Source organism: Scyliorhinus canicula, chromosome 6 (assembly GCF_902713615.1).
Source record: "Scyliorhinus canicula chromosome 6, sScyCan1.1, whole genome shotgun sequence".
NCBI classification, from domain to species: Eukaryota; Metazoa; Chordata; class Chondrichthyes; order Carcharhiniformes; family Scyliorhinidae; genus Scyliorhinus; species Scyliorhinus canicula.
In genome coordinates, this window is record NC_052151.1 from 58,935,622 (window position 1) to 59,223,979 (window position 288,358).

Genomic DNA, 288,358 nt, shown 5'->3' on the forward strand with positions numbered 1-288,358 from the left:
GTGTACTTGTGTTCCTAATTCTTGTTATCAATCCTCCCCCTCCCTCAACTTCCTCCCCCTCTCCCTCAACTTCCTCCCCTCTCCCTCAATTTCAGTCCCTATCTTGCTCCCTCACCCGCTTTCTTTCCCTCCCCACCCCCTCTCCATTGCTCATCCACTCTCTTACCCTAACTTTCTCCCTACCTCTATCTCTCTTCACCCTCCCTTCTGTCCCCTCTCTTTCTCTCCTCTCACTCTGTCTTTTCCTACCCATTACATCTTTCTTCCTCTCTGCCTCCCCGAATCATGTCATTCTTTACTGCACACCTTTCTCTACTCGCCTCGTTCCCACACTCCCCTCTCTCCCTCATTCCACTCACTCCATCCCTTCTCTCCCTCAGTCCCCCTCTCCCTCACTCCCCTCCCCTTTCACCCTCACTCCCCTCTCCCTCACTTGCCTCACTACCATTCCCTCACCCCTCTCTCCCCTCACCCCTCTCTCCCTCACTCCCCTCTCCCTCACTCCTCCCTCCCTCCCTCACGCCCCTCTCCCTTGCTCCCCTCTCTCTCCCTCCTCCCCCTCTCCTCCCTCCTCTCTCCCTTCCCCCTCTCCCTCTCTCCCACTCCTCCTCTCCCCCCACCCCTCTCCCACTCCCCCCTCACTCCGCCCTCATTTGTTGCTGTCCAGCTCACGGTGGCACCGTCACTGTGACAACTGCCGGACTTTAACCTTGGACCCGTTTCCTTGGTAACGGTGACCCACCTGTCTGTGTGCTGCTCCCCTGCAGCCTGCATTAACATTAAAGTGTATGGAGATGAGATGAGCTTTTGGTTTGCATCTTGCACCGTAACCGGTCTGTAAATTTGGACAAGAGGCATTTGACTGGAAGGAAGATCATTGTTCTCTCCTGCACCCCCACTCTACATTTACTTGTCTATTTATTATTTTCTTTGTAATCTGAGCTCCAGATGGACACTTGGTGTTTCAATGTCAAGTCCAGAAAGTCGTTGCTGGTGACACCAGATGGAGGCACCCCGGGACTGCCCACCTGGTACAAGGAACCAACTCATGCTTTGATTCAACAAGACGCTCACAAGTGTATTCTGGGTGAGAGAGAGGTGTCCAAGGGGTGGAGCGGGTGGGGGGGTTCTACTCTGGTTATTTGGGGATTGTGGCGAGGTGGAGTTGCAAAGTTGAAGCTGAACTTTCTGATGTCCCCATTGAGTCCCCCCGGGGGGCAACGTGAAGAGATTTCCAATCCCGGGAGAACCCAGGCAGTGCCGAAAATCCCAAACACTTCACCGGGATTTGAGATGGTGCAATCGGAGCTCCCGCAGGGCCGGCTCCTTAGATAGATCAGCGCGGGTTTGGCTGCACAGATTTATTTCCCTTTTTGTTTTGTCAAAGTAGGTGAATACCATCTATTTTTTGAGAAGCCCTGGACTCATCAGAAACTAGCCACTTCAGGGCACTTTTTATTTTACATGGTGCTGGCAAATTCCACCCAAAACCAGTTAATTAGAAAGAAAAAAATCATGGGGTAAAGCAAAGCATATCTTATTGATATAGAAACATAGAAAATAGGAGCAAGGGGAGGCCATTCGGCCCTTGGCGCCTACTCCTCCATTCATTATGCTCAGGGCTGATCACCTAACTCAGTAACTTGTTGCACTTTTCCGTATCCTCTGATCCCTTTAACCCCAAGAGCTATATCTAATTCCTTCTTAAAAACATACAGGGCGGAATTCCCCGTCAGTGGGATCCTCTGCTCCACGGCCACGCACCCACTCCGTGGATTTCCCGACAGCATGGAGTGGCCATAATGGAAAATCCCACTGGTCAGTTGCCGGAACGGAGAATCCTGCCGCTGGTGAGAAAACGCGGCTGGCGGTCTCGAGAATCCCGCCCACAAATGTTTTGGCCGCAACTGCTTTCTGTGGTGGAGAATTCCATAGGCTCACCACTCTCTGAGTGAAGACAGTTCTCCTCACCTCAGTCCTTAATGGTTTAGTCATAGAGTTATAAAGTTTTACAGCACAGAAAGAGGCCCTTCAGCCCATCGAGTCTGTGCCGGCCATCATGTACCTATCTATTCTAATCCCCCTTTCCAGCACAATCTATAGCCTTGTATGCTATGGTATTTCAAGTGCCTTAGACTGTGACCCTGGTTTTGGATTCCCCTGCCATTAGGGACATTCTTACTGCACCTGCCCTGTCTAGTCCCTATTAGAATTTTATAGGTTTTCATGAGACCCTCTCATTTTTCTGAACTGCAAATATAATTCTAACCAACTCAATCTTTCCTCACACCATCCCACCATCCGTGGAATCAGTCTGGTAAACCTTTGCTGCAGTCCCTCTATAGCAAGGACATCCTTCCTCAGGTGTAAGTGTAAACAGGGAGAGAAATAATCTTGCACAAGCACTCTAAGGAGACCAAAACTGCACACAATATTCCAGGTGAGGTCTCACCAAGGCTATGAAGGCCAGTAAGGGGCTGGCTTAGCTCTAAGGGGCTGGGCTAAATCGCTGGCTTTTAAAGCAGACCAAGCAGGCCAGCAGCACGGTTCAATTCCCGTACCAGCCGCCCCGGACAGGCACCGGAATGTGGCGACTAGGGGCTTTTCACAGTAACTTCATTGAAGCCTACTCGTGACAATAAGCGATTTTCATTTCATTGTTTTTTCATTTTCAGTATACCATTTGCTTTCTTCACCGCCTGCCGCACCTGTATGCTTACTTTCAGCGACTGGTGTACACCAAGGTCTCATTGCACATTCCCCCTCTCTCAACATAAAGCCATTCAGATAATAATTGTCTTCATGTTTTGCTACCAAAGTGGATAACCTCACATATATTCTCATACTGCATCTATCGTGCATTTGCTCATTCACTCAAGTTGTCCAAATCACATTGAAGCATCTCTGCAGCCTCCTCATAGCTCACCCTCCCACCCAACTTCTGTCATCTACAAATTTTGAGATATTACATTTAGTTCCCTCATCTAAATCATTAATATACATTGTGCTAGAGCTGCATAGGCAATCTGTTCACATTTGTTCTCATCAATTCATATGATAATGATATATTTATGTTAAACATATTAATACATACATTCATAGATTATAGTTAATTTTTTTATTCTTTAGTGGGATGTGGGCATCATTGGCAAGGCCAGTGGTAACATTTGTTACCTCTCCCTAATTCTCCTTGAACTGAATGGCTTACTATGCCACTTCAGAGGGCAATATGCATTAACCAGATCAGGCATGGACAGTAGATTTTCTTCCCTGAAGGGCATTATTGAAACAGTTTTTTTTAAACAGCAATTAACGATAGTTTCAATTCCAGATTTTATTGGTCAAGTTAAATTCCACCATAGTGGGATTTATACCCTTGTCCCCATAAGATTAACTGGGGTCTCTGGATCCAGTAGTATTGCCACTAAACCACCATATTACCTTTGAGTGCTTGTGCAAGATTATTTCTCTTCACTGTTTCCACTTACACCTGCTCATGTTTGTTTCAACATTCTGTCCGGAATCATTTTTGACAATAATGTGAAATCAGCACTAACCAGAGATGAAAAATCTAGTCTGTGGCTCAAATGAATGTCACCTTATTTGGATCAGATTTTGTAGGACCATTTTCCCCTCATTTTTACAGTACAGGATATCAAATCAAATTGTTCTCTAACTCAATGCAGCATTTGCTATCCTTGGTAACATAATTTGGACACAAGCCATGTTCACTGGTGACACTGAGCTCTATTTCTCCATCACTCTTCCATGATCTCTCAAACACTACCTTGCTGTCAGATTGCCTTTGCAGAATAAACAATAAAATGAGCCATAACATCATCCAGCTCCACATTGTGAAGGCTGGAGTTTTCTTTTCAGTCCCACCACAAACTTTACTCCCTTGCTGTTGATTTTATCTCACTGATTAGTCACTCTACCATCAGTAATCTTGGCATCTGATTCAGATCAGAGATGATGTTTAAATTCCACATCCTATCCATCACTACAAAGACTACTTTCTTTGCACTCCACAAAATTGTCCTCCACTCTCCTCTCATCTCAACCCTGTCTTCTCTGAAACCTTTATCCATACTTTCTTTATCTCCATGAAAAGTTACTGTAATAATTTTCTCGTCGATCTCCTATCCTTGAGCCGAGGTTGTGGTGAATGTCACTTAGTAATTCACACTGTATTTACCAATACTATTGTAAGCGCAGTAGCGTTATCCGACAACTAGGGGGAGTAGCTCTGGGAATGCTCAGCCGTTTGTACAGGGCTCCACCCTTAGCTCCGCCCACGACTCCTCCCCCTAGACTGCTGTATAAATAACCGTGTCCAGAGCCAGCCTGAGTTCATCGAGAGTTCAACGGGTAACAGGCTGGCTCTGAAGTAAGTAGATTAAAACCACTGTCGTATCTGAAAGCACGTGTCTCGTGAATTGCTGGTTCCATCAATTTAATCAACTTAAGAACAGTCAGGATCGATCATGGAATCAGCCCTCAAGCCTGGACGCCTAGAACTCGACCCACAGGATGCAGAGGCAAAATAAATCTTCTCCCACTGGCTGCGGTGCTTTAAAGCCTACCTGGCAGAAGCGACCTCAGCCGAAACAACAGAGGAACAGAAGTTAAATCTACTGCACGCGAGGGTGAGCCACAGAATCTCTACGCAACTAAACTCGGCCGGTTCATATACTGCAGCGCTAGCGATACCCGATAAGATGTATGTAAGGCCCATTAACGAAGTTTACGCACGCCATGTGTTCACGATTCGCCGCCAGCGGCCTACAGAATCACTCGCCGAATTTCTAAGAGAGCTCAATAATTTATCAAATGACAGTAACTATCAAACATAGAGAACTTGCTGTACACGACATTTTTGTAGCGGGCCTCAGGTCTAATTATGTGCGCCAAAGACTGCTGGAAAAGGGGGCCCAAGACTTAGAAACAACTTCAGAAACTGCTACCACGATGGAGGTCTCTTTCCGCAGCCTCACCTCGTTCCCTGCGGACCCTGCGACCCAATCATGGGCCCCCACCCGCAACTCCCCCAGGCCTGTGCCAGGCGGCCGCCCAGCCACCATGCTGCCCCAGCCAGCCACTATGTTGCTCCAGCCAGCCACTATGCTGCCCCAGCCTGCCATTTCTGCGGCCAGAATCAGCACCCGCGGCAGCACTGCCCAGCCCGCAACAGGCGGAAAGGCCACGACACAAGAGTGTGCCTCGCTAAAAGGGCCCCAGCTTCCAACTCCCCAGCGGCACAAAGTAATCGCTCCCCACACCCGCAGGCCCGTGGGGCCCGAAACGCTGCGGCCTATGCCCCGACCCCGCCCCCACCCGCCACGTGCGAGCCATGGGGGCCGCCATCTTGGAAAACCTCCACCACGCGGCCAGCCACGTGCGACTCATGGGGGCCGCCATCTTGGATGCCATCTTCCTCGCCGCCCGCCACGTGCGATCCACGGGCCAGACCTGCATCTCCACGCTCGGACAACTCATCGGAAGAGTACGACTACGAACTCAGAGGGCAGTCATCACGGGGCCACTCCAGCACAGCTGATCGAGCCGCCAACTACCCGCAACTCAGCGCAGTCACCCTGGACCAATCGCGCCCGAAGCATCTGCGAAACACGATGGCAGAGGTCCAAATCAACGGGTACAGCACGCCATGCCTTTTCGACTCCGGGAGTACTGAGAGCTTCATACACCCAGATCTGGTAAGACGCTGTTCGCTCCCCGTTTTCCCCGTGCGGCAAACTATCTCTCTCGCTTCAGGCTCCCACTCTGTCCAGATCCAGGGGCGCACCGCCGCGACACTCACAATCCGAGGCGCTAGCTATGCAAAATTTCAACTCTACGTCTTGCCTGAACTCTGCGCGCCACTCTTATTAGGCCTAGATTTTCAATTTAATCTTAAGAGCCTCACCCTCAGCTTCAGCGGGCCCTGCCCCCACTCACTATCTGAAGCCTCGCTAAGCTGCGAATCTCCCCCCCTCCTCTCTTCGCCAATCTCACAAAGGACTGTAAACCCGTAGCCACTCGTAGCAGGCGGTACAGCCTGCAGGATAGGGTATTTATCAGATCAGAGGTCCGAAGGCTTCTCAGTGAGGGGATTATAGACGCCAGCAATAGTCCCTGGAGAGCTCAGGTGGTGATCGTTAAGACCGGGGAAAAATTCCGCATGGTTGTCGACTATAGTCAGACCATAAATACATTTACGCTCCTCGGCGCATATCCCCTCCCCAGGATTGCAGACGTGGTAAATCAGATCGCCCAGTATCGGCTCTTTTCCACGGTGGATCTGAAGTCTGCATACCACCAGCTCCCAATCTGCCCGGAGGACCGCCACTACATGGCATTCGAGGCCGATGGCCGCCTCTTCCATTTCCTCCGGGTCCCCTTCGGCGTCACTAATGGGGTCTCGGTGTTCCAACGAGCAATGGACCGAATGGTGGACTAGTACGGGCTGCGGGCCACGTTTCTGTACTTGGACAATGTCACCACCTGCGGCTATGACCAGCAGGACCACAACGCCAACCTCCACCATTTTTTCAAGGCGGCACAGAAATTAGACATCACCTACAACAAAGAGAAATGCGTTTACCGCACAAACAGACTGGCCATCCTCGGCTACGTCGTGGAAAATGGAGTCCTGGGCCCAGACCCGGACCGTATGCGCCCCCTCTTAGAACTCTCCCTCCCTCATTGCCCCAAGGCCCTCAAACGGTGCTTGGGCTTCTTCTCCTACTACGCCCAGTGGGTCCCTCAATATGCGGACAAAGCCCGCCCACTCTTTAAGGCCACACGATTTCCCCTGTCAGCTGAGGCATGCCAGGCCTTCAATTACATCAAGGAGGTCATCGCCAAAGCGGCCGTGCGGGCGGTGGATGAATCCACTCCATTTCAGGTTGAGAGCGACGCCTCAGAGGTAGCTCTAGCAGCCACATTAAATCAGGCAGGGAGACCAGTCGCATTTTTCTCCCATACCCTCTCCGCTTCAGAACTCTGACACTCCTCAGTCGAGAAAGAAGCACAAGCCATTGTGGAGGCTATTCGTTACTGGAGGCACTACCTCGCAGGTAGGAGGTTCACCCTCATCACCAACCAACGATCGGTTGCCTTTATGTTTGATAACTCGCAAAGGGGCAAAATAAAGAACGATAAAATTCTTCGGTGGAGGATCGAACTCTCCACCTATAATTATGATATTAAGTATCGACCCGGGAAGCTCAATGAGCCTCCGGATGCCCTATCCCGCGGGACATGCGCCAGCACGCAGATTGACCGACTGAAAGTCATCCACAACGACCTCTGCCACTTGGCGGTCACCCGGCTCGCCCACTACATCAGAGCCCGAAACCTGCCTTTCTCCAATGAGGAGGTAAGAGCGGTCACCAGGGACTGCCCGATCTGTGTGGAGTGCAAACCGCACTTCTATAGACCAGACAGGACCCACCTGGTCAAGGCTTCTAGGCCCTTTGAACGGCTTGCGATTGATTTCAAAGGGCCACTCCCCTCAACTAACAAGAACGTTTACTTTCTAAACATCGTAGATGAGTTCTCCCGTTTCCCGTTTGCTATCCCGTGCCCCGACATGACCTCCCACACAGTCATTCGGGCCCTGCATAGTATCTTCACCCTGTTTGGTTTCCCCAGCTACGTACACAGCGACCGGGGTTTGTCCTTCATGAGCGACGAGCTGCGTCAGTACCTGCTCGACAAGGGCATTGCCTCGAGCAGGACTACCAGCTACAACCCCAGGGGGAACGGGCAGGTGGAGAGGGAGAACGCAGCGGTCTGGAAGACTGTCCTACTGACCCTCCGGTCTAGAAAGCTCCAAGTCTCCTAGTGGCAGGAAGTCCTCCCAGACGCTCTCCACGCTATTAGGTCCCTCCTATGCACAGCGACCAATCAGATCCCTCACGAGAGGCTCTTCATTTTTTCCAGGGGTACTACCACGGGGGTCTCATTTCCGGCATGGCTGAGGACACCGGGCCCGGTACTCACGAGGAAACACGTCAGGGCACACAAAACCGACCCCCTTGTTGAGAAGGTGCGCCTGCTCCACTCCAACCCCCAGTACGCCTTCGTTGAGTTCCCTGACGGCCGCCAGGACACAGTATCCCTCCGGGATCTGGCACCCGCCGGATCCAGCGCCCCCTCTACCCCCACAGAAGGACCCCTCATCCTACACCCCATGCTGCCGCCCCCTTGCGCTCCCGAGCCCACGAGCTCGCTCCACCAATTCCGTGCACCCGCGCCGGCCAGCCCCCAGTCCCCGGTCGAACCAGAAGTGTATGAAGCTCGGACACAACCCTCCCTGTAGTCCGCCATTGTACCCCAGCACACAACACCCATCCAGCCACCGCAAGAGGCTGCAACCCCGGTGCTCCGCAGATCACAGCAGACAGTTCGACCACCGGACAGACTTACTTTGTAGACCACCACCCCCGCTGGACTTGATTTTTTTGCAGGGGGTGAATGTGGTGAATGTCACTTAGTAATTCACACTGTATTTACCAATACTATTGTAAGCGCAGTAGCGTTATCCGACCACTAGGGGGAATAGCTCTGGGAATGCTCAGGAGTTTGTACAGGGCTCCACCCTTGGCTCCGCCCACAACTCCTCCCCCTAGACTGCTGTATAAATAACCGTGTCCAGAGCCAGCCTGAGTTCATCGCGAGTTCAACGGGTAACAGCCTGGCTCTGAAGTAAGTATATTAAAACCACTGTTCATATCTGAAAGCACATGTCTCGTGAATTGATCTTTCCTTCAGAGGTAAGATTCTAATTCTTTTAAAGTCTGCCATTCCAGAACTAATTTCGCTTGCCTGTCACCATCATGTATAATGGCCTATAGTGATTCCTAATCCCCTAACATCACATTTAAAACCTTTGTCCTGTCTATAAATCTACACATAATTTGGTCATGTTGCTGTTTTATTTCGTTTTTTTAAATTTAGAGTACCCAATTAATTTTTTTTCCAATTAAGGGGCAATTTAGCGTGGCCAATCCTCCTACCCTGCACCTCTTTTTGGGTTGTGGGGGCGAAACCACACAAACACGGGGAGAATGTGCAAACTCCACACGGACAGTGACCCAGAGCCGGGATCGAACCTGGGACCTCAGCGACGTTAGACAGCAATGCTAACTACTGCGCCACCATGCTGCCCATGTTGCTCTTTTATAACCACAGTGTGTTTAACTCATATACGATGGACAAATAATCAGACAAGTTTGTTTACTTAAATAATCACACGTTCATGCACATTGGACGATAACAAACACACTTAAATGACCTTGACTTAACTTCCAGGTGACCGGCAGATACAGAGTAGATATGGCCTTATCTGATTCTAGTAGTCTGGCGGAGGCTGCCATTCTTGTAGGTAGTCTGTGTTCTGTTGTTGTCCTTGAGTGGATGGCGTGGGCCCTTGGTCTTGGTTGGTGTTGGTAGCTGTTGATGCTGCAGTCGAGAGAGAGCAAGTAACGGCCAGCGCAGTTCTTTTTATCCTCCTATCTTTTGCGCCCTTTTGGGTGGTCTGAGGTGAAGATCCAATGGATCGATAGGGATCTCAATCACGCTGATTGATCCTGACAAATTGGGGCAGACATCTTGATGGCTGGAAGGGTCCCAGTCGGCCATGGCCTTTAGTGTCCAAGGCACGTAGGTCCTCACAAATAAGGAAAGCAGGCACCGCTGAGTCTGCCACTTATTGTTAGTTTCTACCTGGAGCCAACTGTCCCAGGAGGACCTCCAAATGGCCTTTTGCCGGTGTGAGTTTCTGCATGGTCTGGACTGTAGTTTGTATATTTGCAGGCTGCATCCTGTCTATGTTCCAGCTTGGCCAAATTCTTTGTGAACGGCCATTTTAGATGCCCACATATCCATCCTCTTGATCCTGAACGCGAAGCATGGTGGATCATAGACTCGGGCCAATACCTGCCTTTCATCGCCAGTCACCTGTCGGTCAATCAAGGGTCACATCATATATCTTCAAGTCCTATATCATCTGTCAAACACCCTGTTTTGCTGACCCTGACCTTTATTGCACCCCTCGCCCTTTTCTCTGAGGTAGTCTTGTGGTACAGTGGGTTGTGTCCAACCTCTAAGCTTGAAGCTCCATGTGTGTGTCCCATCCTAGAACAAGGTGCATTCATTATATGGCCAAGCAGGTTAGGTTAATTCCTGGTCAGCCAGCAGATGCAATGAAAGGTTTGGCTTCTACCATCAGAATCCAGACTATAACCTGCATGTAAAAGTGCACGTTCCCCCAGCAACTTAGACTCCCTGAGTGAACTGGAACACATCACAACTACCCTTTGTGGCAGTGCATGTAGCCACTTCGACCCCACTCTATGAAACTCCCTCTTTATCACCTCCCTCTTCATCTTTAGAAATCTCCTCCACACCCATCTATTCAGTCGAGGTTCAGGCTGTCTCCTCTAATTTTCACATTGTCTGCTTCCATCTGTGAAGTTCGAGGGACTATTTCTTGCCTTAAAGTCACAATACAGTTCTAAATTGGCATTTTTATCCTTGATGTTTATAGGCTACGACATCTTGGGCTTCCTACATCAGCTTAAGAGTAGCTAACAAATAAAGAAAGTAACGCTCACACCATGCCCTCTTATTATTTCTAAATCTTTAATTGTCATTTTTAAAAAAATTTAGAGTACCCAATTCTTTTTTCCAATTAAGGCGCAATTTAGCATGGCCAATCTACCTAAGATGCACATCTTTAGGTTCGTGGTGGTGAGACCCATGCAGACACGGGGAGAAAAGTGAAATCTTGATTGTCATTACATTTTCAAACTTACTGCAGCCAAATTCTGTCCAGATGTGTCAAACCGGAATTTGTTAAATTTTAATTCTCACTGTGGGATATCCGACATATATTCCATGAGTCTGAGTGATTTCACTGCCTCATGGTAAACAGCTGCAAAGAGGTTAGAAGGGAAACAATAGAATTATTTAATATGTGTTATGCTGTACACTGAATGTCGTTAAGTGCCAGTGAGTGATGTTGACTGTAACAACAATAACACAAAGTTGCAATTTGCGAGATTTATATTGTGTTTTAGCAACATAAAAATAATCAGAAGTAAGAAAAGTTCATTCACCTCACCAAAACTCATCCCTCTCACACCATGTATTTTAAATAATGTTTTGTTCATGTTATCTTGCTTGTTCGATCTTTCTCATCATTTATCATAATTTGAGCGAAGTTTCTCAAGTTACCTGTTCTAAATTTATCAATAATTTCCATTTACGGTCTCACTTTCTTGACAAAGGTTTAAGAAATAATCTAGATTTACTCTACATCTTTTAATATCTTACATGACTTGGAAAAGTCCTCTTTTAACTGCCTTCCTTCTAAAAAATCTTCAACATCTTTCACTTCTGCCAAGAGCTCATCCGTCCCAGACCTCATGGAGGCCTATTCTGTTCCTTTCATAAGAGTATCTTTTTCATTATGATATAACTAAAACTGAACATATTGCTCGTGTGCTTGACCAATAAATTTTGGATGACCTTAGAACAACTTTTTCAGAATTTTATTCCGCTGTTGAAGCATTTTTTTTTGTTGAGTCTATAATGCTTATTTCAAATTTCATATGCAGCATATAAATTCAACAGGTGAATCACTCTTTTATCAGAACAGTATGTGACATACAATTTTATCTGATTTAACAGGCCTTGTCTATGCCGCCATCATAAAGAGGTTTTGGGAAGACCAAAGAAAATATATAATTTCTCTTATAATACAAGTTTTTAAATTACATATCAACAGTTGCCTTTATGGTGCTTGTTCAGTACTCGTTGTTGTTGAATAAAAAACACAAACCTTTGTTAACGAACAAAACTATAAATTTATTACACGACTGATGAGACCATCAATTCACGCGACACGTGGTTAGAAGCGAACAGTGGTTTTAATCGTCTTACAACAGAGCCTGCCTGTGACGAGATGAACTCTAGATGAACTGGCAGGCAGGCTCACAACAGCAACCTTTATACTTCTGGTTAGGGGGAGGAGCCATGGGCGGAGCCAAGGGTGGAGCCCAGCACAAGCTCCTCATCTCCCCCTATGGGTAGAGCCGCACAACTACATATGATCTAGTACAAGGTACAGGCTCAACACATGTTGTACAATACAGTGTGGATTATTAGTGTTTATAATTCACCACAACTACTAAGATTTGTTCACATTCCTAAAGAAGAAGGTTATTGTATAAAACAATGCAATCTCTAACTTACAGAAATCTCAAGTATACAACTGCTCTCTTTGCCTGACTATCTTATCCAGCTCTCTCCGAACTCTTAACTTCTAATCGTCTAATCATTTTCTAATCTAATCCCAGAATCCCCGAGTCACATGATATTTATATGAGTGTTCTGTGGATCCCTTCAGTTGTAAGAATCATTATCATTAACTTGTTAACTCTTTACATCCCAGTCAATATACATAACATTACACCCCATTTATTTTTCAAAGATGTTTGGAGATTTCTACAAACACATGTGGAGTAAGAAGCATTGTATGTTCTTAAATGTAATTGAGTACTGAAACTGTACAGTAGTTACCAATTTTAAGAAAGAACTTTTTTACAGTCCACAAATTGAGTTTATACTCAGTCTTCACTCTGGGTGTTGAAGTACCAACAAGTCATCAGCTCAAATCGATCAGGTGTTCGACTGGTTGAACTACTTTTGTTGTTTGACCTGGTTTTTTTTCTGTGCTTGTGGTGTAGATTTTGTGTGTCCTTTGCCTTAAAAGCTGGTTTGCTTTTTAGTCTTTGAGCAAATACGAACTCATTGAATTTGTTGTCATGGCTTCTTTTTTGTCGAAACAATGCTCTGTTCTTCCTGTCATTTGGTGCCATTATGCATGAATTTTGTATTGTTTACACTCACATTTGTTTGTTCAACCTCGACCTGTACCTGTGTTCAACACGCTGTCCTTCAGTCCCTTGCTCAGTTGACATATGGATTGCTTTCCAGACCGTATGGTCTGTCAGGTGTGACTGCAAGTTCAAACACTTTCTTGCCATGGCATTGGACTGTGCTGTCCAGTTGTTCTTCGATTTCAGAGTCGTACCTTTGTTTACAGTCTGTTGTTCCGTAGTTGCATTTTGTATGTTCAGGGTCAGTTCCTTCTGGATTGTTTGATTCATTTTCAAACGTTTTCGTATCAGTGTCCTTCGTATTATTTGATGTTTCGCTGCACTTTATGATCTCAGATTCCTGTGGATGATCTGATGCATGGTTGAGCTTTTTGACATCAGTCCCTTCTGGATGATCTGATTTATTTTTGATCTCTTGCTGCTCCTCTTCTGGAGTCAACTTCTCCAAGATGTCATTTTTTTGTAGGCTGTTCACAATTGATGTGTTCGCAATTGATTCATTCATTGTTGCACACTAATTGTCATGTTTTGTTGTACAGTCCAGCTACGATCTGTCAGTCTCACTTTGTCCTGCACATGTTGTATGTTACATGTGATCACTTTGTCACTATTCGCAAACACAGTGGATAAACCTTCATAGTCGTCTTTTTGTTGATCAAATAAACTAGATAGACCTTCATAGTCTTCTTTCATTGCTCTGTTTCTGGAGTCTTTCATTTCTGGTTGTTCATTTGTCCGGTTACTGCTGTTCAATGTAGCAACGGTATGCAATTCCATCAATGTATTGGATTCATCTACCATTATTAGAGTGCTATTTAGATTTTCAATCTTGTTCCTAACAGAATAACCATCGAACCCGAATATCTCTGCCACATCTGAGTAATATTAGAACACAGAACATAGAAAATACAGCATTGAACAGGCCCTTCGGCCCACGATGTTGTGCCGAACTTTTGTCCTGGATTAAGAACAAATTAATCTACACCCCATCATTCTACCGTAATCCATGTACCTATCCAATAGCCGCTTGAAGGTCCCTAACGTTTCCGACTCAACTACTTCCACAGGCAGTGCATTCCATTCCCCCACTACTCTCTGGGTAAAGAACATCTGACATCCCCCTATATCTTCCACCATTCACCTTAAATCTATGTCCCCTTGTAATGGTTTGTTCCACCCGGGGAAAATGTCTATGACTATCTACTCTATCTATTCCTCTGATCATCTTATAAACCTCTATCAAGTCGCCCCTCATCCTTCTCCGTTCTAATGAGAAAAGGCCGAGCACCCTCAACCTTTCCTCGTAAGACCTACCCTCCATTCCAGGCAACATCCTGGTAAATCTCCTTTACACCTTTTCCAAAGCTTCCACATCCTTCCTAAAATGAGGCAACCAGAACTGCACACAGTACTCCAAATGTGGCCTTACCAAGGTTTTGTACAGCTGCATCATCACTTCACGGCTCTTAAATTCAATCCCTTTGCTAATGAACGCTAGCACACCATAGGCCTTCTTCACAGCTCTATCCACTTGAGTGGCAACTTTCAAAGATCTATGAACATAGACCCCAAGATCTCTCTGCTCCTCCACATTGCCAAGAACCCTACCATTAACCCTTTATTCCGCATTCATATTTGTCCTTCTAAATTGGACAACCTCATACTTTTCAGGGTTAAACTCCATCTGCCACTTCTCAGCCCAGCTTTGCATCCTATCTATGTCTCTTTGAAGCTGACAACAGCCCTCCTCACGATCCACAACTCCACCAATCTTCGTAGCGTCTGCAAATTTACTGACCCACCCTTCAACTCCCTCATCCAAGTCATTAATGAAAATCACAAACAACAGAGGCCCAGAACTGATCCCTGCGGTACGCCATTGATAACTGGGCTCCAGGCTGAATATTTGCCATCCACCACCACTCTCTGACTTCTATCGGTTAGCCAGTTTCTTATCCAACTGGCCTAATTTCCCACTATCCCGTGCCTCCTTACTTTCTGCATAAGCCTACCATGGGGAACCTTATCAAATGCCTTACTGAAATCCATGTACACTACATCCACTGCTTTACCTTCATCCACGTGCTTGGTCACCTCCTCAAAGAATTCAATAAGACTTGTGAGGCAAGACCTACCCCTCACAAATCCGTGCTGACTATCCCTAATCAAGCAGTGTCTTTCCACATGCTCAGAAATCCTATCCCTCAGTACCCTTTCCATCACTTTGCCTACCACCGAAGTAAGACTAATTGGCCTGTAATTCCCAGGTTTATCCCTATTACCTTTTTTGAACAGGGGCACGACATTCGCCACTCTCCAATCCCCTGGTACCAACCCTGTTGAAAGTAAGAACGAAAAGATAATTGCCAACGGCTCTGCAAGTTCATCTCTTGCTTCCCATAGAATCCTTGGATATACCCCGTTAGGCCAGGAGGACTTGTCTATCCTCAGGTTTTTCAAAATGCCCAACACATCTTCCTTCCTAACAAGTATCTCCTTGAGCTTACCAGACTGTTTCACATTGTCCTCTCCAACAATATGGCCCCTCTCATTCATAAATACTGAAGAAAAGTACTCATTCAAGACCTCTCCTGTCTCTTCAGACTCAATACACAATCTCCCGCTACTGTCCTTGATTGGACCTACCCTCGCTCGAGTCATTCTTATATTTCTCACATATGTGTAAAAGGCCTTGGGGTTTTCCTTAATCCTACCCACCAAAGATTTTTCATGCCCTCTCTTAGCTCTCCTAATCCCTTTCTTCAGTTCCCTCCTGGCTATCTTGTATCCCTCCAGCGCCCTGTCTGAACCTTGTTTCCTCAGCCTTACATAAGTATCCTTCTTCCTCTTAACAAGATATTCAACCTCTCTTGTCAACCATGGTTCCCTCACTCGATCATTTCTTCCCTGCCTGACAGGGACATACATATCAAGGACATGTAGTATCTGTCCCTTGAACAAGTTCCACATTTCAATTGTGTCCTTCCCTGACAGCCTATGTTCCCAATTTATGCACTTCAGTTCTTGTCTGACAGCATCGTATTTACCCTTCCCCCAATTGTAAACCTTGCCCTGTTCCACGCACCTATCCCTCTCCATTACTAAAGTGAAAGTCACGGAATTGTGGTCACTATCTCCAAAATGCTCCCCCACTAACAAATCTATCACTTGCCCTGGTTCATAACCAAGTGCCAAATCCAATATGACCTCCCCTCTGGTCGGACAATCCACATACGGCGTTAGAAAAGCTTCCTTGGTACACTGCACAAACACCACCCCATCCAAACTATTTGATCTAAAGGGTTTCCACTCAATATTTGGGAAGTTGAAGTTACCCATGACTACTACCCTGTGATTTCTGCACCTTTCCAAAATCTGTTTCCCAATCTGTTCCTCCACACCTCTGCTGCTATTGGGGGGGCCTATAGAAAACTCCCAACAAGGTGACTGCTCCTTTCCTATTTCTGACATCAACCCATACTACCTCAGTAGGCAGATCCTCCTAGAACTGCCTTTCTGCAGCTGTTATGCTATCTCTAATTAACAATGCCACCCCCCACCTCTTTTACCACCCTCCCTAATCTTATTGAAACATCTATAACCAGGAACCTCCAACAACCATTTCTGCCCCTCTTCTATCCAAGTTTCCGTGATGGCCACCACATCGCAGTCCCAAGTACCGATCCTGCTTTAAGTTCACCCACCTTCGTAGCACTGGCACTTCCCGTACCAGCCTCCCTGAGCAGGCGCCGGAATGTGGCGACTAGGGGCTTTTCACAGTAACTTCATTGAAGCCTACTCGTGACAATAAGTGATTTTCATTTCATTTTTCATTTCATTTCTTATTCCTGATGCTTCTTGCGTTGAAGTATACACACTTCAACCCATCTCCGTGGCCTGCAAGTACTCTCCTTTGTCAGTGTTACCCTCCCCCTTGCCTCACTACACGCTTTTGACGTCCTGAACATCGGCTACCTTAGTTGCTGGACTACAAATCCCGTTCCCATTCCCCTGCCAAATTAGTTTGAACCCTCCCGAAGAGTACTAGAAAACCTCCCTCCCAGGATATTGGTGTCCCTCTGGTTCGGATGCAACCCATCCTGCTTGTACAGGTCAGTTTAAGTATCATTACTGAACTGCTTATGGAGTAAGTTCCACCAAGTTTAATTCTACACGTTCGTGCCCCAGTGATCTCAGCCAACATCCCGCTCCTAATGTTTCACTTTCTGGTTCCGATGTTGGATTTATTGCCACTCTGCTCTCTAGCTGCCTCACTGCCCCACAACCAGTCAGCTGCCTGTGGCCAATAAATGTGCAAGGAAAATTTAAATGTAACATTTGCCAGGACCTTCAGGAATGGCAAATCTTCCCCAATAAACGCTGCCTCGCTGCTATTTTCCAGGCTTCTTCAATGTAGGATTTATCTTCTTTATTTTTAGATTTGTTAACATTTTCTTCTTGTTACATGCTGCAAACATTTTGTTCCAAGGTGGTTCTTCAGCTGTTTTTTCAAAATCAGGCAATGTTCTGACTTGTGAGGTAAAAAACTTCTGTTCTGTGCCTTTAAAACTTGCTTTTTCGATTTCCAAGCAGTTTTTCTTTAAGAGGCCGGGTCCACAACGTTCTGACGTCATAACATCATGCGCGAACATGCATTACGCATGCGGAAATCGATCCTCATCCAGAGTGCGCTCTTTTGTCAAGTGCGCGTGTGCAACTTCTCACGCATGCGCAGAACGGTATTGTTCCAGATCGCTTTTTTAAACATTAAACAGAACATTCAGAATCCGAATCGCGCATTTTTTTCGGTTGCGCTTGTGCACATTTGTCTTTTTCAGCTCGATGAATTTTCATCTGCGCCATAACTTGAACAGCGGCAAAACTTTCTTTACTTTGCCGATTCAAAGTTTTGGCACTTCTATTGTTAGCTTCGTTAGTCACATGCCACATTTTTATTCAATCTTTCAACCTTCTGTTTTTGGTGTTTTTGCAGTATTTTACTGAGCTTTTAATTTCTTTTAAACTCACTCTTATGATCAATTTTTTTAATGACCACTTCAAACTTATTTTGTTCAACTTCATTCTCAAAATAATAATAATCACTTATTGTCACAAGTAGGCTTCAATGAAGTTACTGTGAAAAGCCCCGAGTTGCCACAATCCAGCCGCACATAAAAACAATCCTAACAGCTCAATCATAGAATGAGTTGTACACTCTATAGCCTGTTGTCCAGCCATTAGTAGTAATAAAACAGTGTTTCGCTTATCGCTGGCAGTTTCTAGGTTTGAGGATGAGAGATACAGATCAAACTCTTGTTTGAATATTGTCCAGTTTACATCTACATTGCCCGATATGCTGAATGCCTTTGGAAACTGCAGACTTTCCATGACTCTTCAGTTGGGTATTTCTTTCTGTGATGTTTCTGGTTGTTGCTGGAGTCTTATTGTTGCTACTGGAGTCAACTTGAAATATTTCTTCGGCATTTTTTTCCCGAATGGAAATTCTTTCTTTCTCCCTAAACCTGACTAAACTACTCTAGGTTCACTCGTGGTACCATGTTGTATTCTCTATTCTGCTTTATCTGGATGGCTTGGATGCAGAGTGTTGAATAAAGAACACAAAGCTTTGATAACGAACAAAACAATAAATTTATTACACTACTAACTAAGATTCGTTCACATTCCCAAAATAGAAGGTTATTGTCCAAAACTATACTATATCTAACTTATAGAACTCTCAAGTGTACAAATGCTCTCTATGCCTGACTATCTTATCTAGCTCTCTCCTAACTCTTAACTTCGATTTACCTAATCATTTTCTAATCTAATTCCAGAATCCTCTAGTCACATGAAATTTATATGACTGTTCTGTGGTACCCTCTAGTGGTAAGAAACATTATCATTAACTTGTTAACTCTTTCCATCCCAGTCAATATACATATCATTACACTCATAGCTTTCAAATTTGAAATTCACTCGAATCAGTTGACATTCTCTTTAGTTGCAGTCTTATGGACATGTTACCATAGAATCATTGCTATTAAACCCCCCCTAAACCCCCCCCCCCAACCACCCCACACCCACCGCAACGTTCACACACATCTTCTACCCCCTCAAAGAGCCAGTTCATCCTCACCCTCGTGAGGTGTGCTCTTTATACCCCTTAGGCTGAATCAGCCCCAAACCCGAACATAAGGTGGAGACGTTCACTCCACACCCTCTCCCAACTCTTCCTCTCACTTTGTTCTGATCCCTTCCAGTGGTGTCTTCTCCTCTTCCAAAATACTCCCGTAAACCGCCGACACTACCCCCTTCTCCAATCCCCCTGTCGTCAGCACCTCCTCCAGCAATGTGGAGGCCGGCTCCACCGGGAAGCTCTGTATCTCCTTCCTGGCAAAATCTCGAACCTGCATGTATCTAAACATTTTCCCCTGCTCCAGCCCATACTTCGCTCCCAGCTCCTTCAATCCTGCAAACTGACTCCCAAGAAACAAATCTTTTTGTGTCTTAACCCCCTTCTCCTCCCATTTCCATAAATTTCTGTTGCACTTCCCTGGCTCAAATCTGTGCTTCCTCCGAATCGGCATTTCCCTTGACCCTGCCCCCAACCCGAAGTGTTGGCAAAACTGGCTCCAGATTTTCAATGAAGCTATTATTACCGGACTCCCTGAGTATCTCCCCGGGGCCATCGGGAGCGGCGCTGTTGCTAGTGCTTTCAATCCTGACCCTCTGCACAAACGCGCCTCCATTCTGACCCACTGGGAATCAACACCTCTGCCCCAGCTCCGCACCTTCTCCACATTCGCCGCCCAGTAATAATACATCAGATTTGGAAGACCCAAACCCCCTGCCTGCCTTCCCCTCTGTAGCAGCACCTTTCTAACTCTGGCCACCATCCACCCCAAATGAACGAGGTAATCATTCCTCAATCTCTCTGAAAATGATTACAGTATCCTGACCTTTCCCAATATTCTTTCACATTTTGCCTTTTTCTGCACTTGTTCATTTCCCACTACTTGTGCTGATATATTCTGGGTATAGATATATCTGGAATACTAGCACAAGACAGGTGACGGAAAATCATTCTCCCATTTTGCACACCTCACCACCACCACCCCACCCCCACAATCACACACCACCCCACCATTTTCTTTTCAATTGATATTAATGGTAAAGAAAATCTTACTAAGTGCCAAATGCGCAAATTCACTATTGCCTCATTTGCACTACCACTCATGATGAATTGACACCTCACTCTGTTTTGGTAATCTTCTGTTGCGGGCAATTCTTTTGATTTTTTGGCTTCAAAAGTCTACTGGTAATCCACAGTCTCCTCCCATTCTTGATTCACCAATCGGTAACCATCATCTTTTTCTATTACCCGTTCATAAAGAAGAGCAAAATTAAGCCATTTGGCCCGTCAAGTCTGCCATTCGATAGTGGTTGATCTCATCCTGGCTTTAACTCCACCACGTTGCCCGTTCTCCATAATCCTTCAACCCATTACCAACTAAAAATCTGTCTAACTCCTCCTTAAATTTACTCACTCTCCCTGCATCCACCATACTCTGGGGTAGCCAATTCCACAGATTCACAACCCTTTGGGAGAAGTAGTTTCTCCTCAAATCCGTTTTAAATTTGCTACCTCTTATCCTAAGGCTATACCTCTCATTTTAGAGTGCCCCACAAGAGGAAGCATCGGCTCCTACTTTATCCATACCCTTTATCATCTTGTATACCTCAATTTGATCTACCCTCATTCTTCTAAACCCCAGAGAGTATAGGCCTAAACCAGGGGTGGGCAAACTTTTCCTTGCAAGGGCCACATTCAGAAATTCACAATTTTAAAGGGCCGCATAGTATATTAAGTAAAATAATTACTTCACCCGGTTATGATTCTGGGCGCCTCAAACAGAACATAGAACAGTACAGCACAGAACAAGCCCTTCGGCCCTCGACTTTGTGCCGAGCAATGATCACCCTACTCAAGTCAACGTATCCACCCTATACCAGTAAGTAAACCAACAGCCCCCCCCATTAACCTTAAAAAAAAATTAAAAATTAAAAAAAAAAAAAATTTTTAATTTTTTTTTTTAATGACTTGGTGGGCCGCATGCGGCCCGCGGGCCGTAGTTTGCCCACCCCTGGCCTAAAATGTTCAATCTCTCTTCATACCACAAACCCCTCATCTCTGGAATCAACCTAGTGAACCTCCTCTGAACTTCCTCCAATGCAACTACATTTTTCCTCAAATAAGAGGACTAAAACTGTGCAGAAGTCCCCTTCATAACCTTCTATCTTTCAGTGAATAAAAACATAATAGGCGGTATTCCCCCCCCCCCCCCCCCCCACGCCGGGTGGGAGAATCGCCGGGGCGCCGCGTGAATCGTGCCACGCCGCCCTGACCCCCGCACGCGTTTCTCCCAGCCCCCAATAACAGCGGCGCAAGAATCGCTCCGGGCTGCTCGGAGAATCGGCGCAAACGGCGAGCATCAATTCTCCGGCCCAGATGGGCCGAGCGGCCGTCAAAAAAAAATGACAGTCCCACCGGCGTCGTCCACACCTGGTCGCTGCCGGCAGGTACTCGTCGCGAAGGCTTGGGGGGGGGGGGGGGACCCGGCCTGTTGGGGGGGGGGGGAGGGGGCTCTTTCACCAGGGGAGCCTCTGAAAGGGCCTGGCCCGCGATCTGGCCCCTGTGGGGGCCAGAATAGGTCGTGCCCGGGCCCTGTTCGCGCCATCGTGAAACACGACGGCACAATGGCGCAAACACTTGGCCTCAATATCGGAGAATCGCCCCCAATTTTTCTGAATCTCAACAATAGTCCATGACAAAATACCTGAAAAATAACATTCATTGTAAATTGGAACTGAATCGTCAAAGTAAATTTTAAAATAAATTTGTGATCTCTGACATTTCTGACCCTTTTTGATAATATGGCTGTGACAGCAACAGTATGAATACGTTTTTCTTTATCCTACTAGTACAATAAAATACCTATTCTTCAGACAAAAGTAAGGCACAGACATCTTGTTTACCTTTGCTTCATGAATATGTTTGATGCTCATATCTAACATAAGTTCATAGATTAATGCATACAAATATTGTTTTTCTACAACTACAGCCATGGGAGCAACGATTCATCAGCAATACATGGAAGAGGCGAATAGTGAACACAAAGAGACTTTGGAAGAAGCAAAAACAGCAATTTTATATTTGGTATAAAAGTTCCATCCTTTGCAATTCCAATTTCCCTCTCCCCTTTTCTAAAAGCATTCACACAAGTCGCTGTCTGATATATTGCCCAGATGTCCCTTGTTCATGTGTGAGCTTGAGTGTTGAGTTCAACTGTGAAACCTCTCTTGCTGGAATAGCTTGGCAGCACGTGAAGCTATTCCTTCAAGAGGGGCATCACAATCGAGTCCAATTTCATCCTCACCAATCACCCAGATTTCCGGTAGAAATGACCAAACATCAATGCTAAAGGATAAACAGCACAGATTTAGTATTTGAGATTTGACACTCACAGGGGAGGGGTTGGATCAACTTGAAAGAAGATTATTTTAACAATAGATTTATGTGAAATATTTTTCTCAATTTTCTGTGTATAAAGTAAGTATGTGAATCGATGGAATGGCCATGCTAAAGTGCCCCTTAATTGGAAAAAAAAACATGTTTTACTTTAATGTACCTTTACTTTGTGTAAATACAGTCTTACCATGCATTTCCACCTTGACTTCAAGCTGCAGCTATCAGAGGCAATGTTGCTGCGCAGATGCGCCCATTATATTTTTTTAATGTGGCAATCTCCAGAGCGTAGTTTGCGGCCAAAAAATATTGCGCTACTCACGGTTTAAATTTTATGCTCTTCAGCTAATCTAAAAAGTTACTTTGACATACCATTGAGCCTCTGGTGTGTTTGATTACAATCTTGAGGTTGCGTGGGCTTCATTATATTGGCATTCTGCCACTGCCCACGGGAGTTTGACAGAGGTCAGAAGTCAGGGCTGAAGAAGGCACCTTAGATTTTCTACAATCCATCCTTGAAGTGTTCATTCTCCATCAAGCAACAAGTAGATTTCCTTCAAATGAAAGCAGTGTGACTGCTGAGTTGGAAGCAGATACTTTTATCCATGATACTGTCACTGATGACAACATGCTTGTTGATGCAGAAGGCTTTGTGATTCATGAATGCCGTGGATCTGTGTGGAGGGCTTATGGAATTCAAAGAGGTACATTTTTAAAATGTCTACTTGGGCACGATCTAACCGAATTGCAGCATAGCGACGTGTCGAGTGTATTTAGCCAGATGTTTCCCGGTGCTCGCAGTGGCAAGGAGGACCACACTATCGAATGGAACTGTATTGCAAACCAGGACCTCAGCCCTGCCAAGGCTGCACTTAGTCCCGTTTCCAGCACTGAGGAGCTCCACTTGGCAGAACTCACTATCGGAGGAGATTGGTGCCCTCCCGATCCCCAGACCTCCCAAAGCCCCAACTCACTTATAAGGGGGTCCTCAGGCCCCCCGCACGTGAGCTCACCTCACATGGGCAGGGAATGCCCGGGCTCAATCCCCGGTACGGACACAATACCAGCCTGGCACCTTGGCACTGTCAGCTGTAGTACCTTGGCAGTGGCAGGCTGGCACGCAGGTGAAATGGCCAGGGTGCCAGGCTGACAGTGCTAGGGTGCCCCGGTGGCGTCAACATGCCAGACTGCCGCCCTGATGGGAGGCAAACCACCTAGGGGCCTCTGATCCCCTAACATGACTAAACCTTATTAAATCAGAATGACCCACGGTGCAGGATGCCACACCTGAAATAATTACTTCCCTGCAAACAAATGAATTGACAACATTAACATTATTATCAGCTGAGAAACAAGGCAATCTTCAGGATAAAGACCATTCAGTTGGCTCACGAAGAAAGTAGACATCCAGGATAAAGCAGGATCTGAAATGGAGAGCACTCTTAAGGTCCTTGCATGGATTTCAACAAATAAAGCACAAACCTCATTAGTTCCACCATGCCAATTCGACCAAGTTGGGTTGGCTGTAATCTGAAACAAAAACAGAAAATGCTGGACAACCTCAGCAGGCCTGACAGCATCTGTGGAGAGAGAGAAGGGAGCTAACATTTCGAGTCTGTATAATATAACCCATCTTTGCCCTGGATCACCTCACCTGCTGCTGAAATTCTCAGCCATATATCTGTTTCCTGCTTTGATACAAGTCAAATCTGAAGGTGAGAACTGGAAATGGGGTCAGATTTATATTGTTGTGGTGGGGGGTGGAGCATTGGGGTTTAGGAGGCCAGCGATAGGTGGGGATTGACAATGATGCCATGGATAAAGACAAAAGGAATGTAAATGCGAGTGATTGAGGCTAAGAAGAATGCTGATAGTGGCAAATAAAGAGATTAAAATGTGTGAATGGCAGAACAAAGGTGAACAGTGTGTCAAAGGGCAGTTTGGTGGGTGGAAAGAGCAGGAGTTGATTCTCATGGACAAGATAGTTCCGAAACAGCATATGCTAAGTGATGGGTGATGAAGTAGAGAAAGATGAACATTCAGGACAGGAGATGTTGATGATGGTGATGCCAAGTGACTTAAGGGTGCTCCTACGAGGTATACCACGAGTCCGGTGGTGGCGGCTACCCTCAAGATTTGGGGGCAGTGGAGGCGACATAGGGGGGAAGTGGGGGGCTCGATGGAGGCTCCGCTAAGGGGGAACCATCGGTTCATCCCGGGGAACATCGATGGGGGGTTCCTGGGGTGGCACAGAGCGGGCATCAGAAAGCTGAGGGACCTGTTCATTGACAGGAGGTTTGCGAGCCTGGGAGAGTTGGAGGAGAAATTTGAGCTTCCCTCGGGGAACATGTTCAGGTACCTGCAGGTAAAGGCGTTTGCTAGGCGGCAGGTGGAGGGACTCCCTTTACTGCCCGCGAGGGGGGGTGAGGGACAGGGTGCTTTCGGGGGTCTGGGTCATGGATGGGAAGGTATCTGATATCTACAAGGTAATGCTCCACCAGAGGTGGAGGAGGCGTCAGTAGAGGAGCTAAAGGCTAAGTGGGAGGGGGAGCTGGGGGAACAGATCAAGGATGGGACATGGGCGGATGCCCTGGAGAGGGTTAACTCTTCCTCCTCATGTGCGCGGCTTAGCCTCATCCAATTCAAGGTGCTGCACCGGGCCCATATGTCCGGGACTAGGATGAGTAAGTTCTTTGGGGGCGAAGACAGGTGTGTCAGGTGTTCGGGGAGTCCAGCGAACCATGCCCATATGTTCTGGGCATGCCAGGCACTGGAGGAGTTCTGGAAGGGGGTGGCGAGGACGATGTCGAGGGTGGTAGGATCCAGGGTCAAGCCAGGCTGGGGACTCGCGATTTTTGGGGTTGCGGTGGAGCCGGGAGTGCGTCCCTAGTAGCCCGGCGGAGGATCTTGCTACAGTGGAAGGATGCGAGACCCCCAAATGTGGAGACCTGGATCAATGACATAGTAGGTTTTATTAAACTGGAGAAGGTCAAATTCGCCCTGAGAGGATCGGTACAAGGGTTCTTTCGGCGGTGGCAGCCTTTCCTCGACTTTCTGGCTCAGCGATAGGGAACTAGGTCAGCAGCAGCAGCAACCCGGGGGGGAGGGGGAGGAAAAAGGGGGGGGGGGGAGGGGGGGGGGGGAGTGTTGGCTATGTTTATTTAATTTAATTTATTTTCAAGTTCTCCTGTTGTTTACCGGGTTTGGAAGGGTGGGGGGGGGGGGGGGGCTCAATATATGCTTTGCTACGGTCTTGGGGGTGTTATGCTTATTATGTTGTTTTATTGTTGTTCATTACTGTTTGTTGTTACATATTTTGTAAAAAAATTTCAATAAAAATTATTTAAAAAAAATAAGTGACTTAAGGGTGGCCAGAAAATGGCCGGGGCAGCGGAATGGTTTCAATTTTTGTGACAAAGAAAGTGACAGGGAATGGAATTTAAAAAGATAGTTTGCAAATAGTCATTTGGTAGTACATAATTTGAGTCTTGCTGAAAAAAATACATTGAGCCGATTTCAACTAAACAAATTGGACGACAGCCATTCTCTGATTCATTACCTTGCAATACCTTGACCAAATCAGGGCCAACCTGTCTGGTTTGAATTTGAACAAAACTTTATAGTTCATTGTCAGTCATCAGTTAACTGGTGCATTCGACACAGTAACACCTCTATCAATCAGTGTCCACCTGCCAACCAATCAGGACTGTCTTCTCATGAAGTGCAAATCGTTGTTCTCTTTACATTTGGTATTCTTGCGAATTACCCTGTTGAGTGCTGGATGAAAAGCTTTGACCGCATTTTTCAGCAATACTCAAGTTGGTTTATAGCGGAGAAGAGAAGCTTCATCCTGGGTTCCGGGAATAGTGAGCAGCCCTGGCAGAGGAGGGAAGGATCCAATAGTGTTTCATGATAGCAGTATATGAGTATCTTCAGTGAATTGCTAGACTTTTGAGAACTTGAGTAATGAGAAACAAATTGAATAGCCCTTCATTCTCTGATTAAATTCTCTGCCGTGGTAAATAATACATCAGCCTCCTGCTTGATGTATCTGTTGATTGCAGTTTGGCTGATGTGTAAATATGGGCAGCTTACAATAAATCCGAATTTGAAAAGTACAAGTTTGTAGTGATTCATGGTTCTCATTTTGATGGTCAGATTCCAGGAGACAGTACAGCTCTGTCACTGCCTGCCTAGTGAAGCAGAGCTGGCAAAGACGATAGCCCAATCGCACTTTGATTAATTTGTGCCTTTGCTTGTAAGTAGCATTTTAGTTGCTACAATTATAATTTAGTAAACATAGAAACATAAAAAATAGAAGCAGGAGAAGACCGTTCAGCCCTTCGAGCCTGCTCCGCCATTCATTATGATCATGGCTGATCATCAAGTTCAATACCCTGATCCGGCCTTCCCTCCGTAACCCTTGATCCCTTTAGCCCCAAGAGCTATATCTAATTCCTTCTTGAAATTACACAACGATTTGGCCCCAACCACATTTTGTGGTAACAAATTCCACAGATTCATCACTCTCTGGATGCAGAAATTTTTCCTCACCTCAGTCTAAAAAGATTACCCCTTATCCTCAACCTATAACCCCTAGTTCTGAACTCCCCACCTGGGGAATATTCTTTTTGAATTTACCTGTCAGAATTTTGTAATCCCGTCATCCTTGGAATCAGCCGGGTAAATCTTCGCTACACTCCCTCCATAGTGTTGTACCTGTCTAAACCGCAGTGTGCCTTAACCTGTAAACGGTGGACAAATGACTACAAGTCTGTTTCATACAATGATTCAATATTTATTCACTATCACACAATTATCAGTGTTAATCGATCACACACACACACTTAAGTCAAACTACAAAGCTATTACGTACGAGACCTTAACTTAACTTCAGAGTGACTAGCAAGTACCTGACTGATATTTACCTTTATCTGTACCCCGAGTCTTGTAGTCCTCAATATTCAGTCCTTGGTCTGGTCTGTTCCTGACTCTGGCCTTCCTTTAGTTGGTCAGGGATGATGGTCCTTCTCTTTGACCGGTGAATGGTCACCATTGTTGGTTGCTACTGCAGAGAGAGATTCCAAGGTGGTGCAGCCCCTTTTAAGCTGCTTGGATTTTGTGCTCTTTGGTGGGCGGTCTCTGGGTCATTTGTCAATCAATTGATTAGGGCTCGATCAGCCTGATCAATCACGTCCAATCAGGGGCTGCCACATCAATTTTGTGGTGGCCGCTCAATGGCCATGCCTGGAGGTGTTGGGGACAGGTAGGCCCTTCCAAATAAGGAATTTAGGTGCTGCTGTGTCTTAGAAAAAAGTGTGATTGACAGGGCAGTTCTATTGTTCCTGGGAAGGCCTGGAGATGGCCTTTTGCCTATATTGTTTGCATCAACCTGCAAAATCTTTTGAAGTTTGTAAAGCCTCTTGCTGCAACTTTGTTTGATCTGTTCTGCAGCCTGCTTGTCCATAAAACCTGACCACTTTCCCCAGCATCCCTTGCTGGACACCATTTTAGCTGGCCACAATAGCAAGAGCATCCTTCCTCAGATAAGGACACCAAAATTGCACACAATACCCCAGTTGTGGCCCCAGCAGTACCCTACACAATTGCAGTAACTCCATCCAGGATTCCTCTTGCAGTGCACTCTGAACTGTTGCTCACCTTTCCCTTTGGGATCAATAAGGGCAATCTGGCCTGCCTAGCACACCTTTTTGGTCATTCTTCCTCCTTCAAAATAGGAATCCCAATTTGAGTTCCCAATTTCTAATTTATCATTGTAACGGGTAAAATTGGGTCAGCCAAATTTCTTGGTCAAAACTTTAAAAACTGAGCCAATAGAAAATAGCTCTGAAAAATGCACCTAGTCCATTTTAAAATTTAGATTACCCAATTATTTTTTTTCCAATTAAGGGGCAATTTAGCGTGGCCAATCCACCTACCCTGCACATCTTTGGGTTGTGAGGGTGAAACCCATGCAGACGTGGGGAAAATGTGCAAACTCCACACGGACAGTTACGCAGGGCCGGGATTGAACCCTGGGTCCTCAGCACATAGGCAGCAGTGCTAACCACTGCGCCGCCGTGCTGCCCGGCCCAATACATTGTTGAAGTGAAATTCCATTCACTGAGATTCTTCTGAAAAAGTAACAAGCTCCTGCTCTCCCATCAGCCCGGAGTGTTCCAGGTCCCATCAACACTTTAGCTCAACACACAGCACAGGGCAAATGAAAATTGCAGGACAATGTGGAAAATGTATCAGTTAAAGTAGTGTGCTTTAGCCATCAAACAATAACCAAAACTTAGAGGTCGATGAAGAGAAGGAAGAGATTTAGCAGGATGAATCTGTACACATTTTCCTGCGGCACTTTTTTCCCCCCAATTAAGGGGCAATTCAGTGTGTCCAATCCACCTACCCTGCACATCTTTGGGTCGTGGGGGTAAAACCCACGCAGACACGAGGAGAATTTGCAAACTCCACACAGACAGTGACCCGGGGCCGGGATTGAGCCCAGGTCCTCAGCGTCGTGAGGCAGCAGTGCTAACCACTGCAGCACCGTGCCTCCCCTGTTTCTGAGCCACTTATAATGACACAAGTAGTTATAACTTTCTAACCGTAAAGCACTATAAATCTAAAACTATTGACAGATTTTATTTGGAAAAGTGATTCTCCTGATGGATGGATGTTGCCTATAAATCATACTTTTAATCTGCTTTCACTTTGTACTGTCAGTGGTAAATACCATCTTTACTTTGCTCCATACTGCTGCTCACTTACATCAAACAGAAGATGAGATAATCTGAGCCACAGGCTAACCTGGCTATTATCAATGTTGCACCAAACTAGGTGTTGTTTATGGGAAAAACGCTTTTCACTCTCTGCCTAAAATTAAGATTAATACATGGTAAATTTTACCCAATGATGAGAAATGGATATGAACAGTTATTGATGCCTGACAAAACTCCCTACTCGTAAAGATTTAAAACTAATATAAATTATTTTTCCTAAGAAATGAACAGAGTGATTAGCACTTGTTACTCGTTTTTGTGTTAATGCTTGTCCAGGCCAAAATGGAGAAAGAAGAGGCAGTAAAAAATGCGTTGCTTGAGGCTGAAAAGATAAAGAAAAAGGAGATAGAGATATTGAAGAAGGAACACATGAATGCAGTAAAGGTAGGTGTGAAATTATACAAATGTCCAGCGTGTGAAGAGTCAATGTTATGTTAAAACTAGCCACCAGAGGGAGCTACAGGACAGTACTATAAATTACACTGCCTCTTGGATTTTTGGGAGAGTGAGCTGGAGAGGGTAAATGAGAGTTGAGAGGAGATTGGAGTAGAGTGCATTGTAGAGCTTTTTTTTAAAAAAAAAAATTTTATTGAAAAATTTTGAATTTATACAACAACATCGAACCATAACAAAATACCAACAATAACAATAATGATAGTGATCATAAACATTTGCCCCTCCTCAATGAACAACACAACATATTAACAACAACTTAAATTAACACAATGTTAAGTTACATAACCGTAGAGAAAAAAAAATAGAAACTATAATAAGGAACACCCCCCTTACCCCCCCCCCTCTCTCCCCCCCTCCTCTCCCCCCCCCCCCCCCCCCCCGCCTCCCCCCGGGTTGCTGCTGCTATTGACCAAGATACCTATCTTTGAGCCAGGAAGTCCAGAAAAGGCTGCCACCGTTTATAGAACCCTTGTATTGATCCTCTCAGGGCAAATTTGACCCTCTCCAATTTTATAAATCCCGCCATGTCACTGATCCAGGTCTCCACACATGGGGGCCTCACATCCTTCCACTGCAACAAGATCCTCCGCCGGGCTACTAGGGACGCAAAGGCCAGGACACCGGCCTCTTTCGCCTCCTGCACTCCCGGCTCCACCGCAATTCCAAAAATCGCGAGACCCCACCCTGGTTTGACCCTGGATCCAACCACCCTCGACACCGTCCCCGCCACCCCCTTCCAGAATTCTTCCAGTGCCGGGCATGCCCAGAACATATGGGCATGATTCGCTGGACTCCCTGAACACCTGGTGCACCTGTCCTCACCCCCAAAGAACCTACTCATCCTAGTCCTGGACATATGGGCCCGGTGCAGCACCTGAAATTGGATGAGACTAAGCCTCGCACATGAAGAGGAAGAGTTGACTCTCTCCAAGGCATCCACCCAAGTCCCGTCCTCTATCTGCTCCCCAAGTTCCCCCTCCCATTTAGCCTTCAGATCCTCCACTGCCAACTCCTCCACCTCCTGCATTACCTTATAAATGTCAGACACCTTCCCCTCTCCGACCCACACCCCCGAAAGTACTCTGTCCATCTCCCCCCGCGAGGGCAGGAAAGGGAACTCCTCTACCTGTTGCCTAGCAAACGCCTTTACCTGCAAGTATCTGAACATGTTCCCTTGGGGGAGCCCAAATTTATCTTCCAGTTCCCCCAGGCCCGCAAACCTCCCGGCAATAAACAGGTCCCTTAATTTACTGATGCCCACCCTTTGCCACCCCCTAAATCCCCCACCATTGTTCCCCGGGATGAACCAATGATTTCCACCCAATGGAGCCTCCATCGAGCCCCCTGTTTCCCCCCTATGCCGTTTCCACTGTCCCCAGATTCTTAGTGTCGCCGCCACCACCGGGCTCGTGGTATACCTCTTAGGGGAGAGCGGCAACGGCGCCGTTGCCATGGCACCCAGGCTCGTACCTCTACATGACGCCATCTCCATTCTTTTCCACGCCGCCTCCCCCCCCCCCCATCACCCATTTACGCACCATTGACACATTGGCCGCCCAATAGTACCCCAAAAGGTTGGGCAGCGCTAGCCCCCCTCTATCCCTCCCTCGCTCCAGGAAAACCCTCTTCACGCTCGGAGTCCCATGCGCCCACACAAAGCTCAAAATACTGCTAGTCTCTCTCCTAAAGAAGGCCCTGGGGATGAAGATGGGCAGGCACTGAAAGAGGAAAAAGAATCTTGGAAGCACCGTCATTTTGATGGACTGCACCCTCCCCGCCAACGACAATGGCAGCATGTCCCACCTCTTGAACCCCTCCTCCATCTGATCCACATGCCTGGTGAAATTATGCTTGTGAAGAGTCCCCCAGTCCCTGGCCACCTGCACCCTCAGGTACCTAAAACTCTTCCCTGCCCTCCTAAGCGGGAGCCTACCAATTCCTTCCTCCTGGTCTCCAGGGTGCACCACAAACACCTCACTCTTGCCTAAATTTAGTTTATAACCTGAAAATATCCCAAACTCATCTAGCAGCTCCATCACCCCTGGCATCCCTCCCACCGGGTCCGCCACATACAGTAACAGGTCATCGGCATACAACGACACCCTATGTTCCTCCCCACCTCGCACCAAACCTCTCCACCTCCCTGAATTCCTCAACGCCATCGCCAATGGCTCGACTGCCAATGCAAACAACAAGGGGGACAGGGGGCAACCCTGCCTGGTCCCTCGGCAAAGCCGGAAGTACTCCGACCTCCTCCCATTCGTGGCCACACACGCCATCGGGGCCTCATATAGCAGCCTCACCCATCTAATAAACCCTTCACCAAATCCAAACCTCCCCAACACCTCCCATAAGTACCCCCACTCCACTCTATCGAAGGCCTTCTCTGCATCCAGCGCCACCACTATCTCTGCCTCCCCCTCAATCGCCGGCATCATGATGACATTCAACAATCTCCACACATTCGTGTTCAGCTGCCTTCCCTTCACAAACCTTGTCTGGTCCTCGTGTACAACCCCTGGCACAGAGTCCTCTATCCTGGTGGCCAGGATTTTTGCCAGCACCTTGGCATCTACGTTGAGGAGAGATATGAGCCTGTATGAACCACACTGCTGTGGGTCCTTGTCCCTCTTTAAGATTAATGAAATCAGTGCCCGCGACATCGTCGGGGGCAAAGTCCCCCCTTCCCACGCCTCATTAAGTGTCCGCACCAGCAAGGGGCCCACTAGGTCCACAAACGTTTTATAAAATTCCACCGGGAACCCATCCGGCCCCGGCGCCTTTCCTGACTGCATCTGCCCAATCCCCTTAACTAGCTCCTCCAGCTCAATCGGCGCCCCCAACCCCTCCACCTGCTCCTCCTGCACCTTCAGGAAAGAAAGCCCGCCAAGGAACCTCTCCATTCCCCTCCTCTCCCCCGTTGCCTCCGACCGGTACAGTTCCCCATAAAAGTCCTTGAAAACCTCATTCACCTCTACACCCTTCCGCACCACATTCCCACTCTTGTCTCTCACTCCAGCAATTTCCTTAGCCGCATCCCGCTTGCGGAGCTGATGAGCCAGCATCCTACTCGCCTTTTCACCATAAGACCATAGACCATAAGACATAGGAGTGGAAGTAAGGCCATTCGGCCCATTGAGTCCACTCCGCCATTCAATCATGGCTGATGGGCATTTCAACTCCACCTACCAGCATTCTCCCCGTAGCCCTTAATTCCTCGCGACATCAAGAATTTATCTATCTCTGCCTTGAAGCCATTTAGCGTCCCGGCCTCCACTGCACTCCGCGGCAATGAATTCCACAGGCCCACCACTCTCTGGCTGAAGAAATGTCTCCGCATTTCTGTTCTGAATTTACCCCCTCTAATTCTAAGGCTGTGCCCAAGGGTCCTCGTCTCCTCGCCTAACGGAAACAGTTTCTTTGCGTCCACCCTTTCTAAGCCATGTATTATCTTGTAAGTTTCTATTAGATCTCCCCTTAACCTTCTAAACTCCAATGAATACAATCTCAGGATCCTCAGCCGTTCATCATATGTTAGACCCGCCATTCCAGGGATCATCCGTGTGAATCTCCGCTGGACACGCTCCAGTGCCAGTATGTCCTTCCTGAGATGTGGGGCCCAAAACTGGACACAGTACTCCAAATGGGGCCTAACCAGAGCCTTATAAAGGCTCAGTAGCACATCGCTGCTTTTATATTCCAACCCTCTTGAGATAAATGACAACATTGCATTCGCTTTCTTAATCACAGATTCAACCTGCATGTTTACCTTTAGGGAATCCTCGACTAGCACTCCCAGATCCCTTTGTACTTTGGCATTATGAATTTTCTCACCGTTTAGAAAGTAGTCTGTGCTTGGATTCTTTTTTCCAAAGTGCAAGACCTCACATTTTCTCACGTTGAATTGCATCAGCCATTTCCTGCACCACTCTCCCAAACTGTCTAGATCCTTCTGCAGCCTCCCCACTTCCTCAGCACTACCTGCCTGGCCACCTAACTTTGTATCATCGGCAAACTTCGCTAGAATGCCCCCAGTCCCTTCATCCAGATCATTAATATATATGGTGAACAGCTGCGGCCCAACACTGAACCCTGTGGGACACCGCTGGTCACCGGCTGCCATTCTGAAAAAGAATCTTTTATCCCAACTCTCTGCCTTCTGTCAGACAGCCAATCCTCAACCCATGCCAGTAGCTCACCTCGAACACCATGGGCCCTCACCTTACTCAGCAGCCTCCTGTGTGGCACCTTATCAAAGGCCTTTTGGAAATCCAGATAGACCACATCCACTGGGTTTCCCTGGTCTAACCTACTTGTCACAACCTCAAAGAATTCTAACAGGTTCGTCAGGCACGACCTCCCCTTACTAAATCAATGTTGACTTGTTCTAATCCGACCCTGCTCTTCCAAGAATTTAGAAATCTCATCCTTAACGATCGATTCTAGAATTTTACCAACAACCGAGGTTAGGCTAATTGGCCTATAATTTTCCATCTTTTGTCTTGATCCTTTCTTGAACAAGGGGGTTACAACAGCGATCTTCCAATCGTCCGGGACTTTCCCTGACTCCAGTGATTTTTGAAAGATCTCAACCAACGCTTCCGCTATTTCTTCAGCCACCTCTCTCAGAACTCTAGGGTGTAGCCCATCGGGGCCAGGAGATTTGTCAATTTTATGACCTTTTAACTTTTTTAGCACCATCTCTTTTGTAATGGCAACCATACTCAACTCAGCCCCCTGACCCTCTATAATTTTTGGGATATTACTCATGTCTTCCACTGTGAAGACAGAGGCAAAGTACTTATTAAGTTCTCCAGCCATTTCCTCGTCTCCCATCACTAGCCTTCCGGAATCAGTTTGAATTGGCCCAATGTTTACTTTGGCCTGTCGTTTGTTTCTTATGTATTGAAAGAAACTTTTACTATCATTTCTTATATTACTGGCTAGCCTGCCTTCATATTTGATCCTCTCCTTCCTTATTTGTCTCTTTGTTAACCTCTGTTTGTTTTTGTAGCCTTCCCAATCTTCTGATTTCCCAGTGCTTTTGGCCACTTTATAGGATCTCTCTTTTTCTTTGATACATTTCCTGACCTCCTTTGTCAGCCATGGCTGTCTAATCCCTCCCCGGATAATCTTTCTTTTCTTGGAGATGAACCTCTGTACAGTGTCCTCAATTATGCATACAAACTCCTGCCATTTTTGCTCTGCTGTCTTCCCCACTAGGGTCTGCTTTCAGTCGATTTTCGCCAGTTCCTCTCTCATGCCCTCGTAATTACCTTTATTTAACTGTAACACCATTACATCCATGTTCGTACACTGCCCCTTTTGCCTTCCTCCACTGTTGCTTCGCCTTTCTAGTGGTCAGCAAGCCAAATTTAGCCTGGAGGCTGCACCTCTCCCCCAACAGTCCCTCCTCTGGTGCCTCTGCGTACCTCCTGTCCACCTCCAGCATCTTTCCCACCAGTCTATACCTCTCACTCCTCTCGCTCCTCTCCCTGTGTGCCCGGATGGATATCAGCTCCCCACGAATCACTGCCTTCAGGGCTTCCCATACCATCCTCACCTGGACCTCCCCCGTATCATTCACCTCGAGGTACCCCTCAATACTTGCCCGGACCCTCCTACATACCTCCTCCGCCAACAACCCCACATCCAACCGCCACAACGGGCGCTGGTTCCACACCTCCCCCATCTCCAACTCTATCCAATGCGGAGCGTGGTCGGAGATTGCAATAGCCGAATATTCGGCCTCCTCCACTCTCGGAATCAGTCCCCTACTCACCACGAAGAAGTCTATCCGAGAATAGACCCTATGTACGTGGGAGAAGAAAGAGTACTCCCGTGCCCTCGGCCTCACAAACCTCCATGGATCCACCCCACCCATCTGGTCCATAAACCCTCTCAGTACCTTGGCCGCCACCGGCCTCCTACCCGTCCTAGAGCTGGACCGATCCAGTGATGGATCCAACACCGTATTGAAGTCCCCCCCATAATCAGACCTCCCGCCTCTAGATCCGGGACCCGTCCCAGCATGCGCCTCATGAAGCCCGCATCATCCCAATTTGGGGCATACACACTAGCAAGTACCACCTTCTCTCCTTGTAGCCTGGCCCTAACCATAACATACCTACCCCCCTTATCTGCCACTACCTCTGATGCCTCAAACGACACATTTTCCCCACCAGAATCGCCACTCCCCGGTTCTTCACATCCAATCCAGAGTGGAAAACCTGCCCCACCCACCCCTTCCTCAGACGGACCTGGTCCGCCACCTTCAGGTGGGTCTCCTGAAGCATTGCCACATCTGCCTTTAGCCCCCTCAGATGAGCAAGTACCCTCAACCGCTTCATCGGCCCATTCAATCCTCTCGCATTCCAGGTGACCAACCGGATCAGAGGGCGTCCCGCCCCCCTCCCCCGTCGACTAGCCATAGCCCGTCGACTGCCCGCCCCAGGCCAGCACCCCCCGCCCGACCCAGTCCCCACAGCCACAACACCTCACCTCTGTCCCCCCGGCCCCCACCAGCTCCTTCCTGACCCTGCCAGCAGCAACCCGGTATCCCCCCCCCCCCCCCCCCCCCCAGGCTAGGATCCCTCCTAGCCGCGAACCGTCCTCCATTGTACTTCCGTGGGTCAGCTAACTTCTGCTGACCCCGGAAACTCCCGCCAAAAACCCGATCCCTCCCAAAGTGGGATCATCCCACATCCTATCCCTCCTCCAGGCACCGCTCCAGCACGGGGAGGAACCAGTTAAGGCCCCGCTCCCCTGTCATCGTCTCCACCCCCCAGCCCCGCAACGCGGGAAACCAGAGGAAAGCCCGCGCTTTCGCACTGCCCCACCGCACCCTTCTGACGCAGCTCCCAAATACCAGCCCCACTCCACACCCCCAACCCTATACAGAATACAACAAACCCCCCAACCCCCCCCACAAAATACAAAACTCAAACAATGCCCCCCAACAAAAAACAGAACAACACCCCAATAAATAACCATATCAAAATTACAAATGTACAGAAAAAGAGAACACAGCAACAGCAGAAACCAGCAATAAAGTATTACAACCGACCCCGCAACCCCCAACCCTTCACCTTCTTGGCCCAGCGCAGCACACACCCCCGATCACTGAACCGGTGGAACCTCACCAGTACCGCACGCGGGGGTTCATTCTCCTTAGGCATCCTGGCCAGTACCCTGTGGGCTCCCTCCAGCTCCAGGGGCAGGTGGAAAGATCCGGCCCCCGCTAGCGTGTTCAGCATCGTAGCCATGTAGGTTGTCAGATCCGACCCCTCCAGCCCCTCCAGCCCCTCCGCAAGGCCCAAGATCCTCAGATTTTTCCGCCTCATGCGGTGATCAAGCTCCTCGAAGCGTTCCTGCCACTTCTTGTGGAGTGCCTCGTGCCCCTCCACCTTACTCACGAGGACCAGGGCCTCCTCCTCTCGTTCAGTGGCCTGCGTCTGCAACGCCCAGGGCCGGCTCAAGGCACCGGCAACTCGGGCTGTCGCCCGGGGCGCCATGTGCTAGGGGGTGCCAGACTCGGGTCCCGCGCATGCGCAGTTGGGCCGGAGCCAACCAGCGCATGCGCGGTGGCCGCCCTCCCCCAGTGTGGCCGCACTCCCCCAGGGCGGCCCCCCCCAGTCCGTCCCCTCGGTCCGCCCCCCCGCTCGGTGGTCCTCTCCCCCCCCCACCTTGGGTCCGTCCCCCGCCCCCCCCGCCCTCGGGTCCTTCCCCCCCGCCCCCCCCCCCGCCTCGGTCCGTCCCCCCGCCCCCCCCTCGGTCCGTCCCCCCCGCCACCCCCATCGGTCCGTCCCCCCGCCCCGCCCCCCCCCTCGGGTCCGCCCCGCCCCTCGGGTCCCCCCCCCCCCTCCCCTCGGTCCGCCCCCCCCGCCCTCCCCTCGGGTCCGCCCCCCCGCCCTTCCCTCGGGTCCGCCCCCCCGCCCTCCCCCGGGTCCGCCCCCCCCGCCCTCCCCTCGGTCCGCCCCCCCCGCCTCCCCTCGGGTCCGCCCCCCCCGCCCTCCACCCTCGGGTCCGCTCCCCCCGCCCTCCCCTCGGTCCCGCTCCCCCCGCCCTCCACCTCGGGTCCGCTCCCCCCGCCCTCCCCTCGGGGTCCGCTCCCCCCGCCCTACCCTCGTGTCCCGCTCCCCCCGCCCCAACCCTCGGGTCCGCTCCCCCCGCCCTCCCCTCGGGTCCGCTCCCCCCGACCTCCCCGGTCCGCTCCCCACCAGCCCTCCCCTCGGGACGCGCCCCCCCGCCTCCCCTCGGTTCCGCTCCCCCCCGCCACTAAAACCCTCGGGTCCGCTCCCCGCGCACTCCTCACCCCTCGGTCTCGCTCCCCCCCCTAGCCCTCCGCTCGGGTCCGCGCCCACGCCCTCCCCTCGGGTCCGCTCCCCCCGCCCTCCCCTCGGGTCCTCCCCCCGCCCTCCCCTCGGGTCCCGCTCCCCCGCCTCCCCTCGGGTCCGCTCCCCCGCAACCCCTCTCGGGCCCCGCCCCCCTCATCGGCCCCGCCCCCCGTCTCCCCCCCCCCTCGGCCCCGCACCACCTTCTCCCCCCCCCCCCCCTCGCCCCGCCCCCCTCTCGGCCCCCCCTCTTGGCCCCCCCCCCCCCGGCCCCCCCCCCCCCCCCCAAGGGCGCCGAAGTTCGGCTTGCCCGGGGCGCCAGCAACCCTAGGGCCGGCGCTGGCAACGCCTTGATGGCAGCACCCTCGGCCGTCTGAATCTCCGAGAGCCTTTTGTTCATTTCCTGCAGAGAGCTCAGGACCTCAGCCTTGAAATCTGCAAAACAGCGCAGGAGAGCAGCTTGCTGCTCCTGGGCCCACTGCTTCCACTCCTCTGGTGCTCCGCCGGCCGCCATCTTGGATTCCTTCCCCCGTTTTTTCTGGGGAGCTGCTGCCGTTTTTTCCGCCTTTCCACTCCGAGTTCGAGTCATGAAATGCGGAGAAAGTCGATCAGCACACCTTCTCCCACCGGGAGATGTCAAAAAAATTCCGTTTTGGGCTCTAAAAAGAGCCGAAAAGTCAGTTTGAAACGGGAGCTCCCAAATGTGCGGCTTCCTACGTCATCACCGCCACCAGAAGTCGAGTGCATTGTAGAGCTAGTAAGATAGAATATAATTGTAGTTAGAATATAGAGATAGTGTGAGTGAGTGTAATTTAATAATGTTTGTTTACCGTATGCATAAGTGTCGAACTCTAAATCAAGTAGTGTAAATAAAATTAGTTTAGTTCATCCGCTTTTCATCCTGAAGTCAACCTCACAAAGATTGCCACATGGTACCAGAAGTGTGATCCTAAAGAGTAAGCAATAATGAAAGAAAACAGAAAAAAATCATCGCACCGCTTCCACATCTCAGGCTCTGCAAGAAAGCACCGAGAGCAACATGGAAGCTGTGATGAAACCTGATCACTTCAAAATGTCGAGTAAACTTAGCTTGAATTGAAAAAGCTTCAAGCAACAAATGAAGTTTTTCTATCTGACTCTGCACTTGAATGAGCTCCTTATAAAAGAAAAATAGCCCTCCTACTAAATCTGGTAGATCCGCAGGCGTTAGAACTGTTTAATTCGTTTGAATTTACGGACACCATTTTTTGACTCAACACACGAAACTAAAATATCAACTGATGCCAGCCAAAATGACATTGGAACGGTATTATTACAAAAATCAGACGACGACTCTTGGAAACCAGTTGCATGTGCATCTCGCTCTAAGACCCAGACGAAGCAGAGATATGCTCAAATTGAAAAAGAATGTTTAGACCTAGTAACGGGCATCCAAAAATTTCACTATGACGTGTATGGGCTACCACATTTTATTGTAGAGACTGATCATCGCCCGCTGGTGAACATCATTAAGAAACATCTTAATGACATGTCACCACTCATCCAGCGCATGATGACAAAACTGCGTCGGTATGGTTTTGAATTAGTTAATACACCAGGCAAAGAGTTAGTCCTTGTAGATGCACTACCCAGAGCCACGGTGTACAGTGATATAAAAGCAGTTGATGATGTGCTTAGTGTAGAAGCACAAGTAAACTTTATTGCTGCCATGTTACCTATAACAGATGCTAAATCACAGTTAATCAAGAAAGAAACTGACAAAGACGCTGCACTTCAGCAAGTGAGTCAATACCTACGTGACGGATGGCTGAAAGGCAAATGCACCAGCTATCGCAAAGTAAAGGATGACCTGACAGTCATCAACAGATTGCTGCTAAAAGGGGATAGGGGATCGAATTGTAACTCCTTCCTGTCTCAGACAGAACATTTTACAGCAAATACATGAAGGTCATCAGGGAACTGAGAATTGTAGATGTAGAGCAAGACAATCGGTACACTGGCCGGGGATGCAGATGTGGACAATTATATAACGGAATGTTGTGTGTGTCAGATGCATCAATCAGCACAGTGCAAACAAACCTTGGTGGAAAGTGAACTTATCACGCAAACATGCGTAAAAGTCGCCATGGATTTATTTTACTTCAGACCACGGATGTGTCGCGGATAATGGAACATGCTTTAGCAGCGTGGAATGGTTACAATTTTCTATCAAATACAACTTCACACATGTAACATTTAGCCCACTGTATCCACAAGCCAATGGTAAAGCTGAAAAAGGGGTTGGAATTGTGAAGCAGCTCTTTAAAACACCATTAAATGACAAGAAGGAACTGGGCAGCACGGTGGTGCAGGGGTTACCATTGCTCCTCACTGCGCTGAGGTCCCAGGTTTGATCCTGGCTCTGGGTCACTGTCGTGTGGAGTTTACACATTCTCCTCGTGTTTCGTGGGTTTTGCCCCCACAACCCAAAGATGAACAGGCTAGGTGGATTGGCCACGCTAAATTGCCCCTTAATTGGAAAAAATGAATTGGGTACTCTAAATTTATATTTTAAAAAAGATGACAAGAAGGATTTTGCATTAGCACTGTTGTTAGCACAATTATTTATGGGAAGAAAATATTTTGAACAGTGGTGTTATATAACTTCTAACGTATGCTTAGAAGCGAGTCTCAGAATTTCACTTCCATTACTCTAATGCAGCTATATCTTTTGTATGTTGCTGTGGTTAGAGTTGTGCACCTTAATGCATTAATATGCTTCCTGATGAAGGATTTACATTCTGTTCAGCTTTGGCTCAGTGTTACTGCACTACTTCCAAGACTGAGCTGGGTAAAGTTCAAATATATTTCCTCTTTCTGCATTTGACCTTGTCCACCAATCATGTCTACAAAGGGCATTCTGTTCCAACAGCCTACAATCAGTCAGTATAAGGTATTCAGGAGCAGCCCAAGGGGTTCTGGCCTCCAGATTAATTTATGTATTACATTTTGATGTTTATTTCTGTTGCTTCCTGGTGCTCTTAATGTCAGCATGTTGATATCGGGAACTCACTGCAAAACGAAATGCCAAGTATGATTCATACACCACCAGCAGCTTATGTCACCACATTGTCACTTCAGTTTTACACGTGAACCATAAAGGTAGGGAAGTACTGTACAGTATAACAGAAAGTGCTGGGAAAACTCAGTAGGTGTGGCAGCATCTGTGTAGAGAGAAACACAGTTAACCTTTTAAGTATAATATAGAATTCCTATGAAGGAGACCATTCGGCCCATAGAGTCTGCAATAACTCTGAGAGGGTACCCTACCTAGACCCACGCCCCTGCCCTATCCCTGTAACCTTATAACCCCATCTAACCTGCACACTAAGGGGAAATTTAGCATGGCCAATCCACTTAACCTGCACTTCTTTGGACTGTGGGGGGAAACCGGAGTCACTCAATGCTGGAATTGAACCCTAGTCCCTGGCGCTGAGAGGCAGCAGTGCTCGCCACTGTGCTACCGTGCTGCCCCATTCTGCTTTGGTGTCTGTTCTTCGGAACTCCATTCCATTACTAAAGTGCATCAGGGGCAGCACGGTAGCATGGTGGTTAGCATAAATGCTTCACAGCTCCAGGGTCCCAGGTTCGATTCCCGGCTGGGTCACTGTCTGTGCGGAGTCTGCACGTCCTCCCCGTGTGTGCGTGGGTTTCCTCCGGGTGCTCCGGTTTCCTCCCACAGTCCAAAGATGTGCGGGTTAGGTGGATTGGCCATGCTAAATTGCCCGTAGTGTCCTAAAATGTAAGGTTAAGGGGGGGTTGTTGGGTTACGGGTATAGGGTGGATACGTGGGTTTGAGTGGGGTGATCATTGCTCGGCACAACATCGAGGGCCGAAGGGCCTGTTCTGTGCTGAACTATTCTGTGTTCTGTGTTCTGTGTGCATTGGTTTACCAGAGGGTTTTGCAGGAGACTATAAAACGTGGATTGCTCTGCACAGTTCTTTACCTGATATGATTCTTGACCTCGCAGTTATAATGGGGCAGTAAGATTCTGTCCTAGGATACTTCGTCCAAGAGGGATAAGGGCAGCACGGTAGCACAAGTGGCTAACACTGTGGCTTCACAGCGCCAGGGTCTTAGGTTTTATTCCCCGCTGGGACACTGTGCAGAGTCTGCACGTTCTTCCCTTGTCTGGGTGGGTTTCCTCCGGGTGCTCCGGTTTCCTCCCACAGTCCAAAGACGTGCAGGTTAGGTGGACTGACTATGCTAAATTGCCCTTAGTGTCCAAAAAAGGTAAGCAGGGGTTATGGGTTACGGGGATAGGGTGGAAGTGAGGGCTTAAGTGGGTCGGTGCAGACTCGATGGGCCGAATGGCCTCCTTCTGCACTGTGTGTTCTATGTTCTATGTTCATTTGTGAGGTGATAAAATGCCCTTAGCGTCCAAAATTGCCCTTAGTGCTGGGTGGGGTTACTGGGGATAGGGTGGAGGTGTTGACCTTGGGTACGGTGCTCTTTCCAAGAGCCGGTGCAGACTCGATGGGCCGAATGGCCTCCTTCTGCACTGTGTGTTCTATGTTCTATGTTCATTTGTGAGGTGATAAAATGCCCTTAGCGTCCAAAATTGCCCTTAGTGTTGGGTGGGGTTACTGGGGATAGGGTGGAAGTGTTGACCTTGGGTAGGGGGCTCTTTCCAAGAGCCGGTGCAGACTCGATGGGCCAAATGGCCTCCTTCTGCACTGTATATTCTATGATCTATGATCTATGATCTATGAAACAGGCTATCAGCAGGCTACCCAAAATGTAAAGAATCAAATCACAATCAGTTGTCATCGTATGCTGGCCTGACTTGCTTTATCATTATTTTGAACTATGCTGTAATACTGGAGACTGAATTAGCAAAGTCTACCACACCAACTCACTTTGTAACAGGCTGACTGAATAATTTATCTCATGATAGAAATCTTGTTGTAATTCATGATTTGGAACAAAAGTGTTCTTATTCAGTTTGGCATTTGATTTCTGGGTTCTGTAGATCTTTGTCTCTTGATAAAGCTGCCTGACCCAACATTCTGTTTATTAGGAAGCAATACGGAAAACTGAGGCTAAAATGCAATGGCAACAAGAGCTGCAGGTGAGCAAGGAGCGTGAACTTGGAAAACAACGCCTCGCGCATGAAATCCAGCAGACACTTTACAAGTGTGAAATTGCAAAGACAAAGGCTTTAAATGAAGCAATAGAAAAGGAACAGGAAATGTCAACCCATGTCCTTCATCAAATGGTGACGTAAGTTCTTGTTCTCGCCCATTGTGTCAGATCTATGCAATATTCACTGCAGATGCCTTAGTAGCGGATGGAGTAGCTATGCATCTGGCTCTCTGTTGACCATTGGTACCAGGTAGATGTACCATTACCGTTTGAATTGTTAGCGGCAGCTTGGTGGGTTTCCTAAGCTAGGAATCGCCTTGGCATGTCTTTCTCCATGCAGTGCCACAGGAAACAAGACAAATGGGCCAGCTAAGCCTCTGGTACCAGGGTTACTGAGACATTGGCATATATTTGAAATGTCATTGGGCAGTTTTCCCAGCATATTTTGGAAATAGGAGCCTTTGCATTCACCAATCATCTGCCAATGTGAATTCAGTTGTCTTATATCCTCAGATCCAGGTATGGGAGCACTATTGAGTAGCATGGTTCACTTCCCACACAACCAAAGTACCTGGCAGCCCTCCAAATAGGGTAAAAGAGACAAACAGAAATCCTGCCAGAGAGAAGAGCAGTATTTCTTCAAAGTATGCTTTCCTGGAAGAGAAGTGGCAGAGGATTATTCTTCAGTTAAAAACTAAACTTAGTTTTTTAAACTAAAGTTCGCCCCATTTCTTTCCACAAATTGAATGTTTTTGTGTGTATGATTGATGCATCAAAGAATCAATGGTCAAACTCTGGGCGCGATTCTCCCAGACAGGGAGAAATCGTAAGGCTGGCGTCAAAACCGGGCGGGTTTGACGCCAGCCTCCCCCTCCCCGACCGGGAACCGATTCTGGTCCCCGGTCGGGGCTAGTATGCCGCAGCCGTGAACTCCGGCATCGCAGGCTTAACGAATTTCGTTAAGCCCGCTTGCCAGAGTTTGCGCCGGCTGACGCGTCACATGACGTCAGCCGCGCATGCGCGGATTGGAAGACTCCAACCCGCGCATGCGCGGATGACGTCATCGCGCATTGCGCGAAACCCGCGCATGCGCGGGCCGGGATGCCCCTCAGCCGCCCCGCGAAGTGATACAGCGGGGCGGCGGAAGGACAAAGAGTGCGCGGGAATCGGACCCGCTGCCCGCGATCGGTGGGCCGTGGTACTGCCGTGCCAATCGGTGCCGTGGTTGCCAAGATCGGGACTTTACGGCCGTTTTTACGAATGGCCAGACCAGGTGTGTTTGCCGTTTGTAAAAACGGCCGTAAAGGGCTTGGAATTCGGCCCATCGGCCAGCTGAGAATCGCTGCTGGCCGTAAAAAAACGGCGGCAGCGATTCGTGTCGGGAGTTGGGCGTGGGGGGGGGGGGGGGAGAATAGCGGGAGGGCGTCGGACTAGCGTGGCTGTAAAAATTTACGACCCCCGCTATTCTCCACACCGTCGTGAGTGCGGAGAATTGCGCCCCTGTTCCTGCATAAACCAGTGGGCAGAGATTGTAGTCGTGGTACGGAGGTTAGTATTAGATTTAATAAGATTTCATTAATTGCAATTGTAATGGCCTCTAGTTGGAAACCCTCCAACGTCAAAAATGTCAGATGAAACTTGCAATGGAGGCAGATAAGTTTGTGCGTTCCCTGGAAAATATCCACAGATCCCAGTTTGAGAACTGCTGCCCCTCCTGGATGAGTTTCACAACTGGCACATCACACAAACAAGTATCATTGAATCAAGTTCAATTTATTTGGATCACATGTATCACACAGGCTCTTATGCAGTTAATTATTGTCACACAGCAAGGTCCGGGTTGGGATGTTGTACCCAGCCAGGCTCTGGGTGACTTTTAAGAACAAAGAACATTTTTTTAGGGCATGGGAGGGGACAAATTATTTGTCAAGGAGCATGGTTTGGGGGGGGGGAGGGAAATAATAGTGGGAATTTTGGTTTTGGATATGTAGTTACAAGGTTTGCAAGTGTTTTGTTTTTGCACATGTTGGTCTTTCTTTTGTTATGGTCAATGAGCAATGAGGGAATAGCCCGAGTCCTGGATTCCTTTGTCCTGCTGGAGGGAAGGAGGGAGGGGTGCCTGGGTAGGGGCTTTCCGATGAGCAAAGGGGGAGAGGCAATGTGGGGTGAGAGGTACTTTGGGCAGTGTAGGTGGGGTTCTTTTGTGTAGTTCTCCAGGTGGGAATTGCCATGCTAGCTGGGATGCTCATAAACAGAATTAGTGTGAGGGAGGGGGCTGCGGCGAGTAGCCAGAAAGTGGGGGGAAGCAGTTATCTAGGAGAGGGGAGGTAAAAAGGGGAGTTGGTTGGAGGGGTGGTTTAAAGGAGAGAGGAAGGAGCAGTTGGAGGGGGCGGGATGGGGGGAGTAGGGCGGAGCAGGGAGGGGAATGTGCTGGGGACTGTGGCAGGGTGTAGGTGAGAATGGAGGGGACAGCCATTTTGGGTGATCTTAGGTAAAAGAGGGGACTGGAAGTAGGGAGAGTTTTTTGTGTTAAGTTGGGATGGCAGACCTTAATAGAGGGAGGGTTCAGAAACCTCCGGTGAGGATAGTGACAAGGAATGTGTGGGGGCTGAATGGCCCGGTTAAACAACCCTGGGTGTTTGCACACTTGAAAACTTTAAAAGCAGATCGCACTGCTGCCTCACAGCACTGAGGTCCCAGATTCGACCCTGGCTCTGGGTCACTGTCCATGTGGAGTTTGCACATTCTCCCCGTGTTTGCGTGGATTTCGCCCCGACAACCCAAAGATGTGCAGGGTAGGTCGATTGGCCACGCTAAATTGCCCCTTAATTGGAAAAAATTAATTGGGTACTCTAAATTTAAAAAAAAAAGAAAGGGTTGGGTGGGGTAGACTTTCCACTCAGGGTTTGATTCTAAGTTGAGAGGGGTTGTGATTTTGTCTATGAAAAGGGTGGTATTTGTGGTGGCTAGCGAGGTGCAGGACCCAGGATGGGGTACATGATGGTGAGCGGTGTTTTGGCGAGGGCGTTGGTTGTTATAATGACTGTCTATGCCCCCAACTGGGAGAACGTAGAATTTGTTAAGATGTTAGCGTCCATCCCGGACCTGGATTCGCATCAACTGATAATGGGAGGTGATTTTAACTCTGTGTTAGATCCCAGGATGTATAGGTCTAGCCCCAAGTTGTTGGCCAAGCTGGGAATGGCAAAGGAGCTGGGGCTGTTCATGGATCGGATGGGGGGGTGGACCCGTAAAGTTTTTTTAAAAATAAATTTAGTGTACCCAATCATTTTTCCAATTGAGGGGCAATTTAGAGTGGCCAATCCACCTAGCTTGCACATTTTTGTGTTGTGGGGGCGGAACCCACGCAAACACGGGGAGAATGTGCAAACTCCACATGGACAGTGACCCAGAGCCAGGATCGAACCTGGGACCTCAGCGCCGTGAGGCCGCACTGCTAACCCACTGCACCACCGTGCTGCCCTGGATCCGTAAAGTTTAGGCATCCAGGCGAGAAGGAGCTTTTCTTCTTCTCCCATGTGCATTAGGTATATTCCCGAATAGACTTTTTCGTGGTGGGGAAATCAATAATTCCAGGGATTGTAGGAGAGGAAGAGGCAGCGATTGTGAGTTCATACCACATGCCACATTATGTGGGCGTGAGGTTTGAAATGGACCGTGCTCATGGTAGTTCGATTCGACGCTCCTGGTGGACATGAAACTCTGTGAGAAGATGGCCTCGGATACAGAGGACTATGTGGAGCTGAATCGAAACGGGAAGCTCTCACTCTCCACGTTTTGGGAGGCATTGAAGTCAGTTATCCAGAGGTAGGTAATATCCAGGGACAAGGTTGGGAGGACGGAGAGACAGAGGTTAGTGGATGCCATATTGGAAGTGGACCAACAGTACTCGGTGGCCTCGACTAGAAAGTTGTCAGCAGAAAGGAGGAAGTTACAAGGTGAGTTTGAACTAATGATAACGGAAGGCAGTGGGCCAGCTTCGTCACTCAAGGGGAGTGTTCTATGAGTATAGGAAGAATGCCAGCCACCTGTTAGCCCATCAGTTGAGTCAGCAGTCAGCCGCGAGGGAGATAGCGCAGGTGAGAGATGCAGGAAGGGGTGGTGACAGCACCGGAGAAAATTAACAATCAAACTTTTTTAAAATTTAGCGTGTCCAATTAAGGGGCAAGTTAGCGTGGCCAGTTCACCTACCCTGCTCATCTTTTTGGGTTGTGGGGGTGAGCCCCACACAGACACGGGGGGAATGTGCAAACTCCACACGGACAGTGACCTTGCAGCCGGGATCGAACCCGGGTCCTCAGCGCCGTGAAGCATCAGTGCTAACCACTGCACCACCGTGCTGCCCTGCATTCAAAGACTTTTACCGGGGGCTGTGTAGGTCCGCGCCCCAGGGGGAAGAAGCAGAGATGGGGTTGGTAGGCCCGGAGGTGGAGCGAGATAAGGTACATGGATTGGAGGTGCACTGGGACTGCATGACATATTGGAGTCCTTCAGGCTGATGCAATCGGAGCTGGCGTCGGGGGTTTTTCCAGTGGTATTTTATGAACAATTTCCGGAAGTGTTCTATTGACAGGCAGGTAACCCAGGATTCGGAGAGCATTTCTGCAGTAGGAATGGTGGGTTTGGGGGGGGGGGGGGGGGGGGGGGGCTGTTGCTTCCATACCTGCTATATTTTTATTGGGCGGTAAATATGGAAAAGGTGCAATGGCGGTGGGAGGAGAGGGTGCGGAATGGGTATGGGTGGAGAAAGCCTCCTGTGCTTACGGGTCCAGTTGATGGCCCCTCTCCCAATCACCCCGGTCAGATACACTGTTAGCCCAGTAGTGGTATCATTCCTCAAGGTCTGGAACCAGCTGAGGCGGCACGTTAGAGTGGGGGGATGGGGGGGATGGCCGTGCTGGCCCCATTATGTGGGAATCACAGGTTCATATCAGCAGGGATAGATGCGATGTACAGGAGTTGGCAAAGGGAAGGGGGAGAGCAGATAATGGATCTGTTCATGGAGGGGAGGTTCACGAGCCTGGAAGAGTTGCAGGAGAAGTACCAGTTGCTGAGGGGGAGTGAATTCAGGTACATGCAGGTGTGGGACTTTGTACGCAAGGAGCTCCGCTCATTCTCCCAGATGCCAAGGCATACGCCAAGGGAGGATTGTGGATATTTATGGGTGGCGGTTTGAAACGGAGACGACGCCAGTGGAGGAGAGATGATAGAATTGGGAGGAGGAGCTGGAGATAAAACGTGATGGTGTGGGGGGGTGGCCTGGAGTGAAATGATGTACCGGGTGAATTCGACATCATCCTGTGCCAGGATGAGCCTGATACAGTTTAAGGTGGTGCACAGGGCCCACACGACAGGCTCGCGTGAATGGTTCTTCCCTGAGATAGAGGACAAATGTGAGAGGTGCTCAAGGGGCCTGCAAATCATGTCCATATGTTTTGGTCTTTCCCGAAGGATTCTGGACCTCGTTCTTTTTTAAAATTTTTAAAATTCTTTTTCACATTTTCTCCCAAATTTACACCCAACAATAAACAATAATCAGTAACGAATGTAATGTCAATCCCCATATCAATAACAACAATCCCAACCTCCCACCAAACCCCAAGCATTAGCCCGCATGTTCATGTAAACAAATGACAAAAAAGAATCACGATGTGGAGATGCCGGCATTGGACTGGGGTGAGCACAGTAAGAAGTCTTACAACACCAGGTTAAAGTCCAACAGGTTTGTTTCGAAACACTAGCTTTCAGAGCACTGCTCCTTCCTCAGGTGAATGAAGAGGTATGTTCCAGAAACATATATATAGACAAATTCAAAGATGCCAGACAATGCTTAGAATTTGCAGGTAATTAAGTCTTTAAAAAATAATCCGGAATCACCCATCATCACCATTAACACATACAGTCCCTCTCCCCACCATCCTCCCAGGCCCCCCCTAATGTTCGATGTGATCGAATTCTCGAAAGTGCATAATAAATAACGGCCATGAATTGTAGAACCCCTCCAACCTTCCCCTCAGTTCAAATTTCACCTTTTCAAGCATCAAGAATTCCAGCAGGTCACCCCCCGCCACGCCAGGGAACAGGGTGGTGAGGTTGATCTCCATCCCAACAGGGTCCGCCTTTGGGCGATCAATGAGGCGAAGGCTACAACATCTGCCTCCGCACCCGTTTCCAACCCCGGAAGGTCCGACACCCCGAATATGGCATCCCGAGGGCCTGGGTCCAGTTTCACGTGCACCACTTTAGAGATTACCCTAAAAACCTCCTTCCAGTAATCTTCCAGTTTTGGGAAGGACGAAAACATATGAAAGTGGTCTGCGGCCCCCACCCCCGCAAGATTCACACACATCTTCTACCCCCTCAAAGAGCCGTCTCATCCTCGCCCTTGTGAGGTGTGATCTACACAGCACCTTCAGTTGTATCAGCCCCAACCTCGCACACGAGGTGGAGGCATTCACCCTCCGCAGCACCTGAGACCAGAACCCCTCCTCCATACCCTCTCCCAACTCTTCCTCCCACTTTGCCTTGATCTCTTCTAGTGGCGCCTTCTCCCCCTCCAAAATAGCCCTGTAAACTGGACCTTGTTATTTAAGACACCGTCGGAGATCGAGGGGGTGATCATGTCCATTAGTGGCGATCTTTAGCGTTTCGGAGTTGCCGGAGCTACTGGAGGCGAGGGGTGGCTGATGCTGTGGCCTTTGCCATTCTGATTGCCAGGCGGTGAATCCTATTGGGGTGGAGGTCGGCAGTGTCACCAAGGGTGTCGGTGTAGTGGAGGATATTGCGGAGTCTCTACAATTGGCAACAATTACGTTCACTCTCAGAAGAACAGAGGAGGGGTTTTATGTATGATGGAGACTGTGTTGGTCTCTATTCAAGGATCTGTTTGTCGCCAACAGAGGGGGGAGGAGGTGTTTGGGGGGGTTGGCAGTGTTGTGTTAGTTAAGGGGAAAAAAAGGAGGAAAATTACAAACTATTTGTAGTTTGGAGTTGTGTCTTTGGATGATTATGTGATTCATTGATTGTGTTTGGAATAAAATATATATTTTTTTAAAAGGTATGATGGGCAGTCCTAATACCATTCTGATGGCCCCAGTAGTGGATCCAGTACAATCCTTGTTAAACCATACACAAGTTAACTTCCTCAACTGGCATAGGATAATATTATTACTAGGTTTAATTATGTTTCTTAGCTGTTCGTTGTCAATCCAAAAGGGGACTAATCCTTGTCTAATCTCCCATAGATATTCTCCTAATTGTTCTATCATCCAATTTCTATAAATGTATGCTTCAAAACATTCGAATTTGGTTTCTATCCTCTTCCTTCTGGACTTTGTCTATGATCTGATTAATGGACTTTGTGTGTCCTTGTAATACTTTTCCTATTATTCGTCCCAGTAGGGTTTGTTTTTGTCCTCCCTCTGCCGCACTTCCCTGATTTTGATTCATATCATTAGGCACCTTCTTGACCTGTTGGGTCAGTATTTTTAATTTACTGTCCAAATTTTGTAGGTCTAACATATTAACTGTTGACATTCCTGCTCCATATGCTCCAATTGTTCCTTCTACAATTCTTCTCCTTTTCCTCGTTATTGTGTCCTTCTTATCACATACTCCTAGCTCCTGTCTCAGTAAAGGACCTGTCAACTTATCAGCTACTTGTCTTAGGCTTGCGTGTCACCATGAAGGTAACCGGACGTTGGTTATATTCAAAACAGCTGGCACCAATTCATGTTGAACATTATCGTACAAAGTTAAATCTGTCTCCTCTAATATTAATCCATTCTCAGGTCCCTCTACTTGCTCAGGGCATGTCAATTTTAATTTTGGCATTTCAGTAGTCCTGAGCGTTGTCATGATCACAGTACTGACAGTACTCTTGGGTTGGGGGGGGGGGGGGGGGGGGGGGGTTTGGACAGGAAACACATCTGTCCATATCCCCTAGGGTTATTGCGTTTACTGGACTTTATCCAATCTCAATCCCTTTGCAACTCTCCAACAAGCAGTCTTGTCGGATGCTGTCCCCTGCCCCAATATGACCTCGGCCACCGTAATCAAGGCACTGCACAGCATCTTCACCCTGTTTGGTTTCCCCGCCTATATCCACAGCAACTGGGGTACATCGTTCATGAGCGATGAGCTGCGTCAGTATCTGCTCAACAAGGGCATCGCCTTGAGCAGAACGACCAGCTATAACCCACGGGGAAACGGGCAGGTGGAGAGGGAGAACGCGACAGTTTGGAAGGCTGTCCTTCTAGCCCTACAGTCAAGAAGTCTCCCAACCACCCGCTGGCAGGAGGCCCTACCCAATGCCCTACATTCCATTAGGTCGCTCCTCTGTACGGCCACGAACGAGACCCCTCACAACCGCTTGTTTGTCTTCCCCAGGAAGTCCACCTCTGGGGTCTCGCTTCCAGGTTGGCTGACGACTCCAGGACCAGTTCTACTCCGGAGGCACGCGAGGAGCCATAAGACAGACCCTCTAGTCGAGAGGGTCCAGCTGCTGCATGCGAACCCCCAATACACCTACGTCGAGCACCTCGACGGAGGGCAAGACACTGTTTCCCTGCGAGACCTGGCATCCACTGGCTCTCCCACTGACGCCCAGCCCCTACCGGCGCTCCCCTCCCCACACCGGCTGCCGACACCGACAATACCCTCCCTCTAGCACCCCTTTCTCCCCCGCCGGCGCCGGCACCAATCACCCTAGTCTCCCCGGATAACCCCCCGCTCCAACACGGGCAAAGGCTCAGACCACCATGCTCCCGGATATTCTCCCACTGAAGATGCCCGTGTCCGCCGCACCACCGCCGGAGCTGAGAAGGTCAACACAGACAATCAGACCACCCAAAATACTGGACATGTAATTCCACTTCACCCCCGACGGACTCTGTGTTTTCTTTTAAAACAGGGGGTGAATGTGATGAATGATTACTGCACCTTTAATGTAATGATCCCTTTAAGAACGGGTTTGGAACCCTGGGGGACTCCGCCTCCGGATCTCCCCCCCCCCAGGGAGCCATATACAAGGTAATGTTTTGTGGGCCGTGTGCAGTGAGCACACTTCTCGGTAGCTGTCTGGTTCTCTGCTAATTAAAGCCTTTGTATTACCAATCATCTCTCTCGAGTTGTAATTGAAGGCATCGCAATTGGTTTCCACTGTGCCTTTCGACACTACAACGTTCTTCTTTTGTTTGAGCACAAATGAACCCTTGGGCCTCGGTACTGGCACAAGCTGGCATTCATGGTCTCCCCGTTATAACTAGGGCAGCACGATAGCACAGTGGTTAGCACAGTTGCTTGTGTCACTCTATGCGGAGTCTGCACGTTCTCCCCGTGTGTGCGTGGGTTTCCTTCGGGTGCTCTGGTTTCCTCCTAGAGTCCAAAGATGTGCAGGTGAGGTGGATTGGCCATGCTAAATTGCCCCTTAGTGTCCATAAAGATGGGGTGGGGTTATGGGGATAGGGTGGAGGTGCGGGCTTGGGTAGGGTGCTCTTTCCAAGGGCCGGTGCAGACTCGATGGGCCGAATGGCTTCCTTCTGCACTGTAAATTCTGATTCTATTCTATGATTTTATGTTGTCTGCAAGGTAAGTGGTTGTTTTAGTCGTTTTAACGGTTATATCCTTCCCTTGTAACATTAAAGTTCACCGGGCTATGTGATTCTAATAGTTCTATCTTTTATTCGTCCATCTAATAATAGTTGGAGGGATGTGTGTTCCATCAAAATAGTTAGTGGATTCAGGTCGATAATAAAGGTAACATTTTGGACTGCCCAAAAACCTGCCAGTAGGTGGAGGCCACAAGACGAAAATGCTTGTTCGACCAGACTCAAGAATCGGGAGCAGAGGCAACCGGTCCCAGTGTCCCCTGCTTTTCCTTTTAAAAAAAATATTTTTCTTAGGGTTTTGACATACCATAATATCCTTTACACAAGAGAAAATCAAAACATGTATCTCCAAGAATTTACAACCTCTGTCGTTCAGGAAATAATTTTTTACAAAGAAACAAACAGCAAAAAAATAAATGGAAAATAAAGAGAGCGCTATTGGAGCGCAGACTGGGCCAGGCGGTGGCTCGAGGTATACCCATTCGGCCATGGGGGAGACGTTGACTGTGCTGTCGTGGGAGGGGACTTTAGTGTAGTTGTGAGGAAGGTCCCTGTTTGAGGGGTCCCCGGTGATCGGCCATTGCTGCCATGCGGCCTGCCCCTCTCTCCCCGTTTCCCTCCTGGCATCTAGTCATGGTGCTCATGTTCCCCTCTCCCCCCCCCTTGTTCTCCTCTCTTTCTCTTCCTTATTTTTTGCCTTGTCCTGGGCACCCCTCCCTCCCCCTCCCTGCTTTACTGGCCGCTGGTTGCGAACGGGCCTTGGAACAGGTTGGTGAATAGGCTCCACGTTTTGGGGAAGCCTTCCTCGATCCTCGGATGCCTGAGAAATTCCACCAGGCCGGGCAGCCAGTCTTCTGCCTTGGATGGTGCCGCTGGTCGCCAGCCAAGCAGAATTTTTACCTTTGTGTGACCTGTCGGTGGGTGAGCACCTGTTTAGGCCATAACACAACCACTTTATTTTCACAGGGGCTGTAACGTGACCATTTTATAAACAATTGCACCCAGGGATGACAGAAATGTTGCTGCTCCTGGACAAGGGTCACAACTGACATGCCACACAAACTATTTACATAAGTATTCTTGAATCAGGTGTATCTTATTTGGATCACATGTGTCACGCAGTCTCTTATGCAGTTAATTATTGTCACACAGACTAATTCTAAACCCTTAATCAAATCCTCTCACACAGACTTTAACCCTTTTAATATAAATTTAGAGTACCCAATTCTTTTCCATTCAGGTGCCACTTAGCGGGGCCAGTCGACCCTCCCTGCACATTTTTGGGTTGTGGGGGTGAGACCCACGCAGACATGGGGAGAATGTGCAAACGTCACATGGACAGTGACCCAGAGCCAGGATAGAACCCGGGTCCTCAGCGCTGTGAGGCAGCCGTGCTAACCACTCTGCCACCAAGCAGACGTGTTACACAGACCTTGGCCGCAATTCACCCAAATAACAAAGTCCATAGCGAAGCGCGTGTAAGCGCGTGTTTCCTGGCACTTGCAGTGCCGAGAAACACATGGCTATTCAACGTGACTTGCTTTGTGTAAGGGCCTGAAGCTGCACATAGGCCCATTTTGTACAGTGGGGATCTCCCCAGTGTAGCGAGAGAAATGGCGTCCTGATGTCCGAGGCCCTGAAGTGCTCCCCCCCCGCCCAGCTCAAACACATTGTGGTAGGGTCTCCCCAACCCCCCAACCGCATTCCCCAACACCCACGCAGGGCACCCCGACACGATCGCACGCGTGCAAAACATGCCGGTGTGGCACCTGGGCAGTGCCAACCTGGCACCATGGCAGTGCCCATGCCAGCTAGCATTGCCACCTGGGCACTGTAGCAGTGTCAAGCTGGCACCCATGTGGCACTGCCAGGATGCCAGGCTGGTACTGCCAGGGTACCCAGGTACAGGGAGTATGTGCAGACTCTGCACAGACAGCGACCTAAGACGGGAATCAAAACCGGGTCCCTGGTGCTGTGAAGTAACAAGGCTAACCACTATGCTACTTCTACCGATCTGAAGAGGGATAGAAACAAAAATAATTACATAGTTCGAGAGGCGGGCGGAGGAGGTGGGGCAGAATAGTAGCATGGTGGTTAGCACAATTGCTTCACAGCTCCAGGGTCCCAGGTTCGATTCCCGGCTTGGTTCACTGTCTGTGCGGAGTCTGTACGTTCTACCGCTGTGTGCATGGGTTTCCTCCGGGTGCTCCGGTTTCCTCCCACAGTCTAAAGATGAGCGGGTTAGGTGGATTGGCCATGATAAATTGCTAGTGTTCAAAATTGCCCCTAGTGTCGGGTGGAGTTACTGGGTTATGGGGATAGGGTGGAGATCTGGGCTTGGGTAGGGTGCTCTTTCCAAGAGCTGGTGCAGATTCGATGGGCTGAATGGCCTCCTTCTGCACTGTAAATTCTATGATAATAGCAGGGCAGGGACCGATCAGAGCAAAGGAGAGATTGGCAAAGCTGTCATGGACATGGACAAAAGGGGTGTGTTAATGGTGCCATTAAGAACTGAAGAGTGCTAATTGTGGCAAAAGATAAGATAGCTGAATGTGTTGATAGGACAACAAGGGTTTATTTGTTTTATGGCTCCCTTGGCTTGCCCAACACAATGCCATCCCTCACCCACATGGCCTTCTGTCCCTTGTTGTTCAGTTTTTCTCCCACTGAGCACTGCCCTTTGTTCTCCTATTCACACATTCTGCTATCATACTTTTCCTGATCATATGGGTAGTTAGTTAGTCCATTCTGTCGATGGTCTTCTCCTGTTGATATTTCTTCTCACTATCACATTCTCAGCCTCGACAAGGTGAGATCTCGGACTTTGTGTCTTTTCTGGTATTTGGTCTTCTCTTCCGGTGTCTAATCCAGATTGGTTCATCTGGTTGGTGTTCTGGTAACTCATGCACACTATGTCTGATTAGGATGATACTCGTGCTCCTTCTCCCTTAGTCTCTCGTACCCAGAGGTTTTAAGACATGGCATGAGTCTATGTGGAAGAACGGGAAATTGAGTGTGCAGTCTGCTTCCCATCAGTAGTTCTGACGGAGCTAATGCATTTTGAAGTGGTGTGGAATGTGTGCTATGCTGATGTAATTATTCCTGTTCAACAAAGGTTTCTTACTTCTTACTTCTTACTGGTTCATATTCCTCTGTCAGCCTCATCATTTGCTTGTGGGTGCCTGGGCTAATTTGTTGTGTAGACCAATCCGTGGCCTTCTGTAAATTTCTTGACGTTTTCATTCCCAAACGGTGGACCATTGTGCAAAATAACAAGATCCAGAAGATGTCTGGCAAACATTTCTTTTTGTGAACTAATGACTGCTTCTGAGGTCATTCCATGAAGACACTATTGGTTAACAGTGAGGAATGCTTCCCCTTTGAGCTTGAAAAGCTCCATTCCGAGATGCTGCCAGGATCTGGATGGAAATTATGGTTCTTTTTGCTCTTGTCAATGGATTGAGCAGGCAATGCAGCTCACAATCATGTTCTCTTAAGATTCATTTTAAAATTTCAGGCAACCAAACTAAATTTTGCATTCTAGTCTGACACTCTACAATTGTCCCGGGTCTGTTCTTTGAAGGACCTTGAATTTGAACACTCTTGGTGTGATGAACCTCTCATGAATAAGTCATCCACAGTGTTGAGATGTCTGCATTGCTCAAGTATCTTTTCAGAATGAAGTTGTTAGTATTCTATAATTTTTTTTAATATATGTTTTTTATTGGGTTTTTGAACAAGGTATAATTACTGTTATGTACACAGGATAAGAAACATATATATATATATACACATATATAGAAGAGAAGGACACACCCAAACATACCAAAGAGAAGAAAATAGTACATAGTAAAAAAAAACAATAAAAAATAAAATAGAATAACTGGTAGGATATTGTGCACCAGCTCGACAGCGGCAGCTCTGTACACCTGGCAAAACTTTTTACAACACGTATGTAGGCAACTGTTTGCCTGGGGGGGGGGGATTGGGGAGGCAAATATACATTTGGGGGCTGGGGAGATAATTACAGTGTGCAATACTTGGCTGTGTTTCGTGTTGTTGTCGCCTGCTTCTCCCAAACGGATCTCGCTGCCGTCTCGCGCTCGCTTCCGCTTCTGCTGCTCCTCCCGTCCTCCGTCTTTATTTTTCTTGTTCCCCGCTCCTGGAGATGTCATGCTCGTTTTGGTATCCTGTGCCTTCCTTCCGGCTCCCATTTCTCTGCCCCTCCCACCTTGCTGGTTCTCCTTTCTTGTTCCCCCCACCCCATGGTTCGCCTTTCTTTCCTCAGGTTTAGCTGTCTCCCCCCCCCCCCCCCCCCCCCCCCCCCCCCAACCTCTCCCTCCCGGTCTATCTCTCCCTTTCATGCCTTGGCTACTTTCCCCTGATTCTTGACTACTTTCCCCTGATTCTTGGCTACCTGGCTATTCTTCCTCTTGTTCATTGGCCACAAACAGGTCTCAGAAGTATTCTATAATTAAAGCATATTCTTAATATGTTTTCTATGCTTGTCATATTTTGTTCAGATTTTGTATTACTGGTAAAAAGTTTATGAGTGAGTTTTATGACTGTGCCTCCTGAACAAGATTTATGTCTCCTTGTTCTGGCTTCCCAACAGGAATGCATGACAATGTGTCAACTTTCGTTTGCTTCTTGCCTTGTAAGTATTTCTCTGGTACTTTCATCTACTGTTCCAGGGAAATCATCTGTCAGATTTCCTCAAGGTTTTCCAATTCACCCCCTTTAAAGATGTTGATCTGTGCAAACATTTTGATTTAACAGTGGACTTTCCTGATTGTGAATCACATACAAACTTTCTGTGATTTCTCTTTCTTTGTGCTAAAGTTTAGCAGTCAACTGTCAGTTGACTTTCAGCTGACTGCCTCCAGGACCAAGCAGTCTTCTGGGCGAAGGCAGGAGTATGTCTGGTTTCAATAGTTTTTTGTGACTGACAGAATTTAAACTCCTGCTCCGGTGTCTAACTTTAAGTTTTTTTAAAGTCCATTGACCAGTGTGTGTGCGCTCCAATTGTTCCTATTTAAACCTGTAATTTTCCCTAAGAATGGCACTTCTGCTCCTTTCTCTTCAATTTTTTTGAAAGTCTTCAGCTGCCTGAAATTAATGTGATCTTGGCTGTTTCTTCTTTCATTGCTATGTTAAATGTTTTTTTGCTGTGGAAAACTGATTTGAAGTGACCCCTCCGCTTGCAAGAATGGCACTCCACGTTTTTGACAGGGAGTCCTTCATGCCAAAGCAGCCCTTTCCTACCACAACGAGAACACTATTGAATAATGGTGGCTAGCGTGTGCCCGTTGCTCTTTCTTTGCTGTTTGGGGTTAAATGCACATTTTGTGCTCATTAATATGAAGCCTCAGTCCCACAAATGTTCTTGCACCAAGTTCAGCATCAAGCATGCCCAGGAGCAGAACAATGGTTAGTATGTTGGACTCTGTACAAATACTTTACCAAAAGCTCACAGCAGCAGCGTGATTTGCCCCCTTTACCCCCTCCCCTCCCCTCCCCTCCCTTCTAAGCAGTTGGGCATGTGGCGCAACGGTTGCACGTCAGATAAGAAGGTTGCTTGTTCAAATCACATCAGGCTCACGGCGATGTTCCAGCTGGTTCTACGATTTTATATCCTCACCAAGTTCATTGTGTGCAGATGTTTTCAAAATTACTACGTTCAAAAGGAGGATGCAAATAATATTAAGAAGACCTGGTTTAGCTCAGTAGGCTAGACAGCCGGTTTGTAATGCAGAATAAGGCCATTAGCACGGGTTCAATTCCCGCTCCGGCTGAGAATTCTGAATTCTCCCTCTGTGTACCCGAACAGGTGCCGGAATGTGGTGACTTGGGGCTTTTTACAGTAACTTCATTGCAGAGTTAACGTAAGCCTACTTGTGACAATAAAAATATTATTATTTATTATTTAACACCATCTTGGCAGCCCCAATAAGTGAGGTTGATCAGTCTGTGCTGATTTACGAGCAGCTGTGTATGTGGATTTACAGCCCTTAATACCATAGCTTGATTCTGGTTCACCCAAAAGTATTTCATGTGGAAATCTGACAGCCAGAAAAGAAAGGAGATTTTTCATTTATTTGGGCTAGACACAAACACAGCACTCAGAACTGAAGAGGCAATATGTTAACTCAGCACTGTGATCAGACCACATCATCATAATACAGTTCTAAATGCATTTTTTATTTGTTTACAACCACATGCTAATGCTACATTTGTTTAATTTTAATCAGACAGTTAAAATCTGACGCTGAAACGCAAAGTCAATTTAATCTTCAAGAAGGTTTGGACCTACAAAAAATAGAATTCGAAAACAAAATAAAAGCTGCAGTTGCTGAAGCTCATGAAGAAGAAAAGGCAAATGCCAAGGAACCCATCCTTATCTTACAAAGTAGACACCAGTCTGAAATAGACATGTTGAAAAGGTTGCTGTGCGAAAAGGAGGTTGACCTCAAAGAGGTTTACAACAAGGTGGAAACCATGACTGTCTTGGAATTTGAGTTGGAGACTGAGTTAAGAAACACAAGGCAGGCTTTCCAAGATTACATTAATCTCACTTTCCCAAACTTAGCCCCTGGGCAGGCAGACTTTATTCTTCCACCGCGTTCAATGTGCCATGATTTACCTTCCGCGTTGCCCTTCAAACCCCACAAAGCTCAGAAACGCCCACAAGAGAAATAAAGAATAAACAAATACTTGGGAATGTTTCCAGTTTAATTTAAATTGAAACATCACAATAATTAGAATTTATAGATGACCAATCAAGAATGAAATTATTGCCCCTATAGTTATACTTTCATTCCCACTGTGCCCCTACAATAACAAAAAATATTGTCAACCATAAAGGAGAAAATGATTACTTCAGCTATCTGGTAGAATAGGGGCCTCAGTGGCCCAAGATTTGGCAGAAGAATGGAATTGAACTTCACTCGCCTTTCACAAGATTGAAACAGAATGATCTGAGGTAGGTGGTGGTGTCTCTGAACTAGAACATCAGAATCCCAGACTGCCTTGGGGAGATGCATTCAGATCCTACCACGGCAGCTGGTGGAATTTAAATTCAATTTATTAATTAATTCAAATTTTCAATAATAAGCTGGATTTGATGGTTAGCCCGAGTAATGGTGCCATGACAGTATCATCAATTAGGGCAGCATGGTGGCACAGTGGTTAGCAAGGCTGTCTCACAGCTCCAGGGAACAGGGTTCAATTCCAGCCTCCAGTAACTGTGTGAAGTTTGTACTTTCTCCCCGTGTTGGCGTGGGTTTCCTCCCAAAATGTGCAGGTTAGGAGGATTGGCCATGCTAAATTGGCCCTTAGTGTCCAAAGGATTAGGAGGGGTTGCTGGGTTATGGGAATAGGGCGGAGGCATGGGCTTAAGTAGAGTGCTCTTCCCAAGGGTTTGTGCAGACTCAATGGGCTGAATGGCCTCCTTCTGAACGATAGGGATTCCACCAGCTGCCGTGGTAGGGATTCTATGATCAATTGTTGTAAAAAGCCACCTGGTTCACTTATATCCTCTAATATCCTCTGGAGAAGGAAATCTGCCATTCTTACCTAGTCTGGCCTACATGTGACTCTAGACCTTCAGTAATGTGGTTGACTCTTCACTGCTCTTTGAAATGGCCTAGCAAACCACTCAGTTCAAGACCACTTTAGGATAAACAACAAATGCTGGACTCGCACTAGTACCCAGACCTATTGAAAGAGTAAAAAAGAGAGTAAACTCATTTTCATTTTGTTGCCAAATATCCACCTGGTGGCCAATCCACCTACCCTGCACATCATTTTGGGTTGTGGGGGCGAAACCCACGCAAACACGGGGAGAACATGCAAACTGCAGACGGACAGTGATCCAGAGCCGGGATCGAACCCGGGTCCTTGACGACATGAGGCAGCAGTGCTAACCAGTGCGCCACCATGCTGCTCAACACCATAGAGATTATAGAGATTAATTTGGTAGAGAGGTTTCTGATTCAGAAAGAAGGAAATTAAATTTGCATATTTTAGATGGCCTCATATTGAACCCTAACCCTGAATTCATAATTGGATTTACTATTGTTAATTCAGTTCCTATTTACTTACAGAAGGAAAGTGTTAAATCACAGAACCAGAGAATTGTTACGGTGCAGAAGGAGGCTGCACAGTCTCTCCAAATTTATATTCTAACATAGTGCCATTCTCTTGCCTTTTTTCCTGAAACTCTGCACATTGCTTTTATTCAACTCATCATCCAATCCCCTCTAATGCCCTCTTGAATGCCTCAATTGAACCCAACTCCACCACACTTCCAGGCAATGCATTCCAGACCAGAATCATACGCTGTGTGAAAATATTGCATTTGCTTCTTTTGCAAATCACTTTAACTCTGTGCCGTCTCATTATCGATCTTTTTGTGAGTGGAAGCAGTTTCTCCCTATCTCCAGGGTCCCAGGTTCGATTCCCGGCTGGGTCACTGTCTGTGCGGAGTCTGCACGTCCTCCCCGTGTGTGCATGGGTTTCCTCCGGGTGCTCCGGTTTCCTCCCACAGTCCAAAGATGTGCGGGTTAGGTGGATTGGCCATGCTAAATTGCCCGTAGTGTCCTAAAAAGTAAGGTGGGGGGGTGGGGGGGGGGGTTGTTGGGTTACGGGTATAGGGTGGATACGTGGGTTTGAGTAGGGTGATCATTGCTCGGCACAACATCGAGGGCCGAAGGGCCTGTTCTGTGCTGTACTGTTCTATGTACTCTGTCTAGCCCCTTATGATTTTGAACACTATCAAATCTCCTCTAAGCCTTCTCCTCTCCAAGGAGAACAGTCCGAACATCTCCAAGCTACCCTAAACTGACGTTTCTCACCCCTGGAACCTTTAATGTAAATCTATCTTCCACTCTATCCAATGCATTCAAATCCTTCCTATAGTGTGGTACCCATAACTGTACACAATACTTCAGATGAGGTCTAACTAGTGTATTTTTAAAGTTCAGCATAGCATCCTTGCTCTTTTACTCTACGCTTTTATTTATAAGGCCCAGAATACTATATACTTTATTAACGCTTTATCCACCTGCCATGCTACCTTTAATGATCTATGCACATATACACTCAGGTCCCTCTGCTCCTGTACCCTCTTTAGAATTGTACCCCTTATTTTGAGTTGTCTCTCCATGTTCTCCCTATCAAAATGCATCACCTCACACTTCTCTGCATTGAGTTCCATCTGCCACCTATCTGCCCAATTCACCAACTCGTCCTTTTGAAGTTCCCTCACAGTTTACAATGCTTCCAAGTTTTGTATCATCCACAGACTTCAAAATTGTCCTCTGCACACCAAGACCTAGGTTCTCAATCAGGGAAAGTAAAGGGTCCCAATACCAACCTCCATCCTGAAAAATATCCATTGACCATTTCTTTCTGTTTCCTATTCCTCAGCCAATTTTGTATCCATGTCAATATTGTCCCTTTTATTCCATGAGCTAGAAGTTTTCACACAAGTCTGTTATGTGGCATTGTATTGACTGCCTTTTGGAAGTCCATCTACACCACATCTACAGCATTACCCTCATCAACCCTCGCTGTTACCTATAAAAAATCTATCACAAGTTAGTTAAATACAATTTTTCCTTTCAAAATCCATTCTGTCTCTTCGTAATCAACCCACATTTTTTCATGTGACTACTAATACTATCCCAAATAATTGTTGTGAGAAGCTTCCCTATCACTGAAGTTAAACTGACTGGTCTGTAATTGCTGGGCTTACCCTTACAGCCTTGAAGCTAGGAAATAGAGAAGACCAGAGGGACCTTTGGGGTGCATGGCCAAAGATCCCTGAAGGCAGCAGGACAGATAGATAAGGACGATAAGAATACATATGAAATACATTGAACATAGAACATTACAGCGCAGTACAGGCCCTTCGGCCCTCGATGTTGCGCCGACCTGTGAAACCACTCTAAAGCCCATCTACACTATTTCCTTATCATCCATATGTTTATCCAATGATCATTTAAATGCCCTTAATGTTGGCGAGTCCACTACTGTTGCAGGCAGGGAATTCCATGCCCTTACTACTCTCTGAGTAAAGAACCTACCTCTGACATCTGTCCTATATCTATCTCCCCTCAATTTAAAGCTATGTCCCCTCGTGCTAGACGTCACCATCCGAGGGAAAAGTACTTGCCTTTATTAGCCGAGGCACAGAATGTAAGGGTAGGTTATGTAAGGTTATGATGAAGCTGCATAAAACACAGGCCACAGCTAAAGTACTGTGTGCAGCTGTGGTCACCCCACTACAGTAATGACGTGATTTCACTAGAAAGGATGCAGAGAAGATTCACCAGGATGTTGTCTGGGCTGCAGCGTTTCATCTATGAAGAGAGGCTGGTTATGCTGGGTTTGTTTTCTTTTCATTAAGGAAGAGAAGGCTGAAGTTGGACCTGATTGATGTATACAAAATTATGAGGGACATAGATAGGGCGGATATGAAGAAACTTTTTTCCTTAGTGGAGAGGTCAATAACCATGGGGCATAGATTTAGGTTAAGGGACAGGATATTTAGAAGGGATTTGAGGAAAAACCTTTTCACCCAGAGGGTGTTGGGAATCTGGAACTCACTGTCTGAAAGGAGGTAGAGGTCAGAATCCTCACAACATTTAAGAAGCATTTCGATGAGCACTTGAAACGCCATCTGCGTGGGATTCCTCCGGGTGCTCCTGTTTCCTCCCACATTCCTAAGATTTGCAGGTTAGGTAGATTGGCTATGCTAAATTACCCTTAGTGTCCAAGAAACGTTTAGGTGGGTTACGGAGATAGGGTGGAGGTGTGACCTTAGGTAGGGTGCTCTTTCCAAAGGCCGGTGCAGACTCAATGGGCCGAATGGCCTCCTTCTGCACTGTATATTCTATGATTCTATGATAGCAGACAAGGCTATGGACCAAGTGCTGGAAAATGGGATTAGAATAGATAGATACTTGATGGTTGAAGCAGAGCCCGATGGCTGAAGGGCCTCTTTCCGTGCTGTAAAACTTTATGACCCTATAACCTGGAACTCCCTCTCTACCAGCACTGTGTACCTACTCCTCAGGGACTCCAGCGGTTCAAGAAGCCAGCTCATCACTATCTTCTTAATGGCAACTAGGGATGGGCAACAGAAATGCTGGTCTGGCCAGTGACTCCCACATCCAGCAAAATGAATTTTAAAAAACCTTTTTGGACAAGAGTGTAACATTTGCAATTCTTCAGTCCTCTGGCACCTCCTGAGTCTAGAGAAGACTGAAAGATTAGGGCGAGTGACCCTACAATTTCCATTTGCACTTCCTTCAATATACTTGGATGCATTGCACCTGGTTCTGGTGGCTTGTCAACTTTAAATACCGACAGCTTATCCAGTACTTCCTCCTTATCAATTTTAAACCCTTCTTGTTGCAGAGTTCCCAACACTATCACCCCGGCCTGGGTAGCACCTCTCTCCTTGGTAAAGACAAATGCAAAATGTTAATTTAGTACCTCAGCCTTTGCCCCCTGCTTCCATGTGTAAATCTCCCTTTGTTCCAGAATCAGCCATACTCATCCTTTTACTACCCCTTTACTATTTATTTCTTTTTTTTTAAATTTAGAGTACCCAATTCATATTTTTTTTCCAATTAAGTGGCAATTTAGCGTGGCCAATCCACCTAGCCTGCACATGTTTGGGTTGTGGGGACGAAACCCACGCAAACACGGGGAGAATGTGCAAACTCCACACGGACAGTGACCCAGAGCCGGGATCGAACCTGGGACCTCGGCGCCGTGAGGCCGCAGTGTTAACCGACTGTGTCACCATGCTGCCCTCCTATTTATATGTTTGTAGAATACTTTGGGATTTGGGATTTGCAAAAAAGGCAAAAATGTTCAAACATCCACGTACATTCAATACTTCAATCGTAACATACTGCACAAGCCCGCTCCTCCCCCACCGGTACTACCCGTCATTTTATCCCTCCTACTCTACTCTACCCCCCCCCCCCTGCTGACGCTCATTCTCCCGCAAAGAAGTCAATAAATGGTTGCCACCTCCGGGCGAACCCCTGTACAGATCCCCACAAGCCGAACCTAATTTTTTCCATACCCAGGAAACTTGACATGTCCCCAAGCCACAACTCAGTCTTCGGGGGCTTTGAGTCCCTCCACGCCAATAGTATTCGTCACCAGGCTATCAGGGAAGCAAAGGCCAAAACATCGGCCTCTTTCTCCCCCTGGACTCCCGGGTCTTCCGAAACTCCCAAAATTGCCACCCCTGGACCCATCGCCACCCTTGTTTTTAGCACCCGGGACATGACGCCCGCAAATCCCTCCCAGTACCCCCTAAGCTTAGGGCATGCCCAAAACACGTGAACGTGGTTCGCTGGTCCTCCCGCGCACCTAGCGCATTTGTCCTCTATCCCAAAGAATTTGCTCATCCGAGCCACCGTCATGTGGGCCCGGTGAACGACCTTAAATTGAATCAGCCCGAGCCTGGCACATGTCGCAGTCGCATTTACCCTACTCAGGGCCTCTGCCCACAGCCCGTCCTCCATTTCCCCGCCTAGCTCCTCCTCCCATTTAAGTTTCAGTTCCTCCGTCTGGGACCCCTCCTCCCTCATGCGCACCTTATAAATATCAGAGACTCTACCCTCCCCTTCTTCCCCCCTAGAGACTATTCTGTCTTGGATCCCCATTGGCGGGAGGCGCGGGAAAGATGGGACCTGTCTATGAACAAAGTCCCGCAACTGTAGGTACCTAAAATAATTTCCCCTTACCAGCCCAAATTTCCCCTCCAAGCTCCTCAAACTCGCAAAGTTCCCTTCCAGGAACATATCGCCCACCCTTCCCACCCCCGCCCGCCGCCATGCTCGAAACCCTCCATCCATACTCCCGGGGGCAAACCGATGGTTGACGCAGATTGGTGCCCAAACCGACGCCCCCGTCTCCCCTACATGCCTCCTCCACTGGCCCCATATCCGCAGGGTCGCCACCACTACCGGGCTGGTGGTGTACTTGGCCGGCGGCAGCGGTAGAGGAGCCGTGACCAGGGCTGCCAAGCTGGAGCCCCTGCATGAAGCCGCCTCCACCCGCTCCCAGATAGACCCCGTACCCACCATCCACTTCCTTATCATAGCGATGTTGGTCGCCCAGTAATAATTAATCAGACTCGGCAAAGCCAGCCCTCCCTCACTGCGGTTCCTCTCCAGCATCGCCTTCTTCACCCGCGGGGATTTTCCCGCCCAGACAAAGCGCATGATCATCCCGTTAACTCTTTTGAAGAAGGACTGTGGGACAAAGATCGGGAAGCACTGAAAAACAAAGAAATCTAGGGAGGATTGTCATCTTTACAGTCTGCACCCTCCCTGCCAGCGACAGCGGGAGTGCATCCCATCTCCGAAACTCTCCCTTCATTTGCTCCACCACCCTGGCCAAATTTAGCTTGTGCAGCCTGCCCCAGTCTCGTGCCACCTGGATTCCCAAATACCAGATATTTTCCTCAACCAGCCTAAACGGTAGCCCTCTCAATCTGTTCTCCTGGTCCCTTGCCTGTACCATAAACATTTCACTCTTGGCCGTATTTAATTTGTATCCTGAAAACTGGCTGAACTTCCTCAACATTCCCAGTATACTTCCCATCCCGGCCACCGGGTCCGACACGTACAGGAGCAGGTCGTCTGCGTAAAGAGAGACCCTATGTTCTACCCCGCCCCTCACCATCCCCTTCCATCCCTCTGCGGCTCTCAGCGCAATCGCCAGCGGCTCTATGGTCAGCGCAAACAGCAGCGGGGAGAGCAGGCAGCCCTGTCTGGTCCCTCAGTACAGCCTAAAGTACTCCGACACTTCTCTGTTAGTCCTGACGCTGGCCTTCGGGGCCTGATATAATAATTTGATCCAATCCACCAGTCCCTCCCCGAACCCAAACCGTCCGAGCACCGCCCATAGATAGTCCCACTCCACCAGGTCAAAAGCCTTCTCGGCATCCATTGCCACCACTACCTCCACCTCCCTGCCCGCCGGGGGCATCATTATCACATTACGTAATCTTCTCAGGTTGGCCGCCAGCTGCCTACCTTTCACGAACCCAGTTTGGTCCACCCCAATCACCTCCGGTACGCAGTCCTCCATTCTAACCGCCAGTACCTTTGCTAGGAGCTTGGCATCTACATTAATCAGGGACATTGGCCTGTAGGACCCGCACGCCTCCGGGTCTTTACCCCGCTTCAATATCAGTGATATAGTGGCTTGCGACATTGTCGGCGGCAGGGTCCCTCTGTCCCTTGCCTCGTTGAAAACCCTCACCAAGACCGGGCCCACCAGCTCCGAGAACTTCCTATAGAACTCTACTGGGTATCCATCCGGCCCCGGGGCTTTCCCCAACTGCATGGCCTATAGGCCCCCCAATACCTCCTCCAGTCTAATCGGAGCCCCCAGCTCATCCACCCCCCCCCCCCCCCCCAACTGTTGGGAATGTTAACCTGTCCAGAAACCTTTTCATCTCCTCCGGTTCTTCCGGCGGCTCCGAAGTATACAGCTTGCGATAGAAGTCCCGGAATACCTTATTCAATCCTGCCGGGTCCTCCACTTTGCGCCCCTCCCCATCCATCACTCTACTTATTTCCCTGTCCGCCTCCCTCTTCCTAAGTTGCTGCACCACGCCCCTCGCCTTCCTAAGCTGTTCCACAGCCCTACTCGTGGATAGTGCCCCCAGTTCTGCCTGTAGTCTCTGCCTCTCCCTGAGTAAAACCTCCCCCGGGGACTCCGCGTGCTCTTCATCTATCCGACCCATTTCCCTGACCAATCTATCCATCTCTGCCCTGTCTGCCTTGGCTCTGTGGGCCCCAATTGAAATCAGCTCCCCATGCACTACTGCCTTTAGCGCCTCCCACATGGTCGCCGCTGAGACCTCCCCCGTGTCATTCACTTGCAGGTAATTTCGCATACACCTCCGAAGCCTCTCACAGATCCCCTCCTCCGACAGCAGTCCCACGTCGAGCCTCCATTGCGGGCGTTGGTAGCTCGCCCCCCCGATCTGCAGGTCTACCCAGTGCGGGGCATGGTCTGAGATAGTAATTGCCAAATATTCCGTGTTTTTTATCTCCCCTATACAATCCCTGCTTAGCTTTATCTTAATTTCTACCTCCCTTTTTAATCCAGGGAGCTCTTGGAAGGATTTGATTGCCCTGCCTGCAGATCTCTGTACCTCATTTTGAGGGGGTGAGACTCTTTCTGATCAATGATGCAAAAGGTGTCCATTCTGGAACTCATACATTCAAATCAAACTCATTAATATACTTACGATCTTCAATTACATTATAGATTTGAAAAGTACAGCTTCTGACAAACCTTGAAACCTTAATAAGGGCAGAAAATGCTGGAAATTCACAGGTCTGGAGAGAGAAAAAGTAAGGTTTCTGCTATGTGACTTTTCCCTCATTTTAATAAGCTGTAAGAAAAAGGATAACCGAGACCAGAAAGAAAAGGACATTGTGAAACCAGGAACATATCATCGCCATTTCACAATATTTGGCATGCTATGTAGATTTTCATCTTAACAGTCATAGAAGCACAGAATGATCCAATATGAATTGAACAAGGGTGACATAAGGCAGCAGGGGAGGAGGGCATTGCTGCCCTTGAACTGAGTGGTTTGCTCGGCCATTTCAGGGCGTAGTTAAGAGTTAACAACATTGCTATGGATCTGAAGGCGCATGTAGGCCAGACCGGGCAAGGATCGCAGATTTCCCTTCCCTAAAGGACATTAGTGAGCCAGAGGGGTTTTTAACCAAAATTGGAAATAGTTTCATGGTCATCATTAGACCTTTAAATCAAAATTTTTATTGAATTCAAATTCCCCCATTTGCTGTGGTGGGCTTCGAACCTAGGTCCCTAGGACATTATTTTTGTTCAACACAATACCACTACGCCACTGCCTCCCTCTTTCTAGTAGAAAGAAAATCCAGTAGGTTCTGTATTTTTCTTGGCAGTAAAAAAGAAAAGATGGGCTTCAGTTTGCATAAAGTAAAAGGAAATGTGTTGTACTTCACAATAAATTAGCTTTATTCTGACCCACGGCACGATCTACTGGCCTTGTTGCGTCCGACTGGGGAGGCAACGTGAGAAATTTACAACGCTCTTTAGACTTCATGAGAACTAACAAGATCTCGCGAGGCATCACGATCTGGCCCTCACTGCCAGGGTGCACACACGGCACAGCCAGGCGAGCAGGGGCACTGCCAGGATGTCATGCTGGCACTGCCAAGGTGGCAGGGGTATCTTAACCATGTCAGGGATCGGGCCCTGCTCTTATGAGGTGGCGTGCGGGGGTGCTCGAGGACTCCCTAATTAGTAAGTTGGAGCATTAGCGGGGGGGGGGGGGGGGGGGGGGGGGGTTTGCAGTGGGGGGGGGGGGGGGGGGAGATCGGGAGATTGGTGGCGCCCCGATCTCTTCCTGAATTGGCAAGCTGAACTCATTAATGCAGGAAATGCATCAAAGTGCTGCCTCGGCGGGTCTTACTCGCCAAGACTCGAAAAGAAAGCAGAGTCCCGTATAATAGCGGGGTCATTCTCTGCACTGCAAGCGACGGAAAACACCCTGGGGCCTCACGGTAGCATGGTGGTTAGCATCAATGCTTCACAGCTCCAGGGTCCCAGGTTCGATTCCCGGCTGGGTCACTGTCTGTGTGGAGTCTGCACGTCCTCCCCGTGTGTGCGTGGGTTTGCTCCGGTTTCCTCCCACAGTCCAAAGATGTGCAGGTTAGGTGGATTGGCCATGCTAAATTGCCCGTAGGTAAGGTTAATGGGGGGATTGTTGGGTTACGGGTATACGGGTTACGTGGTGATCATTGCTCGGCACAACATCGAGGGCCGAAGGGCCTGTTCTGTGCTGTACTGTTCTATGTTCTATGTAAACACATGGAAAAAGCATTTAAGTAGCGATCCATGTCTATGGCACTCTAAACCACCTATATAAAACACATCAGTCAATCGATATCTGTAACATTGCAATTGAAAATGTAAATACTCAAATAATGAAAAATAGTAACTTATTTTAATAGTTTGCTATTATTTGCTACTGGCTATGTATTTATCTGTGCCTTTCTTTAAGTTACAGTTAATAAAAATCCACAACTCACAAATTACCAACTACAAATACAGTGAATTATTTCCGAACTAAAAATGACGTATAAGTCTTCTTATTCTTTATTAAGCTACTAATAAGCATTCTCTGACATGGCAGGTCTCGATCTTCACCAGGTTTTTCATGAGCATTCCTTTTCTCCATGGCTAAAATCCTCATGTGAGATCTTTTCTTCCATCGCCAAATCCATGAGGTCAGCTCCTGTGTGTTTTGGCTAGATCCCTCAAGGGAATATTAATCTGTCTCAAGTACAACCCATGTAGAAACAATCCTTCTGCAAGATGAGGTCCCAAAACAGCTTTTGTGCTCTGGACCAAGATTCTAATTTTTCTTTAAGACCATTTAAAAAAAAATAATTTTAATTCAAATTTTCACATTTTCGCAAAAAAGAAAATAATAACAGAAAATTCTCAAAACAAAAAGAACAGAACCCCACCCCCGTAAATACAAAAGAGAAACAATAAATTAACGCCCGTCGTTGGCAAAACACAGATATTCAACCCAAAACAAAAACAAAGAGACAACCCCCCCCCCCCCCCCCCCCCCCCCCCCCCGGGTTGCTGCTGCTGCTGACCTTTTGTCTTTACCGTTCTGCCAGGAGATCTAGGAATGGTTGCCATCTCCTGAAAAATCCCTGCACTGACCCCCTTAGGGCAAATTTCACCCTCTCCAATTTAATAAACCCCGCCATATTGTTGACCCAGGCCTCCACGCTTGGGGGCCTCGCATCCTTCCACTGAAGGAGAATCCTCCGCCGGGCTACTAGGGACGCAAAGGCCAGAACACCGGCCTCTTTCACCTCCTGCACTCCCGACTCCACTGCAACCCCAAATATTGCGAGTCCCCAGCCTGGATTGACCCTGGATCCTACCACCCTCGATACCGTCTTTGCTACACCCTTCCAAAATTCCCCCAGCACTGGACATGCCCAGAACATGTGGACATGGTTTGCTGGCCTCCCTGAGCACCTAATACACCTGTCCCGGGTCCCAGAAAAACGGCTCATCCTTGTCCCGGTCATATGAGCCTTATGCAGCACCTTAAACTGTATACGGCTAAGCCTCGCACACGAAGAGGAGGAGTTCACCCTTTCTAGGGCATCCGCCCACATCCCCTCCTCAATCTCCTCACCCAGCTCCTCCTCCCATTTATCTTTCAGCTCCTCCAGCGAGGCCTCGTCTACCTCCTGCATCACCTGGTACACTTCCGAGATCCTCCCCTCTCCAACCCATACCCCCGAGAGCACCCTTTCCTAAACCCCACGCGGCAGCAGCAGAGGGAACCCTGCCACCTACCGCTTGACAAACGCCCTTACTTGCATGTACCTAAAGGTGTTCCCCGGTGGGAGCCCAAACTTCCCTTCTAGCTCACCTAGACTCGCAAACTTCCCATCTATGAACAGGTCCCCCAGCCTCCTGACACCTGCCCTGTGCCAACTCAGGAACCCGCCATCAATTCTCCCCAGAACAAACCGGTGGTTCCCCCGTATCGGGGACCCCATCGAGGCCCCCACCTCCCCCCTGTGCCACCTCCATTGCCCCCAAATCTTGATGGTAGCTGCCACCACCGTGCTCGTGGTATACTTCATCGGAGGGAGCGGCAGCGGCGCCGTTGCCAGCGCTTCCAGGCTCGTGCCCACACAGGATGCCATCTCCATCCTCTTCCATGCTGCCCCCTCCCCGTCCATTACCCATTTACGCACCATTGCTGTGTTGGCAGCCCAATAATACCCACAGAGGTTGGGCAGCGCCAGCCCCCCCCCCCCCCCCCAATCCCTGCCCCGCTCCAAGAACACCCGTCTCACCCTTGGAGTCCCGTGTGCCCACACAAACCCCGTAATGCTCCTGTTAACCCGCCTGAAAAAGGCCTTCGGGATAAGGATGGGGAGGCACTGGAACAGGAACAGAAACCTCGGGTGCACCGTCATCTTGACTGACTGCACCCTACCCACCAAAGTCAGCGGCAGCATGTCCCACCTCTTAAACTCCTCTTCCATTTGCTCCACCAGCCTTGTGAGGTTTAGCTTATGCAAGGCCCCCCAGCTCCTGGCCACCTGAACCCCCAAGTACCTGAAGCTCCTCTCCGCCCTTTTCTTTAAAACCATTATTAAGACTCAGGAAGCCAAGCGATAAGATGAACTTTTGTTTAATCAAGGTGCAAAATGTCTGCCTATGACAGCAAAGAATTTACCCAGTGCTGTCCTGTTGGGACAACCAAAATGCCAGTCCCTGTCAGGCCAGCCAGGGTAGACAATGGCATAGTGGCATTGTCGCTGCTAACGGCTCCCCAGGAAAATACACGGACAGTCGGTGGTTGTGGCTGCACTGATATGGAGACAATTTTGGCTGCATTTTAAGCTAGGGGTGTTGTTGAAACTGACGACGATCTGTACAAATCACCAGTTTGAACCAGCTAGATTAGATGCTTGGTTCCGGGATTGGGAGAACAATGAGGTGGTAGGAATCAGGGATTTGTTTCTGGAGGGGCGGTTGGTGAGTTTGGAGGAATTTTAAAAATAAATAAATTTAGAATACCCAATTATTTTTTTTCTCCAATGAAGCGGCAATTTAGCATGGCCAATTCACCTACGCAGTCAAGGGGAGAATGTGCAAACTCCACATGAACAGTGACCCGGGGCCGGGATCTTTCCCGGCTCCTCGGCGCCGTGAGGCAGCAGTGCTATCCACTGTGTCACCGTGCTGCCCCAAGAGTTTGGAGGAGTTTGGAGAATTTAGGGAACCCACACTCAGGAACTTTCTGGTACACGCAGTGCGGTCTTTCCAAAGTTTCCAGTGATGCTGCCCTCCCGCTGTTAGGGTCCAGTAGGTGGTGGGTAGGGAGGAGGGGGTACCTTGGGGATCTATGGGAGGATTCTGGAGGAGGATATGGTATCACTGGAGGGGGTTATGGCCAATTGGGAGGAGGAGTTTGGAATGGCACTGGAGGAGGTGGTGTGTAAAGTACTGTGCAGGGTGAAGGCCACAACTTTGTGTGCGAGCCTGGGGTTAATATAATTAAAGGTAGCGCTAGGGCACATCTAACAAGGTTGAGGATGAGTTGATTGTTTGCGGAAGTGGAGGACAATTGTTGAGTGGTCACCATCAGCTGGGGGGGGGGGGGGGAGGGAGGATTGTGGGTGGTTGGGGTATGGGGAGGGGTTGCTTTCTCTTTGTACTATTTTTTGTTTGGGGTGGTGTGTGTTTTTGTTAAAATGTTAAAAACTTAATTAAAATATTTTAAAAAATGAATAAAGCAGCCCATTTGATTGGCACCCCTTCCACAAACATTCATTCCCTTCACCACCGACACACAGTAGCAGCCATCTGTACCATCTACAAGATGCACTGCAGGAACTCACCAAGGCTCCTTAGGCAGCACCTTCCAAATCCACGATCACTACCATCTAGAAGGACAAGGGCGGGCAACAGGTACATTGGAACACCACCTCTTGGAATTCCTCCTCTAAGTCACTCACCATCCCGACTTGGAAATATATCGCCATTGCTGGGTCAAAATCTTGGAGCTCCTTCCCTTGTAGCACAGTGGGTGTACCTACACCACATAAACTGCAACGGTTGGAGAAAGAAGCTCACCACCACCTACTCAAGGGCAATTAGGGATGGGCAACAAAATGCCAGAGACGCTTATATCCCATAAAAATGAATTTTAAAAAGTATTGGTGACCATAAGAGCAAGGGGGGTGGGGAGGGGCACTGGTCGCCATTGGGGGGGGGGGGGGGGGGCAATGGGATGATGCTGGGGTCTATAAGAGCAAAGAGTAGTATAGTCATTGTTGTACTGTGGGGAATAAAATAGTGATACTGTATTGAGAATACAATTACTACTTAACACCTGAACACAGTTTTTCAATTGCACCGGTCTCCTGCTTTTACTTTAGTGACAATAATATGTTATTGGGTGACAGGACACTGGGTTCGTGGCCAAAATGACCCTGAGCAGCTCGGGCTCAGGCACGAGCAGCCTGGGAGGCGGGTGGTTGAGCAAATGACTTTGTGAAAGGCTGCTCTTTAACCCAATAGCAGCAAGTGCCTAGTCTCCAGCCTGTGGAGTGAATGAATGAAAGAAATGAGGCTCATCTCCTCGGATAGGTAACATGGCGGAGCGACAGGGAGCTCTCCTTCCCCGGACTCTGTGCCTGACGATTGTTACTGGCGACCAGACAATTCGGATTTACTCGGGGAGGTGTTCCTTTTCTTTCGAGTAATTGGCCGCAGTGCTAAACTCTTGTCGCTGATGGGCAGCGGGTTGGCGGGGGAGTAGTTGGAAGAAAGAGGAAAATGAGCTGGGACAGCAGAGCAACAGGTAAAGGTGGTCAGTGCAAAGAGTGAAGCCAGCAGATGTGAAGATCAAAGCGGCGCGATGTTTTAATTCCGCTTTTTAAAATGACAGGATTATTTTTTTCACAATGAAGGAAGTGTTTGCTCTCTCTGGCCGGGTGCTCGCACACCAGCCTCGCTGTGTGACCGCGGACGCCAGCTTCACTTACTTTCCACAGAGCTCCCCGTTACTATTTTAACCCCCCCCCCCCCCCCCCCCCCCCCCCCCCCCCCCCTCCTCCTCCTCCTCCTCCTCCTCATTTTTAAAACCCTTTTAGTCTGGGTTTTTTTGTGTGCGTGTTTTTAAGTTTGGGCTGGATGTTAACTTGGAAAGCCAGCTGTTAAAACGCACGATTGGGCATTCCTCATGAGTGTATCCAGACTGGAGGATGTATTGTAGAAAACGTGGCAAAGGCAACATTTGAAGAGATACACCACGCAAATTTCTTTCAATGGAGGGGAAGAGTTGCTCGTTCGTTTTCACCACAAGTATTTGATTGATGGGTCTTTGTGTGTTTTACAAATCACCACGATTTCCCAGGTATTTTGACGTGATAATAGCACTGCATTAAAAGTTAGATTTTGATGGCAATGCCTTGAATATGCTTAATACTTTAATAAAAGCTATTGGAGGCAATTAACGCACCAAAACAAATGGTTCTATGTCTCTCTGGATAGTGCTTCCATCCTATATCAATAAGGAGATCCTACACTTTAAAAGCAAAAGTAATTTGTTAGGTTTATTTGAAGTGAAAACAAATGCATCGGAGGCATTTGATGGCCTTAAGTGGCCTTACTTGCAAATGTTGTATATTTCCAGCAACGCCTGTTTGCATGTTTTCTACTCCTTTAAACTTTGTTTTATTCATGATGTGGTGTTGGGCAGGTTGGGTCGATGTGGACTGCACTTGACACAGTGTAGCGAGAGACAGACTTCCAACACTTGATAAGATCCAACACGATTTTATTTAACGTCTTAACTACCATACATGTTTAACTGTGGGTTGACACTATGCTGACTTGACTGGAGACCTAGTACCAGCCTGACCAGACTTACTAGCTACCACATGGTGTTTGCACTGGCTAGCTCACCAGCTCTGACTGTCTCAGAGGCTTGGTCCCAAGAGAGCAGGAAAACTGGTGCCCTCTGGCTTTATAGTGGTCGTGTCCTGTCTGGTGATTGGCTGCTCTGTTCTGTGTGCTTACTGGTCATCCTGCGTGTCAATCACTGCCTGTCTGCACTCCATTATATACATAGATTTTTATTATGACATCTCCCCTTTTTTTTTAGATAATAAATATTAAGGTGTGTGTGCATGGGGGTGTGTATGTGCGTAACTATATACAGAATGTGTTAAAATGAACTATTATACATAGGAAGGTATCGCTAGTGCAGATATAAGGCAGATGAAACGGCAAAATCATATTTACAGAGGTCAAAACGGTGAGGTAACAAGATGTACAAAAGCTCAGTCTATAAATTCAGTCTCTGTGGCGGGCGACAAATTCTGGTTGATTGCAGCAAGGGTGGATCAGGGGCCGCCTGCACTTGGATAGGCGGGAGCACCGCCAATGCGGTGGTCGCAGGGGTCGGCAGGATTGCTGGTAGATCAGTGGAAGAATACTTGGTCTGACGCGGATGGTGTCGAGATCGGATTTCGAGATGAGGTTCGCCGATTTGCCAGTGTCCAGTTTGAACCAGATGCGAGCCTTGTTGACTGAGGACAGCACACCACTCGTCATCGGGTTCCACGCTGAGGATCGGGAGGTGCTTCACTATCTTGGAGAAAGGCAGCGCATGCTTCGTAATGATGCCCACTTGGTATGGGGATTTGAGGCACTCAGCATCAGGATCTGTTGGGCTGTCAGAGTCGGAATCTGGCATGCATTGCTGTATTGAACGGACGCTTCTGCGCTGTGGCTGGGTTCGCTGGCTGCTGGGCAGTGGAGCAGATCTGCAAAGGGCTGCATAGTGGCCAAGCTTGCCACACTGTGGACACTGTCGTGATTTTGCCGGACATTGCCACTTTAACTGGGAGGAGCCACAGTTTGGGCGATAGCCTGCACTGCCTCGTGGGAGGCTAGCTTTGCAGTTTCTGCCGCCCTGATGTGGGAGTACCGATTGTTAGCATGTTTGTGGAGAATGCACGTTTCGATGGTGAGGGTGAGGGTGAGCTGCTTGACTTTCAGGAGCTGCTGCGAAGGGAATCGGAATGGACCCCGAAAACAATCTGATCCCGGATCATGGGATCAGTTGTCGAGTCTTAGTTACATGACTGCGCGAGGATACGGAGATGGGTCAAAAAGGATTGAAAAGGTTCATCCTTCCCCTGAAGCCTCTGCTGGAAAACGTACCGTTCAAAGCTCTCATTCACCTCAATGTCGCAGTGGCTGGCGAACTTCAGCAGGACTGTTTTAAATTTCAATTGTCTTCGCCTTCAGCGAATGTCAGGGAGTTGTAGATGTGGATGGCGTGGTCCCCGGCAGTGGAAAGGAATAGTGCGATCTTCCTGGCATCTGATGCGGCCTCAAGGTCGGTGGCTTCGAGATAGAGTTGGAACTTTTGTTTGAAGGTCTTCCAATTTGCACCGAGGTTGCCGGCGATGTGGAGCTGCGGAGGAGGGCGGACGTTTTCCATGTCACCGGATGGCTGTTTGCTGGTCAACGCTGATTCACTCAAGGTAGGTCTGTCAAATTGCAGTATCACTCTCTGGTACCGTGATGTGTTGGGCAGGCTGGGTCGACGTGGACTGCACTTGATGCAGTGTAGTGAGAGACAGACTTCCAATACTTGATAAGATGCAACATGATTTTATTTAACGTCTGAACTACTATACGTGTTCAACTGTGGGTTGACACTATACTGACTTGACTGGTGACCTAGAACTAGCCTGACCAGACTTACTAGCTACCGCATGGTGTTTGCACTGGCTAGCTCACGAACTCTGACTGTCTCAGTGGCTGGGTCCCGAGAGAGCGGGAAACCTAGTGCCCTCTGGCTTTATAGTGGTAGTGTCCTGTCCGGTGATTGGCTGCTCTGTTCTGTGTGGTTACTGGTCATCCTGTGTGTCAATCACTGCCTGTCTGCCCTCCATTATATACATAGATGTATATTATGACAATTCATTCTAGAGATGTGGGCTTCATTGGCTAGGGCAGAATTCATTGCCCGTCCCTAATTGCGCTTGAGAAGGAGGTAGTGAGCTATTTTCTTGAATCTCTGCAATCCATGTAATGTAGGTACACCCACCGTACTGCTAGGGAGAAGGTTCTCTGATTTTAACCCATCTGGAAGGAAGGAAAAGTCAGGATGGTGAGTGGCTTGGAGGGGAACTTCCAGGTGCATGTTTTCCCATGTATTGGTTGCCCTTGTCCTTCCAGATGGTAGTGATCATGGTTTGGAAGGTGCTGCCTAAGAAACCTTGGAGAGTTCCTGTATTTTATCTTGTTGATGGTGCACATTGCTGCGACTGTGCTTCGGTGGTGGAGGAAGTGAATGTTGTGGATGGGTGGCAGAACAGTGGTGCAGTGGCTAGCACTGCTGCCTGATGGCGCCGAGGACCCGGGTCCAATCCTGGCCCTGGGTCACTGTCCATGCGGAGTTTGCACATTCTCCCCATGTCTGCGTGGATCGCACCCCACAGCCAAAAAAAGATGTGCAGGATAGGTCGATTGGCCAGGCTAAATTGTCCCTTAATTGGAACAAATGAATTGGGTACTCTAAATTTATTTTGTAAAATGTGGAGTCAGGAGGTGAGTTATTCTCCAAGGTAACTAGCCTCTAACCTGCTCTTGTAGCTGCAGTATTTAATGGCTGGTCCAGTTCAGTTTCTGGTCAATGGTAAGCCCCAGGATGTTGACAATGGGGGTTTGGCGATGGTAATGCCAGTGAATCTCACCCCAAACCTGGATATTGTCCATGTCTTGCTGCATTTGGATATAGGCTGCTTCAATACTGGAGGAGTTGCGAATGGTGCTGAACATTGTGCAAACATCAGCGAACATCCCCTCTTCTGACCTTATGATGGAAGGAAGATCATTGCCGAAGCAACTAAGATAGTTGGGCCTACAACACTACCCTGAAGAAACCGTGCAATGATGTCCTGGATTGATCACAAACAATCACAGGCATCTTCCTTTGTGCCAGGTATGACTCCCAACAAGTGGAGAGTTTTCCCTTGCTTTCTATTGACTCCAGTTTTGCTTGGATTCCTTGATGCCGCACTTGGTCAACTGCTACTTAATGTTAAGAGTTTGGTTCTTTTCTGTATGGTTGAACCAAGGCTGTAATGAGGTCAGAAGCTGAGTGACCCTGGTGGAACACAAATGAGTGTCAGTGAGTAAGTTGTTGCTAAGCAATTGCCGGCTGATACTGGTAATGGCACCTTCCATCAGGGGATTTCTGGTGGTGACATAATGGTGGATGTCGCAAATTTTGGACTTTTATGCCCGGTCTCAGGATACGTTTTGGATGAGCTGCTGTGGGAAGTCATAAGGAGTTGGAGAATGTCGAAGTCACAGAAGAAAGGTCTTGGAAAGAAAAGGGTGAGCGACTCCGCCGGCGAGTGTTGCTGTGAGTCCAGCAGGAGGGAAGATGGCGCGGGTGGGTCATCGGGTAGGGCTGTTCCCATCACGGTCAAAACTCTGACCGAGGTGGTGTGGCGGAGTTTGAAAGGCTGTTTGCCAAACCTTTGGAGATGCTTTGAAGGCTTTGCTTAAAGAGTGGGCGAAGGAGGCGATTGTCCCGATTAAAGATGGCATTGATGAAGTCGTCGGTTGAGGGGCGGGAGAAAGGAAAGAAGCTGAAGGGTGTGGAGGAGGCATTGGCGCAACACAGCAACTAGTTCACCTCGATGGGTGAGGAGCTGTGGAGGGTGGCGGAGGTCAATAAAGAGCTCCGAGCCGAGGTGAAGGGTCGGAGAACAGGTTGAGGAGGCAAAATTTGAGGATTGTGTGTCTGCCTGAGCGGCTGGGGTGGAGGGCCCGAGGCTCACTGAGTACTTTGTTTGTCAAGTTGATGGGATGGTGGAAGAGCCCTCCATCTATGAGTTGGACAGGGTGCATCGGTTGCTCAGGCTGAAGCTGAAAGCAAATGAGCCACCAAAGGGCGGTCCTAAACTGTTTTCATAATACCATGTGAAAGAGAAGGTTATGAGCTGGGCGAAGCAGAGACGAGATGTGAAGTGGGAAGGCATTGTCATACGCATATACCAAGATCTTGACGGTGCAGTTGGCGAGAAGGTGGGCGGCCAATTGGGTGGGTAAAGGTGGCATTGTACGGAAGAGGAGTCAGGTTCGGAGTGGTCTACCCAGCGAAGCTGAGAGTGACTCTCAATTCATAGAACATAGAACATAGAACAGTACAGCACAGAACAGGCCCTTCGGCCCTCGATGTTGTGCCGAGCCATGATCACCCTACTCAAACCCAGGTATCCACCCTATACCCGTAACACAAAAACTCCCCCCCTTAACCTTACTATTAGGACACTACGGGCAATTTAGCATGGCCAATCCACCTAACCCGCACATCTTTGGACTGTGGGAGGAAACCGGAGCACCCGGAGGAAACCCACGCACACGGGGAGGACGTGCAGACCGAAGGACTTTTACTTTGAGGTGGCAGAGGCGTTCATTAAGGCTGAAGGACTGGGACTCAGATGAGAGTTGGGGTTTCGACTTGGTTGGTGGGAACAGGGAATCTTTTTTTTTCTTATTTAGTTTTTTCCTTGGATTGGGGTTTTGTCTCTGTCTGTTTAATGGGGTGGGGGGGGAGTTATTTACATGTGTTTTTGTTTTTCTTTATGGATGTGGTTCTTTGTTTCATGGTTTGGGGGGAGGTGGGGTATTGGGCATGAGGGGCTGGGTTACTGAGGAAGGGTAGGGAGGAGGGGCTTAGTTCCTGGCAGGGGTAACTGTGCTAGCAAACGACAGAGGTTGAGGGGCGACCTGATAGAGGTCTACAAAATTATGAAGGGCATAGACAGAATGGATAGTCAGGCTTTTCCCAGGGTAGAGGGGTCAATTACTAGGGGGCATAGGTTTAAGGTGCGAGGGGCAAGATTTGGAGGAGATATACGAGGCAAGTTGTTTTTACACAAGAGGGTGGTGGGTGCCTAGAACACGTTGCCGGAGGAGATGGTGGAAGCAGGGGCGATAGTGGCGTTTAAGGGACATCTTGACAAATACATGAATAGTATGGGAATAGAGGGATACGGACCCCGGAATTGTAGAAGATTTTAGTTTAGACGGGCAGCATGGTCGGCACAGGCTTGGAGCCCGAAGGGCCTGTTCCTTTGCTGTACTTTTCTTTGTTCTTTGTTCAAACAAGGGTTGGCTAGTGAACTGGAGTGTGGTGGGGGGAGGGGCTGCGGTCGGTGGTGTCTGGTAGAACAGGTCTCGTTGGACCTGGAGGTGTGAATGGTGGGGGGAGGAGATCCGTACTGGGTGAGGTGTTTTCAAGAGGAAGTGGATGGGGGATTCTGTGAGGGGGAATGGGTCGACAGTAACAAAAGGATGGGGCTGATCCGGCTGGATGTGTGGGGCTTGGGGTAATGGAGGTGAATTGGGGGTATGCGGGGGATCTGGAGCCGGGGCTCCTGCCAAAGAGGACGGAGTTGCAGGCGAGGTTCGACCGACTGTCCACGGTGAAAGGTGCTGCCGTTAAGGTTGGAGGTGTTCGTCAAGGGCAAACAACTGTCTTCGAATGTGAGGAGGCTGCTGAATGAGGTTCTTTCTCCGACGGAGGGAAGGGAGCCGGAGGTGGTGGTAGCATTTGGTGAGGAGAAGGCATTTGATCTGGTGTTGATCTGATGGAGTGGAGTTATTTGAGGCCTATGTTGGAGAAATTTGAGATTGGGCTGAAGTGTGTGGCATGGACGCAGTTGCTGTATAAGGAGCCGATGGCGAGTGTGCGCACGAATAATATGAATTCAGGGGGCGGGATGCTCTGCCTCACCACGCCACATATCTGCCTCAACCCGCTGAAGGTAGCGTACAGGGCGCACCTGGTCAAGTCAAGGATGTTCCAGCTCTTCGAGGGAGTGGAGGATGTGTGGGAGGGGCCCTGCGAACCATGTACATATGTTTTGGTCCTGCCCGTAGTTGGAAAGGTTTTGGAGGGCGGTTTCAGCATCATTTCGGGGACACTGCATGTTGAGCCCGGTCCCCTAGAAGCCATATTCAGAGTGTTGGACAGGTCGGAGTAGCATATGGGTGCTGGGGCAGATGTCTTCGCCCTTCGCCTCGCTGTTTGCTCGCAGGCGGGTCTTGTTGGGGTGGAGGTCAGCTTCTCCACCCTGTGCCTCAGCTTGGCGGGGGGACTTGCTGGAGTTATTTGCCCTGGGGAAAGTGAAATTTGCTCTAAGGAGGGTGAGTGACGGGTTCTACAATAGTTGGGATTTGTTCATTTTGCAATTTGGAGAGCTGGTTACTGTTGACCACTGAGGGAGGTGAGGGGGGAGGTATGTGGAGGTGGGGGTATAAGTGTTGGGTGGGTTTTGTGTTTGTTCTAAATTGTAAAAATATAAAATATTTGGTATAAAAATGCTTTTTTTTAAAAAAAGACACCTTCCATCACTTTGACTGATGAGGTAGTAGTTGGCCGTTTTGGATTTATCCTGATTATGTGCACAGGACATACCTGGGAAAGTTTCCACATTGCCGGGTAGATGCCAGTGCTGAGGATTGATTTGCTGCTGTTGTGTCTAAGTCAATACTGGGTGGTCTGTTTGGTTTGATCCTTGACTTTTTTAGCGGTTTAATGCAACTGAGTTGTTTTCAGAGGGCAGTTAAGAATCATTGCTGTAGACCTGAAGTCACATGTAGGCCAGACCAGATAAGTTCAGGAGAGTTCCTTCCCTAAAGGATATTAGTGACCAAGGACATTTTTACAACAAGCAATAATGGTATGATCATCATTAGACTTTTAATTCCAGATTTTATATTGAATTCAGTTGGGGTGGAAAGTGGGAGGTCCGCTAGGAAAACATTGTAGTAGTTAATTTTGGAGGTCAAAAGAGATAAGGAGCTACAGCAGCTTTTGTGTTTGAGGTACAGGCAGAAATTGGAGCAACATACAATAAAGTTGGCAATCTACATTTACTATCAACTTTTGCTAGTAGAGCATTTGACTTGGCTTATTCAGATGTCCATTACTCTGTGGTTAGGTCTGCTGCTGGTTGCAGAGATTCACATATCATTTATCTTTGATTTGGAGAGTTAAACAGCTCATTAAGATCTATTTGCTGTTGGCAGCTTGGTAAAACTGGATTATTTAATAGATAGTGGCTGCTGAATGGTAGCCAATAAAACCCAGCATTTGGCATTTCCAGTATCAGCACAAATATTAATCATCAAAAATAAAGTGTGAAATGCAGTGCTCACTTGTATGGTGTTGGCATTTCTAAACTGTAGCATTAACTGCATCTAAGAGTTTCAAAGGAGACTTTAAAAATAATCATGAAGTTGGTTGTAGAATCAAAGAGTTGTGAATATATGATGGGCATGATCACACTGCTGAGAGATCGGCGGAGTGTGGCAATGGGGGGAGGGACTTTCACGGTAATTTTATTGCAGTGTTAATGTAAGCCTACTTGTGACACTAATCAAGATTATTATAAGTGAGGTCAAGGGTCACATGGAGCATATGCATAGACCAATCCCCGAAGCAGTCAATATCTAGTCTGGTGCCTCATCAATGCAGTGCCTAGCTGAATTGTCCAGATAAGTCATTTAAAAATTTTTTTACTCAATTAAAATTGATGGCTGGCACATTCTAAATATGTCGGGTGGATAAAGCCTGACTTGTGACAATGTACCTGAACTTATATTGGTCCTTACCAAGGCAGAGGATGCTGGTAAAATGTTAGTAGAGAGGTAGTGGATGTGACAATTGATGGGAAGTATGTAATGAAAATCTGGCTACACTTAGATCCAGATGGCTTGCATCTCTGATTGTCAGATCGTTGAATAGTGGAAAAAGTGGCACCTTTATTTCAAGGAAAGGTGCAGGGATGTTCTTAGTAGCTGCGGGCCAGTCAGTGGTGGGTATGGGGGGCGATTCGAGCCCCGGGCCGGAGAATCGCCGTAACCGCGCCCCGACGCTGGTGTGTGATTATCCGAGGTACAGAGAATCGGCACCATTTGCGCTGCCGCAGTGCCGGCCGCGGGCCGCTGGAATCGGCGGGGCTGCCGATTCTCTGGGCCGAGCGGGAAATCTGCATGGACGGTTGGGGGGCGGGGTAGGGGGGGGAACGGGGCTCCTTCACCGGGGGGGGGGGGGGGGGGGGGCTCCGCAGGGGTCGGGCCCGCGATCGGGGCTTACCGATCGGCGGGCCACCCCCCCCCCCCCCCAAACCGGGCTTACTTTCTGGCGTGCCTAGTCCCTGCACATCGACGCCACCTTGAGTCGGGGCCGGCACGCTAAAGAAGACCCCTGCGCATGCGCATGTTGGCGCGTCCCAACTGCGCTCGCGCGGGTTGGTGCGGCACCTCTTGTGGGGGCCAGAATCTGTCGTACCCAGGCCAGGTTCGCGCCGTCGTGAAACGCGACGGTGTTCATGAAGGCGCGAACACTTGGGCTCCATACTGGAGAATTGCCCCCATGATTTTAGAAAAGGCTGTGTTTGCTGCGCATGCACAATTGTATGTGTAGCCGCCATCTTTATAGGGAGCACCGTGCAACAGGGAACGGCAAACGTTGCAGTGCCAGCAGCATCAAGATTTAGATTTATTGTCACGTGTACCGAGGTACAGTGAAAAGTATTGTTCTGCGTACAGTCCAGACAGATCATTCCAAACATGAAAACATGCAATGAATACACAATGTAAATACATAGATATTGGGTGAAGCATTCGGAATGTAGTGCTACAGAGTAGAGAAGATGCATAGAGAGATCAGTTCAGTCCATTGGATGGTCATTCAGGAGTCTGGTAACAGCGGGGAAGAAGCTGTTTTTGAATCTATTGGTGTGACTTGGAAGAGGTTGGAAGAGAGAATATCCCAGGTGGGAGGGGTCTTTGATTATGCTGTCTGCTTTCCCAAGTCAGTGGGAGGTGTAAATAGAGTCAATGGGTGGGAGATTTGTGTGATGGACAGTCTGTGTTCACGACTCTCTGTAGTTTCTTATGCTCTTGGGTGAAGCAGTTGCCATATCTGGCTGTGGTGCAGCCAGATAGGATGCTTTCTGTGGTGCATCTGTAAAAGTTGGTAGAGTCAATGTGGATATGCCGAATTTCCTTAGTTTCTTGAGGAAGTATAGGAGCTGTTGATAACATTTTTAACAATTCAGTCATCCACACTGGGACTAAAATACTTAGAGGGTTGTTTTTGACCGGCACATATGTGATGGGTCGAAGGGACTAAAGTGATAAAAAGGCAGGAATGGACTGATTAAATTGTTTTACTGAAAACTGATATGGACCTGATGTGCTGAATGATGTTCCTCTGTGCTATTACCACTCTATGCATATGTTTCTGTTTAGGTTTTCAAAAATTCTGGTCTCCTCCAGACTTGCCTGAAGATCGAATTTTGTATTCTGGTGTTGCTATCATCCCAGGTGAGACACAGTTGATTTTATTTCCTCTGAGTATTTTAATAATTTATTAAAGCAGTTTTGCTTGAAAGATGCAGTCGGGCATTTTTGTACATTTGATTTGTTGAAAGTTTTTCAACTTTATACTTTTTTGTTTCAACTCTGTGCTGCATGTAAAGGTGTACATGTGAAATATATGGTGCTAATTTTAGGGGAAGCTGCCATGATGTCAGGTTATTGATTTAATAGCCGACTCAGTTGCTCCTGAGCTGCTTTGAGTAATACCATCTTTTGCTGACCCGGAGGATGTGCCACCAAGGCAAGATCGGATCTTCTTTGCTGCCTTGCAGAGAGAAACTGGAGTCTTGGCCTGAGACCTTCCACTGTTTGTAGCTCCAATCAGGAATTTGGGTCTGTCCCTGTTCTCTGGCAGTGAGTTTTGGTGCTTTAACAATCGGTGCTGGCCTCATGATCATATTTACTGAACATCATCAGGTGATGTTGCTGTCTGAAGTGCCACAATCACTTCAGTAAATATTGGAAGCATTGTGTCTATCTTTGCATATACAGTATTTACATCATTTTAAGGATCTCCATGCTTGACTACATCTTGTTTACCCTGTCTTTTTCAATTATCTCCTTGGCAGGCAGTTTTGATCATCAGGGATCTCCCCTTGTCGTATTCCCCAGTGCACAACATAATAAGCTGATATCTGATCTAAAGCATGATGACCTTGTTGAACTTCTCAAGTATTTTCTCCATCATCTAAGGTCAGTTCAGGTGAAATCTTCTGTAATGACTTAACAGTCATCCATTTTGAGCAGTGAAATGTACTATTTTGGATGGGCGGAATAAAGCCCATTGGAATTTGTAATCTGGTGGAGTCTCTCAGCAAACTATGTCCCAGGGGATGGGCGAACCTTGAAATAGTGGTGTAAAATGGTGGAACGAGACAGCAGTTCCTTCAGCAGCTGAGAGACCTTCCCAAAATGCATTTTTTGTTTAACAAGTATTGAATCAGTCACTACAGTCATATCTGAACTTGGCTCTGTCAAGGGTTCTGATGAATGGTGTGAAGTTTCATATATTAAGATGATGTTGGGATTCTATGATCCAGCAAGGTGCTGAAAGGGATCTTCTGGAGATTTATCAGCCTCAGTGATGTGTCTTCAAAAGAGGAACATGGGAGAAAATTGGGATGGGGAGAAGAAATTGCTTTGGCGAGCAATGATTTAGGGGCTTTTGTTAAATCAGGAGTTAAATTTCACCAAAATGAATTTGTTTCAGTCTGCAAAAATGTAACATTTCTGGAGGAATAGATAAACCGGGTCCAAACATAATATGAAACCTGGGCTGTAGGAGCAGGACTTAGCATTGTTGCCTCATAGTGCCAGGGTCCCATGTTCGATTCCCGGCCTGGGTCACTGTCCTGTATGAGTCTGCACGTTCTCCCAGTATCTGTGTGGGTTTCTTCCGAGTGCTGCGGTTTCCTCCCACAAGTCCCGAAAGACGTGCTGTTAGGTGAAATGGACATTCTGAATTCACCCTCTGTGTACCCGAACAGGCCCCGGAATGTGGTGACTAGGGGCTTTCCACAGTAACTTCGTGCAGTGTTAATGTAAGCCTACGTGTGACAATTAAGATTATTATTACTACAGGAGTCTTGAGGACAGAATAAGCACGGTAGCATTGTGGATAGCACAATCGCTTCAAAGCTCCAGGGTCCCAGGTTCGATTCCGGCATGGGTCACTGTCTGTGTGGAGTCTGCACATCCTCCCCGTGTGTGCGTGGGTTTCCTCCGGGTGCTCCGGTTTCCTCCCACGGTCCAAAGATGTGCACGTTAGGTGGATTGGCCATGATAAATTGCCCTTAGTGTCCAAAATTGCCCTTAGTGTTGGGTGAGATTACTGGGTTAGGGCGATAGGGTGGAGGTGTTAACCTTGGGTAGGGTGCTCTTTCCAGGAGCCGGTGCAGACTCGATGGGCCGAATGGCCTCCTTCTGCACTGTAAATTCTATGTTCTATGTATGTTCTAAGAGTGGTAGGCAAATAAATCTCTCACCGAGCAATGAAAACTTGAAACAGACTTGTAAAATAATTAGCTAATATGCTGCAAAAATGAAGATATTAGAGATGGTGGCCCCACTCCTGGCAGAAAAGCTGGGGTCAAACCTGCCTGAGTGTGGCGGGGAGGCTGCATGTTGATTCTGTGGCTGTTGGGCTGTTAATTGGCACAAGGGAGTCAGAGGAAGCAGTGGCCACTGTTGGAACTGCAGCTAGTTTGCAATGACATGCATCACCTGAACTGGTTAACAAGGTGAATGGGAATGCAGGCCAGGGTGAGAGAATTGGGTGGCTGCTGTCGGGAGAGTAGTAGGGGCTTTGGGGAAACAAGTGGGGAGTGGGTGGGGAGTACTGTAGATTATGGTCTCTGTTGGACCCAGGTGCCAAACAGGGTGGGAGCTCCCTCAGCACACATCACGGCTGCCAAATTTTGGGATTAATGTATTTTACAAAGTATGTCATACATAACATCAAGCATTCATCCTTAAATACATTTTGCCACTCCCTCCATCTCTTTTTCTTCTTCAGTTTTCGTGCAGCATATTGGCAACATTTCTCCTGTGACAGGATTGTTCTTGCATCCACTGACCTGAACAGAAATGGGAATAATGAACTTGCTTCATTATTATTGTGAGAAGTCTTACAACACCAGGTTAAAGTCCAACAGGTTTGTTTCAAACACGAGCTTTCGGCGCACTGATCCTTCCTCAGGTGAATGAAGAGATATGTTCCAGAAACACATAGATAGACAAATTCAAAGATGCCAGACAATGCTTAGAATGCGAGCATTTACAGGTAATTAAATCTTTACAGATCCAGAGATAGGGGTAACCCCAGGTTAAAGAGGTGTGAATTGTCTCAAGCCAGGACAGTTGGTAGGATTTCACAATCCCAGGCCAGATGGTGGGGGATGAATGTAATGCGACATGAATCCCAGGTCCCGGTTGAGGCCGCACTCATGTGCGGAACTTGGGTTGTACGGGCGGTCGGCAAGCGGAGCGGTCGCACGGAGAGGGGCTCCCGCAGGGTAACGAAGTCAGGGCCTTTCTCTCCGCAGCGGCAAAGAGCAGGGAAAGGACGCCCCCGCCCCAACAAACCTGTCGGAAGAGGATCCTCGGCGGCGGCAGCAGGAGCAGTTCGGCGGCAGCAGGAGCGGTTCGGCGGCGGCAGCGGCAGGTCCACCTCTTCCCCCCCCCCCCCCCCCCCCACGCAGGCCAGGACCGAAGCGGGGCCCAGCCGGCGGCAGCGACCAGCAACCTAACCACCCCCACCGGGAGGACGCGGGGTGCGAAGTGCGGCAGCCTGAACGGAGCAGCGGGGACCCCCCCCCCAAACCGGCAGCGACCACCACAAGGCAAGGACAAAGAGACTGGACAAAAGCCTCTCGCTCTCTCTCTCTCTCACCTGGGTGAGTGAGGAGAAAGGAAGGGTGGAAAAAAAGGACTTTTATATAAAAAAACAAAAGAAAACTGTTAAAGAGAGAGGGGGTGGGGTATATATACTATTTTCTCTCTTTTTACACTCTCTCCCATCAAAAGTAAGCCCACCTGAGAGGAGTTGCATAAAAGAGGGGGGGGGGGAGAAAAATAATTAATAAATAAATAAATAAATAAAATGAAGTGGTAAAGGAAAGAAGGGAAGAGAGAGCGGGGGGGGGGGGGGGGGGGAAAGGAAGAGACAAAAAAAAATAAAAAGTAAAAAAAATAAAAATAGGGTGCGGAAAAGAAAAACAAGGGGAGAAGAAAATATGAACGGAAGGGGGAGAAAAAAACGCCAGAAGGGAGCCAAGGGAGAGGGGGCACCAGAAGCAGACGGGACAAGGGGCAAGCCAGCTCAAGCGAGCGAATCAGCGCACAAAGTGGTGGGACGGATGTATCGCTGCACCAATAAGAGCTGGACAGACAGGTGCTCTCTCCCCTGGGGCTAGGGGGGGCTGGAATTGGAAGGTAGCCTTTACCGAGGTGCTGAGGGAGCAGCTGCAGGCAATCAAGGCAGAGGTGAAAGCAGACGCAGAGGCCGCAGTACAGACAGCAGTGGCCAGGGCCATGTCAGGGGTGCAGCAGGCTCTGACCAGATTGGAGGAGAAAGTGGATGCCCAAGGGGAGAAACTGGAAGCCCAGGAGGCAACCATTAAGGAGCTGGAGAAAGCAGCGACCGACATGAGCGACCGGGTCACGGCCCTGGAGAGGGAAGTGGCGAGACTGGGTGCAGCACAGGGGAGCCTGAAGGGCAGGGCAGATGACCAGGAAAACAGCTCGAGAAGGCAAAATGTTAGGATAGTGGGCCTGCCAGAGGGGACCGATGGTAGAAACCCCACAGCATACGTGGCTGCGATGCTGGGCAATTTAGTGGGGAGGAAAACTTTCCCCATCTCACCGGAAATGGACAGAGCACATCGGTCGCTGCGCCCGAAGCCCAAGGCAGGGGAACAACCGAGAGCAGTCATAGCCAAACTGCACCGGTACCGGGATAGGGAGACAATCCTGCGCTGGGCCAAGGAAAATAGAGCTTGCAAATGGGAAGGGCACGCCATCCGAATCTATGAGGATCTTGGAGCAGACATAACTAAGAGACGGGCTGAGTTCAACAGAGCGAAAGCAGCTCTCCACAGGAGCAGAGTGCGTTTTGGTATGCTGTACCCAGCGAAACTCTGGGTCACATACCAAAACAAGGAATATTTCTTTACAGCCCCTACTGAGGCGAATAGGTTCGTCGAGGAGCACGGGCTGGAAAAATACCAGGGGGGGTAGGGACGAGGGGCCCCTGGCAAGGGGCAACGACACGCCGACGTGGGGGTGGGGAGGGGCGAGGCAATGCCAGCACCCCCCCGGCAGGAACACCCAGAACAAAAAACAACCCACTGCCCAAGGGACCGCTCCACATGGGAGGCCAGGCCCCAGCACGAGGGAACGAGAGTATTGGAGAAGGGAGAGCAGGCGAGAGGGGTGCAGGGTAGGATGGGGGAAGAGCGGGCAGAAAACCGTGGAGGCCAGGCAGGGGAGAAGCGAGACAACAACCCCCGAGAGGGGAGCCACCGTACTAGCAGGAAAGCTAGCGCCGGGGGCACGCAACAAAGCAGGGCCGCAGCGCACCCCCAACAGGGGGGAAGGTGCCAGGCAGGGGAGGGGGGGATCACCCATCAAAGTCGGGAGAGCAAACGGGGACAGGAATAGGAGATAGAGGGCCAAAGGAGGGGTATACGGGGGAGGAGGGAAAAGGAAGAGACCGGGGGGGGGGGGGCACACAGACAGCGAGAGACCGGGGGGGGGAAATGTAGGGACGAAGGGACAAAAGAGGCCAGAAAAGGAACAGGGCTACAAAGTGCCACAACCAAGGGCTCAAAACAAGGAACCGCTGCAAGCACCCACCCAGTACGGTCTGTGAGCAAAGGGGCCCCCCGGAGTGCAGGGGACTACCCGCGTGGCAGGCACACAGTGGACGGCCATGGCGGGTGCCCCCGGGACAAGAGGAAACCCCGGAGCGCAGAGACCCGACCGCATGGGGAGAGCAGTGATAGCAGCCATCCTGGACAGCCCCCTAATAAAGGGAAACCCCGGAGGGCAGGGGCGCGTCCACCAGATAAATATGGTTAATCCCACAGGAACGAGGGGGCAGAAGCCTCCCACCAGGATAATCACCTGGAACGTAAGGGGACTTAACGTCCCAGTGAAGAGATCCAGAGTCCTCACCCACCTCAGAAACATGAGGGCCGACATAGTCTTCCTCCAAGAGACGCACCTGAGGGAGCAGGACCAACTGCGGGTAAGAAAGGGCTGGGTGGGACAAACCTGCCCTTCCTGCTATGGGACAAGGGCCAGGGGGGTGGCGATCCTGATCGGCAAGAGGACAATGTTTAGGGCGACAAAGACGGTTACAGACCCAGGGGGGGCGGTATGTCATGGTCAGCAGGGCCCTGGATGGGGCACTGGTAGTTCTAGTCAACGTGTACGCGCCCAACTGGGACTACACGAGTTTCATCAAAAAGACCATGGCAGAAATCCCGGACATAGCGACGCATCGACTAATCATGGGGGGGGGGGGGGGATTTCAACTGTGTACAGGATCCAAAGACTGACAGATCAAACCCCAAAACAGGGAAAACCTCAAGCATGGCAAGGGAACTCAGTCACTTTATGGAGCAGATGGGAGCAGTGGACCCCTGGAGGTTCGCCCACCCGGGGGAGAAAGAATTCTCTTTCTTCTCCCCAGTACACAACGCGTAAACCAGAATTGACTTCTTTGTGGTGGGGAAAACGGTGCTTCCAGGGATAGACAAAGTGGAATACTCCGCAATTCTGATATCAGACCACGCTCCACGCTACATGGACGTGCGGCTAGAGACGGGAAGGGCCCAGCGCCCCACATGGAGGCTGGACGGTGCCTTACTAGCTGACAAGGCCTTCAGCGAAAGGATAGTGCGGGCCATAGCAGAGTACACGGAGAACAACCAGAACGGGGAGGTCACACCATCCACATTCTGGGAAGCGCTTAAGGCCGTACTAAGAGGGGAAATCATTGCCTTCAAAGCGTAAAGAGATATGGAGGAAAGGGTGGCTAGGCAGAAGCTGGTCGACTCCATACTGAAGGTAGACCGTAAATACTCCGAGGCCCCGACCGTAGAGCTCCTGGCGGAGAGAAAAGAATAACAAAGGAACTTTGACCTGCTCTCCACCAGGAAAGCAGTGCACCAACTCCGCCAGGCGCGCGGGACCCTGTACGAACACGGAGACAAAGCCAGCCGCCTGTTGGCACACCAGCTGAGAAAGCAGGCAGCCACCAGAGAAATTGCGCAAATCAGGGGTACCAGAGGCACGTTGGAAACAGAACCAGAGAGGATTAACAAAACCTTCAAGGCCTTCTACCAAGAGCTGTATACCTCAGAGCCCCCAACGGGGAAGGCTGGGATGAACCGATTCCTTGATGGACTGGACATACCAGTCGTGGGAGGGGGCAGAAAATGGGACCTGGAAGCACCACTAGCACTGGGAGAGATCATGGAGAGCATTAGCTCCATGCAGACGGGGAAGGCGCCGGGACCGGACGGATTCCCGGCGGAGTTCTACAAAAAATTCGCAACAGCGCTGGCCCCGCACCTGCGGGAGATGTTCACAGACTCGCTAGCGAGGGGCACACTGCCACCCACGTTAGCACAGGCCTCAATCTCGCTGATACCTAAGAAAGACAAAGACCCAACGGAATGTGGGTCACACAGACCCATATCTCTGCTGAACGCAGACGCCAAAATCCTAGCCAAAAGGCTAGAAGACTGTGTACCTGAGGTGGTCACAGAGGAACAGACGGGCTTCGTCAAAGGTAGACAGCTTACCTCAAACATCAGGCGCCTGCTGAACGTGATAATGACCCCCTCCGGGGAGAGAACACAAGAGGTGATCGAGTCCCTGGATGCAGAAAAGGCCTTCGACAGAGTCGAATGGAAATACCTCATGGAGGTACTGGAGCGGTTCGGGCTTGGAACAGGGTTCACCTCCTGGGTAAGGCTCCTATTCAACACTCTCATGGCGAGTGTACGGACCAACAATACCAACTCCCAATACTTCCAGCTGCACAGGGGCACCAGACAAGGATGCCCACTGTCCCCGCTGCTGTTCGCACTAGCAATCGAACCGCTAGCAATCGCGCTCAGGGCAGCAAAAAATTGGAGGGGGATCCGAAGGGGAGGCAGAGAGCACAGAGTCTCACTCTATGCAGATGATCTGCTCCTCTACATCTCGGACCCACAAAGCAGCATGGACGGAATCATCGGGCTCCTGAAAGAGTTTGGAGCCTTCTCGGGCTACAAACAACATGAGCAAAAGCGAGATCTTCCCAGTACACCCGCAAGTGCGGGCGGGCGGGGGGGGGGGGGGGGGGGCAGCACTAAAGGGGCTGCCGTTCAAACAAGCCCGACACAAATTCCGCTACCTGGGGATCCAAATAGCCCATGACTGGAAAGGGATCCACAAATGGAACCTCACCAGCCTGATGGAGGAAGTAAAAACAGACCTGCAAAGATGGAACACACTCCCACTCTCCCTCGCGGGGAGAGTCCAGACGATCAAAATGAACGTACTGCCCAGGTTCCTCTTCCTGTTTAGATCCATTCTGATCTACATCCCCAAGACCTTTTTCAAAGCGCTGGACAAACTTATCATGGCGTTCGTATGGGGGGGGTAAAAATGCTAGGATCCCAAAGAAGGTCCTACAAAAAACAAAATCCAGGGGGGGCTAGCCCTCCCGAACCTACAATTCTACCACTGGGCGGCAACAGCCGAGCGAGTAAGGGGATGGATCCAGGAGCCAGAAGCCGAGTGGGTGCGTGCGGAGGAGGCCTCCTGCATGGGGACCTCCCTCTGGGCCCTCGCCACGGCAGCATTCCCATCCCCATCCAAAAAACACTCCAGCAGCCCAGTGGTGACAGCCACCCTCCAATCCTGGAACCAACTGCGGCAGCAATTTGGCCTGTACAAAATGTCGGACAAGGCTCCCATCTGCAACAACCATAGGTTCACACCAGCACTGACTGACGCCACATTCAAAAGGTGGAGACAGGACGGGGGGACACTGACAGTCAGGGACCTATACACGGACGACAGGATCGCAACACTGGACGAACTGACAGAGAAATTTCGGCTAGCCGGGGGGAACGAGCTACGGTACCTGCAGCTCAAAAACTTCCTACGAAAGGAGACAAGGACGAACCCAACAACCGCCACGACAGACACTACTGGAAGACCTACTGGACGCAAGTATCCTAAAGAAAGGGAACTGCAGCGACATGTATGACCGACTGGTAGAAAGGGACGACACCGTACTGGACGCAACAAGAATGAAATGGGAGGATGACCTGGGGATTGAGATAGGGTGGGGACTCTGGAGCGAAGCACTGCATAGGGTCAACTCCACCTCCACGTGCGCAAGGCTCAGCCTGACGCAACTAAAAGTGGTACATAGAGCCCATTTAACAAGAAACCGTATGAGTAGGTTCTTCCCGGAGGTGGAGGACAGATGTGAACGGTGCCAAAAAGGCCCGGCCAACCATGCCCACATGTTCTGGTCTTGCCCCAGACTTGTGGAGTACTGGACAGCCTTCTTCGAGGCTATGTCCAAAGTGGTGGGGGTGAGGGTGGAGCCATGCCCGATAGTGGCGGTCTTCGGGGTTTCAGACCAGCAGATCTATTCCTGGGGAGGAGGACGGACGCCCTTGTCTTTGCCTCCCTGATCGCCCGCCGTAGAATCCTGTTTGGCTGGCGGTCAGCAGCACCGCCCAGAGCTGCAGACTGGCTGTCCGACCTCTCGGAATCTCTCCAAATGGAGAAAATCAAATTTGCCATCCGAGGGTCGGACGACGGCTTCCACAGAACGTGGGAGCCATTCATGCAACTGTTCCGGGACCTATTTGTGGCCAATGTACATGAGGAAGAATAGTCGGGTGGCCAAGAATCAGGCGAAAATGGACGGGAATCGGGCGAAGGTAGCCGGGGGGGGCTACGGGTTCGTTATGGGGGTTTGATGGCTAGCTAAGGCCCAAAACCAAACTGTAAATAAATGCCTATAAACATGTGCCTCGGCCATATTGGGGAATGTAAAATATGTATGCCGGCTAAAGGGGGCGGCCACAGTTGTTATTATGAAGATGCTTACCTGTAAATATACATGTTAATTTTTGCGTGTTTTTTTTTCTAATAATTTGTAATTTGTTGGATATAAAATATGAAAACTCAATAAAAAACATTTCACAAAAAAAAAATGTGTGCGGAACTTGGCTATAAGTTTCTGCTCAGCGATTCTGCGTTGTCGCGCGTCCTGAAGGCCGCCTTGGAGAACGCTTACCCGAAGATCAGAGGCTGAATGCCCTTGACTGATGAAGTGTTCCCCGACTGGAAGGGTAAATTCTTGCTTGGTGATTGTTGCGCGATGTCCGTTCATTCGTTGTCGCAGCGTCTGCATGGTCTCGCCAATGTACCACGCTTTGGGACATCCTTTCCTGCAGTGTATAAGGTAGACAACATTGGCCGAGTCGCACGAGAATGTACCGCGTACCTGGTGGGTGGTGTTCTCACGTGTAATGGTGGTACCCATGTCGATGATCTGGCACGTCTTGCAGAGATTGCCATGGCAGGGTTGTGTGGTGTCGTGGTCACTGTTCTGAAGGCTGGGTAGTTTGCTGCAAACAATGGCTTGTTTGAGGTTGCGCGGTTGTTTGAAGGCAAGTAGTGGGGGTGTGGGGATGACCTTGGCAAGATGTTCATCTTCATCGATGATGCGTTGTAGGCTGCGAAGAAGATGTCGCAGTTTCTCCATTCCGGAAAGTACTGGACGACGAAGTGTACTCTGTCGGTTGTGTCCCGTGTTTGTCTTCTGAGGAGGTCGGTGCCGTTTTTTTTTTTTGTGGCGCGTTGGAACTGTCGATCGATGAGTCAAGCGCCATATCCCGTTCGTACAAGGGCATCTTTCAGCGTCTGGAGATGTCTGTTATACTCCTCCTCGTCTGAGCAGATCCTGTGTATACGGAGGGCTTGTCCATAGGGGATGGCTTCTTTAATGTGTTTAGGGTGGAAGCTGGAAAAGTGGAGCATCGTGAGGTTATCCGTGGGCTTGCGGTAAAGCGAAGTGCTGAGGTGACCGTCCTTGATGGAGATGAGTGTGTCAAAAAATGCAACTGATTTTGGTGAGTAGTCCATGGTGAGTCTGATGGTGGAATGGAACTTATTGATGTCAATGTGTAGTCGTTTCAATGATTCTTCGCCATGGGTCCAAAGGAAAAAAATGTCATCGATGTATCTGGTGTATAACACCGGTTGAAGGTACTGTGCGGTGAGGAGGTCTTGTTCAAACTTGTGCATGATGATGTTGGCATATTGAGGTGCGAATTTGGTCCCCATGGCTGTTCCATGCGTCTAGATGAAGAACTTGTTGTCGAAGGTGAGGACGTTGTGATCCAGAATGAAGCGGTGAGTTGCAGAATTGTGTCTGGAGATTGGCAGTTGTCGGTGTTGAATACTGAGGCTGTTGCAGCAATGGTGTCGTCATGGGGGATGCTGGTGTAGAGTGCCGAGCTTACTGATGTCATCGTGTAGTCGTTTCAGTGTATCTTTGCCGTGGGTCCAAAGGAAAAAAACTGACATTAAGCTTCTACAAAGATGCAAGAAAGCAGACAAGATTTCGAAAGAGCTACAGATCACAAACCCACTCAGGGCGACCTATAACACGGACTACGCTGAGAGACTCTGCCGTCGCACCTCTCTCACACTCCTCAAACATCTCGTACGCCAGATCTACAGCAGACGACGCAACCTGGAAACCAAGATAGAGGCCATATTCTCAACTTGCGCTCAGGACACAGCAGACCAGCTGCGGAACACCGCCAAACAGCTGAGACATTGATACTATGCCCCCCATATGTACACCAAGAACAGGAAGCTTGAGAAACTCGGCATCACCACCAACAGCAACCAAGCCTTCCCCGGTACCACAGTAGAAAACAATACAGGGAAATCTGTTGTCAACTTGTCGGACTACACCTTCCAACCAGACGAACAAAGTCCTCAGCAGAGGGCTCAATTTCTGCACCACCACCAAAATGGGCCACATCAGTCTCGCGGCAGACACGGAGGAATTCATCAGGCGAATGAGGCTCTGGGAATTCTTCCACAGACCCCAAGAGGCCCGACAGCGAACCCAAGGAGACTACCAATGAACTGGAACAGCAGACCAAAAGATCTGCAGTGCGGCAACTGAAGAGGAAAGAGTTGAATTGGACCCCATCCGGAAGGCCGCTGCCCTAGACTCAACATGTATGCTCAAGCCGTCAGGAGTCGCGTCAATGCCAGATTTATCAGTCGCATTCACAAGACAGCCCCGAACGACACCCAAGTACAACGCAACGCCATCCGTGCTCTCAAAACCAACCGCAACATCGTCATCAAACCAGCAGACAAAGGAGGGGCCACCGTTATACTGAACAGAACGGACTACTGCAAGGAAGAATACTGACAATACAACAACCAGGAACACTACAGACAGTTACCTGCAGATCCGACCAAGGAACACATCCGCCAACTCAACAGACTGATCAAGACCTTGGATCCAGACCTTCAGAGCTCCCTACTTGCTCTCATCCCACGTACACCCCGCATTGGAGATCTCTACTGTCTCCCGAAAATACACAAGGCCAACACACCAGGCCGTCCTATCGTTTCAGGCAATGGGACCCTGTGTGAGAACCGCTCTGGCTACATTGAGGGCATCTTGAAACCCATCGTACAAGGTACGCCCAGCTTCTGTTGCGACACGACGGACTTCCTACCGAAACTCAGCACCCATGGACCAGTTGAACCAGGAACATTCCTCGTCACAATGGATGTCTCGGCACTCTACACCAGCATTCCCCATGACGACGGCATTGCTGCAACAGCCTCAGTATTCAACACCGAGAACTGCCAATCTCCAGACGCAATTCTGCAACCCACCGCTTCATTCTGGATCACAACGTCCTCACCTTCGACAACAAGATCTTCATCCAGACACACGGAACAGCCATAGGGACCAAATTCGCACCTCGATATGCCAACATCATCATGCACAAGTTTGAACAAGAGCTCCTCACCACACAGGACCTTCAACCGACGTTATACTCCAGATACATCGATGACATTTTTTTCCTTTGGACCCACGGCGAAGAATCACTGAAACGACTAGATGATATCAATACGTTCCATCCCACCATCAGACTCACCATGGACTACTCTCCAAAATCCGTTGCATTTTTGACACACTGATCTCCATCAAGGACGGTCACCTTAGCACTTCGCTTTACCGCAAGCCCACGGATAACCTCACGATGCTCCACTTTTCCAGCTCCCACCCTAAACACATTAAAGAAGCATCCCCTATGGACAAGCCCTCCGTATACACAGGATCTGCTCAGACGAGGAGGAGCGTAACAAACATCTACAGACGCTGAAAGGTGCCCTTGTACGAACGGGATATGGCGCTCGAATCATCGATCGACGGTTCCAACGTGCCACAGCAAGAAACGGCACCGACCTCCTCAGAAGACAAACACGGGACACAACCAACAGAGTACCCTTCGTCGTCCAGTACTTTCCCGGAACGGAGAAACTACGACATCTTCTTCGCAGCCTTCAACGCATCATCGATGAAGATGAACATCCTGCCAAGGTCATCCCTACACCCCCACTACTGGCCTTCAAACAACCGCGCAACCTCAAACAAACCATTGCTTGCAGCAAACTACCCAGCCTTCAGAGCAGAGACTACGACACCACACAACTCTGCCATGACAATCTCTGCAAGACATGCCAGATCATCGACATGGATAACGCCATTACACATGAGAACACCACCCACCAGGTACGTGGTCGTGCGACTCGGCCAATGTTGTCTACCTCATACGTTGCAGGAAAGGATGTCCCGAAGCGTGGTACATTGGCGAGACCATGCAGACGCTGCGACAACGAATGAACGGACATCGCGCGACAATCACCAAGCAGGAATGTTCCCTTCCAGTCGGGGAACACTTCATCAGTCAAGGGCATGCAGCCTCTGATCTCCGGGTAAGCGTTCTCCAAGGCGGCCTTCAGGACGCGCGACAACGCAAAATCGCTGAGCAGGGACTTATAGCCAAGATCCACCCTCAACCGGGACCTGGGATTCATGTCGCATTACATTCACCCCCTACCATCTGGCCTGGGCTTGCGAAATCCTACCAACTGTCCTGGCTTGAGATAATTCACACCTCCTTAACCTGGGGTTACTCCTATCTCTGGATCTGTAAAGATTTAATTACCTGTAAATGCTCGCATTCTAAGCATTGTCTGGCATCTTTGAATTTGTCTATCTATATGTTTCTGGAACAAACCTCTTCATTCACCTGAGGAACGAGCAGTGCTCCGAAAGCTAGTGTTTGAAACAAACCTGTTGGACTTTAACCTGGTGTTGTAAGACTTCTCACTTTGCTCACCCCAGTCCCCACACCGGCACCTCCACTTCATTATTATTGGGCGGCGAATGTGGACAAGGTGTGGAGGTGGTGGGAAGGAGAAGGGGTAGAGTGGGTTAGGATGGAGGAGGAATCTTGTAAGGGGTCTAGTTTGAAGGTGATGGTGATGGCAGCATTGCTAATGGCTCTGAGTAGGTATTCAGGGAGCCCAGTGGTGCAGTCCACGTTGAAGATATGGAATCAGCTGAGGAGGCATTTTAGGGTGGAAGGAATGTCGGTGCTAACGGCGCTGTGCGAGAATCATGAGTCTGGGCCGGGGGCGATGGATAGTGTATACAGCAGGTGGAGGGAAGTGCGGCTGGTCAAGGTGAAGGATCTGTATTTGGAGGAAAGGTTCACCAGTCTGGAGAAGCTAAGGGAAACGGTAGAGCTGCCGAGGGGGAGTGAGGTTAGCGCCTTTGCGCGAAAGGTCCGGATGTGGAAGGGGAGGGAAGAATTGGGGATATATACAAGTGGCTGGGGGAGCAGGGAGGTGAGCGCGTGGTGAAGGTCAAGGAGAAATGGGGCGGAGTTGGGAGGGGAGATCAATTGGGGAGTATGAGGCACTGTGAAGGGTAAACGGGGCACCCTCTTGTGCAAAGATGAGCCTGATACAGTTTAAGGTGGTGCACAGGGTGCACATGACTCAGGCGAGAATGAGTGGGTTCTTTCAGGGGGTAGCAGATGAGTGTGAGAGGTGTGGGCGGGGACCAGCGAATCACATGCACATGTTTTGGAGTTGTGAAAAATTGGGAAGATTCTAGGAGGGAGTGTTCGCGGTCTTAGCCAGGGTAGTGGAGGAGGAGGTGGACCTTGACCCTTTGGTAGCGATATTTGGGGTTTCAGAGAAGCCGGAACTCGTGGAGAGGAGGAAGGCCGATGTCTTGGCCTTCGCCTCTCTGATTGCACGGCGGTGAATGTTGCTCGGGGAAAAAAGGGGAAAACTCTGTACAGACTGTATAGTTGATTGTTGGGAAGTATGTTTCCCGGGGTGTTATTTGCTGTAACCTGCTTTGATACATGTTTGTAATAAAATACATTTAAAAGAAAAAGTATTGGGAATAATTAGTGTGGGTTTTTTAATCCCAAATTGATTTTTTTAATAAGTAGGATTTAATGAAGTATATTTGTGATTAATTGGTTGTAACTCAGTGGAGAATGCACCTCCACCATTGATTCGTAGTCTTTAATAATCACTAATAATACAGCATTGACTGGGGTTAGGAGCAGGTCTCACTGTCACATTGACCAGAGCATTGTGAAGCCTTTAAAAGCAAGCAGAGGACAACTAAAAAAGCAATAATATGGAAGACACCATAAGACCATAATAGACCATAAGACATAGGAGCAGAATTAGGCCACTCGGCCCATCACATCTGCTTCGCCATTCAATCATGGCTGATCTTTTTCTCATCCCCATTCTCCTGCCTTCTCCTCATAACCCATGATCCCCTTATTAGTCAAGAACTTATCTATTTCTGTTCTTTGTGGAGTTCTTTGTGGTTGGGGCACCGGGGTGGAGAAGGAGGCTTAGGGGGTTACCGTTCTGGTTACCAGGAACACATTTTTGGTACCTAGGGGTCAAGATAGCAAGGGAATTGGGGACACTCCGGAGGTTGAACTACACAAATCTGGTGGGGAAGATCAAGGCGAACCTGCAAAGATGGGATGGTCTCCCCAATCAGTTGAGATGAATATCTTACTGAGATTTTTATTTTTATTCCAGTGCCTCCCTGTGTTCCTGCCCAAGGCATTTCTCTGACAGATTGACTGGCTTGTGACTCGGTTTATTTGGGCGGGTAAGGGCCCAAGCATCAAGACGATGGTGCTTCAATGGGAGAGACAAGCAGGGGCTTGGCCTTGCCAAACTATCAATAGTACTATTGCGTGGCTAATGCTGAAAAGATGCTGGAGTGGTGTGGGGACTCGGGAAGCTGTGAGTCCGGATGGAAACGGAGTCTGTGAGGGGGGCAAGCTTGGGGGCGTTGGTAACAGCTCCGCTCCTGGTGGTGCTGAAGAAACACTCGACTAACCCGTTGGTAGTGGCCACGTTAAAAATTTGGAGACAGCTCCTTCAACATTTCAATTATACTGCTGTGTCAAGGCTAGCTCCCCTCTGTGCAAACCAGTTATTCGGCTGGATGTGAGGTTTAGGGAGTAGAAGGAGAAGGGGTTGGAGAAGGTGGGAGATTTATATTTACAAGGTCCATTCGCTAGCCTGAAGGAGCTAAAGAAATATGGGCTTACTGACACTGATAGGTTCAGGTGCCTCCAGGTGCATAGCTTGGTCAAAAGGCATTTTCCAGCCTTCCTTTTAAAGCAGCCTTCTACCTTGCTCGAGCGGATTTTATTCTGCTTCGGGTCGGAGGTGGCCAGTACGTCGGGCAGATAATGGGGGGGCGAGACGGGCTTGGTTGAGGGAGTGAAGGCAAAGTGGGCAGAAGAGCTGGGGCCAATTTTGGAGGGGGAGGTTTGGAGCGAGGCACTGAGGAGGGTGAACGTAACTTCGTCCTGTGCAAGGCCAAGTCTCATTCTGCTAAAAGTAGTGTTTGCCCCAATCGAAGGTTGGAATAAGCGGGTGTTTCGATGGCATTGTTCGAGGGGGCTGGCACACCACACGCATATTTGTGGTCATGCTCCAAGTTGGTGGGGTTAGGAGCAGGTCCCACTGTCACATTGACTGGGGTTTGGAGTCAGCTTCCTCACTGCTCTCTTGGATAAATAGGGAAGGCCAAGCTTTGAAATTTTCATACAAATGTTTAACTTAAAATCCTGTTTCGTCATTTAACAAAGTGACAATGGAATAATTTATTTTGGGGCAAACCCAGTCAATGGTTGAGTAAATTAATGCAATATTGCCCGGGATTCTCCAGTTACTGCAATTCACTTTTCCAACAGGAAATCCCATTGACAGGCGGCAGGAAGAAGAATTCCGCTGCAAGTGAATGGCACACGGCTGGAGAATCCCACCCATTGTGTTCTAAATAAAACTTGATTTCTTTTTTGTTTTAATAGTGAATCGCAAACCAGAAATAGTCTGGTATCCATTGTAACTGATCTCCGATCTGCCAGATTAGATGTTGCCTCCACCATTATAAGCAGCTTGCTGAAAATCCAGGTAAATAATGACCGGTGTAAGAACCTTGTGTATTGATCAGTTGTTGTCTGAATTCCAGTTCCACTGAGTTCAGTTGTTTATTTTTTTTTGTTTTTAGGGAGGTGGCAAAAGAAACCATAATAACGGCATCCCCTTACAATTTGTAGAGGGAGCCTCCATCACCACCCCGGCACAGAAATGATTCAGACTCCCGTCCTAATGAGAATGGAGCCAGTCGAGCTAGTTCCAATTGTTTACTGATGTTAACTAGTTGCACTGAGCCAATTCACATTGTTTACTACCTGGTAGATTCTCTAAGGAGCGGGAGTACTGATGGTGATGTGTTAACAGCTCACTCGGGGTTTCCGGTTGCTGTGTCAACATGCACCTTTCTACGTATGTTGTAGTTTGGGGCTACTTGGGCAATGATGGTTGAGGCTCCAGCTTTCTTTTCATTCCGCTTTTACTTACCACTATTGTTTTTTTAAAATAAATTTAGAGTACCCAATTAGTTTTTTTTTCCAATTAAGGGGCAATTTAGCATGGCCAATCCACCTAACCTGCACATCTTTGGGTTGTGGGAGTGAAACCCACGCAGACATGGGGAGAATGTGCAAACTCCACACGGACAGTGACCCAGGGCCGGGATTCGAACCCGGGTCCTCAGCGCTACAGTCCCAGTGCTAACCACTGTGCCACATACCACCCCTTACTGCCCACCATTGTTGAGTGTAGCAAAGATTTACAGACAGCTTTTCAACCACATTATGACCACTCCATTCTTGACCATCAAATCCCGGGTTGGGACTTGACCCTCAAGCTCCCAGCTCAGAGGTAGGGACATTACTCCGTGTGTCACAATACCTCAATGGAGAATACGCATGAGATTTACAAAGTATGATGTGGGAAAAATTGAATTTGTGGTTTGCATCCTAATTTCTCTCTTTTTTTCCACATAGCACCAGTTTGGAAGAATAGTCAACACTTTTTATGCTCTACAGCCACAGACAAAAGGAATCAGAAAATGCATTTTGAAGTCTTTGGGCCTAACCCATAGTAAGCTGCTTTCTGAGCCGCCATTCAAGGTATTGAAGTAAAACCTTTATTTTACTGATATTTTGAAGAATGCAGTTTCTTAAAATGCAATCAATTTCTATTTTCTCTTTAACTATTATCTGTCAAATCAATTTTTCAGTGGGTAAATTGGATTTGGATTCTGAGGTATACATGTGCATAACCATAACATTGTGTGGATACTGATTGACTGGATGATTCTGGGCATTTTTCCCGGTTTTGCTTTCTGGAGAATAACAGAAAGAAAGCTTATTTTCCCAATTACAGATGGCCTCCTGCAGTTCCAACCTTACCTCTGACATCAAATGTGTTGAACCTGTATCCTGTTTCATCCCTGATATCAAGGGGATCCACCTGACAGCAAGTTCTCCCTCGTTATCTTCTGGCATCGCACCTATTCTTCTCTCACTTTCTTCACCAGTTCTCCCAGGTCCCATCCGACTCACATCTTCCATAACCACATTATCTCTCCTGGTTCCTCGTCTGTGCTCCCAGGACTTTCAGTCACTCTTTTCTGAAGTTGTCTCTACTTTTTCAAAACTGACAACATCATTTTCCCCTGAGTTAGAATGGCCGATCTTCAAAGGCTGCACCTACCTTCAAGTCATCACTGTCTCTCCAACTGACCCCTGTTGCATAAATAGGAAGAATGTCAAGAAGTACATCTCTTCCAACACTTCCTCCTCCCAGTCTTACATTCTGATATTGTATCTTCCCACAAAACCAAGGTTACTCTTGGTCAGTCTCCCTCCATGGCCGTCCTGCCACCTTTGTCACAGCCGATTGCTTCTCCCAATGATCCATCTGCATGGCACTAATCTCAATTTCTATCTCTCCCCATGCAGCTACTATGTTCTCACCCCTCCCCCTGCCCCATTCCTGCACAATTACTTCTTTAGTTTGTGGGCGGCAAGGTGGCACAGTGGTTAGCACTGCTGCCTCACAGCACCAGGGATCCGTGTTCGATTCAGACCGTGGGTCACTGTCTGTGGGGAGTTTGCACATTCTCCCCGTGTCTGCGTGGGTCTCCTCCGGGTGCTCCGGTTTCCTCCCACAGTCCAAAGATGTGCCGGTTAGGTGGATTGGCCATGCTAAATTGCCCCTTAGTGTGTCCAAAGGTGAGGTGGAGTTATCGTATCAGGGTACTGTTTCGGAGGTTCGGTGCTGACTCAATGGGCTAAATGGCCTCCTTGTGCACTGATTTTTTCAGGCCAACCGGGGTCTCGCCCTCATGACCAAAGAACCAGTGGAGAGCCCCTGTCAGTTTTGGGGGGGATGGATTGATGGAATCAAGTGCCCTTCAGGCATTTATTTGGGGCCGAAGTCCCACCCACCAAGAGCTGGTCATTGCAGCCACAGGGGCAGTGATTGCTGCAACACTAAACCCACTTGAGGCTCAGGGTCATGGGGACCTCAGACCACAGATGAGTGAAGGCAGGTGAGGATGGGTTGTGGTCAGGTAGTTGACGGCAAGGGTACCCCATCTGTCCAATGCTGGGTTCATCCCTCTCAATAGGTTTTGATGGGTGGCCTGGGCGTCGATGATGAGACCAGTGTTTGCAGCTTATCTTATCCCTGATTTCCCTTTGACCCGAAAAGCTTGCTGGGTCATTTCAGAGGGCAGTTCAGGGTCAATCACGTTGCTGCGGACCTAGAGTCACGTGCAGTCCTAACCTGGTATGGCCGACAGATTTCCTTCCCTAAAGGACATTAGTGAACCAGATGGGTTTTTACGGCAACCAACAATGGTTCATGGACATCATTACTGATGCCAGCGGGGCAGCACGGTGGCCTAGTGGTTAGCACAACCGCCTCACGGCGCTGAGGTCCCAGGTTCGATCCTGGCTCTGGGTCACTATCCGTGTGGAGTTTGCACATTCTCCCCGTGTTTGCGTGGGTCTCGCCCCCACAACCCAAAAATGTGCAGAGTAGGTGGATTGGCCACGCTAAATTGCCCCTTAATTGGAAAAAATAATTGGGTAATCCAAATTAAAAAAAAAAAAAAATTACTGATGCCAGCTTTATATTCCAGGTTTGTTAGTTGCATTTAAATTCCCCCAGCTGCCATGGTTGGGTTTGAACCCATTTCCCCACAGCATTAGCCTGGGTTTCTGGGTTACTAATCCAGTGACATTTAAAAAAATTAATTGGTGGGATAGGGGTGTCGCTGGCTGGGCCAGCATTGTTTCCCATCCTTAATTGCCCTTGAACTGGGTGGATTGCTCGGCCGTTTTCAGAGGACATTTAAAAGTTACCCATGTTGCTGTGGATCTGGGGTCACATGTAGATCAGACCAGGTAAGGATGGCAGATTTCCTTCCCGAAAGGACATTAGTGAGCCAGATGGGTTTTTACAACAATCGACAATGGTTTCATGGTTTTATTAAATTCAAATTTCACCGTCTACTGTGGTGGGATTCCAACCTGGGTCCCCAGAGTATTACCTTGGTTCACTGGATCACTAGTCCAGTGACGTAAGAACTAGGAGCAGGAGTAGGCCATCTGGCCCCTCGAGTCTGCTCCGCCATTCAATGAGATCATGGCTGATCTTTTGTGGACTCGTCTCCACTTTCCGGCCCGAACACCATAACCCTTAATCCCTTTATTCTTCAAAAAATATCTAGCCTCAACTGCTTCACTGGGCAAGGAATTCCATAGATTCACAACCCTTTGGGTGAAGAAATTCCTCCTAAACTCAGTCCTAAACCTACTTCCCCTTATTTTGAGGCTATACCCCCTCGTTCTGCTTTCACCCGCCAGTGGAAACAACCGGCCCGCATCTATCCTATCTATTCCCTTCATAATTTTATACGTTTCTGTAAGATCCCCCCTGCATCCTTCTAAATTCCAACGAGTACAGTCCCAGTCTACTCAACCTCCCCTCGTAATCCAACCCCTTCAGCTCTGGGATTAACCTAGTGAATCTCCTCTGCACACCCTCCAGTGCCAGAACGTCCTTTCTCAGGTAAGGAGACCAAAACTGAACACAATACTCCAGGTGTGGCCTCACTAACACCTTATACAATTGCAGCATAACCTCCCTAGTGTTAAACTCCATCCCTCTAGCAATGAAGGACAAAATTCCATTTGCCTTCTTAATCACCTGTAAACCAACTTTCTGTGACTCATGCACCAGCACACCCAGGTCTCTCTGCACAGCGGCATATTTTAATATTTTATCATTTAAATAATAATTCCCTTTTGCTATTATTCCTACCAAAATGGATAATCTCACATTTGTCAACATTATATTCCATCTGCCAAACCCTAGCCCATTCACTTAACCTATCCAAATCCCTCTGCCGTCTTCCGGTATCCTCTGCACTTTTTGCTTTACCACTCATCTTGGTGTCGTCTGCAAACTTGAAGACATTGCACTTGGTCCCCAACTCCAAATCATCTATGTAAATTGTGAACAATTGTGGGTCCAACACTGAACTTTGAGGGACACAAAGAACAAAATAACAAAGAAAAGTACAGCACAAGAACAGGCCCTTCGGCCCTCCAAGCCTGTGCCGACCATGCTGCCTGTCTAAACTAAAATCTTCTACACTTCCTGGGTCCGTATCCCTCTATTCCCATCCTATTCATGTATTTGTCAAGATGCCCCTTAAATGTCACTATCGTCCCTGCTTCCACCAACACCTCCGACAGCAAGTTCCAGGCACCCACAACCCTCTGTAAAAAAAACTTGCGTCGTACATCTCCTCTAAACCTTGCCCCTCGAACCTTAAACCTATGTCCTCTAGTAATTGACCCCTCTACCCTGGGGAAAAGCCTCTGACTATCCACTCTGTCTATGCCCCTCATGATTTTGTAGACCTTTATCAGGTCGCCCTTCAACCTCCGTCATTCCAGTGAGAACAAACCGAGTTTATTCAAACGGTCCTCATAGCTGATGCCCTCCATGCCAGGCAACATCCTGGTAAATCTCTTCTGCACCCTCTCTAAAGCCTCCACATCCTTCTGGTAGTGTGGAGACCAGAATTGAACACTATACTCCAAGTGTGGCCTAACTAAGGTTCTATACAGCTGCAACATGACTTGCCAATTCTTATACTCAGTGCCCCAGCCAATGAAGGCAAGCATGCCGTATGCCTTCTTGACTACCTTCTCCACCTGTGTTGCCCCTTTCAGTGACCTGTGGACCTGTACACCTAGATCTCTCTGACTTTCAATACACTTGAGGGTTCTACCATTCACTGTATATTCCCTACCTCAATTAGACCTTCCAAAATGCATAACCTCACATTTATCAGGATTAAACTCCATCTGCCACTTCTCCGCCCAAGTGTCCAAATGATCTAAATCCTGCTATATCCTCTGACATTCCTCATCGCTATCCCCAATTCCACCTACCTTTGTGTCGTCTGCAAACTTACTAATCAGACCAGTGACATTTTCCTCCAAATCATTTATATATACTACGAACAGCAAAGGTCCCAGCACTGATCCCCGCGGAACACCACTAGTCACAGCCCTCCAATTAGAAAAGCACCCTTCCATTTCTACTCTGTGCTTTCTATGACCTAGCCAGCTCTGTATCCACCTTGCCAGCTCACCCCTGATCCCATGACACCACTAGCTACCGGTTGCCAACCAAAGAAACACCCATTAATCCCCACTCTTTGCTTTCTATTATTTAACCAATCCTCTATCCATGCTACTACTTTACCCTTAATGCCATGCATCTTTATCTTATACAGCAACCTTTTGTGTGGCACTTTGTCAAAAACTTTCTGGAAATCCAGATATACCACATCCATTGGCTCCCTGTTATCTACTGCACTGGTAATGCCCTCAAAAAATTCCACTAAATTAGTTAGGCACGACCTGCCCTTTATGAACCCATGCTGTGCCTGCCCAATGGGACAATTTCCATCCAGATGCCTCGCTATTTCTTCCTTGATGATTGATTCCAGCATCTTCCCTACTACCGAAGTTAAGCTAACTGGCCTATAATTACCCGCTTTCTGCCGACCTTTTTTAAACCGTGGTGTCACGTTTGCTAATTTCCAGTCCGCCAGGACCACCCCAGAGTCTAGTGAATTTTGGTAAATTCCAAAATTTGGACAATACCACTAAACCGCCATCTCTCTGAAGAAGATAAATTATGATGGCCTCATAGTGAGCCTAATTGAATTCCGACAAAGCCAGCAATCCCATGTCAGCACCTTCTGCCCTCTGACTCACTAGAGGTTTTCCAGCCACTGGATATTGACACTGGGATGGGGGAGAGAGAGACTTGGGGGGGGGGGGGGGGGGGGGGGTAGGTGGTGGGAGACTGGGGGGGGGGGGTGAGGGGAGAGAGAGAGATATGGTGGGGGGGTTCTCTCACAATTACGTGGCTTCAGCCACCATGGTTCCAGCCCAAAAGGCTATTGCCATACATTGTCCAAAAGATATCCCATTCCTGGATGGTGGAAAAGCAACAATTTCCTTCAGCTCATCACTGGCAAAGCACGGTAATTCTCACCAGCTTCCATATGCCTCTCTTGTTCTAGCTCTCTCACTCTTCTGTTACCCTCTGCTCACTCAGTCCATGTCATTGCACATTCTCTGCTCCAACTACATCACAGTAACACGGCTGAGATTGGGATTGGTTGGGTTGGAAGCAGCCCAATTCCATGTTCATCTGTAAATTTTTGAACCAAATTTAAATTTAGGTGCAAAACTAGTTTTAAGTCCTCCAAATATTAAGATCAATAATATTGCGAATTTTGATCATAGCTTGAGAAGTTTTTTGTCAGTCTGGAAATGTTCTGCAGATCAAGTGAATTTTTGCTCTCCGTGTAAAATTGAAAATGCAATCAATTCTTTTTTCTTACTATTGGAGTTCAACTTTTGTCTGATGAAGTATCTGATGGAATTAACACTTTTTCCCCTCTCCAATGTTAGTGCGTGCTTCTTAATGAAGTTTTTGAGTTGTACAACTACATTGATAGAAGTCAGTTGACCTCTGACCTCGGTGGATATTTGATTTATCAACATGAAGCATGGGTCCACTTCAGGAAGGTAAGATTCCTATTTGAGAGCTTTTATCCCAGCTAACTGGTTAATTCTTCAATGTGATAATCCGTGCAGAGTTTCATTCTTGAGAGACACCTTTTGAAAGATAAATTGATGAGTGTAATGAAGAAGCGTGGGTGTAGGAGAAATACCAGCATGTAACTGTTGGGGTGAATGGCCTATTTCTGTGATGTAAATACTGTCATATGTCTCAGTTAAATGCCTCATAATATGTATTGGGAATGTCCATATTTATCATTTTAATAACATACTTCTTTCATCGGATTAGCGATCATTATGGGTGATTTCTCAATGAGCTAGCTTGTTATGGTGACTGTTAGTTGTGGAATTTCTATTCCACAAGCATTGGCAATATTTTTATTCCCATAGACTTTGTATTGTCCAAATGGTTCCACATGTACACTGATAATACCTTTCTCTATCTCATCACTTTGATGTTTGACTTTCCATTGTCCCTGACTGTCCAACATCCAGTACTGGATGAGAAAAACGTCCTCTAAATAAATATTGGGAAGAAAAAGTCATGGACTCCGCTTACCGCCATTACCTCCGCCCTCCTAGCCAACAACTCGGTCCTTCTCCCTGGTATATGTCTGAGTGCAAATCAGGCCATTTGCAACCTTGGTGTCATATTTGAACTTCCCACCGCATATCACCAAGTCTGTCTTCCTCCACTTCTGTAATATTTCTCTTCTCTGTCCTGCCTCAGCTCACCTGAAACCCTCTTCCACCCTACCTACTGGTACCAGGCAGAAGTGGAATTGAGGCTGGATCACATGATGCACTTTCTTTCTCGATGAAACGTTCAGTCCCTCAAAGACATATTGCAACAAGCCTGCCTCCTCTCCACACTCTGTAATAAAAACCATGGTATGAGCCATGGGTCAGTAGTCCTCCTCACAAAAAAGGGCATCAAGAAGATGGATCTTAGGTGGCAAATGCAGTTGCTGTGTAGATCTAATCAATAGGGCGGCACGGTGGCATAATGGTTAGCTCTGCTGCCTCACGATGCCAAGGACCCGGGTTCGATCCTGCCCCGGGTCACTGTCTGTGTGGAGTTTGCACATTATCCCTCTGTCTGCGTGGGTCTCACCCCCACAACCCCTGCCCCCCCCCCCCCCAAATGTGCAGGATAGGTGGATTGGCCATGCTAAGTTGCCCCTTAATTGGAAAAAAAATGATCTAATTGATGATACAGACTTGAGGGACTGAATGGCCCACTCCCACCCAATTAAAATCAGCGCGGAATTTCTTTGTGAGTTGCCAGTGGATGAGAATTCCAGTATGAAGTTGGAAATTTACCTCTTCTGAGTCAGTTTTTTAAAATAAACTTAGTGTACCCAATTAATATTTCCCATTTAAGGGACAATTTAGCGTGGCCAATCCACCTACCCTGCACATCTTTGGGTTGTGGGGGCGAAGCCCATGCAAACACGGGCTTCTGAGTCAGTTTAAGGAAAAAAACATTTGGAGAAAGGGAAGTTTTAATTTTTAAAAGCTGAAACAAACTGCTTCATAATAATACGGAAAGAATTCCCACCTTAATTTCCTTTTACTTCACTTTTTGCACTGGCAATGAGCTCAAATTTCGATTGGCTTGTTGCTGCGATCACTACTTCATCCCATATTTGCTGAAAGCATTGCGTGTGTTTGTGTGGGAGGGAGAGGAAATAGAGTTGTACAGCAGCAGGACATTGAGTGGTGATTAGGGCACAATTTGTTTATATGTAGCAAGAAGCCTTGTACAAAGTTGATGTTGTTAGAACCCAGTGTGCTGTGGCGATGTTTGTATCAAGGTCATGTGCCACCCTGTTATTTACAACAAAGCAGAATTGGAACGACTAAATTCCCTGTAAGAATGCAGATTCCTGTATGTGGACGTTTGGCTTCAATTATTATTATTTTAATATTTTATTCAAGGCAGTTTCATATAAACAAACAAAAGCAGAAGAACAACCAACACCCACTTATCCCCCCCTGCTCCCCTAATATTACCCCTTTCTCATATTCCCCCCCCCCCCCCCCCTCCCCCCTCCACTCCCGGAGACCCTTCAAACCTCCTTAAAGAAATCAATGAACGGATTCCACCTTCGAGTGAACACATCTGCTGACCCTCTCAAGACGAACTTGACCTTTTCCAGCCTCAGGAATCCGGCCAGGTTGCTCACCCACATCCCCTCTTTTGGCTACTCCGAGTCCACCCACCCAAGCAGAATCTGTCTCCGGGCTATCAGGGAGGCAAAGGGCAAAACATTGGCATCCCTCACCCCCCAGAGCTGCCCGGTCTTCCGACAGCCCGAATATTGCCACCTCTGGACATGGGACCAGCTCCTACCCGAGCACCTCGGACATTACGTCTGCAAACTACTGCCAGAAATCCGTCAACATTAAAGGCGCAAAGATCGTAGACGTGATTGGCGGGCCTCTTGGCACACTGCCCACACCTATCCTCTACCCCCTAAAAGAATCTACTCATCCTTGCTGCCACCATATGCGCTCTATGTATTATTTTAAACTGGATGAAGCTTAGCCTCCACATGACGAGGACGAATTAACCCTCTGCAGGGTCTCTGCCCACTCCTTGGCCCCCACCTTCCCTCCCAGCTCCTCCTCACACTTTCACTTCATGTCCCCCACCAGGGCTCCCTCCCACTCCATCAACTCCTTATAGACATCGAACACCTTTCCCTCCCCTATCACGTCCCTCGACAGCACATTGTCTTGCAATGCCAGGGGTGGTAGCCCAGGAATGGATGGCACCTCTCTCCTCACAAAGCCTCGGACCAGCAGGAACCTAAAACCATTCCCTCTGGGCAGCCCGTACTCTTCCTCCAGGTCCCCTAACTTTGCAGATTTGCCCCGGATGAACAGAATCGCCAAATCACTCAATCCCTGCCTGAACTAGATGGGTTTTTCCGTCGATCAGCAATGGTTTCATGGTCATCATTATACTTTTTAATTCCAGCTTTTTTAAATTGAACTCCAATTTTACCATCTGCCATGCTGGGATTCCAACCTGGGACCACAGAGCATTCCCTGGGTGTCTGGATTACTAGTCCAGTGACGATATCACTCGGCCACTGCCTCCCCAACCTCGCCTGGTCTCCTTTAAGAGCATCTCTGCAAAAAGGCCACGACCGCCTTCAGACTCCTCAGGTGCGCGAACACACGCGATCGTTTGACTGGCCCATTCACCCCTCTCACGTTTCACGTGACCAGCCTAATCAGGGTCTCGCCGCGCCCCCTACCCTGCCAATTAGCCATATATTCCGGGTTGAGCCAGCCCCCGGCCCACTTCACGCGACCCTCCAGGCCCGCCCTCGGATGTCCACCATTATCGATCCTTTTCCAACTGCGCCACACCAGCTACCCCCTTGTCAGCAAACCCCCCCCCCCACCCCCCCCCCCCCCCCCCCACCCTCAAACAAAGAGCCAGCTCTATTCCCCCCCAACCCGCACCTGCTTCCTGGCAATCCTCCCACTTCAGTCGCTAGCATGGTGTACGCCGCACAAGGCCTCCAACCTCCCTACCACCCCCAACCGTACATCCCTAAAGAGTAACAAAATGTGCATTCACCATTGTTGTTCCCCCATAAAGACAAACCTGCCCTCCAAAAAACCCACCATTTAAAACTTTAAAGAACGCACAAACCCGTCCAAAATTCAATGTCCTCACTCTCCTCCCAGTCCATTGTCCCTCACAAACCCCATTGCCGATTCCGCATTCCGAAGTAATAGTCTCACTTCTGAAAAGTCACCATATTGTACAATACTCCGAACATCACCCCCCTTTTAAAGAGGGCAGCCTTGACCTGGTTAAATCCAGCCCTCTTCACCAGTTCTGCTCCCAGGTCCTGGTACACCCAAAGTTTGTTCCCTTCCCAGGTACATTTCTTGGTCTGCCTCGCCCATCGGAGGATCTTCTTCTTATCCAGAAAGCAGAGCAATCGCACCACCATCGCCCTTGGCGGCTCGCCCACCTGCTCATCAGCACCTTGTGCACCCAGTCGACCTCCAGGGGCTAGTCAAAGGTCCTCCTCTCCCATCAGCCTCTTAGCATCTTTGCCACGTACACCCCGGCCTTCACACCTTCAATGCCTTCAGGCATCCCCACAATCCTGAGATTTTGCCTTCTGGAGCGATTCACCTGATCCTCCACCTTCTCCCTCACTTCTTGGTCTCCCGCATCACTCCCATCTCAGCCACCAACGAGGCCAACTGCTCCTTGTGCTCCCCCACTTTCTGGATCGCCGGGCCCTGGGACTCCAGCCTCTGTTCCACTTGCTCAATCCTTGACTTAATTGGTTCCACCACTTTGGCCAGGTCTTCCAGGGCCTCTTTCCTCTGCTGCTGAAACTTATCCTTGAGGAACTCTATCAACTGCTCCGTTGACCACTGGGCTGGCAGAGCAGCCGCCCTCCGTCATCTTATCCTGTGACGAACCATGAAGACTCTCCTGCTCCAGCAGCTCGCCCCTTCCCGCCCCACTCCTAGTCCGTGGATCCATCCACCAGCCACACCAGATGAGTAAAACCTTTGGCAGGCACTCCTGCACCTCTTGCACTCAAATACTTTGACCTTCGGGTGGGAAAAAGATCGAAAAAAATCCATCTTGAGCGGGAGCCACCAAATGTGTGACCGTTGACTCCGTGGCCGCCATCGGAAATCAGCTTCAATAATACAGTGCAATTCAAAGTAGCTAAAGGAAGATGAACAAAATATATTGTAAGTAGTAAATTGTAAACAGTATATGTTTTTAAAATAAATTTAGAGTACCCAATTCATTTTTTTCCAATTAAGGGGCAATTTAGCGTGGCCAATCCACCTACCCTGTACATCTTTGAGTTGTGGGGGTGAAACTCACGCAAACACGGGGAGAATGTGCAAACTCCACACGGACAGTGACCCAGAGCCGGGATCGAACCTGGGACCTCGGCGCCGTGAGGCAGCAGGGCTAACCCACTGCACCACCATGCTGCCCTTGCACGGTATATGTTGAAGTAACGGAACTAATTCTGGAGTGTGTGTATTTATGTATCTGCAAATAGGAACAGGCTGCGTTGGTGACACAAATGTTATTTGCCCAGATTGTCTGGTGGACAACATAATAACACAAATACACCTGAGATCATATCATCATAGCACAAACATGGTATTCATCCCATCATGGCTGCACAATTGTTTTTCTCCAAATTAACCAAATATTCTATTCCCATTCATGGTCGTTCCACATCTGATTTAATATTCCACCTTTTGTCCAAAATTAACTGAAAATACTCAGTTGCTTGGTAGCGCAGAAATTGAGTATTGCTGAAAAAACTAGACATGTTATCGGAGAGTTTTTATTTTGCACTTGTCAGGACAGATGCAAGAATGCAAAATTTCAAAGGGAACAACAATTTATGAGAAAAGGGTTCTGATTAGATGATAAGTCATCTCTGATTGGTCAAGGCGCTGCCATGGTGAATGCATCAAGGAGCTATTGTTTTGCTTTTGTGCATATGAATATGTGTAGGTTCTAACGAGTGTAAGTGATGCATTGTGGGCCTGACCGAAGATCTTAAATCGGTTCTTTACCACTCAGAATTGTTCAGTAGAATTGTTCAGTAAATGTTGCCCAATCACAGAATCGCATAATAATAATCTTTATTGTCACAAGTAGACTTCCATTAACACTGCAATGAAGTTACTGTGAAAAGCCCATAATCACCACATTCCGGCGCCTGTTTGGGTACACAGGGAGAATTCAGAATGTCCAATTCACCAACAGCACGTCTTTCGGGACTTGTGGTTGGAAACCGGAGCACCCGGAGGAAACGGGGAGAACGTGCAACCTTGACACAAACAGTGACCCAAGCCGGGAATCGACCCTGGAGCTGTGAAGCAACTGTGCTAACCACTGTGCTACCATGCCGTCCAATCTAACGTTAGACATTATATTCTGGGTTTTGCAAGCATGGGTTGCAGGGTGAGTAGTACTCTGCCTATTGTGAAGGTTCGGGCTGTTTGATACAATGTGCCAATCATTGGGATGTAAAGTCTATATACATAGCATCGCACTGACATTATTCATTTATGTGAGGGGCAGCACAGTGGCGCAGTGGTTAGCACCCAGGTTCGATCCCAGCTCTGGGTCACTGTCCGTGTGGAGTTTGCATGTTCTCCCCGTGTTTGTGTGAGTTTCGCCCCCACAACCCAAAGGATGTGCCGGGTAGGTAGATTGGCCATGCTAAATTGCCCCTTAATTGGAAAAAATGAATTGGGTATTCTTATTTGTGTGATAGGCAGATTGTCGTTTTGGTTTAACGACAGCATCTGGTTAGTGCAAAACACCACTCGTGTTGTCACGCCATAGCCTGTGTGAAATGGCTAATGTCATCTGTTAATTCAAATTTTTGAGATATTTTACCCTTCCCCAGTGAAATTTGAGACAGAATGGCCACTTTTCAGGTCCAGAAATGGCAGCTTTCAGCCCTTTTGTGAGTATGGGTACGAACATATAAATTAGGAGCAGGAGTAGGCCACTCGGCCCCTCCAGCCTGCTCCGCCATTCAATAAGATCACGGCTGATCTGATTGTAACCACAATGCCATATTCCTATCTACCCCCGACAACCTTTCACCCCCTTGCTTATCAAGAATCTATCTACCTCTGCCTTAAAAATATTCGAAGACTGCTTCCACCACCTTTTGAGGAAGTGAGTTGCAAAGACTCGGAACCCTCTGAGAGAAAAACATCCTTCTCATCTCTGTCTTAAATGGGCAGCCCTTGTTTTAAACAGTGGTCCCTAGTTCTATATTCACCGACGAGAGGAAACATCAACTTCCCACATTAACCATGTCAAGACCCCTTAGGACCTTTTATGTTTCAATCAAGCCGTCTCTTATTCTTCTAAATTCCAGCGGATACAAGCTGGACTGTCCAGACTTTCCTCATAAGACACCCTGCATACTTCTGGTATTAGTCTGGTAAACCTTCTCTGAACTGTTTTCAACACATTTATACCCTTCCTCAAATACGGGCAGCACGGCGGCACAGTGGTTAGCACTGCTGCCTCACAGCTCCAGGATCCCGGGTTCAATTCCAGCCTCGGGTGACTGTCTGTGTGGACTTGAGTAGGGTGCTCTTTCCAAGGGCCGTTGCAGACTCGATGGGCTGAATGGTCTCCTTCTGCACTGTAAATTCTATGATTCTATGAAAGAGACCAGTACTCCAAATGTGGTCTAACCAATGCCCTGAATAACTGAAGCAGAACGACCCACTTTTGTGACAAATTTCCCCTCACAATAAACAATAACATTCTATCAACTTTACAAATTACTTGCTGCACCTGCATACTAATCTGAAGCAATTCATGCACTAGAACACCCAGATCCCTCTGCATCTCAGTGCTCTGCAATCTCTCATCATTTACATAATAGTTTTTGTTTTTAGCTTTCCACGTTATACTCTGCGATACACAAATTACTGGATTGGGGTAGTCATTATCCTGCAGAATAGCTTTGATAAGCCCTATTTCGGAGTCAAACATGCTCAGTGAAGAATGGCAAGGGCCCTGTTTACACGATTGCTGACAAGGCTAATCCTGTAGTGTTTGGGATAATAAGAATCGCAACGCATGTGTTGACTAGTGAAAGGGGGCTTGCGGTAGGCAACATTGAACTCTTTAGCCGATTTCTCATCTAGCACGTCGAGGAAAGGGACTATTCAATTTCAAAGGTGAATTTAAGCGCAGAATGGAGCCCATTAAGGTGTATGAGGAAATTCTCACATCCAGCTGGAGTTTCAAATATAGCTAACTTATCATCAACATATTGGAAATATGCAAGGGATAGGAGATTAGTGGTAATCTCGACACATTTCTCATGCAAACCGACAGAACTGTTAGAGCTGGGCCCAGATTCTTTCTTTCTCGTGGTTCAATACGTTCACGTATGTACAGGCTGCCCAAGACAACCAACAGTAATGTCCCTTTATTTATGACTGGTTCTACACAATTGGCCAAATGGTTGAGCAAATTGCTACAGCCATTTCTGAGTGAGTTTCCCACATACGCTTTGAAGGATTCCTTCACCTTCACAAAGACTATACGTGACCTGCAGATCGATAGCAATGCAATTTCTATTCTACACTGCAAGCCTATTCAGTAATATGGCACTCGAGGAAGGCATATCATTTGTGGCAGATCACTATAACCTCATGGTGATGTAGATGCGGTGCCATTTTCTGAATCTATATTAATTGAACTTATGAACGTGAGTAGCTACTCACGCAGTTGAGTTTAGCTTTGATGCCACTATGTAGCCCAGATAGATGGTGCTGCCATGGGATCCCGTCTACCGCCAGCTCCCGCTGACATTTTTGTCTGCTTTCAGCAACGCTCAGGATGTATTTGGCATGTTGGCGTGTGCTCATGTCGTTATTGACTCCTATAGCACGGGGCGTACAACTCCCAGTCCTAGAAGTGCCTGATGCTGCTTGATGTTATATTTAACCAAAAAAGATTGCATCACTTGGTATATTGCTAACGGCACATTTTAATTTTTCAAACAAGGAAAATAAAAATGTAAATAAAAGAAACTTCCCTATTATATAAGATAAAAGCAAATTACTGCAGATGCTGGAATCTGAAACAAAAACATAAAATACTGGACAATCTCAGCAGGCCTGACGGCAGCTGTGGAGGGAGAAGGGAGCTAATGTTTCGATTACTTTGTCACAGCTCGAGAGAACTGGAAATAGGATCAGATTTATACTGTCGTGGGGGATGTATATGGAGTAGGGGGCCAGCGATTGGTGGAGATTGATAAAGATGTTGAGGACGGAAGACAAAAGGAATGTAAATGTTTGTGACTAAGGCTAAGAAGGGGGCTGATAGTGGCACGTAAAGAGATTAGAATGTGTGAATGGCAGAACAAAGATGGACAGTGTGTCAAAGTGCAACTTGGAACAGCTGACCCAAGTGGGATGGGAGGAGGGGGCGACAATGCTGAGGGAAAAGCAGATCAATAGAAAGAATGAAAGTAAAAATAAATTGATAGAAATAAAAATAGGGTGAAGCTGGAGGAGAGAGTTCGCAGTCTGAAATTGTTGATCTCGATGTTGAGCCGGAAGACTGTAACGTGCCTACTCGGAAGATGAGGTGCTGTTTCTCCAGTTTGCGCTGGGCTTCACTGGAACTTTGCAGCAGGCCAAGCATGGGCATACGGATGTGAGAGCAGGACGGTGAGTTGAAATGGCAGCGACAGGAAGGTCTGGGCCCTGCTTCCGGACAGACCGGAGGTGTTCTACAAAGCGGTCACCCAGTCTGCGTTTAGTGTCTCCCTCTTGTTCAGCACAGTTCCGTATTAGTAGGATCAGAGTTCCACAATGCTAACAGAAGAAAGACAGACGTGCATTTAAGTAGCACCTTTCACACCCTCAGGAAGTCCCAGAATGCTTTACAGCTGATGAAATAAGCGTAGTCACTGTATGAAATGTAAAAATGGGGAGGCAATTTTCACACAGTAAGATCACATAAACAGCAATGTGATAATGACCAGATAATCTTTTAACATGTTGTTGGGGGCTAAATAATTGGGTGCATTTACTTGAAAGGTGCATCGGCCAACTTGCTGCATAGACAGCTGAACCTGCCAATGGTACTGCCACCATTTCACTCACCAGACTTGTGTATGTGCACCTTGCTGTCAGCTGCACCGAGTCTCTGGAACCTACGGCCTGAACCATATCTTCCTCCAAGCCATTTTTTTGCCCAGCGATGCCTGGCACTCGCAGCTGGAGAGAATGGTGAGAAGGCTTGGAACTCTACATGAACTGGGGGACTGTGATGTATTCAGTGTATGATACTTCCGGCCAGGTGTCAAGGCAGGGGAAATTTATTAGGATGATACCAATGATTAAAGACTTTAGCCACATGGGGAGACTAGAGAAAATAGGATTGATCTCTTCCACAAATGACACAGTGCTCTGTGTTCCTGCAAGTGTGCATTACGTTACTGTTTTGTGATATTTAGGGGCAGCACGGTAGCACAGTGGCTAGCACTGTGGCTTCACAGCGCCAGGGTCCCAGGTTCGATTCCCCGCTGGGTCACTGTCTGTCTGGAGTCTGCACGTTTTCCCCGTGTCTGGGTTTCTTCCGGGTGCTCCCATTTCCTCCCACAGTCCAAAGATGTGCAGGTTAGGTGGATTGGCCGTGATAAATTGCCCTTAGTGTCCAAAAAGGTCAGGAGGCGTTATTGGGTAACGGGGATAGGGTGGAAGAAAGGGCTTAAATGGGTCGGTGCAGACTCGATGGGCCGAATGGCCTCTTTCTGCACTGTATGTTCTATATTTGCCAGACTCCACTTTCTAATGTTCTCCTGGGCAGCCTCCCATCTTTTACTCTTATAGCTCTTCTCGCACACTCTCCTTCCTAGCTTGATTTGATTTATTATTGTCACATGTACAGTATTAGTATACAGTGAAAAGTGTTGTTTCTTGCATGCTGTACAAACAATGCATACCGTACATAGGGAAGGAAGGAGAGACTGCAGAATATAATGTTACAGTTATAGCAAGGTGTAGAGAAAAGATCAACTTAATACGAGGTAGGTCCATTCAAAAGTCTGATGGCAGTATGGAAGAAGCTGTTCTTGAGTCGGTTGGTACGTGACCTCAAACTTTGGTATCTTTTTCCTGACCGAAGAAGGTGGTGGAAGAGTGTATGTCCAGGGTGCATTTCTGAGGCAGTGGGAATTATAGATCGAGTCAATGGATGGGAGGCTGGCTTGCGTGATGGACTGGGCTACATCACGACCTTTTGTAGTTTTCTGCAGTCTTGGGCAGAGCAGGCTCCATACCAAGCTGTGATACAACCAGAAAGAATGCTTTCTATGGTGCATCTGCAAAAGTTGGTGAGGGTCGTAGCTGACATGCCAAATTTCCTTAGTCTTCTGAGAAAGTAGAGTCGTTGGTGGGCTTTCTTAACTATAATGTCGGCATGGGGGGACCAAGACAGGCTGTTGGTGATCTGGACACCTAAAAACCTGAAGCTCTCGACCCTTTCTACTTCGTTATCCTTGATGTAGACAGGGGCATATTCTCCACTACGCTTCCTGAAGTTGATGACAATCTCCTTCATTTTGTTGACATTGAGGGTGAGATTATTGTCGTCGCACCAGTTCACCAGATTCTCTATCACATTCCTATACTCTGTCTCGTCATTGTTTGAAATCCGACCCACTACGGTGGTGTTGTAGCCATGCTGGCCACGCAAAATGGACACTGAGCCAAAGTAAAATGGAAGACAGAAGGAAAAGCCTGTTTAGTGTGAGCAGACAGTCTGCTCTCAACTAATTAGCATTTTGCAAGCAGCAAACCAGTTTCTGGCCAGGTGCAAGATCTCCAAGCCAAAGGTGTTAATGGCAAAGCGCTTAGCATTCTGATGAGGCAGCCCAGATCCAGGCACGAACAATGGCAACATTTCCATCTCAATGTAACACTTAATTGGTTGCGCAGACAGGATGGCACCAGAGTAAAGAATATCGGAACCACCCCCCAACATCGAGGAAAGCCCCCGCATTGGAGGATTTCGAAGGTAACCGTTTGGAAACGCTCCAATCGGTACCGAAAGGTAGAGCCCGCCCAGAAGGGGGCAAGGACATTAGAGAGGGGTATAAAGGCAAATTCCCCACATAGCCCGGTCTGTTAAACCCGTGCTCCGGCCCTGACTGACATCTTGCATCCTGACTCCAGCCGTTGAGCACCAGCCGCCGAAACCGTAAGTTCAACGCTCGCTACGCGATCCAAGCCCACTAGACCCCCAGTACCAGAACGCTTGCTGAAGGCTGCAGTACAAGACCAGGACGAAGGCCTCGTTCTCTGACCTTGCCTGTTCCTGTTAGATAAGTATTCTGTTCACTTAAGTTTAGTTATAGCTTAGTCTCTTAGTGTGTGCATGAGTATTTATTATAACTGTATAATAAATATTGATCGTTTGAACCTTACTAATCGGTGTATCGTCTTTATTACTTTGAACTTGACCTTGGAATACTTGTGACGTTGTCTATACGGCAACTGGCGACTCCAGAGCTGAATAAATACATAGAACAGAGCCTAGTAGTGTTAAGCACACGTCGAATACGGAGGCGTGTTAATACACTCCAATAAACGCGTTTTACGCCCATAGTAAAACGTGCAACAGTGTCATCGGCAAATTTGAAAATCGAGTTGGAGGGGAATTTGGCCACACAGTCATAGGTGTATAAGGAGTATAGTAGGGGGCTGAGGACACAGCCTTGTGGGGCACCGGTGTTGAGGATGATCGTGGAGGAGGTGTTGTTGCCTATCTTTACTGATTGTGGCCTGTGGGTTAGAAAGTTCAGGATCCAGTCGCAGAGGGAGGAGCCGAGGCCAAGGCCACAGAGTTTGGAGATGAGTTTCGCAGGAATGATGGTGTTGAAGGCTGAGCTGTCGTCGATAAATAGGAGTCTGACATAGGTGTCTTTGTTATCTAGGTGTTCCAGGGTAGAGTGCAGGGCCAGGGAGATGGTGTCTGCTGTGGACCTGTTACAGGCAAACTGTAGTGGATCAAGGCAATCTGGGAGGCTGGAGTTGATTCGTGCCATGACTAACCTTTCGAAGCACTTCATAATGATGGATGTCAGAGCCACTGGACAATAGTCATTAAGGCATACTGTTTAACGTTTTTTTGGTACAGGGATGATGGTCATCTTCTTGAAGCAGATAGGGACCTCAGACTGTTGTAAAGAGAGGTTGAAGATGTCTGCGAATACCCCCGCCGGCTGATCCGCGCAAGACCTGAGTGCTCGTCCGGGTACCCCATCCGGGCCAAGTCCTATCGTCCCCTCCATCCACGCTGTGCTCACTGATCTACATTGGTTCCCAGTCCAGAAATATCTCAATTTTAATGTTTTCCTCAAGTTAAAACTGTTTTCCTCCACCAACCTCACCCTTTCCTTATCTAAAATCAACAGGGCGAGTGCCATGTGTTCCATGGATTTGGGATTCTGAGTGCTCCTGTCAAGATGAGTGAGCCCTATCTGTCGTATGAAAGTAGTAATGCTAGCATTGAGGTTGGGAGCCTGCCTGACAATGACTGGATCATTTTACACACTGCAGAGAACTCTACAGGAGGCAGGATCCAATTATCCATTGTCGACAAACTGTTGTTGGGTGTGTCCTGTTCTGCAAGGGGATCAATCAGACACCTAATCCAACCTACTTGTGTGGCTAATAAACGTTGCCATGGATATTGGGAAATTGGAAGAACTCACTGAGGTTCTTTCAAGAAGGCCGTGTGATTTTTCTTTACCTCCTCCTGACAGGCCTAAAAGATGGCACTTCCAACAATGCAGCATGTCCTCCATATCAACCTGGATTTTAGTGCTCAAGGCTAAGAAAATCTTGAATCCATAATCTTATGACACCGAGACAAGTGTGTAGTCACTAAACAATGACGGCGTAAGCTCCCACAAGCAGCAATCTGTTGTTTTGATTGAGGGATAAATATTGCCCAGGACACAGGGAATAAACACCCTGTTCTTCTTTGAATGAATGTCCAAGGATTTTTTACACCCAACTGAGAGTGCAGATGGGGCCTGAAGTTAGCATCTTTTGTGCTTCAGTCCTGGATTGGAAACCACTACCTTCTAATCTGGAGATGAGAGTGCTACCCGCTGATAAATTGGCATTTCTAAGTCCCTGTTCCGGAGGTGATTCTTGTCACAAAGCCAATGAGAGCTCCTGTATTGAATGAATTGGGAAGACGTGAGGCCCTCTAAATCGTCATGGAGCAATGACAGAAAGAAAGCAGAAGATTGTAATTATCAGAAATTCAGCGCCGAAAGAGTTAAATTCCCTTCTGTTTGAATGGGAAGGCGTAATCTGAATTATACAGAGCATGTTAAATGATGCATGTGATTCAGATCAATTAGTTTAAGTGTTGTATGTTGTGTGATCAATGAAATATGAAGTTAATGTGCACAGGAAATAACATTGGTGCTGTTAAATTAGGATTGGGATGATTGATTGGCAGCATCTAGCTTTCCCTTTTTTTTGTTATCCACTGTGGAATGTAACCTGTTTTGATACCGAGAGCCTGTACTCAATGTTGCCTAGGAGAAGCTCATGCAAGCATGACCTAATTAACAGTTAGAAGTAAATTCCATTCATTAGAGTCGATTATGCTGGTACAATGGGACCAGACAAATTCTATATTTTCATCATTCCTTAAATACAGCATGCAAAAATATGCGTGCATATAATGAAATCAAAAAAGCAAGAGGAAATTTTGTTTTCCGAATTCCTTTTCTTTTGTCTGTCATGACTAAATACCATATGGAAAAAGCTGGCAGCCGCTTCCATGAATAGCATGGTAACTTGCATCACTTTATTCTTTCATAAATTAGAACATGGTGAAATTAATGCTGTCAGGGTGATTTACTATCCGTTTACAAGAATGTGAATCCAAATGGAAATGATTTGTTTGGACTGAACCTGGGAACCGTACAAGACCACTAAAGATACAAACAGCATAACAAAGATAAAATGCTCTCGTACTAAAATGGCCCACAAGCATGATATACTGGAAAGTTTAAAAAAAGAGATTTGATTCTGCACATTTGTTTGATAATAAAACTAGCAGTATTTTGCATTAAGTCAAAGATTGTAATACATCAGCGAAGGAACACCACATTGGCTTTTATAAAGACATTTCTGCATTTTTTACAATTTGTAAACCATGTATTTACATTTTCTGTCACCTTCCTTTTTCGTCCCCACCAATTTTCTTCCTTTTGTCCTCTTCGGAATTCACTGAATTCAGTTCTAGGGTCACCCTTTGTTCCTCTTTTCCTTCGGGTGCCATGTTTTGCAACATCAGTGACCACGGAGCTCTGATTTTCAGTCTTTGATAATGATCAACATCTTTTTAAAAAAATGTATTTTATTACAAACATGTATCAAAACAGGGTAGTAAATAAACACCCCGGAAACATACTTCCCAACAAACAACTATACAGTCTGTAAAGATTTTTCCCCATCCCCCCCCCCCCCCCCCTTGCGATGAACAGCTCCTCAAACACGGTCACAAACATCCCCCACCTTTTCTCAAACTCCCCTGAAGAGCCCCCTTAACTCATACTTTATCTTTTCTAACCGCAGGAACGTACAGGTCACCCAACCAAGCCGTTATCCCCAGTGGCAATGCCGACTGCCTCTCCAGCAAAATGCACAACCGTGCAATCAGAGAGGCGAAGGCCAAGACGTCGGCCTTCCTCCTCTCCATGAGCTCCAGCTTCTCTAAAACCCCAAATATCGCCACCAAAGGGTCCGGGTCCGCTCCCTCCTCCACTACCCTGGCTAAGACCACGAACACACCCGCCCAGAATCTTCCCAATTTTCTATAACCCCAAAACATGTGCGATTCGCTGGCCCCCGCCCACACCTCTCGCACTCATTGGAAAGAACCCACTCATTCTCGCCCGAGTCATCGCACCCTGTGCACCACATTAAACTGTATCAGGCTCATCCTTGCACAAGAGGATGTCCCGTTTACACTACACAGTGCCTCACTCCATACTCCCCAATTGATCTCCCCTCCCAACTCCGCTTCCCATTTGTCCTTGATCTTCACTACGCGCTCGCCTCTCTGCTCCCCCAGCTGCTTGTGTGTGTATCCCCAATTCTTCCCACCCCTTCCACATCTGGAAGCAGCAGTCGCTCCCGCAGAGTGTATCCCGGCCCCCTAGGGAACCCCTTCCAGATATTCGCGCAAAATCCCTAATCTGCAGATACCTGAACTCACTCTCCCTCGGCAGCTCTAGCCTCTCCCTTAACTCCTCCAGACTGGTCAACCCTTCCTCCAAATACAAATCCCTCACCTTGAGCAGCCCAACTTCCCTCCAGCTCCTGTATACACTCCATCCTCTACTCAATCCCTTCCACCCACTGGGCTCTCTGAATACCTACTCGGAGTGCTCTCTCTCTCTCTCTTTGTCTCTGTCTCTCTCTCTCTTTTTTTTTCTCTCTCTCTCTCTCTCTCTCTCTCTATCTTCATCCTTTAGTTTTACGAGTCAGAAACAGAGATTCGACTTTATCTCTCCTAACTACTTCCTTGTTTGTTGTCTAATTAATTCTCATCACATGGCTCAAAAACCACGGGCGGAATTCTCCCGTACCTGGCAGGGCAGGGGGGACCACTCCGGCATTGGGCTGCCCCAAAGGTGCGGAATCCTCCTCACCTTCAGGGGCTAGGCTGGCGCAGGAGAGGTTTGCGCCCCGCAGGCCAGCGAGGAAGGCCTTTGGTGCTGCGCCAGCCGAAGCCGAAGGGACTCCGCCGGCCGGCGCTGGTCCGCACATGCGCGGGAGCGTCAGCGGCTGCTGACGTAATCTCCGCGCAAGCGTAGGAGGTGTTCACCTTCACGTCAGCCATGGCGGAGGCTGACACGGCCAGCGCGTAGGAAAAGAGTGCCCCCATGGCACAGGCCCGCTCGCGGATCAGTGGGACCCGAGCGCGGGCCAGGCCACTGTGGGGGCATCACCCGGGGCCAGATCGCCCCGCAGCCCCCCCAGGACCCCGGAGCCCGCCCGCGCCGCCAGGTCCTGCCGGTAAGGGACCTAGTCCAGTTTACCCGGCGGGACCTGCATCGAATGAGCGGGACTTCGGCCCACCGCCGGTCAGAGATTCGCCGGGGTAGGGCTGCTGCGAGCGGCCACCAACCAGCGCGGCGCAATTCCCACCCATGCCGAATCTCCGGCGCTGGAGAATTCGGCAGCCAGCGGGGGCGGGATTCACGCCATCCGTCCCCCCCCCCCCCCATCCCCCGGCGATTCTCCGACCCGGCGGGGGGTTGGAGAACCCGCCCCACATCTGTTACCGATAATTTATCTTCCATTGTCTTGCTTATATTCCAACTTTCATATCCATATTGTAATGTTGACCAGATGTGGCATTTTAGTACTCTCCATGGCGATGTTCTTATTTCTAAAGCAGTCTTAAATTTTTCCCTTCCACGTCGAAGGTATTACCTTACTTAAATACCTACTCTTTGGTGAAGATGTCGGAACATCACTTGACTAATAATCCAGTGGCCCAGGCCAAAATCCCACCACAACATTCAATTAATAGTCTGGAATTCAAAGCTAGTCTCAAGTAATGGTAACCATGAAACTATGGCTAAAAACCTATCCGGTTCACTTGGACTGGCCTACAAGCGACTCCAGGCCTACATTCTTAACTGCCCTGTGAAATGACTCAGTTCCAGGGCAATTAGGGATAGGCAACAAATACTGGTCTTGTCAGTGATGCTCTCATCCCATGAAAGAATAAATTTTAAAATTCGAAATAGTTAACGTTGAATGTCTGCTTGACCCCACACGGCTTTACGTGCCTCATCAATCACACAGGTATACAAGTAGCAGTCATGATTGAGAAGCGGAACTTTGGCCCATTTTTATTTTCTTTCCTAACCCAGGGTGGGAGGCCAACTCTAACATCTGTTTCCTAGTGTCAGCTGTGACTCAGTTGGTAGCATTTTCACCTCAGAGTGACAGGATTCTAGGTTCTGCACTGCCCAGCCACCAGCCATGGCACACCGTGCTGGTAGGAACATGTAAATCAATGTTAAGGATGCATATGCATGCAATTAATGAGCTTGGAGACTGAATATCTCTTTCCTCTCTCCACCCCCCCCCCCCAAATGCATCTCAAATACTCTGCTTTGATACTAACCACAATGTTAGAAACACTCTTGCTATGACTGACAGCTCCCCACCACATCGAAAGGAGCTAAGTGCTTTCTGCAGAATGAAAAGAGGAACTCCTCTTAGCTCCTTTTAATGTGGTAGAGGGGAAGGATGCCCCTCCTTGGTCAGTGGGGGGGGAGCAGGATTAGCATCGTGGGGCGCCTGCCGTCGGATCTCTGGATTGGACAGCCCGTCCAAAATGGCAGCCCAATACTAGATTCTGATGGAAGTTGGCGAGCTGTCCACCATGCATATATTTGCATGGTTAAGGAGTGTGACTTGCACCTGGGCCCCTCCCCTAGCGTCAGCAGAGGCCAGTCCCAATTCTCCGCTGGCGAGAGCACTTAGGCTCCAGAACGGAGAATCCCAGCCACTGTCTTCTGGATGAAAAGAGCAGGCAAGGTATCCCTGGTGCCTGGCAGATATTTATCTCCCAATCAATATAACAGAGCCAGGCTGTTTGATCATTATCACGTTGTTGTTTGTTGGACCTTGCAATGCGTAAATTGGCTTCCACGTTTCATACATTACAACAGCGACTGTACTTCAATAGTACCTAAGTGGCTATCAAACACTTGAAAGATCAGGTAGTCATGAAAAGCGCTGTACAATGTGAGTCTATCTTTCTTTCTTTGTGCCTCAGATGAGATTAGCTAACTCTTCACGGATTGGGGATATCTGGTCTTTATGGCTCAACTACTCACAAATGAACTTAACCACGGGAGCCTGGTAACTTTTATTCTCATTCAAGGCTACGAGCTAATTATTTGACTCCCACTGTACAGTTGGCATTCTGATCGAGTTTCTTTGATCTCAGTAGTATGAATTACTCCCTTCATTTAGGATTTCATAAAAATGTGAACGTCAGATCTAGAACTGTTGAAAGGAATTACTGAACATTTTTGAATGTCTTTCAGCATTGAGTAACTTGATAGGGAACATGTGAAATGGAGTTTTACTCACTGGTCATGTATATACTGTTGGATTTCAACACAATATAATATATAACATTTTAAACTAATTTCCACTAATTTGGTGAAGCTTTTATTGACGTTATTTTTATTGCCCTTTTCCAATTTTCATCCTTTCTGCCCTGATTAACAATAAGCTGTGGGCGTGATTTGACCGCCACGTTGCACTCGGTGTGTATCTGGGTGTGCCGGTTAAATAGCAGCAAAGGCTCACAATCAAGATTCACACCCGGCGCAAATCAATTTGACATCTAACTGACCCGCTCCCGATGGTGAGTTCCGGATCACGCCCAAATATGGCCTGCATATCATTGCCCTTAATTAGCACTCATTTCCATCCCATTTGTGAGATTGAAGTTGAATGTAACAGGCTCCTGAGAATGAACCAGTTACTCAGAGAGAAATCACACGGGTGTCATTTAGTACTCCTTTTTAAAAACATGAAGCTGGCGCAATGGCTGCTGAGAGGAACTGAGGAGACACAAAGTAATTGGCCTTGTTACTTGGGAGAGCACTTCACAGCTCCCACGTGCATTCTCGTGCTTACACTTGACATGTCTCAGACAATGATTATTGCATTGCATTTCAATCGAACTTTGAAGCCTGTACAGTTTGCCTGAACTCTAGAAGCATCACAGAGGCAGCAGTCAACAATCAAACACTCAGCACTGAGGGTATCCTCGCCACCAAAGGGTGAGTCTGTGGATTAGGGGAGGGTACCTGAATACGGTCTCCCTAATGTTCCCGGCATGGGTCTGGGTCTAGGGACTCCTGCCGTATCCTAGGGTGAGTGTGCAGAGCGAGGTTTTCCAGCAGAACTGGCTCACTGGATGGCACTCTGAGAGAAGGCATGTAAGAACATTCTGCCCTGGGAACATTCAGCCATGTAAGAACATTCTGCCCTGGGACCCACGGGGTGGCGTGGGGGATTTGAGGGTCCCAGGGCGGAAGGCGAACTGATTATCGGTCTATCTTCTTCTCCAATTCTTTACAGATGCCAAGATTGATGGCATTGATTGACTCGTGGTGCTGTTGGCAGCTCAAGCACCCAGAGTCCAGAGAAGGCAGAGGCGTTGACGCATGCTGGAGACTGCACCCTATGTGCAGAGGACCGCCACCCCCTCAGGCCGAGAAGGCTCCCAGAGGGGATGCCAATGATGGCCCAAGGTGGACTGGTTGGTCTTTCGAGGAAATGATGGAAAGCCTGTGCCACAGGAGACCCATCTCAACGAAGAGACAGTGCGGTACCTGTGCCACGTTCTTGCAAATTTGGCAACCAGTGGAGGTGGAGGACACCTGTTCCCGGTGGCCGTGAAGATCACCGCAGACCTGAACCGTTATGCAATGGGTTAATTCCAGGGCTCGAGCGGGGACTTGTGTGGCATTTCCCAAGCTACGACCCCCAAGTGCATCCGTGAGGTCACGGATGACCTGTATGCCCAGGCAGCCGACTATATCAACTTTGGTCTGCAAGATTCGCCGCTATTGGCGCAATGCTCCAGGTCCATGGGGCAATTAATGGTATACATTTTACCTTGTGCGCACCGGGACATCAGGGCATGGCCTTCATTAACAAGAAGGGATTACACTCCCTGAATGTTCAACTCGTATGGGACCACCACCTCCGGATCATCCACTTATGTGCACGCTTCCCAGGGAGCGTGCATGAAAGATACATCCTGGGGCACTTGGAGATCCCCAGCATCTTCAAGGACCACCCCAGGAAACGGGTTAGCTTTGGGGGGAATAAGGGATACCTGCTGAGGTCCTGGTTAATGACGCCAGTGCAGATGCCAGAGACCCAATATAACGAGGCCCATGTTGCCACCTGTGCAGTCATTGAGTAATGCACGGACTGCTCAAAATGCGGTTCCAGTGCCTGGACCGCTGTGGTGGTGCCCTGCAGTACACTCCCAGAGGGTGTGGAGGTCTACTGTGCCCTCCGCTACCTAGCGTAGCAGTGGGACAACATGCTGGAGGAGGGGGGAGGAGGAGGAAGCGGACCATATGGGGATGGTATAAGGGCCTGGGATGGACCCTCAGGTGGAGATGGAGGATAGGTGGCAGCATGGGTCTGGCATGCCCGGAGGACCAGGAAGGCCCTCCTGATTGTATGATTCTCATTGAAAGACGTTTTGTCCATTTGTCCATCAGCTCACCCTCTCTCTCCACCCCCCCTTCTCCTCCCATCCCAACTACCCTATTCTACCCTCCAAGCTCCTGTGTAACATTACCCCAGGGCTCTGGGTTTTTGTTGGCACTGTCAGCGGTTCTGTATACAAGGCAGGAAGGTGATGATCACTCGATGGGAGCCAATGCCATATGCAGACCCCATTCAAAGTTTGGGTGTGAGCGTGCTGTCCACATAACTACAGGAGTCAGACTTAAAGCTCCTCAATTTATGCAAAGTCTGACTCCTGTAGTTATGCGGACAGCACGCTCACACCCAAACTTTGAACGGGGTCTGCATATAGGGCGTTTGATCTTGGACCACTGTGCCGTGGGGGTGGGGGATGCAGAGGGCAACAGGGGAGGGGGTGAAGGCAGGCCCGCTGTGAAGATTAATATGACAGAGACTTCACATGTATCAGGTGTGATCTGTTTTAATTGTGAACGTTTGACATTTCCATCCCCCCCACCCCCCAAATGCCATGCCCCTTCAGTGATCCATCAATTTTATTGATCTTACGTGGCATCTGACTGGGACCCAGCAGAGTCCTTGGATCCAGCAGATCTCTGTTTGCTGACCCCCCTTGGATGTTTCTGCCTCCACCTGACATGCATGACCAACTGTGTGGTGCTCACCAGATTGTGCCCCAGAAACGTGTCCAGCAATGTCACCCACCGTGGTCTGTGTCTCTGCGCTGGAGGAAGGTGGGGGTTATAGCTGTGACACCTCGATGATGGTCTTCTTGAAGCTCTCCTCCAAGGTGGTCTCTTGGGTGGCGGGTGAGGAGGAGGGGGGGGGGGGGGGTGGCATAGGACTCCAGATGGCCTGGCCTCATCAGGTGGAGATCCTGCGAGAGAATTGACATGTAGTTAGTGAAAGGTAAGGATCATTTTGTCTGACATGAACAACTCCCTTGAGACAGGTCATCTGGGTGAAGGGGCAGTGGATCCTCACCTCTCTCTCTGGCGCAGGCCAACCTCGCTGTCAGTGACTGCCGTCTCCTCGGGCAAGGCACCCCGTGACCTCCAGAGCCCGTTCCTCATAAGAGGTAAGGATTCTAATCTCTGGGGCGCTTCTTCCCACCCCCACCCCCACCCCTTCCAATCTTGGCCCTTTCATGTCTGTTATGTGCTATCTTCTCCTTCAGGGACAAAGAGAGGGCATTGCAAGCGGGACACTTGATGGATCGGGGATGTCAATGACAGGTGGCATTTGTAGGCACCACAACTGGTCATGAAGGAGTTGTGCTGGTGGGTGCCGGGGTACTGAGGAACAAACATGAAGATCGGATATGGGGAGGGTGCGAGGTGTTCGCCAGTGATTTGGAGAGTTAGGGAATTTGAGGGGTGGCAGGTGGAACTGATGACAGGAGAGAGTTGGCAATTTACAGTTGCAGCTCAGTGGAGGTCGTTGATCTTCTTCTGACATTGTACAGCGGTCCTCCTGGTCATGCTGCCCGCTGCTGGCCCTCCAAATCCCTCGGGGGAACAGCGTATCCCGTCTCGTCTCCACAGCGTCCAGTTGCCAGGCCAGGGTCGGCATTGCTAAAACGAGGAGCAGATCTGTGTGCTGCCGTGCTTGTGAGTTGACTGAGTGCTAAGGGAGCATTTAAAAGCAGCTCCCTCTTGTTAGCAGCGAGATGCTGAGGCACAAGTCCTCAGTGCCATAGGCAACAGTGTTAACCACTGTGCCGCCCGTCTCTCTCGATCTTGCGCCCTCTCGATCTCTCTCTCTCTCTCTCTCTGATCTCCTCACTCCCACAGCAGTGGCTGGCATTGGCATTCTAGTAACTTGGCAACAGCAGACCCAAAACAGCATTCTGTACTTTCATGGATAACTGCTCTTCCTGATGCCTCCTCCAACAGCTCTCAGATAATAAGAAGAATACATTTTTTAAGCTGGCAGAATCCTGATATTCAGCAAGTGCTACTATGTAACTGAAGTGCTGATGGGAGATTGGAAATACAAAGTGGGTGAAATAGCATCTGAACATAGTTGAAAAGTCAATTTAATGCTAAATTATGGACTGATTTTTGCTAAAATTATCCACCAGAGGAATTTCACTGCTGAAGATGTTTGTGGGTGTTGTTGAATCTTAACAACACTGTTTAAAAATCAATAGCTTGTTTTAAAAATTATTGTACATCCTGTGGATATAGATGTCACTGACAAGGCTGGAATTTGTTGTCCAACCCTAGTTGACTGGAGGTGGTGGTGGTTATTTAAGCTGCTGCAGTCTGTCTGGTGAATGTGCATCCACGGTGCTATTTGAGAGGAGGTTCCAGGGCTTTGATCCAGCAATGATAAAGCAGCAGCAAAATATGCCATGTAAGGATGATGTGTGACTGCAAAAAGAGTGTGCCGGTGATGGGTGTCCCCATCAAGTAAAGCATGATTAGAGATGTTAAAATTCAGTTCAGGTCATGTGTTTCCAAATTAAATTGAAACAACGGGCGCGATTTACAAGCCACGGTGCCGGGAGATCCATCCTCTGGGATCAGCCCGGCTAGCCACGCCTCTTGCGATCTTACGGACCTCGCGAGATGTTGCGATATGAATCAGGCCTATTGTGGGTGGGATTAGTGTTTGACAAATCTACCTATTAGAGTGAGACCACTAGTCTGACTCTAATATACGCTCGCCTGATCTACCAAGGCCCTGGGATCTAACCCCTTCGCCTTGGAGACCTCAGGCGAGCGCTGTTCATTGCTGGTCCCCACAGTGAGGACCAGATTGAATGGCACTTGGGAGAGAGGATCTCCCAGAGGATCGGAGGCCCCAGGTGACTGCCCTTGGCAGGGTGGCACCCTGGCACTGCCGCAGGCTGGCATTTTTCCCACGCCGGGGATCAGGCCCATGGATCCCCTGCTCATGTGCCCACGTGAGGTGGGGTGCGGAGGGCCCGAGGACCTCCTTGTAAATGAGATGAGGCTTTGGGAGGGGGGTCCAAGAGATCGGGACCCCACCGTGAGCAGAGCTCCTCAGAGCAGGTAAGTGCGGCCTCGGTGGGCACCCCAGATTGCAACAGAGTTCCATTAGATAGCGTGATGTTTCCCAGCGAAAGGGGCTCAACACAGGACTCTGTTACAACTCAGTTAGATCGGGCCCCAAGTAAATTTCACAAGAAGACTTTCGTATGATTAGTGTAAAATTGAGCTAAAAGAAATAAGTGAATTCGTAATTTTGAAAAGTGTTTCCTATGTCAATGATATTAATTTTGAACTAATAAATATCTTGTTAATTTTGACATATGATCAAATCTTAATTCTAATTGTCTTATTTTAGCCTTCTAATTCTAAATGTTATTTCTTGCAGGAGATTAATGGTTTCATGCATGAATATCATGCCTTGATCCAGAGATTTCCTAGCTGTCTAGCTGGTCTCCAGCAGCTGTCTCTTCAATCATTGCCTGTCAAAGCAGACGAATTGGAGCAGTTCTCTGACCAAATCAAGGAGCTACACACAGCATGGAGGAGGTGATCAAAATAGTTGGATTTATGTTATACAGTTCACTTCTTGTTAATTCAGAATTGTTTTTGCTCAGAAAATCTTAATTATCCAGTAATTTTATAAAGTAGTTTAAACAAAATAACATCGATCCTTTTTCTGCATGATTTCAATTTGTAGAGTTGCAAAGGATGTTGCAGCACAGCAGGCCATTCGGCCCAAGAGGACCATACCTGTGTTCTTGCTATATATCCTCCCATTTTAGCAACATATCCTTCTATTTCCTTCTCCCTCATGTACTTATCGAGCTTTCCCTTAAATGTATCCAATCTATTTGCATAATCTGAATGAGGCAACATCAAAGAAGAGCAGACAGCAATGATTTAGAACAAATCTCTGAGACCAATAATAGCGACTGCACTGAATAGAATGTTCATTTTTCCAGGAACATTGTTTTATTAGAAGATACTAATAGCTCTTTAAATTTCCATGCAATCTAAATGTTGTAAAGTGATGTTGTCTCCCTTGCTTTTGTTACAACTGTTGGTTAACCTGGATGAAAAACATTTTTTTACAATGGTCTCAAAGCGTTGGTCTAACAATGCTCTAAATGGCAACTCTTGTTAATTTTATTCCCATATGTTGTAGCGCTTCCTCGTGGTATAGAGAGAGGGGTGATTCTACACAAATAAGCGTCATTCAAAAGTCAATGTTAGTGAATTGGAATAGATGACAAGTGGCTATTTTTATCCATTGATCAGCATGGTAGCACAAGTGAATAGCACTGTGTCTTCACAGCGCCAGGGTACCAGGTTCGATTCCCAGCTGGGCCACTGTCTGTTCTCCCTGCATGTTCTCCCCGTGTCTACGTGGGTTTCCTCTGGGTGCTCCGGGTTCCTCCCACAGTCCAAAGACGTGCAGGTTAGGTGGATTGGTCATGATAAATTGCCTTTAGTGACCAAAAAGGTTAGGAGGGGTTATTGGGTTACGGGGATAGGATGGAAGTGAGGGCTTAAGTGGGTTGGTGCAGACTCGATTGGCCGAATGGCCTCCTTCTGCACTGTATGTTCCATGTTCTATCACTGTCTGTGCGGTGTCTGCATGTTCTTCCTGTGTCTGCGTGGGTTTCCTCCGGGTGCTCCGGTTTCCTCCCACAGTCCAAAGTGCAGATTAGGTGGATTGGCCATGGTAAATTGCCCCTTGGTGTCCAAAAAGATTAGGTGGGGTTACTGGTTTACGGGGATAAGCTGGAGGTGTGGGCTTAAATGAGGTGCTCTTTCCAAGGGCCGGTGCAGACTCGATGGGCCAAATGACCTCCTTCTGCACTGTAAATTCTATGATTCCATGACAACAGTTGAATGTGGTCAAGTGAATTTAGTTCATGGGATGCAGGAATCCATGGCTAGTCCAGCATTTATTGCCTATCTCTAATTGCCCTTGACAAGTTAGCGATGAGCTGCCTTCTTGAATCATTACAATCCATGTGGTGTAGGTACATCCACAGTGCTGTTAGGAAGGGCTTTCCAAGATTTTGACTCAGCCACAGGTAAGTCAGCAATGGTAATGCCATTGAATGTCAAGAGGAGGTAGTTAGATTCTCTCTTGTTTGAGATGGTCCTTGCCTCATACTTTTGTGGTGAAAGTGCAGCTTGTCACATATCAGTCCAAGTCTGACTGTCCAGGTCTTGCTGCATTTGGACATGGACTAAAGAATATCTGAGGAGTTGCGAATGGTGCTGAATATTGTGCAGTCATCAGCACTACTGACCTTATAAGGAAGGTCTTTGATGGAATTGAGGATGTTTGTACCTAGGACACGATCCTGAGGAACCCATACAGTAATGTCCTGGGACTGGGATGATTGACACTCTGATGACTCCCAACTCCCCTGTTTGTCTAATGGGGAAAGGTTGAGATTATAGGGCTAATACCTATTAGAATTTAGAAGAATACGAGGCAGTCTTATTGAATCTTAAGATTCTAAGGGGCTTACAGGGTAGATGCTGAAAGGATGAGCTGATTTCAAGGCACCCCTGCTGATGTATTTTAAGGTGGGGGATGGTTTTAAAATAAAGGTGTGGCCATCCCACCATGTTCCCGCCCACCCTCAACCTGTCTTCCACTTTGAAGTGAGTGGGTGAGGCACCTGACAGCCCGCCAACCCTTGGGCTTATTGGAAACCTGTCACTCCACCCGTCACTGTTTAATTTAAATTTAAATTTAATAATTAACAATCTTTATTGTCACAAGTAGGCCTACATTAACACTGCAATGAAGCTACTGTGAAAATCCCCTAGTCGCCACACTCTGGTGCCTGTTCGGGTACACTGAGGGAGAATTCAATGTCTAATTCACCTAACGGCATGTCCTCCGGGACTTGTGGGAGGAAACCAGAGCACCCGGAGGAAACTCGCGCAGACACCGGGAGAACGTCCAGACTCCGCACAGACAGTGACCCAAGCCGGGAATCGAACCTGGGACCCTGACACTGTGAAGCAACAGTGCTAACCACGGTGCTACCATGCCGCCACCCAGGGCTGGGGAAGGCCCAGTCACAGCTTTTACTGTGCGGGCTGCTGCAGGTGAGGTGGAGGAGGAGGACACCAGCTTTGGGCGGGGTGGGAGGCTGGGGGGGGGGGGCATTGAAACCCCATTCCCTGGCAGACCATCACCTCTTTTCAGACACTGGCCGTCATCCCAGCAGTAGCCACCACTTGCCGAGCTGCTGGCCGATGCAGTGTGAAATGTGGGTTAACACCTTTGTGTTGGGAGCGGCAGGGAATATGGTACCCTGTAAAATCCAGCCTGATAATTCCTCTCGTGGGGGATCTAGAATGAATGCACACTGTTTAAAATAAGTGGTCTAATTCCTTCTTTGGAATTCCCTTCCCCAAAGACCATTGGAGCCTGGGTCATTGAATATATTCAAGGCTGGGTTTTGGCGGATTTGATGTACAAGGGAGTTGAGGATAGCGGGGGACGGGCAGAAGAGTGGTACTTGGGGCCACAATCAGATTAGCCATGATCGTATCGAACGATGGAACAGGCTCGAGAGGCTGAATACTCGTCTCCTCCTATTTCTTATGATCTTGTGATCCTAAACCTGTCTGTGGGTAGAGTGGGTGGGGGCACATCAGCAACAACTCCTTCTTCGAATGGCTTGGTCACTTGTGTGAAATGGAGCTTTGAATGTTACACGTGGGGCGTTTTCTGTCGTGAGGACCTTTGCTCACATCCACTGACGTTGCCTGATTGTCTGTGTATTTCCAGCACTTTGATTTTATTTCAAATTTCTAGCATCCAGACATTACCAGTGCGTCTGTGAGCCACATTAGAGACAGTTAGTGGTCCCTGCATGTTGTCAAACCAGAATATTTAATTGAACGCCTAGTGGACTTGCATTCCTGTTTGAATTTCAAGGTGTAAATTTTGCTCTTCAAGCTTATTTGCACATCATTGATATTAATGGAGTATGTCTCTTGAAGTTGAAAATCGTCCTTTGCCAAATTTGCAGTTGCTCCACTCAGACTGAATTCCCACTCGATTTACAAATCCTACACTGTATTATGTAACAAATACAAATATATTATGAAACAACCATAAATACCACAAGGTCCACAGAATAAACCAAATATCTTAAATACCGTGGGCGGTATGGCAACACTGTGGTTAGCACTGTTGCTTCACAGCTCCAGGGTCCCAGGTTCGATTCCCGGCTTGGGTCACTGTCTGTGCGGAGTCTGCATGTCCTCCCCGTGTCTGTGTGGGTTTCCTCCGGGTGCTCCGGCTTCCGACCACGAGTCCCAAAAGACGTGCTTGTTAGGTGAATTGGACATTCTGAATTCTCCCTCAGTGTACCCGTTCAGACAACCGAGTGTGGCGACTAGGGGATTTTCACAGTAACTTCATTGCAGTGTTAGTGTAAGATTACGAAGTACTGTGTGTCCTGGACATGCTGAGAAAACACTTCATGATGTCTTTCTGAAAGACACTGGCGGCTCTATCAGTAAGAGATACAATGTATACATCGTCAAGAAAACAAGTGACTGCTTTGCTCAGAATTCTTCTCCATATACAAACATAAAAGTCCTCCAAGTGAAGCAGAAGATTGGCACGTGGCATTAAATCGCTAAGATTAGTGTAATATTCTTACCGAGTTTGTAGTTAGGGCACGATTTAACGGAAACATTTCCAAGTGTGATTTTTGGGCGGGATTGGCGGGATGTTTCTCGACGGACATGTTGGTGAGATCGCGGCCCATATTTAATGGCTCTTAGTGCCAGAAATGAGCCCCCACCAGTTTCTCGCCTTTCCTGGCTGCCTTGCTGTCTGATTCGCCAGACTCGCGTATCAGCCTCTCGCCACTAACAAGGTGGAGCTGCTTTTAGACTCCTCCTCACCACTCACTCCCATAAGACACAGGAGCAGAATTGGGTCATTCGTCCCATCGAGTCTGCTCTGCCATTCAATTATGACTGTTATGTTTCTCATCCCCATTCTCCTGCCTTCTTCCCATAACCTCTGATCCCCTTATTAATCCAGAACCTATCTATCTCTGTCTTAAAGACACTCAGTGATTTGGCCTCCACAGCCTTCGGCGGCAAAGAGTTCCACAGATTCAACACCCTCTGGCTGAAGAAATTCCTCCTCATCTCTGTTTTAAAGGATCGTCCGTTCAGTCTGAGGCTGTGCTCTCGGATTCTAGTTTCCCCGACTCGTGAAAACATTTTCTCCACGTCCACTCTATCCAGCCCTCGCAGTATCCTGTAAGTTTCAATGAGATCCCCCCTCATCCTTCTGAACTGCATCGAATACAGACCCAGAGTCCTCAACCGCCCCTATGACCAGCCTTTCATTCCAGGGATCATTCTTGTGAACCTCCTCTGGACCCTTTCCAAGGCCAGCACATCCTTCCTTCGATACAGGGCTCAAAACTGCTCACAATATTCCAAATGGGGTCTGACCAGAGCCTTATATAGCCTCTGACGTACATCCCTGGTCTTGTATTCTAGCCCTCTCAACATGAATGCTAACTTTGCATTTGCCTTCTTAACTGCCGGCTGAACCTGCACGTTAACCTTAAAGAGAATCTTGAACTCCCAAGTTCCTTTGTGCTTCTGATTTCCTAAACTTTTCTCCATTTAGAAAATAATCTGTGTCTCTATTCTTCCTATCAAAGTGCATTATCTCACACTTTTCCATATTGTATTCCATCTGCTACTTCTTTGCCCACTCTCCTAGCCAGTCCAGGTCCTTCTGAAGTTTTCCTGCTAGCTCAACACTACCTGTTTCTCTACCTATCTTACAACACCAGGTTAAAATCCAAAAGACCATAAGACATAGGAGCAGAATAAGGCCACTTGGTCCATCGAACCTGCTCCGCCATTCAATCATGGCTGATATTTTCCCATCCCCATTCTCCTGCCTTCTCCCCATAACCCCATATCCCCTTATTAATCAAGTCCAACAGGTTTGTTTCGAATCACTAGCTTTCAGAGCACTGCTCCTTCCTGGGGTGAATGAAGAGGTGGGTTCCAGAAACATATAGTCAAAGTCAATGATGTAAGACGATACTTTGAATCCGAGTCTTTGCAGGTAATTAAGTCTACAGGTCCAGACGGAGCAACTGGAGAGAGGGATAATCACAGGTTAAAGAGGTGTGAATTGTCTCAAGCCAGGACAGCTGGTAGGATTTTGCAAGCCGAGGCCAGATGGTGGGGGGGGGTGAATGTAATGCGACATGAATTCAAGGTCCCAGTTGAGGCCGTACTCGTGTGCGGAACTTGGCTGTCAGTTTCTGTTCGGCGATTCTGCATTGCCGCGCGTCCTGAAGGCTGCCTTGGAGAACGCATACCCGAAGATCAGAGGCTGAATGCTCTTGGCTGCTGAAGTGTTCCTCGACTGGCAGGGAACATTCCTGCGTGATGCTCATTCATCCATTGTCGCAGCGTCTGCATGGTCTTACCAATGTACCACGCTTCGGGACATCCTTTCCTGCAGCATATGCGGTAGACAACGTTGACCGAGTCACACAAGTATGTACCGCGTACCTGGTGGGTGGTGTTCTCACGTGTAATGGTGGTACACGCGCAGAATCGCCGAGCAGAAAGTTATAGCCAAATTCCACACACATGAGTACGGAAAATGGAAATGGCTACTCACCACCTCACTTCCCATAGCAGTCATTGCGCCAGCTTCATGTTTTTAAAAGCTGTACTAAATGACACCTGCGTAACTTCTCACTGGGGAGCCGGTTATTTCCCGGTGAGCTGTTGCATTTGACTTCCAATAAAAGCAAATTACTGCGGATGCTGGAATCAAAACCAAAAAGAAAATGCTGGAAAGTCTCAGCAGGTCTGGCAGCATCTGTAGGGAGATAAAACAGCTAACTTTTCGAGTCCAGATGGCCCTTTGTCAAGGAACTCTCCATCGGGAGCGGACCGGTAAGATAGCAAACTGATATCCTCCTGGTGAGAATCTCAATTTTGGCCTTTCCCGCTATTTAACTGGTGCGCCCAGATCTGCGCCTGCGTATCAAGGTGGTTAAATTGCACCCGTAATGTATCTTGGAGTAATGTATCTTGGAGTAATGTATCTTGGAGTAATGTATCTTGTGTATCGGGAAGAAACAATGGTGTATTTAAGTGGTGAGTAGGTGAACTTTGTCACCTTTTGTGATTTCTATACAAAGTACTTAGTGGTTTAAAAAATGCAGCTCGTTGAGTGAATTGTTGACACTGTTCTCCTTACCCTGCCCCCCCTTCCCCGAGTAGTGATATGTGTTAATGAGGGCCTGTAGTACTTCCATAATCCTCCCAAGTATGCATTGTGCTTTACCTTGGGCATTGTTGATTTTTGTTGATGTTTTTAGGATGCAATGATGGTGTTGTGAAGTAACTGAGACAATGGCCCCGATTTTAAAGGGGAACTCTGCGTGAGAGGCCTTTAGTCGACTGCATCAGGTTGTTATGAAGGGGGAAAGATCACCTGATTTTAATTTAACAGTCACCAATTTATTTTCATTTAATTCAAGAGATTTTAATTTAATAGTTGAAATCAGTGCCTTGCTTGAAGCCGGGGGAAGTGATGTCATGGCCAGCAGGTGAAAGCTGGAAATGAGGTGGGTGTCGCCGCCTTGGTATCTGAAGGAATGGTAGAAATTAAGTGCTGGGGGCTAGCAGTTAGTTTACAAAACAAATCCAGTGCAGGGGGGGGAGGGAGAGAAACTGGGGGCTAGGGTAAGGGAAGGTGGCTCAAAAATATTATCTTAATCTGTTTTGGAAACTGATGTATCCCAGTCGCTTTTCTGGTGGCTTCCACACCACTGGGCCTTCCTCTTCGCAAAAAGTCATGTTAGTAGGCTGTTGTGGTTTACATTTAATTGAGCGCTCCCTTGCCTGCGGTGGGAGCATCACCCAACTTTAAAGTCGGCAGAGTTAAGATGCCACAGAGGGAGGATGGTGAGCGGGATAGATCAGATCTTATTCCCTCCCCCGTACTATTTTCACGAGGCAAGGAGCAAAGAACTGACCCTAATGCTACTGCTTCCAGAGACTCAATGACCCATCTTTCTGCCCCACCTCTCCACCCCTGCTTCCCACCCCCTTCCAACCACCCCAGGAGCTCCAGAGACAGTAATGCTGAAGTCGTAAATTTAAATACCTCCAGTTGCCATTTTATCTTGACGCAGGAAGGTTGACGTAACTCAGCCCGCAGGGACAGCCAGGCAGCCAATAAACCAAGTTCTGAATAGTAACTTTCCAGCAATTGTATCAATTTAAGCTTCTGTGTGTACAGTTTGTGGTTACCAGTGCTGAGAGATCTGACAGACTGTGAAAATTCACAGCGTGATTTAATAAACAGATTTATTATGCAAATCCAACAATTGCAAGTGAATCCATAACATCGTGTATGCAATGCTTTGTTTCTCATCTCTCCTCCCCAAAACCCAACCATTTTGGCTTTCTTATTTAACCTATCTTCCAAGGGTTTTACTTTGTGTTCTAAGAAGAAGTCAAATCGGAAGGAACAAATTCCAACACTAAGAAGAGTGGCTGTACAGATCTGGACTATATGGAGCAGACACTGGGAATAACCTTGACTGTTAGGTCTTGTTCAAATCCTAGAGTGCAGGGGTAGGTGATAATGTTTATCAGTTGATATTGACTGATCTGTTTCTAAAAGCTCCAGCTCAAGACTTTCAGCAAGTGATATAATTTATTAGTTTGGGTCCTGCTCGCTTGAACAATGGGTCATTCTTATTCTGCACTGGGTTTTGATTAAAAATTCTGCAATCTGCCCTTTTTCCTCCTGTAGGGATCTGGGAATTGATGAGCTGCTGAGAAAGTGCGAGGAGATCCTGGAGAAGCTCAGGGACCCAAAATCTGACCCCTGGTTTTTGGCCATGGCTGGGACTGCCCAGTTTCAGCAGGCGTTTGGTGACGTGCAAGACAAGGATGAAAGGTAAGTGTTCGAATGGCTCAGTGTTGTTTGCGTGTGGATGTGAGGTATTTGCATGTGAAAGTCCGTGAGGAGTGACTGTTCAAGCACTGCTTCAAACCAATGGGAGACGGCTTCTGACATTTAACTGAAAGACTAGCAAACCTATTCTTGTTGAGAAGTGGGGTCAAGCAACCAATCAGACAAATGGTGCCTCTTGAGAAAACTGACCCTGCCGTTCTTGTGGATCCTGAATGGGGTGGTTAGCACTGTTGCGAATCATCCACAAACTTATTGATCAATCCTCCTATATTCATGTCTAATTCATTTACATTAACTACAGACAGCAATGGCCCCAACAATGATCCCTGTTGGATCCCACTGGACACAGACTTCCAGTCAGAAAAACACCTTCAACCATCACCCTCTGCTTCCTGCCACTCGGCCGATTCTGGATCCAATTTGCTAAATTCACCTGAATCCCATGGGCTATCAGTCTCCCAAATGGGACCATCAGAATCAGAAGCCTTGCTGAAGCCGAAGTAGACTATGTCCAATGCATTGCCTTCTTCTACACACCTGGTCACCTCTTCGAAAAATTCAATCGGATTGGTCAGACATGATCTCCCCTTAACAAAACCATGCTGACAGTTTTTGGATTGACTTGATCGCAGACTGTGCAACTGCATCCAGAAATTTCAGGGCTGGATGGCACGGTGGTGCTGTGTTTAGCAGTCCTGCCTCACGGTGCTGAGGGCTCAGGTTTGATCCCGGCCCCAGGTCACTGTCCATGTGGAGTTTGCACATTCTCCCCGTGTCTGCGTGGGTCTCACCCCCACAACCCAAAACGCTGTGCAGGTTAGGTGGATTGACCCTTAATTGGAAAAAAAAAGAATTGGGTACTCGAAAAAAGAAGTGGAATTACAGGGTTTACTTGGGAGTTGAATATTCTGTGCTAGGCTAGAATGAGGTTTTAGAAATAAATGCATGGTTCGAGATTTACTTAGAACTAATATAAGTTAGGTGAATTGGATATTCTGAATTCTCCCTCCTTGTACCCGAACAGGGGTTGGAGTGTGGCGACCCAGGGGATTTTTCACAGTAACTTCATTGCAGTGTTAATGTAAGCCTACTTGTGACACAAATAAAGATTATTATATTATTATTATTATGTTACATCTGGACTATTCATAGAAAATGTTAGATTTGGACTATTTCAGGTCAGTATCATTCTCTATATATCAAGGCCGTAGGAAAATACCTATTTCATTATCATTTGTACAGTGCCGTTGCGGTATTGTGTGAAGCAAATAATGGCATGATGGGAGAACTAGTCAAGTCTTCTTGGTACAATTGAATTTAAACTGATTTCACATAACCTAAGGCACAGATACAAAATACACAGATACAAACAGCTGAGGTCAACTTGACCTGAGTACCGGGTGACTCTGAAATTCTAGGATAAGGCGTGTTCGTCATGAGACTAGAAGCAGTCTCAATACATACCAAGCTGAAAAACTGTCTCTTCCTGTACGTAAACAAATTGTCCATTTCTTAAAACAAAGACAAGATAATGATACGAGGACTCCAGTCCCCTAAAGGTCAGCAAGGTGACGCCATTGGTAACGATTATTACTTATGTTTTACTTTCGATCAAATTCCTGACCAAGCTATATTCATGTTATCTTGATCCTATCATGTATAAAAATTGCCTTATTCTTCTGTAATATCGCAGACTTGGGACGGACGCAGCAGTTTGTACTTGACTGCCTTCCGACTTCAAGTCTCAGCCATACTGCTAGCAGTCAGTTCTAATTTGTAAATAAAGTTCATTTTTGCTTACCTAATGAATCATGTTTGCATTTTTCTATCACAGTACAGAAGCGGGGAAAATATTGACTACGACACCGTTAACTTAGTAAATGCTCCAGAGAACGTCACAGCAAACAATTTGTCAGAAATAGTCATTGTTTTTGTCAAAGAGGTTTTAAGGAGTGTGTTCGAGGAGGAGAAGGTGGTGTAGGTAATGTCACTGGACTCATAATCCAAAGACTCAGGCTATGCTCTGGGGGACATGAGTTCAAATTCCATCATGTCTGCTGCGTTCAAATTCAATGAATACAAATCTGGGATGTAAAGCTTGTGGTGAAGCCATAACAATCATCATCAATTATCATTCAAATCCATCTGGTTCAATATTGTCCTTTAGGCAATGAATCTGTCACCGTATGCAATCTGGCCTACATGTGACTCCAGACCCACAGCATGAAGTTAACACATAAGTGCCCTCAGAAAGTCACTTTGTTCATGGGCAAGTCAGGATGAGTAGCAACTGCTGATGGCACTCTCATCCCATCAAAAGATAAAAAAGGACATCGGTGGGGAGTTTCGGGAAGGGGAATTTCACAGTTTAAGGTCTGGACAACTGAAGGCACAGCTTTCAGTGAGTGGCTTGAAATAAATCAAGGATGCAGAAGAGGCTAGAATTGGAGTTCCTGAAGGGCTGTTTAGAGTTCTTGAAGGGTTGTTGGGCTGGAGAGGTCAGACCGGAGAACCAATTTAGGTCAATGAGCTCAGATGTGTTGGAAGAAAGGGACTTGATGTGAGTTGAGATAAGGGCAGGAGAGTTTGGGATGACATCTCGTTTATGCAGGGTGGCAGATAGAAGACCAGTCAAGATATCAATGGAATAGTTGCTATGGAAGTGGAAATAAGAAGAATCATCAGTAAATAAGATCACTTGTTGAAGTTTTTGTCTTCATTCAAGCAAAAGTGATCATCTAATCTACTGCCTTCAGAGAAAGGCGAGGTCATGTAATGATATGGGGAAAGGTCTTTGGTTTCATTGTGTGTTGCTGTTATTTAACCATCTGTGAGCAGACAAAGGTGCGTTCTGAATTATAGCGGATCTAAGATTCATCAGGGAAAGTGACCGGAAACATTTGCCCTGGAGAAAAATATTTAGCATTAAAAATACAAAAGATATGACAAGTTTTTTGAATTAGGTCACCACTTGGCATTTAATAAATGTTGATAAATGTGAATGGAACCTTTACTTAGCAAGTCCGGACTTTATAGTTCAGTGTAATTGTGCAGTTAAATGTTCCCGTCGGACTATTTTAGGCAAGTTGATTCTTTACAACCTTCATGTCTAATTTTCTATGAACTGCAGTTTAGTTTGACTTATGTTAATGAGGCTTCCTTTATGCTTGCTGGGTAATCTTCCCCTTCTGCGAGCTGAGATGCTTCAATTTTTCATACTTAATGTTTCCATTAGTTTGCAAGAAAAACAAAGGGCAATGAATGAACAGTTTGCTTGCAGTATGATGAGATCATAGTGACCCCTTATGTGACACAGCAGCCAGTGGCTTTTAAGGAAATTATCAGTAGAAAGTATTTCAAATAAACTAACAGTGGCCCTCTAGAGTATGAGAGACATTTCATACCAACATAAATGTCTGGGCTCAGATGAGTCAGGTTTACCCTCCAGAAATGAACAAGGTTTTCACACTGAGAATAGTGGCACTAGATGTAATTGTGGCTTGCATTTTTGTTTGCGTTTGTCAGGCAAAATCAAATTTGCCGCATCTGTTGTGACCAAGGTGACCCCTCCATCACGTGTGTAGGTTTGGATGAAAAATAATCAACGTGATTGACTTCACTGATTTTTCTTTTCTTTCTTTATCTTTCCCAAATTGGTACATTTGCGCTACTAAAACTACTAGTGAACACTGTCGGTTTGAACAGATTTGCTTTCGTTAGCCTTTGGTATTGAAGATGATAACACAGCAATAACAGCTTCTTTTATTCAGTGCCTTTAATGTAGTAAATTGACCCAGGTTACTTCAGAGGAGCATTAGTTAGAGAAAACTTGACACTGAGCCAAATAATGAGACATTAAGACAAGTGAGTATGGGTTTTGGCCAAAACGGTGGGTCCTATGGAGCATCTTAAAGGAAAGGAGCAGAGAAAGGCTAGGGAAGGAATTCCTAAATGACTGAAGACACAGCTCATGTCTGACTGAAGAAAGTGGAGGATACACAAAAAGCCATAGTTGGAGGAAACACAGATTTTCCTGAAAGGATGTAGGTCTAGAACGGGTGATAGGGATTGAAAAATGAAATGAAAATCGCTTTTGTCACAAGTAGGCTTCAAATAAAGTTTACTGTGGGAAAGCCCCTAGTCGCCACATTCCGGCGCCTGTTCGGGGAGGCTGTACGGGAATTGAACTTTCAAAGCCAGCAATTTAGCCCAGTGTGCTAAACCAGCTTGAGCCGAATGAGGATTGAGCCTAATGAGGAATTTGAACAGGAGAATGAGAATTTTAAAGTCAAAGTCGTGAGTGGACCTGGGTGGCAAGCAGCTCTGATTATTTGTGGGGGCTCTCCATATCCTATCACCCATGGAGGCACATGTCAGTTCTGACCTACGGTGGTGACTGAGGTCACAAGACTCTCCACGAAAGCTGGCTTAGTGCCTGAAGCAGATAGAGCTTTAGACACCCGACAGTCGCTCCCATTTACAAAACCGAGCTTTCTGAATTTTCATTGTTTGCAAAGTTTTTAAGGCTCAAGTGTGAGATGAACGTCAGGCAAAGACAGCGAAATTCAATCCCAGGATTTTTAAATACTGAAGGAATGACCCATCTGAAGGAACTGGGTGAATGTAGAATGATTTAAGTTTGGGTGATGAGAAAAGGAGTAGAACGAGAGAGGGTGGGAGCAGATGAATTCATAGGAAAAGAGTCGGAAGATAAGGCAACACCTGTAGTACAGTTGAAGAGATATGAGTGCTTTAACTTAATTGAAGCTACTTGGACAATAAGCCAATTTATTATTATTATAGTGTTTAGAAATGCAGTACATCTTCGTCTTACTACTGATAAAGTTTGTCCATAAGTTACTATTTTAAATTCTGTCATCCATTTTTTTGTTCTCCGCAAATTTGATGGATGACTTAATGCTCATTAGATCACTGTGGTTACCTGGCTTAAAGGGATAATTGAATTCAGCACTGCAGAAAAACCGTAAGAAAGATTTTAAAAATAGGATCCACTAAAATTAAACGCCCAAGTTTCTTATTGTATCTATTTGATTAAGAAACACTTGCCACTCCAGTCACTACCTCTGATTTACAAAATTATCTTTAACACAAATTAAACATGCCATAAGACATAGGAGCTGAATTAGGCCATTCGGCCCACCAGGTCTATGCCGCCATTCTTCGATCATGGCGGTAATGGTTTCTCACCCCCCATTCTCCTGCCTTCGTTTTGATCCCTTATTAATCAAGAACTCATCTATCTTAAAGACATTCATTCCCGTGTGAAACTGAATGGAAGTTTTGCATTTCAAAGACTGTCAGGGGATTTGAAACCCTTTCAAGTGTACTGAGCTTTTGAGGAAGCCCGTTGCGATGCTCCGATACCCACAATCAACCAATAGAGATGTATGGGTACAAAGTCAAAAAGCTACAAACATTCCCAATAAAAAACACAAGCTAAAACCTAATCACTATAACTAAACCCCCAAACAGCTGACGGCATCTAGATCCTTAAAAAGGAAATAAAGGTTACTCCCTAAGGAAGAACTTCCGCACCGACCCCCGATGGTGTATTTAATTTTTTCTATTTTTTTGTGGGCGGCACGGCTCAGTGGTTAGCTCTGTTGCTTCACAGCTCCAGGGTCCCAGGTTAGATTCCCCGCTTGGGTTGCTGTCTGTGCGGAGTTTGCACGTATCCTCATATCTGTGTGGGTTTCCTCTGGGTGCTCCGGTTTTCTCCCACAGTCCAACAATGTGCAAGTTAGGTGGATTGGCTATGCTAAATTGCGCTTCGTGTCAAAATGTTAGATGGAGTTACTGGGATAGGGTGGAGGTGTGGGCTAAGAAGGGGCTCTTTCCAAGGGCCGTTGCAGACTCGATGGGCCGAATGGCCTCCTTCTGCACTGTACATTCTATGAATTCAAAGTGCAGGAATTCATAAAATTTCCCAGCCATGCAGAAGCACTGGGTGGGATAGGAGACCTCCAGCTAAACAATATTCACCTCCGGGCTACACTGAGGTAATGATGACAATGTCATCCCCTACCCCAGAGTGAAACACCGATAAGTCTGAGACCCAAATATGGATACGAATGGACACAGCTCCAGAACACCTGAAGAACCTCTGATATAGTGTTGAAGAAGGAAACCCAGAAGCTGGCAATTTTGGGGCGGGACCAAAACATGTGCGTGGTTAGCTGGGGCAAGTGAACAACAATCATACCTGTTTTCCATGTTTGGAAAAATCCACACATTCTATCCTTGGTCAAGTGCGTCCTATCATAGATTATCATAGAATTTACAGTGCAGGAAGGAGGCCATTCGGCCCATCGAGACTGCACCGGCTCTTGGCATGAGCACCCTACCTGAGGTCAACACCTCCTCCCTATCCCCATAACCCAGTAACCCCACCCAACACTAAGGGCAATTTTGGGCACTAAGGGGCAATTTATCATGGCCAATCCACCTAACCCGCACATCTTTGGACTGTGGGAGGAAACCGGAGCACCCGGAGGAAACCCGCGCACACACTGGGAGGATGTGCAGACTCCGCACAGACAGTGACCCAAGCCGGGAATCGAACCTGGGACCCTGGAGCGGTGAAGCAACTGTGCTATCCACAAGGCTACCGTGCTGCCTATGTAACGCCTTGAACTGAATCAAACTCAACCGGGCACAAGAGGGGATGGAGTTGACCGTGTAGAGATCCTTCCGTCCAAGCCCAAGCCTCATCAGTAAGCACAGGACCCAGCTCCCTCTCCCATCTCGCCCTGACCCCAACCAATGGGACGGGATCCGATGAGAGAATATAGTTTGAAGATAGAACCCTCACTGGATTGAGCCAAGGAATAAACCTTCTTCAGCAAGGACGAGGGCGGGGCCAAGGGAAAGGAGGAAAAAAAAGCATTACAGGAAAAGTCACAAATCTGAAATAATGAAAGAGGCTAGAGTATGGCAATTGAAATTTGTCACCAGCTCCCGAAAACTGGTAAATCTCCCTTCTATACAGAGGTCCCCAAAATGCCCAAGTCCCTTTGTTTTCCAAGATTTAAATGAATGATCATGATAATCTTTAATATCATTGCATGTAGGCCCTACATTAACACTGCAATGAAGTTACTGTGAAAAGCCCTAGTCACCACATTCCGGTACCTCTTCGGGTACACAGAGGGAGAATTCAGAATGTCCAATTCAACTAACAGCACGTCTTCCGTGGGACTTGTGGAGGAAACCGGTGCATCCAGAAAAAAGCCACACAGACTCGGGGAGAATGTGCAGACTCTGCACAGACAGTGACCCAAGCCGCGAATCGAACCTGGGTCCCTGGTGCTGTGAAGCAACAGTGCTAACCAATGTACTACTGTGCTGCCTGAAGGGTCAATCCTGAAGGTAAGAAGAGGTGATTGTTACAAATAGGGGCTAAAGACGACAGAAAAAAAGCTTAAAGTGCTGCCAAACTGTTTCCAAGTCTGTTTATTAATCCAAAGGGAGGAGACCACCACCATGGGATTTGAGGAAAGTCTAGCAGGAGAGAAGAGCAGTGGCGCAGTAATTATGCAATGAAGAGTAGAGGTAGTACACGGGCGAGCATCCATTCTGCCCCAAATTATATCGAGGTCACTAATCAACAGCAAAGCTTAAGCAGGCCGGTCTAAGGGCAGCACGGTGGCCTAGTGGTTAGCACAACTGCCTCACAGTGCTGAGGTCCCAGGTTCGATCCCGGCTCTGGGTCACTGTCCGTGTGGAGTTTGCACATTCTCCCCGTGTCTGCGTGGGTTTCGCCCCCACAACCCAAAAATGTGCAGAGTAGGTGGATTGGACACGCTAAATTGCCCCTTAATTGGAAAAAATAATTGGGTAATCTAAATTTATAAAAGAAAAAGCAGGCCTGTCTAGTGTCCGTACCCAAGGGGAAGTACAAAGAACAAAGAAAAGTACTGATGTGGAGATGCCGGCGTTGGACTGGGGTGAGCAGAGTCAGAAGTCTTACAACACCAGGTTAAAGTCCAACATGTTTGTTTCAAACACTAGCTTTCGGAGCACTGCTCCTTCCTCAGGTGAATTAAGAGGTATGTTCCAGAAACATCTATACAGTATTGACAAATTCAAAGATGCCAGACAAAGCTTAGAATGCAAGCATTTGCAGGTAATTAAATCTTTACAGATCCAGAGATAGGGGTAACCCCAGGTTAAAGAGGTGTGAATTGCCTCAAGCCAGGACAGTTGGTAGGATTTCGCAAGGCCAGATGGTGGGGGATGAATGTAATGCGGCATGAATCCCAGGTCCCAGTTGAGGCCGCACTCATGTGTGCGGAACTTGGCTATAAGTTTCTGCTCGGTGATTCTGCATTGTCGCGCATCCTGAAGGCCGCCTTGGAGAATGCTTACCCGGAGATCAGAGGCTGAATGCCCTTGACTGCTGAAGTGTTCCCTGACTGGAAGGGAACATTCCTGCCTGGTGATTGTTGCGCGATGTCCGTTCATTCGTTGTCGCAGCGTCTGCATGGTCTCGCCAATGTACCACGCTTTGGGACATCCTTTCCTGCAGTGTATAAGGTAGACAACGTTGGCCGAGTCGCACGAGTATGTACCGTGTACCTGGTGGGTGGTGTTCTCATGTTTAATGGTGATATCCATGTCGATGATCTGGCACGTCTTGCAGAGATTGCTATGGCAGGATTGTGTGGTGTCGTGGTCACTGTTCTGAAGGCTGGGTTGTTTGCTGCAAACAATAGTTTGTTTGAGGTTGCGCGGTTGTTTGAAGGCAAGTAGTGGGGGTGTGGGGATGACCTTGGCAAGATGTGAGGCCTCACGGTAGCATGGTGGTTAGCATCAATGCTTCACAGCTCCAGGGTCCCAGGTTCGATTCCCGGCTGGGTCACTGTCTGTGTGGAGTCTGCACGTCCTCCCCGTGTGTGCGTGGGTTTCCTCCGGGTGCTCCGGTTTCCTCCCCAAGTCCAAAGATGTGCGGGTTAGGTGGATTGGCCATGCTAAATTGCCCGTAGTGTAAGGTTAATGGGGGGATTGTTGGGTTACGGGTATACGGGTTACGTGGGTTTAAGTAGGGTGAACATTGCTCGGCACAACATCGAGGGCCGAAGGGCCTGTTCTGTGCTGTACTGTTCTATGTTCTATGTTCATTTTCATCAATGACGTGTTGAAGGCTGCGAAGAAGATGTCGTAGTTTCTCCGCTCCGGGAAAGTACTGGACGACGAAGGGTACTCTGTCGGTTGTGTCCCGTGTTTGTCTTCTGAGGAGGTCGGTGTGGTTTTTTGCTGTGGCGTGTTGGAACTGTCGATCGATGAGTTGAGCGACATATCCCATTCATACGAGGGCATCTTTCAGCGTCTGTAGATGTCTGTTACGCTCCTCCTCGTCTGAGCAGATCCTGTGTATACGGAGGGCTTGTCCATAGGGGATGGCTTCTTTAATGTGTTTAGGGTGGAAGCTGGAGAAGTGGAGCATCGTGAGGTTATCCATGGGCTTGCGGTAAAGCGAAGTGCTGAGGTGTAAAGAAAAGTACAGCACAGGAACAGGCCCTTCGGCCCTCCAAGCCCGTGCCGACCATGCTGCCTGTCTAAACGAAAATCTTCTGCACTTCCTGGGTCCGTATCCCTCTATTCCCATCCTATTCATGTATTTATTAAGATGCCCCTTAAATGTCAGTATCGTCCCTGCTTCCACCACCTCCTCCGGCAGCGAGTTCCAGGCACCCACTACCCTACGTCTGCTCTAAACCTTGCCCCTCGAATCTTAAACCTATGCCCCCTAGTAGTTGACCCCTCTACCCTGGGGAAAAGCCTCTGACGATCCACTCTGTCTATGCCCCTCATAATTTTGTAGACTGAGTGCAGAGTGTTTGTGTAACTGCTGACAGTAGGGTCATTATACAACAAACAAATCCAGGAGACAAATCTCCCGAGAATCTCAAATAGATATTCCCACTTCACCCTGTCAACTGCTTTTTCAACATCCAGATATACTACAACACCAGACCCAGGTACGGGGGAGGGGGAAAAAGGCGACGTATTTGGCCAACAATTGTCGGCCCTTCACAAAGCCTGTTTGATCCTCCGAAATTATACTTGGGAGGCAAAGTTCCAGCCGGAGTGCCAGGACGTTAACCGGCAGCTTAATGTCCGTTTTTAAAGTGAGATGAGTCGATATGAACCACACTCGGTTGGGTCCCTGTCCCCCTTGAGGAACAAGGAAATAGACGCTCAAGTGAGGGTCGGAGGTAATGAACCCTGAGATAGTGAGTCTCTGAATATATCCAATATTAATGGCACGATCTGTTCTGAGAATTTTTTGTAATATTCGACTGGGAAGTCATCAGAGCCCGGGGCCTTGCCAGATTGCATCAGCCGAATACATATTAAAATCTTGTCCAGGCGCAGCGGGGAATCCAACTCACAGCACTTCCCCACCTCAACAGTTGGGGTCTGCAGACCATCCAAAAAATCGTCCATAAATGATTTATCTGCAGGGGGCTCTTGACTTATACAGGTCGTTGTAATGTGATCACAAAACTGAGGGGCGGCATGTGGCACAGTGGATAGCACTGGGACTGCGGGGCTGAGGACCTGGGTTTGAATCCCAGCCTTGGGTCACTGTCCATGTGGAGTTTGCGCATGAAATGAAATGAAAATCGCTTATTGTCACAAGTCGGCTTCAAATGAAGTTGCTGTGAAAGGCCCCTAGTCGCCACATTCCGGCGCCTGTTCGGGGAGGCTGGTACAGGAATTGAACCGTGCTGCTGGCCTGCCTTGGTCTGCTTTCAAAGCCAGCTCTTTAGCCCTGTGCTAAACCAGCCCCTGTTCTCCCCATATCTGCATGGGTTTCACCCCCACAACCCAAAGATGTGCAGGTTAGGTGGATTGGCCACGCTAAATTGCCCCTTAATTGGATAAAAAAAATAATTGGGTACTCTAAATTTATAGAAAAAATAAGATCGTAAAACTGCATTGACCTGCAGAGGGGAGGAAGCAAGATTGCATCTCTTAATGCGTATCCTAGGGATCTCACATGAGGCTGATTATCATTTGAGTTCATGAGCCAGAAGATGATTGGCCTTTTCCCCGTGCTCATAAAAGATAACATCAGAGATAACAATCGCAGAGTACTCAGCCGCAACCACCGAAGAGAAGAGAGCCCTTCAAAAATTTAAGAATCAATGTGTGAATACACATGATGGACATGTGAAAAAAAAAGAAAAATCCTTCTCTGTTCAGTGCAAAAGCACCAGGGATCCACCATCCCCCCCCATCTGTACCACCATAACAGATGGGACAAAAGATTTAGGTTTGGAATGATCCAATTTAGGGTCCAAAGAACAGTTCAGGTTGCCTCCTAAAATCAGCTGATGCAAGTAAGGTTGGGGGGAGTTTTTAAATTATAAATTTAGAGTACCCAATTCTTTTTTATTCCAATTAAGGGGCAATGTAGCATGGCCAATCCCCCTACCCTGCACATCTTTGGGTTGTGGGGGTGACACAGACACTGGGAGAATGTGCAAACTCCACTCAGACAGTGACCCGGGGCCGGGATCGAACCTGCATCTTGAGGCAGCAGTGCTAACCAATGTGCCAATGTTCCACCTGGGGAGAGAGTTTAAGAGAGAATTGATAAAATTTGTGTTATTCCAGTTAACCGTGACTACCGGAGTGTTCACCAGGAAGCCACAAACAATAATATAATGACCATTGGAGTTGGCTATAATCTGAGTGGAGGAGAGCTGAACTCTCTTATTAATAAAAATTGCCGCCCCCCCCGGCCCTGCCATTAAAACTGAGTGAAAAGCCTCCCCGACCTAACCCTTATGTAATCTGGTCTGGTCATTGACACACAAGAGGGTATCCTGCAAGAAAACAACATCAGAGCTTAGGCTTCTAAGATAGGCAAATGCCCTCTAAAGTTTTACTGGGCCTTTCAGCCCCTGAACATTCCAGGTAGATCTCATTCCAGGTAGCCAAATGAATTGGAGGTCCCCCACTGCTCCTTAATCCACAAAATTCTAGAATCCATCGTTAAGGATGAGATTTCTAAATTCTTGCAAGTGCAGGGTCGGATTAGGACAAGTCAGCATGGATTTAGTAAGGGGAGGTCGTGCCTGACAAACCTGTTAGAGTTCTTTGAAGAGATAACAAATAGGTTAGACCAAGGAGAGCCAATGGATGTTATCTATCTTGACTTCCAAAAGGCCTTTGACAAGGTGCCTCACGGGAGACTGCTGAGTAAAATAAGGGCCCATGGTATTTCGAGGCAAGGTACTAACATGGATTGACGATTGGCTGTCAGACAGAAGGCAGAGAGTTGGGATAAAAGGTTCTTTTTCGGAATGGCAACTGGTGACAAGTGGTGTTCTGCAGGGTTCAGTGTTGGGGCCACAGCTGTTCTCTTTATATATTAACGATCTAGATGACGGGACTGGGGGCATTCTGGCCAAGTTTGCCGATGATACAAAGATAGGTGGAGGGGCAGGTAGTATTGAGGAGGTGGGGAGGCTGCAGAAAGATTTAGACAGTTTAGGAGAATGGTCCAAGAAGTGGCTGATGAAATTCAACGTGGGCAAGTGCGAGGTCTTGCACTTTGGAAAAAAGAATAGAGGCATGGACTATTTTCTAAACGGTGACAAAATTCATAATGCTAAAGTGCAAAGAGACTTGGGAGTCCTAGTCCAGGATTCTCTAAAGGTAAACTTGCAGGTTGAGTCCGTAATTAAGAAAGCAAATGTAATGTTGTCATTTATCTCAAGAGGCTTGGAATATAAAAGCAGGGATGTACTTCTGAGGCTTTATAAAGCACTAGTTAGGCCCCATTTAGAATACTGTGAGCAATTTTGGGCCCCACACCTCAGGAAGGACATACTGGCACTGGAGCGGGTCCAGCGGAGATTCACACGGATGATCCCAGGAATGGTAGGCCTAACATACGATGAACGTCTGAGGATCGTGGGATTATATTCATTGGAGTTTAGGAGGTTGAGGGGAGATCTAATAGAAACTTACAAGATAATGAATGGCTTGGATAGGGAAGTTGTTTCCATTAGCAGGGGAGACTAGGACGCGGGGGCACAGCCTTAGAATAAAAGGGAGTCACTTTAGAACAGAGATGAGGAGAAATTTCTTCAGCCAGAGAGTGGTAGGTCTGTGGAATTCATTGCCACAGAGGGCGGTGGAGGCCGGGACGTTGAGTGTCTTTAAGACAGAAATTGATAAATTCTTGATTTCTCGAGGAATTAAGGGCTATGGGGAGAGAGCGGGTAAATGGAGTTGAAATCAACCATGATTGAATGGTGGAGTGGACTCGATGGGCCGAATGGCCTTACCTCCGCTCCTATGTCTTATGGTCTTAATCCAGAATCAACCATTCCCAAAGAGATACTGAAAAGTAAAGTAAAGAAATCCACCTGGGATGGCCATCCAAATCAGATGACTCGACAAAGGAGAACTCACAGACACCGTCAGCAAACTAACACTAAAATTTCCCCCCCCCACCATTCCACTTCAACGATGCCATACTGAAACAGTAAAAATCAATGCCTTATCTCAAAACCTACAGTTAACTAAACACAGCCAACTACACACGCTCTGAACTCTGAACTCATTCTAACAAACTATTGAAGAGCTGCAGAAAATCCTCTATCTCTGCTCCCGTTAACTAAAACCTTTGTTAGAAGGGAGACTCCCAACTGGGAAATAAAACTTCAGCTAGCTTACAACGTCACATTAGTGTTTAATTATCGCGGCCAACAACAACGTTGAAAAGAGGAAAAGAACAATAAACTGAAAAAAGAGCAAATAGCAGAAAACTCAAATTTAACCAAAGGCTTTGAGCACACCCAAACCCTGAACATGAAAAAACATAAAGTAGAAAATGCCTGTTCATAGGGCCATGAAATAGATTCAACATAGATTAAGCAGTGCTCAATTTGAGCTTTCGAACAAAGGAGTCAGCATCTTCCAGCATACCAAAGAAAGTGGTCCTTTCCCCAATGGTCCCCAAAGGTGAGCTGGGTAGACCATTCAGAGTCTGATGCCGTTTTTATACAAGACGGCTTTCATTCCACTGAGATCTTTGTACAGCCTGATGGGAGTGGTCCTCCCATTTAATATCTCAATGCTCTCTAGCCCAGCATAGAACCTGTTTCCATTTCTTTGAAGAGATGAAACTGTATGATAACCACACGAGGCAGAATTCCAGATCAAGGCTTCGCTCACAGAGAGCGATGGACCCAATCTAATTCTGGGGGGATGTGAACAGCCCTCACCCGCCATCTTGCAAAACATGCCTGAGAAGTATTCAGTAGGGGTGCGGCCTCCCATCCCCTCCAGTAATCCCACAATGCAAATGTTGTGCCTCCAGGATCTATTTTCCAGGTGACTCAGTTTGGTCTTCAATGACTCATTACTTTTGACCACCAAAGTAAGATCAGCCTCCAGAGAGGTGGTCCAATCACTGTGGTCTGTTAATGCCGCCTCAATGCAGTTATGTGGCTCCATGAGCCTCGTAGATCTTATTCGTACTTTCCAAGGCCAACCAAATGGGGGCCAGGCCTCTTGAATCAATCTTTTAAGATCTACCGCCAAACATTGATGGTGTTTCTCTAGTTTGCTCACCAAATTGGTAACAAAATCCTTGGCCGTTAGTGGAGTGGTCAGAAAGGGAGAACCCGCCCCCTCCATCTTACTTCCAGATGAATCCTGCGAGGTTTCAGAGTCCATCGACGGATTTTGGCCCGAATCATAGAAATGTAGAATCATAGAAAATAGCAGAAGGAGGCCATTCAACCATTCAAGCCCGCTCCGCCATTCATTATGATCATGGCTGATCGTCAAATTTAATACCCTGATCCCGCCTTTCCCCATATCCCTTTAGCCCGAAGAGCTATATATAAATCCTTCTTGAAATTACACATTGTCGGTCGGCGCTGTGGTGCAGTGGTTAGCACTGCTGCGTCATGGCATTGAGGACCCAGGTTTGATCCCATCCCGGGTCACTGTCCGTGTGGAGTTTGCACATTCTCCATGTGTCTGCGTGGGTCTCACTCCCACAACCCAAAAAGATGTGCAGTGTAGGTGGATTGGCCACGGTAAATTGCTCCTGAATTGGAAAAAAATAATTGGATAATTTATTTTGAATACCCAATGCCCTTTACAATTGCAGTAAATATATCTATTCCTATATTCAAATCCTCTCGCTATGAAGGCCACCATACTATTTGCCTTCTTTACTGTCTGCTGTATGTGCACACATACTTTCAGTATTTTTGGTCAGCTCTTGTAGCTACAATATCTTTTAGCTGGTCCAGTTAAATGTCTGGTGAATGGTATACCCAGGATATTGAAAGTGAGACATTCTGCGATGGTGATGCCACTGAATGTCAAGGGGAAATAGTTGGATTCTCTCATTACATAAGAACATAAGAATGAGGAGCAGGAATAGGCCCTGGAGCCAGTTCCACCATTAAATAAGATTTTAACCCCAGCTCCACATTCGCCTTGACCCCCGATAATCTTGCACCCCCTTGTTTGTCAATAATCATGGTGCAGCCCTCATGTGTGTGGGGGGGGGGGGGGGGGGGGGGGGCAGGCAGGGGGGCCTGGCCCGCCTGCAGATCAGTGGGCATTTCTTCCTTTCGCGCCGGCCCCTGTAGGGCTCCACCATGGCCGGTGTGGAGATGACACCCCCCCCTGCACATGCGCCAGAATACGCCGGCCGGTCTGCGCATGTGCCAAACCACTCCGGCAGTTCTGCGCATGCGCTAACTCACTGAATACTCGGCTGGCGCGGCGCCAACCCCTCCGGCGCCGGCCTGGCCCCTGAAAGTGTGGAGAATTCCTCAACTTCTGGTCGGTCCGACACCAGAGTGATGCACGCCGTTTTTTACGCCGGCGTCGGGCCAACTCGCTGATCCAGGGGAATCCCGCCTATAAAGACTAGGAGTCTATTGTTTTTGTATTTTGGAGCAAACTTCAAGAATAGCAAGTATAAAATTTCACCCTTGACTTGTCCATTATAATTCAATCCAGAACTTTCCGAAAACTTGATAGTCTGTATTGAAGTTACGTAGGTCACCTGATCTCTTGGCATCCATTGTAGCTGTTCGTTAGTGTCCATTTAAAAAAACTAATACAATTCCAAAATTTGTAATCTCATGCCTTTACCAGAATGATAACTGCCTCAGAATAGCAAGCTTGTTTCTGTATTTGTGATTAAGGATGAAATCAATGATGCAAGAGGATATAATGAGAGGTTTGCAGGCTGTGGAGACTTTTTTGAGTAGAATTTAGAAATGGAAAAGGATTTAAGGCTGTAGTGAGAGTTGTGTATGGCCTCTCTGGTAGCAGCTGTGAAACTTTTATGCTCCCTTTTTGTACCACTTACTACCTGTTTCGTTACCGTTTGCTGATCTTTGTATTTCTCCCATTTGGCAGGATCTGTGCTTCCTTTATGCATTTTTGTCTGGTTTTCTTTTAGTTTTATCTTGTCCCTTTAGTCATCCATGGCTTTTTTTACGGCAAATAGTGTTGTTGCCCTCTGCCTTTTAAACTGTCTCTATTTTGCTTTTTAAATTATTTTCTTGAACACGTCCTTATTAGTCTTTGTCCCATTGACAGATTTGCCCAGTTTACAGTGCACAGTCTATCTCATCACGCTGACACCATCCTTCCCTAAATCTAGAATCTTAGTAGCTGTTTTGTACAGCATCATATGAAGATCAGTGTTAGAAAGATGTTTTTGCAGCTATCAATTGCCAAGAATTTGACAGATATGTAACAGAAGCAGCCTGGTTGTAATGGGAGATTTGAACTTTCATATAGATTGGAATAAGCAGACTAGCACATGCTAAAAATGTGGTAAATTTATTTGAGTACAACGCAGAATATTTTTCTGCATCAATATTTCCTAGAACCAAGAATAGGATTGATTGTTTGATTTGATTGATTGATTGATTCATCTTTCTATTAAATTCATGTAGTGGGTTAGCCCCTCTTGTATAGAGTCATAGTGTCATCAAAATTTACAGCATAAAAACAGGCCCTTCGGCCCAACTTGTCCAGTTATAGAATTGAGAGATGCAACCCAAAATGATAATATTGTTGCAATCCTGTTAGGGACCTTAACATTTGAAGAGAAATCCAAACACCTCATTTTAACCATTAGGGATTTCCCGCTGACTGCATCCCTCGTCACTGGGAAACCCGTGCGCCGGCATGGGATCGGAATATCCCACTGGCGTGAACAGCCGGTAAATCCCACCCAATATGTAATATACATTAATCCTGAGACCCACATTAATATACTAGGGACATGGGTATAAATCCCACCATGGCAGTTGGTGGAATTTAAATTCCGTTAATTAAATATGAAATTGAACAAAGAACAAAGAAAATTACAGCACAGGAACAGGCCCTTCGGCCCTCCCAGCCTGCACCGATCCAGATCCTTTATCTAAACCTGTCTCCTATTTTACAAGGTCTACTTCCCTCTGTTCCCCACCCGTTCATATACCTGTCCAGATGCCTCTTAAATGATGCTATCGTGCCCGCTTCTACCACCTCCACTGGCAAAGCGTTCCAGGTACCCACCACCCTCTGCGTAAAAAACTTTCCACGCACATCTACCTTAAACTTTCCCCCTCTCACCTTGAAATCGTGACCTCTTGTAACTGACACCCCCACTCTTGGGAAAAGCTTGTTGCTATCCACCCTGTCCATACCTCTCATAATTTTGTAGACCTCAATCAGGTCCCCCCCTCAACCTCCGTCTTTCCAACGAAAACAATCCTAATCTACTCAACCTTTCTTCATAGCTAGCACCCTCCATACCAGGCAACATCCTGGTGAACCTCCTCTGCACCCTCTCCAAAGCATCCACATCCTTCTGGTAATGTGGCGACCAGAACTGCATGCAGTATTCCAAATGTGGCCGAACCAAAGTCCTATACAACTGTAACATGACCTGCCAACTCTTGTACTCAATACCCCGTCCGATGAAGGCAAGCATGCTGTATGCCTTCTTGACTACTCTATCAACCTGCGTTGCCACCTTCAGGGTACAATGGACCTGAACTCCCAGATCTCTCTGTACATCAATTTTCCCCAAGACCCTTCCATTCACCATATAGTCCGCTCTTGAATTTGATCTTCCAAAATGCATCACCTCGCATTTGCCTGGATTGAACTCCATCTGCCATTTCTCTGCCCAACTCTCCAACCTATCTATATTTTGTTGTATTCTCTGACAGTCCTCCTCGCTATTTGCAACTCCACCAATCTTAGTATCATCTGCAAATTTGCTAATCAGACCACCTATACCTTCCTCCAGGTCATTTATGTAGATCACAAATATCAGTGGTCCGAGCACGGATCCCTGTGGAACACCACTAGTCACCCTTCTCCATTTTGAGACACTCCCTTCCACCACTACTCTCTGTCTCCTGTTGCCCAGCCAGTTCTTTATCCATCTAGCTAGTACACCCTGAACCCCATACGACTTCACTTTTTCCATCAACCTGCCATGGGAAACCTTATCAAACGCCTTACTAAAGTCCATGTATATGACATCTACAGCCCTTCCCTCATCAATTAACTTTGTCATTTCCTCAAAGAATTCTATTAGGTTTGTGAGACATGACCTTCCCTGCACAAAACCATGCTGCCTATCACTGATAAGTCTATTTTCTTCCAGATGTGAATAGATCCTATCCCTCAGTATCTTCTCCAACAGTTTGCCTACCACTGACGTCAAGCTCACAGGTCTATAATTCCCTGGATTATCCCTGCTACCCTTCTTAAACAAAGGGACAACATTAGCAATTAACATTAACAGATGTCTGTTAAGGCCCCAGCTATTTCAACCCTCGCTTCCCTCAGTAACCTGGGATAGATTCCATCCGGTCCTGGGGACTTGTCCACGTTAATGTCTTTTAGAATATCCAAAACTTCCCCCTTCCGTATGACAACTTGACCTAGAGTATTTAAACATCCATCCCTAGCCTCAACATCCGTCTTGTCCCTCTCCTTTGTGAATACCGATGGAAAGTACTCATTAAGAATCTCACCCATTTCCTTTGAGTCCACGCATAAATTCCCTGTTTTGTCTTTAAGTGGGCCAATCCTTTCTCTAGTTACCCTCTTGCTCCTTACATACGAATAAAAAGCTTTGGGATTTTCCTTAACCCTGTTAGCCAAAGATATTTCATGACCCCTTTTAGCCCTCTTTATTGCGCGTTTGAGATTCGTCTTACTTTCCCGATATTCCTCCAAAGCTTCATCAGTTTTGAGTTGCCTCGATCCTATGTATGCTTCCTTTTTCATCTTAGCTAGTCTCTCAATTTCACCCGTCATCCATGGTTCCCTAATCTTGCCATTTCTATCTTTCATTTTCACAGGAACATGTCTGTCCTGCACTCTAATCAACCTTTTCTTAAAAGACTCCCACATTTCAAATGTGGATTTACCCTTAAACAGCTGCTCCCAATCCACATTCCCTAGCTCCTGCCGAATTTTGTTATACTCTGCCTTTCCCCAATTTAGTACTCTTCCTTTCGGACCACTCTTGTCCTTGTCCATGAGTATTCTAAAACTTACGGAATTGTGATCTCTATTCCCAAAGTAATCACTGACTGAAACATCAACCACCTGGCCGGGATCATTCCCCAATACCAGGTCCAGTATGGCCCCTTCCCGAGTTGGACTATTTACATACTGCTCTAAAAAAAACCTCTCCTGGATGCTCCTTACAACCTCTGCTCCATCTACGCCTCCAACACTACATGAATCCCATTCGATGTTGGGGAAGTTAAAATCTCCCATCACAACCACCCTATTGCTCCTACATTTTTCTATAATCTGTCTGCATATTTGTACCTCTACTTCATGCTCGCTTTTGGGAGGTCTGTAGTAAAGTCCCAACAATGTTACTGCACCCTTCCTATTTCTCAGCTCAACCCATATTGCCTCAGTGCTCGAATCCTCCATCATGCCCTCCTTAATCACAGCTGTGATATCATCTCTGACGCGAAATGCAACTCCTCCACCCCTTCTACCTCCCTCTCTATCCCTCCTGAAGCATCTATACCCTGGGATATTCAGTTGCCAGTCCTGCCCTTCCCTCAACCAAGTCTCAGTAATGCCAATAACATCATATTCCCAGGTACTGATCCAAGCCCTAAGTTCATCTGCCTTACCTGCTACACTTCTCGCATTAAAACAAATGCACCTCAGACCACCTGTCCCTTTGTGTTCATCATCTCTTCCCTGTCTACTCTTCCCCTTAGTCACATTTAGTTTATTGTCTCGTATCTTACTGGCTTTAGTTGCAGCTTCTTTACTGACCTCTTAACTTCCTAATCTGGTTCCCATCCCCCTGCCACATTAGTTTAAAACATCCCCAACAGTGTTAGCAAAAGCACCCCCTAGGACATTGGTTCCAGTCCTGCCCAGGTGTAGACCATCCGGTTTGTAATGGTCCCACCGCCCCCAGAACCGGTTCCAATGTCCCAAAAATCTGAACCCCCTCCCTCCTGCACCATCTCTCAAGCCACGTATTCATTCTGACTATTCTTGAATTTCTACTCTGACTGCCCCATGGCACTGGTTGGAATCCTGAGATTACTACCTTTGAGGTCCAACTTTTTAACTTATCTCCTAACTCCCTAAATTCTGATTGTAGGACCTCATCCCTTTTTTTAACCTATATCGTCGGTGCCTTTATGCACCACGACAACTGTCTGTTCACCCTCCCCCTTTAGTATGTCCTGCAGCCGATCGGAGACATCCCTGACCCGAGCACCCGGGAGGCAACATACCATTCGGGAGTCTCGTTTTCGACCACAGAAACGCCTGTCTACTCCCCTTACAATTGAATCCCCTATGACTATAGCTCTGCCAGTCTTTTTCCCGCCCTTCTGTGCAGCAGAGCCAGCCATGGTGCCATGAGCCTGGCTACTACTGCCTTCCCCTGGTGAGTCATCTCCCCCAACATTATCCAAAACGGTATACCTGTTTTGGAGGGAGATGACCGCAGGGGACACCTGCACTGCCTTCCTGCTCTTTCTCTGCCTTTTGGTCACACATTCCCTGTCTCCATCACCAATTCTAATCTGCGGTATGACCAACTCACTAAACGTGCTATCCACGACCTCCTCAGCATCGCGGGTGCTCCAAAGTGAGTCCATCCGCAGCTCCAGAGCCGTCATGCGGTCTAACAGGAGCTGCAGCTGGACACACTTCCCGCACATGAAGGAGTCAGGGGCATTGGCTGCGTCTCTGAACTCCCACATTGCGCACGAGGAGCATAACACGGGTCTGGGATCTCCTGTCATTTTTACCCTTTACCGTAACTGATTACAAATATAGTATCAAATAATTAATAAGTGAAAGGAATAAAGATTTTACTTACCAATCACAATACTCACCAACACACGAAGAGTTAAATTTCTCCCAGCAACTGCTAACTGGAGCACTTTCCTTGCCAGCCAATCAGGTCACTGCTTTGCTGTGATGTCACCCTTCAAGGTAACTTTTTAAAGAGATAAACGTACCTTCCCAACAACCGCGGTTGTTTTTTTGGTTAGAGGAGGAGGTAGGTAGGGAAACACTGAGGAAGTGTTTCAGGTTTTACTGTCACTTGACAACAGCCACTTCACAAACCACCTTCAAATTACACTGGCCGCACTGCACGTATGACAATCTCCCCGGAACAGCCAATCAGTAGTTCCGCTCTGCTGGCCTCTTCACTCGAACACGTCAGGTCTCTTCCACAATAACACCTTCAAATTACGTTGTCGGCACTGCACGTATGCAAATCTCCCCGGAACAGCCAATCAGTAGCTCCGCTCTGCTGCCCTCTGCTGGATGCTTGACTTCACTTGAACACCTCGGGTCTCTTCCACAAGTACATTTTCAAATTACACTGTCGGCACTGCACGCATGCAAATCTCCCCAGAACAGCCAATCAGTAGCTCCGCTCTGCTACCCTCTGCTGGATGCTTGACTTTACTCGAACACCTCGGGTCTCTTCCACAAGTACACCTTCAAATTATGCTGTCCGCACTGCACGCATGCAAATCTCCCCGGAACAGCCAATCAGTAGCTCTGCTCTGCTGGAATTGAGCCATCATTTTTTTTTTAAATCATTCATGGGCTGTGGGCGTCTCCAGCTGGGCCAGCATTTGTTGCCCATCCCTAATTGTCCTTGAACTGAATGGCTTTCAGAGGGACATTTAACAGTCAACCACATTGATGTGGATCTGGAGTCACATGTAGCCAGACCAGGTGAGGAAGATAAATTTCCTTTACTAAAAGACATTAGTTACAACAAATTGACAATGGTTATCATGAGACTTTTAATTCCAGCTTTTTATCGAATTCAAATTTCACCATCTACCTTTGTGGGATTTGAACCAGAGTCCCGAGAGCATTAACCTGGGTGTCTGGATTACTAATAATTTTTTAATAATCTTTATTGTCACAAGTAGCCATACATTAACACTGCAATGAAGTTACTGTGAAAAGCCCCTAGTCGCCATATTTCAGCGCCTGTTCGGGTACACAGAGGGAGAATTCAGAACGTCCAATTCATCTAACAGCACGTCTTTCGGGACTTGTGGGAGAAATCCGAGAACCCAGAGGAAACCCATGCAGACACGGGGAGAACACCGCACAGACAGTGGCCCAAGCCGGGAATGGAACATGACCCTGCCGCTGAGGAGCAACAGTGCTAACCACTGTGGTTCTGTGCCGCCCCTACTTCCCTCAGATATGCCAGACAGTCATGGAGATGGATGGACCTTAGGAAAATCCTCTGGTGTTATGTGAAATGAGTGTGAGAGCTTAATCTCAGTTTGGATTTCATGAGGGAATAGAGACTGGAAGACGTGTTCTAGTTTACAGCTGGTGAAAAACCTACCTCACAGAGCCCTGTGGTAAAGAAAGCAATGAGTCCAATTAGTTGGGAAGTATTGAGAGCCAATACAAGGGACCCAGGCATCCACAGTCAAGAGACCTTGGAACGGAGATAAATTAAAGTAAATTCCAGAGGACTGTGCCATACCTGTGGGGAATCTGACAGTTTTTGTGACAATAAAAATTATTATTATAAGTCCTCAAACAGACTTAGGTGAAGTATCATTCATTTAATATTTCTTCTTTGATTTGCTGAAATAAATAGACTCTGCAATCCTTCAGGGTTTACTAATTGCTTTAAAACTAATTTAGCTCAGAATTCCAACGAAATAAATCTGACTGGGACGCCTCACCGCAAGGATTGCAGACATCATGGGCTGAATTCTCCGCCGTCAGGATTCTCCATTTTGCCGACAACCCGGGGGCTTCCCGGCGGCGTGGGGCTGCCCCACATTGGGAAACCCCATTGACCAGCCAGCGAAACGGGGAATCCCGATGGCGCCCCCATTTCTGGTGCGGTGGGACGGAGATTTAAGTTTAATCAATCGATTTGAATTGTATTTACTTCAGGATAGTTACCAATTTCTCAAACAGGTATCCCTATTTTCTACAGTGGTAACTTTTCAATTTTAAGAACTGAATATTGGTCTAAAACACATGAACCACATATTTGCAATAAAATAACCTTTGAATTTGACCCCTAGACTGTGCTTTGTCACTTGTGTGTGTCTGTGCAGGCACACCATCTCACATTTGACCTTTCAGGAGAGTTTTCCTGCCGTGAGGATCACTCCCACTGGATTGGTTTATTGTCACGTGTACCGAGGTATAGTGATAATTATTGTTCTGCTTACAGTCCAGACAGATCATTCCATAAATAAATAAAAAATAGGGCATACATAAATACACAATGTAAATACATAGCCACAGGCATCAGGTGAAGCATACTGCGGTGTAGTACTACTCAATAGAGAAGATCTCGAATCCTGATCTTCAATAATGCAGTGTATGGCGCCTGTTCTTGCTGTTTTCAATCACATGTTCTGTTGTTGTGACTCACTTGAGAATCTTCCGTACTTTTTCAAATTGTACGGACAACCTTTTTACCTGATGACGTCTGTGTAACTTTACTCATTTCCATTTACTTTGGATAGAATAAGAGCAACAGTGGAGAAAGTGGAGTTTCTGTGGCAACAAGCTCTTGCCAGGGCTCAGCTTTTGCAGAAGGATGTTCAGTGCAGGGAAAAGGCTCAGCAGGTAAAGCCCAAGCACAAAGTGTTTTATTGTATAATAATAAGAGTGCTTTATTCTTCAACGCGCCATCAAAAGGAGTGACAAATTTGCAAGTGGAAATATTGATTCAATGCCTGCTCTTGTGCAGTAGAATTAATTGCATCTGAATTGCTAATTTTAATGAATTTTACTGAATAGATATTGACTACAACATGTTGCAATGTGTCTCCTTATATAAAAGCGGGGGCGGCACGGCGGCACCGTGGTTAGCACTGCTGCCTCACGGCACCGAGTACCCGGGTTCGATCCCAGTCCGTGTGGGGTTCACACATTCTCCCTGTGTCTGTGTGGGTCTCACCCCCACATCCGGAAAATGTTCTGGGACGGTGGATTGGCCATGCTAAATTTCCCTTTAATTGGTAAAAAAAAGAATTACGTGCTCTAAATTTTTTTTTTTTTAAATACATAAAAACAAAATACTGAGACCTCGGCCCAATTTTCCACGAAGCGGAAATCACCTTCCCGTTGCCGCTCAGCTCGAACTTTTCGACACCCTGACAGTGCTCCGCATTTCTGGCCAAGTCTTCTGAGCCTGGCTTCTTCAGAACTGTGAAGCATTCAAACTCACAAAGAACTCCATCGCTGCACTGCAGCATCTGGGGGAAGACGAGCTGCACCCCCCCAACCCCCACCACCACCCCTTTTTAAGGCACTCGCTGCTAAATTTAAATGTCCAGTGTGAGTGTTGGTGTGTGAATGGGGAGGTGGGTGAGGTATGTGGGTGGGAAAGTGGGTGGGATAGCAGGTGGGTGGTCAGGTCGGGAAGGATAATCGGGTCTGGGCCGGTCGGGTTGAGTCAGGGAGATAGTCGAATGATGTGGGTCGTTAGGTCAGGCTGGGGAGGTAATTGAGTTGGGTCAAGTGGATTAGTGAAGGTCATAGTCAGGCCGAGTCAGTGGGTAATGGATGGTCGGGGTAGTTGGGTCAGGTTTTAGTTCGGTGGGGGGTAGTCAGGGGGTAAGTTGCAGTGATTGGGATGGTTTGAGTTCTGTAATTACCCAGGAGTTAGATTACGATTTTTCTGTTGCATGTTTCCTTATAGACAGTTGACAGACATCACACTAATATTTAGTTTTAAGCTTTGATTCTGACTAATTGGCAACTGGTAATGCTGCAGTGCTCTCATTGAGTATAGCCACTATCCTCAGAATATTTCCACATGACTGATGTCTTGTATAAGAAATTGGTTCAACCTGGGTGTTTTTACATGTATTAAATTACCTATCTTTGACATTAGCTGCCTTTCCTTTACTTCCCCCTATGCTGCTGAAACCTTCATCCTTGCTTTTACCTCCTCCAGTCTCAATTAAGCCAATGTTGGCCTGGTCAGCCATCCATCCTTCACCCTTTCTAAATGCCAGTCCGTCCAAAACTCTGTTCTCAGTTTCCCATCTTGTAGCAATCCCTGCCTGCCCGCCACATCAATTATCACTTATCTGCATTGGCTCTTGGTACCCCACCACCTCAAATTTAAAGTTATCATCCTTGTATTTACTTTCCCCCAAAGTCTCACTCTTCCCTATCTTTGTAACCTCTTCCAGGATCACAGGCTTCTCCACTGTACTCTCCTTGGCTTTGTTTGGTTATGGTAGGGATCACAATGGATGCCTGGCCCTGTCGTCACTCAAATCTGTATAACGCACTTTGCACAGGGGGCTCTTGGGGGAGAGCTCAGGTGTGGGAAGCTTGGCTCTTGCATTTTCTTCCTTCACCTGTATTACAGAGCCCTGAGGTGTAAGTCATAGCAGTCTATTGCATCCACTGTTGAGATCAGCTTACTTATAAACAGAGCAGGATTGAATTATTGATGTTCCTGGCCTCTGTGACTCATCTCTACTCCAAGCGGAGTACTTAGCAGCTAAGGGAATACGTACCAGCATCAGAGACATTATAATTCCCATTTTATACTGCATTTGGGTTTCTGAATTTCAATAGCATTCGGGTGGTTCTGTATGGCAGAGTATTTCAAATAAAGAGTGACTTACTTTAGCAATGCTCATCAATAAAGATACCATCAGCCTCTCGGTGCAGAGAAAACTGATGCCGTAATGCAGGACACATTGGGCCTGCGCATAGCAAAGGATTGCATTGTACCAGCAGTTTTGGAAGTTCTCGCAGACACGTTTTCTTCTTTTTATTTTGCTTGTAGATTATGGACTTGATCACTACTGAAGGAATGGGGAAGATCCATTCATACAAGTTAGAAATTGCAAATAATTTGAGCCAAGCAGAGATTCTAAAACTGGATTATGATGTTGCCATTTATAACCCTGCAATGGTGAGTTTCTTTTATTCTTTTTTTATTTTGTATTATGAAATATTCAGTATTTTGGAATCCTATAAATGTACTGCTACCATTCATTTCTTAAAAAACAAATGAAAGTGTGTTTAAATGTAATGTAAATTATTCTATCGTACCAATTTACAATATCAGGACAAAATTGTATATTTGTGCTAAGCATGTAGGCCAGGATTCTGTGGGGTCCGCAAGGGTCTCGCCAATGGGGGAATCAGCAGGGAACCTCGGTTGCTTCCATTGGGGAGGTTCTGCAGAATTGGGTGTCTTTCAGGTACTGGTGGCCTCTATCAGGCCTTCTCTAGAATTGAGGGCCCCGGTGGTGGAAGTCCTACCTGCCGAGAGCTGCCAGCCAATCAGGAGCTGACAGCTCTGCAGCTGGCAGCAATGCACCCACCAGAGGTCGCCGATCATCATGGGACCCGAGACTAAGGGTGAGTGAAGGGTGAATGGGGGCCGTGGGAGTGGAGGTGGCAGGGGATGGGGAGCTAGGGTCTTGGAGGCAGGGGCTGTATTTCAGCACCGCCTTTCCTCCCTTCCCAATGCCAGGTCCCTCAGCTCCTCCCAGGAGGCAGCTGGCAAACCTAACAGGTGTTTAAAAGCAAATTACTGTGGATGCTGAAATCTGAAATAGAAAATACTGGACAATCCCAGCACGACAGCCTCTGTGGTGAGAGAAGGGAGCTCACGTTTTGAGTCTGGATCACAATTTACCTTGAATAACAATGAAAGTTTCCTATTCATTGTGGATTTGGTGTTTTGACTCTATCCTAGCAATTTTAAAAAATTGTTTGCATTGTCCATGCTATTTTACAGAAGTTGATCGCCGAATCGAGGAGAGTGTTGCAGGATCTTGGCAAAATAACCAAAGAGAAACCTGGTGGTAAAGAGGAGAACTGCAAGGAGAAATTGAGCAGATTACAAGATATGTTCCGCATAGCTGTCGAACTACCCCGCCAAACTTTAAAAGCAGTTTATGATTTCTACTACATCTTTGAAAAAGTAGGTAGCAGACCGGGATGGCTGGGCATCTGGCTGGAAACAAAGATTCATTTAAGTGCTATAAACTATCTCTTTTATGAAGGTGAACCCCTCTGTGTTTAAGAAATTGGTTTAACTGTAGGTTCAATCTTGAGCATCGAACATGGCATTCTCTTACAGATACTGAACAACTTGCTGGACCGTTCCTTCTAAAATTTTCTGTTTCTGTGATTTCATATCATCGGTATTCAGGCTATTACTCTTGTAACTGATAAGCATTAATCATTTGATTTAATTTAATTCAGCAATGTTAAAGGAACAAAGTACTTTTACCTGTTCATCACAGATAGCTGTTCCGTTGTTACTGAATAATGGAAAGTTGTATCACTTCTGACTAGTTGGTTGAAAACCAGTTCTTCTTTATACCTAAGACTGGTTCTGATATATGTTTCACTTAAACCAGTTAAGGCAAACTAATTGTGGCATCTCCAAAAGCAAGTGCAAAGGTGCTCCATACACTCTCCATTTTCCAAAGCCTGCCCATACCACAAGTGTCTGCTTTCACATTGATACTTCATTTAAATAATTTTATTCGCCTTTCCAAAAACATTGGCATGCAACTGCCAAAAGAAGAAGCTTTTTTAATGCAAATATTTAACATCAGTCTGAAGAGAAACTGCACAATTTTGGGTAAATTTCAGCATTTAACCTGGCATTTCCTGGACAGTAAGATCCTCAAAATGGACCACATGTCTTACTGCACCCTTAACCCTGACGCCACAACCGGGAGCATTTTGAAAGGGGCCTATCACTGGATATCCAAAGTGCCCTCCTGTCTCGGATACTAGGCTCCTTTTAATACGCAAATGACCTGATTTCCATTTCAGGTTGGAACTGATCGGAGTGTATGCAGTGTCATGCGGTCACCACCCTCACCACGGTAGCACAGTGGTTAGCACAGTTGCTTCACAGCTCCAGGGTCCCAGGTTCGATTCCCGGCTTGGGCCACTGTCTGTGCGGAGCCTGCATGTCCTCCCCATGTCTGCGTGGGTTTCCTCCGGGTGCTCCTGTTTCCTCCCACAGTCAAAAGATGTGCAGGTTGGCCATGCTGAATTGCCCTTAGTGTCCAAAAAAAAGGATTCACCTGAGGAAGGAGCAGTGCTCCGAAAGCTAGTGATTCGAAACAAACCTTTTGGACTTTAACCTGGTGTTGTATGACTTCTTACTGTCCAAATAAAAAGGTTAGGTGGGGTTACTGGATTATGCGGATAGGGTAGAGGTGTGGGCTTGGGTAGGGTGCTCTTTCCACGGGCTGGTGCAAATTTGATGGGCCGAATGGCCAACTTGTGCACTGTCAATTCTATGATTCACCTCCACTCTTACCTTGTTGGCAATGGTGTGATTTTGGCTTTGACCTAGCAGCTGCATCTTGGTTTGTTACTATGCAACCTTGCCAACCGGATACCAGTGAGACTCTGGCCTAACAGTTGCAGCCGATCTCCTGTTCGTGATTACTGGTAAACCTGGTTGGTTGCCGAGAAGTCACAATTGGCCCCTTTATGTTGCAGATTAAGTGCGTCTTTTACTTAAGTTTTTAATCTGAATATTCACCCAGATTTTAAAGTAGTATTTGAAAAACGGTTCCTTCTAGGTTGCTGGCTGGTATCATTTACTGCTGCAAGAAGTATTATTTAAGGAGGCGGTATATGCTCATGATGTACACATGTCGAGGTTTCCTCTTGAGGCAGCTATCTGTCTTAAACCAAACTGGCAGCACCAGGCTAATCGCTTCCTAAATAAAGCTCCTCTTCCAGCCGTGGAAGAATTGATTCAGCTCAGGGATTTGGCTGACTGTATTCCGGATGCACTTCAGAGAAGAAGGGGAAAACTTCTATCCCATCAGTAAGTATTGCTATGTTTTCAAATGTATCAAGAGAGATATACAAGTCAGCTGTTGTCTTTTTAAAAAATCTTTTTGCCTCAATATTTATTTTTCCTCGATACAGGTGCTTAATTGCAAGAAAGTTACTGACCTCTCTGGGGCAAGTCTTGCTGGTCGATTTAGAAAAAGCAATTCAGTGGCAAGAAATGTATTTAGCAATGTTTCATCGTGCTAATTCATCTGTTGATACCAGGATGAGCGAAGGTGCTACCGTAGCAACGAGAAGTGCCAGTGATGTGAACGTTATTGAGGAACAGTTTGTTGAAAGTAATGTACATGAACCAAAGACAGAAAATGGTTTTGAACCGTATGTATCCTCTGGAGAAAAGAATTCTCAGGGAAGTGAGAAAATTGAACACCGTAGGGGTAATCATGATTGTGGCCATGTTGACGCCAAGTTGCAATTAACAACTTTTCTATCCACTTATCAAACTGTTCTTGTTCAACCTGAACAAAAAGGGAGGGCATTAACCAAAGAAACCCTTTCTTTAAGTTCTTTTGACTCTGGAATTGATGGAGCTGGGAGCTGCAATTTTGAGACTGGAAGTTATGAAGTAGCCAATGGGGTACACATGGTAAAAAGGAACTCCGGATTATCACTTAAAAATAAAACAACAAAACTCAGTGAAGAGGATAGAGTGAATGGGAGTGAGTCTGATGAATGGTCAGAATTTGATAAGTTTGGGTTTGCTGATGCATCATCCGCATCGACTGGAGTACAGCCCCTTTCAAAACGAAATGCAATGGCTTTAAACTTTGAGATAAAAGTGAGCCGTTCAGCTAGCTTGCCTAAGAATCCTTGGATCAGCCTTCCCGTTGAGGATCTTGAAAAGTCCTATATGGTCACAATTACCCCAAAAAAACCTATATCGGAGACCGATCTCAAACTTACAATAACTGGCAGCTGTAATATGGCGCATAAGAATGAAGAAAGAAGTGTGGACCGCCTTATTGACTCAGCTCCAAGACGGAACAGCCTCGAGGCACCATCGGTTCAGGTGAAAGGTTCAGAAAAGGAGCAAGCTTTGGTCTTTGAGGAACTTGATGTGCAACCTGTTGGAAAAATTAATTGCGTACAATTCTGCATGGACCATACTTTGAATTCTACAAAACAGTTTGATGAAGATCTTAAAGATACGATCCCAGAAGTGCAGTGCGATAATTACGAGCTTTGTGGACCCAAAAGACAACTGGAAGGGGATCAAAATAAAAGGTATTACATTGCTGTGTTCCTCGCTGTCCCATTTTCTGACAAACCGCTCCCACGTGCTTTTTAAAATTTCATTTAAAAGGATTAAATCCCTCTTGATATCGGCCAAGCAATATGATCTTCATTTCCTCTTCAATTGGGACCCAATAATTATAGCTATAGTGCAGTTGGAGGCCATGTGGAGCTACCCACTTAAGACCATTCACTTGTCCTTTCCCCAGAACCCTTCAAAGTTCTCCTCTTCAGATGTTTATCCAATTCCCTTTTGAAAGTTTTATTATTAAATTTGCTTTGATCATTCTTTTCTGCAGTGCATCTCAGATTTTCTCTTCTCGTCTCTGGGTCGTTTACTGGTCCCCTTTATATCAGTGCCCTCTGCTTATTGACTCTCCGGCCACTGGGAGCAACTTCTCCTTATTTACTCGAATGAAATGCTTCATGATTTGGAACGGTTCTATTACATCTCTCCTTCACCTTCTCTGCTTCAAGGAAAATAACCCGAGCTGCTCCAGTCTTTCCACGTAACTTAATGTCCTCACCCTTGTTATTATTCCAGTAAATGCTTCCTCAGTTCCTTGACGTGTGGTGCTTGGGCGATGTACTCTTGAGTGGGTTAGGTGCAAGAGCTCCTCAGGATGTGACCCCAAATCTGGTTTTGTTATTTTATTATTTCATTTGTTTAATGCATAAAGTTCCTTAAGGTTGACCGTTATCTTATTTAAAATGGGTAGATCATTCATTGGTGTGCATTAACTTACTAATGAGGCATGCCACAGAATGATAGCACATGAGTTTGGTCCACTATTTCCCTCCCCATCCAAGTCCAGTGCTGCTTTCTGCTGGTCTGTTAAGAGGGGATGCTGTTTGGAAGGTGAGGCAATTCTTCATAAAGCAGCTTAATAAAATCAGATGCAACCAGCACAATTCTTGCATTCATGTTCAGCCGCCAAGAGAGAGTCGAAAGCAGATGGATCAGGTCAACCTCCTCCAACCTCTTGCCAAACGTGGAGAGGGAAGAAAGTAAACAAATATGGATTCGGAAAATGCTATAATCACTTAGCAGCTGAGGCAGCGTTTATAGAGGGAACAGCTGGGCAGTGGGTTAGCAGTGCGGCCTCACGGCGCCGAGGTCCCAGGTTCGATCCCGGCTCTGGGCCACTGTCCGTGGTGGAGTTTGCACTTTCTCCCTGTGTTTGCGTGGGTTTCGCCCCCACAACCCAAAAATGTGCAATCTAGGTGGATTGCCCACGCCAAATTGCCCCTTAATTGGAAAAAATGCATTCAGTACTCTAGATTTAGAGGGAACAGCTGGCTTAATGTTTCGGTTGGGGACCCTTTGCCAGAGCTAGCTTCCTTCTTTCCATTTTACTATACGGTACAAAATATGCAAGACGGTTCTCTAAATCACAATCATTAACTTATTCTACTTCCTATGTGTAGCGGCTGTCCTGCGTTAAGTGATTCAAAGCTGTATCACAAAGACATCAAGGAACAGGAAAAACTTCAGGGCGATATTGAAAAGCTCCTGCTGATGACAGCCAAAATCTTGGAGGTAAGGGTGCAATACTTCTGTGTGCTTGAATCGTTTCTCTATATTTCCTCATTAATGCCAGTATGAACAAAGGAAGTGAAGGCTCAGTTGCCACAGGTTGGAGTTGGAAAAGGTGTCTGAAACCACAGGATAAGAGGGTGAGGTGGCGGCATGGTAGAACAGTTGTTAACACTGTTGCTTCACAGCGACAGGATCCCAGGTTCGATTCCCGCTTGGGTCACTGTCTGTGCGGAGTCTGCATGTTCTCCCCATGTCTGCGTGGGTTTCCTCCGGGTGCTCCAGTTTCCTCCCATAGGTTCCAAAAGACGTGCTTGTTAGGTGAATTGGACATTCTGAATTCACCCTCTGTGTACCCGAACAGGTGCCGGAATGTGGCGACTAGGGGATTTTCACAGTAACTTCATTGCAGTGTAAATGTAAGCCTACTTGTGAGAATAAAGATTATTATATTCCATAATAGACCATCATAGCTGTGATCCAGGTGGTTCCCCAGTGTGACACCTGTTGGAAGTAAGTGGAGTTAAAGGAAGGGTCTTGCGGCCAAAAAGCAAACCTGTATTTTGGTTTACGAGAAGCTAACTGACCTCTTTGTGTTCCCTTCGTTATATGAGAGAGTTACAGTGCTTAAGCCAGCGCCCTTCCTTCCAGTTCTTTGTTTGGTGCCAACAATATGGATAATGACGCAGGTTTTACAGGGTTCAAAATGATTCCATCTTTTGGATGCAGGAGGAAGAAGGTGTGCTCAGACAAGAAAAGGATCTGGAGTTTCTTTTACAATTGGAAGACCATGGTGACACTGAAGAGAACAGCACAATCGCTGACATGGACAGCGACCAAGGCATTGTGAGCAATGAGAAGGTAGTCCTCTCCTAAAATAATCTTCCTGGGATTTATTTTGTGATTCTCAGTAGCCAGCTGTTTGAGTTACTGTCACTTAATTCTGATTATTCTGGGGGGCATGGTGATGCAGCGGTTAATGCTGCTGCCTCACGGCACCGAGGACCCACGTTTGATCTCAGACCCAGGTCAGTTAATTAGAGAAAAAATAATTGGGTACTCTAAATGTAAAAAAAAATTCTGATTATTCAGCAGATGAAAATTTACTTTGATAACAGGGTTGGACATTAGTGAACACGGTTGAATTCAAATTTACTTTACCATCGCCACCTGCAATCTTAGCACTGTTCTTTTTAGATTGTGATTATACCTTGTCTATCTGGCACACAAATATAGGTATCGCCCACCATGATTTTCCAGTTGTTAAAGTTTTATTTTTAAAAAAATAATTTTTATTAAAATTTTCACAAAATATCAATAACAGAAAATACTAAGAAGAGAGAAAACAACATCCCCCCCCCCACCCCTCCCCCCTATACAAAAAAGAAGAAATAAATTATCAAAAAACAAATATACACGTCCCTTCAGCCCAAAACAAAGGGACGGCCTCCACCCCCCGGGTTGCTGCTGCTGCCGGCCTTATTTCTACCGTTCTGCCAGGAAATCCAGGAATGGTTGCCACCTCCTGAAGAACCCCTGCACTGATCCCCTTAGGGCAAATTTCACCCTCTCCAATTTAATAAACCCCGCCATATCGTTGATCCAGGCCTCGACGCTTGGGGGTCTCGCATCCTTCCACTGAAGAAGAATCCTCCGCCGGGCTACTAGGGACGCAGAGGCGTGCCAGCTGTAACAGGCCAAACTTGACCCCCTTCTTATGGAGCACTGCCTTCGTCCGATTGAAACCAACCCTTCTCTTTGCCACCTCCGCACTCCAGTCCTGGTAGATCCTGACCTCCGCATTCTCCCACTTACTACTCCTCTCCTTCTTCGCCCATCTCAGCACGCACTCACGGTCGACGAAGCGGTGAAAACGGACCAGCACCGCCCGAGGCGGCTCGATTGGCGTGGGTTTCCTCAGCAGCACCCGATGGGCACCCTCCAGCTCCAAGGGTCCCTGGAACGACCCTGCACCCATTAGCGAGTTCAGCATCATAGTCACATGGCCCCCAAATCCGAACCTTCCAGCCCCTCTGGGAGGCCTAGAATCCGCAGGTTCTTCCGACGGGCGCCAGTTGTTAAAATTGATGTACTGAAAATTCCTGGGCATCATGTCTGTATTTTCCTGACATGTGACATATTGCCCTTACACTGACAGAATTTTTTTCCTGAAAACATCAGGACAGATGTTTGCCGTCTGCATTTCTCCTCCTTTTGGTGCTGAGCTCTGCGTACAAGGAGTGCAGGTCAGGAATTCAGGCACAAGAATTCCACCATCCCATTTGTTTGGGTTTGCAGGAAGCACTGAAGAAAAAAAGCTGATCCCGTTAGTGATCTTTGTAAAAATGTTAGCATTTTGTTGAAAGTAAATTCTATGACTGATTTTTTTTTATTAGTAGTCTTTTGTAGGAGTCGTGACTAAAGCAAGGGCAATTCAATATGGTACATTTGACATGAATGCTATTCTTTGCGCTCAGGTTGAGAAATGAGTGCCCTGGGGAAATTGAGCTCTTTTCCAATTTGCTACCTGAAAGTCAGCATCAAATAGTTGTAGTTCAGGTGAAGTGCAAGCCAGGTATGTGCTGTCCAATTAAGTATTTTAATCCTCAGTGTTGGAAGAACACTTCACCAGTGCACCCATGCCAGATTAACAGGCATCCTTACAGAATCCTTGGCTGGTCCTTTCCAGCCTTCATGCTGGTAGGAGATCTCAATGACTCGCTGGCCCCATTTTGTGATTTTTGACTGAGACGGTCAGTTTGTGTTGGCTTTGGTCCATAGGCGATAGATGTCCAAATACAGAAAAACCTGGACAATATCCAGGCTTGGGCTGACAAGTGGCAAGTTACATTCACGCCACACAAGTGCCAGGTAATGATCATCCCCTACAAGAGAGGATCTAACCACACCCTCTTGACATTCAATGGCATTGCCATCACTGAATCCCCCACAATCAACATCTTGGGGGTTACCATTGATCAGAAACTGAACTGGACTAGCCACATTCATACCATGTCTACCAGGACAGGTCAAAGGCTAGAGGTCCTACGGCAAGTAACTCTCCTCCTGATCCCCCAAAGCCTGTCCACCGTCTACAAGGCGTAAGTCAGGAGTGTAATGGAATACTCTCCACTTGCCTGGATGAGTGCAGCTCCAACAACACTCAGAAAGCTCAACACCATCCAGGACAAAGAGAAGCCGGCTTGATTGCTCCCCCTTCCTCCCCTTCCACAAACATTCAAACCCTCCACCACCGTCGAACAATGGCAGCCGTGTGTACCATCTGATCAAGATGCACTGCAGTAACTCACCAAACATCCTTTGACAAAACCTTCCAAACCCAGGACCACTACAACCTAGAAGGACAAGAGCAGCAGGCACCTGGGAACCCCACCACCTGGAGGTTCCCCTCCAAGTCACTAACCACCCTGACTTGAAAATATATTGCCGTTCCTTCACTGTCACTGGGGCAAAATCCTGGAGCTCCCTTCCTAATAGCCCAGAGGGTGTACCTACATCTTAAGGACTGCAGCAGTTCAACTCATCACCACCTTCAGAAGGGCAAGTAGGGATGGGCAATAAATGCTGGCCGAACCAGCAACGTCCACATCCCATAAATGAATTTTTTTTAAATTTAAATGCCCAATCTGAACTGTTTTGGGGATGTTACATCCTGGATTGATTCTTGGCTCCTACCTAGTCTGGGCTATGATCAACCCATTTCTCATGCGGAGAGGACAGTGTGCAAATTCACCCACTCAATCTCCTGATCTTTAGTATTTTTAAGTAGCTCATTTACTAACGAATCTTTTGTTCCAGGTCATGATGTCCCTGAGTGAGCTGTCAGAAGCTGGTGTGATTGGATTGGAGGGCGATGAGTGGCCTGAAATGGAATGGCAGAAATGTCACGGTAGTTGCACCCATTCACGTTTAGCATGCGGTATGGGCTGCGTGCAACAAGATGGAAGCTTCAAACCTTACAGTGGGGTTTTCACAACAGGCTGTAAAGCTTCTGTTTCAACTCCAGGGTCGTATTGGGGCTTACACAATAACCCCAGGTTACTGCAAGAACTGAAGGAACTAAATCAAATTGAGGACAGAATTCTGGAAGAGAACTTGAAATTAAGAGAGTTGTGTTCCTCTGAGGACGAGCAGAATGTTCCAACGCAAAACCCAGACAAGTCAAACCCAAGCAAAGACCGAATGAAGTTCTTGACTGAGTTGGAGAGAGAAAGGAAAGAGGTTGAGAAAATGGAGCAAAGTCTCGCGAGAGAAGAACAAATGAAATACACAAATTCAAAGAAACTGCCGCAAATATCTTCAAAGGCAGGATGTGGTCATCAAAGGAAAAAAGCTATGAAACCATCTGCACAAGTTCAGAGTTCTTATTCAAAACCTAGCCCAAGAGCTGAAGTAAAAAGCCAATGTGGATTAACAGATGTGAATTTAAAGTCTAGTAAATCCAGCTACTCTGTAAATGGCTTTGGTTCAGACTCCAGTAAGGACCAATCTTGCCTCAAGCATACCTCAGTCAAAATTCCTCCACTTGTGAAGGGAGTATGTATCTCAAAAAGAAAGGCCACCAGAAATGTACATTGCAAAACAAATGACTTGCCAGACCCCATTCTTGGACCGGTTATTAATAATGCTGCTCCTATGCACAAAGGAAGTGACGCAACAGGTATAAAAGATAACCAAACATTTAATACTCATCTACATGCACAGGTTACTCCTTCAAAGAATAAGGAAACTATTGAAGATAATGAAAGTTATACAGCTGGCTGTAAAAACCAAGGCGAACTCACTGTGCAAACTAAAGAAAAGCCAACGCCAGCACCACGGACTAACATACTGGTGAAAGTGGAAAATGTTCTGGCTTCCCCGTGTTCTCAGCAGTCCTCTGGGGACTCTGTTGGAAATGCTGTAATGCTGGAGAATAGAAGGGAAGTCCAGCTGAGAGTTCCCATGCCCAAACCCAGAAGATCTATTAACTTGCGCCAAACCAAAACCTGCTCAAATCAGTGTTCAGAAAATTCCAGTGCTTTGTGGAAACCTAGTGAACATCAGGAATCTTCAGAGTTTGTGGGAAACTGTCCAGTTTCAAAGGAGTCCAAAGTGCAAGAACCAGTGACCGCTATTGCAACACCTGAACCAAATCCACAGATGGAGAACGAAAGTCAATCGAATGATACCAAAATGGACCACGTAGGCGTAAATTCTCCCAACTTGTCTGACAGCTCAACAAACACGCATGTCGGTCCAGTAAGTTGTAAGAAAGATGATCCTGCCACTGAAGCAAGCTCTTCTGTAAGCACTGGGAAGAGAAAAATGTGTTTTGGGGAAAAAGACTCCAAATTAGTAGTGACATCAGATGTATATGGTGAGAGTAAATATGATGCACAACACAGTCCCTTATTTAATGAAGCAATACAGAAAACCAGCGCAAGCAGCAGAAGGAGCTTAGGATCAAGAGAGGATCGCATCCTTGAGATGTTGCAGTCTAAAGAGTCCAGAAGCAATGAGGCTCAGAAGGATTCTTTACACAGAATTGATGATACAAGCCATAAGCATGATTGTCCAAATCGAGATTTGCATTCTGTATTTGAAGATTGTCTTGCAAATGTGTCTGTGGCACATAAACCACCAATCAATGCACACATTTTCCAAGTATCTCTTATGAAGGTAATCAAAGATGATTTTTTAAAAAAATAATTGTTGTGATGTAATTTTTATGATCTCAATTGTACACGCTGAGTCTCCAAGAAGCTTGAATTTTAGCCTTGATTGGCTTTTTTTTAATGAGAATTTTTCAGGACAACAGGAGAAGATTTACGAAGAATGAGCTGATCTAATTTCAAATAGCGTGCAAGGAAATCTTTTTCCCCCCTTCCTGCCAAACCCCCCCACCAAATGTCAGGATCTCCACAGTGAACTGACTAAACTGCTGGGAGCTGTGAAAAGGCACCCTTTTTTTTCTCAAAATATCTCCTGAACTGATATTTCTGGACGCAGCAAAAAAAGTGATGTCACAACATGGATTGAGAGGATTAGCCATAATGAGGCAGCCCTAATTTGCATTTTTGATATAAATGCTCGCGTTCTTGAGAGGTGGAGGCGCACTCGAATCTTGTGGGCAGTGCCGAGGGAAAATGGTGAGGCTGGAGCAAGGGCAGGCCGCAGATAAGAACTCCCCACAATTTGACAATTTCTAGCGGTTACGTGAGTGAGTCTGACAGGCGACAAGTTACTTGTTTTTTTTTTAAAACAATGCATTATTTGAACACTGAAATTGACCAGCTTTTTAAAAAATCAAATTAAGCTAACAGAAACTCTGGTTGGTAAAGAATTCTGATTGGCAGAGTGCCAGATAACACACTGTTTACTGAAATTACGGTGGAGATAGAAGGGTTAAGGTTAGTTTATCTGTCAAAATTTCCCAACATTGGGACGACCCGGTGGCACAGTGGTGAGGATTGCTGCATCATAGCTCCAGGGACTATGGGGGTGGGGCGGAAGATTGGGCCTAGAGGGGTGCCCTTTCGGAGGGTCGGTGCAGATTTGATGGGCTGAATGGCCTCCTTCTGCACGGTAGGAATTCTATAATGCAGCTCTGGGAGGAGCTGGGAATCACTGACAGCAACATGTCAATTTCCATATTTAATTTTCCATGTGCAGAGGTCAGAGATTGGTGTCAGTTTTGTAGTTGTAATGGTGGCGAATGCTAGTACAAAATCCATGTTTTTGCGTGGGTTTCGCCCGCACAACCCAAAGGTGTGCAGGGTAGATGGATTGGTGAGGCTAAATTTCCCCTTAATTGGAAAAAATAAATTGGGTACTCTAAATTTATTTTTAAAAAAAGAAGTGGTGGCAGTGGACTCCGTCCACTGTGGATCCCGGACGAATTTAGCGGCACTGGACATTGTCTTGTCCGCAGCCGGCACGCCGAGTTCTTGACCACTAGGACCACACGTGGCCCGTGCCCGTCGGGAACTCGGCCCATCGGGGGTACAGCATCGTGAGTGGGCCGGCTGAAGATGCAGCAACTGCACGCAGAGCGCATCCCGAAGATGCTGATTTCGAGAGGGTGCCTGCCCCGGATCGGCGTCAGAAGCCTTCTCCACCCAATCACCGATCCCGATTTCGGCGTCGGGCTACAGAGAATCCTGCCCATTGTGCCCCACCTCCATTACCACTCATTTCCTTGAGAGCCCTGGATCCCCCTGTGTCAATTCTCCACCTTGGTTATCTGAATCACCCTGAGTTAACTTGTCTTTCTTTCGATTTTTCTTTCTCCTGCATCCATGGAGAGGAAAAGACCGACGGCAGGATTATCCAGTTCTTCCCACTGCAGAATCATCCGGTCCCGGCAAAGTCCACCTCAGCCATGGATTCTCCGGTGGCAGGATGGGAGAGCCATGGAAGTGCCCTAGTCTTTGGTGGGACCGGACGATTCCGTCGGCGGGCAAATGGCGAGCCGCCTCCGCCACAGGAAAACCCGCCACGGGAGAGGGAGGGCTGGAAAACTGCAGCCCAAGAAATGAAACATGCCCGTTCTTGCCCACATATTTTATCCCTTTTTAGCTCATGTAAGTGGTTCCAGAGTTTGAAAATGGCAAATATTTCCGATCTTTGACCATTAGCAGTTGGTCAGGGCAAACTATCTGCAGGTCTTCTCGTCCCTTCCAGCAGCATTGATAGGCTGTGATTTGCCTCATCCTCCTGACGTCTATCCATTTATGGGATTTAGCATTTCAGGACCTCTTTATTTTGTTCTTTTTCGTCTTGTATTAATATTGGTTACCGTGTCCCAGACAATATGCATCTTCCTGATGTACTTTACTCCAGTGTTTTGAAAATGATTCACAACATGAATGCGTTTTTAAAGGTCCGCCACAGTATGCAGGCAATTCAAAGCTCAGAATGTCATCCGTAAGAGTGGGGAATGAGTACAGGCCGTTAACACATGTATTTTCTGTCTCTGGCAGGTTTCTGATTATAACATACCAATTGTATTAGACACGGGCTCTGGACTGATGAAAGCTGGCTTTGCAAATCAGGACCTACCAACTACAATATTTCCAACAGTGTTTGGACGACCCAAATATGAGGTGAATATTACTGACCTATCCACTTACTAGGAAGCATCCAGACTAATCAGAATTTTCTGATTATTTTATTGAAAGAAAGTTTTTACATAGGGCGGGATTTACAGATCAACCCGCACCGCATGTTTTTCAGCGGGGTTTATCGACCCCGCGCGCTGTCAACTGGATTTCCCGGTGACTGCACCCTCGTCGCCGGGAAACCCATGCGCCTACTTGGGACCGGAATATCCCACCGGCGTGAACAGCCGGTCAATCACGCCCATAGTGACAGGTTTTGCATTAACGTTAACCTTGAGGGAAACTATTTCTTATGGTGAAGAAAACTCCTGTACTGTCTACCTACTCCAATTTGCTTGTTTAGTCATAAAAGATAACGAGGGTTACCAATTAATGGCCTTGGTTTGTTTATACGATGTCATGGTATCTTTCACACTGGATCTACTGATTGCTTCTCTGGGAAGTTTGTTTTCCATGCCATTGTTTTTACAAATGCCATTAATTCAAATGGTTAATTTAAACTGACATTTCATTAAAATTGCTTACCTTGAACAAGTGATTTGATTTGTTTTTGAATGAAAATGACTTTGAATAAACAGGAATAGGCTGAGTGACTCCACATCTTCAGTAATTCCAACCTATATCTATTTCATCAAATCTCGTCCTCTCCAATGTTCCTGTTCTTTTTTCCCTTCTCTCTTCGTGCCATTTTGAAAGTGTCCTGTTTCAGTTCACAGCCATTTCTTTGACTATCACTTGGGACCTGTCAGCCCAGGCTTCACAATGATCAAAGGGTCTCTCAAGCCTCATCATTAAAGGGCAGCATGGTGACGCAGTGGATAGCACTGGGACTGCGGCGCTGAGGTCCCAGGTTCGATCCCGGCTCTGGGTTACTGTCTGTGTGGAGTTTGTACATTCTCCCCGTGTCTGCGTGGGTTTCACCCCCACAACCCAAAGATGTGCAGGTTAGGTGGACTGGCCACACTAAATTTCCCCTTAATTGGAAAAAGTGAATTGGGTACTCTAAATTTATATTTTAAAAAAGTCTCATCATTAATTCTTTACCATATTCACCCTCAAGCCTGTCTCTAACCTCTTCACCCTCACTATCTATCCCAGGGGTCAGAATGGATGCTATCAACTTCCATATGTGCCCATCTTTCTGATTTGCATTTAAATTAGGGGCTGGTTTAGCTCACTCAGCTAAATTGCTGGCTTTTAAAGCAGGCCAGCAGCACGGTTCGATTCCCGTACCAGCCTCCCTGGACAGGCGCCGGAATGTGGCGACTAGGGGCTTTTCACAGTAACTTCATTGAAGCCTACTCGTGACAATAAGCGATTTTCATTTTCTCATTTCAAATTACTACTGATATAAGAAAATCTGCTCAATAATTCTTTTTTAAAATAAATTTAGAGTACACAATTACTTTTTTCCAACTAAGGGGCAATTTAGCGTGGCCAATCTACCTAACCTGCACATCTTTGTGTTGTGGGGGTGAAACCCATGCAGACATGGAGAGAATGTGCAAACTCCACATGGGTAGTGACCCGGGGCAGGGATTCAAACCCGGGTCTTCAGCGCTATGCTGCTCAATATTTCTAAAACTGCTTTGCCTCCATCTTTGTTTTTTTAAATTCTCACCAGCTGAAGGTCTCTGAGCTCCACCAATTCTTGATATGGTGGTTAGCTCTGTGCTCTCCAGTGTGTTGGATGAAAGCTGGAATACATGAGTCCTTTCTTTCAGATCAATCCAGCCCACCATAAGGCTCTTTTTCTTTCCCATGGTCAAAAGTTCCTATTGCTTCGACATTACTCTGGAGGGCAAAGACAGCCCTAATCCTATCACCACAAACAGAAAAACTTCCATCTCCCACCCCACGTTCCCTGCAACCTGGATTCTGAATCAAGATGTGACCAGCCAAAGCCACCAATTAAACATTCTCCACCATCTCCTATTTCAAAATTTGGATTCTTCTTGTACTTTTCAGATTCTGTCCACATGTGGAATGGAACAGTGAGCAAAACATCTGATAATAATCTTTATTAGTGTCACAAGTAGGCTTACAGTAACACTGCAATGAAGTTACTGTAAAAAGCCCCTAGTCGTCACATTCCGACGCCTGTTCGGGTACACTGAGGGAGAATTGAGAATGTCCAAATGACCTCTCAGCCCGTCTTTTGCGACTTGTGGGAGGAAACCGGAGCACCTGGGGGAAACCCACGCAGACATGGTGAGAACGTGCAGACTCCGCACAGACAGTGACCCAGGCCGGGAATCGAACCTGCGACCCTGGACCTGTGAAGCAACAGTGCTAACCAGTGTGCTACCGTGCCGCCCGCAAGAGGTCCATCCATTTCAGGGGCATTGATGACCATAAGAAATAGGAACAGGAATGTGCAGTTCACCCCTCGAGCCAGCTCCACCATTCAATAGGATCATGGCTGATCTGACATTCCTCAAGTCCACTTTCCTGCCCTTTCCCCATAACTCTTGATTTACTTACTGATCAAAACTCTATCTATTTCAGCTTTAAATATACACAAGGACTCTGCCCCCACAGCTCCCTGTGACAAGGAGTTCCAAAGACTCACAACCCTCTGTGAGAAACAATTTCCTTCTCATCTCAGTCTCAAATGGGCACCCCTTTATTCTGAGACTATGCCCTCTGGTCCTAGACTCTCCCATGAGGGGACACATCCTCTCAGCAGTTATCATTTTGGTCCCTTAAGAATCCGATATATTTCAATGAGATCACCTCTTATTCTTCTAAATTCCAATGAGCAGAATCCCAACCTGTTTAACCTTTGCTGATAAGACAATTTCTCCAGACAGGAGATCACCCTAGTGAACCTTCTCTGTACAGCCTCTAATGAAATAATATATTTCCTTAAATAAGGGGACCAAAACTACTCGTTGTACTCCAGATATGGTGTCACATCAGTTGTAGCAAGACTCCCCGACTCTTGTACCCCAACCCCCTGAAATAAGAGATGACATTTCATTAGCCTTCCTGCGCCTGTGTGCTAGCTTTCTGTATTTCATATACAAGTGCCCCTTCAAGTCCCTTTGTATATAAATTAATAAATAATCTTTATTGTCACAAGTGGGCTTAATTAACACTGCAATGAAGTTACTGTGAAAAGCCCCTAGTCGCCACATTCCGGCACCTGTTCAGGTACACGGAGGGAGAATTCAGATTTCTCAGCTGGTACGGGAATTGAACCCATGCTGCTAGCCGTGTTCTGCATCACAAACCGGGGCCGGGATTCTCCCCTACCCGGCGGGGCGGGGCGGGGGGGCGGGGGGGGGGGGGGGGTCCCAGCATAGCGGAGTGGCGCCAATCACTCCGGCATCGGGCCTCCGCACCTTTAGGGGCTAGGCCCGTGCTGGAGTGGTTGGCGCCACGACGACTGCCACCAAAACCGGCGCCAACGGCCTTTGACGCCCGCCGCGTCTGCAGTTTTCGCCATTTAAATAATACTCCGTTCTTTTGTCCTTCCTTCCAAAATGAACAACTTCACATTTTCCCACATTTTTCCATACTCTATTTGCCAACTTTTTGCCCACTTACTTAACCTATCAATATCTCTTTGCAAAATGTCTGTGTCCCGCTCACAACTTGCCTTCCCACCTATGTTTGAGACATCTTCAAATTTGGCTGCAGTGCATTCGCTTCCTTGCTCCAAGTCTTTAATATTGTAAACAGTTATGGTCCCAGTACTGATCCCTGTGGAACCCCACTGGTTACAGGTAACCAACCTGAAAAAGAAACCCTTATCCTACTTGCTGTTTCCTGCCCATTAGGGCAATTCTCTGAGGTGCATGCCCCAAATGGAATTCCGGTTGCAGTTCACCATCTCGAGCCCAGTGAAGCCTGCCCATTGCATCCCTGCCCCCATCCATCCTGCCCCCGGACAGGTAGACACAACCCATGCATTGTAAAGAGGGCCCACGGCACACCGCAGCTACGGGCCCAATGGGTGCCCACACCCCTCGCCCAGCCCCATCCGTTCGCTCTGCCCACCCGCATGCCACCAAGCAGGAGAGTGTGGGTGATGGCGACCATTCTCTCCGGTCCAGTTTCATTCTCCTGATTCTACCAATTTCTAAATTATGGTTGTCTTTTCTTTATATGCTTCCCCTGGCCCCTCTATACCAGCTATAGATTTCCACCTCTGTCCTCTGAAATTCCCTGTTTCAATCCATTTTGGGGGTGAAATTTGTGATGGGTGATATAATGGAGGATTGTCCATCCAGTTGAAAAGGAAAATTGGGTGGAGTGTAAAACGGACAGCTTTGCCAAGAGGAATTTCACCCCCTTTCCTTAAAAGCTTCCTGATGGGCTTTTTAAAATTCATTTACGGGGTGTGGACATGGCTGCCTAGGCCAGCATTTATTGCCCCATCTCTAGTTGCCCGTCAGAAGGTGGTAGTGAGCTGCCTTCTTGAACTGCCAGGTCTGATTCCAACCAGTGGAGTGTTTTTCCCCTGGTTCCCATTGTCTCCAGTTTACCAATGGCTCCTTGATGCCATACTCTGATAAATGCTGCCTCACCTCACCTCTGCCATTCAGCTCTCTTGTCCATGTTTGAATCAAAGCTGCAATGACGTCAGGAGCTGACTGACCGTGGCAGAACCCAAACTGAGTGTCACTAAGCAGGTTATTGCTGTTTGATAGCACTGTTGATAACCTCTTCCACCGCTGATGATTAAGAATTTACTGATGGGGCGGTAATCGTCCAGGTCCAGGTTGTGAAGACGGCACTTCATCTCCACAAGGACTGGGCAGTAGTCACTTCTACCAACATTGTCATGGATAGATGTATCTGCAGCTTGGTGAGGATGAGGTCAAGTATGTGTTTCCCTCTTGTTGGTTCCCTCACCACCTGCAGCCAATGCAGCCTAGCAGTATGCCCTTTAGGATTTTCAGCTTGGTCTGTGATGGTACGATCAAGCCACTCTTGATGATGGACATTGAAGTTCCCCACACAGAGTATATTCTGCACCCTTGTCATCCTCAGTGCCTCCAAGTGGTGTTCAACATGGAGGAGTACTGATTCATCAGCTGAGAGGGGAAGGCATGTGATGATCAATAAAAGGGTTCCTTTCCCATGTTTGACCTAAAGCCTTGAGACTTCATGGGGTCCAGAGGCAATGTTGAGGATTCCCAAGGAAATTCCCTGCCCACTGTACATCACTGTGCTGCCACAGGGGTCTGTCTTGTCGGTGGGACAGGACATACGCAGGAATGGTAATGGTGATGTCTGGGATATTGTCTATAAATTATAGTTCTGTGAGTATGACTATGTCAGGCTGTTGCTTGACTAGTCTGTGAGACAGCTCTCCCTATTTTAACGCAAGCCCCCAGATGTAAGTAAGGAGGATTTTACAGGGTCAACAGGACTGGTTTTGCTGTTGTTGTTTCCGATGCCAAAGTCAATGCCATATGGTCCGTCTGGTTTCAGTCGGTTAGATACAACTGTGAGTCATGTTGGGCCATTTAGTGGCGCATTTAGAGTCACCCACATTTTGTGTTATGTACCTTTTGATCTCCTATTTTCTTTATCCATTCTGTACCCATTCACTGAGAAACGCTTCTGGGAGGGACATGCTAACATTGTGTTGATGAATATTTTTGAATCCATGCTGTGCGGAGTTTTACAAATGGAAGGGTAATCCTAGCAGTGCAAACTTGGGAAATGACCCCTGGGTATAACAGCCTGGCTCTAAAGCCCAACAAAATCTGTTTTATAATCCTGTTAATTTTGTCCCCAAGAGTGTTTGCAGAGGGAGGCATCGGCAAGATTTTTACATTGGCCATGATGCTCAGCACATGCGAGGAGTTCTTTCATTGCACTATCCATTGGAACATGGAATTGTGACCGACTGGGAAGAAATAGAAAAGGTATGCTTGATTGAAATGGACTCCAATTTGAAAGCTGTTTACTAGATATTTCTCCAAAGTTTAATGGGTAACGACCCTTTGTCCTATGGACCATTGGGCTCCAGGTTCCCCAGGTGAGCTGGTTTAGCTCACTCAGCTAAATCGCTGGCTTTTAAAGCAGGCCAGCAGCACGGTTCGATTCCCGTACCAGCCTCCCCGGATAGGCGCCGGAATGTGGCGACTAGGGGCTTTTCACAGTAACTTCATTGAAGCCTACTCGTGACAATAAACGATTTTCATTTTCAATTCTAATTCTAATTTCATTTCATTTGGTGAGCTGATCTTAGCCAGAGCAGCAGTTGGGTATTATAAGTGGCCGAGTTACTAGTTGGGTAAGACTAGTTAGGGTTAGCCATCCCATTGATTGCGACCCACTCACCCCAATGGAAAATGCGTGGAACTGGGCATTTTAGTGTGCAAATTCCAGTTGGTGTAGTTTCCCCCCCCCCCCCCCCCCCCCCCCCAAACTTGGCTCAATGACCATGTTAAAATCCACCCCCATGATCAACCGGTGCGAGTCCAGGTCCGGAATCTTCCCCAGCACCCGCCTCATAAACTCCACATCATTTATCCAATTTGGGGCATAAATGTTCCAGCTTGCCACTCACCATCACGAACCCCCCCCCCCCCCCCCAAATCTGCCACAATGCTCCCTACCTCGAACGCCACCCACTTATTCACTAGCATCGCCACCCCCTTTCATCTTCATATCCAGTCCTGAATGGAACACCTGCCCCACCCATCCTTTCCTCAACCTTGTCTGGTGCCCAATCTTTAAATGTGTCTCTTGTAGAAAAGCCGCGCCCGCCTTCAGCGTCCTCCGGTACGAGAACACAGGTGGCCGTTTGACCAGCCCATTCAGCCCCCTCACATTACACGTGACCAGCCTCTCCCTCCCGGTTTGGGGGAGTCCCTGCCCCCCTCCCCGTCCCCCTCCCCTGCCGTACATCCATATCCCTTTTTGGGCCCATCCCCAGCCCGTGTCATGCGAACTTCCAGGCCCACCCTCAGATGTCCACTGTCATCACTCCCTTTCCAACTGCGGCACATCAACCACACCCTTGGCAGCACCCCCCTTTACCCCCAAACAAAAAAACGCCATCCTCCTCCCCAGTACCAACCAACTGACTACGCCCCTACTGTGTTCCCGTAGGGGCTGGTTTAGCACAGTGGGCTAAACAGCTGGCTTGTAATGAAGAACAAGGCAGCAGCGCGGGTTCAATTCCCGTACCGGCCTCCCCGAACAGGGGCCGGAATATGGCGACTAGGGACTTTTCACAGTCACTTAATTGAAGCATACTTGTGACAATAAGCAATTATTTTTATTATTATTATTGACTCTCCAGCCCAGCTAGCATGGTAGCCCCCATCCCTAGGCCCCCAAACCTCCTACCCCGCCTGATTTCCCTCTCCCCATCCATACTCCCTCAAGAAACAAAGAAACAGAAAAAAGGTGCACTCATCCTTGATGCTCCCCAAGTATCATCATACCAGCAAACCCAACAAAGCATTTCAAAGGAGAAGAAGCTCTCCAAAAACAACCAAAAGAAAACACCTGCTTACACCTCCTCAAAATTCAATATCCTCCTTCTCCGGCCAATCTATTGTCCCTGAAAAATTCCATTGCCTCCTCTGACGTACCAAAATAGTATTCTCAATTCTGGAAAGTCACCCCGAGGCGGTCCGGGTACAACATACCGAACTTCACTCTCTTTTTAAAAAGGGCAGCCTTAAACAGATTAAACCCGGCCCTGCTCTTCACAAGTTCTGCTCCCAGGTCCCGGTACACCCGCGGCTCGTTCCCCTCCCAGGTGGACTTCCTCGCCTGCTTTGTCCATTGAAGAATCTTCTCTTTGTCCAAGAAGGTGTATAACTGCACCACCATCGCCCTCAGTGGCCCTCCTGCCTGCAGCCTCCTCATCAATGCCCTACGCGCCCGGTTGACCATCGGTTTCTCCAGCATTTTGGCCATGTACATGCTGGCCTCCGTTCCTTTTGATGCCGTCAGGCATCCCCACGATCCACAGGTTTTGGCTTCTGGAGTGGTTCTCCAGATCCTCCACCTTCTCCTTCAGCCGCTTTTGGGTCTCCCGCATCACCCGGACCTTGGCCACCGATGAGGCGAGCTGCTCCTCATCGCCTCCTCCACTTTCTGGATCGCCTGGCCTTAGGTTCCAGCCTTTGCTCCACTCGGTCAATCCCTGCTTTGAGCAGCTCCACCACCGTGGCTACGTCCTCATTGGCTTCCCTGCTCTGCTGGCTGAACTTCTGATTTAAAAAGTCCACTAGCTGCTCCGTTGACTACTGGGCGGGCAGGACAGGCCCTTTGCCCCTCATCTTAATCTGTGGAGCACAAAGACTCTCCTCCTCCACCAGTTCCCATCTTCCCGACCAACTCCTAGTTTATGGATCCATCCATCAGCCACACCAGAGGACACGCATCTTATCCTGGCACTCCTACACCTCTTTCCATCCAAAATTCTACCTCTCAGACGGGGAAAGGACTGAAAATGTCCACCCTAAGCTGGACTTATCAAATGTGTGACCACTCACTCCATGGCTGCCACCAGACGTCCTCTGAATACAATTTTAATTAATCATCTGTAACAGTGGTAATGGCACTGTACTCTTAATCCAGAGGCCCAGACTAATGATCTGGGATCAAGGATTCAAATCCCACAACGACAGCTGGTGGAATTTAAATTCAATGAATAAACCTGAAATTGAAAAGTTATTCTCCGTAATGGTCCCATGAAACATTCCAGATTGCCATAAAAACCCATCTGATTCACTAAGCCCCTTCCTGGTCTGGCCTACATGTGACTCCAGACCCACAGCTTCACTTGGTCCATGAGTATTAGAGTTGGACCACAGGCGCTGGCCGCTAGCAATGCCCACATCCCATAAAAGAACAAAGAGAAAAAGAAGCTTAAACAATTGCTTTGACAAAGGGTCATCTGGACTCGAAACGTTAGCTCTTTTCTCTCCCTCCAGATGCTGCCAGACCTGCTGAGATTTTCTAGCATTTTCTCTTTGGTTTCAGATTCCAGCATCTGCAGTAATTTGTTTTTAAACAATTACTGTTACCCTATAATTTAGCCGATGTATTGGAAAAGCACGACCTGCAAATTTCCCTCCCAAGTCACTCACCATCCTGACTTGGAACTTTATCGCCATTCCTTCACTTATCGCTGTGTCAAAATTCCAGAACTCCCTCCCTATCAGCACTGTTGGTGTGTCCACACGACACGAGAGATCTCGTTGAAACCTATAAAATTCTAACAGGGCGAGACAGGGTAGATGAAAGGAGGGTGTTCCCGATGGTGGAGGTGTCCAGAATCGGGGGTTACAGTCACAGGAATAGACTGTTTCAGACCGAGATGGAGAATCCTCTTCACCCAGAGAGTGGTGAGCCTGTGGAGGAATTTGGCACCACAGAAAGCAGTTGAAACCAAAACACTGGGCGCGATTCTCCGCTGCCCACGACGGGTCGGAGAATAGCGGGAGGGCCTTCCCGACAATTTTCACGGCCTCCCGCTATTCTCCCCCTCCGGCCACCCCCCGACACGAATCGCTGCTCGCCGTTTTTTACGGCGAACAGCGATTCTCCGCAGGCCGATGGGCCGAATACCGCAGAGTTTACGGCCGCGATCACACCTGCTTTCAGCGTTCGTGAAAACGGCCGCAAAGTGTCCGTCCCGGACCACCATGGCACCAATTGGCACGGCTGCACCACGGCCGTGCCAAGGGTGGCATGGGCCTGCGATCGGTGGGCACCGATCGCGGGCAGCGGGTCTGATACCCGTGCACTATTTGTTCTTCCGCCGCCCCACAGGATCAGTGCGCGGGGCGGCTGGGGGGCATGACAGTCCGCGCATGAACGGGTTTGACGCGTCTGCGTGATGACATCATTCGCGCATGCGTGGGTTGGAGCCGTCCAACGACGTTGGAGCGACGTTCGCTAACTCCGCGTCGCCGTGATTCCTCGGGCCCCGATACTAGCCCCGCCCAGGGGGGAGAATCGGGTCCCAGGACGGAGCTCCGAGGCTGGCGTGAAACACAGCCAGTTTCACGCCAGCCTTCACGGCACGCCGGATTTGCGGAGAATCGCGCCCACTGTTTTCAGGAATCAGTTAGATATAGAAACTTGGGCGAAGGGGATCAAAGGATATGGGGGAAGGCGAGTTCAGGCTATTGAGTTGGATGATCAGCCATGATCATAATGAATGGCGGAGCAGGCTTGAAGGGCTGAATGGCCTCCTGCTCCTTTTTTCTATGTTTCTATGATTTCATAACATTTTGATTCGGAGAGTATTGACGTGGAGCCCATTTGACAGCTAAAGTGTATTGCGCTAAATATTGTTTGATTGAAAACAATAAAGGATTAATGATATTTATTTCAGATCTGGCATCATACATTTTATCGTCAACTCCGCGTTGACCCACAAGAACACCCAATCCTCCTGACTGAGGCAGCCATGAACCCACACCAGAACCGAGAGCGAATGGTTGAGATCATGTTTGAAGTCTTTAATGTGCCTTTTTCGTATGTGGCAATGCAAGCTGTCCTAGCACTTTATTCTTCGGGGAGAACAACAGGTATGTCTTTGTTAATACTGTACCCACATTCAAGAGGAAGGATGTTAGTGCTGGAACACAATCTACCTCAGCTAACTCTAGTGCTCTGCTGTACACTGCAAGCATTGATGTCCGCATAAGGCAGAGACTCAGGTCTGCCCTCCTGAGTGGTGCCTGGGAGGAGGTGGCAGAAGCAGTCAGTGCTCTCAACATCACCAGGAAGACCGGCACGCAATGCCGGAAGAAGATAAATGACCTCCTTAGACCAGGCATCCAGATTGAAGGTGATGTAGTCTGATGCCCAGGTGCATAGGGCATCCGTAACAGTGTGGATGCACCTGTGTGCAAATGTTTGCGATATCCCACACAGGTCCCTGCTTAAGCCCTGGAATGAGCCAGAGACCTGAGATACTGCTGGGGTCTGTGGGTTTCCAGATGGGCAGGCTGGGTTCCCACACAACATGGGGCTCTCTGAATATTTACGGGACACAGTGAGCAGCCAGGAGTGTGACTAGCCGGGGGGCTGTAAGTAGCACGACTCCCCACATGCCACAGGATGAGTATTGCATGGAGCCCAGCTGCTCTTCCGCACCTTAAGCTAGCCTGTCGATTATTTACTATAAACTGGAGACGAGAAAATAGACTTACTCACCAGTAGGCTCCTCCTGTGCTAATATGTTAGTTACTAAAGGGTTAAATAAGGGTATTTCTATAATCCAGCTATCTACACGATTGTGTGAATTACATTTTCAATTAATTAATAAATCCTACTAATCCCAATAAACTTTGATTACTGTTACAAAATCCTTACCCCTAATAAAACAGTATTCATTAGTAATAAATTGCACCAGTTTTTAAAAGATAAATAAGCAAAATTCTGGTTTACTCTTAATTGCCCTCTGAAATGGTTGAGCAAGCCGCTCAGTTCAAGGGCAATTAGGGATGGACAATAAATACTGGCCCAACTAGCGAAGCCCACATCCCATGAATGAATGTTTTTTAAAGAATCTGGTTCTCTGTGATTTATGGTTATGTTTATTATTAAAGGGCTCAACTACTTGCATTTGTAGATTGCCTATCATGTACAAAACTGCACCAAAGATCTTAAGTAACTGTGTTCTATTTCTAGAATTGATGCTAATTCCAACATTCTCTAGGCCCCAAATTAAACAAAAGGCTTAAACAAACATGACGGGCTTCAAAGCAAAGCCCTGTGGAATCTCCAGCAGCAGTGCACCTCTCCCGATGAACTCAATGCATTCTATGCTCGTTTCAAGCAGGAAACCGTTGTTAACTGTCCCAAAAGCCTCAGACACATCCATACCTACTGCCACAGTTTCCAAAGTCAGATCGGCCTTCTTGAAAGTGAATGCTCAGAAAGCAATGGGTCCTGACAGAGTCCCTGGTTGTGCACTCAGATCCTGCATGGACCAACTGGCGGGTGTGTTTGCAGACATCTTTAACCTCTCCCTACTCCATTCCGAGATTCCCACGTGCTTCATGAAGACCGCCATCATACCGATGCCAAAGAAGAACCAGGCAATGTGCCTCAACTACCAACCGGTGGCCTTGACATCTATAGTTATGAAGTGCTTCGAGAGGTTGGTCATGAGACACCGTATTCCATACTCCCAGAATGCCTTGATCTACTGCAATTCACATACCGCCACGACTGGTCCACAGCAGAAGCCATCTTCCTGGCCCTACACTCATCCCTGGAGCATCTCAACAACAAAGACTCCTACGTCATACTTCTATTCATTGACTACAGCTCCGTCTTCAACACCATGATCCCATCCAAGGTCATATCAAAACTCCAAAACGTAGGACTTGACTCCTCACTCTGCAACTGGATCCTTGACTTTCCGAGCCACAGACCACAATCAGTAAGAATAAACAACATTTCCTTCACAGTAGTCCTCAATACCGGAGCCTCACAAGGCTGCATGCTTAATCCCATCCTATACTCCCTGTACACACACGACTGCATGGCAAAATTTGGTTCCAATTCCATCTACAAGTTTACTGATGACACGACCATAGTGGGCCAAATCTCGAATAACGACAAGTCAGAATACAGGAGGGAGATAGAGAACCTAGTGGAGTGGTGCAGTGACAACAATCTCTCCCTCAATGCCAGCAAAACTAAAGAGCTGGTCATTGACATCAGGAAGCAAAGTACTGTACCCACCCCTGTCAGCATCAACGGGGCCGAGGTGGAGATGGCTAACAGCTTCAAATTCCTCGGGGGGCACTTCACCAAAAATCTGTCCTGGTTCACCCACGTCGGCACTACCACCAAGAAAGCACAACAATGCCTATACTTCCAACTTCTTCCATCGGGCAGGAAATACAAAAGTCTGAGAACACGCACAGACAGATTCAAAAACAGCTTCTTCCCCACTGTTACCAAACTTTAAATTACCCTCTTCTGGACTGACCTGATTAATACTACATTCCTGTATGCTTCACCCGGTGTCTATGTATTTACATTGTGGACTTTGTGTTGTCCTTTTATGTAGTTTCTTTTAGTGTACTAAATGATCTGTTTGAGCTGGCTTGCAGAAAAATACTTTTCTGTACCTCGGTACATGTGATAATAAACAAATCCAATCCAATCCAACCACCTCCACGATAGTCCTCAATACCGCGGCCCCGCAAGATTGCAAACTTAGCCCACTACTATACTCCCTGTACACACAGGGCTGTGTGGCAAAATTTGGTCCTACTCACTCTATAGGTTTGCTGATGATATGACCATATTGGGTTCGCTCTCAAACAACGATGAGTCAGAGTGCAGGTGGAAGATGGAGAACCTCATCGAGTGGTGACGACAACAATCTCTTCCTCAATGTCTGCAAAACTAAGGAGCTGGTCATTGAAAATGAAATTCGCTTATTGTCATGAGTAGGCTTCAATGAAGTTACTGTGAAAAGCCCCTAGTCGCCACATTCCGGCGCCTGTTCAGGAGGCTGGTACAGGAATTGAACCGTGCTGCCGGCCTGCCTTGGTCTGCTTTCAAAGCCAGCGATTTAGCTGTGTGCTAAACCAGCCCCTACATTGTTATACTAATACATTAATACTAATTACATTGTTATACTAATACATTATACTAATTACATTACTTACATTGACTTCAGGAAGCAAAGTATCATACAAACCCCTGTCTGCACCAATGGTGCCAAGGTGGAGGTGGTTGACAGCTTCAAATTCCTAGGTGTGCACATCACTAACAATCTGTCCTGGTCCACCCATGTTGACGCTATGAACAAGAAAGCACAACAGGGCCTATACTTCCTTACAAAACTAAGGAAATTCGGCATGTCCTCATTGACTTACCAATTTTTAAAGATGCACCATATAAAGCATCCTACCTGGCTGCATCACAGCCTGTTATGGCAACTGCTCGGCCCAAGATCGTAAGAAACTTCAGAGAGTCGTGAACACCGCCCAGTCCATCACACAAACCTGCCTCCCATCCATTGACTCTATCTACACCTCCATCAAAGACCTCTCCCACCCGGATTATTCTCCCTTCCAATCTCTTCCATTGGGCAGGAGATACAAAAGTCTGACAACGTGCACTGACAGGTTCAAAAACAGCTTCTTTCCCACTCCTGAATGACCCTCTTATGGACTGAACTGATCTCTTCACATATCTCCTCTACTGAGTAGTACTCCATATGCTTCACCTGATGTCTGTGACTATGCATTTACATTGTTCATTTATCATGTGTCCTATGTTTTTTCATGTATGGAACGATCTGTCTGGATTATACGCAGAACAATACTTTTTACTGTACCTCGATACACGTGACAATAATTCAAATCAAATTACTAAATCTTGAGCACTCTCTGAATTACCTCTTTGTTTGAAATGACAGGTATAACCTTAGACTCTGGGGATGGAGTCACGCACACTGTACCAGTCTATGAAGGGTACAGCATCCCTCATGCAATACAACGCTTAAATCTGGCTGGTCGTGATCTCACAGAATACTTAAGAAAGGTGTGTAAAATGTCTATCTGAAAGTAGAAGGTCCATTACCACCTGACAGCAACTCAGGATGTGGCTTTGCCGATATCACCCACATTACAAGAACAACTATTTCAAAATGTTTGCTACCCACTGTGTAACCACATCTATTCACCTTGGCACAAACACATTTTTATTGATACAAAGTTATGAAGAGTTACAGAACAAAGACAGATAGATGGTATTAAGACTAGCCGTGATATTATTGAATAATTGACCATGCTTGATGGCCTATTCCTGTATGTTCCTTCCCATGATTCATCATCACAACTTTAATTCTGACCTTTGCCCTAATCCAGTATTATTTTATAGTCAGATTTGTATGTGACCTTGTCCATTTGGAATGAGAAGACCATAGGGGGGATGAAAAAGGGACTTTTCAACATATTTATTGCCATGTTAATCCTCCGGACACCCCAAAGCAATTTACAACCAGTTCATTATTGTTGAAATTCAGACATTGTACTAATGGAATCAAGTTGTTTGAGAGTAGGGATGGCGGTTCACCTCCACCTTCCTGAAGGCAATTAAATGCTGACCTAATGATGCCCATATCCCATGAACAATTTCTGCTTGATCAGTTTTCTTCCCTGGGAATTGGGAGGTGTGTGTCGGAGTATTGTGTGAAAGTCCAGTGGGTGGACTGAGTGCTGATCCTGCTCTGTTTAAGACTGCAAAAGATTACAGTGGCCATGCCATTTACGTTTGCACCCCAGTGATACTGCTGCCTGTGGAGGAACCCGAGCAATAACGTTTCTTGAGGTGGTTCACTGCTGCAGCAGAGGCAGCAATGCTGTGTCGGAAAAAGGCTGCACTTTATTCTGGTTTTATGTCAGGAATATATTTATACCAGTACTTCTCCACAGTGAATGGCAACTAAACCCTAAGATTGTCCTGCATTTGTCACAGCTTTATTGAAAGGGGAACAATTTCCTTACAGTTTGGTTTTCTACTGCGTAAAATAAAAGTTTAAATTTTAAATGCATTTCTGGTTTTGCAGCTGTTGAAAGAAAGGGGTTATTCATTTAATACCTCCGCAGAGCGGGAAATTGTTCGGGACATCAAAGAGAAGCACTGTTATGTTGCCGAAGACTATGAAGCGGAACTGGGCAGCTTTGCAAATGATGCAGAACTAAACTATACGTTGCCAGATGGACAAATAATTACCATAGGCCATGAGAGGTTCAGGTAACGTAAAGAGAATGTGAATGTACCTCTGCTGTCTGATGTGTGGTATAAAGTGCATAATGATATGTGGCATAAAGTTAGGAAAGCAGGTCAAAGAGTATTTGAATCCTATGTATCTGGGAACTATGCCATATTTTTGATAGCTTCGCAATGTGGTATTTTGTAATTCACATATGTGGTATTTTGCCACCTCATCTGTAGGATTAAAAAATGTGGGAAAAGAAGTCGGGGAAATCATCTGTGTTCATAAAACTTCCAACAGTCTAGAAGTGGCATCAACAGAGCAAATAGCCCATGAAAGGTGGAGGAAATAAAGGGAGTCTCTCCATGGCAAAAGGAAATACATGGGGTTGGAAATTTTTTACACTTGTAGCTCCTTTTTGGAACCATAACCAGCATCAAGGCCCAAGACTGGCCTAAATTGTCCCTCATTTTTGCTTTCATTTCACACAAGTTGCCCGGACTTTTAGTGCTAACTATTAGAGGTGGTCACTGTTTAGGCTCCTGGTCACCCATTAGGCTGCAGCAGCTACTGAAGAATCCCAAGCAAAGCACAGGACCAGGAGTAGACCATTTAACCACTCGAGCCTTTTCTGGCATGCAGTAAGGTCATGGCTGTTGTATAACCTAACTCCATAGGCCTGTCTTTTCTAATATCCCTCAATACCTTTGGGCAACAGAATTATATCAATCACAGATTTAAAATTAACCATTGACCTAGTATCAATTGCCATTTGTCGAACAGAGTTCCAAACTTGTGCCATCCTTTACGTGTGCAAATGTTTCTTCACTTCCCTCCCTGACAGAGCTAGGTCTAATTTTAGATTATGTTCCAGATTCCTCAATGAGCAAAATATAGTTTCTATCCAATCCCATCTGTTCCACTTAATACCTTGAACATTTTCTCACCCCTTACCTTACTAAATCACAGAGGATACAACTGTAGTTTGTGTAAACTCTCCTTGTGTAGGTAACATTCTAGTAAATCTACGCTTTGCTTCCTCCAAAGTCAATATATCTGCCTGATGGGGTGGTGCCTAGAACTGCACATAGTGCACCAACTGTGGTCAAACAAATGCTTTTTGGACTTCCGGTGGCGGCTATGAGGGAGTAAGTCGCATATTTGGTGGCTCTCGCTCCAGTCTGACTTTAAGACTTTTTTCCCCGACTTTTTTTAACTTTTGAGCACTGGAGTGAAAAGCAATAGCACTCTAGACCTGAATCCATACAGAGTTGTATGGACTAAGGAGCAGAAGGGAGCAAAACAGGTGAAGAAGGGGCTGAACAAAGGTGGTGAGGAATCTCAAGTGGGAGGAAAGATGGCCGATGAACGGACCACCAAAAGGACGGTCCAGGCAGCACTGGACAACATGCTGCAGGTCATGAAGGAGAGCTTCGCAGCACTGAAGCGGGATAATTTGGAACCGCTCCAGAAAGCGGTGGAGCGACTTGACCAGAGGCTGGATGCTCAGGATAAGAAGGTGCAGGCACTGGAGAAGACAGTGGAAGAGCAGGTGGATTTCCAAACGGTAGCGGACGTGGAAATTAGTAAGTTAAAGGAGCAGCAAGGCTGATGGACAAGCTGGAGGACCTGGAAAATAGGTCTCGCCGGCAGAATCTGAGAATCATTGACCTCCCGAAGGGGGCCGAGGGAGTGGATGCCACAGCATATGTGGCAGACATGCTGCAGAAGCTGGTGGGGGATGATTTCTTCCCGCGTCCATTGGAGCTGGACAGGGCACACAGAGTGCAGGCGAGGCAGCCACGAGGGGGGTGGCCCCCCCGGACGATGGTGGTCAGGTTCCATAGGTTCGTGGACAAAGAGCGGGTTCTACAGTGGGCCAAGAGCACGAGGAGCTGCTCATGGAACAACAGTGTCCTGCACATCTACCAGGATCTGAGCCAGGAAGTGGCCAGAAGGAGGGCAGCCTACAGACAAATTAAAGAGATTCTGTTTTTTAAAAAATGCTTTTTTTTTAGCTGCTCTTGGCACTGCTGCCTCACAGCGCCAGGGACCTGGGTTCAATTCTGGGTTAGGGTGACTGTCTTTGTGGAGTTTTGTCAGTTCCAATGAGATCACCTGTCACTTTACAAAATTCGGGCAGCACGGTAGCATGGTGGTTAGCATAAATGCTTCACAGCTCCAGGGTCCCAGGTTCGATTCCCGGCTGGGTCACTGTCTGTGTGGAGTCTGCACGTCTCCCCGTGTGTGCGTGGGTTTCCTCCGGGTGCTCCGGTTTCCTCCCACAGTCCAAAGATGTGCGGGTTAGGTGGATTGGCCATGCTAAATTGCCCATAGTGTCCTAAAAAGTAAGGTTAAGGTGGGGGGGGGGGGGTTGTTGTTGGGTTACGGGTATGGGGTGGATGCGTGGGTTTGAGTAGGGTGATCATTGCTCGGCACAACATCGAGGGCCGAAGGGCCTGTTCTGTGCTGTATTGTTCTATAAAAAATTTGCAAAGAACATAAATGCGGACTGCAAAAGCTTCTATGAGTACATAAAAAGATAAACGTTAGTAAGGACAAATTAGGCAGTCCGAAACAGGAGAATTTATAATCGAGAGCAATGAAATGTCAGAGCAATTGATCTTGCTTTCATTCTGTCTTCGCAGAAGAGACAAATAACGTTTCAGAAATGCTAAGTAATCGAGGATAGAACATAGAACATAGAACATAGAACGATACAGTGCAGTACAGGCCCTTCGGCCCTCAATGTTGCACCGACATGGAAAAAAACTAAAGGCCATCTAACCTACACTATGCCCTTATCATCCATATGCTTATCCAATAAATTTTTAAATGCCCTCAATGTTGGCGAGTTCACTACTGTTGCAGGTAGGGCATTCCACGGCCTCACCACTCTTTGCGTAAAAAACCCACCTCTGACTTCTGTCCTATATCTATTACCCCTCAATTTAAGGCTATGTCCCCTCGTGCTAGCCACCTCCATCCGCGGGAGAAGGCTCTCGCTGTCCACCCTATCTAACCCTCTGATCATTTTGTATGCCTCTATTAAGTCACCTCTTAACCTTCTTCTCTCTAACGAAAACAACCTCAAGTCCATCAGCCTTTCCTCATAAGATTTTCCCTCCATACCAGGCAACATCCTGGTAAATCTCCTCTGCACCCGTTCCAAGGCTTCCACGTCCTTCCTATAATGAGGCGACCAGAACTGTACGCAATACTCCAAATGCGGCCGTACTAGAGTTTTGTACAACTGCAACATGACCTCATGGCTCCGGAACTCAATCCCTCTACCAATAAAGGCCAACACACCATAGGCCTTCTTCACAACCCTATCAACCTGGGTGGCAACTTTCAGGGATCTATGTACATGGACACCGAGATCCCTCTGCTCATCCACACTACCAAGAATTTTACCATTAGCCAAATATTCCGCATTCCTGTTATTCTTTCCAAAGTGAATCACCTCACACTTCTCCACATTAAACTCCATTTGCCACCTCTCAGCCCAGCTCTGCAGCTTATCTATGTCCTTCTGTAACCTGCAACATCCTTCCGCACTGTCTACAACTCCACCGACTTTAGTGTCGTCTGCAAATTTACTCACCCATCCTTCTGCGCCCTCCTCTAGGTCATTTATAAAAATGACAAACAGCAACGGCCCCAGAACAGATCCTTGTAGTACGCCACTCGTAACTGAATTCCATTCTGAACATTTGCCATCAACCACCACCCTCTGTCTTCTTTCAACTAGCCAATTTCTGATCCACATCTCTAAATCACCCTCAATCCCCAGCCTCCGTATTTTCTGCAATAGCCGACCGTGGGGAACCTTATCAAACGCTTTACTGAAATCCAGATACACCACATCAACTGCTCTACCCTCGTCTACCTGTTCAGTCACCTTCTCAAAGAACTCGATAAGGTTTGTGAGGCATGACCTACCCTTCACAAAACCATGCTGACTATCCCTAATCATATTATTACTATCTAGATGATTATAAATCGTATCTTTTATAATCCTCTCCAAGACCTTACCCACCACAGACGTTAGGCTCACCGGCCTATAGTTACCGGGGTTATCTCTACTCCCCTTCTTGAACAAAGGGACCACATTTGCTATCCTCCAGTCCTCTGGCACTATTCCTGTAGCCAATGATGACCTAAAAATCAAAGCCAAAGGCTCAGCAATCTCTTCCCTGGCTTCCCAGAGAATCCTAGGATAAATCCCATCCGGCCCCGGGGACTTATCTATTTTCACCTTGTCCAGAATTGCCAACACTTCTTCCCTACGCACTTCAATGCCATCTATTCTAATAGCCTGGGTCTCAGCATTCTCCTCCACAATATTATCTTTTTCTTGAGTGAATACTGACGAAAAGTATTCATTTAGTATCTCGCTTATCTCCTCAGCCTCCACACACAACTTCCCACCACTGTCCTTGACTGGCCCTACTCTTACCCTAGTCATTCTTTTATTCCTGACATACCTATAGAAAGCTTTTGGGTTTTCCTTGATCCGACCTGCCAAAGACTTCTCATGTCCCCTCCTTGCTCGTCTCAGCTCTCTCTTTAGATCCTTCCTCGCTTCCTTGTAACTATCAAACGCCCCAACTGAAACTTCATGCCTCATCTTCACATAGGCCTCCTTCTTCCTCTTAACAAGAGATTCCACTTCTTTGGTAAACCACGGTTCCCTCGCTCGACCCCTTCCTCCCTGCCTGACTGGTACGTACTTATCAAGAACATGCAATAGTTGTTCCTTGAACAAGCTCCACATATCCAGTGTGCCCAACCCTTGCAGCCTACTTCTCCAACCAACACATCCTAAGTCATGTCTAATGGCATCATAATTGCCCTTCCCCCAGCTATAACTCTTGCCCTGCGGGGTATACTTATCCCTTTCCATCACTAACGTAAAGGATCTAATGAGAAGAGGGAATTGGAGTAAATTGGTATTACTAGAAAGATAGTGGGCGGAATTCTCCACTCCCGGGAAAAATCGGGAAGGCCGTCGTGAACTCGGCCGAGTTTCGCGACGGCCTCGGAGGCCGCTCCTCTCACCTTATTCACCCCCACCCGGGGGGCTAGGAGTGGCGCTCCGTTATTCTCGGCCGCTGGGCTGTGACGCTTGCGCGCCGAGAATGACGCGATGGCGGCGCCTATGTGACGTCAGTCGCGCATGCGCAGGTTGGCCGTCTTCCCCTCCGCTGCCCCGCAAGACGTGCCGGCTTGATCTTGTGGGGCGGCGGAGGGGAAAGAGTGCGTCACTTTTAGATGCCAGCCCGACGATCGGTGGGCACCGATCGCGGGCCAGTCCTCTCCCGAGCACGGCCGTGGTGCTCACTCCCCTCTCTGTCCCCCAATAGCTTCAAACAGGTCTTTGGCGCCCATGTTCACGACGGCAGCGACCAGGTGTGGTTGCCCCGGTCGCGAACGGCAGGCCGCTCAGCCCATCCGGGCCGGAGAATCGCCGGTCGCCGTGAAAAATGGCGAGCGGCGATTCTTCCGAGCAGGGGGTGGGAGAATCGCGGGGGGCGCCAGGGGGGCGTGAAATGAGTCCCCCGGCCCTCCCGCGATTCTCCCACCCGGCGTGGGGAGTGGAGAATCGCGCCCAGTGTTGGAGAAATTATTGGGACTGAAAGCTGATAATCCTCCAGATCCTGATAATCTACATTCCAGGCCCAGGATACTAAAGGAGGTAGACATGGGGTGGGATTCTCCAAACCAGTGCCGGCTCGGAGAATCGGTGTTTATGGCGAGACGGCCCGTGACGCCGGGACACGAACCTTCGAACCAGGTAAAACTGTGTGAACGTGGCAGGCGCCGCTCGGCCCGGAGAATTGCTAGAGGAGGTCTGATGTGCGATTCTCTGGGCCCCCAGTGATACTGCGGCCTGGATGGACCAGAGTCGTTCTAATCTGGTTTAAAAAAGCATCGACCAGTCGTGTTGGCTGAGGCTGTGGCCGGAGGAGATAGGGGTCGGCGTGGGGGACCTCAGGATGGCGAGACGGCACGGCTGTGGCTGTGGAGGTTGGGGAGCGAGGACCCCAGGTTCCGGGGGCGGGTGGGGCAGACAGCTGCGGCGGCTGGGAAAGGCCCACCATGACAGGGCGGAGCCAACACCATGGACTCCATTACGGCGGCCACGCAGATAGGCACCCACCCCGGTCGCTGGCTCAGCCCAGACCCACCCGGCCATTCGGTTGGATGCCCCCCCACCCACCCATCCGGCCGCACCCACCAGTAGGTCGATCCAGGGCCGCACCCACTGGCAGTAGGGACAGGCGACCGGTGTCAGAGCACCGAGGGGGCGTGCGGGGGTGAGGGGCATGTGTGGCTGGGGCACGAACTGCCAACCGGGGCGACCATGTATCCCATGGCACCTGGTTGTGGAGTGCGTATGTGCAATGAAGAAACTTTGTCTACCTCCACCCCCTGCAGATCGTAATGTTTGGGCATCTTCCAGCACTGTTGGCTGCCATGGCGGAGGAAGCTGCCCTGCATGAAGCCCTGTGCGGCCACCAGTGGATAACAGAGCTGTGTTCATGAACAGGAAGGGGTCCTACTCCATGAACGTGCAGGTGGTCTGTGACCACCGGATGAAGATCCTGCATATCTGCGCCCGGTACCCGGGCAGTGTACATGATGCGTTCATATTGGCACAATCGTTCATCCAGTACCTGTCGGAGAGAGTCGACCGCATCGTTGTTGCCTGCTGCGTCCTGCACAATATAGCCCAGCAGAGGGGCGATGTGCTGGAGGGGGAGGGGGAGGATCACGACGAAGGGCAGGTCTCTCCAGATGAGTGGGATGGGAAGGGGGGGCAATGTACGGGAGATGGGGCCTGGACAGGGACGGGAGGGTGCCCAATGCCAACGGCTGGGCCAGCGGGCACGGGAGAAGTTGATAGACACATGTTTCACTGACTGGAGGGTTTTGCTGAGCATGGGCGCGGACAGCACAGTACTGCACCACCTCACCACCGCATCACCCGCATGCACACCACCCCTCCATTACACATCCACCTGTGGCACAACGGGCTGGGCTCATACGGTTGATAGTGACAGTAGTGACAGCGGGTCTGGTCCATGGCATGGAGGATGATGACAACACGCTGTGCGATGAGTTCCTAGCTCTACAATGTTAGACAATGTCTGACCCATGGCCACAGTGACACCCTCCACCTGGGTGGTCCCTGTATGCGGGCTGGACGGTGTATCACATGGCCCTGTCATCTCACTGGGGGCGGGGTGGCCTAGGCGACTGGGGGGGGCACGTCACACTCACCTTGAGCTCAACATTCCATCACCCCTCACCCATGCTGGCATCAGTTCCCGCCCCAACCCCGCTCACATCGGACAGAGCACAGAAGCAGCTTTCATATGTTACAGTGTGTTTGATAAGAGAAATTCTGTACATATGCCCTAGCTCCTATAACTAATCTGTGCCCTGCACCCGTGCCAACTTACTAAGTGCCTACCTTTCTGGCATTATGGGTCCTATGACTATGTCCAGGTGTTTCCCCAAATGGTACAGGAGAAGTGGAGCTGCATTATTGTGACTCTTGCCCTGTGACTAGGGTCCCCTTTGACTGCCGTTTCCTGGGGTGGCCCGGCCTAGATGGGCCGGGCTGCACCTCGGCGACCGGGATGGCGTGCTGCCACCCTGTTCTGCTCACCAGATGCACCACGGATGGTAGGCGTGGGGGTTCCCAATGTGCCACGATGATCCGGGACCTCCCCTGCAGGGGGACCCGGAATGTGCCCAGCACCTCCGCCTCCCTCAGGGTGCCCAATGGCCCCCGGCTTCTCCATGGACGGAGTTGGGAGAGGGCAGCCCTGTCCTGGGCCATGGAAGCCGCTTGCACAGAAAGCCCCAGGCCTTGCATACTGCGACCTATGTCCGACACCGTCGCCCTCTTGCCTCCACTGCGGGCGCCACCCGTGCGGTGTCGGCCATCTGCAAGTGCTGGAAACCGCCCATCATCCCCTTTGATCATCCCTGGGTCTCTGACTGCATCGGGTCACTGGGTGGGTATGGAAATTCCAGGAACCCGGGACCCGTCTGGGCGGCAGATGGTCCTCGGGTCCGCCAGCTACGTACAGTGCCCTCTGTTCATACACAGTGAGGGGGTGCAATTCAGGTGCACCCCCTCCGGTTTTCTCCTGCTCTCGATGGTTGTGGACGCTCTTGTCCGGGGAGGGGCCGGGGGGGAGGGGGGGGTACATCAGCAGTGTTAGGCTGTCCGATACATGCAGCCCAGCAGTTGGATCTATGTTGGCATTGATGCACAGGGCACCGGCCAATGCAGCTAGCATGTAGGTCACAGCTGGGGTCGTACCGCCCCCCTGTGGAAGGGTCGGTGTCACAGGTGGGGGGTAGGGGGGGTTGGTGCAATGGGCACAGTGCTGGGTACTCACCCTGGCTGCCCTGAGTAGGTCGTTCAGCTTCTTGCGACACTGCTCGCCTGTCCTAGGTGTCATCCCAATGGCGCTGACAACATCGCCCACCTCCCTCTACATATGCTGGACTATGTTGCCTGCGGCTGGATCTGGGGTATAGGGCCCCCTTCCTCTGCTCGATGGCGTCCAGCAGCGTTTCAAGGTCGCGGTTCCTGAACCTTGGCGCTCCGCGGCAGGCGGTCATCTTGAAGCATCGGCTGTGTGTGGGGCTTCGCGTCTATTTGAGTGCGCCGCGCTGCACGTCTCTGATGCCGGTCTGGGGCCGCGCTTCCCGTGGTGGCCCTTGTGGGTCGCAGAATCGCTGGGCTTTGGGGCCGATTAATGCCGGCGTAAAATGCTCCGGTGTTTGCCCATGGAAATAGTGGATGCGGTGTCATCTTTCAAAACTCTGGAACAGTTCCGGCAGAGGGAGAGTGACAAATGTAACTCATCTATTTTTAAAAGAGGAGGTAGGGTGAAGATCGGGAATTACCGACCGGTTAGCCTAACATTAATAGTAGGGAAAATGCTAGAGCATAAAGGGTATGATAACAAGACACTGAGAAAATATCAATGGAATGAGGCTATGTCAACATGCGTTTGTCATGGGAAGTCATGTTTGACTAACCTACTGGAGTTTTATTGAGTATGTAATTAGCAGAATAGATGATGGTGAACCAGTGAATGTGGTATATTTGAATTTTCAGAAAGCTTTTGAGGTAGTGCCACATGAGAGGCTGGTGTGCAAGTGCTACGACCCCTTGGACTAGTGGGCAGTCAGTTCCCGGTCCACTTGACCTTGAGTCGCAGCACAATTGTAATTAATAAATATTTCTTATAAAAACCAAAAATCTTTGGCCATTGGCTGCTCAATAACATAGAACATAGAACATAGAACACTACAGCGCAGTACGGGCCCTTCGGCCCACGATGTTGCGCCAACCTGTGAAACCATCTGAAGCCTATCTGACCTACACTATTCCATTTTCATCCATATGTCTATCCAGTGACCACTTAAATGCCCTTAAAGTTGGCGAGTCTACTACTGTTGCAGGCAGGGCGTTCCACACCCCTACTACTGTCTGAGTAAAGAAACTGCCTCTGATATCTGTCCTATATCTATCACCCCTCAATTTAAAGCTATGTCCCCTCGTGTTGGTCATCACCATCCGAGGAAAAAGACTCTCACTGTCCACCCTATCTAACCCTCTGACTATCTTATATGTCTCTATTAAGTCACCTCTCAGCCTTCTCCTCTCTAACGAAAACAACCTCAATTCCCTGAGCCTTTCCTCGTAAGACCTTCCCTCCATACCAGGCAACATCCTAGTAAATCTCCTCTGAATCCTTTCCAAAGCTTCCACATCCTTCCTATAATGTGGTGACCAGAACTGCACGCAGTACTCAACATCGAGGGCCGAAGGGCCTGTACTGCGCTGTATCGTTCTATGTTCTATGTTCTATGTTCTACTCCAGGTGCGGCCGCACCAGAGTTATGTACAGCTGCAGCATGACCTTGTGGTTCCGAAACTCAATCCCTCTGCTTATAAAGGCTAGCACACCATATGCCTTCTTAACAGCCCTATTAACCTGGGTGGCAACTTTCAGGGATTTATGTACCTGGATGCCGAGATCTCTCTGTTCATCTACACTACCAAGAATCTTGCCATTAGCCCAGTACTCCTGTTACTCCTTCCAAAGTGAACCACCTCACACTTTTCCGCATTAAACTCCATCTACCACCTCTCAGCCCAGCTCTGAGCTCTGCAGCTTATCTATGTCCCTCTGTATCCTATAACATCCTTCAGCACTATCCACAACTCCACCGACCTTCGTGTCATCTGCAAATTTACTAACCCATCCTTCGACACCCTCTTCCAGGTCATTTATAAAAATGACAAACAGCAGTGGCCCCAAAACAGATCCTTGCGGTACACCACTAGTAACTGAACTCCAGGATGAACATTTGCCATCAACCACTACCCTCTGTCTTCTTTCAGCTAGCCAATTACTGATCCAAACCGCTAAATCACCTTCAATTCCATACTTCCTTATTTTCTGCAATAGCCTACCGTGGGGAACCTTATCAAACACCTTACTGAAATCCATATACACCACATCAACAGCTTTACCCTGATCCACCTGTTTGGTCACCTTCTCAAAAAACTCTATAAGGTTTGTGAGGCATGACCTACCCTTCACAAAACCGTGTTGACTATCGCTAATCAACTTGTTTTTTTCAAGATGATTATAAACCCTATCTCTTATAACCTTTTCCAACATTTTACCCGAAGTAAGGCTCACAGGTCTATAATTACCAGGGTTGTCTCTACTCCCCTTCTTGAACAAGGGGACAACATTTGCTATCCTCCAGTCTTCCGGCACTATTCCTGTCGACAAAGACGACATAAAGATCAAGGACAAAGGCTCTGCAATCTCCTCCCTGGCTTCCCAGAGAATCCTAGGATAAATCCCATCTGGCCCAGGGGACTTATCTATTTTGACATTTTCCAAAATTGCTAACACCTCCTCCTTTTGAACCTCAATTCCATCTAGCCTGGTCGACTGAACCTGAGTGTTCTCCTCGACAATATTGTCTTTCTCCAGTGTAAACACTGATGAAAAATATCCATTTAACACTTCCCCTATCTCCTCTGATTCCACACACAACTTTCCACTACTATCCTTGATTGGCCCTAATCTTACTCAAGTCATTCTTTTGTTCCTGATATACCTATAGAAAGCCTTAGGGTTTTCCTTGATCCTATCCGCCAACGACTTTTCGTGTCCTCTCCTCGCTCTTCTTAACTCTCCCTTTCGGTCCTTCCTAGCTAACTTGTAACTCTCAAGTGCCCTAACTGAGCCTTCATGTCTCATCCTAACATAAGCCTTCTTCTTCCTCTTGACAAGTGCTTCAACTTCCTTAGTAAACCACGGTTCCCTTGCTCGACAACTTCCTCCCTGCCTGACAGGTACATACTTATCAAGGACACGCAGTAGCTGTTCCTTGAAAAGCTCCACATTTCGATTGTACCCATCCCCTGCAGTTTCCTTCCCCATCCTATACATCCTAAATCTTGCCGAATAGCATCATAATTGCCTTTCCCCCAGCTATAATTCTTGCCTTGCGGTATATACCTATCCCTGCCCATTGCTAAAGTAAACATAACCGAGTTGTGATCACTATCACCAAAGTGCTCACCTACATCTAAATCTAACACCTGGCCGGGTTCATTACCCAGTACCAAATCCAATGTGGCCTCGCCCCTTGTTGGCCTGTCTACATACTGTGTCAGAAAACCCTCCTGCATACACTGCACAAAAACTGACCCATCTATAGTACTCGAACTATAGTATTTCCAGTCAATATTTGGAAAGTTAAAGTCCCCCATAACAACTACCCTGTTACTCTCGCTCCTGTCGAGAATCATCTTTGCAATCCTTTCCTCTACATCTCTGGAACTATTCGGAGGTCTATAGACAACTCCCAACAGGGTGACCTCTCCTCTACTGTTCCTAACCTCGGCCCATACTACCTCAGTAGACGAGTCCTCAAGCGTCCTTTCTACCGCCGTAATACTTTCCTTGATTAACAATGCCACACCCCCCCCTCTTTTACCATCTTCTCTGTTCTTACAGAAACATCTAAATCCTGGAACCTGCAACAGCCATTCCTGTCCCTGCTCTACCCATGTCTCCGAAATCGCCACAACATCGAGATCCCAGGTACCAACCCATGCTGCAAGCTCACCCACCTTATTCCGGATGCTCCTGGCGTTGAAGTAGACACACTTCAAACCAGCGTCCTGCTTGCCGGTGCCCTCTTTCGAACTTTTAACCCTATCCCTGACCTCACTATTCTCAACATCCTGTACACTGGGACTACAATTTAGGTTCCCATCCCCCTGCTGAATTAGTTTAAACCCCCCCGAAGAGCACTAGCAAATCTCCCCCCCAGGATATTGGTACCCCTCTGGTTCAGGTGAAGACCATCCTGTTTGTAGAGGTCCCACCTACCCCAGAATGAGCCCCAATTATCCAGGAAACCAAAACCCTCCCTCCTGCACCATCCCTGTAGCCACGTGTTCAACTCCTCTCTCTCCTTATTTCTCACTTCACTAGCACGTGGCACGGGTAACAACCCAGAGATAACAACTCTGTTTGTTCTAGCTCTCAGCTTCCACCCTAGCTCCCTGAATTTCTGTCTCAAATCCCCATCTCTCTTCCTACCTATGTCATTGGTACCTATGTGGACCACGACTTGGGGCTGCTCCCCCTCCCCCTTAAGGATCCCAAAAACACGATCAGAGACATCACGAACCCTGGCACCTGGGAGGCAACACACCAACCGTGAGTCTCTATCGTTCCCACAGAACCTCCTGTCTGTTCCTCTAACTATGGAGTCCCCAATGACAAGTGCTCTGTTCCTCTTCTCCCTTCCGTTCTGAGCAACAGGGACAGACTCTGTGCCAGAGACCTGTGCCCTATTGCTTACCCCTGGTAAGTCGTCCCCCGCAACAGTATCCAAAACGGTATACTTGTTATAGAGGGGAGCGACCACAGGGGATCCCTGCACTGCCTGCCGGTTCCCTCTCCCTCCCCTGACGGTAACCCATCTACCTTCTTCTTTTACCTGAGGTGTGACTACCTCCCTATAACTCCTCTCAATAACCTCCTCCGCCTCCCGTATGATCCGAAGTTCATCCAGCTCCAGCTCCAGGTCCCTAACGCGGCTCTCGAGGAGCTGGAGTTGGGTGCACTTCCCGCAGATGTAGTCAGAAGGGACACTAGAGGTGACCCTTTCCTCCCACATTCTGCAGGAGGAACATTCAACTGCCCTAGCCTCCATTCCCACTGAACTAACTTCCCAACTACTGAAAAATAGTAGTCACCAGGTTTTTAAAAATAGTAGTCACCAGGTTTTTAAATTTAAATTTAAACACAATTAAATTTATCAATAACAACTAAAATTAAATATGCAGCAAGTACAACAGTTTAACTATTATCTAATTTTTATTTTATAAATTTAGAGTTCCCCAATTAATTTTTTCCAATTAAGGGGGAATTTAGCAAGACCAATCCACCTACTCTGCACATCATTGGGTTGTGGGAGCGAAACCCACGCAACCACGGAGAGAATGTGCAAATGGACAGTGACCCAGAGCCGGGATTCAATCTGGGACCTTGGCGCCGTGAGGCAGCAGTGCTATCCACTGAGCCATCGTGCTGCCCTATTATCTAATTTTTTAACCCCCCCCCCCACCCCACTTAAATTCACCCCACCCTCCATATACACACACACAAGACCAAACACAGAGAGGAGACGTGGAGTATGAAATAATATGAAGTAGGGGTATATGTCCATTAAGTATTCATGGAACAAAATTATAACAGCAAAAATAAAGGGGAAAAAAGGGATTCAACAGCAAAATTAAAGCGTATGGGATTAGGATGATATGTTGGCATGGATTGAGAATTGTTTAGATGATAGGAAACAGAGTGGGAATAAATGGGACTTTGTCGAAGTGGCAGGTAGTGATTAGTGAGGTCCCGCATGGATCAGTGCTTGGGCTCCAGCTATTCACAATATACATCAATGATTTGGACGCGAGAAATAAATGTAAATGGACTGAATTATCCGCTTCCCAACACTGGCAGCAAGAATTGCGATTGGGCGGAGAATACGTGTAAATGAAAAATCGGGATTTGCGCCCGCCATCGATTCCGACACCATTCTCCAGTTCTCCACTGACGGCGATGGGCCATGCAAAACTGTTGTTTGCATGGATTTAAATCTCATTAGCGGGATACCTTTCATGTTCCACTCCTCTACAATGCTCATCCCGCTCAGGCAGAAGTCACATGGGTGGAAATTGGTGCAAGTATTGACAAGCAGGGACTGGGTGCCATGGCAGTTGAGGGGGAGCAGGCAATTGTCAGGCTTGCTGGGTTGGGGGGTGGGGGAGGAGGTAGGCGGTGGCTGCCTGGGCTCGGGGGAGTAGCGGGGACCGACTTGGTGTCAAGTCCGTAGACACAGGGTGTTTCCCTCGTGATTACGGTGGCCTGGCTCAGGCTTCCGTTGCTGCAGTATGTGATTTAACTGCACCCCTCTGGTGCTACACACGGCCTCCTTGCTGCTCACTGCTGTCCTGTGACTGTTCACAGAGCCTTTGGTGATGTGGGAGCCCACCCAGGCTGCCCCTCGTTCCCCAGCGAAATCAGGGGATGGGTGTGGCCATGCTTAATCACTGGGCCCACCAGGTGTTCGCACTCCTCCATGCACGCCTCAAAAGTGCAGCCCCACTGCAGAGGAAGCAGGGGATTAGCAGAGCTCCGACTAATCAAAGGTGTCTCTCCTCCTCATTGGCATTGAGCTGTGAGTCCACTTCAGACTCCCAAAATTGACTGCAATGACTGTGTGGTGGGTGGAGCGTCTAAAAGCAGCCCCAGCTTGTCATGCTTTTTAGCGCTAATTCCAGATCCAGTGGTTACACTGCCCGCTGGGATGGGAATTGCTTCCAATTCACACCGGTACAGTGTTGGCCCATTTGCATGTCCTGAATCGGGAAATGAATAGTGCCCCTAATGTAAACGCGAATCACATGATATTCAGTTCTGGTGGGAACGTTTAGGGCAGGATTCTCCTTTGCCCGATGCCGATATCGTAATTGGCGATCGGGCAGAGAATCCCTTTCAACGCCGAAATCGGGGATGGCGCCGGTTTTTGGTTGTTCCGCGCCCTTGCATAATCGGGGAGTATGATGAACGCCGGTGGGGCGGCCTCAGGACGTCACCTGAAGGATCACCCCCCCCCCCCCCCCCGACGCTTTGCCCCCAATGGACCGACTTCCCGATGGCGCGGGACACGTTTTGGTCAACCTCGCGTGGCGGCTGCGGACTGTGTTTAGCGCCACCACAGTCTTGGGGGTGGCTGGAGGGGGCTTCGGCAGGGGCTGGTGAGGGGTGGTCAGGGGATGGCGAGGGGGGGCTACATGGGGGGCACTGTCTGGCAAGCCGGGTCCGCACATGGCCGGTGCCTTGTTGTACAGCACGACCGCTGCAGGTCGTCATCGTGCGCATGCGCAGCCATGGTCCCGCCAATTCTCCGGCCATTTATGTCGGCAATGCTGGGAGTTTTATGTGGCGCAATGCTAGCCCCCCACCGGGCGGAGCATTGGAGTGGGAGTGGCACCGACATTTTTTCATTGTAAAACTAGGCACTCCCTCTGGACATAGACTCAAAATTGGAGAATCAGGCCCTCCTCCCCAAGCTGAGAATTCATCCAATATTTCCAAGTTTGCTGAGGTTATGAAGTTTGGTTGGAAGGTGTGTGGTGCAGAAGATGTTAAGTGGCTTCATGGTGATTAAGTGGCAAATACATGGCAGTTGCAGTATAATTTGGAGAAATGCAAAATTTTCTGCTTTGGACAGAGAAACAGCACAGCAGATTACTATTTAAATCAGTGTTTTTTAAACTTCGATCCACTTGGGCGGCATGTGGTGCAGTGGTCAGCACTGGGACTGCGGCGCTGAGGACCCGGGTTCGAACCGGCCCTGGGTCACTGTCCATGTGGAGTTTGCACATTCTCCCCATGTCTGCGTGGATTGGCCATGCTAAATTGCCCCTTAATTGGAAAAATAAATAACTGGGTATGCTAAGTTTTTAAAAAAAAAACTTGGACCCACTTTTACCCAATGGCTGTCCCTCATGATTCACATTTATGTAACGTAATATTTTGAAAAATGTTGACCTTCAAAATACTGTTTCCTAGTACACATGCACTGGATGAAGATATATAATATCTTCTGCATTCACAAATAGATGTGAATGGTTATGCATGTTCAATTAGGATGTTGTACCCCAGTGTTATGTTTTAATTGGCAATGGGAGTGAACACAGGCTAGTTTGGAAAATGGAGTGCGCCCGGTTTGGTCGGGAACCTTGATTCTCCGGCCGAACCCGATTTCGGCGTCGCCGACCAGTGAATCCAGCCCGATGTTCTCCCGCTGGAGTTAAATTGCTTGTGATTCTGGAGCACTAACCAGGAAGCGATTCCCAATCCTCAGTCATGGAAATTTCTGGATGGCGAGAATTACGAACGATTCCCGAGGAATTCCTGCTATCGGGCCACCATTTTCAGTAGGCAGCCTGATGACGAGGTCTTGGGGCTGGCCACCCCCACATCGGCCCCCTCCTCCCCCAAGTACCGGGGGGGTGAACCGACCCACCCGCCCCCCAGGAAGCCCCTAATTAAAGAAACTCCCCCCCCACCCCCCAACAATCCCATTTTTACCCCTGTGCCCCTTTCTGTACCGCACCGGGAACCCAGCATTGGGGAATGGAGAACTTCACCCAAAATAAATGTTAGTTTCCCACCATTTCCCTATTATCCATTTGAAACTTCCTTTCTCCGCCTGTAACGGACCTACATTTGTCCTTGGTAATCTTTTCCTTTTCACATACTACCGGAAGCTTTTACAGTTTGCCTTTGTTTCACGTTAGCTTGCATTCATATTGGGCTCGAGCGAGGCCTGCCCCGGACTTCCCAGCAGCCTTTAGATTTGCGAGATCTACCAAGATCTCACGAGGCACCGGAATGAGAACCCCATTCTAAATAGGCACGATCAAATGACGCATGCCTAAGTAGGGTTTAAACCTACTTGGATGAGCTTTTCCGGTATGTACCAGCCTCCCGTGATCTCCCAACCTTCCCCGGGGGGGCCACAGCTGAGCATCATTCTACACCCCTCCATACAAACATGGACCAGGTTGGGAGGGCAGCCAGTAGGGTTCCTGAAAGGGAGGCCTGTAAGGGGCATGAGGAGCCTGTAGAGGGGGGAGGCCAGGAATCCCATTGCAGGATTTCATCACTTGAGGGTGGCGGGGAGGGGGGAGTAATGCCCATATGTGTGGGGGTGACATTGCCCATGGGTGGGGGTAACCCACCGGCTCACTTAGAGAAAAGGGCACCCTTCAGCTCCCCAGTGATTTTCAAGTGTAGGCAACCCGGTGAGGAACTCCCCAGGGCCCAGAAAAGTGACTAAGTGTCATCAAATAGTGGTGGAGAACTGGGAAACTCCCAAGCAAAGCCCACCACGAATAACGCTTGGAAAATTTTCCATTAGATTGCACCCGCTACCCCTTGCCTTTCTTGATCAATTTCTTGTTCCTCCTTTGCTGGATTCTTAGCTGCTCTCAATCCTTGGGTTTACATAAATCTACAGTGCAGAAGGAGGCCATTTGGCCCATCGAGTCTGCACCGCCCCTTGGAACGAGCACCCTACTTAAACCCACCCTATCTCAGTAGCCCAGTAACCCCGCCTAACCTTTTTGGTCACTAAGGGCAATTTCTGGTCAATCCACCTAACCTGCACATCTTTGGGCTGTGGGAGGAAACCGGAGCACCCGGGGGAAACCCACGCAGACACGGGAAGAACATGCAGACTCCGCACAGACAGTGACCCAAGCCGGGAATCGAACCTGGGATCATGGAGCTGTGAAGCAACTGTGCTAGCCACTGTGCTACCGTGCTGCCCACTTCTGGCAACCTTGAGCCACTTTCTTTGATCTAATGCAGTCTTCGACTTCTTTTGTTCGTCATGGTAGATTCACCTTTCCTGTTGGCTGTTTGTTTCTTAGAGGAATGTATGTTTGTTATTTGTGCGCCCCATTTCAGGACTGTTCTGAATTCAAGGCCAGTGAACAGCAACCCTTATTTACACCTGTAAAAGCAAGCACTGTGATTTATTATATAATACAGATTATAATGGCCTGCTTTCTGCCTTCCCACCTTCAAACATCCTCGCATAATAGAGCACATTATTATGCAGCAAATTAAATGTTGAATTTTAGATCAAAGTTTTATTAAATTCATTGAAAAATGTTACTGAAAGGACGATCAGCAACATTTCCATTGAAGGTGAAACCGACCGTTCTGTGTAATTTCACTTGAATGTAATATTAATGAGTGCTTCCACCCACAAGCCGATGATCATAGCTTCAGGTACTCTGCTGGGATCAAAGCAGTCTTTGAAGCCGTCTCTACCCTACTCAAAATATATGCCAACCTTCCATACCTCGTGACGTGTAATGTGGTAGCAGGAACGATACTGTGGTTCTGTATTGCACTGTGCATTCTAAACTTTACATGGTTAGAATTATTTTTTAAATCTTGCATGTATTTTCTTAAACATTGCATGTGCAGGCTGCACCAGTTGTAGCAGAGGGACTGGGGTGTATTTTATGCAGCCCACCGGCGTGGGGACTGTGGTAGTTAGGCCTGCTTAATCGCAGAAGAGGCCCCTACATCAGGCCCCTGCCGTTGAGAATAGATCCCCGATTGTTGGAGGGTGGAAGGGACTGATGTGGGATTCTCGGCCGCCTGCAGTGGTAATTCAGTTGGGTTTGTTAATGAGCAATTGACACTCGTTATCCCTGAGTTTAGGGATTATTATGGAAGCCGCTTGGGCCTCCCACGACCTTGGAAAGCCACCCAGCAAACCCTGTTGGTTTGCTAGCGGCCTCCTGGGATGGGGGTGGGGTGCTTGATATCAAACACTTTGGGCATCCGTGCTCAATTGAGGGACCAGGCATTGCAGGCGGGTGACCCCTGAAAGCCACCTCTTCCCCCACCCTCTCCCGCCCCCTTTTGTCTTTGAACTCCCTCTCCCACAAGCCCCATCCCACTTCGCTCGCCTTGGGTCCCTCTGCGATCCTAGGCCTCAGTGATCAGAGTGTCACCAGCAGCCACCGCTCCGACTGGTGGCATGAGGAGCAGTCAGCTTCGAATTGTCTGGTAGCTCTCAGCGGGCAGGACTTCCACTGCCCGGGAAGTCAGTCTTGGAGAAGGATCATGGATCACCTGAGCCTGCAGAAAGCCTCGTGTGATTAAAGGTTCCACTTTTATTTTGAGTATTAATACTTGAAATTGGGCAATTGAATGCCAGAAAGACACTTAAACCTTGTCAGATCTCCCCCACGGAACCGACAGTGGCTGAGAACAAGACGGCGGGTGTAACACGGCAGTGCTGTAGTGTGATGTAACAACCCACCATTCCTTTCTTTTATTTTGTTGAGTGAGTAACTTTAATGAAACTCTGTCTATCTGTCTGTCTCCCCCTCATCCTCAGTGCAGCCCAATAAGTTAGTTGTTGTGTTTCTTGCTGTAGCCAGTTGCTGGATGGAGCTTCAGATGATTTATTCTCCATTTTTCCTATCATCGTAGGAGAGAAAAAGAAAAGACATTAGGTGGGATTCTCCGGTCCGCCGTGTTTTCCTGGCAGCGGGCTCTCGCCGGCAATGGGATTCTCCATTCCTTGAGAATTCCATAATCCTGCTAATGAGATTTCCCATTGTGGCCACCCCACACCACCGGGAAAGCCGCACGGGTGCACTGCTGGCAAAACAGAGAATCCTGACGGCAGAGAATTCAACCCATTGAGTTCACAATTGGTGATAAACTAACTAATTGGACACTTTCATAGAAACATCGATATAGCTGCAGAGGAGAACAATATACTCTAAACCAGCTTCCTGCCTATGTATAATATGATGAGTAGTGTGGACCACGATTGTTCCCAGCTCTGTGCCTATCAGCAGTACCTCTTTGACCATTGACTGCATAGACTGTTTTATTAACTGTCCTTTGTAATCCTTTAAAAAAAATTTAGAGTGCCCAATTCATTTTTTCCAATTAATGGTTATCGCTGCGAGCAGTGTTCGAACCTGCACGGGGAAACCCCATTGGATTTCAAGTCCAACACCTTAACCACTCGGCCATCACAGCACCACTTTTTCCAATTACGGGGCAATTTAGCGTGGCCAATCCACCTACCCTGCACATCTTTGGGTTGTGAGCGTGAAACCCCGCAAACACGGGGAGAATGTGCAAACTCCACATGGACAGTGACCCAGAGCTGGGATCGAACCTGGGACCTCGGCGCCATGAGGCAGCAGTGCTAACCCGTGTTTGCGTGGGTTTCGCCCTCACAACCCAAAGATTTGCACGGTAGGTGGATTGGTCAGAGGGTCCCTAAGTTGAAAAAAATTAATTGGGTACACTAAATTTAAAAATAAATAAAAAACTATAGAGGGAGTGCAGTGAAGGTTTACCAGACTGATTCCTGGGATGGCAGGACAGATGTTTGAAGAGCAATTGAGTTGGTTAGGATTACATATGCTGAGGCCAGCATGGTGGCTCAGTGGTTAGCATTGCAGTCTCACGGCGCCAAGGTCCCAGGTTCGATCCCGGCTCTGGGTCACTGTCTGTGTGGAGTTTGCACATTCTCCCCATGTTTGCGTGGCTTTCACCCCCACAACACTGTAAGATGTGCAAGGTAGGTTGATTGAACATGCTAAATTGGAAAAGAATGAATTGGGCATTCTAAATGTAAAAAAAAAGGATAACATATGCTGGAGTTCAGAAGAATGAGGGGGAATTTCATAGAAAACTATAAAATTCTGACAGGACTAGGCCGGGCTAGATGCAAGAAGGATGTTTGCGATGGTGAGGTGTCTCGAACCAGGGGTCACAGTCTGGGGTAGACTATTTGGGACTGAGATGAGAAGAAATTTCTTCACTCATAGAATGGTGAGTCTGTGGAATTCGCTACCACAGAAAGTAGTTGAGGCCAAAACATTGTATGTTTTCAGGAAGGTGTTAGATATAGCACTTGGGGGGGTCAGCATGGTGGCATGATGGTTAGCACTGCTGCCTCATGGCGCCGAGGATCCGAGTTCGATCCCAGCCCCAAGTCACTGTCCGTGTGGAGTTTGCACATTCTCCCCGTGTCTGCATGGGTCTCACCCCCCCAACCCAAAACGATATGCAGGGTAGGTGGTTTGGCCACGCTAAATTGCCCTTTAATTGGAAAAAAGGTAATTGGGTACTCTAAATTTTTAAAAAGAAAAAAAGATATAGCACTTGGGGCAAAAAGGGTCAAACGATATGAGAGAAGGCGGGATCAGGCTATTGAGTTGGATGATCAGCCATGATCATAATGAATGGCGGTGCTGGGCTCAATGGCCTCCTTCCTCCTGCCTCTATTTTCTGTGTTTCGGTGATACAGTAACCCGTGCTTTATCGGCGAAAAAGTTCTTTTCCATGGGTCTGAAGAAGCTAAAATGGCGTCTGAGCACATTTTAAACAGCCCAGGGAACTGAGGATGCAAATCTGGGTCTGCACATGCGCAGGAAACTGCAGCCACGCATGCGCAATTGAAAAAGAAGTTTTAGGCGCAGTTTGCGCATGCGCAGCCAAAAGAAGATTGAACATCGTTCGCCTATGGATCTACGCATGCGCAATCGATTCCTACACTTTCCGTCACGAGCGTCATGACATCCGAGGCCCCAGATCACGGCCACTTTTAAAGGAGAAATGCCCGAAAATTGGAAAAAAGAGTTAAAAGCTACAAAACACAATATTTTTACCTCGAAAGACAGAACAATGCCTAAACTTCTACCAGCAGTTGAAAATAACCTCCACAGCACCCTGGAACAAGCAGTCTGCACCACCCACAATGACAAATCCGAAACCAAGGAAGATGATTTGTTTATCGAAGAATACTACTCAGACATGGCTGAGTTATTCGGATATGATATTCATAAAAGCATCAGCGCCGTGGTTGAAAAGCTCAACACGACTCTGCTCATGGTAGATTAATCCAATACCATGATGCAATGGCAGATCGTCAATACATTGGATGACAGAAACCTGTCAAATACCCAAGAAGCAAACGATTCCACACAGCAAGTACTGAAGACTCCGTTGAGAGAGCACAGATCGACTCCACAGAGAGACCACTGCACGACTCCACACAGAGAGTGATGAAAGACTCCATACATAGAGAGCGATGCAAGCCTCCACAGAGAGCTCGTTGACAGACTCCAAAACGGAAGCAACTCAAGACTCCTTAGCGAATTCCTTGCATGAACAAGACAATGAAGATCTATCAACCTTATCTGAGCAACCAGCAGCAGACTATGAAAGTCTACCAAGCAAACCAGCTTTCAAGGCGGATGACATACAGAATCAATACCGTAAGCACAGGAAAAAGTCCAGGTCAGGCAACAAAGGTGACATACAGAATCGCTACCACAAGCATAGAAAAAAAAAGTCTAAATCAGACAACAAAGTGATTCGACCATTCGAACACCTCATGGTGACTTCTTGGTACTTAAACACAAGAACACTGACGACGTTCACGAAGAAATGACAACATCAACATCACCACTTCAACAACAGAAGAAGAAAGCAACTCAACTGTACAAATTCTTTTTAATTAAGATTGGACTCATAAATATTAATTGGCTTTGTATAATCAATATTATCACAACTTGTACATATCATCATTTATCTACCTGTTTTGTGCAATTTTTTTCAACAAAGTACAGAAAATATGTAAAAATAAAAAAGGGGGATGTAGTGATATGCATCACTGTATATACACAAGGGGTTAAGGTAAATACACTACAACTAAGTAACCACTAGAGGGAGCACCAAAGAGGTGTGTGTATGTATACATAGACAAACAGGAAGTTGCCTCTCTTCACAGGAACGGCAGCTGGTGAGCAGGACACAGGCAGCTCAGATGTAACATAGTATAAGGGCTGGAGAGAGAACAAACTCCTAGAAATAAAGCATCTACTTCAATTGTAAGACTATGAGCTTTATTCGGACGCGAGGAATAATACAGTTTCCTGCCAAATGAGTCTGAAAATCACAGCATGTTGTTCATTTGACTTGAAATGTATTTGAAGGATTTGACTGAGGGAAGAGTTTAGAATCTCTCATGCGGGTTTCATGAGAGCAGGACAATGGAGATTATTCAAACTGATTTACCGAAACCAGTAGGTCCACGTGTGTGTGTTTGCTTCCATGGAATAAAACCATGGAGTCATAGCAGCACAGAAAGAGGCCATTTGGCCCCTCAAGGTCATGCTGGCATTCACCAGAGCCAACCAATCAGCCACAACCCCCCCCCCCCACCCCATTCCTGTTAAGTTTATTTCCCTCAAGTGCCCATCCCATCCCATTTTCAATACTTTAAAATAGCCTCTTTATTTTCACCACTGGCAAACAGCAGCAACGTATTTTGATAGAGCTACTGTGTTTCCAGAGACTGGAAGATCATCACCTGCTGCTGAGCCCCGGGGACAATTCTGGATGAGGTGAAAGGGACTGTTATGCAATATGTGACCCCAAACGCAACCTTGTAAGGCAAAGCCTCAGGGTCTTCGGCGGTGTCTTGTTATTTTATACCCCTTTAGCTCAACCTGCTTCTCAAATTATGACTTCTCACCTCGTGCTTTTAACCAATTCAAAACTTACGTCAAAACAGTGCAGCACTTTCTCAGTAACATGCTGGAGTGTCCGCCTAGATTTTGTGTTCAAATTTGTGGAATGGCTTCTGGCTTGTAGACAAAAGTGCAACCCACTGAGACATGGCTGGCACAGTGAGAAACGTACTGTAACCGGAGATGTTAGTTGCATGTGAACTGTACTATGAACCAAAAAGCCCATTGTCATTTTTTTCTCTCCTTTTCCAGAGCTTCAGAGATCTTGTTTAAACCGGAGCTGATTGGAAGAGACCACTATGGAATTCATGAGAGTCTTCTCCGCGCCATAATCCTCTGTGATGTAGACATCAGACAAACCTTTGCTGCAAACATTATTCTTTCAGGTATGTTGGCTGGCCACCTGCTTCAAAAGAAACTGGAAATTGAACTGCATAGCTTAATATGGGCGCCTGAAGATTTTGTTGATTTCTCTTACCTAGCATTCTCAGTGAAAATGTTTGGCAGGACTTGTCTTGCTATAAAGCAACCTTTCAGCAGCTCATGGCAGCGATGCATTTCTTATTTCTATTAATAAGCTGATGGAGAGCAATGTTAAGAGTAGATAGAACGTCTGAAAGCAGAGGTGGCTCCATCACTCTGATTAGAGATTTAGGTTGAATTGTCTGTCTGTTCCACTGAATATCATTGTCATGTTTATGATCAATCTTTCAAAAGATTGGATTTGGCAAAGGAGCTACTGTTAATGCTGGGATTTGGTAAAGTGAGTTCCAGTCAGGGGTACCAAGTCAAAAGGTAACAATAAAAATCTTTATTGTCACAAGTAGGCTTACATTAACACTGCAATGAGGTTACTGTGAAAAGACCCTAGTCGCCACATTCCGGCGCCTGTTCGGGTGCATGTTAAACAGAAGTTATTTTTTCCCCATTTACTAAAACTATCCGTTTGTTGAGATCATCGAAAAATGCCACTTATCCTCTATGTTGGAAAACTCTTTTGATCTCTGATTGCTCAGTTCCAGAAATGGGATACGGGGAGGGACATGGACACTAAGAACCTAGTCTAGGTTTTTTTAACAGAGACATTGCTGGGACAGAAAGAGTCCAGAATAGGTAGACGCTAAAAATCAGAATTTCTTAACGCTCATTTTTTATGGGATGTGGGCATCGCTGGCTCGGCCAGCGTTTATTGCCCATCTCTAATTGCCCTTGAGAAGGTGGTGGTCAGCTGCCATCTTGAACCACTGGAAGTTCTGTTGTGTAGATACACCCAAGATTTTGACCCAGTGACAGAGAAGGAACGGTGATATATTTCCAAGTCAGGATGGTGAGTGGCTTGCAGGGGAACTTGCAGGTGGTGAGGTTCCCAGGTATCTGCTGCCCTTGTTCTTCTAGATGATAGTGGTCGTGAGTTTGGAAGGTGTTGCCTCAGGAAACTTGGGGAGTTCTTGCAGTGCACACGTCTGCCACTGTTTGTCGGTGGTGGAGGAGAGAGTGAGTGTTTGTGGAAGGAGTGCCAATCATGCATGCTGCTTTGTCCTGGATGGTGTTGAGCTTCTTGAGTGTTGTTGCAGCTGCATTCATCCAGGCAAATGGAGAGTATTCCATCATACTCCTAACTTGTGCCATCTAGATGGTGTTTAGGCTTTGGGGAGTCAGGAGGTGAGTTACTCGCCACAGAATTCCTAGCCTTTGACCTGCTGTTGTAGCCACAATATTTATATGGCTAGTCCAGTTCAGTTTCTGGTCAATGGTAACCTCGGCAATGTTGATGGTGGGTAATTCAGCAGAATGCACATCCAGCAAGATGAATTACTGAAGTGTAGCTGACATAGCACCTTGATTATTTTTGTTAACATAATAAATTGTATCAATTGAACTAAATAAATCTCATCGAGATTGTTCTGCATATTCACCCAATGGCAGAATAAAGCAGTTAAACAAGTTGATGGCATACCAAGATGACACCAGATGGACCGAGACCCGGTTCAGAGAGATTAAAGAAATGTACATCCCTACAGAAAAACATATGCTTCTGCAAGCCTGCTCTGCTATTTGATATGATCATGGCTGATCCTCTGACTCAACATCCCTTTCCCGACTTGCTCTCCATATCCCTTAATTTCCTGAGTGACCTGAGACGAAGATATCAGGTTCAGGTCCCAATTGTGGACCCATCGTAACTGCCAGGTCATGATATCAGGTTATGGGTGTTGGCTCCCAATAGTTGGAAAACATTCAGATCACTTATGGGAGCAAATGACAACCCTAAACCTGTAAAACTTTCTGTGGCAGACATTAATTTGTAATAAATGCATTACTTAACATTGTCCACCGGCTTGGGTCTCACCCCCACAACCCAAAGATGTGCAGGGTAGGTGGATTGGCCATACTAAATTAACCCTTAATTGGGGGAAAAAATGACTGGGTACTGTAAATTTTTAAAAAGCACATTGTCCACTTCCTCAGCTCCAGGCTTGGAGTAACCCATTTGAGCAAGTTTGAGGTACCTTAATTGCCCTAACAAGTGATGTGGTGCCTAGTTTGATTGTCACAGTATTTTTTGAATGAGCCTGTTGGGATTCACACTCTGCCTCTTGTAATCTGCTTCATCTGAAACCTTCTTGGGGCGGGTGTGAGCGTGGTGTGTGTGTGTTGTGTGTCCTACATTGTGTATTTTCTCTGAGCACTCATCCCACATATCATCACACATAGAAGGTGGCTATTTGGCCCTTTGAATCCATGCAGGCTTTCTGCTGACCAATCCAATCAATCCCATTCCCCTGCTCCATCCCCAAAGCCCTTCAAGTTTATTGCCATCAAGTGCCCATCCAGTTCCCTTTCGAAATCATTCATCATCCCTGCCTCAACCACCCTCATAGGGAATGAGTTACAGGTTATTACAGGGACAATTTGTCTACCATGACCGAACCTGTCATGATATTGTACACCTCTGTTAAATCTACCCTTTGCTGCAAGGAGAACAAACCCAGCCTCTCCAATCTAACCCTGTAGCTAAACCTCTTCATCCCTGGAACGGTTCCAGTAAATCTCACTCCCAAACATATTTTGCATTCTTTCAAGGACCATCCTCCTTCCAGATCTGTGGTGACCACAATTGGATGCAATACTCTAGTGGCTTAACCAGAACTTTATAATGCTTCACTTTATAATTTCCCTGCTTTTGTACTCAATACTTCTTTTTTAAACTCCAGATCCCATCTACTTTGCTGATTTACTCTCTCATTATTCCTTGTCACTTTCAAAGATCTATGTACATGAACTCCCAAGTCCCTCTGAACCTACAAACTCTTTAGAATGGTGCCGTTAAGTCTATTTTGCCTCTCCCAAGCTAATAAATTTTGTATCTGGGGGAAATAATTTAGGTAAACGCCTTTTGTCTTAGTGTGAATCACGTCACACTTCTCTGTATTAAATTACATCTGCCACTGCCACAATGGGGCAGCATGGTGGCACAGTGGTTAGCACTACTGCCTCATAGCACCAGGGACGAGGGTTCAATTCCAGCCTTTGGTCACTGTCTGTCTGGCATTTGTACGTTCTGCATGGGTTTCCTCCAGGTGCTCCTGTTTCCTCCCACAATCCAAAATTGTGCAGGTTAGATAGATTGGCCATGATAAATTGCCCATTAGTATCAAAAAGGTTAGGTGGGCGATTGGGTTACAGGGATTGGGTGGGGGCCCGCATTAGCCCTTAGAAAGAGCACCCAACCCAAACCCATGCCTCCACCCTATCCCTGTAACCCAGTAACCCCACCTAACCTTTTGGACACTAATTTAGCATGGCCAATCCACCTAACCTGCACATCTTTGGACAGTGGAAGGAAACCGGGACACTCGGAGGAAGCCCACGCACACATGGGAGAAAGTGTAAAATCCACACGACAGTGGCCCAAAGCCACAAATGAACCCGGGTCCCTGGAGCTCTGAGGCAGCAGTGCTAACCAATGTGCCACCGTGCTGCCCTTGCCTCACGCCAACTTGCTGACCAGTCATCTTGCTACCATATTTCCATCTCCAGAGCCCCTAGCCCTCTTCCTTAATTCCCATGAATTTTATTCCCCTAACTCACTCCTGTATTTCCTTATTGACTTCTCACACTCCTGCTGTATTTTTATAACTATGCTTCCTGCTCATGTTACTTACTCGCACTGTGCTTGTGTATTTAATTCTCGCTTCCCTGCCAGTGCACCTCTTTTCACCAGCATACAGCACACTTGAGGGTTTCACACCTTTCAGTTCCCAGGCCTCCCATTTCCTTTGGCATTGTTTGGCATGTCAGAGGTTTCCTTTGATTATGTGAAATGCACCCTTCCATCCCGCAATGATCTCTCCCCCCCCCCCCCCCCCCCCCCCCCCCCCCCTCCCCCCTCCACACAACAGTTTCCATCTCCTGTTCAAAAGGTCCAACGCTGGAGCTGAGGGGATTTGTGGTGCAAGTCGCTGATGCTGCTGTCTGTAATTAAGTTTATCAACATGTTGAGGTAACGCAGAATTCATAGCCTGACAATTGATTCAAACTATCTTCTCACCATCTCGTACTGTGGAAAAGTTACGGCCTACAGTGAGTGCTCATGTTATTCTGGTGTCAGTAACAGTAGCGTTTTGTTGAAATGGCCCAATTAAAAGTAGTTTTTCATCCTTTTTACCAAAGTTCTGGCAGCACAGTGGCACATTGGTTCGCACTGCTGCCTCATAGTGTCAGGGAGCCAGGTACAATTCCAACCTCGGGTGACTGTGTGGAGCTTGCAATGTCTTCCTGTGTCTGTGTGGATTTCCTCCGGATGCACCTGTTTCCTCCCACATTCCACAGATGTGCAGGTTAGGGGGATTGGCCATGCTAAATTGCCCTTTGGTGCCCAGGGATATGCAGGTTAGGGAGGGTTACGGGGATAGGGCAGGGCAGTGGGTCTGGGTGGGCTGGTGCAGAGGGTCGGTGCAGATTTGATGGGCTGAATGGCCTCCTGCACTGTCGGAATTCTATGGTCCTATCCAAATGGGTGTTTTCAAATGTGTAGCTAATCCAAGTAGGCTCAGAAACATTCCAGATTCCTTGCTCAGGTATAGCCAGATCTCCGGCAAGATCCCTCCGTGAGAGTTGCAATTGAATTGTGGAAAGAGAATATTAGATAAGGAGATGTCCCGGAGGACTGGAGAATTGCCAATGTTGTTCCTTTATTTAAGAAGGGTAGCAAGGATAATCCAGGGATCTATAGGCCGGTGAGCCTTACGTCAGTGGTAGGGAAATTACTGGAGAGAATTCTTCGAGACAGGATCTACTCCCATTTGGAAGCAGGTGGACGTATTAGCGAGAGGCAGCACAGTTTTGTGAAGAGGTCATGTCTCACTAACCTGATAGAGTTTTTCGAGGAGGTCACAAAGATGATTGTTGCAGGTAGGGCAGTGGATGTTGTCTATATGGACTTCAGTAAGGCCTTTGACAATGTCCCTCAGGCAGACTGGTGCAAAAGGTGAAGTCACATGGGATCAGAGGTGAGCTGGCAGGATGGATACAGAACTGGCTAGGTCATAGATGGCAGAGAGTAGCAATGGAAGGGTGCTTTTCTGATTGGAGAGCTGTGACTAGTGGTGTTCCACAGGGATCAGTGCTGGGACCTTTGCTGTTCATAGTATATATAAATGGTTTGGAAGAAAATGTAACTGGTCTGATTAGTAAGTTTGCGGACGACATAAAGGTTGGTGGAATTGCGGATAGCGATAAGTACTGTTAGAGGATACAGCAGGATTTAGATCGTTTGGAGACTTGGGCGGAGAGATGGCAGATGGAGTTTAATCCGGACAAATGTGAGGTAATGCATTTTGGAAGGTTTAATACGGTCGGGAATATACAGTGAATGGTAGAACCCTCAAGAGTATTGACAGTCGGAGAGATCTAGGTGTACAGGTCCACAGGTCAATTTAAGGGGCAACACAGGCGGAGAAGATAGTCAAGAAGGCATACGGCATGTTTGCCTTCATTGGCCGGGGCATTGAGTATAAAAATTGGCAAGTCATGTTGCAGCTGTATAGAACCTTAGTTAGGCCACACTTGGAGTATAGTGTTCAATTCTGATTGCCACACTACCAAAAGGATGTGGAGGCTTTAGAGAGGGTGCAGAAGAGATTTTCCAGGATGTTGCCTGGTATGGAGGGCATTAGCTATGAGGAGCGGTTGAATAAACTTGGTGTGTTCTCAATGGAACGAAGGAGGTTGAGGGGTGACCTGCTAGAGGTCTATAAAATTATGAGGGCCATAGATAGAGTGGATAATCAGAGACTTTTTCCCAGGGAAGAGGGGTCAATTACTAGGAGATATAGGTCTAAGGTGCGAGCGGCAAGGTTTAGAGGAGATGAACAAGGTAAGTTTTTTTTTGCACCGAGGGTAGTGGGTGCCGGGAACTCGTAGCCGGAGGAGGTGGTGGAAGCAGGGACGATAGTTACGTTTAAAGGGCATATTAGCCAATACATGAATAGGATGGGAATAGAGGGGTACGGACCCCGGAAATATAGATTTTAGTTCAGACGGGCAGCATGGTCGGCGCAGGCTTGGAGGGCCGAAGGGCCTGTTCCTGTGCTGTACTTTACTTTGTTCTTTGAGAATAAATGACGCTTAAAATTAAGGTACTGTTGCCATAAAAAGGCATTTCAAATCTGTTTACTTTCTTGAAGGTGGAAACACAATGTTGACTGGGATATCAGCAAGAGTACAAAAAGAGATCTCTTCCAGTTTGCCTCTAGACCTGTCAAAACACGTACACATCACAAGCCCAGCAAATCGGGACTTCACAGTGTGGAGCGGAGGTGCTGCCCTGGCCAATTCATCTGCCATTGAGTGTGCCTGGATCAGCCGAGAAGAATATTATGAGTTTGGTCCAAAGATTGTTCATAGGAAGTGCTTTTAGATTAGAAACCCTGGACAAAGTATTTTAAGGTTTTCTTTTATTGATCGCAAATGCAATAATGATTTAACCAGTATTAACTAAAAGCAATATTTCAAAATAAGGTCTATACTTCTTTACAGCCGGTGATTTTTCTTTTGGACTACGCTTTTATTTAGCTGGAATGCTGACTGTCCAGAATCATCATATCCTCCCGAGTCCCTGTCTGCAGGGGGGGGAGGCACAGGCCTTGACCTTTCGGTGTTTGACGCTTAATGTTTCAAAGTTTGATTCTGTACATTCTGTTCCCATCCCTGCTGTGTATTAGTCACAGAAGCAAGGTTTTTTTTTGCTGCATCCTTACAACACGAACATTTGAGCACAACCTCAGTGCTGGAGACTGGGAGGATGCAGTTACAAATTTTGATCCTTTCATATGTTAATTTTGTAATCTTGTTGGGGGGGGGGGATTGCTAAATTGGAGGTGTTGACATCATCTGTGTAGGGGAAAGGACAAAAAGAGATGGAAGCAGAGGAAAATAAAATTGGTCAGCCTAACATGGGCTGCCATCCAAATCGGAGTTGTTGGAAGGACAGATCTGCCCTCTTGAAAGAGCAAAGAAGAGACTTGATATTAGCCGGAATAAAGGACTTTAATAATCTGGAAGAAATAATTAGCAACTTAAAAAATGTATATTTTGGAGCAATTTGTATCCACATTCAAACAAATGCTTACTCCACTCAGCATCGCACAAGAATTTTGTTTACATGAAAACATAGAGAATTTCCTTTACAATAACATTTGCTCCAACTTCTGAAGCGGATCTGTGGTGAACGTATTGCTACTGCAATTCACCACTATTGTATTGTATTATGTTGATGCCCCTGTGGCTCCGCCCCCTCGGGGGTGGTATATAAACCTGCAGCCTGTAGGCGGCACTCAGTACAGAGCAGTCACAGGCAGGCACAGATCTAGCTGATTAAAACCACTGTTCACTTCTACTAATCGTCTTGTGTGAATTGATAGTTGCATCAGGATCACAAATAATTTTTAAATATCTTGTGCCCTATTTATGTGTCGTTATTTGACTCACAATCACCTACTAGCTAGGAACATTGAGGTCGAGGGCCATGATTCTAGCATTGTGCAAAAGAGTGGTTTTATCTTGGAGGCCAGTCCTTTGTGAATTTATTTTTTTTCAACCAGTGAAATTAAAATATGGGTATTATGTTGATATATAACATCAGGGATAATACCATCATCTAGATCATTTTCTGGGAGATTTGCTTCATGAAATATTTTACCCAGGATAAATTGCCCTAAGACTTTGTACTATAATACAGTTGTTACTTTGTTACTTTCACCTAATAGCTGCTTCTAAAAGTATCATGCCTTGGACAGGTTTTAGGAATGTATTTTTATGTGCCATTGACTGGGTGTGAAATTCAAGCTGCTTTAGAAAGAATTAGAAACTGTGATGTAAATGCTGCAATGATTGTTTTTGCTACCTGCTTTTTTTACAATTCATGTTCCAACATTTAAATATTGTTTGTTGGTTTTACGTCAGTATTGCTATTAAGTCCTGATAAATGTGAATCATATTTGCCAAGACGCCTGCTTGAAACGGAACCTTTGAATTCTGGGAGTATTTGGAACTACTGTACGTTTTCTCAAACTCTAGCCCATTGCTGTGATACATACAGCTCACTACCTTCTAAGAGCAAGGCAACACTAAGGGACAGCTCACTACCTTCTAAGAACAAGGTAACGCTGAGGGAAATGCAATCAATGATAATCAGTTAGATGCCAAACATGTTCATAATGTTTATATTTTAAAATGTAGCAGTTTGATACATGGCTTTGATCACGTCAAGTCCGACATATACATAGAAGGCAAAGTCTGCATACTTTTCCAATTGCTAACCTGCTCAAAGGTTTGGCAGATAGGAAATGCAATCAGTACTAACTATGAACAAGGAACTCGCACAAATCCGACTATTTAAATTACCCTTGTTTTCCCCCTGGGAATCAGGAACAAGGAACTGCCACAAATGAGATTCTTCAACCATTTTATTTCAAGCTGTGTTTAGCCATTACTTTCCTATCTCTTTCAGGATGATATATATGGCTAAAGAAATTCAATGAGATATTGAAATTGAGTAAATCATTAAAGGATTATGTGCAAGAGCCATGTAGAAACATTGGGTGATGTGTGGGAGAATGAGAGAAAGGCAGCTTGACAAAGGGAGAAATACTTGCAAGTAAAAGATGTGGGAACTATACATAAAGAATTAGAAGGAAGTAAGTACAGAAACAGATTTTGTTTTGTTTGGGAACAAAGAACCAGAGATCAGTTTTTCTAATTCGTCTTGTCATTGTAAAATAGCATATTTGTTGCTATAAGCAAAGCCACAGGAGATCTGGCAACTACTATAAACACACAAGTGGATGTGATCTACAGGGAAAACTACCATTAATATTACTTATTTGTATAGTTAAACAGAAATGGGAAAGGATGTTTATCATAATTTCATTATTCACAGTATCGTTGATGGCTTTTTTTTGAGGTAATACATTTCATATGTTGGATTATTTGCACAGAAATGTATTACTGGTGAGCAAAATGTGATGAGTGGGGCCTTTTAATATTTGTCCCCCCCAAAATTGTAAAATATTAGACTACAACGTTCTGAAATGATAAGTCTGAAGTATTACACAATGTATAATTTTATCTTTGTTCTAAATAAATGTATTTTTAAAGTTAAACATCACTTTCAGTGAGAGCTGTGTGAATTATTTGTGCAATATTCCTGTTTAATTTGGGAAAAGTTTCTAAACCTTGCTTGAGACGATGTACCCGAATTGCAATAGATTCCCGTGTCGAGTGCATTTAGCCTGGTGTTTCCCGGCGCTCGGAGCGCCTAGAAAGACCATGCTATCTAATGGGACTTTGCTGAAATCCGGGGGCTCAGCGAGGAACTAGGCCGCACTTAATTCTATTTCCTTCACTGAGGAGCTCTGCTCGCCAGAATTCCTCAGTGCAGGAGGAGATTGGGAGGCATCACCTGTAAGGGGGTCCTTGATTGGGGGAAGCGAACAACTCACATGGGCAGGTCACCCCAGGGTCTGATTCCCAGCATGGGAAAAAGGCCAGCCTGGCACTGCCAAGGTGCCCAGGTGGCAACAGCAGTGTCAGGGCACCAACCTGCCCAGAGGGCAACCAATTGGGGTCCCCAAATCCCCTGGAGACCCCCCCAATGCTATTTGGTTCCTATTGGGGGGGGGGGGGGGGGGGGTGGAGACCAGTACTGAGGGGTAGATCAGGTGAGTGCTTATTAGAGTGAGACGAGCTGCCTTAGTCTAATATGCAGATTCAGATCGCGACCTCTCGCGCAATCCTATTTGATCTCACGAGGCATGGTGAGCCGGGTTGACCCCAGAACATAGAACATAGAACAGTACAGCACAGAACAGGCCCTTCGGCCCTCAATGTTGTGCCGAGCCATGATCACCCTACTCAAACCCACGTATCCACCCTATACCAGTAACCCAACAACCCCCCACCTTAACCTTACTTTTATTAGGACACTACGGGCAATTTAGCATGGCCAATCCACCTAACCCGCACATCTTTGGACTGTGGGAGGAAACCGGAGCACCCGGAGGAAACCCACGCACACGGGGAGGACGTGCAGACTCCACACAGACAGTGAACCAGCCGGGAATCGAACCTGGGACCCTGGAGCTGAGAAGCATTTATGCTAACCACCATGCTACCCTGCTGCCTCATGCTACCCATGAGGTAGATGTCACCCGTTATCTTCCACAAATATAAAACGCAGGGGTATGTCAGGAACAAAAAGCTTGCTGCTGGACAGCTCTTTGCTTCCTGAACATTTTTATTGCAGATTTTTAGCCTTTTTAATAAAACCTGTGATAAGTCAGGTGATATTTAATGCCTAAATCACTGACACGTGCTCCATGCTGTGTAAAAATGTACCCTTGCATTCAAATGATTCTATGACTCTAATTGCGCCCTCCCAGACACCAGTTTTCCCCTCCAGGTAAGACTGATCCAGCATAATTAATAGATGAAAGGGTAGCAAACAGTGAATGAGTCTTGGGTCAGAGAAAGATGGAGAGAATGTCAGTCCAGCACACAGAGAGAACTAAACTTGAACATTCTATTAAAATGCAGGCAACTTTCTGCGCAGCTCATTCCTGTGTCTGAGTGGGAAATTTTGCTGACCCATTTTAGCAGTGGCCCATCCTACCAAGTTGTTGATTAAACCTGTTGCTCTTTGATGTGGGAGCACAAATTCTGTTCGCCTTGGATAACCTCCCTGAAATGCAAACCAATTGGAATGGCTAGTGCACGCATCCTGGATATGGGCAGCTGATTATAGAGTCATACAGCACAGAAACAGGCCCTTCGGCCCACCATGTCTATGCAGACAATCATATGCAGACTGCATTGTCTGTGCGGAGTCTGTACGTTTTCCCCTTGTGCGTGGGTGCTCAAGTTTCCTCCCGCAGTCCAAAGATGTGCAGATTAGGTGGATTGGCCACGCTGAATTGCCCTTAGTGTTCAAAATTGCCCTTACATGTTGGGTGGGGTTACTGGGTTATGGGGATAGGGTGGAGGTGTGGGCTTGGGTAGGGTACTCTTTCAAAGAGCCGGTGCAGACTCGATGGGCTGAATGGCCTCCTTCTGCACTGTAAATTCTATGAAATACCAATCTATACTAATCCCATTTATAAACACTTGGTCCATAGCCTACTATGCCTTTAACATCAATCTTTATTGTCACAAGTAGGCTTGCAATTAAGTTACTGTGAAAAGCCCCTAGTCGCCATATTCCGGTGCCTGTTCGGGCACACAGAGGGAGAATTCAGAATGTCCAAATTACCTAACAGCACGCCTTTCGGGACTTGTGGGAGGAAACTGGAGCACCCGGAGGAAACCCATGTCCAGTGCTCGCCCAGATGCTTCTTAAACATTGGGAGAGTTCCTGCCTCCACCACCCGCCCAGGCAGCGCGTTCCATATTTCCAACAACCTCTGGGTGAAAAAATGTTTCCTCAGGTCCCCTCTAACCCATTTGCTCCTCACCTTAAACCTATGCCCTCTGGTCTTAGGGCGGCATGATAGAACAGTTGGTTCACAGCACCAAGGTTCGATTCCCTGCTGGGGTCGCTGTCTGGGCAGAATCTGCACGTTCTCCCCGTGTCTGCATGGGTTTCCTCCGGATGCTTCGGTTTCCCCCCCTCGTCCTGAAAGACGCGCTATTGGGTGAATTGGACATTCTGAATTCTCCCTCTGTGTACCCGAACAGACGCCGAAATGAGGCGACTGGGGATTTTCACAGTAACTTCATTGCAGTGTTAATGTAAGCCTACTTGTGACAATAATGAAGATTATTATAATTAGACACTTCTGCCATGTGGAAAAAGTTTTTATAATCTACCCTATCTATGCCTCTCATAATTTTGTACACCTCTGTCAGATCCCCCTTCAGCCTCACCTTCTCCAGGGAAAACAAACTCAGCCGATCCAGTCTCTCCTCATAGCTGAAACTTTCTATCCCAGGCAACATCCTGGTGAGTCTCCTCTGCTCCCCCTCCAGTGCAATCACGTCCTTCCAATGGTGCGGCGATCAAAACTGCACACAGTATTCAATCTGTGGCCTAACCAATGCTTTATAAGGTTGTACCAACGAATATTAAAAATGCCTCAGAAGTAGGATTTTCAGGCCGTGCCAGAGAACCTAAAGTGTGTGAGCCTCACTAAGCTCCTGAAAATAGGCAAGTTAAGTCAGGGCTGTACTTCCCTGCATTTTTAAATGCAGAATGTGATTGTTTTTACGTTCATTTCCAAATTGATTTGCTGCAGGACCTCCAGGTGTATTTTTTTTTCCCCATTTTCTGTGAATATTTTTCTTCTGTCTTTTCAACGCCAAATATGTTCTTAATGTGCAAACAGCTCCATTGGATAGAATGGTAATTCTTAGGAAAGCGTCTTCCCTGACATTGTAAGATGGGGGTAGGGAAGAATCAGAGGGACATGTACCTGCAAAATGATTGGAAATGTTACACGTTTTCGCCTGCTTTAGGTGTTGTCCTGTGAGAACAACAATGCTGGTTAATTTGGGAGATGGGCAAACACGTCCCAATTGAGATATGCCCATACTGCTCAGTGCTGTTGGGAAGGGATTTTCAGGACCTTGCGCAGGATTCTCCGATGGCGAGTCCGAGTGTCCGCGCGGTCGTGAACGCTGTCTCTTTTCAAGACGGCACGAAAGGGCCGCTGGCAGCATCGACTCAGGCCCCGAAAAGGGGCCTGCAGCGGGGCCCTGAGAAATGCGGTGGGCTTGGCGCCAGAGCGGCGCAGTCATCACACGACGCCCGGATTACGCGGCGCCGCATCATTTTATGTGCGCGATCCACACACAGACCCCGACACACAGATGGCTGCGCCCCGCCGTGCCACTCCCAGGTTCCGGGACAATGAACTGGAGACACTGCCGGACGCAGTGGAAGAGCGGAGGGCGATCCTGTGCCCAAGACTTGGCCACCGGTACCCGGCCAGCACAGTCAGGCACAACTGCCGAGATGTGGGCATCGCAGTTAGTGCTGTGGGGCACACCCCACGTTCTGAGAGCAGTGCCGCAAGACGCTCCACGACCTCACAAGGGCAGCCAGGGTAAGTACCCTGAGTGTTCCCCCGGGCCACACCCCACATCCCTCCCACCACGTGTTGCGCCCCCCTCCCCTGTCCATGCAGGAGGGGGGGGGCACCATGTTCCACCTGACCCACATGGGCACCACACCGCCCTTGCAAGGTGCCGTGGCGTGGTGCCCAGTGCCCCCCCAGTCATAATGTTGGCAACATCTGCGTGTCTTGCTGCTGACTGCCTATCTCTGATGCTTTCACCCCCCCTACGGGATAAGACAGCCCACAACCATCGTGAGCGTGAAAGAAACGAAGGGGGATCACCTGTTCTGCACCCCCTCACCGTCCATGAGCAGACGGCTCTGGACCTCTTTGGGGAGGCCCCACCCGGGAGGTAGCGCCATGCCAGATCGGAGGCACAGTACCAAGTGAGACTTCCCTGCCTGGCTACACTCCCTCAGCCCCTCACCTCCCCCCCCCCCCCTCACACTGCACCCCCACACAGTGCCCCCTCCACCCTTTAACCCATCCCCAACACTCCACCCCCTCACACTGCCCCCTCCACCCTCTCACACCCGACTCTGCATGTCTAACGATACATGCTTTATTGTGTATTCCAGGGCCAGCCGCGATCACCCCGGCACATCTCAAACAAGCCACCGCCGTCCAGGACCACGTCCAGCCACCCACAGGGACGCACGCCAGGTAGGGGAAGGAAGACGGACAGGAGGGCCTCATCCGAAACCGGGGCACAGGAAACGGACGCACAGAGGACCGACACAAACGACAGTGACAAAAAGAGGACGGACAGTCAGGACACTGACGGCCATGAAACGGACGAAGAGAGGACGGGGACTCAGGACAGTGACAGACAGAGGCCGGAGAGCCAGGACAGTGACGGACAGTAGACGGGGATTCAGGACAGTGATGCACAGAGGACGGGGATTCAGGACAGTGACGGACAGAGGACGGGGACTCAGGACAGTGACGCACAGAGGACGGCCAAACAGATGTTGGACAGACCGAACAGGGCCCCTCACATGGGCCGGAGACAACATCCGTCGGTCCACAGCTTGATCCAGGAGACCCCAGACCTGGGGACAATGAGGACATGGACCTTGCGTCACTGCTGTCACCCACACCCTCCACCATCGCAGATACACTCACCTCGGTTGGGCACATTAGTGATGAGGCTTCTGGGACACTGATTGGTGCGCACCACACAGCCAAACTGGTGCAGCAGGTGGAGGTAGGAGCAGCCGAGGGGCTGGACGGTCGGAGGGCAGCTCAGGCCCAGCATCCAGCTGCCGCCCAGACGGTTCCCGTGTTCCTGGACTTACCAGACCCACCCACATACCCGATGCATTTGGAAACCCAGGGAGTGGACAACGGGATGCCAGCCGCCTTCCAGCATCTGCAGATGCAGTTGGAGGAGTCCATCCACGTCCAGGAGCAGGGAGTGGTGCAGGTCATGGCTGCCACCCAGGACGACACCACACGGGTGGCGTCCGTGGTGGAGGCAATGGTTTCGGCCATGGGTCAGGTTCTGCAAGGCGTGGGGTTTCATGTGCACGCGTCATCCGTGGCCCAGGACAGAGCTGCCCTCTCACAGGCAGCCATGTCCTAGAGCCGACGGGACATTGCCGCCGCGCTCTGAGGTCTGGCCGAAGGACAGGGTGGCACCAAGCCATCCAGTACGCCTGCCAAGCAGCCTGGCCCATCCAAGCCGGGCCGCCCAAGAAACACGAGCCGACGGGGAGCCAAGTCACAGGGCAGAAGTCTCAACAGTCCGCCTCCACTCCTGCTGTACCGTCTGGAGAAACACCAAGGGGTAGTGGTAGGGCAAAGACGTAAATTGGCACGGGTGCAGGGCACAGCTTAGTTATAGAGGCTAGGGCACTTATTTGTGAATGTCACGATTAAAGTCACTGTTACACCAAACCTAGATGCCTCTGTGCTATGTCCGGTGCCTGAGGGGTCATAAAGGGGACCGAGTGGCGCTGGGGTCGAAGGTCGGTACAACGGGGAGGCCGGGTGTGTGTTTCCCCCCCCCCAACTCCCTGTCATCCTCGGAACACAGACGTCAGCTACCCCACATGGCCATGTGATGGAGTGTCCGTGATGCATACAAAGACCACCCAGGTGGAGGGTGTAGCTGTGGCCATGAGTCAGACATTGTCTAACGATCCTGAGCTCACAGCTCATCGCAGAGTGGGTTGTCATCATTCAACATGGCACTGATCACACCCGCTTACACAAGCAATTGTGTGAGATCACCCCGTTGTGCCGCAGGTGTAAGGTGCTGTGAAACTGCTGGTATGGGAGCGAGGGTTGTTGGATGGTGCGGGAGGTGGGAGGTGGGGGGTGCTGGGTGGTGCGTTTGGGAGGAACGGTGGTGCAAGTGCCTTGCTCAGCTATGCCCTCCCCCTAGTTGGTGAAACGTGCAGCGATCAACGCCTCGCATGCTCACTCGCCAAGCCGGTGGCGTCGTGCAGCATCCCGGCCATATCCAGCCCCCATGTCACATCTGTGGCCCCCCTCCCCATCCTCCTCCTCCTCTTGGACAGATGCAGCGGGCGCCCTCATCGAGCTCCCCCTGTGCCTCCTCCTCCAGTTCATTGCCCCTCTGCTGGGTTATGTTGTGCAGGACGCAGCACACTACAACCATGCGGCTGACCCTCTCTGAATTGTACTGGAGGGCCCCTCCAGAGCAGTCCAGGCACCTGAAGCAAATCTTCAAGAGGCCAAAGCACCTCTCGACAACACCCCTGGTTGCTGCATGGGCCTCATTGTAGCGGGTCTCCACATTGGTCTGTGGCCTCCACATAGACGTCATCAGCCACAACCGCAACAGGTAACCCCTGTTGCCCAGCAACCAGCCCCTCAGCCGGGGGAGGGGTGTCCCTCGAACATGGTGGGGATGAAAGATTGCGCCAGTATAAAGGCATCATGCACACTGCCGGGGTACTGGGCGCACACGTGCATGATCTTCATGCAGTGGTCGCAGACCACCTGAATGTTCATGGAGTAGGTCCCCTTTCTGTTCATGAACACGTCCCTGTTCTCCGATGGTGGACGTATGGTGACATGCACCCTATCAATCAACCCCTGGACGATTGATATCCTGGCCACGGAGGCGAATCACGCTGCCGGGCATCCTGGTGTGCTGGAAACTGGATGTACCGGTCCACGATGGCATACAGGGCGTCGGTGACTTCTCGGATGCACCGGTGCACCGATGCCTGGGAGATATCGGACAGGTCCCCGCTCAGTGCCTGGAATGACCCCGTCACGTAGAAGTTGAGGGCAACCTGTCACCTTGACGGCCACCAAGATAGCATATCCTCTCCCCGTTCCACGTGGTGCCAGGTGTGCCGTGAGGTGGCAGATATGTGCGACGGTCTCCCTACTCATCCGGAGTCTCCTCCTGCATGCCCTGTCTGGCAGGTCCTCGAAGGACATGCGGTGACGGTACACTCGAGGCCTCATGGGGCGCCTCTGGCACCTTGGCACCACCACCTGCTCCTCCTTCTCTCCCTGCATCCCATCAAGATCGGTATCCTCGTCCTTTGCATCCTCATCGAAGTCGTGGTCATCGTCCGGCTCCGCCTCCTCCTGCACCTGTCGGGTGGGCGGGCCTGCAGCCTGAGCGGGTGGGCAGGGCCTGCAGCCTGAGCGGGTGGGCAGGGCCTGCAGCCTGAGCGGGTGGGCAGGGCCTGCAGCCTGAGCGGGTGGGCAGGCCTGCAGCCTGAGCGGGTGGGCAGGGCCTGCAGCCTGAGCGGGTGGCACTGCAGCCTGAGCGGGTGGGCAGGGCCTGCAGCCTGAGCGGGTGGGCAGGGCCTGCAGCCTGAGCGGGTGGGCAGGGCCTGCAGCCTGAGCGGGTGGGCGGGCCTGCAGCCTGAGCGGGTGGGCAGGGCCTGCAGCCTGAGCGGGTGGGCAGGGCCTGCAGCCTGAGCGGGTGGGCAGGGCCTGCAGCCTGAGCGGGTGGGCAGGGCCTGCAGCCTGAGCGGGTGGGCAGGGCCTGCAGCCTGAGCGGGTGGGCAGGGGCCTGCAGCCTGAGCGGGTGGGCAGGGCCTGCAGCCTGAGCGGGTGGGCAGGGCCTGCAGCCTGAGCGGGTGGGCAGGGCCTGCAGCCTGAGCGGGTGGGCAGGGCCTGCAGCCTGAGCGGGTGGGCAGGGCCTGCAGCCTGAGCGGGTGGGCAGGGCCTGCAGCCTGAGCGGGTGGGCAGGGCCTGCAGCCTGAGCGGGTGGGCGGGCCTGCAGCCTGAGCGGGTGGGCGGGCCTGCAGCCTGAGCGGGTGGGCAGGGCCTGCAGCCTGAGCGGGTGGGCGGGCCTGCAGCCTGAGCGGGTTGGCAGGGCCAGCAGCCTGAGCGGGTGGCACTGCAGCCTATCCCTCTGCTGCAGCCACAACTGCTGCAGCTGCTCTGAGCCGCCTGCGTCAACGCTGCCAAAGGGCCACCTGCAGGGCAGCGGCTCCCACCACGGCGGCAAACATCGCTGGCTGGTGCCCAAACATTACGATCTGCAGGAGGAGGAGGGGGGTGTGGATACAACATGTTTAAGGATGGAGCGAATCTGCCATAATAATTTAGCATGCCGAGGAAGGATTTGAGCTCACTTACATTCCTGGATGCTGGGGCCTCTCTGATTGCCTTGACTTTCTCCTTCAGGGGATATAAAGCTGCTGCATCCACATGGAATCCTAGATACGTCACTTTTCATGTCTAGAATATACATTTTCCATGTTTGAGGCAGACACAAGCATCCCTGAACCTTTTTAGCACCTCCTCCAGGCTAGCCATGTGCTCTTCCGGGTGGCGCCGGTGACCAAAACGTCATTGACGTAGACCATCACCTTGGAATCCCTTGAAGGAGGTTTTCCATCATACACTGGAAAATAGCGCAGGTTGTCGCTATGCCAAATGGTAGCCTTGTGTACAGAAATAGGCCCTAATCGGATTTATTGTGGCAAATCACTGGGAGCCTTCGTCCAATTCCAATTGATTGTTTGGTGGCTGGAGTGAGATGGGAGGAGTTTCCTGGTTGACAGTAATCAAAAAACTTTTTTTATTTGGCCATTTTCATTATACGATGGATCTTCTTGGCTTTGCTTTCCTTTCCATTCAACTTACTGATCCTTTTATAAAGTCTCCCTATACACATGACTAGCTCAGGCGGTCAGGGTGGTAACTGGTTCACGATCAGATTAGTCACGTAGAATGTTAGATGGTTAAGCGGCCCAGTAAAACGTTCCAAAGTGTATTTACATCTCAAGAGTATAACACTGATGTTGCATTCCTTCAAGAAACGCATTTGTGTGTTAAATATTGCACCAGGTAATCTGAAGCGTGGTTGGCCAGGTGTTTCACCTGAGCTTTGACGGCAGAGCTAGTGGTACGGTAATTCTGATTAACAAAATAATATATTTTCTCTCTTAAATGTAATTTCAGACCCTGGTGGATGTTATACAATAGTTAGTGGCACATTTTTTTCAAACCCCTTAAGTTTTGATGACCGTCTATATCCCTAACTAAGACGACACAAAATTTATCACATTGCGTCTATCTTCCCTTCCTAATCTAGACACCCATTATTTTCGGTGGGGATCTAAACTGTGTTATAGATCCAAAGCTGGATCACTCAAGACTTTCAGGCATTTCCAAGTCTCTTTCCACCTTTATGACTCAAATGGGTTGTGTGGACCCTTGGCGTTTGCTCCATCCGATCACCAGGAACTTTTCCTACTTTCCTACTCGTGTCCACCATGCTTACTCACACATCGACTATTTACTTTTTGGATAGAGACCTTCTCCCTACAGTTAAAGCCGAGTGTTCTGCTATAGTTATATCAGACCATGCACCCCTCTCCCTTGTCCTGGTGTAATGAACGGAGGGCTGGTTTAGCTCACTGAGCTAATTCGCTGGCTTTTAAAGTAGACCAAGCAGGCCAGCAGCACGGTTCAATTCCCGTACCAGCCTCCCCGGACAGGCGCCGGAATGTGGCGACTCGGGGCTTTTCACAGTAACTTCATTGAAGCCTACTCGTGACAATAAGCAATTTTCATTTCATTTCATTCATTTTAGGAAAATTAGATTATAAATGTACTAGGCAATTTAGGGGTTAAACTCCTGGGTTCACGTGTATTTGACTGCAGTGGTCCTGTTTTTTTTTTAAAAGATTGTCTTTGGCAGGTCCTGGGAGCTTTTAGAAACCAGAAGATGAAATTGACAGAAGAATGTGTTTTTGAGTCTGGGCTAATGCAATATGGTCTGACTAGGGGAGTAAATGTGATTTTAGTCCCTTGGGGGACTTGTCAGCTTGGGGAGATTATGTCAATGCTGAATAGAACGAAGCGAGAGAGCCATTTTGAGAAAACTTTGAAGAGATCCGGTCTGGCTACCACAGTGTCCACAAGTAAAGGCCGTTTTCTTTCCCGGTAGAATAGTTTTAAAAAGAGTAACAATATTTTAAAGCTGAGCAGCCATGTCTGAAAACAATGAAGCGGCTGAAACAAGCCAGTTGAAGCAGTCATTTAAAGATATTCAGCCAGAGTCTGAATGGATTCTAACCGGGGCCTAACTCTGTTTGTAAAGCAAGTATTACCCTATCGCCTGCTGATTTTAAGATGGATTAAGAGCTCTCTATGTTTCTTTTCTTGTAGTTTAATGGAGCATTGAATAGTAGTGTTAAGGGATAATTGTAAGCTGTTCTTCTTGGTTGTGAAGTAAAAAGTTTAATATTGTATTTCGAATAAAGTTTTGTTTTGTGAGGACCACAAAGAACCCAGCACGAGTTGAAGTATAGAAAGAAATAACATTTATTTACATTAATATATATGTATACACAACAGCAGCAGTAACTCCCTTGTTGCTCACTCCTCTCCAGCTGGTTCCAAACTGGCCAGCTTTATTTATGCAGGGAATCTGCTAATGATTTTTCCGCCGCCTCCCTTTCCCCCCGCCTCATTGGGGAAGCTCATACTCCCAAAGGACTGTGGGATTGCCATTAGTCCCCAGCCAGAGGAAAGCAGGCAGGTTATAACATCCCCCCCGCCCCCATAAAGTCCAAGGAATCCACTACCCTGGCGAAGGAGGGAATCGGACTTGTTTTGCTGTAGGCCGGACACCATTTGCACGAGGCGCTGGATCGGGCGGCGTGTAACGAGACGGAGAACAGCACTTCCATGATGAACGGCGTAACGGTTGTACATCCATGGCCCGAGGGCCTGAGGACTCCCCCTCTGAGGCGTCCTGTGTCTCCATCTCGGTGTCGGTGTCCGCTGCCTCCGTCATCTCGGTGTCTCTATCTCCACGCGGTTCTGCAACGACCTGCGCAGGCTTTGAGTGCGGCACCAGAGGAAGTTCGTGAGGAATCCACTGTGTCTGGTCTCTGTGACTGTAGAAATGAGCTCCGGGGACGGGGAATCTTTGGAAGGGTTGGTCTTCTGGACTGAACGTGGTCTACATGCTTGCACTGGAGACGACCCTGGACTTGCACCTGGTTAGAGATAGGGCCCGTTCAGCGAAAGATAATGCCAAGGACCCACTGGGCACCACCAGCAAAATTCCGAATGAACACTGGGTCACCGGGCAAACTGCTGAATTGGCCGATGCCGAGAAAAACCATGTCCCTGCCGTTCTTGAGTGCAGCGTACTTTTGCGCTGATGTCCGGAAAAACCATGCTGAGGCAGGTGAGAAGTCTCCGGCCCATTAGGAGTTCCGTGGGTGCTACCCCAGTCACCGCATGGGGGGGTGGTCCTACATGAAAACAAAAAACGAGCCAGTCTCGTGTCCATCGACCCGGAAGACTGCTTCTTTAGGCCTCGTTTGAATGTCTGAACTGTGCGCTCCACCAACCCATTGGAAGCCAGGTGGTATGGAGCTATGCGAATATGGTGTATGCCGTTCATCTTCATGAAACTTGCAAACTCCTCACTTGTGAACGGAGTGCTGTTGTCCGTGACCAGCACCTCGAGGAGGCCATGCGTACTAAAAGACAAACGCATCTTCTCGATTGTTGCGCAGGACATTGTGCCTACCATCGTATGCACCTCTAACTATTAGACTGGGCATCGATTAAGAAAAGGAACATGGAAAGGGCCGGCGAAATCTGCATGCAAGCGCGCCCAAGGCCGCCCTAGCCATTCCCAGTGATGCAGGGGCACAGCCGGCGGAGGCTTCTGATGCTCCTGGCAAATGAAGCAGTTTGGGGCCACCTTCTCAATGTTGGTGTCGAGGTCTGGCCACCAGACATAACTCCGGGCAAACATTTTAATTTTGGTCACACCTGGATGCCCATTGTGCAAGTCCTTTGGTATTAGCTCCTGTCCTTTTTCCGGGATGAACACACGTGTCCCCCACAAGAGGATACCGTCTTCCACGCTAAATTCTGACATCTTGGAGGAAAATGCCCGCAACTTGCCTGGGAGCTGTCTATGCTGCCCACCATACAGGACTATGTGCCGAACCTTTGACAGGACTTGCTTCGTCTGGGTCCACTCACGAAACTGTGATGCTGTGACAGGCAAGTAGTCCATAAAATTTAGGGTTGTAACCACCTCACCAGTCGTGGGGGTCGATATGGGGCCGGTTGATAAAGGCAATCGGCTCAGTGAGTCGGCATTCCCTTTATGGGTTCCTGGTTTGTGCTCCAGAGAATACACGGAGGCAGCGAGCAACAAAGCCCAGCACTGGATCCACGCGGAAGCAATGGGCGATATTGGCTTATCCTCTCAGAAAGGTCCCAGCAGAGGCTTATGATCAGTCACGATAGTGAAGTGGTGGCCATACACATACTGGTGGAAGCATTTCACTGCAAAGACCACTGCCAGGCCCTCCTTCTCGATCTGCGCATACTTCTTTTTCGCTGCAGTCAACGTGTGGGAGGTGAAAGCTATCGGCCGCTCAGCCCCGTTCTCCATCTTGTGGGACAGAACGGCCCCAATACCATACAGGGATGCATCACACGTGATGAGCAAAGGCTTTCCAGGATCATAATGGGTGAGTAACCCAGACGACGACAATTGTTGTTTTACCCGCCGGAAAGCAGTTTCTTGCGGCTGACCCCAAACCCAGGTGTGATTCTTCTTTAGCAGAAGGTGCAACAGGGCCAACGTAGTTGCCAGATTGGGGAGGAATTTTCCGTAATAGTTTACGAGGCTGAGAAAAGAACGAAGATGTGAAGTGTCAGTCGGGACGAGGGCCTGTTGAATTGCGCGCACCTTCTCTGCGACGGGGTGCAAACCTTCGCGGTCCACCCGATAACCCAGGTAGACTACTTCCTTCGCCTGAAAGACGCACTTTGTGCAACGTAAATGGACTCCAGCCTTGTAAAAGCTTCTAAGGACAGCCTCCGAATTTTCCAAATTTTCCTGCTCCGCGTCCCTGTGATCAAAACGTCGTCTAAGTAGACAGCGACACGCAGTAAACCTCACAAGATGCCCTCCATGACGTGTTGAAAAATAGCGCAGGCAGAGGATACCCCAAAGGGCAACCGTGTATATTCATACAGGCCCCGGTGAGTATTAATCATTACATATGGCCGGGAGCCAGGGTCCAGCTCCAACTGTAGGTAGGTGTGACTCGTATCTAATTTAGTGAATGAGAGTCCACCTGCAAGCTTCACGTAGAAATCCTCTATGCGAGGCATTGGATATCGGTCGAACCGGGAACATAAGAACATAAGAACTAGGAGCAGGAGTAGGCCATCTCGCCCCTCGAGCCTGCTCTGCCATTCAATGAGATCATGGCTGATCTTTTGTGGACTCAGCTCCACTTTCCGGCCCGAACACCATAACCCTTAATCCCTTTATTCTTCAAAAAACTATCTATCTTTACCTTAAAAACATGTAATGAAGGAGCCTCAACTGCTTCACTGGGCAAGGAATTCCATAGATTCACAACCCTTTGGGTGGAAGAAGTTCCTCCTAAACTCAGTCCTAAATCTACTTCCCCTTATTTTGAGGCTATGCCCCCTCGTTCTGCTTTCACCCGCCAGTGGAAACAACCTGCCCGCATCTATCCTATCTATTTCCCTTCATAATTTTAAATGTTTCTATAAGATCCCCCTCATCCTTCTAAATTCCAAAGAGTACAGTCCCAGTCTACTCAACCTCTCCACATAATCCAACCCCTTCAGCTCTGGGATTAACCTAGTGAATCTCCTCTGCACACCCTCCAGTGCCAGTACGTCCTTTCTCAAGTAAGGAGACCAAAACTGAACACAATACTCCAGGTGTGGCCTCACTACACCTTATACAATTGCAACATAACCTCCCTAGTCTTAAACTCCATCCTCTAGCAATGAAGGACAAAATTCCATTTGCCTTCTTAATCACCTGTTGCACCTGTAAACCAACCTTCTGTAACTCATGCACTAGCACACCCCAGTCTCTCTGCACAGCGGCATGCTTTAATATTTTATTCGTTTAAATAATCCCGTTTGCTGTTATTCCTACCAAAATGGATAACCTCACATTTATCAACATTGTATTCCATCTGCCAGACCCTAGCCCATTTACTTAACCTATCCAAATCCCTCTGCAGACTTCCAGTATCCTCTGCACTTTTCGCTTTACCACTCATCTAGTGTCATCTGCAAACTTGGACACATTGCCCTTGGTCCCCAACTCCAAATCATCTATGTAAATTGTGAACAATTGTGGGCCCAACACAGATCCCTGAGTGACACCACTGGCTACTGATTGCCAACCAGAGAAACACCCATTAATCCCCACTCTTTGCTTTCTATTAATTAACCAATCCTCTATCCATGCTACTACTTTACCCTTAACGCCATGCCGCTGTGCAGAGAGACTTGGGTGTGCTAGTGCATGAGTTACAGAAGGTTGGTTTACAGGGCAGCAGGGTAGCATGGGGGTTAGCATCAATGCTTCACAGCTCCAGGGTCCCAGGTTCGATTCCCGGCTGGGTCACTGTCTGTGTGGAGTCTGCACGTCCTCCCCCTGTGTGCGTGGGTTTCCTCCGGGTGCTCCGGTTTCCTCCCACAGTCCAAAGATGTGCGGGTTAGGTGGATTGGCCATGCTAAATGCCCGTAGTGTCCTAAAAGTAAGGTTAAGGGGGGTTGTTGGGTTACGGTATAGGTGGATACGTGGGTTTGAGTAGGGTGATCATGGTTCGGCACAACATGAGGGCCGAAGGGCCTGTTCTGTGCTGTACTGTTCTATGTTCTATGTTCTTTATCTTATGCAGCAACCTTTTGTGTGGCACCTTGTCAAAGGCTTTCTGGAAATCCAGATATACCACATCCATCGGCTCCCCGTTATCTACTGCACTGGTAATGTCCTCAAAAAATTCCACTAAATTAGTTAGGCACGACCTGCCCTTTATGAACCCATGCTGCGTCTGCCCAATGGGACAATTTCTATCCAGATGCCTTGCTATTTCTTCCATTGATGATAGATTCCAGCATCTTCCCTACTACCGAAGTTAAGCTCACTGGCCTATAATTTCCTGCTTTCCTGCCTACCTCCTTTTTAAACAGTGGTGTCACGTTTGCTAATTTCCAATCCACCGGGACCACCCAGAGTCTAGTGAATTTCGGTAAATTATCACTAGTGCATCTGCAATTTCCCTAGCCATCTCTTTTAGCACTCTGGGATGCATTCCATCAGGGCCAGGAGACTTGTCTACCTTTAGCCCCATTAGCTTGCCCATCACTACCTCCTTAGTGATAACAATCCTCTCAAGGTCCTCACCTGTCATTGCCTAATTTCTATCAGTCGCTGGCATGTTATTTGTGTCTTCCACTGTGAAGACCGACCCAAAAACCTGTTCAGTTCATCAGCCATTTCCTCATTTCCCATTATTAAAACTCCCTTCTCATCCTCTAAAGGACCAATATTTACCTTAGCCACTCTTTTTTGTTTATATATTTGTAAAAACTTTTACTGTCTGTTTTTATATTCTGAGCAAGTTTACTCTCATACTCTATCTTACTCTTCTTATAGCTTTTTAGTAGCTTTCTGTTGCCCCCTAAAGATTTCCCAGTCCTCTAATCTCCCAGCAATCTTTGCCACTTTATATGCTTTTTCCTTCAATTTGATACTCTCCCTTATTTCCTTAGATATCCACGGTCGATTTTTCTCTCTTTCTACCGTCCTTCCCTTTTGTTGGTATAAATCTTTGCTGAGCACTGTTAAAAATCGCTTGGAAGGTTCTCCACTGTTTGCCCAACTGTTCCACCATAAAGTCTTAGCTCCCATTCTACCTTAGCTAGTTCTTCTCTCATCCCCTTGTAATCTCCTTTGTTTAAACACAAAACACTAGTATTTGATTTTACTTTCTCACCCTCCATCTGTATTTTAAATTCCACCATATTGTGATTGCTCCTTCCGAGAGGATCCCTAACTATGAGATCATGAATCAATCCTGTCTCATTACACAGGACAAGATCTAGGACCGCTTGTTCCCTCGTAGGTTCCATTACATACTGTTCTAGGAAACTATCGCGGATACATTCTATAAACTCCTCCTCAAGGGTTGCCTTGACCGACCTGGTTAAACCAATCGACATGTAGATTAAAATCCCCCATGATAACTGCTGTACCATTTCTACATGCATCAGTTATTTCTTTGTTTATTGCCTGCCCCACCATAACGTTACTATTTGGTGGCCGATAGACTACTCCTATCAGTGACTTTTTTCGCCTTACTATTCCTGATTTCCACCCAAATAGATTCAACCTTATCCTCCATAGCATCAATGTCATCCCTTACTATTGCCCGGATGTCATCCTTAAATAACAGAGCAACACTACCTCCCTCACCATCCACTCTGTCCTTCCGAATAGTTTGATACCCTTGGATATTTAACTCCCAGTCGTGCCAATTCTTTAACCATGTTTCAGTAATGGCCACTAAATCATAGTCATTTACGATGATTTGTGCCATCAACTCATTTACTTTATTCCGAATACTACGAGCATTCAGGTAAAGTACACTTATGTTGGTTTTTTTACCTCTGTTTTGAATCTTAACATCTCCAGTTTTATTCCTTTTGTTATTACTGGGCCTATTCACTGAGCTCCCCTCAGTCACTGTACCTTGTACTGTCGCCCTTTTAGATTTTTGACTATGTCTTCTCTGCCTTGCACTTTTCCCCTTACTTCCTTTTGCTTCTGTCCCTGTTTTACTACCTTCCAACTTCCTGTATCGGTTCCCATCGGGTAGCTGTATTCACTGTAAGTTTATAATCGCCGCACAAGCGAACTGTGGCATCTGGCTTCATTACAGGTACAATTGATGCTGCCCAGTCAGCGAAATGGACGGACCTGATAATACCCAAGGTTTCCAAACGAGTACGCTCCCCTTCTACCTTCTCGAGTAAGGCGTAAGGCACCGCGCACACCCGGAAATAGCGCGCGTGGTTTCTGGTTCGACTTGGATACGGGCTACGGCCCCTTTTATTTTCCCCAAACTGGGCTGGAATACATCTGGGTACCATCCTAGCACCTCGGTCAACCCTCCAGAACCTGTTTGGAGGATGTGCTGCCACTGCAGCCACAAATGGCGCAACAAGTCCCGACCCAACAGGCTGGGCCCATGGCCGCACACAATGATAAGTGGGAGATGCCCCTCCTGGCATCCATAAACAACAGGGGTCATTGTAGTTCCTGGTTCCCCCGTGTAGGTGGCCTACCTGGCCTGTGTGTCGGTTAATGTAAGGGTCTGTATACCCTGCTTGATGCGGTCGAATGTCCTCTGGGCGATCACGGAGACCGCTGCGCCAGTGTCCAACTCCATCTCAAGTGGGTGACCATTGACCCGTAATGTCACCTAAATGGGGGCCAATGGGGGCCACACGGGGAACGGCAACACAATGCAGCTGCAGGCAGTCGTCCTTAGTCTCCACGTCCTCGGGAGTAGGTTCATCCAATGGAAGGTACGGTCCTGGGCTGGCCCCAGTTTCTGTCGGAACGCGGTGCCTCTGGCGCCCCCAGGACCGGCATCCACGACGGGGTCGGCACCCACAAGTCCGACACGGACATGGCTTCTCATCCATTGGTTCTGGAGAAGGCTCCCTTGGGGGAGGAACGGCCACTGGCGTTGATCCGGACGTCACCTCACCCAAGGTACCGCAGGGGTGCCGGCAGACGCTTTTGTATGGAAGTGGTTACGCCCCAAGGCGTGCACCTCCATTCCCTGTAGCTCCTGCACTCCCCCGTTCTGCGCTCTCTCAGGGACAATACTATTTGAATGGCCTGTTGAAAAGTCAACGTTGGCTCAGCTAACAACTTTCTCTGGGTGGCCACATTGTTAATACCGCAAACCAAACGGCCCGCGTAACATTTCTGACAAGATCTCACCATAGTCACAGTACTCCAGAATCCTGCATAGCCTGGATAGAAACTCTGCAAGGGATTCTCCTGTGGTCCTCTCAGCATTATTAAACCAGTAACTGGGTACATAAGGCTCCTAATCACCCCAAATGTATGCGGGACGTAGGCGGTGAGCAAAATGACCACCTGGTGCACGTTTTCGGTGATGTGAGGGGCACGAGTTGAAGGATAGAAATCACATTTATTTTTTATAAAAATGTACAATAATGCAGCAGGAGCAGGAGCAGCCTGGGGAGAATCATTCTTTCCGCACAGATTAACAAAAATTAACTAAAATATTGGAAGAATGTGTCTTATATCGGACAATTCCTCTTTTAAATGCAAATGTAAAGCTATTAGCTAAGGCACTGGCGTGCCGCTTGGAGCCCTGTCTCCCTGATATATATTTGAAGCTGTTATCTCTCTGGATGCAGAGAAGGCCTTTGACCGGGTGGGGTGGGATTATTTATTTGCAATTTTGGGTAAATTTGGATTTGGTCCAGAATTTACTTCAGGGCACCTGCCTCTGTTCTGAGCAGCAGGCTATTTTGAATGAACTAATTCTGAAAAGCTGCTGGCAGACAGTTTAGAGTACTGCAGACTGATTGCTTTTTTCACCTGAGAAAGGAGCAGTGCTCCGAAAGCTAGTGTTTGAAACAAACATGTTGAACTTTAACCTGGTGTTGTAAGACTTCTTACTGTGCTTTTTAAAAAAATACTATCAACTCGCTAACCATTGTGGGGACTTGGCCATTGGTACTGACTGGAGTTGTCTTTAGCATGTGTTAATCCCTTAGTGCACTGCCCATTACAGAGAAAGGCGCCAGGTTTAAATGGAATCTTTCACTGCTGAGTTGCCGTGACGTCCTGCGTTCCGAGCGTCGGGAGAATTGACGCCGTCCAATCAGGGTGGTCTGTCGCCATGGTAACAGAAGAGGTTACATTGAACAACACCAGGGAACAGCAGGCATCAAAGGGCGAGAGCTGGGGACATTGTGAATTAACCAGTGAATGTTATAAAGCAGGTAATGAATGGCTGATTAAGCAGACTGGCCAACAATTAATGTGTGTTCTCCTCCTGATGTCTCCATTATCTTAATCTTCTCTTGTGCTTTTGTTTGGAAGCTGCAGAATGGCTTATTCCCAGGCTGAATGTGTGATCAAGAATATCATTCGGAAATAGCGCAGGAATGCGCTGACAGGGGCCACTCCATCTCTGAGACACTTGTAAGCGTTCATGGTGAGTACAGTGAGATTGGTTAATTAGTTCGGGATGTGTGTTTAGACTGATTTTGATTGAGTCTTCATTGTGGCAAAGTTTGTTTGTTCTTTGCGACAACACCAGCCTGGCCCCCTGGGCGCTGCGGGCTGGGAACAGTAAAGGTGGAACCAGCCTGCAGTGCTCCAGGGCTCCCTCAATTCAAAACTTAGTCCTGGAGCTCCCAACGCAGCTTTGTGCCAGCAGCGGGCTTTGTGGAAGGTTCCTTGCGACAACTTGAATAAATAAAACGTAATTATCCAAAAATAATATAATGCCTTCGTTTGCTCACCTGACGCAGCGTCACGTTGTACTAGCGCAAACTCAGCGGCTGCTGGAGCACAAACTATAGAGCTAACATGAGGAAAATCCCCCCACACCCCATTCCCATGTGGGTGGGTGGGGGGGGGGGGAGGAGGTCCCCATGTGGGTGGGGGGGGGCTCCCATTCCCATATGTGGGGGGTCTCCCGTTCCATGTGGGGCGGTCTCCATTCCCATGTGGGTGGGGGGAGGTCTCCCATTCCCATGTGGGGAGGGGGGAGGTCTCCCATTCCCATGTTGGGGGGGGGGGAGCTCTCACCATTCCCACTTGGGTGGGGGGGGGGGTCTCCCATTCCCTTCCCATTCATACTTTTGTATTTGGTACGTGTCTATTGTTTTCTTTAGCTTCAGTTAGCATCCTTCAGTGAACGGCTCTCACTGATGGATCTCGCATGCCTAAACTAATCTATCTTTATCAGAGTATCTTTAGCTGTCCGAATTCACATGATTCTGGCCAGCTGCATTGTACATTTAATGGCTCATTTTACCCGGAATTCATGTGTTGAATATTTAGCTATCATTTGTAACATTCACTTGAGGTTCAAAATGTCCGTTCAAAAATCTGTTTTTTTTTATTTTGTTCGTTGGTTAGATGTAGGGTGGCATACACTTGTAGCAGTCCCTCCCCAGCAGTGTTAACATTGAGGCTACTTTATCAGTTCTAGTTTGTTAATTAAGTCTGTTGCAATTTAATGGGCGATTCTCCCACAAAATGACTGTTTTGGATGGGAACCGCAGGGTGATTCGCACTGGATGTATGGGCGCGAACCAGATCGCAATTCAACCCACACTTGTCATTTTCATTGAAACTTGGAGAGATTCTCACTGAAATATCCCACACTAAGTTGAGGGGGGATTGGGTGGGAGGGTTGGTGGGTGGGAGGGGGGCTGTGTGTATTAAGGGTACTATGGGTAATCCCTGATTCCTTTTGTCATTTGTTTATGTAACATGCGGGCTAATGTTTGGGGGTGGTGGGAGGATGGGATTGTTGTATTGTATGGGGATTGGCATATTTGTTGCTGATTATTGTTTATTGTTGGTGGGTGTAAATTCGGAAGAAAATGTGAAAAAGGAGAATAAAAATATATTTTTTTAAATAGAAAAATGTGAACCTGGTGGAAGGGTTCGATGGGGGTCCGAGATGGTGAGTAGGCCATCTTGCTCACAGGCATTGAGCTCGGAGGTGCTGGAATTGCCAGTGCTCGGTGGGGGATGAGCCGCCGTGGGAGCGTGGAGGGGATGCCTGGAGAGATGGGGAAAGGGTCCGGAGTTCAGGCGCATTGCGGAATGAAGTGACGGAGGCATAATTTTTAAAAGTTTAGAGTACCCAATTATTCTTCTTTTCCAATTATGGGGCAATTTAGCATGGCCAATCTACCTACCCGGCACATCTTGGGTTTGTAGGGGTGAGACCAACGCAGACACGGGAAGATGTACAAACTCCCCACGGACAGCGACCGAGGGAGCAATACATTCGGCACATCATGGGTTGGAAGGCATCACGAGTAGCGCCGGATGCAACATGGCCAGAGAATCACACCCACAATTTTGCCATTATAAGTGAAAAACTACCAATTTGTCACGTATCACTTTTCAATTTAATTAGAGATGGAAGTGTAAAATTTTCTGTAGCCAAACTTTCTTGTAGCCAATTTACTTGCCATTTCTGACGGTGTTTCATTTGTCCTTTTTCTGCAGCTTCGCACTTTCGTTTGTTCTATTTTTAATAGCTTTCTGCAGATTTGAACATCTTTGTCAGTTTTCCTGTGCACCTATCCGCAGCTTTTTTGCAGAACTGAAACATTCCATGGGCTCAGTGCCTCCACGGCATAATTTCCAATGTTCAAGATCTCTTCCTGGCACCATTGGCGCGATCTATTGGCCTCGTCACGCCTCACGAGATCTCCCTTTTAAAACAAATTCATATATTAAATATTTTCACCTCTGCCACTGGCTTGGTTGGTGTAATTGCTTTGTCTGTTTCTCAGAATTATGTAACTTGACTTATATTGTTTTATAAAGCAACCTGCTGGTTCTTGAGAAGCTACTTCACAGGAAAACCTTATATGTGTAAGTAAAATGCAGAATGAGAAAAAAAAGTTATACAATGATTTTGGTTTTCCGAAACAGGTTAAAGCTGTTGTACTGGATCCAAGATATGAGTTCAATGTGGACAGGACCCTCCAAAGACTGATGTTAGCAAACTCAATCATGGTACTACTGATATGTGCTAACGCTGTCTATCTGAATCTCCTCTCTCTAATCTTTTTCTTATTGTTATGATGTGACCATCAATTCACTCAGAGAGACACGAAAGGAAGTAAACTGTGGTTTAATAGACTTACAACTGAGCCTGCCTGCGACCATAAGAACTGAGGGCAGGCTCACAAGGCTGCAGCACTTTATACTTCCGGTAGTAGGAGGGGCCATGGGCGAGCCGAGGGTGGAGCCTGTACAAGCTCCTCATCTCCCCCTGTGGGCAGAGCCACGCAACGGCTCTCACAGACAGAACCCACAAGGGACACAATACTATACGTGTGAATTACATGAAGTACATTCCACCACATTCACCCCCTGTTTTAAAAAAAATCAGTCCGCGGGGGTGACAGGTCTACAGGTTGAGCCGGTCCGGTGGCCGAGTCGTCCTTTGGGATCGGCGGAGCACCGGGTGGTGTGGCTATGGAGGGTGACTCCGGGGGTGTTTTCGGTCCCAGCTCCGTTCCTGACCGGTGCGACGGGCGAAGGGGGGGCGCAGGAACCTATAGGCGTGGGGGCGCAGGGGCATTGGGGGGTCGTGTTGGGTGTAGTGTGAGGGGGTACTTAGCAATGTGGTGGTGGTGGTGGATGCCGGCAGGCGCCGGGTCCCGGAGGGAACGTGTCCTGACGGCCGTCGGGGTATTCAATAAAGGCATAGAGTGGGTTTGAGTGTAGCAGTAGTACCCTCTCTACTAGTGGGTCCGTTTTGTGTGTCCGGATGCGCTTTCCGGAGGAGAACCGGGCCCGGTGTCCTCAACCAAGATGGGAGCGAAGCCCCCCGTGTAGTGCCCCTAGGGAAAACAAATAGTCGTTCGTGAGGGGTCTGGTTGGTGGCAGTGCAGAGGAGTGATCTAATTGCATGGAGCGCGTCGGGGAGGACCTCCTGCCAGTGGGGAGGTCAGGAGATTCCTGACCGGAGGGTCAGTAGGATGGTCTTCAGACCGTCGCGTTCTTCCTCTCCACCTGCCCGTTCCCCCCTGGGGTTATAGCTGGTAGTCCTGCTCGAGGCGATGCCCTTGTCGAGCAGGTACTGACGCAGCTCGTCGCTCATGAAGGACAAACCCCTGTCGCTGTGTACGTAGCTGGGAAACCGAACAGGGTGAAGAACACTGTGCAGGGCTCTGAATGACTGTGTGGGAGGTCATATCGGGGCACGGGAGGGCAAAGGGGAAGGGGGAGAATTCGTCTATGATGTTGAGGAAGTACACATTTTGATTGGTCGAGGGGAGGGGCCATTTGAAATCGATGCTCAAGCGTTCAAAGGGCCAGGATGCTTTTACCAGTGGGGCCTTGTCTGGTCTATAGAAGTGCGGTTTGCAGTCCGCGCAAATCGGGCAATCCCTGGTGATGGCTTTTACCTCCTCGTGGAGAAAGGCAGATTTTGGGCTTTGACGTAGGTGGCAGAGGTCGGTGTGTATAGCCTTTAGGCGGGTCGTCTTGGCGCTGGCGCATGTGCCGCGGGAAAGGGCATCTGAGGGCTCGTTGAGCTTCCCCGTCGATATATGATGTCATAATTATAGGTGGAGAGTTCGATCCTCCACCTCAAGATTTTATCGTTTTTATTTGCCCCTTTGCGAGTTGTCGAACATGAGGCGAACGATCTTTGGTCGGTGATGAGGGTAAACCTCCGACCTGCGAGGTAGTGCCTCCAGTGCCCGTATGGCATCCACAATGGTTTGAGCTTCTTTTTCAACTGAGGAGTGTCGAAGTTCCGAAGCGGAGAGGGTTCGGGAGAAAAAGCTACTGGTCTCCCTGCCTGATTCAGAGTGGCGGCGAGAGCGACCTCTGAGGCGTCACTCTCCACCTGAAAGGGGACTAATTCATCCACCGCCCGCATGGCGGCTTTGGCGATGTCCTCCTGATGCAGTTGAAGGCCTGGCACCGCCTCTGCTGACAGTGGGAAGAGTGTGGTCTTAAATAGTGGGCGGGCTTTATCCGCATACTGGGGGACCCACTGGGCGTAATAAGAGAAGAATCCCAGGCACCTCTTGAGGCCCTGGGACAATGAGGGAGAGGGAGTTGTAAGGCGCATACGGTCCGGGTCGGGGCCCAGGACTCCATTTTCCATGACATAGCTAAGGATGGCTAGTCTGGTAGTGCGGAAAACGCATTTCTCCTTATTGTAGGTGAGATTGAGTTTCTGGGTGGTTTGGAGAAATCGGTGGAGGTTGGCGTCGTGGTCCTGCTGTCATGGCTGCAGATGGTGAAATTGTCCAAGTACGGAAACGTGGCCCGCAGCCTGTACTGGTCCACCATTCGGTCCATTGTTTGTTGGAACGCTGAGACCCCATTCTTGACGCCAAAGGGGACCCGGAGGAATGGAAGAGGCGGGCTCGAACGCCGTGTAGTGGCGGTCCTCCGGGTGGATTGGGAGCTGGTGGTATGCAGACTTCAGATCCACCGTGGAGAATATGCAGTACTGGCTGATCTGGTTGACCATGTCTGCAATTCTGGGGATGGGGTACGCATCGAGGTGCGTGAACCAGTTAATGGTTTGGCTGTAATCAACCACCATCCGGAACCCCCGGTCTTGACGACCACCACCTGAGCTCTCCAGGGGCCATTACTGGCCTCTATGACTCCCTCACGTAGGAGCCGCTGGACTTCGGCTCTGATGAATACTCTGTCCTGCAGGCTGTACCGCCTGCTGCGGGTGGCTACTGGTTTACAGTTAGGCGTTAGGTTAGCGAAGAGTGGAGGGGGGTCGATTTTTAGGAGTCGCTAAGCTGCATATAGTGAGAGGAGGTAGGGGTCCGCCGAAGCTGAGTGTGAGGCTCTTGAGGTTGCATTGAAAGTCGAGCCTGAGTAAGAGTGGGGCGCAGAGGTCAGGGAGTATGTACAGCTGGAAATTAGAGTAGCTGTGCCCTGAAGCGTTAGGGTCGCAACGGTGCGCCCTTGTATTTGGACCGAGTGCGAGCCCGAGGCGAGGGAGATAGTTTGCCGTGCAGGGAAGATAGGGAACGAACAGCATCTTACCAGGTCAGGATGTACGAAGCTCTCGGTGCTCCCGGAGTCGAAGAGGCACGGGTGTCTTGTATCCGTTGATTTGAACGGACATAATCGAGCTCCTGAGGTGCTTCGGACGCGACTGGTCCAAGGTGACTGCGTTGAGTTTGCGGTAGTCGGTGGCTCGATCAGCAGTGCTGGAGTGGCCCCGTGATGACTGTCCGCGGAGGTCGTAGTCGTCGAGGGTGAACATCGGGTGATGGCCAAGATGGCGGCCCCCGTTGATCGCACGTGGCGGCGATGAAGAAGATGGCCCCCCCGTGGGTCGCACGTGGCGGGCAGCGAGGAAGATGGCGGCCCCCATGACTCGCACGTGGCCGGCCGCGTGGGGGAGGATTGCCAAGATGGCAGCCCCCATGAGTTGCACATGTCGGGCGGAGGCAGAGTCGGCAGACACGCTGCAACGTTGCGGGACCTGCGGGCCTGCGAGTTGGGGGAGCGATTGCTCTGGACTGCGGGGGAGTTAGAGGGTTTTGATTTAGCCAGGCATGCTTTGGCGTAATGTCCTTTTCGACCGCAGCTGCTGCAGGTCGCGTGGCGGGCCGGGCAGTGCTGCCATGGGTGTTGGGGCTGGCCACAAAAATGGCACGCTGACGCTCCATAGTGGGTGGGTGGCTGCGTGGCGCAGGCCTGGGGCAGTCGCTGGTCGGGGGTCCACGATGGGGTCGCGTGGTCTGCGGGGAATGAGTTGAGAGTTTGAAACGCGACCTGCATTGTGGTTGCTAGCGCTACCGTGTCCTCCCAAGTTCTGGGCCCCTTTTTCGAGTAGTCGCTGGCGCACATAGTTAGACCGGACCCCTGCAATGTACACATCACGGACAGCGAGTTCCATATGCTGGGAGGCAGTTACAGCCTGAAAGTTGCATTCCCGAGCAAGGGATTTTTTTTTTTTTAATAAATAATTTTTATTCAAATTTTCACAAAATATCAGTAACAAAAAATATCAAGAAAAGAAAGAACAAAACCTCCCCCCATGTATACAAAAAAGAAATATAAATTTAAACCCGCTATTAGCAATGAACAAATATACACGTCCCTTCAACCCAAAACAAAGAAAGCGTTCCCCCCCACTCCACTCCCCCCCGGGTTGCTGCTGCTGCTGGCCTTTTTCTACCGTTCTGTCAGGAAATCTAGGAATGGTTGCCACCTCCTGAAGAACCCTTGCACTGATCCCCTTAGGGCAAATTTCACCCTCTCCAATTTAATAAACCCCGCCATATCGTTGATCCAGGCCTCCACGCTTGGGGGTCTCGCATCCTTCCACTGAAGAAGAAATCTCCGCCGGGCTACTAGGGACGCAAAGGCCAGAATGCCGGCCCCTTTCACCTCCTGCACTCCCGGCTCCTCTGCAACTCCAAATATTGCGAGCCCCCAGCCCGGTTTGACCCTGGCTCCAACCACCCTTGACATCGTCCTTGCTACGCCCTTCCAAAATTCCCCCAGCGCTGGGCATGCCCAGAACATATGGGCATGGTTTGCTGGGCTCCATGAGCACCTAATACACCTGTCCTCGTTCCCAAAAAACTGTCTCATCCTTGTCCCGGTCATGTGAGCCCTATGCAGCACCTTAAACTGTATGAGGCTAAGCCTCGCACAAGAAGAGGAACATAGAACAGTACAGCACAGAACAGGCCCTTCGGCCCTCAATGTTGTGCCGAGCCATGATCACCCTACTCAAACCCACGTATCCACCCTATACCCGTAACCCAACAACCCCCCCCTTAACCTTACTTTATTAGGACACTACGGGCAATTTAGCATGGCCAATCCACCTAACCTGCACATCTTTGGACTGTGGGAGGAAACCGGAGCACCCGGAGGAAACCCACGCAAACAGGGGGAGGACGTGCAGACTCCACACAGACAGTGACCCAGCCGGGAATCGAACCTGGGACCCTGGAGCTGTGAAGCATTTATGCTAACCACCATGCTACCCTGCCTGCCCCATAGGAGTTCACCCCTTCCTAGGGCGTCCGCCCACGTTGAGCTTGTACCCTGAGAAATCCCCAAATTCCCTGAGAATCCTCATCACCTCCGGCATTCCCCCACCGGGTCCGCCACATACAACAATAGGTCATCCGCATAGAGCGACACTCGGTGTTCCTCCCCACCTCGCACCACCCTCTCCAGTTCCTCGACTCCCTCAGCGCCATGGCCAGGGGTTCAATTGACAGCGCAAAAAGCAGGAGGGACAAGGGACACCCCTGCCTCGTTCCTCGGTATAATCGAAAATACTCCGACCTCCTCCTATTCGTGGCCACGCTCGCCATCGGGGCCTCATACAGCAGCTTCACCCACCTGACAAACCCCTCCCCGAACCCGAACCTCTCTAACATACTCCCAAAAGTACCCCCCACTCAACCCTATCAAAGGCCTTCTCCGCGTCCAATGCCACCGCTATCTCCGCCTCCCCTTCTAACCGCCGGCATCATTATAACATTCAAGAGCCTCCGTATGTTAGTGTTCAGCTACCTCCCCTTCACGAACCCCGTTTGATCCTCGTGGATAACCTGCGGCACACAGTCCTCTATCCTCGTGGCTAAGATCTTCGCGTCTACATTTAAGAGTGAGATCGGCCTATATGACCCACACTGCAGGGGATCCTTGTCCCGCTTAAGGAATCAAGGAAATCAAGCGCCCGAGACATCGTCAGAGGCAGAGCCCCTCCCTTCCCTTGCCTCGTTAAAGGTCCTAACCAACAGGGGACCCAACAGGTCTGCGTACATTTTATAGAATTCGACCGGGAACCCATCCGTCGCAGGCGCCTTCCCCGACTGCATGCTCCCTAACCCTTTGACAAGCTCCTCCAGCTCAACCGGCGCCCCCAGTCCCTCCACCTGCCCCTCCTCCACCTTCGGGAATCTCAACCGGTCCAAGAAACACCCCATCCCCCCTCCTCCGCTGGGGGTTTGGACCGATATAGTTCCTCATAAAGTCCCCTGAAGACCCCATTAATGTCTACCCCCCTCTGCACCACATTCCCTCCCCTATCCTTAACTCCACCAATCTCCCTGGCCGCATCCCGCTTACGGAGCTGGTGCGCCAGGATCCTGCCGGCCTTCTCCCCATATTCATACACCGCTCCCTGTGCCTTCCTCCACTGAGCTCCGCCTTTCTGGTGGTCAATAAGTCGAACTCGGCCTGGAGACTACGCCGCTCCCTCAGCAATCCCTCCTCTGGAGCCTCCGCGTGTCCCCTGTCCACCCTCACCATCTCCCCCACCAGTCTCTCCCTTCTCTCTGCTCTCTCCTCTCCCTGTGGGCTCGAATGGAGATCAACTCCCCCCCCTAACCACCGCCTTCAGCGCCTCCCGGACCTCCCATTATCATTGGCCTCCAGGTACCTCTCGATACATCCTCGAACCCACCCGCCCACCTCCTCGTCCGGCAGCAGCCCCACCTCCAAGCGCCAAAGCTGGCGCTGGTCCCTCGCCTCCCCCAGCTCGAGGTCCACCCAGTGCAGGGCACGGTCAGAAATGGCAATCGCCGAATACTCAGCATCCTCCACCCTCGCAATCAGCGCCCTACTCATAATGAAAAAATCAATCCGGGAATAGGCCTTATGCACATGGGAGAAATATGAAAATTCCCTGGCCCTCGGCCTCGCAAACCTCCATGGATCCACCCGTCCCATCTGCTCCATAAACCCCCTCAACACCTTAGCCGCCGCTGGCCTCCTCCCCGACCTGGATCTGGATCGATCCAGTGCCGGGTCCTGCACCGTGTTAAAATCCCCCCCCCCCCCCATTATCAGGCCCCCCGCCTCCAAATCTGGAATCTGGCCCAACATGCGCCGCATAAACCGAGCAAGGGCTTTTAAGTCGCGCAGGAAGTCCTCTAGCGACTCTGCGGGGCACTGGCGGCGGGTATCGAAAATGTGCCGCGCGTAGACCTCGTTTACCAGCCGCACATATAATCGGTCGAGCATAGCGAGGGCCTCGGTACACGAGTCGGTACAGTTGAATTGCGTAGAGATGCGATGGCTCACCTGTGCGTGCAGTAGGCTGAGTTTCTGATCCTCTGTAGTCTCGGAGGTGGTCGATGCAGCCAGGTAGGCCTTGAAACACCGAAGCCAGTGTAGGAAGATTTCCTTTGCCTCTGCAGCCTGCGGGTCGAGTTCTAGTCGATCAGGTTTGAGGGCTGATTCCATAGTAGTTTTCTTAAGTCTATTAAATTGATGTGACCATCAATTCATTCGAGACACAATAGGAAGCAAACTGTGGTTTTAATAGACTTACAACTGAGCCTGCCTGCGACCAGAAGAACTGAGGGCAGGCTCACAAGGCTGCAGCACTTTATACGTCCGGTAGTGGGAGGGGCCATGGGTGGAGCCATGTGCAGAGCCGAGAGTGGAGCCCTGTAGAAGCTCCTCATCTCCCCCTGTGGGCAGAGCCGCGCAACGGCTCACAGACAGAGCCCACAAGGACACAATACAATACAATACAGTGTGAATACAATACTATACAGTGTGAATTACATGAAGTAGATTCACCACCTGTCACAAGTAGGCTTACATTAACACTGCGATGAAGTTAATGTGACAATCCCCTCATTGCCACACTCCGGCGCCTGTTCGGGTACACTGAGGAGAATTATGAATGTGCAATTCACCTAACAAGCACGTCTTTCAGGACTCGTGGGAGGAAACTGGAGCACCCCGGAGCAAACCCGTGGAGACACAGGGAGAACATGCAGACTCAGCACAGACAGTGACCCAAGCCGGGAATCGAACCCAGATCCCTGGTGCTATGAAGCAAGAGTGCTAACTAAGCAGGGATCCGTATTTTACCCGCATTGATTTTCTACCTTTTCCTGTCCTCCATCTTGCTGAAGGTGGTAACTCGTGCTGTGTGTTATATTCCCACCTCCTTCATACATCATTCAAGTGATCAGAATTTTGCATGTGAACATTTGTTCTGCAAATATTTTTATTAGAATTTTTGCACTTAATATCAAAACTTTGCAAAACACTATAAAACAATAATATAACCGAAGCAATAACCACAGCAACACAAGTTGCCCACCGTGTCTGTGACAGTAGCCACAGTACTATCATTTCCTGACATTATTTGTATTAGAGTATATCATACATTTTTTTTAAATGTTCTTATTGGGATTTTTAACATTAATAATTACACACAACTTTACAATCGTATTTAAAATTACTGCCAGAACTCTTTACAATGTTTGTGATTACATTTGTTTTGCTGACGGGCGGAGGGATCCGTGTCCCCTCCTGCGAATGGCCTTCCTCCCCCTCACATCTCTGTGAGCTCTCTTGCATCCTGGCGGTGCTCCTTCCCCCCACCACCCCCCTTCCTTTCTGCTCCACCGCCCCCCTAGTTAGTTGCTGGTTGCTAAAAATCTGCGAGGAGGTTTGTGAACTTCTTCCATGGGTTGTGGAAGAAGCAGTCAGTGCACGGACCCCCTGCGGTCGTTCCCCTGAGTAACAAGTATACCGTTTGGATACTTGTGGGGGGGACGACTTACCAGGGTAAGCCATGGGGTAATGGGCCTCTGGCACGGAGTCTGTCCCTGTTGCTCAGAAGGGAAGGGGGGAAAGGAGTAGAACATTAGTAATTGGGGGACTCAATAGTCAGGGGCACAGATAGGAGATTTTGTGGGAGCGAGAGAGACTCACGTTTGGTATGTTACCTCCCAGGGCAAGGGTACGTGATGTCTCGGATCGTGTTTTCCGGGTCCTTAAGGGGGAGGGGGAGCAGCCCAAGCGTAGTCCACATTGGCACTAACGACATAGGTAGGAAAGGGGACAAGGATGTCAGGGCAGGCCTTAGGGAGCTAGGATGGAAGCTCAGAGCGAGAACAAACAGAGTTGTTATCTCTGGGTTGTTGCCCGTGCCACGTGATAGTGAGATGAGGAATAGGGAGAGAGAGCAATTAAACACGTGGCTACAGGGATGGTGCAGGCGGGAGGGATTCAGATTTCTGGATAACTTGGGATCTTTCTGGGGAAGGTGGGACCTCTATAGACAGGATGGTCTACATCTGAACCTGAGGGGCACCAATATCCTGGGGGGGAGATTTGTTAGTGATCTTTGGGGGGGGTTTAAACTAATTCAGCAGGGGCATGAGAACCTGGATTGTAGTTTTGGGGTACGGGAGATTGAGAGTATAGAGGTCAGGAGCACAGATTTGACTTCGCAGGAGGGTGCCAGTGTTCAGGTAGGTGGTTTGAAGTGTGTCTACTTCAATGCCAGGAGTATACGAAATAAGGTAGGGGAACTGGCAGCATGGGTTGGTACCTGGGACTTCGATGTTGTGGCCATTTCAGAGACATGGATAGAGCAGGGACAGGAATGGTTGTTGCAGGTTCCGGGGTTTAGGTGTTTTAGTAAGCGCAGAGAAGGGGGCAAAAGAGGGGGAGGTGTGGCGCTGCTAGTCAGGACAGTATTACGGTGGCGGAAAGGATGCTAGATGGGGACTCTTCTTCCGAGGTAGTATGGGCTGAGGTTAGAAACAGGAAAGGAGAGGTCACCCTGTTGGGAGTTTCTATAGGCCACCTAATAGTTCTAGGGATGTAGAGGAAAGGATGGCGAAGATGATTCTGGAACAGAGCGAAAAGTAACAGGGTAGTTGTTATGGGAGACTTTAACTTTCCAATATTGACTGGAAAAGATATAGTTCGAGTACATTAGATGGGTCGTTCTTTGTACAATGTGTGCAGGAGGGTTTCCTGACACAATATGTTGACAGGCCAACAAGAGGCGAGGCCACATTGGATTTGGTTTTGGGGTAATGAACCAGGCCAGGTGTTAGATCTGGAGGTAGGTGAGCACTTTGGAAACAGTGACCACAATTCGGTGACCTTTACGTTAGTGATGGAAAAGGGATAAGTATACCCCGCAGGGCAAGAGTTATAGCTGGGGGAAGGGCAATTATGATGCCATTAGACATGACTTAGGATGTGTAGGTTGGAGAAGTAGCTGCAAGGGTTGGGCACATTGGATATGTGGAGCTTGTTCAAGGAACAGCTATTGCATGTTCTTGATAAGTACGTACCAGTCAGGCAGGGAGGAAGGGGTCGAGCGAGGGAACCGTGGTTTACCAAAGAAGTGGAATCTCTTGTTAAGAGGAAGAAGGAGGCCTATGTGAAGATGAGGCGTGAAGTTTCAGTTGGGGCGCTTGATAGTTACAAGGAAGCGAGGAAGGATCTAAAGAGAGAGCTAAGACGAGCAAGGAAGGGACATGAGAAGTCTTTGGCAGGTAGGATCAAGGAAAACCCAAAAGCTTTCTATAGGTATGTCAGGAATAAAAGAATGACTAGGGTAAGAGTAGGGCCAGTCAAGGACAGTGGTGGGAAGTTGTGTGTGGAGGCTGAGGAGATAAGCGAGATACTAAATGAATAATTTTGTCAGTATTCACTCAGGAAAAAGATAATGTTGTGGAGGAGAATGCTGAGACCCAGGCTATTAGAATAGATGGCATTGAGGTGCGTAGGGAAGAAGTGTTGGCAATTCTGGACAAGGTGAAAATAGATAAGTCCCCGGGGCCTGATGGGATTTATCCTAGGATTCTCTGGGAAGCCAGGGAAGAGATTGCTGAGCCTTTGGCTTTGATTTTTATGTCATCATTGGCTACAGGAATAGTGCCAGAGGACTGGAGGATAGCAAATGTGGTCCCTTTGTTCAAGAAGGGGAGTAGAGATAACCCCGGTAACTATAGGCCGGTGAGCCTCACGTCTGTTGTGGGTAAAGTCTTGGAGAGGATTATAAGAGATACGATTTATAATCATCTAGATAGGAATAATATGATTAGGGATAGTCAGCATGGTTTTGTGAAGGGTAGGTCGTGCCTCACAAACCTTATCGAGTTCTTTGAGAAGGTGACTGAACAGGTAGACGAGGGTAGAGCAGTTGATGTGGTGTATATGGATTTCAGTAAAGCGTTTGATAAGGTTCCCCACGGTCGTCTATTGCAGAAAATACGGAGGCTGGGGATTGAGGGTGATTTAGAGATGTGGATCAGAAATTGGCTAGTTGAAAGAAGACAGAGGGTGGTGGTTGATGGCAAATGTTCAGAATGGAGTTCAGTTACGAGTGGCGTACCACAAGGATCTGTTCTGGGGCCGTTGCTGTTTGTCATTTTTATAAATGACCTAGAGGAGGGCACAGAAGGTTGGGTGAGTAAATTTGCAGACGACACTAAAGCCGGTGGAGTTGTAGACAGTGTGGAAGGATGTTGCAGGTTACAGAGGGACATAGATAAGCTGCAGAGCTGGGCTGAGAGGTGGCAAATGGAGTTTAATGTAGAGAAGTGTGAGGTGATTCACTTTGGAAAGAATAACAGGAATGCGGAATATTTGGCTAATGGTAAAATTCTTGGCAGTGTGGATGAGCAGAGGGATCTCGGTGTCCATGTACATAGATCCCTGAAAGTTGCCACCCAGGTTGATAGGGTTGTGAAGAAGGCCTATGGTGTGTTGGCCTTTATTGGTAGAGGGATTGAGTTCCGGAGCCATGAGGTCATGTTGCAGCTGTACAAAACTCTGGTCCGGCCGCATTTGGAGTATTGCGTACAGTTCTGGTCGCCTCATTATAGGAAGGACGTGGAAGCTTTGGAACGGGTGCAGATGAGATTTACCAGGATGTTGCCTGGTATGGAGGGAAAATCTTATGAGGAAAGGCTGATGGACTTGAGGTTGTTTTCGTTAGAGAGAAGAAGGTTAAGAGGTGACTTAATAGAGGCATACAAAATGATCAGAGGGTTAGATAGGGTGGACAGTGAGAGCCTTCTCCCGCGGATGGAGGTAGCTAGCACGAGGGGACATAGCCTTAAATTGAGGGGTAATAGATATAGGACAGACGTCAGAGGTAGGTTTTTTACGCAAAGAGTGGTGAGGCCGTGGAATGCCCTACCTGCAACAGTAGTGAACTCGCCAACATTGAGGGCATTTAAAAGTTTATTGGATAAGCATATGGATGATAATGGCATAGTGTAGGTTAGATGGCCTTTAGTTTTTGACTTCCCATGTCGGTGCAACATCGTGGGCCGAAGGGCCTGTACTGCGCTGTATCGTTCTATGTTCTATGTTCTTCGGACCTCCTTATTGAGAATTTTATTTTTTCTAAGTTCAGGAACTCGGCCAGGTCTGAGAGCCACTCCTGGGTCCCTGGGTGGTGCTTCTGATTTCCAGGTTAGCAAAAATCTCTGCCTGGTGATCAGTGAGACAAAGGCCAGGGCACCGCCCCCTTCCCTGTCCGGAGTTCTGGATGCTCTGACACACCAAAGACCGCCACAGCCGGGCACGGCTCCATCTCAAACCCCACACCATGGACATGGCCTCAAAGAAGGTCGTCCAGAATTCCCTGTGTCTGGAGCAGGACCAGAACATGTGGGTGTGGTTGGCAGGCCCCCCTGACATCCCTCGCACCTATTCTCCACCTCCGGGAGAACCCGCTCATGCTTGTCTTGGTAAGGTGCGCTCTGTGCACCAACTTAGCCCAGCGCAGGATCAGGTGCAGTTGATCTTTTGCAACGCCTCCCCCTATCGCCAGGCCCAGCTCCTCCCCTCATTTCCATCTGGCCTCGTCCACTGGGGTCCTAACCTGTTCGTCCAGGCCTGTCCTTGCCCATTGGCTATTCAAGATGGCCACCAACTACTTCTTCATTTTCGCCGTCACCACCTGTTGTCTGCTGCAACCAGTGCTCCCCACTCCCAATCTCCCCCTCCCCCCTTGGTTTTACCCCCTTCTCTAACTCCCCTGGCCCCGTCCCCCCTTCTCGCTCTTTGTTTCCCCTGAAATTCTGTATTTCCCTTCCCCCTCAGCCAGGTGCTTCCTCCCTTCTGGGAGGCAGGTTGTGGCCTCCTCCTTCGCTGTATGCCCATACACCAGCCTGTACGCTGGTGTAACGGTTTCCCCCTCTGGGTCTTGACCAGGCTCGCTACCTCAGCCTCCAGTGCCGCGATCCGGTTTCCTTGGTCCCTGGTGGCTTTTTTGAGGTCCCATTTCGTCATCTCCTGGGCCTCTACTGCATATTGTCCATTGCCTTCCTCATGGGGGCCACCCCAACCTCCACTGCCGCCTCAACAGCTGCCAAGTAGTCTATTCTCAACTCCTCTCTATCTCTCTGGAGCTCGGAGATGATGAAGCACATCAACTTGTCCATCAGCACCTGGTCTGGGAGTTCTGTGGGGTCGACCCTAACCAGCTCAATGCCTCCACCCGCATGCTGTTCCCTGCTCCGAGCTGAGCTTTCCCTCCCCTCGCCTTTACTGGCTTTCTAGCTGGGCGGCTGCTTCTTTCCCATCCTGCTTGGCAGTGTATTCGATGGGGGGTTAGATTGGGGGATTATGGGTATTTTTGATGCCCATTTGTTGATGTTAAAAGGCCATAGTCAATGTTCTTAGACGAGAGACGTCTTTCGTGCGACTACTCAGCTCATGGCCGCCACCAGACGTCTTGCAAGTGAACTTACGCAGTGACCAGAGGTGATCTGTTAAACCAAAGGAGCTGCTGCAGCTGATCCCAAATATACTGGGCGGGATTCTCCAGTCCGCCAGCTGCGTTTTGCGGCGTAGCAAGCCCCCGCCGGCAGTGGGATTCCACAGCCGGGCAATGGGGTTTCCCACTGTTGCCACCTCACGCCATCGGGAAACCTGTGGGCGAGGGTGTGCTGTCGGAGGCATGGAGGATCCCGCTGACGGAGAATTCTGCTGACTGAGCTTTCCCATTTGTTGACACGCATTCCTGGTCCAGCAGAGGTCACTAGATAGTCACTGTAAGTAGGACCACAGGAAGGCTAATTTTAAGAATCTCAACCATTAAGTTCAACTAACTGAACACATACTTGGAATGGTACTGGCTTGTTCTATATTGTGCAGTATAGCACAACAAAGCAATTATGCCAACCAAGCTGGTGGGAGAGGTGAAAATATTTTAAGCATATTCATTTCTTTTAAAAAGGGGGATTGTAGTTTGAGAAGTGTAAATGCTAACAATAATCTTTATTGTCACAAGTATGCTTACATTAACACTGCACCTGGAGGAAACCCACGCAGGTATGGCGAGAACGTGCAAGCTTCGCACAGACAGTGACCAAGCCGGGAATCGAACCCGGGTCCCAGGCGTTGTGAAGCAACAATGCTGACCATTAAGTTACCCTGCCGTGCTGTAATCTTTTCACAAATTATGAAAAATGTAAAGAAGTCCCATGAGTTAGAAGTTAATTAAGATACCAGGGGTCATAAATGCACACGCGCTCACTATGTGTAGGTCTTTGAAAGGAATGAACGGTGAAACCCCTTTCTGGTGATTTAACCAGCCAGACAGCACAGGGAAGGCAGGTTATCATAGAATCATAGATTTTGCAGTGCAGAAGGCGGCCATTCGGCCCATTACGTCTGCACCAGCCCTTGGAAAGAGCACCCTACACCCCACGCCTCCACCCTCTCCCCTTAACCCAGTAATCCCACCTAACCTTTTTTGGACACTAAGGGCAATTTAGCATGGCCAATCCACGTAACCTGCACGTCTTTGGACTGTGGGAGGAAACCGGAGTACCCGGAGGAACCCACACAGACACTGGGAGAACGTGCAGACTCCACTCAGACAGTGACCCAAGCCCGGAATGCCGGCATGCCGTCCTGGCACTGCCAAGCTGTCGGGTGCTAGTGCCAAGGTGCCAGGGATCGGGCCTGGGGGCGCCCTGACCTGATGCGGTGAGGTAAGGGGAGGCTCGAGGACCCTATAATTGGTAAGCTGGAAGCCACGAGCCCGTCAGTGCATGAAATGACGGGTGTCCGTTGAGGCTCAAAGAAACAAAGAAGTCCATTTAATAGTGGGGTCATCATACAGAGAAATATCCCACTAAACATGATCGAAACAAGACTGTCTTTTTCGTGAAATCGTGCCCAGCATTTCGAACCGGTCAGTCTCCCTCGCATCTCCCAGGCTTTTGAACTCTTTTTATGTTTTTGCTTTTTGTGCAGACCTTTATCTGCAACTCTGTGGTAGGCAACTACAATTCCCAAAGAATCTGGGATCTCCCATGCATGCATCAGCCAGGAAAGGGCTGCACGTGCCCGGTCCAGAATGTTATCTGAAGATAATCTGAACTATGCATGTGCAGGCCGGAAAGGACCAGGCGTTCACAGTTCTGATTATTGCATGACCAATGTTAAAAATTCCAATCCATGCATGTGCGGCCAATTCCCAGCTGGCGCATGCATGGGAGGCCCAAAGTTCATCGGGACTTAGAGATGCCAACTATGGAGCTTGAAAACAAAGATTAGATTCAGTTTATTTACATTAATGTGTAATCGTTTTGAACCTTATTTTGCGGCACTATTGTGGAGCCTTCATAGCACACCATTGTGCCGTGGCATACCGGTTGGAAACCTCTGCCGTAGATAGAGCAACTGTTCTCATTGGTGGAAGGGTGGAGAAGCAGACGATACCGATTTAAAGCGTTTGACCATTAATGGCATGAGGAAAAAATGCTTCATGCAGTGTGTGATTAGGATCTGGAATGCAGTGCCTTGGAGTGGGGGGGGGGGTTCGGTGGTGCGGCAGTGGGGGGTGGGGGGGGGGGGGGGGTTCGGGGGTGCGGCAGTGGGGGGGGGAGAAAGATAAATTCCGTCATGGGTTTCAAAAGGCAATTGGATAGTTATCTGAAAAGAAGAATAATTGTAGTACTATGGAGAAAAGACAGGTACGTGCAATTTGCTGAGTTCCTCTTGTATGGGGCTAGCATTGGCACAGAGGAACAAATGGTCTCCTGTGTTATAGCCATTCTATCGTTCCAAATATAGCACTGAATTCATTTAAGGTATTTATTACCTATTTTACCTGCACTGCTCTGGTGATCACTAAACCTGCAAAATCTGCTGGGGAGTACCTATTGCGTTCACTTCAGGGCAACCTGTTCCCTTTCACCTTTGAGATTCGGCAGCAATCAGCCCTGAAGTGTGCCCTTCCCCTTTCTGATGCTCTGTTATATTTCTATTCGCTGACTAGAGAGGTGGGTCATGAATGCTCAACATAGGTAGGAACAGGTAATCTCAAATTTCTGTTTACGCCAGAATGACACAACTAAGCTGCACCTTTCAATTTCCTTGAGCTATAAAGTTATCACATGGGTTACAACCTTACTCAGGAATATAGAACATAAATTCTAGATGAGTGGCAGAAGGTGTAGAAGGGGCATGAGGAAGAACTTTGTTATGCAGAGGGTAGGGGGAGTCTGGAATTCGCTGCCCGGGTTGGTGGTGGAGGCAGAGACCCTAAACCTTTTTGAAAAGTACCTGGATCTGCATCTTAAATGCTGCAAGATAAAGGGCTATGGACCAGGTGCAGGAAGGTAGGATTAGAAAGGGCACCTGGGTGCCCTCGGGCTAGCATGGACAAAGATGGGCCGAATGACCTTCTTCTGTGCTGTAACCTTTCTATTGTTTCTATGGAAGCACACTATAACTAAGCAAGAGGAAGAATTTTCAGACTCCATCGGTGGGTTTGAAACTGGGGGTGGGGGGCTTGTAAAATGCAGCGTGTAGTCTGCCTAATGCATTCACCCCTATCCCCCCACCAAATCTGTCTCCTATTCTATGGCGTGGTGGAGGCATTCATCAGCAAACCCACCCTTGTACCTATTGAGGCTGTTAAGTGACCAATTAATGGCCAAATACGTAGCTCGTCCCACCAGATGGCAGGAGGAGGTTCACACTAGCTGAATAGCCTGCACCTTTTACTGGGCTGGAGGCTGTCGCGTAAGGGTCGCAAAGCTCCTTTTGGGGGTTCCCTATCTCCATCGGAGGCACACCTGCAACAAGATCATGCCATTGGCAGCACGGTAGCACAAGTGGAAAGCACTGTGGCTTCATAGCGCCAGGGTCCCAGGTTTGATTCCCCGCTGGGTCACTCTCTGTGCGGAGTCTGCACGTTCTCCCTGTATCTGTGTGGGTTTCCTCCGAGAGCTCCGGTTTCCTCCTACAGTCCGAAGACGTGCAAGTTAGGTGCATTGGCCATGATAAATTGCCCTTGGTGATCAAAAAGGATAGGAGAGGTTATTGGGTTACGGGGATAGGGTGGAAGTGAGGGCTTGTGGGTCGGTGCAGATTTGATTGGCTGAATGGCCTCCTTCTGCACTGTATGTTCTATGTTCTATTCCCCCTTCCACTGGCCTCTCAAATCTTCACCCCCACCCCTCTCACTTGTCTGCCAGCCAGGCCCTGCCCTGGGACATCCTGTTGTCCCAGCAGTAGTCACCACTCTAACATGGCACTGCTGGGGCTACTGAGCTGTTGGACAATCAGATCAGCCAGCAGCTCTCTTAAGGCAGGACTTATTTTCCAGATGGGGAGAGAAATCGCTCCCGGAGTCAATAAATGCCCTGCTTTGGGTAAATTGGCTGCAAGGCAGCCGATATCTGCAAAGATATGTTCCCCATCCACTCTTTAGGTGCCGGGTTGGGAAACCCCACCATCTGAAAAATCTTGCCTGGACTTGAAATTCCCTAGAAATATTGCCTAGACTCAAAACACTGGAGCTTGTCAAATTTAGTTTAATCAGAAAAAACAAATATTTAGTTTAATCAGTCCTGTCAAGTGCCTTGTGCCACCTGGTCATAAAATTTGAACTCACCAGTCTGTCAAGAAATGCAGTTTCTGCCATGTTGGTAGGAATAAGTGTCACTATGGGTCTGTTTCCCACTGCATATTCCTGGCATCTTGGTCGCATGGGGCTGGTTTAGCTCACAAGGCTAAATCGCTGGCTTATAAAGCAGACCAAGCAGGCCAGCAGCACGGTTCGATTCCCGTACCAGCCTCCCCGGACAGGCGCCGGAATGTGGCGACTAGGGGCTTTTCACAGTAACTTCATTGAAGCCTACTCGTGACAATAAGCGATTTTCATTTCACATATCAAAACGTTCAGGTGCAGCTGCGAATAGCAGTCCAAGTCAATATTTCTGTATCATTTTTATTTTGGTTGCTTTCTAACAAGGCCATCATTGTTTATTTTCTAGATTTGTGTGGACAGGTTGCTGGAATCACAACGGCCATCTCTTGACACAATCAAGATGCAAGTTTACTTTGATATGAATTACACAAGTAGAGGTCAGTTTCCCTAATTATCTCTCTAAAGGAATCTGTATTAAATTAGAATAGATGGGGATCGATGAGCAGGAAGACCATTTTCCCTTAGACTTTGTAGCGTTTTTTTTCTATATGATGGTGTGTTCCCATATACACTCCACATTGATGAGTGTATATGTTGACCTGTCCATATCACTTGTTTTAAAAATGAAGCAAGAGTGATTCAATGAAAAAATTGCATTAAATATTCCTGTCCAAATAGAGTAGCAATTGTGTGGAAAAAAACTCCATCAGTGCATCACACTGCAGGTTTTGCGCTGTATTCCGTTGGTAAATGGAACTGACATTTTTCATTAATAGGCACTACCCATTCCCTTTGCATGCTGGACAATAAGGATTTTACTGCAAATAGTAAAAAGAGGATAGGGCTGATTAGGGACCAAAAAGTGAATTTCTGCATGGCCGAAAGGGGTATAGCTGAGGTATTAAATGCTTTGCTTCCTTGGTAAAGACAGATGCAGATGCTGTCCATGTCGTAGTGAGGGAGAAGGTCATTAATAAACTGTAAGGCTTTAAAATCACCAAAGGGGGAGATATTGGAAGGGCTGTCTATACATGAATGAAATGAAATGAAATGAAATGAAAATGAAATGAAAATCGCTTATTGTCACGAGTAGGCTTCAATGAAGTTACTGTGAAAAGCCCCTAGTCGCCACATTCCGGCGCCTGTCCGGGGAGGCTGGTACGGGAATCGAACCGTGCTGCTGGCCTGCTTGGTCTGCTTTATAAGCCAGCGATTTAGCCTTGTGAGCTAAACCAGCCCCTACATAAAATTGGTAAGACATTAGGATTGGATGAGATGCATCCAAGGTTATTGAGGGACATGGCAGTGGAAATTGTAGACACAGTCCATAATTTTGGTTGGATTTGTTTATTGTCACGTGTACCGAGGTACAGTGAAAAGTAATTTTCTGCGTGCAGCTCAAACAGATCAGTAAGTACATGAAAAGAAAATAAAATAAAAAGAAAATACATGATAGGGCAACACAAGGTACACAATGTAAATATGTAGACACCGGCATCGGGTGAAGCATACAGGGGTGTAGTATTAATCAGGTCAGTCCATCATTTTCCAGTCTACCTTAGACTCACGGCTGGTGCCGGAGGACTGGAGAATTGTAAATGTTAAACCCTTGTTCAGAAAAGGGTGTAAAGATAAGTCAGCAACTACAGGCTAGTGAGTTTAACTTTGGTCGTGGGGGAATTTCCAGAAACAATGATTCTGGACAAAAGTAAGTCACGTGGACAAATTCAAGCCAATTAAGGAAAACCCACACAGATTTATTAGGGAAAGTTGTGCTTAACTAACTTTAAAAAAATATATAAATTTAGAGTACCCAATTTATTTTTTCCAATTAAGGGGCATTTTAGCGTGGCCAATCCACCTACCATGCACATGTTTGGGTTGTGGGGGAGAAACCCACGCAAACACTGGGAGAACGTGCAAACTCCAGAGCCAGGATCGAACCTGGGACCTCGGCGCCATTAGGCAGCAGGGCTAACCCACTGCACAACCATGCTGCCCGAGCTTAACTAACTTGCTGGAGATTTTTGAAGAGCTAATAGAGAGGGTTAATGAGGACAATGCTGTTGATGTGGACATCCAAAATACATTTGATACAGTGACACATAACAGACTTTTGAACAAAGTTGTAGTTCATGGATATAAAATTGGTCGAGTGCCAGGAAACAAAGAGAAGTGGCCAATGGCTGTTTTTTGGGCTCGAGCAACATTTGTAGAGGTGTTCTCCAAGGGTCAGTGGGACCCGCACTCTTCGTGATATATATAATGACCTAGATCCTGGTGCACAGGGCATCATTTCAAAATTTGTGGATAATACGAACTTGGAAGAATTGTGAACAGTGAGATGGATAATGTAGGGTTGGGATTTACCATGCAACCCACCACGTGTTTCGCAGCACCTGGAGGCAGCCATCAATTGGTCGACAGTGGCTCTCCTAGTCCTAGAGTTGTCAACAGGGTTTCTTGTTGAATGCATCCCTCGCCGCCATGAAACCCGGGCATGTCAGTGGAGTGAGCGGACAGGCGGCAGATAAAGTCCAGTGCAGAAAGATGCGAAATGATTCATTTTGGTCAGAGGAACATGGAGAGAAATTGAAGGGTAAAATACTAAAGGGGGTGCAAGTGTACAAGGACCTGGGTGACTCAGTGCAGAAGCCATTGACAGTGGCAGAATAGGTTGAGAGAATGGTTGATAAAGCATTCTAGGTTTCATTAATAGGAACACGGAGTACAGGATCAACAAGGTTATGTGGACCTTGTATTAGACACTAGTTCAGCCTCAACTGGAATGTCCAGTTCTGGGTGCCGCATTTTTTGAAGCATGTGAACACATTGGAAAGAGTACAGAAAACATTAATGAGAATGGGTCCAGGGATGAGGAAATTCAGTTATGAAGATAAATTAGAGAAGTTTGGACTGTTTTCCTTGCAAAAAGAAGGAGATTTGATAGAGGTGTACAACATTTATGAGTGGTCTGGACAGAGTAGATCGGGAGAAACTTTTCCCACTCATGAAAGCATAGATAATTAGAGGACCCAGATTTAAAGTAATTGGTTAAATAAGCAAAAGCAACATAAGGAAAAACCTTTTCACACAGCGAGTGGTTAAGGTTTGGTTTGCACTGCCCGAATGTGTGGAAGGGGCAGGGTCAAAAGGGAATTAGACTGTTATTTAAAGATGAAGAGTATGCAAGGTTCCAGAGAGAAGGTGGGGGAACGGCACTGAGTGAATTGTTCATTTGGAGAGTCGGTGCAGACATGATGGGCTTCCTTCTGCACTGCAATAAATCTGTGAATCTGGTGGAGTAGAAGGTGAGGACAACCCTATCGTGGTTCTGGCAGGGGGAGGGAAAAGGTGAAATGCAGGAGATAGAACAGACACATTCGAGGACCCTGTCTGCCGCGGTGGAGGGAAATCCTTGGTTGAGGGGAAAGAACAGCTTAAGTTGTCACGATTACTCAAGCATCTTAGGTTAACGGCTGAACTTTAATCTTGGATTAATTAAAGTAAACGGGAAAAATGATAAAGCAAAATTGCAATTCTCATAGTATGTATGATTTCTATGTTTTATGGAATTATGAATTGACACTGACCTGGTTCCATTACCTCACCATACAGCGGAATTCCTTGCTGAGCATCGCTGCGTCTTGGAATCTAGGTTGGCCCCCGTATGCAGAGAAATCACAGATAGCCGAGCGAGGACAAGAGATGAATTGGAATGTCTTTACCGTAAAATTGTCAGCTACATGCTGCTCCACTCAGGCCTGGGATCTCCCACTGAAATCAGTGTAGTGAGAGAGGCAACTGGTAGGTGATTTTGTTGCTCCTCCCAATTTAGCATATAAATCCCCAAACAAAAATGTTATACCTTATATTCCATGGAAGGGAAAAGTGACATTGAACAATATGTTGAGGGAGGTGACTGGAAGCATAGCCAAAGTAGTATATTTTGAAAGGTAGTCAGGCAGTAGGCAGAGCTTTGCGAAGTTTGGATCAAGACAGGTAAAGGCATGGGAAGCACAGGAAGAGGATGGAAAGGCGGAAGAGAAACTATTATCAAAAGAATGGATTCTGTGCACAGCTGTCAGGGGGCAGGAGGAGGTTGCAGTGGGAAGGGGAAGGTGAGGCCTTTGTGGCACTTCAGATGAGGCTAAGGATTTGATATTGATGAATTGAGGGATGTGAAGCCAATGGAGGGAGATGATAAAATAGTCATACTTATGATTGTAGGATGGAAAAACTTTAAATTAATTATTCATACAATTTGGCCAGATGATGAGGAAAATATTGGAGTACTCAAACCTCGAGGTGATGAAAGAACAGTGGAGGGATTTCAACATTAATATGGGATGGCTGAGATTAGCTTTAAAGCTCAACTTGAGGCTATGTAGGACACTTAAGGTTGCGCAATGCTGGGCTCAGTCCAAGCACACAATTAAAGATTGGGTTGGGCTGAAGTGTGGAGACTTTGAGAATTGTATGGAATGTCTTGACACTGACACTAAATTGAGCAAGTTCTTGCTTTTCATGACTTGCCTGTTTACGTGTTCAATGGCTCATCTTTGTGTTGATCAAGGAGGGGGGGTTGGAGGAATAAGGCTAGACGTTGTCAGCATATGCGCAATTTGACACCATACCTACGGACAATGTGATCAAGGTGCAACATGTAGGTAAGAAAACGAATCCTGAGTATGGAACCTTAGCGTGCTCACAAGTTCACTATGTGCAAGCAGGAGGGATAGCCTTAACCCAGATACTGAATGCTGTCAATTCTGAGGCAGGGAGGACTGAAGTTAAATGAGGGCACTGTCCCGAAGCTGATCCACAGATTGAAAAACAACAGGGCAGTTAATGCATTCTGTGATTCCAGCTTTGGGTTAGGATGTTATTTGGAATGATGGGCTAACATTTCTTTGGTGGGGTTAATTTTCTATCTAAGCTTGGTTACTGACATTTGTTCTTTACATTTTATTAAATTAAAAAAAGTGTTTTTATGTCTCTATAAATATAGAATTCCGGGAGACATGCTAATGCAGGGGTTAGCACTGCTGCCTCATGGCATTGAGAACCCAGTTTGATTCTGGCCCAGATCATTGTCCGTGTGGAGTTTGGACATTCTCCGTGTGTTTGTGTGGGTTTCGCCCCACAACCCAAAGATGTGCAGTGTAAGTGGATTGGCCACGCTAAATTGCCCCTTAATTGGGTACTCTAAATTTATTTATTTTTTTGAAGAAAAATGTAGTTTCTCCTGGGTATCAGGTTGTCCTGTGCTACAAATGTAATGTAATTGGTCACATGGTTAGCAGGCACAAATTAATTCACACTTTCCATCTTGAGCTGTAAGTTGAAAGAACTTTATTAAAAATTTGCAAATGTAAGTATAAATGCATCACAGCCATTGCAAGATATTTAATTGATATTTCAATTAAGTTGAAGTTCTGAGCTACTAGACCAGTCTGAGACGTGACTCACAAAAATGTCAAGTCTGACCTTTCTCAATTACTCAATTCCAAACTTTTCTTAACCGCAGGAGGCCTTGTGGTACATTTGTAACACCCTACCTCTAAACCAGAGCTTGATGGCCAAGGAAGGTGCGTACCTAATGTGGCCAAATAGGTTGCATGTCAACCTGTAAATTCTTCCAACATACTAGCAGGCAGTAAGAGCAGGAGGGATTCTGGGCCAGCCATGTGAAGGAAAGAAAAACCGGGCCTCTATCATTGGCTATTCATCATTGCAGACTAAAATATGCACATAAAAGTGCATGTTTACAGCAATTCGGACTCCTTGTGAGGTCTGGATCAGATTGATGTCAACAGCATGGGGTTCGATCCTCGTTGCAACTGGATTTGGGATCTGCTTCATTGCCCTACCCGTGTGGAGGTCTTGGTGCTGTGGGCATAATTAATTAGTGACAGCAGTACCAAGATTGGAACTGGCAGTCCCAAGATTAAAAATCCTGGATCCAGGATGAGGTAAGCCTCCGGGGGATGGGGAGAAGGGGGAATAGTGAGGTTGTCTCATAGCGGGGTGGGGAAGTGAGGCCGATGGGGACGGTGGCAGGGACAATGGAGAGAGGAGCGTAGTATCTTGCCGGAGGCCGGCAGTGGGGATGGGGAGGGGGGGGCGGTTAAGGAGGAAGCACCCACAAGGTGCAATCCTTGGGAGGGTTGCTCAATGTGGCAAAGGGATTCTTGAGGGAGGCACCTCCTTTTCCCACCTGAGGGAATCAAGATTGAAGACCTGGCGTGCTTTGCCCCACTCCCTCCCCAAATACCTCCCGCCAGCCTCAAAATTGACGCCAGGTGGGAATCATAGAGATTATCATAGATTATCATTGAATTTACAGTGCAGAAGGAGGCCACTTGGCCCATCGAGTCTGCACCGGCTCTTGGAAAGAGCACCCTAGCCAAGGTCAACACCTCCATCCTATCCCCATAGCCCAGTAACCCCACCCAACACTAAGGGCAATTTTGGACACTAAGGGCAATTTATCATGGCCAATCCACCTAACCTGCACATCTTTGGACTGTGGGAGGAAACCGGAGCACCCGGAGGAAACCCACGCACACACGCGGAGGGTGTGCAGACTCCACAAAGACAGTGACCCAAGCCGGAATCGAATCGGGAACCCTGGAGCTATGAAGCAATTGTGCTATCCACAATGCTACCGTGCTGCCCTTAATAATAATAATAATAATAATAATCTTTATTAGTTTCACAAGTAGGCTTTCATCACACTGCAATGAAGTTACTGTGAAAATCCCCGAGTTGCCACCTTCCAGCGCCTGTTCGGTTACCGGACTAGACCGGACAGATGCAGGGAAGATGTTACCAATGATGGCTATGTTCAGAACCAGGGGTCACAGTCTGACGATTTAGGGTAAACCATTTCAGACAGATATAAGGAAATATTTCTTCACCCAAAGAGAGATGAGCCTGTGGAATCCATTACCACAGGAAGTAGTTGATGCTAAAACATTGAATAGGCTAAGGGGAGTAAGCAGGATTAGGCTATTGAGTTGGATGATCAACCATGATCGTGATAAATCGCAGAGCAGGCTCGAAGGGCCAAAAGGCTTCCTCCTGCTCCTATCTTCTACGTACACAGAGGGAGAATTCAGACTGTCCAATCCACCTAACCTGCACGTCTTTGGGACTTGTGGGAGGAAACCGGAGCACCCGGAGGAAACCCACGCAGACACAGGGAGAGCGTGCAGACTCCGCATAGACAGTGACCCAAGACAGGAATCGAACCTGGGACCCTGGCGCTGTGAAGCCATAGTGCTAACCACTAAGCTACCGTGCTTATTTGCAAGGTGCCCCATTTACAATTTAGTCATGACATGATGCATCTTCCTTTTGCCTTTCCCTGTTTGTTTTCTTTGTCATAGCTGCTCTGCAAAGTGTCTTTCCACAGTCAGAACTGGGTACCTTTTTGGCCCTAACAAAAAAGGATAAGGAGCGACAGTTGAATGAACTAAGCATGATTGTCACCGGCATTCGACTATTCAACAAGAACTGTAAGAAGGGTGGCGAGGGTGTGGACGACTGTAAGTAACCCAGAAAAGATTAAAACAAACACCTTGTGGCCGTTTATTTAGGTTTATAGATTTGAGTGAACAGATATTCTATTATGCAATTTGAATATCAACGGTTAAATGCTTCAAACAATTTCTGTGTAACATTTATTTGTGTGCTACTGTAAGGTAGCCCGAACGAAGATGGTTGTGGTTGCTGGAGGCTAATCATCTCCGTCCCAGGGACATCACTGCATGAGTTCCTCAGGGTCCTCGGTTCAACCATCAGCTGCTTCATCAATGGCCTTCCTCCCATCAGAATGGGGGGATGTTTGTTGATGATTGCACAAATGTTCAGTACCATTCACAACTCTTCAGATACTAGCAGTCACTTGGTAATACAGAACTTGATCTTTGCTGAAAAGAGAGACATGTCAAAGTTTTTCATCTGGAACTCATCAGGTCAAACAAAAGAATGCCAAATTTCAAATGAACGCATCAATTTATACTACAAGAGAAAAAGTTGCTGATTGGATCAGGAGCTTGGGGAGCCCATTACTTTCTCCCATAATATAAATCTGATGTTTTTGCATTTGTCCTAATGAGAGCAAGATGAAAATCTTCAGCAACATGTCTCTCTTTTCAGCAATCTTCAGATACAACAACTTGTTACATTTGGGCTTGGGCTGATAATTGACAAATAAAATTCACAACACACAAGTGCCCCTGGCAACAATACAGAATTAAACGATCTCCCCATGACATTTCAGTGGCATTACCATCACTGAATCACCCAACACCAACATCTTCGGGGTTACCATTGACCAGAAATTGAACTGGACCAGCCATGTAAATACTGTGGCTACAAGGACAGGTCAGATTCTGGGAATTTCGCAGCAAGTATCTCATCTCTCGTCTCCCCAAAGTTTGTCCACCACCTACAAGGCACAAGCCAAACATGCTGGGTGCCCCTTATTGAGGATGGTTGATGTTCGTGGGATCTCCTGCTGTGGTTAGTTGTTTAATTGCCCACTATCACACATGACTAGATGTGGCCAGACTGCAGAGCTTTGATCTTCTCCTTTAGTTGCTGTAAAATGTATTGACTCAACTTGTTGAGTTGTGTATTTTGGCTAGCCTGTAACTTGCTTCCAGGTTGTTGCTATATTTTAAACATTCTCTCTGGTTATCTGACATTGCTTCCGTGTAATTGGAATACATTTGCAAACACAGTGCCTGCCATTCTAAATGAAGCTGTGCCAGCAACCAAACACAATATTGAGGCTGAACTACAAGCCACTCAGCAGCTAATCTACCACTACACAGCTATCATTGAGAGGCTGGAGAAAAGTCGGGAACAATGTTATGAGGAAGGCGGGTTGCATGATAAACTGAAAGAGGCTTTGTACAATGTGAGGCAGCATGAGGTCTTTCTGCGCATCATTGTGGTAGGAAAATATCTTTATTGCTGATCGTTACTATTTAACTGAAGAAATGTGCTTTCATTTTTTTTCAGTTTTAAATAGAAATAGTACATAGCTTTCTCTCTCCCTCTCTCTCTTTGCTGTATCTTTTGGAAAAACCTTTGAACCAAAAATTCTAATCTTGGCCACAGCCAGCGAGTCTACTATCCATGCCTGGAATTGACCTGCTGTTCCACCCCATTTCTTGGTTGCCATTTACCAGTGGGAATGGAGGGGACACTTCCAGCTCCCATCTCAGGAGACTGTGTTTGTGTGAGGTGTATTCCTGGGGCTAAACGCAGAACCTGTGTTCAATCCATGTTTCATGGATTGAACTGGCTGGGCAACAGGAGACAGAGAGTAGTGGTGGAAGGGAGTGTCTCAAAATGGAGAAGGGTGACTAGTGGTGTTCCACAGGGATCCGTGCTCGGGCCACTGTTGTTTGTGATCTACATAAATGACCTGGAGGAAGGTATAGGTGGTCTGATTAGCAAGTTTGCAGATGATACTAAGATTGGTGGAGTTGCAGATAGCGAGGAGGACTGTCAGAGAATACAACAAAATATAGATAGATTGGAGAGTTGGGCAGAGAAATGGCAGATGGAGTTCAATCCAGGCAAATGCGAGGTGATGCATTTTGGAAGATCAAATTCAAGAGCGGACTATATAGTCAAGGGTCTTGGGGAAAATTGACGTGCAGAGAGATCTGGGAGTTCAGGTCCATTGTACCCTGAAGGTGGCAACGCAGGTTGATAGAGTGGTCAAGAAGGCATACAGCATGCTTGCCTTCATCGGACGGGGTATTGAGTACAAGAGTTGGCAGGTCATGTTACAGTTGTATAGGACTTTGGTTCGGCCACATTTGGAATACTGCGTGCAGTTCTGGTCGCCACATTACCAGAAGGATGTGGATGCCTTGGAGAGGGTGCAGAGGAGGTTCACCAGGATGTTGCCTGGTATGGAGGGTGTTAGCTATGAAGAAAGGTTGAGTAGATTAGGATTGTTTTCGTTGGAAAGACGGAGGTTGAGGGGGGACCTGATTGAGGTCTACAAAATTATGAGAGGTATGGACAGGGTGGACAGCAACAAGCTTTTCCCAAGAGTGGGGGTGTCAGTTACAAGGGGTCACGATTTCAAGGTGAGAGGGGGAAAGTTTAAGGGAGATGTGCGTGGAAAGTTTTTTACGCAGAGGGTGGTGGGTGCCTGGAACGCTTTACCAGCGGAGGTGGTAGAGGCGGGCACGATAGCATCATTTAAGAAGCATCTAGACAGGTATATGAATGGGCGGGAATAGAGGGAAGTAGACCTTGGAAAATAGGAGACAGGTTTAGATAAAGGACCTGGATCGACGCAGGCTGGGAGGGCCGAAGGGCCTGTTCCTGTGCTGTAATTTTCTTTGTTCTTTGTTCTTTGTTCTTTACTTGAACCTGGGAAAGGCCTTGTTGAATTGGAGTGTGGGGTGAGTCTTCCTGACAGAGATGTGGGCTGGGAAAGGCCTGGGAGACCACCTGGGAATAGTGGCAGACTTTCCCTGCCAACTGAGAACCCAATATGAATGAATAATTACGTTTGGCCCAGAAAAATAGGCTGGGGTCAGGGCAGAGCTGGGTGTTTTGTTGCCGGGGGGGGGGGGGGGGGGGGGGGGGGGGGGATTCCCGCTGTGACGCTGAACTAAAGGAAATTGAACCCGTAATGTACAAGTTAAGCTGGAAAAATATGAAATTGTAAAATATTGTGTCATTGCTCTGTTGTGCCATCCCCCCACCTTTTCTTAATTTTCCTTTTTAACTCTGAGAAACAGAAATGGGAGATTTTACTTATTCCCTTGTTAAGGGCCTTTTCTGTCATTATGTGGATGGGGAAAAGATTATCGTAGAATTCCCACAGAGCAAAGGCCCATTAAGTCTGCACTGACCCTTTGAAAGAGCCCCCTACTAGGCCGACCACCCTGGCCAATCCCCGCAACCGACATCTAACCTGCACATCTTTAGACTGTGGGAGGAAGTCGGGCCATCCAGAGGCAGAACACGCAGACACCGGGAGAATGTGCAAACTCCACATAGTCACCCATGGCCAGTATTGAACCCAGGACCTTCGTGCTGTGAGGCAACAGTGCTAACCACAATGCTACTGTGCTGCCCTTTTGCTTCTTTTATTTCTCCTCCAACTATTGTTAACACTCAAATCTTTCACTTTTGTTCTTTATAATATAAGAACCCCACCCATGCCAGGCTAATGGATAATTGGATTTTCTGCATTTTCCTCCAAAATGTCCCTCACTTGCACCCTAGGTCCTTGTCATCCACAGTCTTCTTCTTCACCATAATTCTATTGCTTTCACCAAAATCTGGCTCATAGGTGGTGACTCTTTGCCTCTTATTGAAGCATCCCCACCTGATCATATGTTCCACCATTTTCTGTGTCAAATCATCGTTTGATGGTGTGGCCCTTATCACCATGCTCACTATCCCAGGGCATATGACAGTTTCTCCTTCTTCAAGCTCCAAGTCCCATCGCTCACAAAGCTGTCATATTGGGCTACCATTTTGGGAATCTTTTAATGAGATCCTGTGCGCACTCGGGGGGGGGGGGGGGGGGGGGAGCTGTGCAGGTTCAGTCAACTGTTTTATGTACGTCTGATCTTTTGTGAGTATGGCAAAAGTGTTGCAAGTTGCTCGAAAATCTTTCACTTGAAACAGTTCCTCCACTCCCTGTTTAGTTGTTACCTGCCCTTCAATACCGACTGTCCTATTGCAATTTCCACTCAGTTTTCAGAATCAAAGTAAACAAAGCTAGGCTATTAACATGGCTATCCTAAATTTAAAATTTGTTCATGGAATATGGGCATCACTAGCTGGGCCAATATTTATTGCCCATCCCTAACTGCCCTTGAACTGAGTGGCCTGGGAGGCCATTTCGTAGGGAATTAAAAATCAACCACAGGGCGGCACGGTGGTGCTGTGGTTAGCACTGCTGCCTCACAGCGCTGGGGGCTCTGGTTCGCTCCCGGCCCCGGGTCATTGTCCGTGTGGAGGTTGCACATTCTCCCCGTGCTGTGTGGGTCTCCCACATGTGGATTGGAGATGCTAAAATGCCCCTTCATTGGAAAAATAAAAAAAATTTAAAATATTTTTAAAAGGTCAGCCACATTGCTGTGGGTCTGGAGTCACAAGTACTCCAGACCAGGTAAGGTTGGCAGATTTCATTCCCTAAAGGAAATCAGCGAACCAGATGGGTTTTTATGATAATCGACAATGGTTTCATGGATGTGATGATATGATCTGCATACTCGTCTGCCATTGGGCCAGAACGTCGGCTTACCATTGGCCCTGGTCGGTCATGTGCCTCTCGACCGATTGGCCGAGAGGCTGAGTTAACCACGCCTCTATCAACGAGGTATAAATGCTCAGAAGCCTGACGATCGTCCCTTTCCACTGTACACGATCGCCAGGCTGTGTTCTAGTTAATTAAAGCCTGACATTGGTAAATCACTCGCCTCGCGTGCAATCGATGGTACATCAATGGAATCATTAGATTCTTTTTCAGTTCCAGATTTTTACTGAATTCAAATTTCACCATCTACCGATGTAGTGCGATTCAAACCTAGGTCCCCAGAACGTTTCCCAGGGTCGGCTGTATGAATTACTAGTCCAGTGACAATACCTCTAACCATTGCCTTCCCCCACTACCACAGCCTGCTGTTGGTTCAGTGTACATTTAGAAGTGCAATTGTGAATGTCTCTTTAATTCACTTATCTATCAGTCTGGAAGAAACAGTCTTGAACACGCTCGTACTTAGAATATTCTTTATTGGGCAGCCCTCTAGGTATTCCAAAGAAACACCTCTGAGTGTGCCAAAGTTTTGCCCAAAGCATCCTATCTTTATATATTTTTTTAAGGGGCTGTCCCTTACATTCACTTGAGCTTGCCTCCAGTACAGATTACAGCTTGTTTTTACCAAATGTTTAGTACATGATTAATTTGTTATTGTCATATTTTCAATACATAATTTTACAGACATTGAGGTTATCTATTGGCACATAAGCGTATAGCAATTTTAGCAAAACACCAGGTGTCCAGCCATGATTTATCAATGGCTCTTACATTTCATATTCCGTCATCCAGCCATCTTCCTTGTTTCTCAAGGCTATTTGGCTTACAGTCATGAATCGGCTCACAAATTCAATAATAACTCCCTCCTCAGTAACTTTCCACTAATGTGTCCCATTAAGTTTGGATTGTTCTAGCTATTAACCCTTGCTTCACATTCTCACAATTGGTTAGGGACTAGTGACAGGTCTTTATTTAAAGTTGTGCTTGTTTCCTCTGCAGACTGAAATAGTCACCTGCGCTCAACAGGTAGAAATGTTGCAACATCAACTAAATGTTCGGATGTTGGAACTGAATGCTGTAGTCAAGTCAAAAGCAGCTGTACCCACCGCACAAGTCTATGTAAGTTTTACTTTCTAATGTTTGTTCCTACCATTTAATTCTTGTAAAACTGGTTAAAATGCACCTTCATTTTGCGTTATTTTGTTTTTCCACTTAAAACAAAGGAATAAAATAATTCCATGCAACTGAGAAAAATTGTTTGATTAATTGCTCTTCTTTCTCACTCTTGGTGACGTAGGGCGCAATATAACCAAATAGGTTAAACCGCATGTTTACCGGCACTCGCACCTAGTCCCGCTTCCTACACTGAGGATCCCCGCTCACCGAAACTCCACCCTGTAGGGAGAGATGGCGTCACGATCGCTCGAGCCTCCGGCACCCACCTCCCCAACTCACTGCATGGGGTTCCCCCGCCCCCTCCCTCACCCGTGGAAAAAATGCCAGCGTGTCACCTTGGCAGTGCCAGCCTGGCACCGACAGGATATCCAGTTGGCACCATAGAACAGTACAGCACAGAACAGGCCCTTCGGCCCTCGATGTTGTGCCGAACAATGATCACCCCACTTAAACCCACGTAGCCCGTATACCCGTAACCCAACAATCCCCCCATTAACCTTACACTATGGGCAATTTAGCATGGCCAATCCACCTAACCCAGCAGTGCCAGAGTACCACACTGCCCAGAGGGCATGCACCCAGGGGCCTCTAATCCCTTGGGAGCGCCATTTCATCTGATCCCCATTTGTGGAGACCAGTGCTCGCCCGAGGCCGCCAATGCAAAGGGGGAAGATCCCAAAGCCATGGTTACCTTGGGGAACTGCATATTAAACCGAGACTAGCTATCTCGCTCTAATATGCAGATTTGCCAAAAAGTGATCCTGCCCACAACGGGTGGGTTTCACATCGCAATGCCATGTGAGGGCGTGGCGAGCTGGGTAGATCCCGAGAGCAGGGTCTCTGGTCATTTACTGGCTACATTGCGTCAAGGTGCACTGTTTTCGGGTGTAGGATGACTGGTAGATCGGGCCTCTAGAATGGTGACAGGTATTGGAGAACATTAATGCCCAGAATATTCAAAATGGTAGACATGGGCAGAAGCAGGATTTTTACCTCATTCATAATTTTAAAAGTCGAGTATTCACAATTCTGTGGAATTAGGAAATATCAAGATAAATTGCATACAAAAAAAAGAGGAGGGAATCTGGATAATTTTCACTAGTAAAGCTTAGTCAGGAATGTTTCATACAAGCACACTCCTCTGACTTTGGCATCAGGGCCAAGAGCCCAATTGATTTTTTTTTCCTTCTACCTAGCCAAAATGGCATTCTGCTTGACAAATCTACTTGAAACAAACCACTAAAAGGGGGTTTATCAGATGGCAGGTCCCATTATTGCCCATAATATTTTTTTCCATAAGATCAACAGTTATAGGGCGGGATTTTCCTGCCTTTTCCGCCAGCAGGCCCTCCAGTCCCTGCCGAAGGCTGCCTCCGCTTAGGTGGGTTCCCCGCTGCTGGGCTGGGCTGGGCTGGGGTGGCACGCAAAATGCTGCAGACATGGCGGGACCGTAAATAACCCTGGCAGACGATGGGAGCTGCCTCTGTCTCTGCCACCGGAAATCCGGCCCATAATCTCTACATTCTGGAAGCTTCCAAATCTGTACGAGGAGTGAATTTACATATTCACCAAATGGTTAAGTGATGATGAGGGGTGGGGGCGGCACTTTTTCACATAAAGACTATTTGATCCTTTTAGATTTTTAATCATGGTAGTAACTGTTTTGTATATATCCACTTTATATTGAAGCTAATGTAGATTTCCTTTGACCTATTTTACAGCCTCATTTTATTGCTCTCTCCAACCTGTGGACCTCTTTCCAGGATGAGATGGTGCTGCTCAGTGTCTTCAGCAACTTAGTGAACAACTTAGATCCATATTTGGAAACCCACTCACAGCTCTTTCCAGATGGAGTCATTGGGCCCTTACTGGAGGGAGTGCTTGTGAAAACAGATGAGCAGAGGCTAAGTGAAGTATCAGGTATGTCGGACAGAGACAGAAATGTTGTCGCTCTGGAGGATTTTACAGACTTGAGCCCCCAGCGCAGTGCTTTGTTTTTCAGGAAAATGTCAAAATTTGGGCAAAGGGGTCAGTGACTCTGGCTGGGTTCTTCATTCGTGATCATAGACTGGTGAACGTTCCCTTCCTGGCTGATATCTCAGAATTGCGAATGAGAACCTATTGCAACATCTCAATTACAACAACCTGCAATTGTTAGCATTCAGCATCAAGAAAGCAATACATTAACCACATTCCCACAGAGTAAAATTGTCACTCTTGAGGTTATTTTCTGATGGACAACTGAAATGATTGAATTGGCTGCTAGTTTTATACTGGGTCCCCTACTCTCTTGTTGACTGTTACACAAGGGAGATATTAGGAAATTGGGTTCAGAAAGGAGACCCCAATGTAGCAGACAGTTTAGAAGTTAAATTGACTGAGGGGGGGGGGGGGGGGGGGGGATCCTGCTAGCACAGCGTCAGAGGGGATGCACCCACACCTGGCTGGGTTACATTGACTCAGTCAGACTTCAACTCATTAATGGGAACCCAAGATGCCCCAGATCTATTGTTCTTCGTGAGACTCCTATCTGACCAGCCATGAGCCCATTACAGTGTATGATGGCCTCTTTCTGTATCAATAGGAGGTTAGTTGCATATCAATAACATGGCTCTTTTGTACAAATGGGAGTGGGCAATCAAACAGCCAAGATAACGCTGAAGGTTCAATTTTGGAAACCCCAGAGAACCTTTGTTTCATGGGTTGGGCGGAGCTTAGAGAGAGAGAGCGAGAGAGAGAGAAAATTAATCAAGCTTTGAACAGGGGAAGGCTTTGGTAATAATAATACTATAATATAAATTGACCGAGAAGATCATGAAAGTTGCCACCGAGGCAGGCTTTGGAAATCTTAAGTTGGTCGGTGAATAGAGTGAGGTGGGGGGAGGGACCCTGGCCAGTCGAGCCTTTGTGGACAGGTTTCGATGGGCATGGGAGGTGTGAATGGAGGAGGGGTGGGGAGTACGCAGAGAGGAGCAGTTTTGAGAGAAAGTGTTTTGGGGGTTTCTGAGAAGGGGAGGTGGGGTAGCCGGATGATGGTGACTCGGTGTGCGTGATCCTGCTTGTGAGGCTGGGGGCTGTGGGAGGGTGAGACCCCCAGTCTGATTGGTAATGTTGAATGTATGTGGGTTGTGTGAATCGGTGAAGCAGGAGAGGGTGGGTGGAGGGGGAGTGGGGTGGCAGCGTTTAGGAAGGCGATGGCGGGTGGAGGGTGTGGAGCAGATCCATGGCGGTTCTTACCTCCAGGGAGCAGAGAGTATTCCTTAATTGTGCTGATGCATAATGTACATTCAAGGTTTGACTACTTTATTATGGGGAGGTCGTTGCTGTCGGGGGGTGAGGAATGCAGAATATTTGCCGATTGTCATTTTGGATCATGCACAAAGGCCGGCCTGGATGTGGCGCTGCTTGTGGATCCGAGTTTTTGTGCGAGGTTGGGAGGGGTGATTGACAATTATGTGGGGTTTAATAAGATTGGGGAGGTCTCCCCTTCGGTGGTTTGGGAAGTGCTGTAGGCAGTGATCATCTCGTATAAGGCACAGGTGGATAGGGAGGCAAGAGAGGTGCAGCAGCGGCTGGTAGATGAAATCTTGGAAGTTGATGGAAGTATGTGGAGGATCCCACTCCAGAGCTTTTGGTCAGTAGAAAGGAACTGCATACGCAGTTTGACCTTTTGTCTACAGGGAAAGTGGTACGTCAGTTGAGGTGGCAAAGGGTGTTGTATAGGCCAGTCGCCTGTTGGTGGGCCAGCTTCGCTGGCAGGCGGCCTTGCAAGAGATTGCTCAGGTCTGGGAAGGGGCAAAGGGGCAGGTAAAGTGTGCATTTTTGTAAGACGCTGTATAGGTCGGAGCCTCCAGGAGATGTCAGATATGAGGGAGTTCTTGGAGGGAC

At 47.9% G+C, this 288,358-nt stretch overlaps 3 protein-coding genes and 1 non-coding gene across 5 annotated transcripts in view; 3 read left to right on the forward strand and 1 right to left on the reverse strand.

Annotated features, from left to right (window-relative positions):
* The first annotated feature begins 794 nt into the window (after nucleotides 1–794).
* LOC119966804 (uncharacterized protein C6orf163 homolog) lies at nucleotides 795–59,478 on the forward strand. Its single transcript, XM_038798785.1, has 5 exons — nucleotides 795–1,087; nucleotides 22,034–22,128; nucleotides 29,499–29,606; nucleotides 43,072–43,274; nucleotides 59,017–59,478. The coding sequence occupies exons 1-5, from the start codon at nucleotides 949–951 to the stop codon at nucleotides 59,462–59,464; spliced, it is 993 nt and encodes a 330-aa protein (XP_038654713.1). The 5' UTR covers nucleotides 795–948; the 3' UTR covers nucleotides 59,465–59,478.
* A 14,467-nt stretch (nucleotides 59,479–73,945) lies between these two features.
* LOC119967165 lies at nucleotides 73,946–231,256 on the forward strand. Of its 2 annotated transcripts, XM_038799328.1 has the most exons (23): nucleotides 73,946–74,225; nucleotides 84,722–84,796; nucleotides 85,420–85,543; nucleotides 101,854–101,956; nucleotides 102,895–103,020; nucleotides 108,907–109,023; nucleotides 133,243–133,403; nucleotides 141,691–141,837; nucleotides 165,924–166,026; nucleotides 168,212–168,340; nucleotides 169,175–169,360; nucleotides 170,991–171,241; nucleotides 171,346–172,494; nucleotides 173,932–174,043; nucleotides 174,770–174,901; nucleotides 177,860–179,722; nucleotides 182,026–182,148; nucleotides 187,920–188,048; nucleotides 192,491–192,686; nucleotides 196,550–196,674; nucleotides 197,702–197,889; nucleotides 221,844–221,977; nucleotides 228,281–231,256. In XM_038799328.1, exons 1-23 carry the CDS (start codon nucleotides 74,201–74,203, stop codon nucleotides 228,511–228,513), a joined length of 5,931 nt encoding a protein of 1,976 aa, XP_038655256.1. In that variant the 5' UTR covers nucleotides 73,946–74,200; the 3' UTR covers nucleotides 228,514–231,256. The 2 variants fall into 2 exon arrangements, with proteins under 2 accessions (XP_038655256.1, XP_038655257.1); XM_038799329.1 differs by lacking the exons at nucleotides 73,946–74,225; nucleotides 84,722–84,796; nucleotides 85,420–85,543; ... (2 more) ...; nucleotides 108,907–109,023; nucleotides 133,243–133,403 and adding an exon at nucleotides 141,355–141,509.
* trnas-uga lies at nucleotides 218,001–218,082 on the reverse strand. The gene has a single exon. It is a non-coding gene; the product is annotated as a tRNA-Ser (tRNA).
* A 19,376-nt stretch (nucleotides 231,257–250,632) lies between the features above and the next one.
* cfap206 (cilia and flagella associated protein 206) overlaps nucleotides 250,633–288,358 on the forward strand; it is a 61,316-nt gene continuing 23,590 nt past the window's right edge. The window contains 9 exon segments of the mRNA XM_038801017.1: nucleotides 250,633–250,672; nucleotides 250,675–250,740; nucleotides 253,126–253,295; nucleotides 271,325–271,415; nucleotides 274,597–274,785; nucleotides 278,373–278,531; nucleotides 279,732–279,946; nucleotides 284,294–284,413; nucleotides 286,192–286,390. Of these exon segments, the coding sequence (XP_038656945.1) occupies nucleotides 250,633–250,672; nucleotides 250,675–250,740; nucleotides 253,126–253,295; nucleotides 271,325–271,415; nucleotides 274,597–274,785; nucleotides 278,373–278,531; nucleotides 279,732–279,946; nucleotides 284,294–284,413; nucleotides 286,192–286,390 (1,249 nt within the window).

Coding starts and splice junctions, on each gene's coding strand:
- LOC119967165 (XM_038799328.1), top strand. CDS start 74,201: ATGAGCTGGGACAGCAGAGCAACAG. Junction 168,341..169,174: donor CCATTTATAACCCTGCAATG/GTGAGTTTCTTT, acceptor GCTATTTTACAG/AAGTTGATCGCCGAATCGAG. Junction 174,044..174,769: donor TGACAGCCAAAATCTTGGAG/GTAAGGGTGCAA, acceptor TTTTGGATGCAG/GAGGAAGAAGGTGTGCTCAG.
- LOC119966804 (XM_038798785.1), top strand. CDS start 949: ATGGACACTTGGTGTTTCAATGTCAAGTCCAGAAAGTCGTTGCTGGTG. Junction 22,129..29,498: donor AAACAGCAATTTTATATTTG/GTATAAAAGTTC, acceptor ATGCTTGTCCAG/GCCAAAATGGAGAAAGAAGA. Junction 43,275..59,016: donor GTCCTTCATCAAATGGTGAC/GTAAGTTCTTGT, acceptor AATTTTAATCAG/ACAGTTAAAATCTGACGCTG.